The sequence below is a fragment of the Perna viridis genome, chromosome 15 (genome assembly GCF_037379345.1).
Source record: "Perna viridis isolate PV_CMFRI_1.1 ecotype Kerala chromosome 15, ASM3737934v1, whole genome shotgun sequence".
Lineage (NCBI taxonomy): Eukaryota > Metazoa > Mollusca > Bivalvia > Mytilida > Mytilidae > Perna > Perna viridis.
This window is the reverse complement of record NC_142459.1, coordinates 4,836,503-5,124,860: the sequence shown is the minus strand read 5'-3', so window position 1 is coordinate 5,124,860 and position 288,358 is coordinate 4,836,503. Positions and strand designations below refer to the sequence as shown.

The following is a 288,358-nucleotide window of genomic DNA, read 5'->3' as shown; positions in this document are numbered from 1 at the left end:
AGCAGTAAAGAAATATTTCTGTTGTTTGTAAGTGTAGCTTTTGGTTGAACAGTTTGTCATTGGAAATCAACAATCTTAATGACTGTTAATCTGCATTAAGTCAATAATAGAGATCAATCAAAATGAAGGCTGACAAGAGAAGAAAAATATGATGAAGAAACTCATGGTCAAGGCATCAAGTCTTCCAAAGCCACGGACTACAAAGAAAGGATTTTACTCGAGTTTAAATAAAGCATCAATGCCTGAGAGGATAATTGGCCTCCACTCTGAAATATGTTTTGGCATTGTACAATTATTTCATTAATCACATGAAGGAATATCCTGACAATATGCAGATGTTATATTCTCCCTCCCGCTGTCAGGTGACAGTAATAAAATATGAAATTTAACTTATCTCGAAATCAATAACATCAATGACACAGAGACGAACGTTTAATTATATGACATTTACATTAATTTACATCAATGTAAGGCCCCTTTAGGGCTCGGTATCAAAATAATAGGCCCGGAGCAGCGCTAAGCTTGTCGTAACAGGCGACTAAATAGTGATCATTACCCGGGTCAGGCCTAAGGCGCTCTACCCACTCCGCAAATTGATATGAGAAGTTAATGTGTTAGTTGTTTTTGTCACAAGGAAATACATGTATATGCAGTTCTGTTTAGGAACTGTTATTGTAAAATTACATGACAGCATGAACTTGTCATGTGTTGGTAATATACATGTATTCATAAATTCCCAGGACTATAACAAGAAATTCCATTCGTATATGATGAGAATTGTCTAGCACAAATGCGAGTTCTTAAAGAGACATAAAAATTGACGCTAAAGTACTACGTGGATTCTGTTGAAATTGTTAACTTCAATTTCAATTACTGCTGTCCCGATTAGGTTGAACAGTAATGAGGACACAGATGTTTAAGGTTACTTTGCTTGTCAGATCTTTTTTGTTTTGTTTTTTACAGGTTACAACAAAAGAATACAGCTACAACCAGTAAACCCTGTAGCCAATTATCGACAAAGTTGAGAAAACGAAACTCATTCAAAAAAAATAGAACGTACACAATGACATAATAAAATAGCGAATTTTTAAAGAGGAAAACCTAGGGCAAGGGACATAACTCTTGAAATCACTGATATGTTCGTATCAAATTCAATTTCACCGTGGCCTATCAAACTTTCTTTTGTAACAGAATTAAATCAGTCACAGATACTCTGATGCTTACATGAAATTGATGTAAATTGCTGAATACAAACGTTCCAATAATTTGTAATAGTTGTGTCCCTTACCCTAGGTCTTCTGCCTTTAAATAACATTAAATTCCGTTTAGAGATTCAAGAATTGCAGATGTAAGCTGGAGACGATCAACAGATGAAACAGCGTGATCGCTAAATACAAGCTTCTTTGCAAGTGGTTTAGAAATACGTATTAAAAAAAACGCAAATCATTCCATTTCAAGCAATAGATTTATAAAAGCGCTAAGTTTTTTGGTTCTCGTATTGTTTCAAAACAAATATAATATCCGTGCTATAGTACATTGCTTAGAGCTACATCCTTGAACTAGACAATAAAGAGACAAACAATGTCTTGTAATGATACCGCTGAAAAAAAAACAAGACTGAAATGCAATTATTATCGTTGTTAATACTGAACGAACATTTTTGTCATTAGATGTTCGGGAGGTATACTTTAGGTTCATCATTTTGCAGAAATATGTCAAATGATATTTGGTTTTTTTTATTCGGTGATGCGTGTGTTTGATTGACCGAAACGGTTAACGGCTGAAAGTTATGGTCCGCATTGACAATTAAAGTTAGCTTATGATACCTAACATGAAACTAGACAACAGTTAAAGTTTAAACTGTCTTCCTTAACTAGTTTCCAATGACTGCATTTTACTCCATTCTCAAAATGTATACACTTGTGTCTTCCCCTTGCCCAAGTAAGGTACTTATTCGTTTAAGCATATAACGCTTACCCTACCGGTGCATCTGTTTCATGCTCCAAGTTTTTACTGGAGTTCGAATTGCTCATTTACTTTTGTTATGTATTATTTTGGGTATGTTATTTTCTTTCTTCTGTGTGCCGATTTTCCATGTCTGGTCTTTGTTCCTGGATAACAATCTTTTGACTTCCTCTTGAATCTTTTTCACCCTCCTCGATTTCTAACAATTAGGCGTCTGGATCAGTGTTATGTTCCTGCAAGGTTGAAGTCATCACTACCGAAGTTTTATGGTTGTCATCACATGCTTTAATCTTTCAGTGTAGTCCGAGTTCGCAATTACCTTTTGTTACTTTTCTGGTCATTTTATGTCCTGTGTTGTGTTTGTCTATTTTCCCTGTCTAGCCTTATCTTTTTTACCACTCAAATCGTGGTTCCCTTCATTACTTCAAACAAAAGAAATGTTTACCACTTTTTATAGCCAACTGAATTATCATCACAATGTACTTTAGAAGCTTATTTCGGTTTGAATCAATATTGATAACTACCTTGTTTACTTCTTAAAGTCGAAATTCAGCTCATTTAGTCTTCTGTTTTATATTGAACATATTGTGTATTCCTGTTAAGACAAAATTAGGGTGTTGGTTGCACTCACTAGGATGAAAATCCCTCAGGGTCATCAGACACATTAAATACTTAATCATCTCCTATAATGTTCATGCAGAGAAAACAATTTGACAATATCCACATGCTTATTTTTTTCATTTCAAATTTACGTTTACATGAAATTTTAAAGAGACTATCATTGGTGGCAAAAAATGACTCTGATGACAATGCACAGTCAGAAAAGAACTGAGGTAAACAAATTATGTCTACTTAAACTCTCATTTTGTTTTAATCAGTCATATTTTTACCATATCAACACTTAAAATGTCCATTAAAAACACAATTTGTCGAAACTCAAAACAACATTGCGTTATAGCAGACAGTCTTAAAACATAAAGTAAATCTAGTGCTGAATAGGACACAAACTGTATAATACAACGTTTTTGAACGTTCAGTTGGGCATGTTTTCTCTTCCTCAATGCCAAAAATGTCTATCAAAACATTTCATTTTGTTAAGATAGAACAAAAATGACTAATACAACATTGGTTGCCGTTGTAGTAGACAGAATGTGTTCCTAAGAGAAAGATAATGCGTTGATTGGGGCAATTTATGTCTGTATCAGTCACAAAATGACTAGATTGTGATATCATAATTTTGTCTACAAGTGTATAATGTGAATATTTCTTATTGGGTCTTGTTTAGCTAAGTTCAGAATATGTGTTGGCGTATGATTTTCATCTTTATCATCATGTCTTGACAAAGAGATAATTTCAAAATATTTTTTTTATATCTAACATTAATTTATATAACAAACTTTGACTATAAATAATTACCCAGGAGGTAAGCATGCGTTACCAGTCTTTTTTTTCAACAAATCGGTTATAATATGATTGTAATGTTTATATGTGCTTTATATATATATTTATATATATATATATATATATATATATATATAGAAAGGTCTGAAAAATTCCCGACGATGTTAGAACTGTCAAATTTGCGATGCAAAATTTTGGTCGTTCCCTCCTCGGGACTCGAACTTCTACCGCTGTGACATCTATGGCAACACCGCCTGCACAAAGTCCAGCGCCCTTGACCACTCGGCCAGCTAGGCTATATAAAAATATAGCTTTCGCTGTCCAGGTCATTCCTCCTCGTAGGATTAATCTAGGGCTGTAACTTAGTACACGATGTATGGTAGTACGGGACAGTTCATTTAGATGTTATTATGTAGGATAGAGGATCAAATTAATGATGCATGTCACAACAAATCAATATTATACGTCTCAGAATGTGACGACTCTATTCGCTACACTGCTCCATCGGATCAAATTGATACAGTGAAGATATTTAAACGTATAGAAAGGTCTGAAAAATTCCCAACGATGTTAGAACTGTCAAATTTGCGATGCAAATTGTTGGTCGTTCCCTCCGCGGGACTCGAACTTGTACTGATGTGTCATCGAATAGAGTCAAATATATATACAATTGTCTCAGAATGTGACGACTTTATTCGCTACACTGCTCCATCGGCTCATATATATAGCCTAGCTGGCTGAGTGGTCTAGGGCGCTGGACTTTGTGCGGGCGGTGTTGCCATAGATGTCACAGCAGTACGAGTCTAAAGGATTGTACAACGATACCGATAAAGATGTTAAAACACTATAATAAAGTATATAATGGGCAAAATTTTAAGTCAACAAATGACCTTCTTCAGTGCCTTAAATAAAGTGAGAATATAGCATAATGACTCTGGCATAGGTCCTTTTTTTATGTAGAATTGATATAATTGATATAATTGTTATCTCAAAAGAGACACAACCAAAAAGGGTGATATATGGTGTTTACATGTTTATACCATAGAAGTTCACACCATGTCTTGTACACGTATGTAAAAAAATATGAAACAAATTTTATCCATATCAAAAAAGATAACAAACTGCATTGGTCATTAAAAATCCATACTGTCTTCTTTAAAAGATGGTATAGCTGTATAGTAAAATTAAAAATGATATATAACATTCTATTAATATAGTGTTGACGAATTTGATTTTAATCATGGGAGTAAATAAATATAATATCAATTCATACAAATAGTTATTTTCATTGTTTAACGCCGTCACACAAGTACGCGTCCCCGACTTTCATCTGAAACAAAATTGTTATATATTATGTAATCTGAAAAAAAAACCAACTTGCAACATTAAAGACAAGAGAACCAAATATTTCAACTTTACTTTTATGACGAACATGGTGTATCCCAACGTGTTGCAATACAAATTACACGAATCAGACAGAAGATGATCGATTCATGCATGTCAAAATCCCACCATATTCTGTTTTATTTCTTGTTCAGAAACAGTTACTGAACAGTTAACCAGTCTTATTTTTTCTTTCGGTGTTTGGGCTTTTGGGATAAAATTTGTATAGATAGTAAATGAATTTAGCACTTTGCAAGAGTTACCGTTCTTGTCTTGTGGGTTTTTCTACATCATGAATCACTTTACCATTGGCAGTGTCTGAAATTAACGTGGACTACACTTAAAGGCTCGATAACTGAAAAATACGATTTATGCCTCCATGACTGCACTTGTTACACCGTTAGTAGAATTTGTCGATGACAAGGGACAAACAACTGAGTTCAGTAGGAAATTGAAGCATTGCTATTTTAAAAATTGTTCACTTCCTTTCATTTTCATTATTACATTGACTTGCAAATTTAAATGCAAACTATAGCCGTGAACTTACACATTTTGATAAAAATCATTACTGCACTGATTGTGATAAACTATGCAAAATTCAAAATAAATATTCAAAAGAAGAAAAGCAAATTTCGAATGACAATATCTAGGCAATACCAGAAAGTTGGATATTAGCGCTATGATGCGGACTTGCTAAAAGAGAAAACAAATGATGAGTTATATCAGGTTTTATAGCGCACTAAACCCTCCGCCTTTATTATATAATCAACTTTTATGTCATATAAACCAATCATTTTTCCTGGACGTCGTGGTAGATATGTAAAACAAAGAGATTACTGTCTGTAAAATATCTCATGCAGTCAACTTAAAACCTCTATTGATAGAGCTTCCAAACACAAGCCAGCTTGAAAGGTTTCTAGCTGTTGACCTACATGTTATAACCTCATGATACCACAAGGGCAGTTATATAATTGGTTGAGTGCATTTCAATTATTAAGTCATTGTAAATTAATCGTTGCCACTGTTATGATGCTGTGGTAAATGTCTATGTTTATTTTCTGGCATCGACGCTTTTTCAGTGTAAATAATTACACGAATCTTTTTTAAAGGAATGTTTAAATTAGACTTAATTATCTCGTTAATTATCTATCCCAGAAGACATGACAAAATGTTATTGTCTTCGGAGAAACATACAAACAGTCAGCATAAATTCAAATAAACTAATTCCATTGCTAGAGATTATCCTTAGAATAAATTTGAAATGCGGCATAACCAAGTGTGAAGGGTTAACAACTTCTTTTATGCTACAAGTTATTTTTATTTATTCCTTTTTTTTTCAACTTGAAGGAATAATTTTGAATCACAATGTAGTAAGCAACGCAATGAATGAAAAGATTCAACCCTCCTATTAATGCATAGATATAAACAAGATTGTGTCTGATCCTAATCGTAACTATAATGTTTATGTAATTTATGTGGAACTATTCTCTATTGATCCAGTAACAGCTTATTTTTCGTAGCAAAATACACTGGGCAGAGTATTACTAGATTTAAGTTTTATTGTCTTGCGCCTTGGTGTGCATACTCTGGTCATGAGAATATTTCAAGGGTCCATTATGAAAATTAAGAAGTTAAAGGCAAGTTCAGGAATTAAGTATAGATAATTAGGTCAGAAGTGTCCTAAACAAAATCTACATGGATCTGACAAAGTTAAAATACGTTGAAATATTTATACAAGACTACACTCGTCACTATATGATGTGAATTCCAGTACATTTATTGTTAATATCTAATTTGCATATGTCATTTTATAATCATTTTTCATTGGTGGAATTTGTTGTTGTTGATTAAAATTTACAAAATTAAAAGAATTTTAACCAATTAACCAGATGCCAATCCTCTTTTAAATTTTCCATAAGATTGACTAGTTCAAATCGGTGTGTGGCATTGAAATCAGTTTCCTTTTTATCCTTTTTTTATATTTCAATATAGAATGTAATATTTTGTTTGCACTTATGGAAGCACTTTTCGGTAGCCCTCCAGCTAAGAATCATGCAAAATGTAATGGTTGAAAAGCCTACATATTTTTATTTTGGTATTTTGTTTATAACGTAATAGAAAACAGAAATTAACATGTGACTTTTTATAAAACCCTTGTTCTAAGGAGACACAAAATTATATATACTGCACTGTAGAATTCAAAGTTAACTAAGTGAAATAAGTCTGTAAATGACACTAAAATTCAATAGAAACTGTTGGATTTTCAGTGTAGATTATCTCCTAAGAGCAGACAGATTGGAATGCATAATAATAATACATTTCATCATATAGATCTAAGGAGCAACTCAATAACAAAAATAAAGATGTGAAACCTTTTCTTTTGTGGTGAATCACATATGATATAATTGCACGATTCTTACAAAGACAGATGCTTAAATAAGCCGTCATTTGTCTTCAATTAATCGTTTTTTTACAGGGAAACAACACTAAAATAGAATTAGAATTAAAAACACATTGTGGAGACTGTTGTTTAGAGTTCATTTCACTTACTTGTTATTTGAAATATTATAATTGCCAATCCTTAAGATTTAACAAAACGACAATTTAATACAAGCATTTTTCCTACACGAGTGAAATAACGAAATGCAACATGACACGATATACATGAAGAACAGACTTGATAGCAAGTGTTTCAAGTAATAATCTGTCATCAGCAGTATTGAAAAACAAGAAACCGTATCGTAGCGACATTGACAATTATGCCTTTACACAACATATAAATTGAAAGCAATATTACATGATATACTTAAAGAAAGGTTCTGCTATTAATAAAATATTCAGTATAATCTCAAATAATGTCTGCAAGAATATTGGTTCCCTAAATTCCTTATTTATTCTTCCATGGTTAAAACTAATTTGTAGATGCATCATTAATAGGGTATGTAGGTCTCGTCACGTGACTCCGTAGTTTCATGTTAATTGGTCACGTATACCATACACTTCATTCAGTTCTATATTAAGAGCAAAATATCCTTTTGTGTAAAAATACTGATTAAAAGTGACAAATATCTACAGGAAAAAATGTTAAGAAAAGCATAGAATAGAATATTTTGCATTGTGATTTAGCGTTTCAATTTCCCGGATGTAAGCAATAAAATGCAGATCGGTCTTCAGATTTCAATACGTTCTACATCCGAAATTCAGGAGGAAAACATAGAACCGTCTCTGAAAGTTCTTCAAGTACATTTCTGGAACAATATAATCAGTATCGGAAAAAAGTGCCAATCATGCATTAACATCATTCTGATAGTATACGTTTGCAATTAAGATGTCCTAAAAGTTGAACAAATCTGACTAGGTTTCACTAATATGTTAAATAGACATAACGTCAATTCTATGATGTAAAATAAAAGTCAACCAAAGAAATGGAAACTTCATTGTTGATTTAATAAAAACAAAAGGACACTGCGTAGTTTTACATTTGTAAAAGGGAGGGTTGGGTAAGATCGGACAATTTAGCCTCCTGTGGCGGAGCGCAAAGGTTCCTATCGAATACCGCAGCAGGGTTCTTTAACGTGCGAGGAACGTGGCATCTTTCCCAACACGGTGCACCACTATGGTTTGCGGTCAGGTTTTTCGTATTATAGCCTTACAACCCCAGCATTAAACACGGCAGGGCTACCCCAATCCACCACTTGGAGCAAACATCCCAGTTGGTCCGTGGGCAGAGCGCCTAGCCCTCAGCTAGGTTCCTGAGCACTATTTAGTCGCCTTTTACGACAAGCTTAGCGCTGCTGCAGGCCTATTCTTTTGACACCCGGACCTGCACGGGGGATGAATGTACAAACTTCGGCCATGTTACCCGAGACATCATCGCTAGCCGTTTTTTTTTTTTTTTTTTTTTTTTTTTTTTTGTTATTCATTAAGTGTATTTATCTTTTGTTCGTTTTTTTTTTCTTGTAAAGCGAGGTACAGGCCAGAATAAAATTTCAACAAAGACTTTCAACATTTTCGGACTTTTATCGTTTTAATACATTGGAGAACACAGTCATACCAATTTTTGGAACCTTGCTAAGAAATATATTCTAATGTAATAAATTAACAATTAAATAGCACTTTGAATTGATTTTTTTGTGCTTTTTGGGATTCTTTTTTTACACCATGCATGAGTTAATCATTTTTCAGTCTTGGTTTCATATATGAAGCACAGTACCAGTACCTCATATGCTACCGATTGTTTGGATATTTGCTTTTCAATTACACAATGTTTTGTCACGTTCAAACAGTCGTGTCCCCTTCAGTAAGTCATTAAATATTTTGGCTAATTCAAGTTATACAATTACGCATTGAAACTTGATTTCAATTGGTGTTATTCAAACATTTTTGTTTTAAGTAGCACTCCAGCAACTCATGCAGCTACATATTTTAGTTTTGATATTTACTTTTAAATTTTTTAGAGTGAACAAAAATTAACATGTGGTTTTCGTGTAACCCTTGTTCAAAGTAGATTCAAATTATAAAGAATAGACTATAGTATTATATACAAAACGAGGGAGATAACTCTGCACATGGTGATAAAATACAATTGAAACCTTGAATTTTCAAGGTAAATTATCTCATAAGAACAGATAGATCGGATTATACATTATATCATATAGACCCATATTACGAGTTAATTGCAAAAGTAAATATGTGTAGCCTTTTTGGGGTGTATCACATATTACAAAATTTGTATGATTCTTACACATACTGCTTCTAAAAATAAATTGACATCTATAAAATAAAATTTATTTAATCAAAATGTACTGTTTTAACTTTAACGAAGAAATAACATGTAGAGCATAAAAGTCCCCGAAAACAATTGTCTAAAAACTGCTTAATATATCGTTTAACTCAAATTGTATATTTAACACAATGCAGCAAAAACACATTGTTCTCTTCGCATACATGAATTTAACAATTAAAGGATAGAGGTCAATTTCACAAAAAGTTGTAAGTGTAAAATTGATCGTAAGTTATGACGTAACAATCCCATTTTCTGTTATGACGTCATTACTAACGATCAAGTTTACGACTTTTTGTGAAATTGATGCCAGAACTTGAGTAATGTGATTTTAGGCCTTGCTTTTGAGGTACGAAGGAAGCTATTTGTTCCCGTCGTTTCGAAATAAATGTTTTCTTTCGTTTGTCCTCTCTCTCTCTCTCTCTCTCTCTCTCTCTCTCTCTCTCTCATAAGTGATTGCATTTACGGTGCCGAAAAAGTCACTTCCTTATTACATGCTTCATTTCCGAAATACGTCACCTCCGTCAGAACGATTTTGAGCCATTCATCATTCAGAGCATACAAATATATAGAACGTCCCTGGTGTTAATATGAACTCTAGGAGATTGTTTCCTCGATTTTTCATTTATTTGTCGTACATGGGCTTCGAGAGAAGACAAAAAATCCTTTTTGTAAACAATTATAAGGAGGAGTGATCAAGTGATCTAGCGGAAATTAAAAGGATATAATACAGGGACAAAGATCGGACAGGGAAAGCAGACACACACACACAACAAAAAAACATAAAGTAAACAAATTAATTTGTAAAAGGCAATCAGTAAATAATAAACTCCTCGAATTCCACTAAATACTGATAGCATGGACCAGGTGCAGCGGTAGGGTAAGCGTCCTTTTCCCTTAAAGAAACCTCCACCGATTTGTTCATTAAAAGGTCAAGTCAAGTCCTTGGTACAAAAAAGAGGGAAGGAAATCTATGATGCGTTTAACAAATCGAATGTCATGGTGCAGAGGGACACATCGTATCAGTCCACTAGTTCATGATGATGACCATAAACTTCTTTAGTGATGATATCAATCTTGTAGCAGCATAATCCTGTACTGGAAGTGTACTAGTAAGTAGTCTAGTGCGGTTCAAGAAGTCTGAGTAGTTAAGGCAAGCTCTCGCTTTACATATGAATTATGATATGAAAACTCATGTTTTTTTAGTAAATGCGGCATAGTAGATCTCCCAAATTCGTAAGCCAGAGCAATCAAGAAAACCAAGGTTATAGCGGTAATCAAAAGAATGTAATCCAGGGACAGAGACCAGACATGGAAAACAGAAATACACAACAAAGAACATAAGAACATAAGTGAAGGAATAATTACGCGAATAGAGGAGCACAATTTTTTCCCATTGGAATGTCGACCGTTTGTTGAAAAAAAAACTCTTTCACCACACTAGGAAAACATGTTGTCGATAAAAACAATTTCAGCATTCACAACATCTTCTTCGGTATATTTAGGAGATTATTTCAAATCGTTTTGGTTTACAAAGTATGAGGAATCGCCATCGCTAGCCTTGAAATGTAAACTTTTGCTTCCAGCGTTGTTGTTTTGAAGCCACTTTAAATATTTTATTCACCAACTGCATTTCTGCTTATGTTTACAAATAAAAAAAGGAAATAAATGTAACACATCATTACCAACGATCGTGCCAGTTTTGTTTTTTAGCCTTTGGTAAAAGGGAATAACAGTTTATCTTCCGTTGAGTATTTTATGACATTTTGCCAACAGGCAACTGATAATTAATGCAAATTAACACATGACTATTATTTTAAACGCTTGTATAACTTTTGCTTTCTTTTGAATAATCTGTTATTCAATTAAGGTATTGGATGGGCAATATACTTTGTACTGTAAAGAAAACGTGAACGATATTAACAATGATATAATATATTTAATATGCATTGATATAAGTCAACATGTTAAAAAGTAATCAAGGGAACCAAGGTTATAGCGGAAATTAGAAGAAAGTAACCCAGGGACAAAGACCAAACACAGAAAACAGACATACACAACAAAGAACATTAAGTAAGTAATATCATACATAAAAAATAACAAAAGCAAATGAGCAACTCGGACTGCACTAAAACTTGAGAACATGGACCAGATGCTATGTTTTTTTTTTCTAGAAACACCCACCGAGTTGCTCATAAAAAATCAGGCCCGAAGTAGAAGAGAGAGGACAGGAAAATTATGACACGATGAACAAATCAGTTTTCATGGTGCAGATGGATACACCATAACGATCAACGCATTCAAAACACGTTAATTCGCGTGAAACCTATGTTGCCTGTTTAGATTACATAAACGATTCGTGTATTTAAGTAGTAGTCTTTGTAAGAATCATGCAAAATCTGAAAAATGTGATACATCCCAAAAATGCTACATATTTCTGTTAAGTCATTTTATAGGTGTATATTATGATATGTGTAATTATTCATTCAAATCTCCAACAGAGTTATCTCCTTTAATTTTGAAATCTACAGTGCATTCCATGTAATTTTAATCTCATAACAACACGAAAAAACGAATGTAAACTATTTACTATGGCAATTCTAACAAAATATCAAAAATGAAAAATATGTAGGCTTTTCATCCATGAATCTCATTTTACATGATTCCTAGCTAGAATGCTATTTAAATTGTTATAATGTAACAAAAATTTTAGAATGAATGATAAACAAATCAAGATAGTGAAATTGTCGTGTTCATCCTGTCATTAGATGCACATCATATTATTAGTAATAAAGTGACCGGTTATTTAGGCAGTCAGCAGATTCTTTTTGAGGGTGAGACTTTAGCCGAATCCCAACAATAGATTTACTGACTGTCTAAATTATCATAGGCGGTTACGGGAGCTTATAATATTTTTGTACGATTTTGCTTATCTTTATTATGGGGAAATAAGTTATTCTTTGTATCAAATTATATTTTTAAAGTTTTTTTTTTTTTAAATAATTCAGTAGTTACTGAGTGAAATCTATTTTTGTTTTAACGTCCAGGTCAAGTGTACACACTGGCCGCTGTGCGTGATTGAAATGTCAACTGAAAGTCCACACTCAGCGCGCGTCGTTTCATTGATAGGGCTACATTAGTCTCAAAGTCATTCCGCAACTATTGTTTTTATTGGTGGATGAATTTCCTTTTATGGTCATTTGCATATTGTTAATTCAAATATTTTCATCAATATCCGATGGATTTTTCTTCATTTGCAAATTGCTGTTTCGGTTATTGGACGAATGGGTTGGTCTAATCTCGAGAGGTCAACACAACGCAAGATCGTACAATATGATTGTAAGCTGATGTTTGTGCTCTCCATTGTTTAAATCTGACGTCTTCGTCTAACGAACATTAACTTATTCCATTCGAATAATTTGTTAACATTAGTTCGTTGGTAGAAAATCGTTTCAGGCAATATGCGAAGTAGTCCCTTCTATGATGCCTTATATGACTAGCAAACAATTACAAACTAAAAAAGAATGTCACGCTTTGTTGACTGAGTACGGAAGAAGACCTTATACTTCATATGATGTATGATGTTTTATATGACTGGCAAACAGTCACAAAATATTGTTATTAAAATAAAAATGGGAAAATTATCGGAAGAATGAGATGAGGCAACTAGAATTATATCGTTAAAGGAGAATGTCTTTGACTGAATACGGAATAAAATATTATATTAGTCAAATGACTAATTGCTTAACTATTTTTAGTATTAAAACAAACTGTATCGAGTGCTAGCTGAAAATTAACTATAATATTTTCCGCTTAATATGTCGATTGATTGATTGTTGGGGTTTAACGCCCGAGCAGCAATATTTCAGCTATATTCAGGGTAGGGTCGGGCAATTTAGCCTCCTGTGGCGGAGCCCTATGGTTCCTACGCCAGGAGAATACCACAGTAGGGTTCTGTAACGTGCGAGGAACGTGGCATCTTTACCAACACGGTGCACCACTATGGTTTGCGGTCAGGTTTTCAGTATTATAGCCAGACAACCCCACCATGTAACACGCCAGGGGTACCCCATCCCACCACCTGAGGCTTACAACCCAGTTGCTCTGTGGGCAGAGCGCCCTAGCCCCCGGCTAGGATTCTGAGCACTATTTAGTCGCCTTTTACGACAAGCTTAACGCTGCTGCAGGCCTATTCTTTTGACACCCGAACCTGCACGGGTCGCTTAATGTGTCGAAGTTCCCTATCCACTTTTTCAAAATGTATTTGATGAATACCAAACTCTATCGATTCCATGAACACAAAAAAAATACAAACACAATATGATGATCTAAGAGTCAGGATTTCAATAGACATTGGATGTAATACGTTTTGCAGAAAAACAAACCATGTTGTTTTTGCCTTTGGCTGCTGGTACAACACGTATTTGGTGTAGCTTTGATACTCAATGACCTAATTGAAAGTTTCATACGTTTCAAAATAAAAGACCTCACAGCCTTTGCCAAATTCTGAGAGATTCAATGTCTTCTTGTTCTCGTTTTATCCATTTTCGTGCGTATTCATCAATGGCTTCGTTAAGAACTTTTTAAGTTATAATTCCAATATATGCGGCGTGGTTCACGGTTTTTGGGATCTTTAGAAACCTTACGACGAGATTCGTTTTCGAAGATATTTAAATCTGAAGTGATCGGTATGACCATATAAGAAATGAGATTTTTTTGCAAAAACAGTCAGGTGGTTTTGCCTTAAAATCCTGAAATATAAATATGAAAACAATCGGTATAGATTTGTGTATGAAATATGGGGCGATTGTAAGTTCTTAACTGATAAGTTTTTTAACATTGTATCAGACAAAGATTCAATATCTAAGTGAATTGTCTGACAGACACTTTGATTTTCTTGTCAATTTTCCAGATAGCAGGAAGTTAATTACATTGCTCATTTAATCAAAGAATACCAACTTTATCAATAGAATACAAAATGTATGATCATTGTTCCAAATGAAAGAGGTGTTGAATGTTCAATACATTTAATTACTCGCTGCAATGTGTCTCATTATAATGGTTGAAAGAATCTGTATTCAAAGGATAGATGTTAAAGTCTTTTAATTTTCTACCAACTACCACTGTTTAGGAAATTGTGGCATCCTTATTTTGGAAATAATCTTTCAATTTTAATACAGTAAAAAAGTTAACAATCAAACTTTATGCAGAGCTTTCTGGCAACAATAAATATTACGGAAAATTAATCATGGTCGATGTTGGACCTTGGACGTGTTCACCATTCCAGAGGATCTAATATCAATCACGGTTTTTGTTTTGTTTTTTGTTTTGTTTTGTCTGTTTGTTTGTGCCAATAACTCCAAACCAAAAATATGGAAAATGTTTAAAAGAATAATCTAGAGAACCAAGGTTCTAGTGGAATTCAAAAGGACGCAATTCAAGGGTAAAGACTAGACAGGGAAACAGACACACACAACATAGAACATCGAATAACCAAAATGATACGTACAAAGAAACAGTTAATTAGCAACTTGCACTGCATTAAAAAAAATGAGCATTGACCGATAGGTTTAGCGTCCTATGCTTTTCTAGAAAAACTCGCCGAATGGCTCATAAAAAGTTGTCCGGGTTAGACGGATTGTACGAAAAGACAATAGAAGTTTCTATTTTTTATTATTATTAATTTTTGTTTCTATTTATAGAGTTCAGAAAAATGTATTGTGGGTAATGGTTGATATACAGCATTAAAATGGATCTCTAATTGCAACCAGCAGTTTCACGTATTCTTTTGGTCTGTCTAGGGGACAGCTCCAAACGTTTTTCGATTCAAGTTGTTCAATTCAGTTTGTGCACTAATTAGATTTTCATATCGGTTTATAATATGTAATGATCTTACTTGACAAGTTAAGAATTTTTAAACATTCGGGCCTTATTCTAACAAAGGAGACAATTAAGTGCTAATTAATGCATGCTTTATCAATATTTGAAAATGGTAACATAAATGTATGCTTGTTTTTTTGTTGTTAAGAAAAGGCTTCGTGAGGGACTGCATTTTTGATAATATAAATTGTATTTTTATTTGGTAATATGGAGTAGGCGTTGTCTAAACCATGTACAGCATTTCTTTTATACGAGTATCAGGTTTCACTGTAAATATCAAATGCAAAACAGAATAAAACGTTCATGTAGGGAGCAGGGAAAGTCGAATTGTTATAAATATTTGAAATAAAATTAATCATTGAAAATATATAAATCATCTGGATATAAATGAAATATTTATGTGTGTTTTGAATCGTAGATGCATTTTTTTCTTTTACCTAAACCTTTGGAAATTCCACATTGTTTGTCTTTGGAACTGGGTTTTGAACTAATGAAAAAGGGACAGCATTGATTGCAATGTGGCGTTCTCATGAATAAAAGAATATACGTCCTTCCAATCCCCTTTTGCTATTCAAGGAATATTTCAGATGTCCAAGACATCGTTTATTCTTTTTAAATAATTTTTGGGTACACTTGTTGATATTTTGCATTTTATCCGCGATATGTCACTTGCGAACGATCATTGTTTTTCTCATCATTTTGCACCCGCTAACGTGCATGTGTATGCAGCCGTTTGGTTCTCTGCTTTCGTAGCTTGAGCTGTGCTCGCTATTGAATTTATGTTAAAGCAAGGCCGGATATTCCACCCAATTTGTTTATATCATGTCATTAAATTTCTTAAGAAGAAAGATGAATCACGCATGTCTATGTTATTCTTACGTATTTGATACTTCTTGCTCTGACCTTCCTTTACAATAAAATAAAAAAGCATTAAAAAAACTTGATAGGATTAGATTGTGGAATTTCTTGGATTTCATCCTGTGAGATAGCTCACCGCACTCAACTGTATAAATTGTTAAGATTGAGTTTTCTATATTTTGTTAATTGATATGTAGCACCACATGGGGTTCTTCCACAAAGCTTCTTATTTTAATTTCACTTTATATGGATATCAGTTGCTTGAACAATACAATGTTAGAAACTATATCACGGCGATACAAAGAATGATAACGTCATGCATAACATAACCAAATGCAGTTTTAATAAAATCCGTAATTTGATTTCTGACTTTAGAGTTGAATTCATGATGCAGAGAATAGCATAATTAATATTCTTTTCACGTCAAGTCTTTTTTTTTCCAATAAATTCTTAACAATAGAAGTACAATCATATAAATTCAGAATTTTTTCGCTTATCAATGTTAAATACAAAATATTATTTGTATTCACATTGCAAATATCGGTATGCTGTATACGTGGTAAAACGAGTAATGTTTTCGAATTTTATAAGTTAAAAGCACGTTGGATAAAGACAACAATAATATAAAATTACAGCATTTTTTATTTAAATTAGGAGAGACTTTTCCTGACCTTGTTTTTTTTTATTTCTGTTCAAAAATGGGAAAAGGATTGTGGCTTCACTACTTAAATATTTCTTTGAATGCCTCATGTGCGTTTTTTCGTCATATTGAACTAATGAATCGTTACCCTCCCGATGCACCTGGTTCATGCCCTCAGTTTTTAGTGGAGTCCGAGTTGTTCATTTGCTTTTGTTACTTTGTGTATGATTTTAGTTACATGTACTTTATTTTCTTTGTTGTGTATGTCTGTTTTCCATTTCTGGTCTTTGTCCCTGGATTGCATTCTTTTGATTACCGCTATAACCTCGGTTCCCTTGATTACTCTTTCTAAAATATTGATTTCCATTCATATTATTTGGTACATTATTTATGTTTTCTAGAACTATTGTATTGCATGATTGTGCCATTGATTTATCGAAGTAACTTGGACTGCTTTTGCTCTGTTTCAAATGAAAGCCTGATAAGCTTTTGTGAAATTGGATATAATACAACTTTGCCATCATTTCAAAAGTTATGTCCTCTACTCTAGTTAATAAATGAGTGGGCACTTGCATATCATTTTACCTCGGTACACACTGGTCATTATACAATTTGATATGGGCTACTTTTTATGTGATTTGAGTGACAGAATTAATTATATTAAAATATCATATAATAGTAAAAATACACTGCCTATGAAGGTGATGCCTGTTTTCAGTTATAGTCTTATAGGTCATCGTCGTTGCGCCCCCCCCCCCCCACCCATCCCCCTGCACAAAAAGAAAACGGTACACATGGAATAAATATGCAGTTCTTGAAAGTTTCCTCATACTTTATAATAAAAACAATTCCAAATTATCTAAGAAATATACCGAAGAGGAGGTTTTCAAAATGCTGTAATTTTTTATTTCATATTTGTCCAGTGTGCTGGACGCGTTTCTCAACAAACGGTCGGAATTCTAATAGGAACAAACTGTCAAACTGTGCTCCTCTACTTGTTGACCTATTCATTCACTCTTATGACACTGACTTAATAGCTGATCTGATCGAAAAGAAGGAACTTTGTTTAGCTAGATCCTTGAATTTATGTTTTCCCTTAAAAGATGATGTATTATCGTTAAACAATCCTAGTTTATGGGATTTTATACATCGCATTTACCGCAAAGAACTTGAGATAAAGGATACTACAAACATTGTGAAGTCGACCTCATATTTGACCTGTACTTTGGGATGGATGTTGTACAAGATTGAAGTCATCATTACAGAATTTTTATGGTCGACATCATGAACTCGAGGATCGTTACGATGTATCTATCTGCACCACGAAAACTGAAAACCAGTTTTCCTTTCCTCCTTTATCTACCCTTGACTTAATTCTTTATGAACTCGGTGGGTGTTTTAAAAAAGCAGAGGACGATTACCCAGTGCACTTGGTTCATGCTTTCAAGTTTAAGTGGCGTCGGCATTGCTTATTTAATTTTGCATGTAGTATTTCGGTTATTTTATGTTCTTTGTGTTTGTGTCTGTTTTTCCATATCTGTTCTTTGTCCCTGGATTACATTCTTTGGATTTGTGGTAGAATATTGATTCCCTTGATAACTCTTTTCGTCCTTCTACATAATGATTTAAAATTGAAAGTGGCAGCTGTTATCCTTAGCTTCCTCTCACAAATAATGACATTTTGTTGAAGTACAAATGCCTTCTATGTCAAGATTGGTATTTGTTGTGTACTTAAAATAAGATTTTCAGACATAATTCTCATTAAACCAATCAGACAATTTTAAAAGCCTGTTTATCTTAATAACTACTGAAGGTTAATGTTATAATGGAATATGTATAATCTTTTGATACAGTTGGCATTTTGTAAAGCTCTTAATTAGCAACCATAATTAAATCTAAGCTTCTGTTCGATTGTAAACACGCTCATTCTTAACGAATGCTGTTATAAATCCAGAGCACTAATCCTTCCATTATTCAATCAATTAATGTATAAAGATGTACAAGAAAGTAAGACTGGTTTACTGTCCGATTATAGAAATTGACAGCAGTAGACCTCAAATTTAAATATTTGACTTATCGTGGCTACGGTTAGTACTAGTATTCTTTTAAATAATTCTATTTAAAAGATAAATCAGCAGGTAATATTGCTATTTAATGCAAATTTAACAATATACTTCTTCGAGAGGCTTACAATAAGCTGTACTAATATATACTGAATTTTAAATGTCAAAATTTGTATCAAATGCTGTATCAACCTGAGACTCCTATATGACCCAAGGGCCACCAACCCGCGCAGTGATATAGGTCGAGGATTGATTCAGCATGTTATCCAGATTTTAACATGTCATGTTCATTATATCATACATTTTAACCATACTTAAAGTATGGCCTGTGAAGGGGTGTTATATAGTGTATGCGATATAGTTCTAGAGGTGTGATATAGGGTATTCGATATAGGGTAGATGATATAGGGTTTAAACAAACAGTTATAATGCATATACAAAAGTCGTATTTTAATTTAAAAATATAAATCTGTATAAATCGAATTTTATACGAACCTGAACACTTGTATTTTTTTCGAGAATATTACATTTATCACATAGGAGTTCCAGTATCATAGTAAATATCAAATAAAGCGGTGAGGGTCATGATACAATGTTATCAAACGTCAAAAGTGTCATCTGATTCATTCTGCGTAATGCAGATTTAACTTTTATAATTAATGTTATTGTATATTTAATTGCATTTTTGGGGGGTTTCATTTAGAAATATACAAATCGGAATCTACTGATTTTCTTTTGGTGGGTTATGTTTTGTTTCTAAGTTTCATCTTTATGTTATCAGTTTTGCCTACCTGTTCAATATAAATGTCGTCTTATAACTGGGTGATACGCATTAACAATCACGAAAAAAATCATAAAATAGCAAATGTCATATTTTTTATATAATTGAAAAGTTTTAAGTAGTATCTAGCTAAGGTGCAAAATGTGATACGTGGTTGGAAATCCTTAATATTTCATTAATTTTATTATGTGGTTTAAAATGAAATAGTAACGAGAAATTGATATGTATCATTTTAAATGAGATATAAATTATACAGTATAATATATAATATATAATATTTCACACAGTTAAGAATTTGCACCATTCTTACCAAGACTGTTACTTAAAATGTTACATGTAGCAATAATAGAATCATGAATACGTTACGATGACGGTTTCATAATTTTCCTTTCCTGTTTCGTCTACTCGGGTGTTTCTAGAAAAACATGCGACCCAACCCTATCAGTGCACCTGTTCCATGCTCCTAGATTTAGTGATGTCCGAGTTGCTGTTTTACTATTGTGTCTTATAAGGTGTTATCTGTTTTGTCGTTTCATGTTCTTATTTGTGTGTGTCTGTTTTAATATCAAGTCTTCAACATTTTCAATTTATTATTTATTTATTTTATTTATTTATTTTATTGTTTTTTTTTTTTTTGTATTTCTGCTGGCATTTGCTTCTCTTAAAACATAAAGATGACAGAGAAGTGGTTTTATATGTTATTTAAAAAAAAAATACCATGTTTGAAGAAAAAAAACAAAACAAAAACGAAACAAAAAAACAACACAAACATTTCGATATCTCGGCGCATACCAAAGCAGTATTTCTGGTCCTAATTTAGCTTTTGATTGTCGATTTTATAGACATGAAAAAAAAAACGAGTATTTAAATTACGACGACAAAATGTAAAGTAATAAAGTTTACCGCCAGAAACAAAAACGTAATTTATACCTAATTCTACTAATACAGACAACATAAAACAAAAAAAAACACTAAATATTCGAACTACAACTTGTGCAAGATTTCATCTAATTATCTAAAAAACATAAAAAAAAACGTGTATGAGTATTTCGAATAATCAAAACCCTTCCAGACAGTAATAAAAATTTGTTAGAAAATATGAAAGTTAAAACTGAAAATGGACATCTTAAGATTTTGTTTGTTATAAAAGGAAAAAAGGAAAGACAACTAACATTTTATTCTTACGCAGTTTACTTATACAAACATGGAATAACGAAAATAACGAAACGTTCCTAACCAATATTTAAGTACCAGTGTGATTTGTTTCAGTTTTTATTTAATGTTGACTTAATGTTTGTCAAATACTTTGACTTTTTTTAATCATTAAATACTTTTATTGCTGTTTCCCTTCATTTGACTCATAAAATCTACCGCGATACAAAAAGTCTGCGTAGTTTCGGCAAGCTCTGGCATAACGTATGAGTTGTGATATGAACAGTCCATACCCAGATGCCGAAGGGATGTTGCCACAGATGAAAGGAAAGTTGACAATTCTGACTGAAAAGTCATCATGTTTGTCGTAAAGGTTGGTCAATAGTTTTCCATTACCATCGATCTCTAAGTGTAGGTCAAGATATGAGGCTGACTTCACAGTGTCTGTAGTATCCTTTATCTCAAGTTCTTTTGGGTAGTGAGATGTATCAAATCCCCGAAATTAGGATAGTTTAAAGATAATACGTCATTTATATAGCGGAAACTGAGATTGAAGGATCTAGCCAAATCACTAACAAATACATTTGAGGCTCTTTTTAATGAGTTAAAATAATGTTGTACAAAGTTGTTTCATCTTTAAGAATTTTCTTGATTTCTTATTTTCAATTCGGTAAGATTGTAAATAATTTACACTATATTTCGTCGGTTTAATTTTCCCGAATATAACAATTATAGGTTCTGATTATAATGTTTAATATTTAATAAAGGGAAAACATAGCAAAGAGAGAACCGAATGATCTAAGATGAAAATGGGAATGTAATTATCCTTCAACTAATAAGTCTGATCAATCTCTTTGTTTTGATATCAACATTTGAAACTCGTTGTTTATAACACAAAGTAGAAAAGGGTTATTTTTTTATTGTTTTTTTATATATAAAGATAAAAATGAGGCAACAGCAAATGACATAATTTCTGCCAATTGCTTTAAGTCACCATCTCACATGGCGCTATTAACGACAAATTGATAATTTGCTCTCAATTATCAATTAAAACATTATATATTTCTCCCAGATTCCTTAAACGATGTAAAGTATCTTTAATCATTTTTTCTTTTAGACATTTCAAAGACCTATCGCCTGATGAGAAATCAGTTTTTAACTTTTCAGAAATTTCAATCATCTATCGCCTGCTAATACAGCTTTAACTTGTAAAAAATCATTATTACTTTTTTCCAAACAATGATCAAGTCCTGTACTTTAAAAAGTTTTCTTTTCATAATAAGGTTAATGTTTATTACATCATTCCATTACTCATTTCCACCCTTCTTTCTATTTATAACACAAATTCTGACGAACTTATCCGTTTTTAATTTGTTGAACATTATCTAAGGATTGGGCAAATCTTTCACTATCTTAATAACGACACTTTTATGTAACAATTCTCTTTCTTCCGTCCATAAGACTGACCTTAATCCATTTGTTGATAGGATATTGTCTTTAATGCACATACAGTTTATAGCCTATGATATCGAATAAACAGGTGACGGACTTTCTTGACAGAGAACAATACCAAATACGTAGTCAAAAACATAATTCAGACATTGTATGTAATGTTGCTAATTAGTCATTATATGTACATTCCTTGAATGGTACAAACTTTTCACTTATATTATAAACCATCCCACTATTCCCCATTTTCCATTTTCCCAATCCCTATTATCCATTGATAATTCCAATTACCCACAGAAAAATCACCATCCCCATACAATACCCATTGGATATTTCTTATCAGATATTTACAATATCAAAATTAAATTTTATATTTTTAAATTCTTCAACGTTTTAGCTGCTATTCGTAATTAAATTTAATACATTTTTTTTTCATATCAAATATTTTAAACTTATTTCCACAGACACCTCATTCTAAATCCCAATCCCCCATACATCATCTCCATCCCCCAACCCCATTCCACAACCCCCACACACCATAGAATGGGAAACTTTCTCCATACAAGTACTATAGCACTTATACAGCGCGGAATTACAAATAACCACTTAGTACATCAATAGCAAAAGTTTTATAATTAACGATGAGCTCATTACTTTATAAATATAGTCAATCTGTGTACGTGTTATTTTGGTTATTTCATGTTTTGTTGTGCGTGTCGGTTTTCCCTGCTTAGTGTTTTCCCTAGAAATATAATCTTTTTAACTTCCGCTCGAATCCTGGCTTCCTCTGATTTGTATTATAAATACTTTTAGTTATTTTGATTTATATTTAGACTAATAGAGATGATTGAACTAGTTTAATTGATCGAGTAATCAAGGAAACCGAGATTCCAGCGGAACTTAAAATAATGTAATCCAGGGACAAAGACCAGACATGAAAGAGACACACACAACAAAGAACTCAAACTCCACCAAAAACTGCAAGCATCGACCAGGTGCGACGGTAGGGCAAGCGTCATCTGCTTTACTAGCAACATGACACTGTTCCAGAACGTAGTCTTTCGCGATATAAAACGTCTGCATAGTTACGACAAGCCCTGGCAAAAGGTATGAGTTGTGATATTAAAACTCCTTCAAATGTGCTGAATAAATGCTGCCACAGATAAAAGAAAAGTTGACAATTCTGAGTGAAAGATCATCGCGTTTGTCGGAAGATTTGGTCAATAGTTTTCCTTTACCATCGATCTTTTGGTGTTGGTCAAGACATTAGGCTGACTTCACAGTGTCTGTATATCTTTTATCGCAAGTTCTTTGGGGTAGATGCGATGTAAACAATGCCCAAAACTAGAATTGCTGAAGATAATACGTCATATTTATTGCGGAATTGATATTAAAGGAACTAGCTTTTCTTTCTTTCCTATCACAAATAATGAATACTGTTGTAAAGGTGCAGTTGTCTTCTTTGTCAAAAATTTGTTGTGTACTTAAAATAAGATTTACATTAAACCATTCAGACAGTTTTAAAAGCCTGTTTATCTTAATAACTACCAAAGGTTAATGTTATAATGGAATATGTATAATCTTTCCATACCGTTGGAATTTTGTAAAGTTCTTATTTAGCAACCATAATTAAATCCAAGTTTTTGTACGATTGTAAACACACAAATCCAATTATAGAGCAGAGCAGGTCTTTCATTATTCAATCATATAATAAACTGTTTAAGACGTAAAAAGTCAGATAGATCCTATGGCATGGTTGGTACAGGGTAAATCTTATCAAACTGATGTTTTTTTACCCAATGTAATGATCATATCAAATGTTTGTCAAATAATGAAAAGATTTTTAGGCGACAATAGATGGTATGGAAAAAGCATTTAAAGTTCCAAAGTTCTCTAACAAAGTAACCAAATTCTGCACAAATTTCATGAATTATATCCTTTCTGCAATGAATTACCATGTTTTCTATGTAATTTTTGTTCTCTTTGTACCTATTGCAATTAGTCAAAACAATCATTCAAATCATTCAACTTTGAAAAAATGGTGCATATGTGATATAAATTGGAAGAAAATTGTTGTGCCATCCACTGCTTGGTTTTTGCATGGACATCCTCTTAAAGGTTTCTTTTTAATAAGTTAGTTTTGAAGCGTAAAATAAACTTGTCTTTTATGGCTTCGCAATTAATGCCATAACTTGACATTTATGTATTGCTTGATGATGAGGGTGGCTCATGACAAGAAATAATTAAATTCATTGAATGAAAGCAAAAATAAACAATCAAGATTTCACTACAATTTGTTTAATTTTAATAGATATTTGTCTTCTTCTCGACTTTAACTTTGTTTTTTTTTAAATTTGGAACGAAGGAAGATTACTCTCCAACCCGACAGACTGGTTTACTATCCGATAGGAGCAATTGACCGCAGGAGACCTCAAATTCAATATTTGACTTATTGGAGCTACGGTAAGTACTTGGATACTAGTTATTTATTTCAAACCATTTACCGTATTGACTTGGTAAATTGTAATAATTATAATTTTCTCTAAAGTATATTTACAGAGCGGAAAAGTATGTAGAAGCAGTAATGCTATAATTGTATAAAATGTTCAGACTTCAATTGTTTACTACCGTTGTCTTATATTTTCTAATAACTTGATTTCTGTGGCGACATTTTAACACTGAACAAAATGAAACTGTGAACACTTATTTCTATTTAAAAGATTAATAATGAGGAAATATTACTAAACGATGCTAATTTTACAATATACTTCCTGGTATGGCTTACAATTATCTGTACATCATTGTACAAATATAAATCTGTATAAATCGAATTTTATACGGACCTGAACACTCATGTTTTGTAAATCCTATAATTTTAGAGAATATAATCACATAGGAGTTCCTATATCATAGATAATATCGAATCCAGCGGTAAGGGCCATGCTAGAATGCCATCAAATGCGTGGTGTCATCGAATTCATTTCGGGTAATGCAGACTTAACCCTCTATAATAAATGTTACTGAATATTTAAATGCATTTTTTTGTTTCATTAAGAATAATACATATCAGAATCCATGTTATGCCGATTGATTGCGGGAGATTTGTTTTGTTTCATGTTTAATTTATCAGTTTTGTCTACCATCATTCCATGTTCAATGAAACAATTGTCTTATAACTCAGTGATACTCATTAACACTCAGAAAAAAATTATTAAATAGCATTTGTGTATTGTACTTTATATAATTATAAAGTTGTAAGTAGTATCTAGCGAAGAAACACAATGTGATGCATAGTTTGACATCCATAATATTTTAAGCTTTTTTTTATCTTTTGTTCGAAATGAAATAGTAAAGAGAAATAGACAGGTGTCTTTTAAAATAACCCTTGATCTTAAGAAGATACAAATCATACGGAATGTATCGTAGAATTCAAACTTAAGTCATATAATTCTGTAAAATACACTGAAATATAATAGTAACTATTGGATTTCCGATGTGAATTATCTCCTATTAACAGATTGATTTGAATAAATAATTATACATTTCATTATAGAAACCCATACAGCAATATTATAACAAATATAAAAAAACAAAATGTAGTATTTTTTTTTTTTTGGGGGGGGGTGTTCCACACATAACAGAATTTGCATGATTCATGCAAAGACTGTTACCTTCGATGTAAACAAGGAAAAAAGCGCACACTTGTTTACTGAATAAGTTTACTAAACTAAAATTGTTTTCGATATTATCTTGAATACTTTACGATGCTAAAGAGTAATCAAGGGAACCAAGGTTAGAGCGGTAATCAAAAGAATATAATCCAGGGACAAAGACCAGACATGGAAAGCAGACATACACAACAACGAACATAAAGTAACTAAAATCATACATACAAAGTAACAAAAGTAAATGAGCAACTCGGACTCCACTAAAAACTGGGAGCATGGACCAGGTGCACCGGTAGGGTAAGCGTCCTCTGCTTTTCTAGAAACACCGCCGAGTTTACCTCCTTAAGTAAGACAGTAAACTTTCATCAATGTAGATATCCTTATTGCAATAATAATAGGTTGCTTTTTATAATGTTTATTTTTTTTTTGTAATTTATTTAACAGAAGATGGCAAATAACTAGAAACAAAGAGAAAACCAATCAATCTGAACGAGTGATGGGAATGTATCAACGACTAACGACTCTGAACAAAAAAGTTTTCCTTCACTTTCTTTGTTTTGATATAAACATTTGATAATGTCAAATGTCATTAAAAAATAAGTCTGAAAAAAAGTTTCCTTCAAATTCTTTGTTTTGATATAAACATTTGATAATGTCATTATCTTTTTCCAACTCGTTGTTAATAATTCAAGGTAGGAAAAGTTCAGAGATTTTTTTTTCTAAAAAAACTATGTATTGTTTATGTAAACTTACACTTTCATTTACTCTCTAGTCAAAAGATGAAAATAAGGCAATAACTAATGACATAATTGCTGCCAATTCAGTATCTCATTAACAATTTGCTATCTATTTACAGCCAAGTTTCAACAGAAGGAAGTCAGAATTATACGGATTTTTTTTTCGGCCAGGATGTTTGTAAAATTAATAAAGCTAATAATTTGTTTTACATATACAGTCCTTGAACCAATCCGCTCAACGATTTGACAGATCGATGACCATTGACTGATTGATCACTGAGTGACCGATGACCGGTTACCGATCTGATCGCAGTTTTGTTATGTAAAATGACGTAAGATATGTTTTTAGAAATGTAAAATAAAATTATAAATTGATGTTTAAATATATAACATTATGTTAATATGTGTAAAATTGACAACGAAAACAACAAAAACCGTAAAATACATTGACCGCACTGTGGTCACGAGATGCGATGACCAGTTAAGTGGATCTGTTTGACGGATCGATGACTGACCGGAAACTGATCGGTGATCAATGACCGATCGCAATTTATGTTGCACGGATCGGTTCAGGTACTGTAGAATGAAATATCTCAATATATGGTGCAAATAGCCAAACTACCTATCAAAATGATGGTTTTTTTTTCAGATCATGTTTCACCTACTGTCTGATTCGTACAGGGACTGACACTTAATTAACAAATTGCATAACTATTAAACAGTTTTAACTTTTTTTTAAATTTCAAAGATCTATCACCTGCTGAGAAATAGTTTTAACTTTTTAGAAATTTCAAACATCTATCGCCTGCAAAAACAGCTTTAACTTGTAAGAAATTAATTATTACTTTTTTTTCAAACAAAGATCACGTGATGTACTTTAAAGAAGTTTTTTTTCTTTAATAATAAGGTAAATGTTTATTACATCATCAAATTTCCATTTCTCATTTCCACCCTTCTTTCTATTTATAACACCAATTCTGACAAACTTTTCCTTTTTTGATTTTTTGAACATTAACAAAGAAATGGGAAACAATAAGAACACTTGTTCAGGTTTTATGTAAGGCTTCTCTTTCTTCCGCCCATAAAACTAACCCTATCGATTTGTTGATAGGAAATTGTCTTTTGCGCACAATCATTTTTATGGTCTAAGATATCGAGTAAGCACGTGACGCATTTTCTTTGACAGAGTATAAATGTATTGGCAGAGAGCAGCAAAACCAGATACGTAGTAAAAAAAAACATAATTTAGACATTTCATTTAATGTTGCTAATTAGTCAATGTATGTATCACTTATACGGCGAGGATTTACAAATAACCACTTTATATCATATCATACACACTTGTTATAACTCAGTTTGGTCCATATCAACAGTTATAAAATTACAGATGAGCACATAACATTGTAAATAGTGTCGACCTGTGTGCGTGCTTATCTTGGTTATTTCATGGTCTTTGTGGTGTATGTCGGTTTTGTCTTTTCCTTAGTATATAATCTTTTGATTTATGCTCAAATCTTGTTTCCCTTCATTTCACTTCTTGGTGTCAATACTATTTATTATTATAATATACATTTAAAATAATTAAACAGAGTAAAATGATTGAAATGCGTCAAAGGCAACAACAAATGCTCAACATATTGATTATTTTATCATTTATTTGCCAGCAAACAAGATTCTAAGTGTTAATTGGCATAGAAACACTTTTTAATACGACAAAATGAAATGAAGATTAGTAAAAGTACTTTATGGTCATCTCCCACGAAACCATAACGTCAAAATATACACAAAATATTTTTTAAATTTAAAAGTTAAGGTAGATAAAATCTTAACTCCAGTCTCAAGATATGAAAACGTTCTATAAAATATACGACAAAATATCAAGTCGAAGTGCTACTTAGATGCAGAGTATACTGTTTCTGAAATAACAATACGGGTGGACGAACAGGGACCGTAATCACATCATACATCATACATCCAGCTTTCAATGTGAGCAAAGCAACAAAATATTTCATTTTCCTTGATTCATAGCTTTCGAAAGTCTTATTTAACAACAGTAACTTTCGAATTGTTTGAATTGTATACACTTAGAAACTCAATTGTTATCCCATACATGATAATTTTGAGGAAGGCAGTTTTATTATCATGTACTTTTACACGAAACATAGGATATTAACCCTATTACTATAGATAAAGTCAGTGACTTTAAACAAAATGACAACTGTACATTTATTAAATAATAAAGCGCATTTGTTCATTAACTAAACTCACACAGAGAGAAAGAATGTATGCTCGGCAATATGTTATCAAACAATAAAACTGTTTGAAACTGTTTGTTGCAAATAATCTAAACCGTTTGAAGTACCAAGTACATGATCCTATCTACCTCAGCTGATTGATAGTTTGTTCAATACTGTTAACCCCACTCATTTATTTCGATTGACTTTAAAACAATCAATCAGTTTAATCAAATTGTTTGTTTAATGAATCAAAACTAACGGGATGTCTTATAACAGCTGTTGTTTATAATTAATTAGAATTAATAATTAATTAGAATTAATAATTAATTAGAATTAATAATTAATTAGAATTAATAGTAAACGAATCCATATCCACGTCTTATATTTTTAAAACTAATTTGTAGATGCATCAAAAGTAGCCAAAAATTGTATACAAGTCTCCGGTCTCCTTTATTAAGGTAGAGAAGAAAACATTAAAGGGCGACTTACATGTATCTACTCGTGAATAAACACCTCTATTGCATATCGTATGTAGAAGATAATTTCATTGTTTACTCAAGTCGTCAAACTAATTCTTTATCTCTTAAATAAGATTCCTAACATCCTATGCACCGCTTGCTCCCATTGTCCTTAGTATGAAGCTTTTGAACGTATTCCTTTGTTGTGAAAATGAAAAAGAAATTTCTGTAAAAACATTCAAGGAATGACTGTTATACATTTCAGTGTATGAAGAAATAACCTCAATCATGGGGTGCAAACTAAATAACCTGCGTATCTAGATATTATAAGTCGAAACCACAGTCATTGAGATTATTTCAAGTTGACTGAAAAAATGATTTAATTTTAGTACCAAAATATAACGAGTAAATCATAAAAAGTCTGATGACGTCACACTTACAGCACAAAATTTGATTTTTGGGATAAAGGACAAATTTTGTCATCCAATCGGAAATCTTCTAACATCTGAAATTAAATTATTTGGTCCTGGAAACAACTTTAATACACATTTATTGAGAATGTATTTAACACAAGAAATGATGTCTGGTGAACAAAGAAGAGCATATATGATAGGTAATGGTCAATTTTGTTGGAGAGTTATCTTTTGTGTGTATTTATTATATCAATCCGTATTTAAATTATAATAAATAACCTGCCCAGTTTGCGATAGAATAATTTGTTTAAATATATTTTCCTTACAGTCTTAAGTAGCGGTCTTTTTTAAAACCAGACAGAAGTTGATTCATGCATGTCAAAAACCCACCGGATTCAGTTCATTGTTTTGTTCTGAAACAGTTACTGACCCAGAGGCAGTTTTACCTTTTCATTTGGTTGTTGCGCTTTTTGAAATAAAATTATATAGATTGTACATGAATTGGCACTTCGTAAGAGTTATCGTTCTTGTTTTGGTTTGATTTTGTTGATTTTTTTTTAGATAAATATATGGTTCTCTAAAAAGTGCAGATCTAAATGCAGAAATGATTATCGTTAAGTGGAAGTATAGAATATGAAGACTGAAAAAGCATCATTTGTCTGCTGTTTTTTTTCTACACGATGAATCACTTTACCATTTGCAGTGTCTTAACTTTATGTGGACTGGTACTTAAAAACTTAGACATATCGTATATGACAAAACGTATGAAAGAACATAACATCCATTACGAAATGTCGGTTCAATGGGAGATAAAACATATCGTTTTAAAAAGTCACAATATCAATTGATGAAATGCATCATCAACTATTCATATACTGAAATTTAAAAGGACAGAATAGTTTGAAAGATAAAATATTGAATGCAAGAGAATTACATATAAGTAGAAATTTTATTTTTTCTAATTTGACGTCTTCATATCGTCTAACATTATTTGTCGGTACAACCCCATCTTCAGCACCTGCGGACTGTCTCTTCTTTCACTGTCGCTTCGAGACAAAACTCTCATTTGAAAACGTTCACCCGATGATTTAACGGCTGAGAGGTTGAAATCAATTATATAAATACACATATTTAACACGTACGATGACATAAATATACAACTTTAATCCTACATCCATACGGGGGAGGTTAAATGGAACAGCCGTTATTTTGGCTAAGCTAAGAAAAATTGTTTTTCATAAAAGTTACCGCTGTCGCTCGGTGTTAAATAATCGAATATAAATGCTGTATCCGTGCTAATATAAGTACAAATCTACTCCCTCCACGAATTATTTCTTAAGTAATTGGAAATCTAAAAGGTAATTTGATTTCCGTGTATAGACTCCCCTTTCAAAAGCCTTGAAATGCATGGTATATGAAAGGTTTGTCAGAATCCAATTCATTTGAATGCAAATCAATATTGTTCTACGATCGTCATTTCAAATGAACACTTGTTACCAATAAAGTTGAAAATAGCTTTATGACGAATTAGATCCCATTAAGAATAAAACCTTTTTTTTTCTGTGTACTTATAAGCAATTGCCACCGCACCGAAAATACCTTGTTTTATAATTTATATCGATTATGATACATGTATTAACAATGATTTCAATCTAACAAACATGTGTCTTCTTTGTTCACTTTGATTGATTGATCAACTTTTCAACCTCTGCACTGACAATTTTCACATCAGTATTAGTTCCATGATCATGATTAAGAGGTCTAATCAATCATGACTGTTATCTATTTGACGACAGTCGAATGACGGTTTAAAATTTATACTTTGCTTTATTCCATTAATTTGTTTACATCGTACACCCTTACAAAAAATGAAGATATCTTGTTCGAAGTTTACTTGGCTGACTGGTCATGAGTAGATAAATAACCCAAAGGTTTCCACGAAGTTGTTTTTCATACTGAATCATAGTGTGTTGAAACATATTTCATGTACGTAATTGGTTACTGTTATTCCTTAGTCACATTGGTCCCATGTTTTTGCGAATGTCATGCTTTCATTTAACTCATATTTCTGTTGCATTGCATTTGAATTTAAAAAACAAACATATATCCTGTCAAGGTACGAAGTGATAAAAATTCTGTGGTTTTTTGTTTTTGTTTTTTTATTTTTTGTTGTTTTTTTATTGTTTTTTGCTTTTTCTTTTCTCTTTTTTGTTTTTGTTTTTTGTTTTTGTTTTTGTTTTGTTTTTTTGTTTGTCACATTAAAGAAATAAATGATTTGTTCGGAAGAAGGGAATACTGGATATATATACGAATTACAATTTCTATAAGAAATGCTCCCATCATGAGTGTATCATTACTGCTGTATGGGTTTCAGCTTAAATAAATATTTAAACATTCGATAAAAAATCTATTATTTGACATAGGCTTGTACTTCAACGTTTTCTTAAGTTTTCTTAATTTTTATTGGTAAAAACAGTGTATAAAGAAAACCGCAACAAACGCATCAGCGTGTAACTCACAAAAGACAAATATGAATATACTTTCAGAGATCACCAAAAGGTCTTCAACAAGTATAATTATCCCTTTAAATAAGTTCTAAAAGGCTCCGCAAACAAAAGTCATAAAATCCGAAATAACAGAACAATGACACTTTTTTTCTTTTAAAATAAAACTGAAAATTGAAATAACGACACAAAGACACCTTAATGACCAACATGTCCTGACTGTGGGTATGCGCGTGTCTGTCATTTGCTTACACTTGTTTTATAAGGCCCTATATACAACTCATAAAGGCCACTGATCTTAAGTCCTTGTATTTTTTGTGAAAGGATATTTGATATATGCAAGTGAAAAAAAACTACCAAGCCAGCACTAAAAATGGTACCCTGCACTAATATCGACCTTGTATACGTGTATCTTTATATTAGTATAGGCAAAATATTTTGCCTCTTTTTTAAGTTTGACATATAGACATCTTGAAAGTTTGACATGTCTTACACAAAGTGTTGAGAGATGTCATCATGTATACGAGTAAAGTGCAGCGGAACAAGCGAAAATTCGATGAGTGTCTCTCACAATTGTAAGAAATCTTACAGTTTCATTAGAGACGAAACTATATTTGTAAATAAAGATTTCATTTCAATTTACTGTCATTATGACGTCATGTTGCAAAATCAGAAGTGGCCTGTGACGTCACAATTGACTTTGTTTTCAGTATATCTACAACAAATTATACCTGTAGCAAACAACGACAAGAGATTGTGCAGTTTTGTCTATTAAAAAATCCTAATGTCTGAAGTACAAAATTCTATTTTAAAAACATCGTTCGTTCATGTAACAGATAATGATTATCAGTCAAAAAATCTGGACGTGTTCGTGGGATTGTAATCTAATAGATTTTATAATGTAATAAACAATGTAGGAAAAAATGAATTGGTGAAGTTAAGATTAGTGCGATCATTGTCAGGCGACGAACAATATTTATTAAAACAAAGTTTGTATCATTGACACCTGCTGTTCAATCATTCTGAGAACGACCAAATTATGTAGATTTAATCAGAAATTTATCAAACTCGATTAGGAAGCATCTTATGGCAAGAATTTAATCAAATTATGCTGAAAGTATGCTTTGAATATGAGGCAGGTGTAACGTTTAAAAGGACATTGATATTTTTTTTTAAATTATAGTTGGACAGTTTAACATCAAATATAGCAAAGATTTATTCTTCTTCATAACTTAACAAGACTTTAAGACGCATGCTATAATCATTTAATATTGTAAAAGGTACGAAACTAAAACGATCCTTGCTTTTTTACACTTGGTAAAACAAGTTATCTGACAGACCGAAAAAAGGCTCTCAGTCTTCTTAGGGCAAAGATTAAATTCGTATAGACTTCCATTATGAGGGTTTTTTTCCTAATATCCCTTTGTCTTGCATTCTTCAATGCACTAATAGGGTGATATCAAGGGAAAACAAATTATAGTTTATCATAGACATGTAGTTTCATTGTCTTTTCAAGGGATACATGTATCTATTCTTTCCTAAATTTTACTCTCAACACCGTTTATCCATTGCTTAATTGAAGTCTACAGCAATCTAACGTGAACGTTTGAACGTCCTTTAATCAGCTTATTTCATAGTCAAGAAAGTATATCCTAGGGTGCAAATGTGATTCTTACTTTCGTTTAAATACAATTTTATTTTCACATTAACTAAGCTAGGCAAAACAGTTTTTTATTGCTATATTGCAATCACATTGTCCGTCAGTTCGTTCGTCCATTACACTTTTTTGTAACGTATTTCTCAGCTTCTACTGGAGAAAATGCTTACATGTTTGGTTTATTGCTTTTTCAAGATGGCTTGTACCGTGTCTAATCTTTTCAGGTTCGTTAGCCTTCTACTTCTTGTTTACCGATTGACTTTGTAGATTTTAGGGTGCTGCCTAATGGAAATTTTCGTAGCAAATTTTTCAGCTTTTACTGAAGGGAATGCTAAGATATTTGGTATATTGCTTCTGCATGACGAATTGTTTTGTGTCTCTGTTTCCCAGCGTTTCTTAAATAGTGGATTTGGGGTATTATTAGCACGACGTGGTGTGTAACATCTTGTTATTTTTTACTTAATAGATGTAGTTCTATTGTAAACAAGTTTTCAATGTTCTAAATTTTCATCTCTTGACATGTTTTTGTAAAAGTCAGTGTTTAAATCATCAAAAGTAAAGAAAACTCAGGTATTGCCATCTGTGTGTCAATAATGTTAAATGTTGAAAGTACCATACAATGAATAGAGCGGAACAATGCCTGTTAAATACTCGCATTGCACATTTGCTTGTAGGGGACGAAGTCATCACAATGGTAATTTAACCTTTGACCTAAGAAGCACCGAGAGCCTGATTTCAGTCTGACAGGGATTTAATATAATTTACCAAAGAAGTTATTATTTTTTTTTAATTGCGCATCTTCACCATCAGTTTGAAAAATAAATCTAAGTTGATTTAAAACTGTACAAGACATTATCATTTTAGAATATATCCATGTATTCAACTTATTTCTCTTACAGGTTACATCTGCCTCATATTAACGTGTTACAATTATACGTAAACAATAATGGTGTGTTTACATTTTCTATAAATGCGTATATTAATGCTTGATTAAAGAAATATTGAACAATGATTCAAATACATCATATATTACATAAATACGAGACTAAACGCCCTATTCAATTATATAGTCATTTGTTGATAATAACATTTGTAAGCGTCAATATTGTCTCTAAATGCTTTTGTCTTTTGTGTGCCTACTAATTGTATGTGTGTTCATTTTTTTATATGTATTTTATTAAGTTGTCTACAATGTGTTGTTCCTGTTTCTTGTTTTCACTTTTTCAACAAACATGTAATTGGATTCTGATGGCTATGAATTGTCCTTCTTAAGTTTTTCCTTTCCTCTTTCGTCTACCCCGGACCTTATAAAAACAACTCGGCGAGTGTTTCTAGAAAAGCAGAGGACCCTTACCCTACCCGTACACCTGGTGCATGTTCCCAGTTTTTAGTGGAATCCGAGTTGTTCATTTTATTTTGTCACTTTTTTGTATTATTTTAGTTAATATATATTCTTTGTTGTGTATGTGTCTTTTCCATATCTGGTCATTGTCCCTTGATTACATACTTCTGATTACCGCTGGAACCTTGGTTCCCTTGATTACTATTTTATAGACTTAAGTAGCACTTCAGATAAGAATCATGTAAAATGTGATTCATTGTTTGAAAGCAAACAATCATTTACTTTTTATATTTTGTTTCAAATGTCGAAAATAAAATGAGGCCTTTCATATAACCCCTGCTTTTAGGAGATACAAAGTATATAAAATGTATTGTATAATTCAAAATTAAGGGAAATAACGCCGTAAATAACACTAAAATCCAATAGAAACGGTCTTTTTTTTTATCACGTATAGAATTCGTATGAATCTAATATTGACTGTTATGCATAAAATCATTTTCGTTTTTGTTGTTGTTTCTATTAGAAGATATGTAATTCACCACCTGTTTGATTTAAGGAGGTAAACCTAAGTTAGGGGACACAACTCTTTGAATTCGAAACCATGTTAGATAGAGTGATCAAGGGAACAAAGATTGTAGCGGAAATCAAAGGAATGTATAATTTAAAATGTAACATAAAGATAGTCACTTATTTTTAGTAATTCACTGTTACCTTTTACATTTAAAAGGTAATTCATGCATACTATTATACTTTATGCTAGTAGATAAAGTTACATAATTGTTCTGAAGGATGACCTTAAATGAACATAATTCAGAATTTCAATTGAAAAAAACATAGGTTACCGAACTTGTTTTATAACAAATTGAGACTTATTAAAGTCATTTTTTTTTACATTTTTTATGGATTCTGCAAAGGCGTTTCGACATTTTGCAAATTGTGCAAAAAGGTGAGTAGATACATTTTCTTACTAATTACTAAGAACAATTAACTGATATATTTCAAAAAGAAAATTCAGGGCTTGCTATCTTTCTCATAATATTAAAAAACGTATTTCCCATCATATTTTTATAGAACGTATTTCCACCAAATACATCTTCTTTCAAATAATTGATCCGCCAAATACCTCTCCTTTCAAATAATTGTTCCGCCAAGTACATTTCCTTGAAAAAGGCTCTTTGCGTTTCATATTCATAATTTAACCATACATTTGTATGTAAAACAAATACTATGAAATATTTCGAACATATTATATTTACAATATTTAAACACTATTAGTTAATTGAACATTAAGATGTCTGGTTGATTTTGCAAGATGGCATACATGCTCCTTGTGATGGGTATAATATATCTGAAAGGTGAATAATGATTTGTTTAGGTGATTGAAGTCATAGGGGACAAAACCATCAATTATCATTAACTTACTAAACAACGTCAACGCAGAAATGATATTTGTTAAAATTTTTTGCATGTTTACTATTTTTTAATTTGTTCCTGATGCAATTTTTCCAACGACGCAATAACATTCTATTCCAATATGTTTTTATATATCGAAGCACCGCAAAATATAAACAGAGAACACTTAACTCTTTTTTAAATTCTGTCAGGAGATAAAACGACTTCTATGGGCATTCTACAATGTACTTTCTGGTTAGCCTAACCACGATATCTTATCAAAAATATGTATTAATCGATTCCTATGCGGACCTGGCCGTTCTTTTGTTATATCCTGTATTGTTGCAGAATTTCAGCACAATAGTTTCAGTGTCATATAAAATCATTAAATCAGGTGGTTATGAACAGTGATAGAATGTTATCAAACATTAAAATCTCATTCATATTGCGTAATACAGTCTTCACCATTAAAAAAATTGTTATTGTCATCGCCCCGAGCAGGTCCGGGTGTCAAAAGAATAGGCCTGCAGCAGCGCTAAGCTTGTCGTATAAGGCGACTAAATAGTGCTCAGAAACCTAGCCGGGGGCTAGGCGCTCTGCCCACAGAGCAACTGGGATGTGTGCCCCAGGTGGTGGAATGGGGTACCCCTGGCGTGTTACATGCTGGGGTTGTCAGGCTATAATACGGAAAACCTGACCGCAAACCATAGTGGTGCACCGTGTTGGGAAAGATGCCACGTTCCTCGCACGTTAAAGAATCCAGCTGTGGTATTCGATAGGAGTAGGAACCTTTGCGCTCCGCCACAGGAGGCTAAATTGCCCGAACTTACCCATCCCCCCTTTTTCCAGTGGCAATCAAAAATTTGTCGACCCTATTATCCTTGTGACCCATCCTTTTTGTTTCATTTCATGTTCATTTTGTCATCCATTTCATGTTCATTGTCTGAATATAGCTGAAATATTGCTGCTCGGACGTTAAACCCCAACAAACAAACAAAAACAAGTTATTGTCATCCAGAATGCTTTAAAAATTGTAATGTCAATGAAATAAAAAATAAACCACATCGGTTTTCTATCAGATTACACGCTGATAGTTTCATTTGATATACCCCAAAAGTTCGATAAAATTTAAAAATGATAATCAATTTCAATATACAGTCAAATTAACTTAAATTAAGAATTTCCATATTATCAGAGCAAATTTTCTTTTTTCATTTCTTTGCCACGTCCCGTTTTTTTTTCATGTGAAGAGATTTAAAATATGTTGAATGCCGTTCAAAAAAAGTTTCTTTCAAATCTTTATTATCTACCACCTCCTGATTCTCACTCTCTGCCTGATTGAAAGATTGAATTATTGTGTACATGAATAAAGCAATATAGCAAAACCATTTCGTAATTATTTCAAATGAGCAGAGGTAGAAATGTCAAAACGACTGTTAAACGTTTTGTTTCAGACATTTAAACGAGATTTTATGCATTGTTACTGGGGTCAAATAAAATTTCCCTGCGGTGAAACAATGATATAGAAATCGTAGACCATATAATACATTATGTAATACATCTTAGAGGATGCTGCCAAATGTCGAACATTCGCTTTATTGGCTTGATTGGTTCACATTATATGACGATTTTGATACAGACATTGATAGACAGGAGAGAAGAATAGGCACCTTTTTTTAATAAAAGGATTCAAATTTTACGCCGTTTGACTTTAATATCATCTACATGTATGGAATGAAAAAAAATGTCGCACTGTAGATTATCCTATAAAATATTTGATATTTTCATGAAAGAAGTATTACTTTTGTAGTCAAGTAATAATAAAGAAGATGGAAAGTACAGGATCAAAGATGAAATGTGTATGATTTACACTGAAATATCTAGTAATTTTGCAGAGCATTGCAAAGTACAGATACATGTTTGTTTGTTTGTTGGGGTTTAACGTCCGAGCAGCAATATTTCAGCTATATTCAGACAATGTACATGAAATGGATGATAAAATGAACATGAAATGATAAAAAAAAGGATGGGTCACAAGGATAATGGGGTCGACAAATTTTGATTGCCACTAGAAAAAGGGGGGATGGGTAAGGTCCGGCAATTTAGCCTCCTGTGGCGGAGCGCAAAGGTTCCTACTCCTATCGAATACCACAGCAGGGTTCTTTAACGTGCGAGGGACGTGCCATTTTTCCCAACACGGTGCACCACTATGGTTTGCGGTCAGGTTTTCCGTATTATAGCCTGACAACCCCAGCATGTACCATGCCAGGGGTACCCCATTCCACTACCTGGGGCACACATCCCAGTTGCTCTGTGGGCAGAGCGCCTAGCCCCCGGCTAGGTTTCTGAGCACTATTTAGTCGCCTTTTACGACAAGCTTAGCGCTGCTGCAGGCCTATTCTTTTGACACCCGGACCTGCACGGGGTCAGATACACTATTCAGTATTAACCATATAGAATTCTATCAAAAAGTATGTATCAAAAATCACTACGTTTTAAAGTAAAGAAGCCACTACGTTTTAGGAATATTAGTCGAATCAAAAAACAAGTGAAACATAAGAAAACATTGGTATTCTTTCCAATAACTACTGCTCTTTAACATTTAACAACAATGTATGAGAAACATTCTACACAATAACACAATATGAAAAGCTGATACATCAGTCACTACATGTAGACAATCTGTGAGCAAACGGGGGACAATCACTCACTCACTAAATTACCAGATGAATAACAGTCGCTTAAGTATCATAATTACTTTTCTTACCACCTTTGTTTGATTGATTGATTGATTAGTTGGTTGGTGTTACTACACCCGATCAGTTATATCCGGGCAATGTACATGAAACGAAGGATAAACTGAACATGAAATATACAATGGAATTTGACACAAGATAATAGGGTCGTAGAATTTCGATTTTCAGTGGAGATAGGGAGAGGTGGGTAGGATCCGGTAGCAAAGCCGATGCTACTTTTATTGCCGAAAACCACAACAGGGGTCTTTAATGTGCGAGGCACATGGGATTTGTTTTATCAATTTTGTGGACCACTAAGGTGTGCAGTCAGGATTTCCGTACACCAGATGTACCACATCAAAACACCTGGGTCACACAACCCGGATACTCTCTCTGAGAAAGAGCGCCCTGGCACTCACCTGGCAAAGGTTCTAAACGCCATTTAGTCACCTTTTACAAGTTTTTCTGGCCGATTGATTCTTTTGACATATGGACCCGTATTGGCCAAACACCCAGGAATGATTAAAACAATGACTTAACCATGGAAATAGAAAAGAAAATTCATTTTCGTTTTTAGAAATACTCGTATGTATTTATTTTGAATTGTCAAAGCTGAGAAAAATTCTTTAAGATTTTTCCTATGTGTGAAAGGTGGCCTCTTTTCACATGCTAGTTATTGAAAGGTTAGTAGTTTCCTGTACAGAATAGGAGGTTTTAAGGATGTAGACCTAACTTTACAAATCACTGGAACGTTTGTATTCAGCATTTTACATAAATTTTAAAAGTGTTATGTCCTTTACCATAGGTTTACCCTCTTACGTCTGTAAATGGTAAATTATTATGTTATGTGCTGCAGGATGAACCAGGAAAAGCACAGTCCACTAGACGATTCCCAAAGAACCATTTCGGCATCCCCATAAAGTATTCAGATAGAAAAATATAAAATAGGAGGTATACAATGGCATCATGTGCTAAATGATTTGTGAAAGTTTCATCTAGTTATATTTAACGACTGTAGAGATGTTCCGGATAGAGATGTTTTCACCCAAGGTCGACCATGACTATTAAACCCCCAAAAGTAAATTTTATTTAGAGGTTTTAGTGGATAAGAACATGCGACGGACTAATGGACAGCATGATCAATATACAATGAAAAGGGTATAACAATGCTCACCAAAAGTCAATTCTTTATTAAAATTTACCTACAATGCTTAGTTTTCAAAGCAAGAGCAAGATATGACTAAAATCTGTTAGAAGCACAGGTTTGTCATTAATTAGACAGATATGTTTAGTTAAGGTGGTATACCTTAGGTAAGGGAAATAACTCTTGAAATCCGTGAAATGCTTATATCATATTCAATTTCACCAAAGTTTCTCAAGCTTTCATTTGAAACACAATGAAATCAGTCCAAGTTACTTCGATGCTGAAATGAGATGATGTAAAATGCTGAATACAAAACGTTCCAATGATTCGCTTATTCAGATTATCACGTTTTCGTTTTAATGTATGCGACAAGAAGCTTTATCAGTTGAAGTTAACTATTTTGACCTGTCAGATCATTGTGTAAATCACATCTTGAACTGTGAATAATAGAATTATAGGAAATAAATAAAGTATGAGAGAAGGGTTCAATTTCCATTGATGACATATTTCTATGTGGACCAACACAATTCTTTTTTTTTATATTTTTTTTAAATTTTTTATTTTATTTTGTTTTCTTTTTTATTTGTTTTTGTTTTTTTGTTTGTTTGTTTGTTTGTTTGTTTTTTGTTTTTGTTTTGTTTTGTTTTTGTTTTTCTTTGCTTGGATATTTGTAGGCTTTGTTACATAACCGAGTAAAAATCATATTAAAGTAGTATATCAATTTAAAACGATTACACCTGCAAGAAATATAAATAATGGCAACATTATAAAAACATAATTGAAAACAAGATTAACTGTGAATCGGTGTTTGATTATGGTGCCAACCATTTTCGTAAAAAAAAACAACAGGATTTTGATTTAGTCTACCGTAATATGCCCCATACTTATAGAATGATATTTGTCAATAATTAAATAAGAACATTCCCTGTATCTGTTAAACAATTATGTCATAGTTTGTGTCTTAAAAAAAGAGAGATACATCTGTATTGAGGTATTAATACTGTTCTACAATATCACACAACTGTGGTGTTATTGTAAGTGTGCAGTGAGGATGTTAATGTCAGTACAACTGTGGTGTTATGGTAAGAGTGCAGTGCAGATGTAAATGTCAGTACAACTGTGGTGTTATTGTAAGTCGGCAGTGAGGATGTCAGTAGGTCCCTTTGGTGTCATTGTACGTCTGCAGTGAGGATGTAAATGTCAGTACAACTGTGGTGTTATTGTAAGTCTTCAGTGAGGATGTATAAGTCAGTAGGTCCCTTATTGTAAGTCTGCAGTGAGGATGTAAATGTCAGTACAACTGTGGTGTTATTGTAAGTCTTCAGTGAGGATGTATAAGTCAGTAGGTCCCTTATTGTAAGTCTGCAATGAGGATGTAAATATCAGTAAGTCCCTCATAATAAGTCTGCAGTGAGGATGTAAATGTCAGTAGGTCCCTCTTTGTAAGTCTGAAGTGAGGATGTAATTGTCAGTAGGTCCCTTTTCCACCATTAAAGTTGATTCGTCAATGATTATTGCTTGTATTGCTAAGATAACATGACAAATGATAAATCACCCGCTTAATAGTTATTAAGGAAAGAAACCCCTAAGCGAAAATATTACTTCATTCATGAAATGATAACCGACTATTTAGAAAACCAATGGATTCCTTTTTTAACTCAAGGATTGCCTATCATGCACGTTTTAGGTCAACGCTTTTTTTGTTGGTATTCGTTTATTGATTTTCCTTTGTACGTCTATGTGATCGATATAGTTAAAACTAAACGTTTCAAATATATGTTACCGACCAATCACAGTCTTCAGATATTTTGATTACAATTTATTATTAAAGGAGGGTAAGGGACATAACTCCTTAAATCAAATCATGTTTGTATTATATTCAATATCACCAAAGCCTTTTAAGCTTTCTTTTGAAGCAGTATAAAATCAGTCCAAGTTACTTTAATGCTTACATGAGATTGTGAAATAGTTAATACACACGTTTCAATGATTTATAAGAGTTGAGCCCCATACCCTAGGATTACCTCCTTAAGTAGAATTGAGTTATCGAATGTTTCATGTGTAATACAGTTTGAATAAACATATGTGTGAATTATATTTAGTGATTTCACTCTCACGTAAACATATGTTTCTTATGTAAACTTAATTTGATGTCAACGATGATTTGAATTATTACAAAATATGAAATGAACTTGAAAACAATAAATGATTGAGACAATCTTATAATAAAGAAGATAATTGAATGGCCATAAGGAATTACCGAAATCAATTGTGATTTCCGATTTTTTTCCCCAATTTAATTTAACAATATTAAGCAGCGACCTCTCTCGGACAGTGGTCATCCATTTTTTGGACAAAAACTATTTTGTTTCTCTATAAAGGTCATTTATTTGTATCTACATTGGGAATTTAATTACATCTACGACCTTTTACTGCAAAATGAACCCATTTTAACAAAAGTATTAAAGTAGTTTTATTGAAATTACCTAAGAGATCAATAATTTATTGATAGGTAAGCCGCCCTAATTGATTTCGCTAATAAAAACAAATACACTCGTATAGCTAGAGGTATTGTCAAGAAGTGTGAAACTCTATTCACTGACAAGTTATAAATAATAGACAAGGTTTGAGTTTCTTTGTGACAAAACGTTTGAAAAATATTTACGCTTGGCGACTGGCACAATGCAATAGTAAAGTAAAAAAGCGGAAAAATGCTGGAGTCGTGGCTATAAAAATGTTGAGCAAAAACTTGGATCTCAGAGAAAAGCTTAAATATCATGACAGAAAACCAATGCTCCCTGAGATAGAAATCAAAACATTTTTCATTCATATTGAACGATTTTTTATTATTGTAACGCTAAAGGTAAAAATATAACAGTAATCATAATCCACCCACGGAATGCTGGGAAATTTGCAGAAAAAGGCTAGACAGTACTACATGTTCATTGAACTTGTAACATTAATTTCTATATTGTGTTATTTAGATTAAAGTTCCCATTTGTTTGGTTTTTTGTTTGTTGTTTTGGGTTTTTTTTTGTTTTTTGTTTTTTTTTTTGTTTTTTGTTTTTTTGTTTTTTTTATTGGTTCTCACCTTTGTACTTGCTTCCGTACGCTTATATAGAAGTTGTTGTGATTTACTCAAGCAATACAGTACAAGACTTCAATCATCGATTTATCAAATATCAGCATCATTTAAACACTGATATTGATTCCAATAGATGACTCTTTGTAAAATAATCGTGTGATCAATGATGAAAGTATGTTATACTCGCAAGTAGAAGAACCAAACTTTGTCATCAGTGGTAATACAACGGTTTACAACGTGACAAAACAAGCAATATTCAAGTGAACGACAAGTTCTAGTAGACTTTAGACGACTTTTCTGTGATCCGATTTGTTCCCCCTGTCTAGATACGAAACTAGCTTACTCTACATTCATTTTGTTTCTTCTCATTCGGAACGATCCAGTAATTTGGCTAGCACTTCATTCATACGTGTCGGAAAGTTCTGCTGGATGTAAAGTCCTGTCCGACTGAAACCAGGCTCTTAGTGTTAATAATGCTATAACTTAATTTCGTGTTTACTACTGTCATGAGGACTTTAGATAAACCGAAACATTTATAATATATATAAAATATCCCTGCAAAGGTACCAGATTTAAACTTTAGGTAAGCCTATCTTTGCCGATCCCTGTACATTGTCTTCACTAAAGAGAATTTTGCTTAACCTTCCCAAGAACCACTTAAGTATCAGTCGAAGTGAGAATCAGGCAGTTGGTGAAACATGGTATGAAAAAGACACCATTTTACCTATTAGCACCATTATAATCAGAGAAAAAAGACAAGACTTTCAATATTGGTTAATTGAGTAATCATTTCGTTGAAAAGCACTGAAATATGAACATTTCAGAGAAAGCATGCTTGAGTGAACTTCTATTGCCAGATTGCCAGATTGGTGGGTTATTGATATGCACGTTTCTGGTATTTTTTCTTCTATTTCGCTTGATCCTTGCAAATACTTACATTTACCTCCTGTCTTAATAGAACCCTGAATACACTTGAATTCTACATTAATCATGCATGTTTTGAATTCTCTAAAAATCCATTATATCATTGACTATACCATAATTGTATACCATAACATGTGTATTTTAAAATTCAAAACGCTGAAAAAGAGACTTCATTCCATTTATGGCACTTTGTAGACCCTCAGAATGCTTGACGTAAATTCCTGTGTCGATATTTTAGTTTTGAGCACTTTTTGTATACAATACATTTTTATAATTAGATATGCCCATTACTTTGATGGGAGATTTCACCTTGAAACACTTTTACTGTATATTTTTAGAATGCATTTTGATTCTGCAAAAACTAACTACTAAAAAACATAGTCTTTGTTTTTTTGTAATTTTTTTAAGTATAAGGTATGAGACTCTTAATACTGTTTTGTTACCTTTATTTTTTTATATTTCAAATTTTTGGACCAAAAGAGCGTTGTTCAACTTTCGAGATAGAAGTTATATATTTTGTGTTCGAAATTCGTATTTTTCATTTTTCTTTCTTGATATAATTTGATTTGTTTTTTGTTTTTGTTTTTGTTTTTTGTTTTTTTTTTTTTTTGTTTGTTTGTTTGGTTTTTTTTTGTTTGACATGATTCAATGGATTACAAAAATGTGTACACCGCAGGAGCATCTTTTGTTAGGTGGGGGTTCCACATTATGATTGAATCACACCTTCCATAGGCAGTGTGTCTGAATTTTTATAAGGACTGGAATTTAAGTGATTCACTCACAAAAAATAATGATATTCAACGCAATAGCACGTAGTTGCTTAAAATATGTGTAGGGAACTTGAAACGAAGCCAAAAGAATAGCAGAAGCTTGTTCTAAATAATTTATTCACATATCATGAATAACAACAATATCAATAAAATGAGGTGTGTATGCAAACTATGTCTTTGGGAATGAGAATAGTTATTTAATCATATGAGCATGTGTTGTAATCAGAATAACAAATAAACACATTATTTTCAAATATGTTTTCTAATTAACTGAACAGTCATCTGTGACTGAACTAGTTTCTACTATTGCGAAGGTACTTCCATGTTATTTGCATGCGTTCAATCATTGTAATACAATAACAAACAATGAAATATGTAATGTAGAATAAATCTAAAAAAATATATCAATAGTGTGAAGTACCTTTTCCAACAGACGAAACAAATCATTCATAAAAAAAAAATATAATGGTAATGATTTGAAATTACATCTGTAGATTTTCCATGGTTAAAAAGTGGTAAGGGAGACATACTTGGGGACCTGAAATCTGCCAAGCGATCACTACTCATGATTACAAAACAATTGTCGATTGGCATTTGTTTCTCTGCTTTTTTTTTCTTTTTTTTTGTTTTTTGTTTATTTTTCTGTGTTTTCTAAACATACAAATATTTCCATCTGAAGAAATCTATATACATAAATGTTATAAAGAGCTTTGCAAATGACATTATCTGATATGTAACTGAAATTATTTTCGATGATACAGCTTCCGAATATAGAATTGTGCTGATCGGTGATGGATGACTGACCGCAATTTTTTTTGCATGGATCGGTTAAGGTACTGTATATATGCCAATGCCAGTTCAGGCCTACAGACTGGTAAATACAAATTACGGAAACCAAGATTCTAGCGGAAATCAAAATGTGAACAAGGGACAAAGTGTTGTTTCTGTGTTTACAAAGCGCTCGTCCTTTTGTAAAATTGGTGTTAAAGATAATCAAGGGAAGCACGATTCTAGCAGAAATCAAATGAATGTAATCAAGGGACAGACATGGAAAATAGACATACACGACAAAGAACATAGACAACTAAAAGAATACAAAGCAACAAACCAGTGAGCTATTCGGATTCCACAAAAAACTAGGAGCATGGACCAGGTCCAAAAAGTGACGAAAATCAAGATTGACAATTTCTTTTAACATGAAGTCAAGTGGATTAGGCCAAGCAGTAAAAACAAAAACCGAAACCAAAACAAAAAAAAATAAAATAAAAGAGTACTTGAGAATAACTAATGATAACTATTAAAAAGGTACCAAAATCTGACAGCATAAACAACATGCGCTGGTAGGGTAGTGATGTAACTAAGAGAATGATAATGATATATTTTTTTTATTTCAAAGTGTGCAATACTCATTGTAAAGTACTTGCTGGTTCTCAGAAAATAAATTATTAGTTACTGAAATGGACAGTTAAGTTAGGCATCTTACAACATCTGCTCCTCACTAGATGAAGTAATTGAATCATTTTGATATCGCAAACATTTTTCGCAGTTCCCGTCGGAGTTGCTTGCACATTGTTGTATATATCACAAAATTGGACATGCATCCGATCAGAGTAAATACCTTTAAACTTTCTATTATCAACAATGAAGACGTAAACGAAAGCTTCGAGTTGATTTTCATATTAATTGCTAAGGTAGCTCTATAGTCTGTAACCATAAAAGCTAGAAAGTTGGTTGCTTCTACTTCTAACATGTTACCCAAATATTCACCAAAAAACAAATATCCTTCTATAGCTAAGCGAGGTATTTCTGATATGAAAAATATGACTAGAACAGTTGTGACCATAAGAATAGAACGACGGTCTCTAGTTGTCTTTGATCTACTTCCTCTGTTGCATTTTCTGTGACATAATCGGAACACAATATAGAGGACACAAAGGCACATAATTGTTGAGCAAAGTAGCAGAAAAACAGCTGATGTCAATGGATAAAACTGAGTACCATATAAAAACGCTTGTTTTGACATCACAATTGAGGAACATGTTGTCAGCGTTTTCTGTTGCCTTTTAAAATCTTGTCCAAAGAATGGAATGGTTATATTGTCTCGATTTACAAAGCGAATCGCACAGTTTCTAGGAATGTTCACTAATACTGAAATCACAAAACAACAAAGGGCAGTTATTCTTGCAAACTTGCATGTCATATTCGCTTTAAACCAATATGGAAATTTCAAAGACAAGACTTTTTGCATCCCGAGGCTCAATGTAAGTAGTACTGATACAAAATGGAATAAATCCGTAAGTTGGCTAAGATTGACATACATAGCACAAAAGGGATAATCCAAAGTCAACATCGAGGACTCTTCATTAATGGAAGTATACTTGTATTGAAACAGAGGTTCCAAACCATAAGAACAAAAAGCTGTAAGAAGATCAGCAAGTGCTAGCGCTTGCATCAGTTCACTTGTCGGTTGGTGAAGATTTGCTCGACATAACAATATCAAAATTGTAATATTATAAATTATAGCAATATAGGCTAAAACAGATCCAACTGTGAACATATAAAGTAATGCATAATTTGAGCCAGTTTCTATTGTAAACCCCACATGCTCCTCTATAGACATTTTGTTACTATGATACACTGAACAGTCGAAAATTTTTGCATGCAAAGTATGTCTTCATCCATTGCTAAAACAATAACTCATAACTTACATCACTGAAAATATTAATTGTTGTTTATTCCCAGTAATTAAACAAAATTCTTACCATCGGTTTTTAAGTTGAGTGTAAAAGTCAACGTATTTTTCTTTTTCCTGACTCTACTCCCGCAAATGCACAAATTATCTACTCTGTCGAGATCTTTACGGATATTTTTAAAAAGTTATCAGCGAATCTTCAGTTATATTTAAACAAACCCACAGTTGATAATGTAGGGTTTTAATTACATCCTTAAGAATTCATCCCATCAATTAATTGAATATTGAGCTGCAAATTATAGCTCGTAATTAAAGTAGAGATTCCATCTTATACCGATGATAATCCTTCAGTTATATGCGCCTTCATCTCTAGCCACTTCAAAGATTTGAGTACGTTATTGAGCAATGAGATATTACTAAGTATATCCGCCAGTGTCGTGCTCGTTCTAATTATGTATTGACTATCAATTGTCCATCATCTACTTGAGGATCATGATCGGACAAATAACGCTGAGTAATTCCAAACGATTTAACTGGCTAGGCAAAAATATGTTTTATATGCTTTCTCATGCCATGATCACTTCAAAATCAGAGGTCTTTGCCTGTAAATGTCCTGTAAACCTGGACGGGAAATATCGCAGTGGAATGAATCAACGCATGCGACAATTCACTCTGCATTTATGCATGTTATTTCACCTATTTGACCAATCCTGTGTTGTTTTACGATGAATTAAGTCACCAGCTTGTGTTACAATATGAAATAAAATCAATCGTTCTCACAACTATTGTTAAGTCAATGATCCATTTTGTCATATACAGAAATCGTAGTAGTTAAAAACACCTATAGTAAATGAATGATGCAGAACTAGGATTTTTTATGAGGGAAGGTTGGTTATTTTGAACGGGATAATTTTTACTAAATGATAATTTGATTTGGCTGCCTGCCTTTGAGCAAATTAGGTTATTTTCTGTAACCAAATCAGGGATTGTGACGTCATTATTCCGCAGTTTGAATGATCATTAAGAAGTTATTTTTTTTTATTTCAAATCCATTTGTTTTAAATTTTGGAATTTGAATGCATTGGAAATTAAATTATAAGGAATATTTCAAATTTTTGAAAAATTTTACGGAATGCCCTGTTTGGGCTGGTTTACACTGCTATATAGAACCTGTGCAAAAATTTGTAAAGTTGTTTTAATAATTAGGTATATAAAAATCATTTTTAATTTAAATAAAAGCAAAAGTTTTAATATTGCGAAGAATATATCGTTTCAGTTGATTGTATAATTAAGAAAACTGGGAATTTGAAATTGGGAATTTTCTATGGGAAATGGGGTATTGTTATGTGGTGAACATGAGAAGTCTATACTATTCAAGAGTTATGCATCAAAGTACTGATGCATTTGTTAAATACGTTTGTGGCAAAGTAAATTCCTGGGAATACGTTACTACTTTTAAAGGTATACTTTATATCAATTTCTCTATCAGTAAAATGCAGTATGAGTTGAATGAAAAAAATGGGAAAATGAAGGGAAATAACAGATATAACGTACTGATTAACGCTAACGTATAATTTGATTGATTGATTGTTGGGGTTTAACGCCCGAGCAGCAATATTTCAACTATATTCAGGCGATCGATGAACATAAAATGGATGATAAAATGAACATTAAATGATGATGAAATGAAAAAAAGGAATGGGACACAAGGATAATGGAGTCGACAAATTGTGAAAAATTGGAAGGATGGGTAAGGTCGGGTAATGTAGCCGCCTGTGGCGCAGCGCAAAAGTTCCTACTCCTATCAAATATCACACCAGGGTTCCATAACGTTAGAGAAAGGTGGCATCTTTCCCAACACGGTGCACCACTATGGTTTGCGGTCAGGTTTTCCGTATTACAGCCTGACAACCCCAACATGTAACACGCCAGGAGTACCCTATTCCACTACCTGGGGCAGAGCGCCTTGGACGCCGGCTAGGGTTTTGAGCACTATTTAGTCGCCTTTTACGACAAGCTTAGCGCTGCTGCAGGCCTATTCATTTGACACCCGAACCTGCACGGGGCATTTCAGATAGGTATTGGGAATAGTATAGATTTCCCAAATTTAATAGCACGCATCCATTGTGTTTAGTTATATCCAGTATATTACAATATCAACGAGTAGCATAAATAATGAATAGGTAAAAATCAACTAATTTGGGGATTAATTCTTAAGTAATGATGTTTTCAGTGTTTTACAATACATGTATGCAATATGAAATTCTAATGCAAAACGGTTTTTGAGACGGTCTTTTTACAAAAAGAAATGTGTATTCTCATGAAAGGCCAGAAAACGAAACGCTTCACTGCGTTGTCAGAAGTCGATTCAAAAGCAATCACCTGAAAGTCGATTCAAAAGCAGTCAATTAAAGGTCGATTCAAAAGCAGTCAATTGAAGGTCGATTAAAAAGCAGTCAATTGAAGGTCGATTAAAAAGCAGTCAATTGAAGATCGATTCAAAAGCAATCACTTGAAGGTCGATTCAAAAGCAATCACTTGAAAGTCGATTCAAAGACAATCACCGGAAGGTCGCTTTATGAATTGTTAATTATAATTTATAACAGATATAAGATTTGTGTTGAGTATTATATATCAAAACGCAAATAAATCTGCTTTTTTATATAGGCTTTTGCGATCCTTCACTTCTTTTAATTGTCTTGATATAAAAATGATTTTTGCGTTCTTTTTCTAGCATCTATATGTAAATGACGACAGTGTACACATACAGCTCTTGAATGTTATAAAAATTCCCATTTAGACTATTAGAAATCTCCCATTGATAATTCTTTATTCCCCGTAAAATCCTCCCCCGTATACCATAGAATGGGAAGTTTACCCACTACAAGTTCTATGACCTATAACATCAATTATATGTAATTCTACACCAAATATGATCTACGGTTGTCATAAGATATTATGTATTGTATGTTTGTTGGGGTTTAACGTCCGAGCAGCAATATTTCAGCTATATTCAGACAATGAACATGAAATGGATGATAAAATGAACATGAAATGAAAAAAAAGGATGGGTCACAAGGATAATAGGGTCGACAAATTTTGATTGCCACTGGAAAAAGGGGCATGGGTAAGGTCGGGCAATTTAGCCTCCTGTGGCGGAGCGCAAAGGTTCCTACTCCTATCGAATACCACAGCAGGGTTCTTTAACGTGCGAGGAACGTGGCATCTTTCCCAACACGGTGCACCACTATGGTTTGCGGTCAGGTTTTCCGTATTATAGCCTGACAACCCCAGCATGTAACACGCCAGGGGTACCCCATTCCACCACCTGGGGCACACATCCCAGTTGCTCTGTGGGCAGAGCGCCTAGCCCCCGGCTAGGTTTCTGAGCACTATTTAGTCGCCTTTTACGACAAGCTTAGCGCTGCTGCAGGCCTATTCTTTTAACACCCGGACCTGCACGGGGCAGAGATATTATGTAAGTCATACGACTAGCACAAGGCAGTAAGCGTAAACATCAAGTAAAAAAGGGAGTCTGTGATCAGAATTAGAAACGGGATATCCAGGGAAAAAAGCAGCCTAATAAAACAGACAACAACGCATTAATTAAAATAAAATTAAAGAAAAAACATAACCCCGCACAAACAGGAAATAAATTGAGATGAAACAATTAAAGAAAAGGAATGGAAATTATATGTTTAAATATCCGATAATTGTAAATTATTTTCAATACAATAAACATGTCAGATAACTGTAACAATGTAATTTCGCATTTTAGCATTTTAACTTTTTCAAACGCGTGGTTTTTCCACCCACTTTAAACCCGATTTAGCTTTCAAATAAGAAAACTGAACCTGGGATAATATATAATATAAGTTTATTGCATTGTAAGAAACTTCTTACTTAATATTTTGGAGTCTGTCGATTTTATCTTAGTTTATTCCTGTAAATAACGTTTTATAAACATTGACAAGTCAATTTCTATTCATCGCTTTTGTTTTCTCCTTCCTCATTTATTTGAAATTCACTTTATGATCACAAACATAGGTTTGAAATGTAATCTGCAGCATAAAACAACCATGTAAAGTCCATTGAAATAATCAAAATGTATTGTAGTATTTGAATTAGATAAGGATACACCACACGTTATCTATTGTTGAATAATTCATCGTGTATTTAACAGGACTGTGACATATTAAATACGCTTTAAAAATAATATTGCATAAGAGATAAGACGGATAATCTGAACAGGAAGAAGCCACGTTGGATCAGGATACTGTCTATAAAAAAGGTTTCTTATTCTATTCTATCTATCTTTTCTTTAAATCTTGTAAACACTATGGGATTTCCGTTGTCTCAGACAAGAAAAACCCAACTGGTCAGTGATGTAAACATAATTGGTATTTCTTCAGCGAGGCCAATCTTCTGTGCCAAAAAAGACAATGTTAAGAGCATTTCTGTACTTTTCACACTATTATTTAGTATCGTTCATTATATGGAATCTAAAATGTTTGTTTGTTTATTTGTTGGGGTTTAACGTCCGAGCAGCAATATTTCAGCTATATTCAGACGATGAACATGAAATGGATGATAAAATGAACATGAAATGAAAAAAAAGGATGGGTCACAAGGATAATAGGGTCGACAAATTTTGATTGCCACTGGAAAAAAGGGGGGTAAGGTCGGGCAATTTAGCCTCCTGTGGCGGAGCCCTATGGTTCCTACTCCGGGAGAATACCACAGTAAGGTTCTTTAACGTGCGAGGAACGTGGCATCTTTCCCAACACCGTGCACCACTATGGTTTGCGGTCAGGTTTTCCGTATTATAGCCTGACAACCCCAGCATGTAACACGCCAGGGGTACCCCATTCCACCACCTGGGGCACACATCCCAGTTGCTCTGTGGGCAGAGCGCCTAGCCCCCGGCTAGGTTTCTGAGCACTATTTAGTCGCCTTATACGACAAGCTTAGCGCTGCTGCAGGCCTATTCTTTTAACACCCGGACCTGCACGGGGCGAATCTAAAATGAAATCATACTTCTGCATCAAACATCTGACAATTTACAAATAGGTAGTTTTATTATGGTCTTTTGTTATATGTTCTCTTCACGCGTCCACTATTATAATAATAATTTACTGTGAATGACTCAACATATCAGGGAAGTATCACGTCAGAATAGATGATAAAAATGTTGATTACCTGCTTTATCATCTAAAGTAAAAACAGTATTGTTTGAATGCTTTGAAGCCTAGCGTAAGGGACACAACTCTTGCAAATCATTGGTACGTTTGTATTCAGCATCTTACATCAATTTCATGTAAACATCAAAGTAGACTCATTTCAATCTGTTTTAAATGAAAGCTTAATAGGGTTTGGTGAAATTGAATATGAAACACTGATTTTAAGAGTTGTGTCCCTTACCCTCTTACCATATTTCTACCTCCTTAAAATGCATATATCTTACCCTATTTCTACCTCCTTGAAATACTTATAAAGGAGGACCTTTCTCTTATTAATAATGGTAATGGTATTTAAAAGACTAGTTCTTCTAGAAATTTCATTTATGAATAATTCGGTTACTCATTACAATATGTAGAGAGTGAGTGCTTCTTTCTACTGCCGTCATGCCATGTCATTGTTATATAATGGTAGCCATTAAAAATGTCACGATCTTAAACGACATGTTTAAAGAAAATATCTCATCAGGAATATTTTTTCTTGTCAGTTCATGAAAAGAAACAAAAACATTCATTAACCAATCTCCTTATAGTACAAGGAAAATAGACGATCGTGTACACGTCAATTGTGATATAAAGAAAGGAGCTTGTAATACGCATAAAAATGTATTTTCATGTGTTGAGAATGCATAGAAAACAATCCCCTCCCTTTCCTTGACTACCCATGTGTCAGGCCATACTTTCGGCTGCTACGGGAAAATGTTAAATAAATTCGTAAATTTGTAAAATGAGGTTACATGGCGTGACCTTACACATTTTTTTATTATTTATATTACATTTCTGATCATATTTTTCAGATATAAAACAAAAGATGTTACGTTTCATCTAACTTCGTACATAGGAATCGTATGGTTTCTTACTAAGAAATAATTTTCGTGCTTGCTAATTTTTGCAATATATGTGAAGTGACCATACTCACGGGTATCAATTTCTACGGTTTCAAAAAATGACTAATGTTACATTTCGGGTGTACCATTTCTAAACATTTTCATTTGTTGTTGAGGTTTAACGTCCAAGCAGCAATATTTCAGCTATATTCAGACGATGACCATAAAATTGATGATAAAATGAACATGAAATGATGATGAAATGAAAAAGGGATGGGACACAAGGACAATGGGGTCGACAAATTTTGATTGCCACTGGAAATAGGGAGAGTTGGGTAGGTTCGGGCAATTTGGCCTCCTGTGGTGGAGCCCTATGGTTCCTACGCCTAGAGAATACCACAGTAGGGTTCTTTAACGTGCGAGGAACGTGGCATCTTTCCCAACACGGTGCACCACTATGGTTTGCGGACAGGTTTTCCGTATTATAGCCTGTCAACCCCAGCATGTAACACACCAGGGGTACCCCATTGCACCACCTGGGGCACACATCCCAGTTGCTCTGTGGGCAGAGCGCCCTAGCCCCCGGCTAGGGTTCTGAGCACTATTTAGTCGCCTTTTACGACAAGCTAAGCGCTGCTGCAGGCCTATTCTTCAACAACCAGACCTGCACGGGGCTCAAAATAAAGGGAGATAACTCTGTAAATGACACTCATATACAATAGAATCTATTGGATTTTCAATTTTGATTATCTCCTAAGAGCAGGCAGATTTGAATGAATAATTACACATTTCATGGTATAGACCCATAAAACAACTTAATTACAAAAATAAAAAAAATATGTAACCTTTTTGGCGGTGTATCACATTTTTCAGATTTTACAAGATTCTTACAAAGAGAGCTACTTAAATCATCAAGATTGTCATTGTCATTAACGATAATAACATTCTGAGACGTTGTATAATATTGATTTCTTGTGACATGCATCATTAATTTGATTCTCTATCCTACATAATAACACCTAAATGAACTGTCCCGTACTACCATACATCGTGTACTAAGTTACAGCCCTAGATTAATCCTACGAGGAGGAATGACCCGGCCAGCGAAAGCTTAGCTGGCCAAGTGGTCTAGGGCGCTGGACTTAGTGCAGGCGGTGTTGCCATAGATGTCTAGGGCTGTGACTTAGTGCACGATGTATGGTTGTACGGGACTTCATTTAGGTGTTATTATGTAGAATAGAGGATCAACTTAATGATGCATGTCACAACAAATCAATATTATACAAACGTCTCAGAATGTGACGACTCCACTCACTACACCGCTCCATTGGATCAAATTGATACAGGTTGGTCTAGGGTCTAGGGCCCTGGACTTTGTGCAGGCGGTGTTGCCATAGATGTCACAGCGGTACAGGTTCGAGTCCCGCGGAGGAACGACCAAAAATTTGCATCACAAATTTGACAGTTCTAACATCGTTGGGAATTTTTCAGACCTTTATATATATATATATGTCATAAAAAGGCAAACTAGTGAAGTTATGATAGATATTTTAACTTTTTTTCATTCTATTTTTTTAAAACATAACGGCGTACTAATTAAAATCCATATTTGCTTACAATTATTAACCTTAACAATGTGTTAACTTATGATCGTCTTTACATATTGTGAATGAATATGTCTGAAATTCATGCTGTTCACATCACTTTTTCTGAAAGTTACTGTTCTACAAAAATACTGCGATAATCTTATTGCTTGACCAAAGAGTCAAATATCGAACATTTACATCTAAACGTTCTTTGCCAGGATCGTTAATAATGACAATTACTAATTCGATTGATTGATTGATTGTTAGAGTTTAACGCCCGAGCACCAATATTTCAGCTATATTCAGACGATACTAATTCGAAGCTTTGAAATGAACGTTTTCCTGAAAATAAACTGTTCCTTCATGGGTTTTACAAAGAAAGGAATGGTAGGAGTTCAAGAGGTGGACAATAATTATAATAACGTGTAAGTTTTATACGCTGGTGACTTAGTTTTAATAGTCAAATCCACAGTCGTTCGAAAATAGTTTAAGATATCGTAGTAAGATGAATTATCTATATACAGATTTTGACTGAAAGAGAAGTAGTTCATTTAATGTATCCACAAAGCAGAAGTAGTTCATTTAATGTATCCACAAAGCAGAAGTATTTCATTTAATGTATCCACAAAGCAGTAGTTCATTCAAGGTATCCACAAACCAAACACAGTTTTAGTTCGTTTCTTTCATATTTGAGAATTTGCAATTTTTTGCAATAAAGGTATTAATGTATGAATAGACACATTTTATGTAAAAGATATAAATTATTTAATTTGAGTTTTGAAGGATTCCTGTGGAAAAAAAATCATAGAATGAACGGCATTGTGCCACACTTCCGGTGTATCTGCATGATATCAACATTTCATGATATTTATTTTATCCCGAAATCATTCATAAAGTTCTGTACCTTCATCAATCGTTAATTATCGATTTTTTTTCAAAACATTTTCTTCCCTTGTACATGTAGTATGCATATTTTAGCCAACGATAAGTACATGTATCTTAGTTTTCTAGTTTAATGGATTGAAATCCAATCATTTCCCGTAAAAGTACCTTTTGTTCAATTATCATTAGCATCGAATTGTAATACAATAAAATTGAAACACATAGAAGCTTAAATATAGAATTTAGCGTTTGTTAACATACGTTTTTTTTTAATTTCGAAATTGGTATTTGTTCAATAAATGTTAAAATATCAATATTTTTTGTGGTAAGTTTAATCATAGGTATTATTTGTAAGTTGTTTATCGCTTTTCATTTATACATCAGCGTTAGTGTCGATTTAATAATTAACGTTGATATATCCTAGGTACGATGGTAAGAAATGATAGGATACCATGAACAGTATTTATTCAGTCTCGTTTTTCTTAATCTATTCGTCTTAATTTTGGCAGTCATTAATATATTCCACTTTAACTAGAGGATAAATGACTTATTTTCAATCACTATTTATTTGGCCTTTTAGTTATAAAAAGGGGTGCCACGACTCTGAGAGGAAATTGTTGACTTCATTTTACCTGCTAAATTTGTATGGATTGTACTAATTATCAAACAATGATTTATCAAATCTTTGTAGGTACCAGTCCATATCAAATTCAGAAGACAAATCCATGGATCGGCCGATACATTTTCGCTCTACATATGCTATATATGTATGTGGCAAAATTACTTACTGTATTTAGATATGTACTTTCGAGAAAAATCTACTTTAACCTCCCACTGAAATCAACAAAAGCAAACCAAATCAAGAAGGATAACTCTTGCAAAGTGCTAATTGTATGTACAATCAATATTAATTTTATCTCAAAAGCTCGACAGCCCATATGAAAACTAACACTAGTTATGTGATATTTAACGGTTTCTGAACAAGAAATAAAAATGAATTCAGTGGGGTTTTGACATGAATCACCTTCTGTCTGATTTATGTAACGATGGCTACTTAAATTTGGTTACAAACTAATAGCTTTTGATTGCATATTTCAAATTTTTCAATGTCATGTGCTACATTTATCTATTTTTTTTTATTATGAACGATTTTCTGATTAAAAAAACTTTATATTATACAAAGTGATATCTTTCAATCATTCATATTCGAATTATAGTTTTTAAAGCTTACGTTGTATCTTAAAAAAATGAAAACACTCTTCCTATATGTTTACGACAAGATATAAGCTTAATTCGTTTAATATTTTTAATGTATTTTTTATTTTTTGTGGTTTTATACTTACAAGCTCCGAGTTAATGTACACTTGTATTCTCATATAAACAGACATATCTTCCCCTTTTAGCAAATCATTTGTTAGCCAATTTCTGAAGATGCATCAATTTTTATTGCCAAAGATTGTCTATTTTCTACAAAATAACGCTTTAGAGGATAATTAATCATTTCTTTTAACGCAATCACCTGTACAAAAATATGAGTTTATGGTACAATACATGAAAGAGTAATCAAGGGAACCAAGGTTATAGCGGTAATCAAAAGAATGTAATCCAGGGACAAAGACCAGACATGGAAAACAGACATTCACAACAAAGAACATAAAGTAACTAAAATCATACATACAAAGTAACAAAAGTAAATGAGCAACTCGGACTCCATTAAAAACTGGGAGCATGGACCAGGTGCACCAGTAGGGTAAGCGTTCTTTGCTTTTCTAGTTACTCATAAAAAGTCAAGTCCGGGGTAGACAAACGAGGAAAGGAAAACTATGACCCGTTGGATACATCAGTTTTCATGGTGCTGATGGATACACCATAACGATCCACGAGTTCATGATGACGACCATAAAACTTCTGTAGTCATGACTCTAATCTTGTAGCAACATAACCCTGTTCCAGAAGCCTATTTGTTACAGTTCTAGCGCGATACAAAAAGTCTGCGTAGTTTCGGCAAGCTCTGGCATTGAGTTGTGATATGAACACTCCATACACAGGAGCCGAAGGTATGTCATGAAACTCATGTCTAAATGAAAACAACAAGCACGTTTCATTCTTAGTTTTTCTTCACTTTTAGGTAGAATTTATAGACACTTTTTGGAAAATGTAATTGCAGAATGATAATAAATTTAACCTTCACACAATACATATATTTAATAAACATGCCGAAAGATAAACTGAAATGATTATGGCATTTGTGACTGATAAATTAATAATTAAGGAAGCGTTCACTCAATTCGATATAAATGTAATTAGATTAAGATCAACAAACAAATTCTTACGGTACATTTTGTACCTGAATGGTAACCAAGGAAAATAGGATAACCATCATTCAGCCAACTGAATGAGCTGAGGATAGAAAGGGTTGTCGGTTTCCTTGGTTGCCCTGCACGGGAATCTGAGTTTGCTTCGATTCTATTCCAACAACCGCAATCCGTCAGGGAATATTGGCAATGGCAAATATATGAACATGAGATGATCGTTGCGTTTTTGACATGTGAATAAACAAGGAAGCATTTACTCATTTCGATATAAATCTAATTAGTCTTAATTGTCTATGAACAGCAATCTAAATTTTGGAAGGTCGGTAATTTTTTAACTTATATGGTACCTTAATGGGAAGAGCTAGAATAACAACCATTCAACCATCTGCAAATTGAAGGAGTTTATCATTAGGCGACTGGCCTGTTTTCATGGCTGTCCTTTACAGAAAGCTGAGATTTGCGTTGGATCTTTTCTGACAACCGGAAACCGTAACGCCAATATAAACAATGACAATATGATAATAATATGTAAGATGAATATTATGATAATTTGTTTATTAACTGAATATTATATGCAAACCAAAACAAGATCTTGTCCTGTGTATCAGTCATGTTTGTAGCCCTCGAGCAATGAAAATGACTGCGATACAATTAAAATGACATTTTGAAAATGATATTGCATAAGAGATATGATAGTTAATCTGAAAAGAAGGAAATTCAAGTTTGATCAGGAAACAGTTTATAAAAATAGTTTCTTATTATATTTATTATATTCAGTGTATCTCATTAATGATAAAAGAACTTCCTGCTTCTACGAGATTTCCGTTTGTGTGAGTCACGAATAACCCAACTGGCAAGCGATTAAAAAATGCTCATTTTTTTCAGCGTAGCATTGTTCTCGTTGCTATTTTCAGAGCCGATTTTAAGTAGAATTCTGCACTTGTCACAAGAAACTAAGAAGAAATCAAGACACCTGCATAAAACTTTATTCTGATAATTTAAAAAGATTGTTAAAATGTTGACTTTCTTATTGGTTTTCATCACGATTTCCCCTATCTTAATGATAAAATTTGTATAACTCAACATAACATTAAATTATGAAGTCAGCATTGTTAAACAATTAATTGATAAAAATGCTTATCACCTACTAAATCGTTAAAAGTGACAGCAGTACTATTTGAATGCCTTGCTTGCTAGATAGTACGGTGTGAACCTCGCTTCAATTTATGTGATATCTATAGTACGGGCAGATGTAAGATACTTAACTAAGAAAACCGATGAAATTTTAGTCATACAAATGTTATGCATTGAAATGTTATATTCACATACTAGTAGCAGGGCCTAAATTGCTCATCTTATTATTATTTGACTACAGGAACTAAAAATATTCCGGCAAATGAAACATTTTCCGGATCGGATGAATATTTTGATCTTTCAAGTGCAGCAACTCCTATAACAAGTTTTTACCACGAATGGGTTACATGGTGTATATCCTAAGGCCTGCTTCAATTCTTTCTTCTAAATTCGATGTTGTTTACGATTGTACAAAAATATCAAAACCCTTCAAATTTCGTCTTTAATGGTGAATAATTTACAATATGTGTTGTTATACAACTCAAGATGAATCATAGGCTGGCCTTTTCATGAAGACATTTTTTTCTATTCGAAGTGTTTTTCTATATTCTACAATGTTCACAATATGGGCAATAAAATGCTAAATAATGCTCCGGTTTGCTTTTTAAAAAAAAGAAAATAAAGTGTTATCGTACAAAGTTAACCCCATAATGTCGTTTATATTCCTAAGCATAATGACCCGTGCAGGTCCGGGTGTCAAAAGAATAGGCCTGCAACAGCGCTAAGCTTGTCGTAAAAGACGACTAAATAGTGCTCAGAACCCTAGCCAGGGGCTAGGGGGCTCTGCCCACAGAGCAACTGGGATGTGTGCCCCAGGTGGTGGTATTGGGTACCCCTGGCGTGTTACATGCTGGGATTGTCAGGCTATAATACGGAAAACCTGACGGCATACCATAGTGGTGCACCGTGTTGGGAAAGATGCCACGTTCCTCGCACGTTAAAGACCCCTACTGTGGTATACTCCCGGAGTAGGAACCATAGGCCTCCGCCACAGGAGGCTAAATTGCCCGACCCTACCCACCTCTCCCTATTTCCAGTGGCAATAAAAATTTGTCGATCGCATTGTCCTTGTGTCCCATCCCTTTTCCATTTCATCATCATTTCATGTTCATTTTATCATCAATTTCATGTTCATCGTCTGAATATAGCTGAAATATTGCTCCTCGAACGTCAAACCCCAACAAACAAACAAACAAACAAACCTAAGCATAAAGATTAAATCATCATTGGAAGTTTGTTTTCTATATGAAAACGGTTTCACGATAAAAACCAAAATTGCAAAACTTAATATTTTCCCCCTGCAGGTCCCAGTATCAAAAGAATAGGCTTGCAGCAGCGCTAAGCATGTCGTACAAGGCGACTGAATGGACTAAATTCCGGGGGCTAGGGCGCTCTCCCCACATAGCAACTGGGTTGTGTGCCCCAGGTGGTGGAATTGGGTACCCAGAGCGTATTACATGCTGGGGTTGTCAGTCTATAATATTGAAACCGACCGCAAACTATAGTGATGCATCGTGTTGGGAAAGATGCCACGTTCCTCGCACGTTAAAGAACCCTGGTGTGGTATTCGATAGGAGTATGAACCTTTGCGCTCCGCCACAGGAGGCTAAATTGCCCGACCCTACCCAACCTTCCATTTTTCTCAACCCTATTACCCTTGTGTCCCATCCCTTTTTTCCTTTAATCAGCATCATCATCATCATTTCATGTTCATGTTATTATCTATTTCATGTTTATCGTCTGAATATAGCTGAAATATTGCTGCTCGGGCATTAAACCTCAACAATTAATCAATCAATCAATCAACTTCGCCCCTATAGATATGTCTTTTGAAATACGTGGTTTTCCTTTCCTCGTTTGTTTACCCCGGACTTGACTTTTTATGAGCAACTCGATGAGTGTTTCTAGAAAAGCAGAGGACGCTTATCCTACCGGTGCACCTGGTCCATGCTCCGTTTTTAGTGGAGTCCGAGTTGCTCATTTGCTTTTGTTACTTTGTATGTATTATTTTAGTAACTTATGTTCTTTTAGTGTAAGTCTGTTTTCCATGTCTGATCTTTATCCCTGGATTGCATTCTTTTGATTACCGCTATAGCCTTGGTTCCCTTGATTTCTCTTTTACTTCTATGTTCTATAACATAAGCGATGCGTTTATAAGTTTTACCCGATCAACAAAATAGACACATTTATATAGCAGATACAATAATACATAAAACACAAAGCGATTTCAAAAGAAGTTTTTTCTTCTTAAAATGTTAAAAACGACGAAAGATGCAAAGAATGACATGGGCTCCTACGGTTAATTGTGATACAAGTGTTTCCGTCCTTACCCCTTTATATTTTCCAACTATTGAGAAGTAATAAAGTACCATTCTGTGTAAGAATCACGTAATGGGTGGCACATTCATTTTTTCCCAATTAAATCATTTTTGCATAAAATATATTCAATACAACCAGAAAACGGCCAAAAAGCTATTTAAGTTTATCCTGGAGCATCTATGATGTAGATATTTTTTACTGCTTATATAGGGAAAGAGTGCACGAAAATTATCCTGCCATTTTTCCATAGGGCATTTCAACTGAATTTGGCCTATAAATATCTCGAAAAAGCAAAGTTTACAAACACTTTGGTGGTTATTTCTGGTGGTTATCAGGTATATACCATACCTTCTATACATGTACAGTTTGCCCGATTCTTAGACACAGAAGTACTTAAAAACAGTTGTTGCTAATAACAAATGGATTTTCCAGCTAATCTTATCTAGCCACGGAAAAGGACTTCAATAAGCGTAAACTGATTGGCCTGTGAATTCGGTTATTAACGACACATGGTATGACGAAATAGACTACAGCTTTCTAATAGAAAATATCAGGAGGTGATTCGTGCATGTCAAAAAATCGACGAAATTAACTTTTACTTCTTATTCAGAAAGAATCCTTGTTCGGCTTTTTTCCAGTTGTTGCACTTTATATGCAAAAATATATAGATTGTACACGAAATTCACACTATGCTAGTGTTATTTATCATTATTACATAACATTTGTAAAGCACATTTTCTAATTCAACAATTACTCTTAGCGCTTTACATTTACAGTATATCAATAAATAAAAAGATAGAGTTGTGTTCCCATTTCGCCTTAGTTGCCAACTTACAGGTAAACAAGTTAATATAGTTCTAAGGCCGAATTCATTTTTTTTTCTCATGTAAAAAAACTGTAAAGAAATGAGGTGTTGTTATATCGATCAAGGCTAGACCAATATTAAAGCACTTTCAGATTATATTTTCTTTTTTTTTCAGTTTCCCAAATAAATAACAAAAAAATCACTTTAAAATAAGTAATAAATTAATTTTTCAGTTAAATTGATGCACAATTTTTTAATTTTTTAATTAGTATAAAAAAATCAGAAAATATGTGTTAATTTATCAATGTATTTAATGCGTATTTCTGGAAGTAAAAACTACATATAAGATTAATTTAGTGTGCAGTAAAAATCTCCCTTTTCTTATATTTGATGATTTAAATTAATCATCAATTTTATGTATAATCATATATGATAAAAGGAAATAAGTTTGCAAAAAAATCATTGATTAAAAAAATTGTTTGTTGTGACCATATAATTTTTTAAAAAATGATTGTAGCCTATAGGTTGTAAAAAATGAAAAAATATTTAATGACATTATCTCGTCTGAATATAGCTGAAATATTGCTGCTCGGACGTTAAACCCCAGCAAACAAACAAACAATGACATTATCAATTAGTTCCAGAACGCGTCAGAAAATGAAGAATAGCCAATTACAAAATACATCATCAGTTTCCCATACAACTTTGGCTGGAGTACTTCTTCATGTTGACTTTCTAGCGACCAATAGAGGAGGCAGATATCGTATATTGAATTGCTGTACTTATAGACAGAACAGCATAAGGGAAATATTGGTGTCATGGAAGTTCAGACAACCAAATTGCAGAGCTAAGATCTGTTCAAGAGAGAACATACCAAGCAAGATTGGTCAACCACACAATCATCTTTCAGACCATCTTGCTGTTGAAGGATATCGCATACTCAGGAATGTTCGAGCCATGGGTTAAATGAACCTCACAGCAATGCCTGCTTTGTTATGAAGAAATCAACAAACTCAGAGCCGCGCCATGGTGGCATCACAGTTACCAACGTTTGACACTGCAAAGTCGTCCCTGTATAGATCCAAACAAAAGATGCCATTACCAACCCTACCAACCACACGTCCCGAGATTCAGTCAGAAAGTAAACCACCAGTAGAAAGCCTTCCTTGCAAGAAGATGGAGATGTCAACAAGATACTTATCTTGACAACCTTGGAGAATTTCCTACATTTATGCAGTGCATACAGAATTGACTCTACTCCGAGAGAAATCGCCACAACCTGATTTTCAAACCGCAATGCAACAGTAGAAATGATGCCCATCCCACTACTGCAAAGGCATTTGGAAGAAGACTCGGGACCACAAAAAGACTACATAGACCAACCAGATATCAACCGACTGTTACGTCGTTGTGGTGACTTACCATTGCCATCGCTAGATAAAAAACTGAATATTTCTGGATGCACACACTACTGGAACATTCATCCCAGATTTATATTTGACAAAAGGTAAAGAAGGTTTGAAAAATATATAAATTAACAATAAAAGTAAAGTACTTGACCAATTTAAAAAAGACAAGAACAAGACAAAAAATCGTATGTTAGTATACAAATTGACACTGTTACTGATTATGATGTGGTTGATTTAAGGCGGCAGACTTTTCAGAAATACAGCTGTGTATGCAGAAATAGTCATAGATTTGTACTAATATGGCGTGTGTATATTGAAAAGAAACACTTGTTCGATAAGTTTTTTCACATCATGAATCTTCTCTATATATTACATTGGTAGTGTCTGATTATTATTTGTATTTGTACTTAAGGGTAATCAAGGAAACCAAGATTCTAGCGGAAATCAAGAGTGTAATCCAGGGACAAAGACAAACATGGAAAACAGACAAACACAACAAAGAAAATAAAGTAACTAAAATAATACATATAGAGTAGCAATAGTAAATGAGCAACTCGGACTCCACTAAAAACTGGGAGCACGGACCATGATTGATTGTTGATTGTTGGGGTTTAACGTCCGAGCAGCAATATTTCAGCTATATTTACACGGTGAACATGAAATGGATGATAAAATGAACATGAAATAATGATGAAATGAAAAATGGGATGAGACACAAGGATAATAGGGAGGGATGGGTAAGGTCGGACAATTTAGCCTCCTGTGACGGAGCGCAAAGGTTCCTACTCCTATCGAATACCACAGCAGGGTTCTTTAACGTGCGAGGAACGTGGCATCTTTCCCAACACGGTGCACCACTATGGTTTACGGTCAGGTTTTCTGCATTATAGCCTGACAACCCAAACACGCCAGAGGTACCCTAATTCCACCACCTGGGGCACACAACCCAGTTGCTCTGTGGGCAGAGCGCCTAGCCCCCGACTAGGTTCCTGAGCACTATTTGAAGTGCCTGTACCAAGTCAGGACCATCGCTCCGGTGGTGTAATATCTATTTTGCCAGATTTATTTTAGACTTGACTTGATTATAAAATGTATTAGTGTTCGGTAATTTTGTTGTTACCCTTATTGTAATGGGTGCATGCAGTATTAGTTCTTGGAGTTGTACTAGAACTAGTACTTCATGTGCCCCGTGCAGGTCCGGGTGTTAAAAGAATAGGCCTGCAGCAGCGCTAAGCTTGTCGTAAAAGGCGACTTAATAGTGCTCAGAACCCTAACCGGGGGCTAGGACGCTCTGCCCACAGAGCAACTGGGATGTGTGCACCAGGTGGTGGAATGGAGTACCCCTGGCGTTTTACATGCTGGGGTTGTCAGGGTATAATACGGAAAACCTGACCGCAAACCATAGTGGTGCACCGTGTTTGGAAAGATGCCACGTTCCTTGCACGTTCAATAACCCTACTGTGGTATTCGATAGAAGTAGGAACCTTTGCGCTCCGCCACAGGAGGCTAAATTGCCCGACCTTACCCATCCCCCTTTTTTCCAGTGGCAATCAAAATTTGTCGACCCTATTATCCTTGTGTCCCATCCTTTCTTTTTCATTTCATGTACATTTTATCATCCATTTCATGTTCATCGTCTGAATATAGCTGAAATATTGCTGCTCGGACGTTAAACCCCAACAAACAAACAAACATTCTGACAAAATAAAAGTGTAGTTGCTTCCTTTTCCATGGTGATACATCAAAATTTAATGTCTACTAAAATTCAAACACAACCACTTTACTAAATATATTATTCATAAATGAAAGAAAATAATATCAGCTAAGAATTTGCTCAATCAAGCGTAAAAATTAATAATAAATAAGTGAACAATAGCCATATTCAAAGCTATTTACTCATTTTTATGATGGAATCGTGATGTCAGTACATATTGTAGCTAATTTGAACAATTTTCCCGGTTTCTGTCGTCGTCAAACGCGGCGGTGTTTTATGATGATAAGCAATTATACCGCTTCATGACATGCTTATTATCATGAACGACACCATCCTATAGATCGCTTCAACAGAATGGTTTTGCAAGTAGAAGTAAATGATGCACGTGTTTCTTTAGCGTGTGTCAAAGCATATACTAATATAGAGGTAGAATGTGTTTCCATTAAGATAAGGCAATATATAACCTTTTGATATTCATCAATTACAGCTTTATAGTTTATGTGATTTAAATAGAATGACGCAAATGCATTATGAAACAAATATTTTTAGTCATTTAAAGGCTATTTGGATAATACACTATAACAAGTGACAAGATGGATATATTGATCCTTGTCAGTCTATTTCGTAATACTTACGGCGTACCATTTAACAGTCTCATTACACAAGCAGATTATCATAATTAACCTAAAAATATTTATTTATGATCGTCCTTACATAATTTAAATAAAATGTAATTTAATTATCAGTCCATATAACATTTACATCCTGCCTATGGTAAGTTGATTCATGGTGTAGAAAAACCTATTCAATTTTCGGAGCTTATTTTGTTCAATATTTTCAACTTACCCTACCGATGCACCTTGTCCACGCTGCCAGTTTTTAGTGGAGTCCGAGTTGCTCGTTTGTTTTTCTTACTTTATATGTATGATTTTAGTTACTTTATGTTCTTTGTTGTGTATGTCTATTTTCCGTATCTGGTCTTTGTCCCTGGATTACATTCTTTTAATTACCGCTATAACCTTGGTTCCCTTGATTATTCTATCACATTGGTAAGAGTGTATTGCATTGCTTCGATGGCTACTTTTGACAGCTATATTTGTAAATCCTCCATTGAACAAATAAGTACAGGATGTTATATTCCTCCCAACGGTCTCAGCGTTAAGTTAACTGGTATTTCACTTTCATCGAGTTTTGGCCTAGGGTTGGAAGTATCTTCATACTAAAATACGGAATTTATTTCTTTTTACTGTAGTTTTAATCACCCATTAATTAATCAAACAGTTGTTGAGATTCTAGGTGTATTTTCGAACAATTTACAATTGTATTCGTGGTTAAAAAAATATTATCAGTTGATGTTCATATACCACCAAAATATATCTGGAACATGGCTGCTTGGGCAATAAATACGAATCATCAATCTTAACCTACGGTTGATTATTCATTTCTAAATATGCATCAGTTCAATGAAATCTAAAAGTATTAATAACCTCTCCGGAAAGTTGAATCATTGATATCGTTTGTAAGTTGCTACTACTTTTAACTTATACATCAGCGTCATCGTCCCTTCAATAAAGTCCGTTGATACCGTATCATATACGGTATCAACGGAATTTACGGCAATTCGATGGTTAGGAATGATAATCTATTCCACTTTAACTAATAGGAATAAAATCTATTCTAATCAACTGTTCATTTGGATGACTTTCATGTGATTACATATTATGGTGCAGCGACTCTGGGAGGAAACGGTTGATACAATTTCGCATGCTAAATTTACGGTTTGTTTGTTTGTTTGTTTGTTGCGGTTTAACGTGCGAGCAGCAATATTTCAGCTATATTCAGACAATGAACATGAAATGGATGATAAAATGAACATAATATGATAAAAAAAGGATGGGTCACAAGGATAATAGGGTCGACAAATTTTGATTGCCACTGGAAAAAGGGGGGATGGGTACGGTCAGGCACTTTAGCCTCCTGTGGCGGAGCGCAAAAGTTCCTACTCCTATCGAATACCACAGCAGGGTTCTTTAACGTGCGAGGAACGTGGCATCTTTCCCAACGCGGTGCACCACTATGGTTTGCGGTCAGGTTTTCCGTATTATAGCCTGACAACCCCAGCATGTAATACCCCAGGGGTACCCCATTCCACCACCTGGGGCACACATCCCAGATGCTCTGTGGGCAGAGCGCCTAGCCCCCGGCTAGGTTTCTGAGGACTATTAAGTCGCCTTATACGACAACCTTAGCGCTACTGCAGGGCCTAAATTTACGGTTGTTACAAAAACATTAAGCCAAAACCTTATACATCGGATTCTCAATTCTCTTTAAATTTTGATATAAACTGCTAGCTTGTTATTACAGACCCCGTGCAGGCCCGGGTGTTAAAAGAATAGGCCTGCAGCAGCGCTAAGCTTGTCGTATAAGGCGACTAAATAGTGCTCAGAAACCTAGCCGGGGGCTAGGCGCTCTGCCCACAGAGCAACTGGGATGTGTGCCCCAGGTGGTGGAATGGGGTACCCCTGGCGTGTTACATGCTGGGGTTGTCAGGCTATAATACGGAAAACCTGACCGCAAACCATAGTGGTGCACCGTGTTGGGAAAGATGCCACGTTCCTCGCACGTTAAAGAACCCTGCTGTGGTATTCGATAGGAGTAGGAACCTTTGCGCTCCGCCACAGGTGGCTAAATTGCCCGACCTTACCCATCCCCCCTTTTTTCCAGTGGCAATCAAAATTTGTCGACCCTATTATCCTTTTGTCCCATCTTTTTTTTTTTCATTTCATGTTCATTTTATCGTCCATTTCATGTTCATTGTCTGAATATAGCTGAAATATTGCTGCTCGGACGTTAAACCCCATCAAACAAACAAACAAACTGTTATTACAGAGTTCATTTTTTATAATATATGCTACATTTATCTACCATCTATTATCAGATATTTTCCAATTTACTAATCTTAAATAATTCAAGGTAATATCTTTCAATCGCACCGTGCAGGTCCGGGTGTTAAAAGAATAGGCCTGCAGCAGCGCTAAGCTTGTCGTAAAAGGGGACTTAATAGTGCTTAGAACCCTAGCCGGGGGCTAGGGCGCTCTGCCCACAGAGCAACTGAGATGTGTGCCCCAGGTGGTGGAATGGGGTACCCCTGGCGTGTCACATGCTGGGGTTGTCAGGCTATAATACGGAAAACCTGACCGCAAACCATAGTTGTGCACCGTGTTGGGAAAGATGCCACGTTCCTTGCACGTTAAAGAACCCTACTGTGGTATTCTCCAGGAGTAGGAACCATAGGGCTCCACCACAGGAGGCTAAATTGCCCGACCCTACCCACCTCTCCCTATTTCCAGTGGCAATCAAAATTTGTCGACCCTATTGTCCTTGAGTCCCATCCCTTTTTCATTTCATCATCATTTCATGTTCATTTTATCATCAATTTTAAGTTCATCGTCTGAATATAGCTGAAATATTGCTGCTCGGACGTTAAACCCCAACAAACAAACAAACAAATATCTTTCAATCATTCATATTCGAATTTTTTGAGGATATGTTTGATCTCTTATATACAACTTTAAAAAAGTTATTAATATTAATACGACGAGATATAGGTTAAGTTCATCTAAAATTCTTAACGTACCTTTGAGTTTTTGTTCTAACTTTAAAAGTAAATGTGTGTCCTTGTATAAAGAGACATATCTTCCTGTTTGAGCAAAAGGATTTGTTATCCTAATTCTGACGGTGTTTCTATATTTATTTTCTGGCCCCGTGCAGGTCCGGATGTCCAAAGAATAGGCCTACAGCAGCGCTAAGCTTGTCATAAAAGGTTTGTTTGTTGGAGTTTTACGTCCGAGCAGCAATATTTCAGCTATATTCAGACAATGAACATGAAATGAAAAAAAAGGTTGGGTCACAAGGATAATAGGGTCGACAAATTTTGATTGCCACTGGAAAAAGGGGGATGGGTAAGATCGGGCAATTTAGCCTCCTATGGCGGAGCGCAAAGGTCCCTACTCCTATCGAATACCACAGCAGGGTTCTTTAACGTGCGAGGAACGTGGCATCTTTCCCAACACCGTGCACCATTATGGTTTGCGGTCTGGTTTTCCGTATTATAGCCTGACAACCCCAGCATGTAAAACGCCATGGGTACCCCTTTCCACCACCTGGGGCACACATCCTAGTTGCTCTGTAGGCAGAGCGCCTAGCCCCCGGCTAGGTTTCTGAGCACTATTTAGTCGCCTTATACGACAAGCTTAGCGCTGCTGCAGGCCTATTCTTTTAACACCCGGACCTGCACGGGGCTGTCGTAAAAGGCAACTAAAAAGTGTTCAGAACACTAGCCGCGGGCTAGGGCGTTCTACCCACAGAGGGACTGGGTTGTGTGCCCCAGATGGTGGAATGGGGTACCCCTGGCTTGTTACATGCTGCGGTTTTCAGATTATAATACGGAAAACCTGACCACAAACCATAGTGGTCCGCCACAGGAGGCAAAATTGCCCGACCCTACCCACCTCTCCCTATTCCAGTGGCAAACATAATCTCGACCTCATTATCCATATGTCCCATCCCATTTTTCATTTCATCATCATTTCATGTTCATTTTATCACCCACTTCATGTTCACCGACTGAATATAGCTGAAATATTGCAGCTCGGACGTTAAAACCCAACAATCAATCAATCAATCAATCTATTTTCAGCAAAATAGCAGTTTATAGGATAATTAAGGTTTGTAATTAACTTAACCACCTGAACAAAACAAGACAAATATGAGTTTATTGTTTAGTACATTCAACTTGTGTCTAATTTACAACAAAAATATACACGCTTCTGTTTTTAGGTTTTCTTTACATATATGTACAATTTATAAACAGTTTTGAAAATTTTGATTTTTACATAATTTGTTAATGTCAGTTTGACACAATACATGAATTCAATTAATAACAAGAAAGATTTTAATTAATTCTATATAAAAGTAATTAAAACATTTTAAATGGTTATCAGCAAGCCAAATTCAGCGACGATAGAAGTTGTTAATTCCTACGGTACATGTACATTACTGGAAACCAAGGAAGCTAGGATAACCTCTAGTCAGCCATCAGCAAATTTAATGAGCTGATCATTTATATACTTGTCGGTTGCTTTTAACGACAAGCTGAGATTTACATCGGACCTATTCCGAAAACCGGAATGCGTACAGCCAATTACCATCTATATTTATACACTATGACCATAAGATAATATTATGCTAGATGAATATCACTTTTATCAATTGAAAATTGTATTCAAACTAAAGCATCATAATTTGTCTCTACATGTAGGTATCACTGGACTTATGAATGATTAAATTACTGCGAAGAATGTGACGGCTTAATACATGAATAAAATCTCGAATTATTGAATTTAAACAAAACTTATGTATTTTTTCCCTTCAAAATCGCAAAAATTAATATTCCATTTAGACTTGAATGACAAAAATCTGAATGATAAATGCACGCAATAGTTGCTGGTGTCGCTTCGATATCTCTCTGCCGATATTATCTTAATAGGATTTTTTTTTGCTTTAGATGATTACAATTTGTGATCTGGTACCTGTTTTCAAAACTGTGATTATATTCATTCGATAGAAGTAATACATCCTAAAATCTCAAGTTTGCTTCATTTTTTCATCCTTATTTTATACATTTAGAACCTTGATTTATGTATTAAATGTTACTTATAGGTTCAAATAACATACCCGATATATTGTTTGCTATGTCATAGGACGTACAAGCTTTATCTCGAACATTAGACATTCGTTAATGTTTGAATGTTGAATAAGACGGAAATAGTGACAAATCTTTCAAATCATTTTTGTGTACACATCTTCAAAATGCAACATATGATAATCATGATATATGTATATGATTCACATATATATATTTATGCTTGCTTACACAAGGTTTTCACTTGATAATCCTACGGTAATTATATGTTAACTGAAACATTCATTACTTTATTGAAAAAAATTTTTTTACATCTACAAATAATTACAATAAAACATTCAAAAAGAGACCAGTGTCACCTTCATGTAGTTGTCAGCACAACATAAGTGTCTTCAATATGTATATAAACACCAATTACAGTAAAAAGTGACAAATAGTGGTCAAGTTTAAAATGTAAGGACACATTAGGCAAAATTCTCCACAAAAATAGGTGCACATATTCAATATCTATATAACAACTGTGCAGCAAAGTTTGAAAAATATTTATTTAATGCTTTTTGAGGAATAGATTTCACAAAGTAAATGTTGTTTGTTTGTTTGTTGGGGTTTAACGTCCGAGCAGCAATATTTCAGCTATATTCAGACAAAGGGTCGACAAATTTTGATTGCCAATGGAAAATGGGGGATGGGTAAGATCGGGCAATTTAGCCTCCTGTGGCGGAGCGCAAAGGTTCCTACTCCTATCGAATACCACAGCAGGGTTCTTTAACGTGCGAGGAACGTGGCATCTTTCCCAACACGGTGCACCACTATGGTTTGCGGTCAGGTTTTCCGCAGTATAGCCTGACAACCCCCGCATGTAACACGCCAGGGGTACCCCATTCCACCACCTGGGGCACACATCCCAGTTGCTCTGTGGGCAGAGCGCCTAGCCCCCGGCTAGGTTTCTGAGCACTTTTTAGTCGCCCTTTACGACAAGCTTAGCGCTGCTGCAGGCCTATTCTTTTTAACACCCGGACCTGCACGGGGCCACAAAGTACAAAACGTTCAAATAATATTGATTACTTTTAGTTCCCGAATACGGCAAGTATGTAAATGTTTGCGTGACGAACAAACAGGCAGACGGATTGAAACGGCTACTAGAAATGCTTTTGCCTTTGGTGACGAAGGTATAAAATATAAATAAATTTAGTAAAATTATTGTGGATCTGAACGTGACTTAAGTGTAACGAAAAGACCTGGATCTGACCTCTTAAAGTCCGACAGGATAAATTAAATGACTTGTCGTTAGATCGAGAAAATAATTTTAATCAAGAGAAAGATTAATGTTCTGTACTCCTTTTATATCTGTCGAAAAGTAAATATTAAATATTTTCACAGATATCAAGCATGGTTCGTTAGATTCTGCGATTATGCAATTTGAACAGGCAGATAAACATCTGTAACGTGGTAACAAATTTATTCCATCCATGTCACAAATAGAGACGCAAGATTGATGGTTTTGTAGAAGTCAAACTATGCCTGAACGATTTGATCACATCAGTCCTCCCAAAATAGTATTTTCAATTAAAATTTCAAATCTAGATAAAACAACAAAATCAAACCGATGGACAGCAGCAATAAATCTTAATATATGTCAATACTTGACAACAACATGACAAAGATGGATTCGATACAACGTTCGCTTGTCTTACATTTTCGTCTCCATCTTTTTTTAGTATTTTGTGTATACATTTGTGTATTTTCACCTTCGACTAATATTACATCCTAACTGGTCTCAGTATCATTTGATATGTAACTAGTAGGTACAATTTTTATGTATTATGTTCCCAAGTACTTAATTTAACTCGTATGTCTGAATATGTTGTTTCTGTTTGTTTGTTTTTTCTTCATTTAAAAATAAATTAAAGAGAAAATAATATATAAGTGAAAATGAAACAGTCTCTATCGCTTTTCTAGAAACACCCACCGAGTTGCTCATAAAAAGTCAAGTCCATGCTAGACGAAAGAGGAAAAGAAAAGTATAATACGTTGAACAATCAGTTTTCATGGTAAATATGGATACACCATCAGATTCCACATGCTCATTTTGACGACCATAAAATTTCTGTAATTACAATGAAAATTGATTTATTCAACGGGTCATAGTTTTCCTTTCCTCGTTTTCTACTCCGGACTTGACTTTTAATGAGCAACTCGGCGGGTGTTTCTAGAAACAGAGGACGCTTACCCTACTGGTGCACCTGGTCCATGCTCCCAGTTTTTAGTGTAGTCCGAGTTGCTCATTTGCTTTTGTTACTTGGTATGTATGATTTTAGTTACTTTATGTTCTTTGTTGTGTATGTCAGTTTTCCATGTCTGGTCTTTGCCCCTTTGTCCTTGATTACCGCTATAACCTTGGTTCCCTTGATTACTCTTTTATTAGTTTGATTTGTGGTAATACGTACCAAAAAAAAAAACATGCGGATATAAACTTTTTCACCCTACAGATGCACCTTGTTTATGTTCCAATTTTAGTGTAGTTCTGACTGAGCAGTTGGATTTGTTTCTTTGTTCGCGTAGTTTTGTTTTAAAGGTCATTCCTTTTTTTTGTCTTTCAACTACAGGATTAAAGCTTAAAGTTAAAACGAGTTTATACATAAAATGCCGATACGATTGATTATATGTTTTTTAGCCCATGCAGCAATATTTCAGCTGTATCCAGGCAATGACCATGAAGGGTGGTAAAATTAACATAAATTGATGATGAAATGAAAAATGGGATAGGACACAAAGATATTAGGGTCGATGAATTTATTGCCGCTTGAAATAGGGAGAGGTAGGTAGGGTCGGGCAATTTAGTCTCCTGTGGCGGAGGGCAAAGGTTCTTACTCCGATATAATACCACAGCAGGTTCTTTAACCAAAATAAAATGTACAAAGCAACAAAAGTAAATGAACGTCTCGGACTCCACCAAAAACTTGGTGCATAGACCAGGTGCACCGGTAGGGTAAGCGGCATTTGTTCTTCTAGAAACACCCTCCGAATTGTTCCCTGAAAGTCCCGAGTGGGCGAAAGAGGAATTCCAACAAGGGTAAAGACTACTAAAAAGTTATTTCTCGATTCATACAGTACCTGACCCGATCCAGGCAACAAAAATTACCATCATCGGTTATTGATCCGTCAGCAATCAACCAGTCAGTGGTCATCGATCCGTTACATCGTTCCGCGGATCGATTCAAGGGCTGTAAGATCTATAAAAAAGCAGTTCAAAACAGAATTTATAATACTTTGTGGTGGAGGAAAGTAAATTCCTATATACATGATGGTGTTGTCTTGAGCATCACAATATAAAACAATGTTCAGTTGTCTTTTGTTGTGATACTTTTTAAAGTATGAGTAGTTTTCATCATTGGTTCTTCAAAAACATGTACAAGTTTATAAATATAATTCATCGAAAATACTTCCAAAGAGATTTTTTTTCAAGCCAACATTTTAGAAACAGTGACTTCAGTCAGTGATTTTTACAAATGTATTCCGTACGATTTTTAAAGAGGAAATTTCTGATACAATGATAAAATGAACACAACAAAAAAAACAGATCAGATCTCTCGTCTGAAAACGGTATCAAGTCAAATGACAACAAATGATGGTTTTATTTGCTTAAGGATTAAAACCGTATAAATGTTAATTTCATCCACCTTCTCTTTCCTATGGTATAAGAGTCTCTTAACGGTACTTTTATTTAAAAAAGGCTTTGTTATTCCCAAGATGCAATCCTTATACATGTAAACCTAATACAAGATCGTCTTAATGAGAATCAGTCACGAAACGTACACATCGTAGGAAAAATCAGCTTTCAATCTACTGGGTATGATCTTTACAATAAACTGTATCATAGTAAAACTTAAACAAGATTAAATGACAAAATAGAAACCTTAAGAATCAACTTATGCATAACCTTAAAGGAAGTGACTAGATTTTATTTAATACATAGCAATGCCTCACTAAATTTTTCTTGTGTTCTCTCGGAATTTCTCCCGCCAATAAGTCAGAGCACGAATATCAATCTGTCATTCACAAAATTTAGAATCATTATTGATTCATTGCTTGTTGTTGTTTTACTCCCAAGCTGCAAAATCTCAGCTATGTCCGGGCAATGAGCATGAAACGGGTGATAAAATGAATATGAAATCATGACGATATGAAAACTAGGATAGGACACAAGGATAATAAGGTGCGCTAATTTTGATTGCCAATGGAAAAAGGAATAGGTGGGGGTAGGGTCGGGCAATTTGCCTCCTACGACGGAACACAAAGTTTTCTATTCATATCGATGCAAAAGCAGAATTATTTAACGTGCTAAAAACGCATTATCTCTCCCAACTCGTTGTACCACTATGTTTGTTTGTTTGTTGGGGTTTAACGTCCGAGAAGCAATATTTCAGCTATATTCAGACAATGAACATGAAATGGATGATAAAATGAACATGAAATGAAAAAAAAAAGGATGGGTCACAAGGATAATAGGGTCGACAAATTTTGATTGCCAATGGAAAAAGGGGGATGGGTAAGGTCGGGCAATTTAGCCTCCTGTGGCGGAGCGCAAAGGTTCCTACTCCTATCGAATACCACAGCAGGGTTCTTTAACGTGCGAGGAACGTGGCATCTTTCCCAACACGGTGCACCACTTTGGTTTGCGGTCAGGTTTTCCGTATTATAGCCTGACAACCCCAGCATGTAACACGCCAGGGGTACCCCATTCCACCACCTGGGGCACACATCCTAGTTGCTCTGTGGGCAGAGCGCCTAGCCCCCGGCTAGGTTTCTGAGCACTATTAAGTCGCCATAGTACCACTATGGTTTGCCGCCAAGTTTTCCGTATTATGACCAGACGACCCCAGGATTTAGCATGCCAGAGGTATCCACTCCCCCACTTTGGGCACACAACCTAGTTGCTATGTGGCCGCGTAAGGTTCTGACCACTATTTAGTCGCCTTTTGCGACAAGTTTAGCGCTGCCGCAGGCCTATTCTTTTGACACCCGGATGATGACAATAAAAACTTGTTTATTTGTATTAGTTTTAAAAAGATATTCTGATTCTGATTTCTGTTATATTTTGTACTTTCGAAAGCATCATTTATATTGCTGTACGAAAAACAAATAAATTCGAAGGAACTAAAATGCAAAAGTACATACAAATGTCAATTTACCACAGAAACAGTGAACATTAAATTGATATTATAATCATATCATCGTTTTTTAGCTCATTTTTTTAAAGTATAAGATATAAAATTGATTGTTTTGTGTGCTGTCTGTGAACGGCGATGTTAGCCATTTTGTGTAACTTGTTTTTATTTTATTCTTATCGATTTTTCTCTTTGCTTTATTTTGTGGGATTTTTTTTTCTCAGATCGAAGTGGAATCACGTTGGAAACATTTAACCCGCATAGTCAAAATGTCTCTGTCGACACATGTGTCACTTAGGAAATGGGAAGGTGCCTAAATGCAAAGCACATTTTAATGGAAAAATGGAATTTTGATTTCAGATTGACTGATTATGGTTAAACGCCCGATGTAAGACATTTCAGGACAAAAGACCAAACCAACAGACCTTGCTTTGTACTAGTCCGACATGCTCGTCGGATATTTCTTATGCTAGCTCACAGGAGCAGTAACCCACAGGTATGCGCTTCATTTCATTTGGACTTCAAGATGACCAGTCATTACACCGTATTTAAAATATCGAGAAAAAGAAGCGAATTCTGAGATAAAGGTTATAAGTGTGATTGGGCCAGGGTCAGAACACATCAGCTTCCACATTAGAGGTAAATATACATTACCTCGAGACCAGAGGTGTTTTTTTTTATTAAACGCTTCGAGAAATAATCATGATTACGACCAATAAGGGCGGTCACCAAATTCTGTTTATTTCCCACTCGCTTACTGTTCACGTTGTACATGCTCAGGCGATCCTCATGGGAACTGCTGAACAAATCATACACATATTCAAATTTATTATTTTCAGAATTAAAAAAAAAAAATAAAATAAAAACGAAATATACTTAGAAAATGGGATTGAAAATATTTTTTGTTTGTTTTTTTTTAATTTATTTTTTTCTGTTAAACTATTTAAGGATGCTGTCCGTAATATCAATTTCTGTTCGCTTTTAAACCATTAATGTTCTGCTTAAGTCAAAATCTGGACGTTAACTGTCGAGATATGTTTTGTCAAAATGTTAAGAATGCAATTATCATATTCCTGAAAACTTTTATAAATATCCTACCTATGTGCATGTTTTCTTCCTTCAGAAACCATGTTGGGGTTTAACGTCCGAGCAGCAATATTTCAGCTATATTCAGACGAATGACAAATAAGTGTAAACATCAAATTATAAAATTAAGGAGGTAAACCTAGGGTAAGGGACATAACTCATGAAATCAGTGATATGTTTGCATTATATTCAATTTCACCAAAGCCTTACAAACTTTCGTTTGAAGCAGAATAGAATGAATCTATGTTAATTATATGCTTCGTAAAATGCTGAATACAAACGTTCCAATGATTTTAAGAGTTGTGTCCCTTGCGCTAGGTATACCTTTTTAATGTACCAGATTTACCAGAACAGATTTCTGTTTGGAAATGCGGATATGCTGTAGCCAAAATTTATTGGAATGCAAGCTAGCAATAGTTTGTTATAAATTGCCAGATTTTATTGGTTTTGGCATTAATCTGTATCATGGCATAAAATATCTCAATTCAAAATCTAATATCTAAATTTTAATCATTTCATCTGTGGCAACATCCCTTCAGCACCTTCGTATGGAGTGCTCATATCACAACTCATACGTTACGCCAGAGCTTATACAGACTTTTTGTATCAAGCTAGAACTCTTAACAAATAGGCTTCTGGAACAGGGTTATGTTGCTACAAGATTGAAGTCATCACTACAGAAGTTTCATAGTCGTCATCATGAACTCGTGGATCGTTATGGTGTATCCATCTGCACCATGAAAACTGATTTATTCAACGAGTCATAGTTTTCCTTTCCTCGTTTGTCTTTTGACTTTTTATGAGCACCTCGGCGGGTGTTTCTAGAAAAGCAGAGGATGCGTACCCTACCGGTGTACCTGGTCCATGCTCTCAGTTTTTAGTGTCGTCCGAGTTGCTCATTTGCTTTTGTTACTTTAAGTATGATTTTAGTTACTTTATGTTCTTTGTTGTGATTGTCTGCTTTCCATGCCTGGTCTTTGTCTCTGGATTGCATTCTTTTGATTACCGCCATAACCTTGGTTCTCTTGATTACTCGTTTAAGAGATGACATTTTTACTTGCACTGCTTAATACATTTAGAAACAGGACTTTAAGAGTTTCTGACTTCAGATTTAGTTTTTGACAGCAGTATATTTATTTTAAAATATGTTGTTTACATTTTTGTTGTTCATTTTATATAAAACCTTTTGTCCTAAGTTTGACTTGTGATTTTGTGTTAGATATATACAAATATGCATCAGCAATGTTTCAGCGGTAAATTTAATGTATCAATAAAACTATGAATGAAAGATTTCATAAAGGAATGTCCTAGATATTAACTTTAGCTGAACCTTAACTACATATTTGTTTGTTTGTTTGTTTGTTGGGGTTTAACGTCCGAGCAGCAATATTTCAGCTATATTCAGACGATGAACATGAAATTGATGATAAAATGAACATGAAACGATGATGAAATGAAAAAGGGATGGGACATAAGGACAATGGGGTCGATAAATTTTGATTGCCACTGGAAATATGGAGAGGTGGGTAGGGTCGGGCAATTTAGCCTCCTGTGGCGGAGCCCTATGGTTCCTACTCCGGGAGTATAAGAACGATTCTATAATGTCTTCGTCCTATTGAAGATTACAAAAGTTTAATCTGCTATGATACTTATGTTGAACATCATTATATAGTTCAAACGATGATTCCCTGTTATTTAAGGAATTACCTAATAAATAGCTTTTATATATAATTTATATATAATTTTAACTAAAAACAAGCTATCAATGTGATGCTCAAACTACTTTAAAGGCATACTGTGTATGGTGAACTTTATCAACCGAAAACAAAACTATTCCACAAATAAATCATCGTGTACTATTATACACAGACGATACATCATTAGTCTGCTATTGATGTTATCAAATACCAAAAGACATGGCAAAATATATTCATAATGGAGCAGTCTGGGAAATAATGCCGTATAATGATGTCAATTCTTATTCAAACTTTGATGGTATTAGGCTACCCTTTTTGGAAAAGAAACGTTAAATGAGGCGACTGTTCTCTGCTTTATTTCTTCGATGAACTTCATTTACATTGTTGAATTATCTTTATTCAAACTATATTTGTATGAATGAAATATTTTCAATGAAGCTTTATTAATATTAATAAAATGTATTTATATTAATAAAATGTAATTATGGTAACACTGTTCATATTCGTTTCACAGCGCTACTTCATACCACAAAATTCTGTTCCTATTGCAACCGAATCAGTCGTCTCTGGATAGCATGCTTGATTAGAGTCCGAGAGGTTGTGGGTTCAATTCCCGGCCAGGTCACACCAACGGATTTAAATTTGGAAGTCAGTACTTTTCCGCCAAGCACGTGCTTATTAGAGGAGATAGGGCGACGACTGGTTCCAATTGGCTCGGAATGAGAATGATGTTTCCGAGTAAGGCTTTCACAATAAGGTCCAGCTTAAAGTGTCGGTCTAGTTAAAACCAGTGTCCTGTCGATTTTACAGACTTTTTTTCATCTGCCATGGGACATTAAAAATCAATCGATGAAAGTGTTTCCATTCAATTGAACTGATCCTCGGGAACATATTCTTGTTTGACATAAGGAAACTTTCTTCATTATTTGATAAACATATACCAAATAATATTTAATTAACGATAACACACGTATTTATTATTTGATAAATAGGAGTATTATAGATATCACTTTTTTAAATGACTACATTTTAGATCAAAATTGCCCGACCCTACCCACCAACCCCTTTTTCTAGTGGCAATTAAAGTTTGTCGACCTTGTTGTCCTTGTGTCCCATCCCATGTTTCCTTTCATCATCATTCATGTTCATTTTATCATCCTTTTCATGTTCATCGCCTGAATATAGCTGAAATATTACTGCTCGGGCGTAAAACCCCAACAATCAATCAATCACTCCGTATAAAGAACGACCCTAGAATGTAACATGCCAGGGATACCCCATTCCACCAACTTGGGCACACATCCCAGTTGTTTTGTTGTAAGACCGCCCTAGCCCCCCGCCGGAGGTCTGAGCAATATTTAGTCTCCTTTTTTACAAGCTTAGCGCTGCTGCAGGTCTATTATTCTATTGACATCCGGAGGAGCAAAGTAACATTAATATACCACATAGATGTTCCAGGAGGCTGTATTGGGTACGACAACCATTAAAACATATTGGTTTTACTCTCATTATATGATCGATTAGGTAAGGCCAGTAGGCTAAAAGTTGTTTTTCAAAAGTACATGAAAAGTAATGTAGAGAAATAAAGTACATGAAGAAGTGCAATAAAAATAGTAAAAGGTAATTTTTGTGTAGGAATCGTTTTCAGTGGGCGAGTATGGAGGACAAACAAAATAGGTTTTACATTTGGCATAGTCCTAACTTCGGGGATGTCAAGCTATTAGAAAACACAACCTGACCACGGACCAAAAACGGATCAACGTTTGCATGGACGCAACGCTTCGCGCATTTCTTTTCAGTGTAAGGTCCTTGGAGTAACTACAGTAGTAGCCCCGATCTTTTTATTCTTTTTTGTGGTAATATTTTGATTTTTTAATTTTTTTTTTCTATATCTCTTTTTTTTTATTTTATATTTCATACTGATTCTTATTCAACTTGTTTCGCGTCCTGATTTTGTATTTCTTACTTGCGACTTGTAGATAAATAGAATACAATCAGTCAATCAATAATTATTAATAAACTTTTACATTTGAACGAATTAAGGTCATAAATTAAGACTAACCAACAGCATCCCTACACTTAAGTAAACAAACTCTAAAATATATTTGATGTTACCGTCTAGGAAATAATCGAGACTAATGATGATAAATTATCTAATTAGAATCATAATATACTGCCTAACGACACATGATAGAAATATTACGATTCATACACTTCGTGTAATGGAATTTATCATTTATGTCTCAAAGAATCTGCTATTGTTGAAACTCTACTAATCAGAATCACTGTCTTCGTAATACTAAGTGCAGAGTCCATGCTTCATTTCATGCATTTCTCGACGGAAGAGTAATCATGAGAACCAAGATTCTAGCAGAAATCAAAATAATGTTATCCATGGACAAAGACCAAACATGGTAAAACAGACAAACACAACAAAGAACATAAAATAACCAACATAATACATACAAAAAAAACCAAAAGTAAACGGAAAACTCGAACGTCAGTATACATTAGAAGGTAGATGAATTTTGTCCTTGAATTGATGTATGGATAAACGTCTTTGTAAGAATCAGGCAAAATGCATAATTAAACAAATTCGAAACATTGCCTGTCAAAAAGCCAATGAGCTGAAAATAAACATATATTTTAAAAGGTTTTCTCTGTCCGAAATTAACATTTTTTATATCTATATGTTTGAATATTTTTTAAATGTAAGAATATTGAGGTTTTTTAAATGGTTATCTGCTCCTGAAATCTTCATTTTCAATTAAATTTGATTAATTTATAACTCATTTTTCCAACATATGCACACAAAAAACAACAGATTTAAGAAATTTGACCAAATTATACATTAGCGTATAAAGGGGTGCCCTCTAATCTTCAGCATCTGAAATAAGGGTAACAACAAAATTACTGAACACTAATCCAATCCATAATCAAGTCAAGTCCAAACTAAATCTTGCAAAATAGATATTACTCACCCCCAACCCATCGGAGAAACTAAAGTAAATATTGAGTTATATCAACTTTCATTGCGGCGTGAATACACAAGCAGTCACATCAGCAGAAGAAAACAATTTACAAAACAAAAACAATCATTTCTGGAATAAACTAAGTATTTTTCAACTAAGTACTGATATCTAAAAATAATTATTTGGTAACAGACCTTTTGAGACGCATTTCCCCATACCTCAAATTATTACGCAGATATTTATGGCATTCAATGAAGTCAGAGTAGTAACGAATCAATATAAACACCATATGCAGGAGATGAAAGTAAATTACTGCACAGGTAAGGAATATTATGATACTAAAATAGAAGCCGTTTCCTTTATTATATATATCTTAGTGCTGAGATGACCACTGTTGTCAATTATAAATGTAGGTCCCCAAAAAAAAGATGCAGTACAAGTTGTTTCTGTTGTATTCTCTGAAGTAGAACATTACTAAAGTCTAAGTGTTGTTGAACATTCCCAAATTCAAAGTTTCATTATCTCAAGCGAGCAACCTTCATTCGCGCTTTAATTTTCGAACAGTTGCTATTAGGTCTACAGAATGATTTCCATTAAAAATATCTGGGACTAAGGTATGTACGAATCAGTAATTATAAACTTCTGCCCGATTGTAAGGCAGAGCTGCATTTATCACATAAAGACATGCATCACTTTACACGTTGGATTGTCAAGAGGTTATTTAAGAATAAAATGTTTCATACACTGTCTAACAGTCTTGCCATTCTTATCGTCTTAATATATGTGTGTTAGCCAATTCTAATAGCCCATCTTAATGTATGGTAACAGAACACTAATATGCTAGTCAACCTTTTCTAATATAAAGTACTTTTTAAATTGGTAATCAACATATTTTGACAAAGGCGTGAATCACTCATTTTCTACTTTGCATGGTTCTTTAGTATACTCATTTAAATAATGATCGAATAAGATGAAGCTTATCACTACGGGAAAAACTCATTTCTATGACTAACAATGTTTGTTTTAGTGAGTAGATGTAATTTAGATGATTTTCATGTTAGCATTTTTCTTTAACTATATACATAATATTTTCAGATTTAATCAAAGTAATATCAAGAATTTACACGAAGCCATTTCCAAGTTTCTACGAAATTGATATTTATTTCACTGGTACTAGGCTAATTAAGACATGAAGACGAAACTACCCTACAAGTGTAAGAATTATTGAATCATCCTGATTTAGTTTTTGATTTTTTCGTATAAATTTTTATGATTCCTTCTGCTCAAATTAACCATTATTTGACCCCATTTCATATTTACTCACGTTTAATGATAGAACTCTTATCTTTTGTCTCCGAGAATATCCGAGAAATGACAGTTCACAAAGAAGAGCAATTTGGAGCACTACTTTAATATTCACAGCATATCCTTAACTAGTAGGGAAGAATGCTTTTTCGGAAATTGTGTCATGAATTATTAGTTTTTTTTATCGTGAAGATTGTATTTGTCCATGCAAACACCAGGCACATGACAATTTTTTTTATCCATTTCATATCACAAATGCATTCTTTTCCAAAGTTCAATGCTCGTTTTATCGTTACTACAACGATTAAAGAAAAAGAGAAATACATTATCTTTTAAGCATTGAAAATTATTGACATAAGAGAGATGACTTCATTTTGTGAAAAAAATAAATGGTTCTTAGTTATAGAACTTTAAAATCATTTTTGAGTCATTCATAATCAATTGAGAAAAATATGTATACTTATTGATATACATATGATATAAACATTACATTTGAACGAATAATTTATGTTGTGACGTCTATATCATATGGACAGCACCTTAAGTGTTTTTGATCACAATGTGTCGTACACCCATCTTTGATTGGGCTATTTATTCTGGCCTAAGCATGTACTACTCAATTTGCATATAACGAATCATTTATCAATTAATAATATTAGATTCGAACTTTTGATTCACGAACCCTTTTTTAAAGTAGAAGAGTAAAAAAGGAGGTTGTGGATTTTTCGTTTGTGAATTATGCTTACTTTTATTCCGTCTTTTTTTACAGTATGCACTACACTGAAGTAGTAGTCTTTGAAAGAATCAGGCAAAATCTGAAAAATTGATACACCCACCAAAAAAGGCTACATCTCCTTATGTTTTTAAGTAAGTTCTTTCATGGGTCTATATTATGAAATGTGTAATTTCTCATTGTATTCTCTCTGCTCTTTAGAAGACGATCAACATTGAAAATCAAATAGATTCCATTTTATTTGAGTGTCATTTACAGAGTTATCTTCCTTATTTTTGAAATCTACAGTGCATTCTACATAATTTGTATCTCCTAAGAACACGTGTTATTTGAAAAACCGAATGTTAATTTCTGTTTACTATGGCAATTCAAACAAAAAATATAAAAAATATATATATAAGCTTTTCACCCTTGAATCACATTTAGCATGATTCTTAGCTGGAGTTCTACTTAAATGTAATAAAACTGACGTCATTTGAACCAGATCTGTATAAAGCTCATTCCTTTTTACACTAACAAATATCAAAGATGTTGTTGTTTTGTTAAATATTGTTAATGGGGGGGGGTATATTGTGATTGCCGACAAAATATCCTTCTCAATTAAGTTTTAATGTGTTTTTTTTCTCATTGTGCCAACGAAAAGGATGTTTTTAATCGTTATTTGACCAACTTATCTAACTGTTGAACATTTGTCACACCAACGCTTATCGTTTTGTCTGCATGGTTTATTTTGTTTAGCCTAATCTATATCAATACTTGCAGATACATAATATACTTAAATATGCCATCGCTGCAATATATTTTGGTTCACTTACAGTATCCTGGTATTATAACTTAAATCTTCATATGTTCGTCTAAAATGAAAAGGGTTTCCTCCTTGTCCTTAGAAACGAATCTTCAAGTATAAAATAACACTTAACTGTAACTCGAAACTAAGAACAGGACCAATGAAAACAAATAAAAAATGAATTAAAAAAGTAAACAAAGAGCAAAGATATCAAAAAAAAAAAAAATAACCTACTCATCTACAATTTAGTATAGCATAGCAGATTCCGAATTAATGTATAACAATTACACTAGCAATCAACTTCCATATGAATTTAAAGAAAGTCCAATAATTTGTAAGAGTTGTGTTCCCCTTACCCTAGGTCTATCTCCTTAAATACAAAATATACCAGTTTTATATATTGTAAATTTCGATACGCTGTACACCTGTTTCAAGGAGTAACCTCTCATCGGCAGCATTAAAATCAAATACGTTGGAATATCATAATCAAAATATTAGTTGTATACAAAAGCAAAGAGAAAGCCAAATCCAACACCGAGAGGTTCTACCATAAGTAATGCAAGGAATGAAGGCTCAGTGTTTTACGTATATTTAAATTTGGAATACTGCAAGATGTCATAAAATAGGTTGATAAAATATCATGCAAACCGGGCCACATAGTAGATTCCGGATTTGTGTGTTATAGTATAACAATTAAACTATTAGAGGCGCAATCAATTTCCTTATGATAAATTTAAAGAAATTCAAGCTAAACATAAGTGCAATAAAATTAACATATTAACATGACAATTGCAAATCAACAAAACTGTTAATGAGACGCCAACGGGGGGTCAAATTGTTCACATTTCGAAATATTTGTAACATTCCATGTCAAAACAAACAGACGCTAAGATTTAAAACGTCAAATGTTGAAGTAGTTTTTTTTCAGTTTGCACTATACCTTTTCACATTATATTTTTTTCCTTCTTTTTTTGAATAAGCTATCAACCTTAGAATCTGGCAAGGGGCGATGATGCGTCAAAATATATATTTGTGTGGACATCTGCTTTAAGGATGTAGACTTAGGGTAAGGAACAATACTCATGAAATCAGTGATATGTTTGTATCATATTCAATTTCACCAAAGTCTATCAAGTTTTCATTTGAAACAGAATGGAATCAGTCCAAGTGTTATGTTGATGTTTACACTAGATTGATGTAAGAGTAATCAAGGGAACCAAGGTTATAGCGGTAATCAGAAGAATACAATCCAGGGACAAAGACCAGACACGGAAAACAGACACACACAACAAATAACATAAAGTAACTAAAATCGTACATACAAAGTAACAAAAGTAAATGAGCAACTCGGACTCCACTAACAACTGAGAGCATGAACAGGTGCACCGGTAGGGTAAGCGTCCTCTGCTTTTCTAGAAACACCCGCCGAGGTGCTCATAAAAAGTCAAGTGCGGGGTTGACAAACGAGGAAAGGAAAACTATGACCCGTTGAATACATCAGTTTTCATGGTGCTGATGAATACACCATAACGATCCACGAGTTCATGATGACGACCCTAAAACTTCTGTAGTTATGACTTCAATCGTGTAGCAACATAACCCTGCTGAATAAAATGTTGAATATAAACTTTCCTATGAGTTCTTAGAGTTGTGTCCCTTACCCTAGATCTACCTCTTTAAATATTATTTTTGATATCAGACATTGTTAATGCATTAATGAATTAAGAAATCGCTGCATGAAATTGAGAAGTTTCATTATTGATACATACTGAATAATATTACATGTCAACATCTGTATCGCATGCTGTATCAACTCGAGACTCAAATGTCAGCCCGCGGGGTGATCCAGGCCAAGGTTTGATACAGCATGTGATACAGAATTAACATGTCATGTTCATTATATCTTATCAAATATTTTAACAACACTTCAAGTACAGTTTGTGAAAGGGTGCGATATAAGGTATACGATATAGGTCTAGGGATGTGATATAGGGTATGATATATATGATATGCGATATAAGTCTAGGGGTGTGATATAGGGTATGCGATATAGGTCTAGAGGTGTGATACATGGTAAATGATATAGGATTTCAACAAACACTTGTAATGCCTATACAAAAAAGTTATATTTTAATCCAAACACATAATATAACAAAACATTTGCTGCGGTTTTGGATTAATACAGTGGATAGTAATCCCTTGATATTGTAATGCACTAATATAGAAAATGTTATAGGTAAATATATGAACTGTTATAGATCAAGGATTGATTGATCGATTTGTTGATGTTTAGCGCCAAAGCAGCAATAATTCAGTTATATCCAGGCGGTTAACATGAAATAGTTTTGTTTGTTTGTTTGTTGGGGTTTAACGTCCGAGCAGCAATATTTCAGCTATATTCAGACGATGAACATGAAATTGATGATAAAATGAACATGAAATTATGATGAAATGAAAAACGGATGGGACACAAGGACAATGGGGTCGACAAATTTTGATTGCCACAGGAAATAGGGAGAGGTGGGTAGGGTCGGGCAATTTAGCCTCCTGTGGCGGAGCCCTATGGTTCTTATTCCGTGAGAATACCACAGTAGGGTTCTTTAACGTGCGAGGAACGTGGCAGCTTTCCCAGCACGGTGCACCACTATGGTTTGCGGTCAGGTTTTCCGTATTATAGCCTGACAACCCCAACATGTAACACGCCAGGGGTACCCCATTCCACCACCTGGGGCACACATCCCAGTTGCTCTGTGGGCAGAGCGCCCTAGCCCCCGGCTAGGTTTCTGAGCACTATTTAGTCGCCTTTTACGACAAGCTTAGCGCTGCTTCAGGCCTATTCTTTTAGCACCTGGACCTGCACTGGGCGACATGAAAGAGATGACAAAATGAACATGAAATGATGATGTGATGTAAAATGGGATAAGACACAAGGATAAAAAGGTCGTCGAATGGAAACCAAACCCAAATGAGCTAGCTAAAGCATGAATACTTATTCATATTTACATTATACCTTTCTTATTTATGTGTAATCTGTAAGATGATTTTTTTTTCAGTATTTAATCAACGATTAAATATAAAGAACTAGTGATCAATTGTGTCGTAGTATCAAGGACAATAACAATGTAAAGAGGAATAATTCTAACAGAAATAATGAAACAGTCTTAGTCAGTGATTTTTAAAATATTATCGGTGTTCTTGTTTGGATTTAACTGCTCCGTATATGCATACAGTCGAAGTGAACAATGCTGAATTATATTATTTATTCATTAATATAAGTCATTAACATTATAAATGGCTCCGTGAGAAAACTATGCAGGCCTATCTAAAAATGATATTGTCAATAAAATATGGATTAATAATAATTGATTAATTGTTGGGGTTTAACGTCCGAGCAGCAATATTTCAGCTATATTCAGACGATGAACATGAAATGGATGATAAAATGAACATGAAATGAAAAAAAGGGGTGGAACACAAGGATAATAGGGTCGACGATTTTTGATTGCCACTAGAAAAAAGGTGAATGTGTAGGGTCGGGCAATTTAACCTCCTATTGCGGAGCGCAAAGGTTCCTACTCCTATCGAATACCACAGCAGGGTTCTGTAACGTGCGAGGAACGTGGCATCTTTCCCAACACGGTGCACCACTATGGTTTGCGGTCAGGTTTTCCGTATTATAGCCTGACAACCCCAACATGTAACACGTCAGGGGTACCTCATTCCACCACCTGGGGCACACATCCCAGTTGCTCTGTGGGCAGAGCGCCTAGCCCCCGGCCAGGTTTCTGAGCACTATTTAGTCGCCTGATACGACAAGCGTAGTGCTGCTGCAGGCCTATTCTTTTATCACCCGGACTTGCACGGGGGAATAAAATATGGAAAGAAAACCTTATTATTGCAAAACGTTTCTTTTTGAAAATTTAAAAATAACGGAAATATGGCTGCCATTTTGTTGAAGGAAATGACAATGAAAAGTCGAAATTTTTCAAGGTTTTTTCTTTAAAACAAAAAAGCGGCCATATTCCAGCCATTTTTTAAATATGCAAAAGAAGATCCAAAATCAGGTATTATATTGTGTAATCCTATAAATTCCATAATCTAAATCAATGTCTTTCTATTGAGTGTATTCAACTTAACTACACATGACAAAAATTATTGGTTTAAATAATGACCCTGAAAAGCATTTTGACCTTGAATTTGGCAAAAATTTAGAACTTTTTTTCACCACATGTCAACTCGCTATATTTCCTAAAGTAACATTTTTTTTAATAAACTTGCTAATAAGTTGACCTTTGTATTATAACTAGACAACAAGTCATGCTGGCATTTCGCAAATAACACAAAATGGGTACCTTGAAGTAGCCATCATTAGATGGATGAGTGAAAATGCATTTTCCGAACTCTAGCTATCTCATCTCTTAAATTGAAATATGTATTATGTATATATGCATCTTAACATGAAGGTGAATACATGTACATTGTACATATATTACAAAACCATAAACTTACCCATTAATGATTTAAAGACATCTTCAATATCTAAATTACCTCGTTTCATTTTAAGTACGGCACACATCCTGGTATAATCAACTCAATTGCACGACAATACTGAGCTGTTGCAAGTTCACCCATTCTAGTTGTACTACAGGATACCTAATACATTAGCTAACATATCATCAGGTACCGTTCAGTAAGCATCAGTCAAGAGAACACTTGACATATCGTATGTTTAGAATTAAGTGAACATTCAAGGATGACAAAGAGTTGCTATGGGCTCTGACTTGTTTAATCTTAGAATTTTGCTTTTTGGCTATTATTTTGATCAAGCAACAAAAAAAACCAAACAAACAAAACCAAAAAACGAAAAAAAGTAATCACATTATTCTGGCTTCGAACTTTTATCAAAAATATATTCATTTAAACACGTAGTGATATAGCGGAAAGAACGGTGGATACTCAGATATGTCATATATCGTAGTTATTCCGTATCGTCATCCGATATTCGAAACTGATCACCTTTGCGCTTTGCTAAATATGACGGAACGGAGGTTCAACCCGGGCTTACAAATAAAAAATCCAGCATTTCCTGAAGAAAACTGCTATTTGTTTGAAGTAGGACTTCATTCCTTAACTTGTCATTTTTTGTACTTTCATTTCGAATTATGAATGCCTAAAACATGAGTTTTACTACGCAGACTTTTTTATCGCGTTAGAACTCTAACAAATAGGCTTCTGGAACAGGGTTATGTTGCTACAAGATTGAAGTCATCACTACAGAAGTTTTATGGTCGTCATCATGAACTCGTGGATCGTTATGTTGTATCCATCTGCACCATAAAAACTGATTTATACAACGGTTCAGTTTTCCTTTCCTCGTTTTCTACCCCGGACTTGACTTTTATGAGCAACTCGGCGGGTGTTTCTAGAAAAGCAAAGGACGCTTATCCTACCGGTGCAACTGGTCCATGCTCCCAGTTTTTAGTGTAATCCGAGTTGCTCATTTGCTTTTGTTACTATGTATGTATGATTTTAGTTACTTTATGTTATTTATTGTGTATGTCTGTTTTCCATGTCTGGTCTTTGTCCCTGGATTGCATTCTTTTGATTACCGCTATAAACTTGGTTCCCTTGATTACTCTCAACTTGATCATTTAGGCCGGTTTGCCCATCAAAAACGCCTTTGCCAAAACTGAGCATGTTGTGTCTTTTTCGACTAGAACAAGCACGTGACAAAACGCCAAAAATATAACATTTTAAAAGATATATATTTAATAATGGGTAGAAGGGAAATCTAACTATTTTCTTATCTAGTTTATGTCTCACTCTCTTCAGCATTAAGATTTATAGTTTATAAAGAAAATGTTGACCACTTCATCCGTCAGGCATAACTCGTCATAACTAGATGTCCATTAAACATTCTAAATGTACACATGGCCATTTGCTATTTAGTGATCCTCGTCCAAAGTGCATCCATGTGTTTGCTCCTTTTCCATTAAACATGTTCCTGTATGTTGTGTACATTTTTTTCCTACATCAGACGAAACTAGTTTGACTGTGACAATATACTTTATTTACTCTAAACCGTTCCATCATAAGCCATTATTGATTTCTTGCAAGACACATGGTTTATTTAATACAGTTTAAATTTCGATACATGTTTTTTGTTCTATTTTTATCAAACTTTTCAAGTTTTATTGAAATGAGGTATCTTTGTTGTTAAATGTCCTAAATCTACTTTTATGTACCTTTTTAATGTGTAAGTGGCATTTTGTTTTAATTTTATTTTTTATGAATTAGATTTCGTTCTCATTTTTAATGTTTGCAGATTGTTAAATGTTTTTGCTGTGATATGGCCCTGATCGACGAAACGGCATTAAACAACAGTCAACCAATCATTTGTATTTACCACATTGTCACAATAGTAACCGATAAAAAAATCAATCGTTATAGAATATAATCATATACACAAAACACAACTCATCAGGGTTTACCCAGGAAAAGAAAAAGTTTAATTATAATTTCCTGCATAACAACCTAATCTGATTTACACTGCATCTCCTATGGAACAACCTTGATTTAAATTTGAACAAGTACAATTTACACAGACACTGTACATTTCCTTTCAGCAATAGTAACATGTAGGTATTGAAGGTCTAATTTATTACAATACATCATAAAGGATGCATGGCTCTTGCTTATCTGAAATCAGTCACTTGAATAGGCATGTTGAATTTTTGTTTGTTTGTTGGGGTTAAACGTCCGAGCAGCAATATTTCAGCTATATTCAGACAATGAACATGAAATGGATGATAAAATGAACATGAAATGATAAAAAAAAAGGATGGGTCACAAGGACAACAGGGTCGACAAATTTTGATTGCCACTAGAAAAAGGGGGGATGGGTAAGGTCGGGCAATTTAGCCTCCTGTGGCGGAGCGCAAAGGTTCCTACTCCTATCGAATACCACAGCAGGGTTCTTTAACGTGCGAGGAACGTGGCAGCTTTCCCAACACGGTGCACCACTATGGTTTGCGGTCAGGTTTTCCGTATTATAGCCTGACAACCCCAGCATGTAACGTGCCAGGGGTACCCCATTCCACCACTTGGGGCACACATCCCAGTTGCTCTGTGGCCAGAGCGCCTAACCCCCGGCTAGGTTTCTGAGCACTATTTAGTCGCCTTTTACGACAAGCTTAGCGCTGCTGCAGGCCTATTCTTTTAACACCCGGACCTGCACGGGGCGGCATGTTGAATTTTAATGTTGTTCATTGTTATGAGGTTCGTTCTCACTGTTTTCTGATATTTTGTGTAAAAAATTTCAGCCACTAAATAAACAATTGCTATCACTTTCCACCTCAATAATAAATAACATGTATATCAGCTCTTTACCTATGATATTCGAACCATGCATTTTAAATTATTTGTTTAGTCTTGGATACAACAGGGGTTAACTATATTAATTACATACGATTTAACTATGAAGTTTAATAGAACACAACAGTATTTTTTCTACACATTATATTTCAGCTAAATTGTTACTTCATTCGATCTGCTCTTGGACACTTTCTTCCTGTTCGCAGCTGAAATATAGATAATTGACATAAAATTGGCTCATAAAGATTGCTAAACATGGATGTACAAATACACACTGCTGTTAAAATGTATTACATGATACAATAATACCTGTTATATATATTTTATCTAATATGCACCAATCTGTATTTTTTTTAAGGAATAACCAGCATTCCTCAAATTCCTCAAATCATAAAACTTACAAAAAATGTTCTTGGTTTGCAAAGCTTTAATGACAGTTTAGGAACATTTACATTTCCAATATTTACAGTGTACATTTAGTGTGTGTTATATGATACTGAATTAAAAGTGATCCGTCTTAAACGCACTAAACTACTGTAATTTTAAATGCGTTTTTACAGCCGCGTAGTATTTAGATCCTAAATGTTGCAATGAGTTAACTATCACTGAATTTCTACTGTGTGCTTTTTTACTTTAATTTTCACATAGCTTCTTAGAAATTCTGTTTGTGTCATCAGGAACTGCGTACGTTTTTTAACACAGTAATCATGTATAAAATTTGGATAAGTGGAAATTAGAATCAGCATATTTTGTTACCATTTGTCCTTATTTTTAAGCAACAATACAGATGATAACGATAATACCAATGATAACCACAGCCACTCCGGCAACAGAAGCGGACGTTATACCAATAATTGCTCTGAAATTGAATGCGAAATAAAATCAACCTTTTTTTTTCGTTAAAAATAATTGTAACCAACATAAGAAAATCCCCGTCTTGTATTATCTTTTTTTACTGATCGTTGTTTATTGTCTTTTATCTGTGTAATAAAATTTGCAGATATCGCTTTTAACATATCAAATGTGGTGATAAGAGTTCATTATGTTCATTTTGTGTAATTGTCGTGTTAATGTGTTTATTGTTCGCACATTTTAAATGAAGCTCACTGGCACTTTTTAAAAAAAAATGTCCTACAGTCAACGCTATTTACACACCGATAAAACATCAAAAAATGAAACATTCAATTGAAATAAACGCCATCTTGCTGTTTTAATTTACCAAAATAAATACATTTACCTATGAACCATTCAGTGCGATATTGAGAACAATAAAAGCAATAATGCCAACTTCTAAATAAATGTCAAGAAAGTACGCCATATTTCCAACAATGAACATAATAAGGTAACAAAACATATTGATTATGTCAAACCTCGGGCAGCGTCAGGACATGCCACTTCTTCATCTTCCAGTGTATTTTTTAAAGTCAATATTTTCTTTTTCCGGAAATGGTTCTAAGAAATCTGTTGATGAGTCGTGTGTTGATATAAAGTAATAAGATTGCTAGGAGTTATTGACTAATTGCATTTACTTAATTTGTTTGGTTTTTAAGCTAATTAGGTGTCGTAAGTGTGAAATTGATCGTAAATTATGACGTCACAATACTATTTTAGGTTGTGACGTCATTACTTACGATCAACTTTACACTTACGATTTTTTTTAAATCGGCGTCTGCTCTTCAAGAAAGTAGATCTTTACAGTATCATTCAAATTTTAGTATAAGTACTCCCGATATGAGTACAGAAAGAATACCATTGATTAAACGTGACATATATTACTTACTCTGAAGATAATGCTGAATCAGTACAGCGTTCTAAAAAAGAAACAAATTAGTATTCTAATACGGCGGTTATTCCTATAGCTCATTTATTATTTTAGAGGGTATGATCAATGCAAATGATATGACCCGCGCTACATCAAACTAAAATCATGTTATACATGGAAACTGACGTTATTGGGAAAGCATTCGAAACCGAAAGGGAGACTTCTACCATAAACATATATAATTTTTTTCCCGAAAATATCATTTTCAGAGGAAACCAAAATCATCCTTGTGTCCTACCCCCTTCTTCATTTCATCATCATTTTAAGTTCATTTTATCACGCATTTCATGTTCTTCAATCAATCATTCAACCAATTGATAACATCATTGATTACCATTTATGATAAAAAAAAAATACCTTATTTATGGAAGTGACAATACACAGTATTTGTATTTGTGAACTATCAATTAAGATCTAACAATGATAATATTTCTTAACTCTACTTCAAAAATACCACAATTATTTCCAAAGCATCCAGTGGCACATGTGCAGAAGTAGTTCTGAACATTGTTTGTTGCAGTGCATGTTCCATTATTCTGGCATGGCTGTGAAGAACATGGACACATATCTGAGGAGGTAAATTAACAATTATTACTATAATGAATATCCGTATTTTGCTTGCATTTTGAGAAAAAGTCAACGATAAACAACGAAATATAAATAGGTAGTAGTTGATCCTGCCCTATACAGCAATATTATTTAATACTGAAAATGTGCTATTAAAACAATACATTGGACATACCACAGTCCTTCCCGAAACAGTCAGAATCACAAGTACATTTATAGTCTATTCCATTATTCGTAGCGTTGCATATTCCATTATTCGAGCAGGTTTGATTTTGGCATGGACATCTTTCTGAAAAGAAATATTATCAGTCATTATCGATATAATTCTTTGCACGTATTTTAAAGGAATTAAAAGTATTTTTCGATATCATCTTTCAATTTGTAATAACCATTCCAGTTAACATTATAACATGCTTCCTTGTGTTACGAAATCCATAACATCAACAATACTCAGCTACAGGGAAAAGCATCAAAAGATGAAGACATCAAATAATTAGATAAACTATCATTACACCATGAGAAATATAAAATGCATGAGCCCCGTACTTTAATCATGGACTTTTTAATCAGGTGGAATTTTCATGTTTTAGAAGTTCTAACATTTCACGGTGGAAATTGTTTTGGTGTTAATCTGCGTCTTCAGTCACCTCTGATAATTTCATAATCGAAAACTGAACTATTCGAGTGAGAGTTATTTTCGCGGATATTTGTAAGCGTGAATGCAACAAAAATAATCCTACGCCAAAGTGTCAACCTTAACAGTAATGTCAAGAACATTTCAAAACCTTGTATCTACATTCTACACCAATTAGTCTCGTTCGATTAAAGTTTCAACACATTTCATTTTTTTTTAATTCTCGAGTAATAAGTTTTTTAACAAAATATTTAAAAAAAAAACTATTTTTTTAAATATTTTGAGCTTTCTTACACATTAAAATATTTTGATTTTCCTTAAAAATTAGATATTTTTTTTGCAAGAATCAATAACGAAAAATACACAGAAAGTAATTGATAAATTCTTAATAAGCAATATCCTGTAATACTGAAAATTTGAGCGAACTTAAATTGAAGAAAATACGTTAGACCTATCTCAGTCTTTCCTGGAACAACCCGATTCACAAGTACAATTATAGTCCATTCCGTCATTGGTAGCATTACATAGTCCATTATTAGAACAAGTTTTATTTTCACATGGACATCTTTCTGAGTAGAAATAGTAGCAATCATTATTGATTTAATTCATTTCATGTATTCCAACGGAATTTAAAAGTTTTGTTTTCGCATACTGTCATATTTCAATTTGTAATAACCATTCCAGTTACCATTATAACCTGCTTCCTTGTGTTACGAAATCATAACATCAACAAGATGTAGCGACGGAGAGAAGGCCTCAAAAGATGAAAACCTCAAATATTGCGATGAAGCACGTGTAAAATTCAGTTTTGAAAAAATATATGCAACTAAATTGCATTAAAAAAATGCAAATGATAATATCTTAGAAAATTGTGAAATGCTGCTCATATTTTTCGAGAAGTAACATTCATCAGCAGCGTTACATAGAAAAATCTAAATCCTAAATTCAGTTGTATCAAATAACTAAAAACATAAAAAAACATTGAACTACAATAAGTCAGCACCAAGGTTCTACCGCGTGCAATGACGCCTCTGCGTTTTAGGGATATTAAACTTTGTTATATTGAAATTTTTAATAATTAAAATTATATGTAATTTTGAGTCTGTCTTACTACAAGGCTATGAGGTTTAATGTCCCAACGGACTTTTCTTTGGCAGAGTCTTAGACGTAATGACTATTAAATTCCAAAATACCAGCTGCATAAACATTGCAAGAATCTGTTTATAAAAAGCTATTAAACGATGAAAAATATAAAAAGACCTGAGCCCCGTGCGGGTCCGGGTGTCAAAAGAATAGGTTCGTAGCAGCGCTACATGTAAGCTTTTCGTAAAAAGCCGACTAAAATGTACTGAGAACGCTGGCGACCACAAACCATAATGATGCTACCTGTTTGGAAAGATGCCACTTTCCTCACACGTTAAAGAACCCTCCTGCGGTATTCGATAGAAGAAGGAACCATTGCACTCCGCAGCAAGGGACTAAATTGTCTGATCTTATCCCCGTTCCATATTTCCAGTGGCCATCAAAATTTGTCGACCCTATTATCCTTGTGTCCCATCCAATTTTCCATTTCATCATTTCACGTTGATTTTATCATCCATTTCATGTTCATTGCCCGGATGTAGCTAAGTACTGCTGATTGGGCGTTAAACAACAATCAATTAATCAGAACCCTGAACAGGGGTTAGGGAGCTCTGCCCATAGAGCAACTCGGTTGTGTGCCTTAGATTGTAGAATGGGGTACACAAGGCATGCTACATGCTGGATTGTCAGGCAATAATGCGGAAAATCTGACGCAAACCATAGTGATGCAACGTATTGCAACATCAACTTTTTTCTATATTCATTTGTATATTAAAAAAGTACAGAGGGTTTAAATAATGAAAATACTTTATATCTTAGAACCACTTCCGGAAAAGGAACGTATTGCCCGGGTTATATTTTCACGTTTAAGAAGTTCTAACATGTCACTCTGGAACATTTTTTGTGTCTTTGTTTTTTTGGTGTGCGGTTAGGTTTTCAGTATTATAGCCTGACAATCCCAGCATGTAACATGCCAGGGGTACACATTCCAGTTGCTCTGTGCGCAGAGCGCCTAGCCCCTGCCTAGGTTTCTGAGCTCTATTAAGTCGCCTTATACGACAGGCTTCGCGCTGCTGCAGGCCTGTCCTTTTAACACCCGAACCAGCACGGGGCTTTTGTTGTGTCAATCCAGGTCTTCAGTCACCTCTCATAATTTCATGACCGAAAACTGAACTATTTTTGCAGATATTTCTCACCGTGTATTAGTAAAAATAACCCTACACCAAAATGTCCACTTTAACAGTAATGTCAAGAATATTTCAGAACCTTGTATCTACATTCTACACCAATTAGTCTCGTTTATGACAAAACTGCATAGCAAATGTGTAAATTATTAAATTTTTAACGCCTTTCAAATTTTGATCCTCGAGTAATAAGTTCTTTAAAAAAATGTATTTTTTATGACCTTTCTTGAAATATTTTGTGTTTGCTTTCACCATATGTTATGTTGAATTTCCTTAAAATTTCCTTTACATATTTTGCGAAAAATCAAAGATGAACAACGAAAAATACACAGCAAGTAATTGATAAGTCCTTATCAAGTAATATCCTTTAATACTGAAAATTGTAGCTTATATTGAAAAAAAGACATTAAACATACCACAGTCTTTCCCGAAACAACCTGATTTACAAGTACAAATAGTAGTAATCGATTTAAATCATTTCATGTATTCTAATGGAATTTAAAAGTATTTTTTCGCATGTTGTAATATTTCAATTTGTAATAACCATTTCAGATATCATTTAACCTGCTTCCTTGCGTTACGAAATCCATAACATCGACAAGATTGAGCTACGGAAAGAATCATCAAAAGATACAGACCACATATAATGAGATAAATCATGTATCAGCTTTTGAAAAATAATATCTGCAACTTAATAGCATAGAACTTTGAAAACTGTGAAATGCTGAACATTTGTTTCGAGACGTTACCGTTTCTACCATTTGCAATGATGCCTCTGCATTTTAGGAATAACAAAAATTGTATTTTGTTAACTGATAGTTATAAAGTATATGATGTAATACTGGGCTGTGAGGAATAATATCATCGGGGACTTTTTTGCATTTTGCAAAAGCAGTGGCATGCACTCAGTGGTTATTGAATTTAAGATATGAATTATACAAATATTTCAAGGATCTGTTTATAAAAGCTAATTAACGATGAAATTATTACATGCGTGAAATATTTTTTTTTTTAATCTTCAGTAATGTATTAAAACAAATACCGAGGATTGAAAATGATGAAAATACTTTAATCGTGGAAATATTGGCGGGGTGATATTTTTGCGTTTTAAAAGAACGAACATTTCTCGGGAGAAATTTTGCTTCAATTCGGGTCTTCAGTAATCGACAATCTAACAAATTCGCAGGTATTTTATCGGCGTGGATCTAGAAAAAAATAACCCCACCCTACAATTTCTACTATAACATTAATTTGTAGAACATTTCACAGAGCACTGGTCGTCTGGCCAATAGGTACACTGATTAATCCGGTGTATGGAAAAAATAAATACAAAAACTTTTTTGGATTAGATTAAATTAAATATACCGAAGATGTTTTCAAAATGCTGGAATTTATGATTGACAATATATCTGTTTACGCGTTTTTGACCAAACGGTCGGCATTTCAAAGGGAACAAACTGTGCTCCTCTACTTGCTGACCTATTCCTTCACTCTTATGAGGCTGACTGTAAAGCTGATCTGATCCGAAAGAAAAAACATCGTTTAGCTAGATATTTCAATCTAAGTTTCCGCTATATAGATGACGTACTATCGTTAAAAAATCCTATTCAGGAATTTTATATACCCCAAAGAACTTGAGATAAAGGATACTACAGACACTATGAAGTCAGCCTCATATTTTAACCTACACTTAGAAATCGATAGTAAAAAAAACTATTATTTCACGACAAAGGTGATGAATTTTCATTCGACATGTTCACTTTCATTTCATCTGTGACAAAATCCATTCAGACCTTGCGTATGGAGTTTTCATATCACAACTCATACGTTACGCCAGAGTTTACCGTCATTGACTTTTTGTATCGCACTTGACTTAGAACCGCGTTATGTTACTACAAGATTGAAGTCCTCACTAAAGCAGTTTCATGGTCGTCATCATGAATTCGTGCATCGTTACGGTAAATCCATTTTCCCCATGAAAACTGATTTGTTCAACGTATCATAGTTTTCCCTTTCTCTTTCGTCTACCGCGGACGTGACTTTTCTTATGAGCAACTCGGCGGGTGTTTTAAAAAAAAAATAGACAAAGATTACCTTACAGGTCTATGCTCCAAGTTCTTAGTAGAGTCCGAGTTGCTCATTTACTTTCGTTGCTTTGTATGTGTTATTTTAGTTATATTGTGTTCTTAGTAGTATAGAATAGTAGCGACTCTAGCGCGCCTCCGTTCGCGTCTCTTAAAAACTCGACGCTCACGAGGGCCCCCTCGAATCGCTACTATTCTATACTACTACAAGTAAACATGTAAAAAAAAATAAAAATAAAAAAAAGTGTGAAATGTAACCAAGGTGGTGGGACTAAAACATGGGAGTGATAAAATATTAATAAATTTTATACAGTATAATTGCCACAAAGCCTAACACAACACTTCCAAATATTATTGCTTTTTTGTCATCTTCATGTGTGTTATTTTCAGGTTCTATGTTTTTAGTTACTTTTAGCTTCTCTATTTTAGGCTCTGGTATAGATTTCTTTGTTGGTGTTCCCGATAATTGTATAATTTTAGCCGGAGGAATTGTTTCATTATTTACACTGTTATTTACTCCAAGTTTTTCTTTATTAGTTGCTACTACAATCTTATTATTATAATCTTTAATTTCTCCAATTCTTAATTCCATATCACTAGGAGTCATGTATAATCCAATTCCATAAACGTAATCAACTTTACTTCGAGCATATTTTAACATGTTTTGATATCTTTTAATTTGATTTGGTAAATCTAGTGGACTATTGATAGCATCCTCAACGTTTACAAGGAATTGTTTCTGTGCATCAAAGGCCGTTCCACTTCCTAGTATATCTGTTCTAGTTTGTGATTGAGAACCCAGTATTGCCCAACAATATGTTCTTATTGATTCATTAATACGTTCAATTCCTGCTCTAGTGAAACCATTAGAGGAATCAAGAATGAATGTAGACCATAAATCTTTAACTTCATCATTTATTTGTTCAACATTTCTAATATGGAACTTTTTTTATTCTAAATAATCACAATCAAAAACACCACACCGTCTACCACCTGACACCTCAGATCCAAATGTCATTCTAGAAAAATCTAAATGTTGATACGTTCTTGAAATAATATGTTTATTTGATTCATCATGCCTAAAATCAGTTCTATGCCAAGCTGTATGTCCTGTTGTATGTACTACACCAAGACCGTAACTAATTCTCCAATCTGTATTATGATCTACATTAAATTCTTTACATATTCTCTCGTAAGCTCCTCTGTTATAACTGTTATCAAATGCATTCCAGTTTTTATCTTGTGGTAGAGCAATTGATAATTCAAAAAGTATTCTTCTAGTTTGATAGTAAAAATGAAACAAGAATAAAGATCCAGCAAGGCCACCAGCTTTTAAATGGTTGTTTGAATCTATACCACAACCTGTAGTTGCACACCATATTGCAAAGTTTAGTTGATTTTGCCAGAATTGCATCCAATCTGTATTCCAGCGTGTAACTATTTCTTTTGATGTAACACATGGTAGTACATATTTTTCAAAAACATTAGGGAAATCTACTTCAAAACTTTTTCCATCTGATGAAATGATAATTGATTGATTTATAATATCAATTATTTTTTTATTAAAAGAATCACCTTTATGGTATATAGCATTTTCGTTGTATACAAATTCTTTTCTCATTTTTAAAAAATAAAAATGTATCAAACAATTTCCAATATTGATAAAACGATAAACTTACAACAATATATAGATAATAAATGTGGAACAAAAAGAATAGGAATAAGAAGTTTTACTTATAATATAGGGTGGTATAATATAGATAATTCACTTTTTCGAATAAGAGGAGAAGATAAAGATTATTATATTACAAAGGGATATTATAATATAGATGAACTAATAAATGAATTTAAAAGAGTGAATGAAAATGTTACTTTAACAATTCGTCCACAGAATGGTTTAATGAGTATTCATCATCCAAGGGGTATTTGGTTGTCTCATAGTCTTGCAAAAGTATTAGGTATGGAAAGTGGGTGGAGTGTGAGTGATAAAAGTATAGATTTAGCTCGTTATAAGAAATTATATATTCATCTTGAACAAATAAATAGTGCTCATAATTTCCTTGATGGGGCTCCTAGTAAAGTTCTTAGTGTTGTTCCTGTTGAAAATAAATCTTTCGGTGATATTGTTCATATAAATTTTAGTAATCCTGAATACAAACAATTATCGCAAGGTGATATTTCAGAATTAAGTATATCTGTTTGTGATGAGAATAATAATAAAATAGATAACCAAGGGTTACCTATGAGTTGTGTATTAGAAATAATATAATTAATATATAAAAATGAGTATATTCGGAAACCAAACAAAAAAACATAAAAATTATATTACTATTTAAACAGAGTATAAAGGACATCTTAAAAAGTTTAATCATTTTTCATTTGGTAATGGATGTAAGAAGGAAAATGTTGGTTATGTTATTATTCTTCCTTCAAAAATTATAGGTATAAGTATATCATGTGATAGAGAGTCATATTCAGAGGACGTTATTGTAGCAATTTCTATTAATGGATATATTAAAAAAGATTATAGTATATCTCTTAATAACGATGAAACAAGAAATAATGTTATATTTAATAATCCATTGTCTGTTAAAGCTGGCTCGTGTTTAAATATTGTTAGTTTAGAAAATTCCAAGGCTAATTGTACAATTGTGAGTATACTTTTAGAAACATAAATTTAAACTTTAAAAATGAAACAACCTACAGCTCCTGATTTATATCCAAATTAAAATCCAGATTTAAATATAGAATATGTACAAAATTATAGATTAAATAAAATAATGGAAATAGAAAAAACTTTAATTAATGAACGAGAAACTCGAAAAGGATTATATAAAAAATATAAACGCGGAATTAATATTACTGATGGACTAGATACTAGTTTAATATCCACATCTGTTATTTTAGCAAGTGTTGGTTTAGCTTTTCCAGCTATGTTACCACTAGAAATTGCTGCTGTTTTAAGTGGTGGAATAGGTGTATGTGTTAAATTTATTAGAAGGAAATTACATGCAAAATCATTGAAGCATTATGAAACTAAAACTTTAGCAGACAGTAAATTAAACAGTATAAAAAATTTAATATCAAAATCTTTAACCGATTCATCGATATCTGAGAATGAATTTAATCTTATATTAGATGAATTAGAAAAATTTAATAATATGAAAAATAGTATACATAAAAACCAAAAGTAATAAGTGATGAAGAAAAACAAAAACTTATTGATGAAGGAAGAAATCGGGCATTAAGTGAAATAAAAAAAAATGGATTTTAATAATTGATCCCCCTCCTAGTTATGATAGTTTATTTTTTGAAAGCAGCAGTATACAATAAACCAACAACCAAAACAAGCAAAGCCCATAAGTTATGGTTTATGTGTGATAATTTTTTACTTACATAATCATTTAAATTTAAGTAAGTTCTTACTGCCCGACTAGTTCCAGCTTGTTTATTATACTCTTTATGAAAACTGTAATACTAATAAAGTTAGTTCCACCTTTTCTTGATATCATATTGATTTTTATATCATCAATTACACAATATAATATCTTTCCATCATCTGATATTTCAAATTGGTTTAAATTAATTTCACTAGGACTAATATTATATTCCTTTAAAACAAAATCATAAAAAGCATAAACAAGTTTCTTTTTCTGTTCTTTAAGCTCGGCTTCCCTTAATTCACCTCTTAAATGTTGAATATTATCACCTGATTCATTAATATTACTTAATAGAGGATCCGGAAGCAGTGGAGTAGTCATGATCGTCATCATCATAGTCATCCCTATCAAATGCTATATTATCATAACCTCCTTCACCCATTTTTTAACGCTAAAAAATGTCTGCATTTGGAGAAAAATTAAATCCATATAGGAGAATAACAGAACCACGAGGTATAAAAGGTATTCGTCAGAGTGTTGTAATAACTAATAATCCTTCAACTATTGACCAGAATCAGCAGTTATTAGTGAGATTCCCCAATCTAAGTAGTAATGATGTTATTGTTCCTGGAACAACCAGGTTAGCTTTTGAAATTGAATTAAAAAGTTCAACAGATAAAAATGCAACAGTCTATCAAAACCTAGGAAGATCTATAGTTAAGAAAACAACAATAAGAATATCGGGAAATGAAGTGATGTCAATTGATGATAGTGATATTTTTCATTGTTATATAGATTTATGGAAAGGACCTTCAGAACGTGCAAATATGGCATACCAAGGAATAGGGAAAAAAATATGTTAAAACATAGAGTAGGTGCTGATGACGCTTCTACTAATGAAGGAGATGAAGCTATCGCAAAGGCTTATGGAAATAGATTTTGTATACCTCTTGAATTTGAATTATTAGAAACACACACACCATTTTATCAGGCTGGACTAGGAGATAGACTTGAATATGAACTTACCTTTAATGATTATAACAAAGTAATTGAATCGACTGACACAGCAGCCTCATATGTTATTAAAAATATTTGTTTAGAATTTGATATGGTTTCTGATGTTGAATTAGCGAGACAAATTAGATATTTAACTACTAATAAGATGGTTATTTTATATGATAGAATACTTAGACATAGGAAATTAGCTAAAAACAAATCTGATACTCTTTGGAATATTAATCTAAATGTTCCAGCTAGAAGTATGAAAGATATTCTAATGTTGTTTGAGGACCCAGATAGAACATCAACTGAATCTTTTTACAATCGTAACATTACAAAAGTAGAAATGACAATAGAAGGAGTCCCAAACCAATTATACAATCAAGGAATGAAAGCATATCAACAGTGGGATGAAATAAATAGATTTTTTGCTTTGAATTCCAAACGAAATAAAGAAACAAATATTATTATAAAAGATTTATATTTTACCGATACAACACTAGAAAAATATCTGACAGACAATTTTGCATTATGGTTAGATTTACGTTCAACAGATGATAACTCATTACATGGTTCTGGAAGAAGAATTGAAAATGCATCAGAGGGTATAACAATACAAATAACTAAAGAAGCAGGAAAGGATGAACCGATAAACCTGTATATGTTCGTTATACAAGATGCTCAGATTAATTTTGAAGATGGAAGATTTCGAGAAATTGTCTATTAAAAATGGAATTGCCTAAATATCCACATTGTTCAATTATTTGTGGTGAAACAGGCTGTGGAAAGACTGAATTTTTTTTAGACTTATTAGAAGAAGAATATTGTAAGGTGTTTAAATATATTGTTATACTTTGTCCAACTATTGAATATAATATAGCATACAAAAATCGTTCTTGGATTGGTGATGTTAAAAATCCTAAAACAAAAAATTTAATAATTGTTAATCCTATTGTAAAAGGTGAAAAGAAACTACAAGAACTACTAAGATTTTTCTTTAACAAATATGCTGGTCAACCAACATTATATATCATTGATGATTGCAGTGCAACAAAAGAATTAACGAAGAAAAGGGATATGCTTTCTGAACTTGCATTTTCAGGAAGGCATGCAGAACAATCAGTATGGGTTATATCCCAAAGATATAATTCTGTGTTAAAAGATTTAAGAGAACAAACAAAATGGTTATGCATGTTCTACACAAAAGACAGAGATAGTTTTGATAATTGTCTAAGAGAGAATGATGTTATTCCTACTTTAGAAGAAAGGCAAAGAATAAAGGAAGAACTGAACAAAAAGAAACATCGTAAATTAATTTTGAAAACTGATCAACCTACTAATTATTGGGTAGTTGAATAAGTAATGCTTAAGTAATGCTAAAGTAATGCTTAAGTAATGCTAAGAAATGCTTCAGCAATTTAACAAAAAAATAGCAATAAAAAAGCAATGCTATTAGAAATACTAACAATTACAACAAATACTGCAGTTTTATCATTAGTGGGTTATGTAATATTTAAATTTTTTAAATTTAAAATGGATGCTGAAAAAATATTAAGCGAGTGTGTTGAAAACATAGATACTAATAATGAAGATTTTGAACAAGTAAAAAAACGTGAAAGATTATCAGCTGTTGTTGCTGGAGGTTTTAGTAGACAATATCTAGGAAAGGATTTAGAACTTTCAGATACTGATTCTATGCCACCAGAAGAAATAAAAAAAATATATTGTAGATATGAAGGACGTTTAGGAGCTTGTATGACAAAAACATTAGGTAACTCAGCTATCAATTTATACGTTCTAGGTGTATCAAGTTAAGGACCCACCAACACTAAACTATTATTTTTACCAATTGTTGGATTGGGGATATATGTTAGTTACCAATATTTTTATACTCCTAAAAAGGAAATAGTTTAAACTGTAAAAACAGAGGAACCTCCTTCGAAACAAAAGAAAGAAATTGATCCATTTGAATTAAAGTAAAAAATTAAACCTTAAAAATGGCTTCTCAAATTGACGGAAAAGAAGTAGCTAATATGGCTTATCATGCAGGAGTTCAAACTGTTTTAACTGTTGGATATTCAGAATTAATGAAAAACGTTTTTAAAAAACCAGTTCCTAAAGTTGATTTAAATATAAACGATGTTTTAATGTTAACACTTGATATAACTCTTGCAACTATTACAAAAGAACAATTGATAAAATATAAAATTATACCAGCTGATATTATGAAATAACTTTTTACTTCTTTTAAAATGGCTAGTGCAGTAGTAATGATGTTGGGTGGTGCACTTACGCTTTAGCTTTTTCTGGTAGTAATTTCTTATTTTCTAAACTAGGAAAGAATGATGATATATCAAAAGAAAGAAAAAGACACGATATGGCTATAGAAAAATTAGAAAGAGCAAAAGAAGAATGGAATAAAAAAAGAACAGAAAGATTAGATTTTCTTAATGAGAGGATAATTAAGGAAAGAAATGCTGTTAATGAATTTGATGATGTAGACCAAGCAATGAGGTTGTATTATAATATAACCGGAAACAAATTAGCCGATTTACCACCCGAACCTAAATTAAGTGATTTTTATACCCCATCAAAAGATCATCAGGAAAGAGAAATAGCTTTTGTTGTTGGGGGTATAGTATTAACTGGTTTTGTTGCTTAGAAATTGTCATAAAGGTTGTGTATCTATTCCATTATCACATATATATCTTTTATCATCGAAAGGATTTAACGATGTTTTATTTATTTCATTAACATACATTTCATGTTTATCCGAGTTTAATGTATACATTTTATTTATTTTAGTTTTTGTATTTAATAAACAATCTTTGTAATCATCGAATTTAATATCCTTTTTTATTGTTGTTCTCCCAATACCTTTTAATTTTTTTTCTTCTGTTAGATCTGTTAACGTATAAGAATATGCTTTACTTCTTAAAAAAACAATTTCATTCATAACTTTCCCATTAAGTTCATCTTTAAATTTTCCTATTACTTTTTTATTTTTTTCTGAGTACAATGGGTGATCTTTTGGATAATCTGATGTATCTAATTTATCCTTTATTTTTTCCATATCTTCATAGATATCTTTGGATTTAATTCTTAAAAATAAACTATCAGTATCAGAGGCAACCAATTCATTATTTTCCCATAATTTATTAACAGTTTCATAATAAAAGTTATACATTAATTGTTTTGAGTAATCTAATATAGCTTGACCAAGATATATTGGTTTATCAAATTTAACTGATGTGTAATTATTTTCAATTGCTACAAAGTTTTCATTAAATATAATTGAATCTTTAAAATTAGGTACATTTATAATTTTTTTTACTTTTTCACTATCATTACATAATTTAATCTCACTTCTTCCTCTTATATTCTCTAAAGTTTTTCCATAAAAGGAATTATTCATAAGTTTAAAAAGGTCTTTTTCAAAATCTGTTTTTGCCTTTGTTCTTTGTTCAGTATTAAAATCAATATATTTTTTCAACCATGCACTTTCTTTAAAAGAAATAGTTCTATGAAGTTTAGTTACTTTCATACCAAGTTTTATATATTCCTTTAAAATACTATGATGAATAATATATTTCTTTTTATCATATAATGTTAATAATATTTTTTCTTCTTTACCTAATGGTTTATCTCCTAATAGTTTTAATTGGTATTCGCCTAATTCCTCTTTTTTAATTTTCATCATTTCAGGTGCTAGGGGATAATTATATGTTTTCTTTTTACATTCATCTGTATACTCTAAATCGCATTCAATTAAACATCCTTTCCCTTTTGGAATATTTAAATAATAATCAGGATCCTTTTCCAATTTAAAATCCTTTGTTGGTAATTTCTTAGACATCGCCCATCCATATAAATTATTTGCATCAAGATAAAGTAGATATTTTTCTTCTAAGTTTTCATCTTTATAGTCAGGAGTATATTTATTATATGCCTTTACATACCATGGACCGAGAACACCAGAAAAACCACCTCTTATACCTTTTTCAAACATTTGTAACATATCAACATCAGTTAATAATTCTAATTCTACTCCTGTATATTTTAATCCACATTGCCATGTTAACCCAGGAGCGGAATAACAATGACATGGGTCTATTTCATGATGTTTTAAAAAGAAGTTTCTAAATTTTTCAAATGCATCAGCTAATATAAGAACATCTGTTATAAGATATAAATTATGATAGTCTAATAAAGTTTTACAATTATAATGTTCCCAAACTTTTTGTGCGTGTTGATATTCTTCATTTGTAATTGTTTTCTGATATAATGTAGAATAAAATTTTTCAATATCTGGTAATTTATCTTCTTGTAATCTTTCTATCGAATCAATATACTCATAAGGGTAAAACCCTTTTTGTTTTAAAAGAGAAATATCTCCATCGAATTCTTTTTCTAAAGTAGAAAATTCTTCCATTGATTTTGCATTCTGATAAACCTTTTAACATAAATCTATAAGAATCAAGGAATCTTAGTTTTTTATAATTTGATCCATAATCAATTGAAATATAAGTTTCTGAGTTTTTAGAAAGAAGTTTTACTTTTTCATATTCATTTTCATATTTCATTAACTCTTCAATGATAAAGTGGAAATCATAGTTTGATCCATTATGGAAAAACACTGGTATTAATTTTGTTACTTTTCCTTCTTTTGTATTACAAGATTGACAAGCTGCTCCTCTATATTTACCAGATAGATGATTATGTTCTCTTATTTTATTTTGGTTTTCATCATCAACTCCTTTTCCACAAATATAACATTCAGTTGCCTTTTGAAATTTGTTTTCTTCATACTTATTTAATATTGGTTCTTTCTTTTCATTAATATAGATATTATAATTAATATTTTTTTATAAATTTTAATTATCTCTTTAACAAATTTTTCTTTTGCATCGTTTCCAACATAAGAAATGTATTTTGATTTATAGATATTAGGATAATCTGATTTAATGTAAATACCATAACTATTTACTTCTTGTTTAAATATTGATTTTGTATATGATTTTTCAGGATTTGGTTGTATTGTTTGTATAGGAATATTATTTGATTCAAAATCACAATAGATAACAAATGGTAATTTATTTTTAAAATGATGATTTTTAAATATAAGAATATTTTTACCTGGTTCAGGCATTATAATTCTACAAGATTCATTGTTAAAACATATTTCTTTATGTCTTTTAAGTCCTTCTTCTTTTTGAAATCCTTGCATACAATTTCTACATATAAATGATCTATGTCTATTTTTATCGCACATAAAACTATCTAAATTTTTCATCAAACAATAATGAGTATTTTCTTCACCTTCAATGTATAATAAATCAACTTTACTGCAAATGATACTACTAAATATTATGATATATTAGATGATTTAGTTAAAAATTATAACAATACAGTTCATTCTTCAATTAAAATGACACCTGTTGAGGCAAGTAAATTAGAAAATGAATCAACAGTGTATAAAAATTTATATCCAAAAGAAGAAGAGAATATTAAAAAACCTAAATTCAAAGTTGGAGATAGAGTAAGAATAACAAAAAAGAAAGGTAAATTTGAAAAGGGTTATACCACTCGTTGGACTAGAGAAATATTTGTAATTGAAAAAGTTTTAAATACAAATCCCGTTACTTATAAAATAAAAGATTTAAAAGACGAAGAAATTAAAGGTAGTTTTTATGAACAAGAATTACAGATGACTGAGTTTTAAATTACTACCGAACTTACCGGTGAATATTTTTATAACTCCCTGTTTTAGACCCACCTCCTTGGTTACATTTGAGGGTGTTAATTTTTTAAAAAGGTATTTTAGACCCACCGCCTTGGTTACATTTGGAGGTGTTAATTTTTAAAAACGTTAGGGTGTTTTAGTCCCACCACCTTGGTTACATTTCACACTTTTTTTATTTTTATTTTTTTTACATGTTTACTTGTAGTAGTATAGAATAGTAGCGATTCGAGGGGGCCCTCGTGAGCGTCGAGTTTTTAAGAGACGCGAACGGAGGCGCGCTAGAGTCGCTACTATTCTATACTGTTCTTTGTTGTGTTTGTCTGTTTTCCATGTCTAGTCCCTGAATTACATTTCCAATGGAATTTTGGCTCCTTTGATTACTCTTCTCTATCAAGCAATATCATTTAATACTGAACATTTGAGCTAAAATTGAAAAAAAAAAAATAAATTGAACATACCACAGTCTTTCCCGAAACAACCCGACTCACAAGTACACTTGTAGTCCATTCCGTCACTAGTAGCGTTGCATATTCCATTATTAGAACAAGTTTGATTTTGGCACGGGCATGTCTCTGAATAGAAATTGTAATAAGCATCCAAGTAAGCATTACGCCCCTTGAGACGTTTAGCTTACCGCACACACAATGGCTAAACAAACGCTGAAAGTGAACTAAACGCAAGAGAAACAAACGCTCTTAGCATCTTAGCGGGTAAAATGCACGATAGATAAGCATTGAAAAAAAAAAAAGAAGAAAAATGTCAAAAAAAATAAATAACAGGTGAATTAAGGAAATTATTAATGCACAAAAATAAACAAACGCTCCGAGCTTGAATTTAATCAAACGCAAAATGATGTATAAACGCATGATAAACAATGCACGAACGCTAAAATGGGTAACGTGAACGTTTCAAGGAGTGTATAACATTTTTCCTTGCGTTAGGTAATCCATTACATCAACAAAATTGAGCTAGGGAGTAAAGCATCAAAAGACCCCAAATATTGAGATGAACCATGTGTAAAATTCAGCTCTTGAAAAAATATATGCAATTTAATAGCATACAGAAAAAAATGCAAATGATAAAAGATATGACAATTTTGTGAAATGCTACACATGTGTTTTGAGATGTAACCTCTCATCAGAATCATTTAAATTAATTACATGGGAAAAGCAAATCCCGGTTTTTAGTTATCTCTCATAATTTCGATTGATTGATTGTTGTTGTTTATTGCCGTTTCGGCGACCAGGGCCATATCACGGCAAGAACATTTAATGCAAGGAAAATATTAAAAGCAAGATCAAAGTCTCTTCATAAAATAATGAAATTAAAACAAACAGCTATTTACATATAAAAAGGTACATAAAAGGTGAACCTAAGACATAAAATACATATAGAAACATAACTTCGATAAAACATTTAAAATATTGAAAAATCAAGGAAGGTATCTAATTTAGATTTTATTAAATAAACCGATGTCCCGCAAGAAATCGATAATGTTTTTAGATGAAACGGTCTTGAACAAATCAAACATATTGGCGCAGTCAAAATAATTTTGCCTGGTGTTGGCAAAATCCACACAATCCAGAAGAACATGTTTGATAGAGAAAGGGCAATCACATGGGATACACTCGGGTGGAGGATCACCAACAAGCAAATGGCCATGTGTAAATAATTTCATAATTACGAGATAGAAAACCAAACCAATTGACCTGAGGTTATTTTCGCGGATATTTACTCTGCGCGAATGTAGCGAAAATGCCTTCATGCCAAAATGTCCACTTTCATATTGATGTCAAGAATATTGCAGAAGCTTGTTTCTAGATTCTAATCTAATTAATTTGGTTTATAGCATAAATAAATAGGAAATATGTTAATGATTAAATTTTCTATGCTATTTTAATTAAAGTTCTCTAATATGCAATTCTTTAACAAAATATTTCTTTAAACACTTTTTTTTCAAATATTTTGCGTTTGCTTTCAAATAATGTTAAGTATTCTTCACAAATTAGATGACATATACTTAATTGTATTTTCGACACATAAAATGCAAAGTTTTACTAAAGTGATTCCCAAGCGATTGGGTATGTCAATGGACCATTGTCCATTATGTGATGTATTTTACAGAAGATATCATATTAAAAATAAACATTCGGGTTTTTGGCTTCCTCTTTCGATAGATTTGGTTATGAGTACTTCTTCTATACAACTAATATTTTGAATATGATCTTCCTACATATTTGATTTTAATGCTGCTGATGAGAGATTACTCCTTGAAACACGTGTACAGCATATCGAAATTTACAATATATAAAACTGGTATTGAAGCATTATACAGGGCGCTGAGTATGTGAGCATACAAAATTGAATTAAATGAGCAAATTATGTTTAATACTACAGCGTTTAGCTAAGGAGATAGACCAAGGAAAGAGACACAACTCTTACAAATCATTCAAACGTTTGTATTCAGCATTCGATCCCAATCCCATGTAAGCATCGAAGTAACTTGAACTGATTTTATTCTGTTTCAAATGGAAGCTTGATAAGCTTTGGTGAAATTAAATATGATACAAACGTATCAATTTATTTTCATGAGTTATGTCCCTTACCCTAGGTCTACATCCTTAATTTCATATAATTTAAAGTTTACAATTTATTACCACAATCCTTCCCGAAACAACCCGAATCACAAGTACAGTTATAGTCCATTCCATCTTTAGTAGCACTACATATTCCATGGTTCGAACAAGTTTGGTTTTGGCATGGACACAATTCTGAAGAGAAAAAGTAGTTCTGAATTTCATTCAGAGTAAGATGCCTCCGTATGAGTCTGGGAAGATTCCACGTTCCTCGCATATTAAAGATCCATGCTGTTGTATTCGATAGGAGTAGAACCTTTGCGCTCCGCCATAGAAGGCTAAATTGCCCGACCCTTCCCATCCATATCTATTTCTAGTGGTAATCAAAATGTGTCCACCCTATTATCCTTGTCTCCCATCCCATTTTTCACTACATGTTCATTTTATCATTCATTTCATGTTCATAGCCTGAATATAACTGAAAAATTGCTGATCGGGCGTTAAACTCAAACAATCAATCAATCAATCAAGCAATCATTAAGAGTATTTTTTAAACAATATTGTCATTGTTTCCCAATTTAAGACACTCTACCAAATTATATTAAATTGGTCATACTTGCTAAATTGTCGTCTGACACAAAATTAAGGTGCACAATTTCAACTTTTTACTATAGAGTTCAGACGAAAGTAAAATTTGTAGAATCTAGTTACATTGTAAAGAAAATAATTTATTGATGTTACGCAAGTATATTTTACGTCGTCATGCGGTACAATATTTTTATGTTGGTAAGGAAATAAAAAAAAAAATGAAAGTATTCCACTCCATTATCCATCTATTCAAAAAAATTTTTTTCCACTTTTTAATATCATGAACTGAACAATTATAGTTTTAATCACAGCATGACTTGTAGTTTTGAGTTTTTTTTAAATACATTTATCAATGAGTCAATTTTGCTTTACTTGGCTCGCATGAGCCCGCTGTGTCCTAAACAATAGGATCAAAGAAGAACTCAGCTTGTCATAGAATGCGAGTAACATAATTTAAAATCTGGCCAGTGGTCGGATGTTCAAACACAGAGCAGTAAAGCTGTGCATCCAAAATGATTAGCTATTAAACGATGAAAAATATAAAAGGCCTGAGCCCCGTGCGGGTCCGGGTGTCAAAAGAATAGGTTCGTAGCAGCGCTACATGTAAGCTTTTCGTAAAAAGCCGACTAAAATGTACTCAAAACGCTGGCGACCACAAACCATAATGATGCTACCTGTTTGGAAAGATGTCCCTTTCCTCACACGTTAAAGAGTCCTGCTGCGGTATTCGATAGAAGAAGGAACCATTGCACTCCGCACAAAGCGACTAAATTGTCTGATCTTATCCCCGTTCCATATTTCCAGTGGCCATCAAAATTTGTCGACCCTATTATCCTTGTGTCCCATCCAATTTTCCATTTCATCTTTATTTCACGTTGATTTTATCATCCATTTCATGTTCATTGCCCGGATGTAGCTAAGTACTGCTGCTTGGGCGTTAAACAATAATCAATTAATCAGAAACCTGAACAGGGGTTAGGGAGCTCTGCCCATAGAGCAACTCGGTTGTGTGCCTTAGATTGTAGAATGGGGTACACAAGGCATGCTACATGCTGGGTTGTCAGGCAATAATGCGGAAAATCCGACGCAAACCATAGTGATGCAACGTATTGCAACATCAACTTTTTCATATTCATTTGTATATTAAAAAAGTACAGAGGGTTTAAATAATCAAAATACTTTATATCTTAGAACTACTTCAGGAAAAAAGAAAATATTGCCCGGGTTATATTGTCACGTTTAAGACATTTCACTCTGGAACATGTTTTTGTCAATCCAGGTCTTCAGTCACCTCTCATAATTTCATGACCGAAAACTAAACTATTGTGGGACTTATTTTTGCAGATATTTCTCGGCGTGAATTAGTAAAAATAACCCTACACCAAAATGTCCACTTTAACAGTAATGTTAAGAATATTTCAGAACCTTGTATCTACATTCTACACCAATTAGTCTCGTTTATGACAAAACTGCATAGCAAATGTGTAAATTATTAAATATTCAACGCATTTCAAATTTTGATTCTCAACTAATAAGTTATTTAAAAACAAAATTCTTTTTTATGACTTTTTTGAAATATTTTTAGTTTGATTTCACCTTATGTTATGTTGAATTTCCTTAAAATTTCCATAACATCTTTTGCGAAAAATCAAAGATGAACAACGAAAAATACACAGCAAGTAATTGGTAAGTCCTTATCAAGTAATATCCTTTAATACTGGAAATTGTAGCTTATATTGAAAAAAGACATTAAACATACCACAGTCTTTCCCGAAACAACCCGATTTACAAGTACAATTTAATCCATTCTGTCACCAGTAGCGTTCCATATTCCATTATTAGAACAGGTTTGATTTTGGCACGGGCGTGTTCCTCAATAGAAATAGTTGTAATCGATTTAAATCATTTCATGTATTACAACGCAATTAAAAAGTATTTTTTTCGCATGTTGTAATATTTTATTTTGTAATAACCATTCCAGATACCATTATAACCTGCTTCCTAGCGTTACGAAATCCATAACATCAACAAGATTGAGCTACGGAGAGAATCATCAAAAGATACAGACCACAAATAATGAGATAAATCTTGTATCAGCTTTTGAAAAATAATATCTGCAACATAATAGCATCACTCTGGAACATTTTTTTGTCAATCCAGGTCTTCAGTCACCTCTCATAATTTCATGACCGAAAACTAAACTATTGTGGGACTTATTTTTGCAGATATTTCTCGGCGTGAATTAGTAAAAATAACCCTACACCAAAATGTCCACTTTAACAGTAATGTTAAGAATATTTCAGAACCTTGTATCTACATTCTACACCAATTAGTCTCGTTTATGACAAAACTGCATAGCAAATGTGTAAATTATTAAATATTCAACGCATTTCAAATTTTGATTCTCAACTAATAAGTTATTTAAAAACAAAATTCTTTTTTATGACTTTTTTGAAATATTTTTAGTTTGATTTCACCTTATGTTATGTTGAATTTCCTTAAAATTTCCATAACATCTTTTGCGAAAAATCAAAGATGAACAACGAAAAATACACAGCAAGTAATTGGTAAGTCCTTATCAAGTAATATCCTTTAATACTGGAAATTGTAGCTTATATTGAAAAAAGACATTAAACATACCACAGTCTTTCCCGAAACAACCCGATTTACAAGTACAATTTAATCCATTCTGTCACCAGTAGCGTTCCATATTCCATTATTAGAACAGGTTTGATTTTGGCACGGGCGTGTTCCTCAATAGAAATAGTTGTAATCGATTTAAATCATTTCATGTATTACAACGCAATTAAAAAGTATTTTTTTCGCATGTTGTAATATTTTATTTTGTAATAACCATTCCAGATACCATTATAACCTGCTTCCTAGCGTTACGAAATCCATAACATCAACAAGATTGAGCTACGGAGAGAATCATCAAAAGATACAGACCACAAATAATGAGATAAATCTTGTATCAGCTTTTGAAAAATAATATCTGCAACATAATAGCATCACTCTGGAACATTTTTTTGTCAATCCAGGTCTTCAGTCACCTCTCATAATTTCATGACCGAAAACTAAACTATTGTGGGACTTATTTTTGCAGATATTTCTCGGCGTGAATTAGTAAAAATAACCCTACACCAAAATGTCCACTTTAACAGTAATGTTAAGAATATTTCAGAACCTTGTATCTACATTCTACACCAATTAGTCTCGTTTATGACAAAACTGCATAGCAAATGTGTAAATTATTAAATATTCAACGCATTTCAAATTTTGATTCTCAACTAATAAGTTATTTAAAAACAAAATTCTTTTTTATGACTTTTTTGAAATATTTTTAGTTTGATTTCACCTTATGTTATGTTGAATTTCCTTAAAATTTCCATAACATCTTTTGCGAAAAATCAAAGATGAACAACGAAAAATACACAGCAAGTAATTGGTAAGTCCTTATCAAGTAATATCCTTTAATACTGGAAATTGTAGCTTATATTAAAAAAAGACATTAAACATACCACAGTCTTTCCCGAAACAACCCGATTTACAAGTACAATTTAATCCATTCTGTCACCAGTAGCGTTCCATATTCCATTATTAGAACAGGTTTGATTTTGGCACGGGCGTGTTCCTCAATAGAAATAGTTGTAATCGATTTAAATCATTTCATGTATTACAACGCAATTAAAAAGTATTTTTTTCGCATGTTGTAATATTTTATTTTGTAATAACCATTCAAGATACCATTATAACCTGCTTCCTAGCGTTACGAAATCCATAACATCAACAAGATTGAGCTACGGAGAGAATCATCAAAAGATACAGACCACAAATAATGAGATAAATCTTGTATCAGCTTTTGAAAAATAATATCTGCAACATAATAGCATAGAACTTTGAAAACTGTGAAATGCTGAACATTTGTTTCGAGAAGTTACCGTTTCTAACATTTGCAATGATGCCTCTGCATTTTAGGAGTAACAAAAATTGTATTTTTTCAACTTCTGATCATTGAAAAGTATGTGATGTAATACTGGGCTATGAGGAATAATATCATCAGGGACTTTTTTGCATTTTGCAAAAACAGTGGCATACACTCAGTGGTTATTGAATTTAAAATATGAATTATATAAATATTGCAAGGATCTGTATATAAAAACTAATTAACGATGAAAATATCACATGCGTGAAAATGATGATTGATTGATTGTTCTTTTAATGCCGTTTCGGCGACTAGGGCCATATCACGGCAAGAACATTGAATGAAGTGGAAATACTAAAAGCAAGATCAAAGTCTCTTCATAAAATAATGAAATTAAAAAAGCAGCTATTTACATATAAAAAGGTACATAAAAGGTGAACCTAAGACATAAAATACATATAGAAACATAACTTCGATAAAACATTTAAAATATTGAAAAATCAAGGAAGGTATCTAAGTTAGATTTTATTAAATAAACCGATGTCCCGCAAGAAATCGATGTTTTTAGATGAAACGGTCTTGAACAAATCAAACATATTGGCGCAGTCAAAATAATTTTGCCTGGTGTTGGCAAAATCCACACAATCTAGAAGAACATGTTTGATAGAGAAAGGGCAATCACATGGGATACACTCAGGTGGAGGATTTAATTTGTAAGATAAGAGTGTTTTTCAGTTTGTGATTCTTAATTGCCAAAAGACAGCTCAAAGAGTCAGAACAAATAATAAACTCTGACAGATTAGATTGAGTAATCAATTTAAGTGCTAACAATATGGCTCGAGCTTCAGCTGTGAATATGGAAGCGCTTGATGGCAACCGTTCAGTTAAAATGATGAAAACACTTTAATCGTGGAAATATTGGCGAGGTGATATTTTTGCGTTTTAAAAGAACGAACATTTCTCGGGAGAAATTTTGCTTCAATCCGGGTCTTCAGTGATCAACAATCTAATTACTTGCGGATATTTTATCGGCGCGAATGTAAATGAAAATAACCCACCCTAAAATTTCCACTATAACTGTAATTTGAAGAACATTTCAGAGAGCACTGGTCATCGAGCCAATACCTATACTGATTAATTCGGTTTATGGCAAAAATAAATACAAAACTTGTGAATAAGATTAAATTATTGTTTGTTTGTTTGTTGGGGTTTAACGTCCGAGCAGCAATATTTCAGCTATATTCAGACAATGCACATGAAATGGATGATAAAATGAACATGAAATGAAAAAAAGAAAGGATGGGTCACAAGGATAATAGGGTCGACAAATTTTGTTGGCACTGGAAAAAGGGGGATGGGTAAGGTCAGGCAATTTAGACTCCTGTGGCGGAGCGCAAAGGTTCCTACTCCTACCGAATACCACAGCAGGGTTCTTTAACGTGTGAGGAACGTGGCATCTTTCCCAACACGCTGCATCACTATGGTTCGCGGTCAGGTCGCCTTTTACGACAAGCTTAGCGCTGCTGCAGGCCTATTCTTTTAACACCCGGACCTGCACGGGGCAAGATTAAAATAATTATACCGAAGATGTTTTCAAAATGCTGGAATTCATGATTGACAACATATTTTTTACGCGTTTTTTGACCAAACGGTCGGCATTTCAAAGGGAACAAACTGTGATCCTCTACTTCCTGACCTATTCTTTCACTCTTATGAGGCTGAATTTAAAGCTGATCTTATCCGAAAGAAAACAAACATCGTTTAGCTAGATCTTTTCATCTAAGTTTCCGCTATATAGATGACGTATTATCGTTAAAAAAACCTATTCAGGGATTTTAAATACCCCAAAGAACTTGACATACAAAATACTACAGACACTGTGAAGTCAGCCTCGTATCTTAACCTACACTTAGAAATCGATAGTAAAGGAAAAGGAAAAAAAAACTATTCATTTTACGACAAAAGTAATGAATTTTCATTCGAATTGTTAACTTTCATTTCATCTGTGACAAAATCCATTCAGACCTTGCGAATGGAGTTTTCATATCACAACTCATACGTTATGCCAGAGTTTGCCGTAACTAACTTTTTGTATCGCGCTAGACTTGGAACAGGGTTATGTTACTATAAGATTGAAGTCCTCACTAAAGACGTTTTATGGTCGTCATCAAGAATTCGTGCATCGTTACGGTATATCCATTTGCCCCATGAAAACTGATTTGTTCAACATGTCGTAGTTTTCCTTTCCTCTTTCGTCTACCGCGGACGTGACTTTTCTTATGAGCAACTCGGTAGGTGTTTTTCGAAAAAAATATGATTGATTGATTGTTGGGGTTTAACGTCCGAGCAGCAGTATTTCAGTTTTGTTTATTGTTTGTTTGTTCGGGTTTAACGTCCGAGCAGCAATATTTCAGCTATATTCAGACGATGAACATGAAATTGATGATAAAATGAGCATGAAATGATGATGAAATGAAAAACGGATGGGACACAAGGACAATGGGATCGACCTGAACGGGGCGCAATATTTCAGCTATATTCAGACGATGAACATGAAGTGGATGAATAAATGAACATGAAATGATAATGATATGAAAAAGGGATTGGACACAAGAATAATGCGGTCGACAAATTTTGTTTGCCACTGGAAATAGGCAGAGGTTGGTAGAGTCGGCCAATTTAGCCTCCGGTGGCGGAGCTCTATGGTTCCTACTCCATGAGAATACCACAGTAGTGTTCTTTTATGTGCGAGGAACGTGGCATCTTTCCCAACACGGTGCACCACTATGGTTTGCGGTCAAGTTTCCAGTATTATAGCCTGACAACCTCAGAATGTAACACGCCAGGGGTACCCCATTATACCACCTAGGGCATACAACCCAGTTGCTCTGTGGGCAGAGTGCCTAGCCCCCGGCTAGGATTCTGAGCACTATTAAGTCGCCTTTTACGACAAGTTTGGCGCTTCTGCAGGCCTATTCTTTCAGCACCCGGACATGCCTGAGGCTTTTAGAAAAATAAAGAAAGATTACCTCACAGGTCCATGATCCCAGTTTTTAGTGGAGTCCGAATTGCTCATTTACTTCTGTTGTTTGTTTGTTTGTTGGGGTTTAACGTCCAAGCAGCAATATTTCAGCTATATTCAGACGATGAACATGAAATGATGATGAAATGAAAAACGGATGGGACACAAGGACAATGGGGTCGACAAATTTTGATTACCACTGGAAATGGGGAGAGGTGGGTAGGGTCGGGCAATTTAGCCATCTGTGTCGGAGCCCTATGGTTCCTACTCCAGGAGAATACCACAGTAGGGTTTTTTAACGTGCAAGGAACGTGGCATCTTTACCAACACGGTGCACCACTATGGTTTGCGGTCAGGTTTTCCGTATTATAGCCTGACAACCCCAGCATGTAACACGCCAGGGGTACCCCATTCCACCACCTGGGGCACACATCCCAGTGGCTCTGTGGGCAGGGCGCCCTAGCCCCCGGGTAAGGTTCTGAGCACTATTTAGTCGCCTTTTACAAGCTTATCGCTGCTGCAGGCCTATTCTTTTGACATCCGCTTTGTATGTATTATTTTAGTTATATTGTGTTCTTTGTGGTATATTTTTTTCTGTTTTCCATGTCTAGTCCCTGGATTACATTTCCAATTAAATTTTGGCTCCCTCGATTACTCTTTCCTATCAAACAGTATTATTTAATACTGGAAATTTGAGCTAAAATTGAGAAAAATAAATTGAACATATCACAGTCTTTCCCGAAACAACCCGACTCACAAGTACACTTATAGTCCATTCCGTCACTAGTAGCGTTGCATATTCCATTATTAGAACAAGTTTGATTTTGGCACGGGCATGTCTCTGAATAGAAATTGTTTGTTTGTTTGTTTGTTTGTTTGTTGGGGTTTAACGTCCAAGCAGCAATATTTCAGCTATATTCAGACGATGCACATGAAATGGATGATAAAATGAACATGAAATGAAAAAAAAAGGATGGGACACAAGGACAATAGGGTCGACAAATTTTGATTGCCACTGGAAAAAGGGGGGATGTGTAAGGTCGGGCAATTTAGCCTCCTGTAGCGGAGCGCAAAGGTTCCTACTCCTATCGAATACCACAGCAGGGTTCTTTAACGTGCGAGGAACGTGGCATCTTTCCCAACACGGTGCACCACTATGGTTTGCGGTCAGGTTTTCCGTATTATAGCCTGACAACCCCAGCATGCAACACGCCAGGGGTACCCCATTCCACCACCTGGGGCACACATCCCAGTTGCTCTGTGGGCAGAGCGCCTAGCCCCCGGCTAGGTTTCTGAGCACTATTTAGTCGCCTTATACTACAAGCTTAGCGCTGCAGCAGGCCTATTCTTTTAACACCCGGACCTGCACGGGGCGAATAGAAATTGTAATAAGCATCCAAATAAGCATTACGCCCCTTGAGACGTTTAGCTTACTGCACACACAATGGCTAAACAAACGTTGAACGTTAACTTAAAAGCAAGAGAATTTGTTTGTTTGTTAGGGTTTAACGTCCGAGCAGCAATATTTCATCTATATTCAGACGATGAACATGACAATGATGATGAAATGAAAAAGGGATGGGACACAGGCACAATGGGGTCGACAAATTTTGATTGCCACTGGAAATTGGGAGAGATGGTTAGGGTCGGCCAATTTAGCCTCCTGTGGCGGAGCCCCATGGTTCCCACTCCGGGAGAATACCACAGTAGGGTTCTTTCACGTGCGAGGAACGTGGCATCCTTCCTAACACGGTGCACCACTATGGTTTGCAGTTTTCCGTATTATAGCCTGACAACCCCAGCATGTAACACACCAGGGGTACCCTATTCGATAACCTGGGGCACACATCCCAGTTGCTCTGTGGGCAGAGCGCTCTAACCCCCGGCTAGGGTTCTGAGCACTATTTAGTCGCCTTTTACGACAAGCTTAGCGCTGCTGCAGGCCTATTCTTTTAACACCCGTACCTGCACGAGGCAGCAAACGCTCTAAGCATCTTAGCGTGTAAAACACACGATAGATAAACATTTGAAAAAAGAAGAAAAGTATAAAAAAAAATAAGGAAATTATTAATGCACAAAAAAACGAACGCTCCGAGCTTGAATTTAATCAAACGCAAAATGATGTATAAACGCATGATAAACAATGCACGAACGCTAAAATGGGTAACGTGAACGTTTCAAGGAGTGTATAACATTTTTCCTTGCGTTAGGAAATCCATTACATCAACAAAATTGAGCTACGGAGTAAAGCATCAAAAGACCCCAAATATTGAGATGAACCATGTGTAAAATTCAGCTCTTGAAAAAATATATGCAACTTAATAGCATGTAGAAAAAAGGCAAATGATAAAAGATATGAAAATTGTGAAATGCTACACATGTTTTGAGATGTGACCTCTCATCAGAATCATTTAAATTAATTGGGAAATGTAAATCCGGGTTATTAGTTACCTCTGATAATTTCGAGATAGAAATCCAAAACCAATTGGCCTGAGGTTATTTTCGCGGATATGTACTCGGCGCGAATGTAGCGAAAATGCCTCCATGCCAAAATATCCACTTTTATAGTGATGTCAAGAATATTTTAGAAGCTTGTTTCTAGATTCTAAACTAATTAATTTGGTTTATGGCATAAATAAATAGGAAATATGTTAATGATTAAATTGTCTATGCTATTTTAATTAAAATTCTCTAATGTACAATTCTTTAACAAAATATTTCTTTTTCAAATATTTTGAGTTTCCTTTCAAATTATGTTTGAATTTTCTACACAAATTAGATGAACATTTTGCGACAAGTCAAAAATGAACAACGATAAATAGACAACAGGTTGTTAATAATTCCTTATAATATCTTTTTAATTCCTAAAATTCGAGATTAAAATGAAAATTTTTTCAACTTACCACAGTCTTTTCCGAAACAACCAGAATTACAAGTGCAGTTATAATCCATTCCGTCACTAGTTATACTACATATTCCATTATTCGAGCAAGTTTGATTTTGGCATGGACATGTTTCTGGATAGAAATAGTTTCAAACATTATCGATTTAAATTATTTCATATCATCCAACAGACCTAAAGGTCAGGTATGGTTTCAATTTGTAATAAGAGTTACAATAATGTATTCTTTACCATTACATTCTCGTATCAAGTACATAAATGATATTGTGCATCAATCGCCGAAAGAGGTTCATTATTTCAACAAGGTTGGACACTACCCGGAGAATAGCCTAAAGTATCAGAACTGCAATTATGGAGATAACTCGTGATTACAATTTTGCTTGATTTAATGTTAGTCAATTCAACAGTAAGAAATTACTTCAGACAGGGTAATTGCTAAATGTTTTTTTTTATTCAAGATAGAGAATTTTCAGAAGCCTTATGCTAAAGTGATTCCCAAGCGATTGGGTATGTCAATGGACCATTGTCAATAATGTGATGTATTTTACAGAAGATATCATATTAAAAATATACATTCGGATTTTTTGACTTCCTCTTTCGATATATTTGGTTATGAGTACTTCTTGTATACAACTAATATTTTGAATATGATCTTCCTACATATTTGATTTTAATGCTGCTGATGAGAGATTACTCCTTGAAAAACGTGTACAGCATATCGAAATTTACAATATATAAAACTGGTATTGAAGCATTATACAGGGCGCTGAGTATGTGAGCATACAAAATTGAATTAAATGAGCAAATTATGTTTAATACTACAGCGTTTAGCTAAGGAGATAGACCAAGGAAAGAGACACAACTCTTACAAATCATTCAAACGTTTGTATTCAGCATTCGATCCCAATCCCATGTAAGCATCGAAGTAACTTGAACTGATTTTATTCTGTTTCAAATGGAAGCTTGATAAGCTTTGGTGAAATTAAATATGATACAAACGTATCAATTTATTTTCATGAGTTATGTCCCTTACCCTAGGTCTACATCCTTAATTTCATATAATTTAAAGTTTACAATTTATTACCACAATCCTTCCCGAAACAACCCGAATCACAAGTACAGTTATAGTCCATTCCATCTTTAGTAGCACTACATATTCCATGGTTCGAACAAGTTTGGTTTTGGCATGGACACAATTCTGAAGAGAAAAAGTAGTTCTGAATTTCATTCAGAGTAAGATGCCTCCGTATGAGTCTGGGAAGATTCCACGTTCCTCGCATATTAAAGACCCATGCTGTTGTATTCGATAGGAGTAGAACCTTTGCGCTCCGCCATAGAAGGCTAAATTGCCCGACCCTTCCCATTCATATCTATTTCTAGTGGTAATCAAAATGTGTCCACCCTATTATCCTTGTCTCCCATCCCATTTTTCACTACATGTTCATTTTATCATTCATTTCATGTTGCCCCGTGCAGGTCCGGGTGTTAAAAGAATAGGCCTGCAGCAGCGCTAAGATTGTCGTAAAAGGCGACTAAATAGTGCTCAGAAACCTAGCCGGGGGCTAGGCGCTCTGCCCACAGAGCAACTGGGATGTGTGCCCCAGGTGGTGGAATGGGGTACCCCTGGCGTGTTACATGCTGGGGTTGTCAGGCTATAATACGGAAAACCTGACCGCAAACCATAGTGGTGCACCGTGTTGGGAAAGATGCCACGTTCCTCGCACGTTAAAGACCCCTGCTGTGGTATTCGATAGGAGTAGGAACCTTTGCGCTCCGCCACAGGAGGCTAAATTGCCCGACCTTACCCATCCCTCCCTTTTTCTAGTGGCAATCAAAATTTGTCGACCCTAATATCCTTGTAACCAATCCTTTTTTTTCTCATTTCATGTTCATTGTCTGAATATAGCTGAAATATTGCTGCTCGGACCCCAACAAACAAATAAATAAAATGTGCCATTGTTTAAATGGATAGGTTGATTGATTGTTGGGGTTTAACGTTCGAGCAGCAATATTTCAGCTATATTCAGACGATGAACATGAAACGGATGATAAAATAAACATGAAATGATGATGAAATGAAAAAAGGGATGGGACACAAGGACAGTAGGGTCGACTAAGTTTGATTGCCACTAGCAAAAGGGAGGGATGGGTAAGGTCGGGCAATTTAGCCTCCTGTGGCGGAGCGCAAAGGTTCCTACTCCTATCGAATACCACAGCAGGGTTCTTTAACGTGCGAGGAACGTGGCATCTTTCCCAACACGGTGCACCACTATGGTTTGCGGTCAGGTTTTCCGTATTATAGCCTGACAACCCCAGCATGTAACACGCCAGGGGTACCCCATTCCACCACCTGGGGCACACATCCCAGTTGCTCTGTAGGCAGAGCGCCTAGCCCCCGGCTAGGTTTCTGAGCACTATTTAGTCGCCTTTTACGACAAGCTTAGCGCTGCTGCAGGCCTATTCTTTTGACACCCGGACCTGCACGGACCTAAATGGATAGGGGAGAGGGGAGAGGGCAGTGACTGAATTGTGAACAGTTTTGATAGAGACACGACATTCAAGCTTAATCTATTTCAAGGTTTGGATTGTGATTAAATGAGATTCCGTCACTGAATGAAACTGTTAATTTGACCTGATATCCATCATTCAAAAATTAAACATGCAGTTTCATTTATGTATGTAAGACCTTTTAAACAAAATGTTGATATTATGATCATACCAGTGAACACATAACATTATTAATAGTACAATTAAATAAACAAATTTATTATATAGTAAACAGTGTTATATCGAATGTTCCCGAAGAAATAAATTCCGATGATTCACACTGTGAAATAAATTCGGTAATTTCACTCCTGATAATATTTTGGTTATAAATTATACTATTTTTATTGAACTATACTAAGTATATCTTTTAAGTATCATTCTTTCTAAAACTCAGACAGAAAGTAATTCATGCATGTCACAAACCCACCAAATTCAGTTTTATTTCTTGTTCACAAACAGTAACTGATCACGTAACCAGTCAAAGTTTTTCATTTGGTTGTTGCGCTTTTGAGATAAAAATTATATAGATTGTGCATGAAATTTGAACTTCGCAAGAGTTATCGTTCTTGATTTGGCTTCATTTGGTTGTTTTTAGTGAGCAATGTATGATTTTCTCAAAAGAGCAAACCTGAATACAGAAAAGGTTGTTGTAATGTGAAAGTATAGTATACGTAGACTAAAAATGCATCGTTTGTTTAGTGGGTTTTTCTTGACCATGAATCACTTTTCCATTGTCTGACATTTATGTGGACTGATACTTAAGGTTTTGACAGAAGGCATATATATTTCTTCGATACACTTTCATAATCATAAAAGGCAGATCCACTTTTGAGAATAAAAAAGGTGCACAGTAAATGTAAATTATTTCATTCAAATTATACAGAAATTTTAAGAAGATATTTTATATATGCAATAATCAGGTCCAAGACAAATTAAAATCTTTAACGTTTTGATGTGTTACTGACCGATTGAAAATTAACCATCTGTAAAAAACTAAAATACAATTTATGCACTTAATTTTGTTGTTGTTGAACATTTTATATATTGCAGTAATTGCCAAATGGCACCTTAATTATAAAATTGATATATTTAAGTAACAAAAAATCATATTCTCATAAATTCCACAACCTAGGGGTTAGTTTTTCCATACGTGGTCCATCGACTAATTGGGCTACTAAACCGTCGATAGGTGAAATTTTAAGCTGCTGCGGCGTTAAACACCAATCAATCATATTAGACCCATTATCAGTGCACGATCAATATCAGTTTTAGACTACAGCCCTTGGGCTAATATAGTGTATGATGCGACAAAAGAGTTATTTTCTATATGTATCCACATTATTAGGTCTGACATTGTTGTCACTTTTTTCACAAGTTGGTCCTGTAACAATTGACTTACCACATGTTCGTCCAGTACAATCGACAGCAGCAGAACAGTTACATATTTCACCAACTGTACTGGTACTATTCATACAAGTACCACCGTTCTCACAAATAAGAGTGCATCCTGTAAAAAATATCCCTAAAACAATAATTTGTACATACATATAAATACATTTTACAGAATTGTGTCGTTTTTGATTGACATTAAAGGGCGTTTCTACCTCTAGATGAATAACCCCGCTAAGGTAGTTGATATTAAACAGCAACCAACCTGAATAGCTTATAATAAAGCTGTACACCAAAAACTGAAATCAATTTAGAACAGAACAAGGTTTTGACGACTAAGTTTGGTGAGACAGACTCGTTTAGTGGGGGCACAATATTTAAAGCACATATATTTCAACTGTAACATATTCTCAGTAGTTTCTACGAATTCACAAGACATACTCACCAGATTGCTTCATAGTACTTTTGTCAAAAATCAAACAACGTTCGGGATTTTAAGACCATTGTCTTAAAATCTGCAATCCCGTTTAGTAGCTAAATCTAGGGGCCGAACCAGACTTTCAAAATAGGATTATAAAGGCCATGCGGTGCATTAAAAAAAAAGGAATAAGAGTACTCTGGCTCCACCCTTTTGAAATTCCCGTCTATGAAAGTGATCTTTTATATTCATTTTCCAATTGGACAAAAAAAAAAAAAAAACAATTGTATTGAAAATTCAGTTTAAGGCTAGGGTAAGGGATACAACTCTTACAAATCACTGAGACGTTTGTATTCTGCATTTTACACCAATCTTATGTAAGCATCGAAGTAACTTTGATTAATTTCATTCTGTTTCAGATAAAAGCTTGATAGACTATGGTGGGTGAAACCACACGCCCAAAAAAGGCCCAAAATATTTTCCATCGACCATACCTTAATGGAATACCCAATACATGTTACTACATATCTACATTCCAAATCATATATATTCTTCAATATTGAGACTTACCTATTGTAAAATATTTATATTAAATATAATAGTTGAAATAAATAAGTGCTGTTTTAACCGTTTTCGACTCTCTCCTGTCTAAAAATCACCTTTCCAAAATGTTTACTTTGTCATCCAAAAATAATTAAAAGCGTACCCTTATAGACAAGGGATTCGTATGCCATGTGCTTCAATTACCAATTACCCTGCTGGCATGCGATTTACTTCTTGTATTCGTTAAGAAATTTGTGATAAATAATGTATTTTTTTTTCTTTCCTTATAATCATTAATATTTAGAAAAAAATGTGATATCGTTATTAAGGTTTCAATGTATTGCATTCTTAGATTGCCATTGTTCATGACGTTCTTAATAGGTCCGCAACGTGTTTTATGAGTACGCTGCAACGACGCAATGTTGTTAACTAGGACGGAATTGATTTTTCTTAATTGTTTCACCGACGACAATTTGGTTTCTTTCATGCTTGACAAAGGGTAACATCGGTAAAATGTCAATGAAGAAAATTAAGAAACTGCCGTCTAACCTTAGCCGCAAAATTCTTTGGTCTTACCTTGTACATGTACTCCCTGGTAACAAATAATAATGCATATGATCGTAATTAATGCCCCTATTATGTTCATGTTAGCTGTGATCATATTTCTGCGTAGTTATGTGTAGCCAATTGATATGACGATGCTGCTTGGTAAGAGAATAAATTAAGAATTACAAATTTTCTGGTCGAATGACCTTGTAATTCCTTTATACTTATTCTTGTTCATTTATTATTTAAATTTTTTTACATTTTTCCTCCTTTATTGTCAAAGAGTAAATATGTGATTTTCCCCAAAATATTATTTACCAAATATTTAAAAGAATATATATCCATGCATGTTGTGCTTATTAATTTTTCAATTTGCAGATTGAATTAACCTAGTTTTCATTGTTAATGGCATATTGCCTTGTAATGTGTAACAAATCGAGCATAAAGAAATGTGGAGAAAACAGACGGATTTTACAGCGGGAGAATAAATGGTGTATAACTATTAAAACAGTGATAAATGGTCAATGGCAAACACTTTTGAAACAAAATGAGGAATTCGAAATCAACCCCTATAACATTAAGAAACATTAATTCCATGTCTAACCGTAACCCCGTACAACTTTTAAAAATAAAAAAAAATTAAATTAACATGAAAACGTGATCAAATTGTTTGTTGGGGTTTAACGTCCGAGCAGCAATATTTCAGCTATAGTTTAGCTTAAAATCGTACGATTCATGTGCTAACATTTCCAAGATACATACTAAATGTTATTAGTCAAGCATCATGAGGTATAGGTATCAATAGTATAAGCCTGTAGCAGCGCTAAACTTGTCGTATAAAGCGAGTAAATGACGCTCAGAACACTGGCCAGGGCAATTTGGTTGTGTCCCCAAGGTTGGGAAAGACGCCGCGTTCCTCGCACGTAAAAGAACCACGAGTTAAATCTAAGTGGTTTTTTGTTTGTTTGTTGGGGTTTAACGTCCGAGCAGCAATATTTCAGCTATATTCAGACGATGAACATGAAATGGATGATAAAATGAACATGAAATGAAAAAAAAAAGGATGGGACACAAGGATAATAGGGTCGACAAATTTTGATTGCCACTGGAAAAAGGGGATGGGTAAGGTAGGGCAATTTAGCCTCCTGTGGCGGAGCGCAAAGGTTCCTACTCCTATCGAATGCCACAACAGGGTTCTTTAACGTGCGAGGAACGTGGCATCTTTCCCAACACGGTGCACCACTATGGTTTGCTGTTTGTTTGTTGTTTGTTGGGGTTCGGGTGTCAAAAGAATAGGCCTGCAGCAGCGCTAAGCTTGTCGTATAAGGCGACTAAATAGTGCTCAGAAACCTAGCCGGGGGCTAGGTGCTCTGCCTACAGAGCAACTGGGATGTGTGCCCCAGGTGGTGGAATGGGGTACCCCTGGTGTGTTACATGCTGGGGTTGTCAGGCTATAATACGGAAAACCTGACCGCAAACCATAGTGGTGCACCGTGTTGGGAAAGATGCCACGTTCCTCGCATGTTAAAGAACCCTGCTGTGGTATTCGATAGGAGTAGGAACCTTTGCGCTCCGCCACAGGAGGCTAAATTGCCCGACCTTACCCATCCCCTCTTTTTCCAGTGGCAATCAAAATTTGTCGACCCTATTATCCTTGTGACCCATCCTTTTTTTTTTTATTTCATGTTCATTTTATCATCCATTTCATGTTCATTGTCTGAATATAGCTGAAATATTGCTGCTCGGACGTTAAACCCCAACAAACAAACAAACAGAAAGCCACAAAATGATATGACCGAGTTAATAGATGCCAACTTTATCTATTCCCTTATTGGTACCTCAATTCAATGCAATGACGTATTTTACTTCGTCAATTATCATACATGCATCACAAACAATGTGCACAAATTTGCTGGAATAATACTGGGATTTAAGCAAACAGGTAAGCCGTGATATATTAATTGCACACCAATTTCTTTACACGATTCTTTAAATATACACCTTCATGTTGTTTACATATAAGCAGTATATTTCCTGTAATAGCGAGGCACTTAGGGGTTTTCATCACTCGAAAGGTTCGCACCAAGCAGATGCATTTTGATTTACTAAATTTTACAAATATAGAAAACAAGTGTAAACAGTGGAGGTTGACAATAATTGTAATCAGGTTGATTCTGTAGTAACATTATTTGACATTTAGCCGTTGCATTATTGATCTTGAACTTTGTGATGATACTTAATAGATTTAAAAGTGTCACAAATTTGGTTCTACTTGTATTTTCCGTATGTTTGGATTGGGAACTTACGGAAGCGTATATTGGCCATGCGTTATTATTAATTTCGCCGTTAACTTGCGTTAATTATCTTTACAATAATATACTAACGATTATGCTGCTATTAATTATAATTTGTGTTAAGTTTTCTTGGAATATTAGTTAATAATTTTTAGAACAGTTAAATGAAACGATCGGAATTAATTATAAGTGTTAACAGTCCTTAAATCAATTGTAGGTAACTCTTATGAAAAATAAGCCAACATTAACTAAAGAAAATTATTGCTTTATAATGTCATTAGCAGTAATTAATTAATCTGGCTTAATGTCATAGTAATAGACAAATGGTAATATTTACTTCTTATTTAATCTTAATATACATCAAAAGTCCACAAAATGAAAGTAGTCCTATCACAAGCTTTGTTGTATATTATATTTTTATATACGTGGGTTCCATATCAAATAAAGATACTTTATAGAATACATGTTTATTTACTACAATCTACACACACAAGTAACTACAGTTTTCCAGCATCTGCTTTTACATAGAAACTTAGAACAAAGAGAATTCATTGACATGAGAAACTTGCGCCCCCAAAAGTATTAAAGAAATCATAACTGTGAAATATGTTTAGATAAGCGATTCGCTGCAGACAGAAAATCCCGTTATTTGTAAATAGTAAATTGCTACTGTCAAAATAAATCTGTTAATCCAATTTAGATAAAATGTTGAGATGGTAATGATCTATCAACATTACATTGTAAGTGATAATTCCACGTTAATATCCAGTGCCTCACAATAAACTGCACAACTGCGCAGGGGATCGGAATCGTAGATGTCAAATCCCACACAGTATCCAGATTTAGCCTCGCAAACTTGATATAACTTTATACCGAACTTGTTTGGCTTCATGGGATTATAAACTCTGAATTTAACACGTCTTTAGAAGGGACAAGTCCCTTCATCAAAGCTCAAATGTTCCTCAGGTGAGTAAACATCAAAAGTCTCTCGCATCATTGTAACGAAAGGGCGTACTTTGTAAAGACGATCATCATTTGGAGCTAAACTGTTGTCAACAAGATGTAAGTTTGATAAAAAGGCTGAAAATCTGTCCTTTGACATCATCTTTCCAAATAAAGGAGTTGAAATAATATTATGTTTAGACCAATATGCATCAATGTCCCTTTTCCTAGTCAGTCCCATCGAAATTACTAGAGAAATAAAAACTTTCATCTCGTCCACGGTAACTGGCAGCCATTTTTGTAGCCTAGAATTTTCTTTCAGTTGTTCATTTTCTTTACGCTGTTCGGCATAGAGATTCGTTTGTTCAACTATCAAGTCCTACATTTCAAGTTTGAATAATAAATTGAAAAAAGTCCAAGGGTTCTGGGTCGTCTTGGAGATCCACATTTAAACTCGGCGTTCGCGAAAAAGGGGCAACCATTGGAGGAGAATCGTTTTTTTTTTCCCAACCAAAATTGTCGTCATTGGCATTATTTTGATCCTTGAAAGACAGTTCGAAGTCTATTTCATTCAAAAGTTCGAAATTGTCTACAACATCTTCAGGTCCGAACCCTTCGAACTCGCTCTCATCTCCCGATTCGTTGAAAATTCTTAATATTTCAGCGTCACTATCGTTGCCCTCAATGGCGTCCGTCATTACGTTTTTCACAAAATTTTCATAACATATTCAAATCGATTTACTGCAAAACTTTTCATTAAAACATTCCATGATTTCAACCGCAAGCGAAACCTGAATCATATTTCTATTCGGATTTCTCGGTAGTTTTCGATTTCAACACACGAACGCCCCCCTGTGGATCGCTATCCTTGTCGTGGTAGAGGGGCTTGCGTGCCTCAGTGATCCTAAGAGCTATGCCAGCTGGAGTTTTTTCTCCTGGTAGGGTTACCCATGCTGGAAAGGTCAAAGGTTAGAGGCCAGACTAAAGCGATCCGAACATCGACCGTGGGCCCGGTGTTTAAAATAAAAAGTGGGTTGACCTACTTGTTTGCCGTGAGTTGCAACCCGTGAGTTATTGGTGGGCGAGGAGGTCCTAGTGGATGAAGGTCGTATCTAGACTCCAGTCGTGACGTAACCCCCGTGTCATCGATGGCTGGATGATCGAGGATACGGCTGTATATGCCACTCGGCTCTTAGGTCATCTAAACGGGAGATCGGATGGACCCGGTTCGATCAATCGGCTGGTCACGCCATGCCCTTCATTTGTCCACCTGCTTTACTGATGGCATTTTGTTAAATCCAATGTTTCTAAGATTTTCAAAAGCTTACAAATGGCAAATGAAGAAGGCGGTGGCTCGTGGGTCAATCGAGTAGTACGCTGTCTATGCGCCATTGATAGATACGCTCTGTTCGAGTATGTCGTCTCTGGAATCCCTGATGCTATCTGCTGGAAATCCGTAGAGTCCTAGCATCGGTGTTGGCACTCGGTGGCGGGTGGGGAACAGAGACGATGAAACTTACTAAAACTTAACATGGCGACAAAAAACAACGGGGAGTCCAATGTTTCTTATTCAAAAAAACGAAAAAGTGATGTCTGCAATTCTTCTGACGAAAGTGATAAAAACTGGCCAAGATTTATTGTAATTTCTGCAAAAGATAAAGACAAAAATGTTAATGACCTTTCTCCTTTTTTAATACAGAAAACTATCAAGGGCGTAGCTGGTGATGTTAAAGATACAAAGAAAATAAGATCATTAATTTTAATTGAATGCCTCAGACCTGGCCAATCATCAAATTTGTTAAAGTTAACCAGGATTGGTGACCTTGATGTGGTTTCATCTGCACACAAGTCACTAAATCAGTCACAGGGTGTCCTTAAATACCGGGGTCGAGACCTCGACGCCTTGACTGATGAAGAGATCTGTGAGGAACTGAAATCACAAGGCGTTAAGTCAGTGAAAAGATTTACTTCTCGACGTGCAGATGCAACCACACCAATGAGAACAATCCTGTTAACATTTAGTTCCACTTCAGTGCCATCTCATGTCTACATTGGTCCATACAGGACAGCTGTCAATCTGTATATTCCTAACCCACTTCGGTGTTTTAAATGCCAGAAGTTTGGGCATGGAAAGGGCCAGTGTAGAGGAAAACTGTTTTGTTTCCGATGCTCTGAAGAAGGACACGAGGAAATCGACTGCAGAAAAGATCTGAAATGCAGAAACTGTGAGGAAGCTCACATGTCATCATCTAAAGATTGCCCTCTTTATAAGAAAGAAAAAGATATTTTAAAGATAAAAACTGAAAACAAAATTTCATATAGTGAAGCTCGCCAGAAGTGGTCCCTTTCCAACAATTTTCTTGCATCTGGCAAAACATCTTATGCTAGTGTTGCAAAGCGTGCTTGTCTGTCCTCGACTGTTGAGGTGCAGACGATCATGAGTTGGAAAGAGGATATCAATGGTCTTGCCAAACTGCCCACTGAGGTATCCACCAAAATAATGAAACCATCCAAAAAATGTTTAGAGGAAATTAAAAAGGCCAGAGCTAAGAAATCTCACCAATGTTCCCAGACTCAGTCATCCCAAAATTCCGGATCATCTTCAAAATCATCTCCATCATCACAACAGTCATCGTCTTCCAAATCTCAACAGAAGAATGTCCAACCCCCAAAAAAGTTGGGGAATTTCCGTGTGGAGGACTTGGAGAAATCCAAGTCTAGGCGACAGATTGTGTCGCCTGTGGTGTCGGACTCGGATTCCGAATCTGACATGGAAACAACAGATCATGGACTTCGTCCAGGTGAAAACTGGCTGGGTCCCGACCTTGATCAGATTGACCAAACAGATCCTGTTGCCATGAAAAAATACAAGGAGCAGCGCGCTCAGTCAATTCGAATTGACCTTAATGGTGGCACTCGTACTAGAAGGTCATCGAGTCGTGGTCGCGGATCCAAGTCAGAGAAAATATCCCCCATTCGTCACCCATAAAAATGGCCAAATTACTTCAATGGAATTGTCGAGGTTTAAAGGCTAATATTTTGGAATTAACTCTTCTTGTTCAGTCTATTTTACCAGTTGCATTATGTCTCCAGGAGACTCATTTAAAAGAAACGGATCAAATTTCCGTAAAAGGATATACAATGTATAGTACATTTGCTGAGGCAAATGAACGGGCTGCTGGTGGATCTATCATTTTTATTAGGGACAGAGTAATACATAGTTCAGTTCCTTTAACTACCGATCTACAAGCAGTGGCCGTTCGGTTATCCCTTGATAAAACCATAACCGTTTGTTCCATTTACATTCCCCCAAATTCAATTTTGTGCAGAAATAAATTAGTTGATTTGGTTAAGCAGTTGCCCAAACCATTTATTATTTTCGGTGACTTTAATGCTCATAATCCTTTATGGGGAAGTAATCATACGAATGATAAAGGTAAAAAAGTTGAGGAGCTCCTTCAGCAAGAAGACTTGTGCATATTTAATGACGGATCTTCAACGTTCCTTCATTCAGGCAATGGATCGTATTCTTCTATTGATTTAAGCATTTGTGATCCTCTCGTACTTTCAGAGTTTACATGGCGAGTTCATGATGACTTGTGCGGGAGTGATCATTTTCCAATTATTTTGGAGCATTTATCCTCCAAAACGGAGGAACGTCAACCTCGTTTTAAACTTGAGAAAGCAGATTGGGCTTCATTTGAAGCCCACTGTCTTGAAGAATTACGATTAGAAGCGATGAAGGATGTTGAAGATCCCATTTTATTATTTAATGAAAGACTGACATCAATTGCTAATAAAACAATACCTAAAACCTCGACAAATCCAAAAAGGCCTAGTAAACCATGGTTTACTGATGAGTGCGACAAAGCGATCGAAGAACGCAACAAGGCTCATCGCCGGTTTGGCAAAAATCCTACACCAGCAAATCTGTCTAACTTCCGAATATTTCGAGCAAAATCTCGACGTACATGTAAACAAGCCAGACGAACCTCTTGGAAAAATTTTATTTCTAGTATTAAATCTCACACTCCCCTCAATAAAGTATGGAATTTTATTAGAAAAGTAAAAGGAAAAAATTCGAATTCTTCAGTAAAACACCTTAAGGTTGGTAATACCACTCTAACCACCGAAAAAGATATCGCCAATAAGCTAGCTGAAACATTCGCTAAACATTCATCCTCATCTAACTACAAACCGGATTTACAAAAAATTAAATCATCTGCAGAAAAGACAAAATTAAACTTCAAGTCAAATAATGCGGAATCTTACAACTCTCAATTTTCTATAGAGGAACTAAAATCGTCACTGGCTAAAGCCCACGATACAGCTAGTGGGCTAGATAATATTCACTATCAACTTTTGAAACATCTTCCTGATCCATCTCTACATACACTTCTTACGTTAATGAACGAGATATGGACTTCTGGTAACGTTCCGTCCATCTGGAAAACGGCTTCAGTAGTCCCTATTCCAAAACCAGGAAAAGATCATACGGATCCTTCAAATTATCGCCCGATCGCATTGACAAGCTGCGTCTGCAAGACAATGGAACGAATGGTCAATGATCGCCTTGTGTGGTTCCTTGAGAAGCACAACTTACTCACTAATATTCAGTGTGGTTTTAGGCAAGGCAGAAGTACTCTTGACCATTTAGTCCGGTTTGAAACGCTCATCAGAAATGCATTTGCTAAAAATGAACATGTCGTTTCGGTCTTTTTCGATTTAGAAAAAGCCTATGACACGACGTGGAAATACGGTATTTTAAAAGATATATTTGATATGGGGTTGAAAGGAAGACTTCCTCTGTTCTTGTCTAATTTTTTGTCAGATCGTCATTTTAATGTGAGGGTAAATTCGACTTTTTCTGAGGAGAAGGAACAGGAAATGGGAGTTCCTCAGGGAAGTATTCTTTCTGTCACTCTCTTCAGTATTAAAATTAATAGTTTAGCCCAAGTTTTGAAGGACAATATTGACGGTTCCTTGTATGTAGACGACTTTTTGATCTGCTACAGGGGACAAAATATGACTAATATTGAAAGGCAGTTACAACTTTGCCTCAAAAGAATTGAGAAATGGGCTTTGGAGAATGGGTTTAAGTTTTCTACATCTAAAACTGTTGGTATGCACTTTTGTCGAAAGCGAAAGCTGCATCCGGACCCAGATCTCTTTCTTTATGGTAATAAAATCAAAATAGTAGAAGAAACAAAATTCCTTGGATTACTTTTTGATAGTAAACTTTCTTTTCTTCCCCATATCAAATTACTTAAATCTAGGTGTCTTAAGGCACTAGATATTTTAAAAATGGTGTCCAGTACCGATTGGGGTGCTGATACCTCAATTTTATTAAATTTATATAGATCTTTGGTTAGGTCTAAACTTGATTATGGATCTATTGTTTATGGTTCCGCCAAAAAATCTTACCTTAAAATTTTAGACGCTGTTCACCACCAGGGGTTGCGACTTTGCCTTGGTGCCTTCAGAACCTCTCCTATTGAGAGCCTTTATGCCGAGGCAAATGAACCCTCCCTTGGAGACAGACGTTTGAAATTAGGTCTTCAATATGTAAGTAAACTTATGGCCTACCCAGATAGCCCTGCCTACGACTGTGTCATTAATCCTATTTATGTCGACATTTATCGAAAACATGAAAGCAAAACCCCTCCTTTTGGAATTCGAATAAAACCTCATTTGGAAGCAATTCATCTGGAGACCAATGCAGTGACACCTGTTGTTACTTCGAAATGCCCTCCATGGGAGCTTCCACATCCTTCTTTCATTTTTGATCTGCGTGAATATAAAAAGTCCGATACCAATCCTTTATTTTTACAACAAAAATTTTCTGAAATTAAAGCAAATTATCCCGATTTTTTGACGGTGTATACAGATGGCTCAAAAGATGGCGATAGCGTTGCATGTGCTGCTGTCCATGGTGACAGAACTGTAACTGAACGGTTGCCATCAAGCGCTTCCATATTCACAGCTGAAGCTCGAGCCATATTGTTAGCACTTAAATTGATTACTCAATCTAATCTGTCACAGTTTATTATTTGTTCTGACTCTTTGAGCTGTCTTTTGGCAATTAAGAATTACAAACTGAAAAACACTCTTATCTTACAAATTTTATATTTTATTCATCGACTTCGGGAATTCGATATAGAAATTGTTTTTCTCTGGGTACCCAGTCATGTTGGTATTCAGGGGAATTCAGTTGTAGACAGGGTTGCCAAGAAGGCATTAAATGAAATAATAAAGGACGTTAGTTTGCCATACACCGATTTTAAACCTTTAATAAGGAAATATATTTTAAAGATGTGGCAGGACCGATGGGACGGTCTTGAACACAACAAACTCAATTCCATAAAACCCGATCTAGGCGTTCATCAATCCGGGTCGGGCAATCGCAAAGAGCAAGTGGTCATGACTAGATGCCGCATTGGACATTCTAGATTTACACATGGCCATTTGCTTGTTGGTGATCCTCCACCTGAGTGTATCCCATGTGATTGCCCTTTCTCTATCAAACATGTTCTTCTAGATTGTGTGGATTTTGCCAACATCAGGCAAAATTATTTTGACTGCGCCAATATGTTTGATTTGTTCAAGACCGTTTCATCTAAAAACATTATCGATTTCTTGTGGGACATCGGTTTATTTAATAAAATTTAAATTGGATACCTTCCTTGATTTTTCAATATTTTAAATGTTTTATCGAAGTTATGTTTCTATATGTATTTTATGTCTTAGGTTCACCTTTTATGTACCTTTTTATATGTAAATAGCTGTTTGTTTTAATTTCATTATTTTATGAAGATACTTTGATCTTGCTTTTAATGTTTTCCTTGCATTAAATGTTCTTGCCGTGATATGGCCCTGGTCGCCGAAACGGCAATAAACAACAACAATCAATCAATCAATCAACACACGAACGAATGACGAACTCCAACAAAAATAATGACGTATCGGAAACGACATATGTCGCGAATAGCGGTGTGGTACAAATTGGTCTTTGCGACATATGCCGCGAATAGCGTAGTAAGGGTTAAGATAATGTTAATATATTCCTAGTTATCGTAGAACTAGACGATAATTGCTAATCATTATGTGCTTATTATGAAATATATTTTGTAACATACAATTGATTAACACACTTTAAAAATGTAAGTTGTTGGCACTTTAAAGATAAGCATTGTTTGGAAGTTACGACTACTACAACAGAACAGAAAAACTCCAAAGATGGACGCAGAGGTAAGTTGGAAGTTTTGCTTTTCCACGCAAGCCATGATCTTTTTTGATAATATTGATTAGTATCACCTGCATTATATTGTCTAGATAAGTTTGCATCATTTACTTTTCATTATAAAAGATACTACATAGTCATGCGAGCACTGTGTGATTATAATAACGAATTCTAGGCATTTGCTATAAATTGTTCTGCTATTACGCCGACTTTACTTTGATTACCTATAACTGGAGATTGTTTATCTAATAGTAAATGCAGCGTGTTTCTTTTATTGGTTTTGTTGTTTTTTGTCATGATTTTTTCCGGGGGGGGGGGGGCTTTCAAGTTCCAAATAGAAAGTTGACAATATTGTTAAACCTAATGTTGAAAATATGAATTGTAGCATTTCCAAATATTCTTCAATTGTTTCTGGATTTACATTTATTATAATCACTAGTATAATATCCATTCTGGCATCCTTCTTTTAACACTACAGGTATATCGACAACAAAGCCTAATAGGAATACAGGCTCCTGGTACATCAAGAGATGAACTGATTGCCTATTACCACAACCTTTTATATACTGCGATAGAAATAAAAGGGTTTCTGCTTTTTGTGCATAGCATCATAGTTTCCGAAAAGAGTATTAAGGAGGCTTAATCTACGAAGGAGATCAAATGAGAGTGATTCCTTAGACATTATTCGATGCATATTAGCACTAAGAGAAGGATTTTCTGAAGTGGGATATCGGTCGATGTGGCAATTATTAAATGCTAGAAGTGGACTATGTGTCACCTAGGAAACTGTGAGATTAGCCCAACTCGCCATTGATAGCGAAGGTGTAAATACAAGGGCAAGACATCGACTAAGGCGAAGACGATATAGGAATAAAGGCCCACATTTTTGTTTGCACTTAGATGGATATGACAAACATAAACCTTTTGGCATTGCAATACATGGATGCATTGATGGATTATCAAGGAGAATATTATGGTTGAATGCCAGCCACACTAACAACAATCCTCGTTACGTTGGGCACAGAGCAACTGGGATGTGTGCCCCAGTTGGTGGAATGGGGTACCCCTGGCGTGTTACATGCTGGGGTTGTCAGGCTATAATACGGAAAACCTGACCGCAAACCATAGTGGTGCACCGTGTTGGGAAAGATGCCACGTTCCTCGCACGTTAAAGAACCCTGCTGTGGTATTCGATAGGAGTAGGAACCTTTGCGCTCCGCCACAGGTGGCTAAATTGCCCGACCTTACCCATCTCCCCTTTTTCCAGTGGCAATCGAAGTTTGTCGACCCTATTTTCCTTGTGTCCCACCCTTTTTTTTTCATTTCATGTTCATTTTATCATCCATTTCATGTTCATCGTCTGAATATAGCTGAAATATTGTTGCTCGGACGTTAAACCCCAACAAACAAACATCGTTACGTTGGGCAGTATTTTGTAACATATCTTAAACAAATTAAACGCATTCCAAGAATGGTTCGTTCGGGTGGAGGAAACGAAAACGTTATAATCAGAGATATACAAATATCATTACGATCTTCGCATGATGACGAGGTAGCAGGACAAATGAGTTACAGTGTAGGTAGATCAACAATTAATCAGAGAATAGAAATGCTGTGGAGCTTTTTAATGAGGTCTTTCACATCGTACTGGAGAAATCTTTTTAAAGATTTGGTTGACGGAGGCCAACTACACAATACAGATCCAGTGTATTTGGAATGTATTCGTTTTTGTTTCATGCCGATAATTTAACATCATTTGAACACATTTTTAATCAATTGGAATTCTCACAGCATTCGTTCACAGAGACAAGTTGAGGTTGAAACTGGCATACCAGATGTGATGTTTTTTTCAACCATTTCTATTTGATACTATGGATTATTCGTTCGATTTTCCGTGTGACCCTGGTGTGCTAGACGACATTGAACGGATATATACACAGCCGATGTTGCAAAGGGGATGTTCTGCGGAATTCATTGGTTTCGTTGAACAAATAACAGGTTTAAACATAGACGATTTTGATGCAGTTGACTCTCCCGATAGAGCGAAGCATTTGTTTATTGAAATTGCAGAACTCATCGATGCGCTAGGCTAGTCACGAATGTAGTCTTAGAGACATTTGCAGATTGTTAATTGTGTATATAAATTAATCTTAAACGGTAAAGTTTTGTACTGTTTTGAATCCCAGTTGTGCCCTCCAGCTTGAATCTATCGTAAGTGAGTTATTGTAATCACTTGGCGCTCGTTATTGCCGTCTTCACGAACTATTCCAAAGTATACCTCGTCTCCATTTTGGACTACATTCAATATAAAACAACCAGTCATCAGATTTTAAATCAAACTATTTAAGTTATCAAATCAACATTTTGATGGAGTTTCCCCGGATATGAACCAGGTTTCAAAAAGTAAGGAAATAGAAGGATTTATATAAATCCTATGATCTATGAAACATACTTTGTAAAGCAAATCCAAGACGATGTGTAAATTACACATTTAGACTTTATGTAAATATTATATCAAACTTGTTTTGGTACAGAAGTAAAATTGGCTCTTCAAACTTTTAGTCTAAAAAGACAATCATTTAAAATGAACAATACCTACAAGTAATTGTTAAATAGGATTTTCTAATCCGCTAAACAGTATTTGTTCTAAATAAATTAAAAAATAATAATTTGATTAAAAATAACAAATATCAGCATTTTAAATATCAACAAAAACAATTACCCCTCCACCAATAATGTTTTTATTGTCCATGATTTACGATTCACCATTTCTTTATAACCTTTGAGGTTCCAATACTGAAATCGAAATCCAAATAATGTCCTCTGCATACACTATTGCTCCTATTGGCTTGCGGTAAATTTGGAAATGTAATAGCATGTTGTTTTGCGTAATTTTCGCGTTCTTTTCTAGCTCTCTCCCTGGCTTCTACATCAATTTTTATGAACTTCCTCATTCTAATTTCTTTTGGGTCAATGAAATCCATATTCTCCCCGTGCAGGTCCGGGTGTTTAAAAGAATAGGCCTGCAGCAGCGCTAAGCTTGTCGTAAAAGGCGATTAAATAGTGCTCAGAACCCTAGCCGGGGGCTAGGGCGCTGTCCCCACAGAGCAACTGGAATGTGTGCCCCAGGTGGCGGAATGGGGTATCCCTGGCGTGTTACATGCTGGGGTTGTCAGGCTATAATACGGGAAACCTGACCGCAAACCATAGTGGTGCACCGTGTTTGGTGCCATGTTCCTCGCACGTTAAAGAACCTTACTGTGGTATTCTCCCGGAGTAGGAACCATAGGGCTCCGCCACAGGAGGCTAAATTGCCCGACCCTACCCACCTCTCCCTATTTCCAGGTGCAAGCAAAATTTGTTGACGCCTTTGTCCTTGTGTTGTCTGAATATTGCTGCTCGGCTGTTAAACCCCAACAAACAAACAATTGTCCTTGTGTCCCATCCTTTTTTCATTTCATCATCATTTCATATTCATTTTATTATCAATTTCATGTTCATCCTCTGAATATAGCTGAAATATTGCTGCTCGGACGTTAAACCCCAACCTACAACAACATCATTTCATGTTCATTTTATCATCAATTTCATGTTCATCGTCTGAACTATTTTAACTCGGTAGTGTAAGTGTAATTTCAGGTATGGACTTGTATTTTAATGTACCATGTTTCTTCCTCCTTTTCAGAAGTACTTTAAACAGAATGGACAGTGATTCTTCCGACATAAAAGGCAACGTATGTTATTTTGTTATGTAGTGAATTTGAAGTTAAATTTATTAACGTTTGTGACTACTTCTAATTTTCAAAGAAGGATATTATATCAGAATTATGCAGTTTTCTTTTAACATTTACATAATTTCAGTGATATATTTTTTAGAGAATCCCTTTAAAATCAATCGCTCTGTTATAATAATGTATTGTTTTAAAATACCACAAGCAAAACATAGCTTGTCTTAATAATTGTGAAGTATACATACCTTCAATCTCTTTTAAACCATGTTCGTAATCCAGCCCACAGAGCAGCGAACACGACTGAAATGGACAATTTCGCAATTTTGGGTTCGCAAGGCGAGTACCTAATTGGGTTTACGTTTGTGAAATTAATCCATGATTCATACAGAACATTTATGTTTGTAGTTTCAACTGAAAAGCTTACACTACCTACAGATTTTAGAATATCAATTTACAAAACCTATTATACTTACTCCATCTATTCCCCCTGATGTATACTTGGTATATTATTTCTTCATCTTACATTTTATGTTTGATATAGTTAATTAATAATTCTGTACATTATTTTATAGGGTATTATTTGTTTGATTGTACATTTTAGTGTTACTATAGTCAGATTACGTGCAATTGTTTTATCAAGACTTTAGCGGTTGCAACACTGTGCATGATTTTTTTGGTATTATCTTTGCCTTGCTGATTTCTAATTTTATACCCCATACATCGAACGGGCAACTCGGCGGGTGTTTCTAGCAAAGCAGAGGACGCTTTCCATACCAGTGTACTTGATCCATGCAATTTTTAGTGGAGTCCGGGTTGCTCTACTTTTGTTACTTTCTATTATTTTGGCCCCGTGCAGGTCCGGGTGATAAAAGAATAGGCCTGCAGCAGCGCTAAGCTTGTCGTATAAGGCGACTAAATAGTGCTCAGAAACCTAGCCGGGGGCTAGGCGCTCTGCCCACAGAGCAACTGGGATGGGTACCCCTGGCATGTTGCATGCTGGGGTTGTCAGGCTATAATACGGAAAACCTGACCGCAAACCATAGTGGTGCACCGTGTTGGGAAAGATGCCACGTTCCTCGCACGTTAAAGAACCCTGCTGTGGTATTCGATAGGAGTAGGAACCTTTGCGCTCCGCCACAGGAGGCTAAATTGCCCGATCTTACCCATCTCCCCTTTTTCCAGTGGCTATCAAAATTTGTCGACCCTATTATCCTTGTAACCCATCCTTTTTTTTTCATTTCATGTTAATTGTCTGAACATAGCTGAAATATTGCTGCTCGGACGTTAAACCCCAACAAACAAAAAATATTATTTTGGTTATTTCCCATTATTTGTTGTGTGTCTGGTCGTTGTCCCTGAATTACATTCGTTTGATTTCCGCTAGAATATTGGTTCCCCTGATTACTTTTAATATTACACTTTTATTCATGCAATACCTTAGATATAATGGATGTCGAACGAAAGAAATTTACTAGTATTTAAATATCTAATTAATCAAAAATAGTAAACACAAAACAAAGGAAATGAACACTGACATTGTGAAGAGGGAAATATATCGTAACTACCAATCATTTTTATGGCGTAGATAGAAAGGAATAGACTATTATAACACAATATTATATACCAAGCATATAAGCATAATGCTTATCAAGTAGAAATTTGTGATTTTTGTATGATTTTTTTTGTTGGGGTTTAACGTCCGAGCAGCAATATTTCAGCTATATTCAGACGATGAACATGAAATCGATGATAAAATGAACATTTTTTGTATGAAGTATTGTATATCATAATAATAATGCTGCCTTTACAGCGATTACTTGGAGCGACCATGGCAGGAGATCTTGAAGAAGTGAGAACGTTTATAAATAACGGGACTGATGTGAACTACAGTTATGAGGTACACATATAGTGTATAGTTTGCTATTTATCGTCAATAATAGACATCTAGATATGTAATATTCCCGACTTTGACTTCCTGCTTTTAAATTATGAGGGTAGTAACTCTCCAATCCGACAGACTGGTTTACTGTCCGATTGAAACAATGGATAGCAGTAGACTTTAAATTCAAATATTTCACTTATCGAAGCTACGGTGAAATACATGGATACTTATAAACAACTTATTTCAAACCATTTAGCTACATACTAAAGTGAAAATAATTTTACTGTATTTCTTTTCCCCAATGAAACTGCCAACCCGTTTTTGTGCGTTGTCGGTTTACGTCCCTGTGAAAAAATTCGTAAATACATGTAAGGAAAAAAACGACTATCAAGTTATTCTTCTTCTGATTTAAAATTTAATTTACAATAATATATAATTCAATAGGAAAATTATGTACTAAAAGATAGCTTTTGATCTACATCTAAAACGCCACCTGCACTGTTTAAACGTTATATTAAAACTTCTGAATGCTTTCTAATTGAAAAAATGAACAAAGCATTGATCAAGGAATTTCTGTTTCCCTATGAGTGACAAGTACAATATTTCGAGTGTTGTAACAGCGTAATCAAGGGAACCAAGGTTATAGCGGTAATCAAAAGAATGTAATCCAGGGACATGGAGACAGACATACACAACAAAGAACACAAAGTATCTAAAATCATACATACAAAGTAACAAAAGCAAATGAGCAACTCGGACTCCACTTAAAACTGGGAGCATGGACCAGGTGCACCGGTAGGAGAGCGTCGTCTGCTTTTCTGGAATCTAATTTAGTAACAACTTTACAAAATTGCAAAATATCTCTGCAAAGTAAAAAAAAATAAAATTCTACCAAAAACAAAACGTTAATACACACGAAAGAAGATAAAAGAAACACACAAAACAACCCCCCACCAAAAAAAAACACAAAAACAAAAAACAGCAACAAAAGTTGTACCAAAAAAAATAACAAAAGTTGCAAGGGGCACTCATGTCAAATTTTCACTGGTAATACAATGTTATGTTTTTTAGGATATCACTGCATTAGATATAGCCGTTGATCAAGGATTTAATCCTATTGTTCAGTTACTGTTGAAGTCAGGAGCAAGTTTTGATCATCGAAAAGGGTCAAATGTGAGGTTTTGTTGTATTAAGTACCTGTTTGTGTAAAAATCATGCAAAATTTGACAAGTGTGATAAACGCCCAAAAAAGCTACATATTTTTATTTTTGTAATTAAGCTTTTATGGGCCTGTATTGTGAAATGTGTGATTATTCATTCATATCTGCTTGTGTTAGGAGATAATTAGCATTGAAAATCCAATATATTTCACTGTATTTGAGTGTCATTTACTGAGTCATCTCCCTTTATTTTAAAATCTACAGTGCATTCTATATAATTATTATCTCCTATAAGCATGGGTTATAGGCAAACCACATGTTACATTCTGTTTACTGTAAACAAAACAAAAAAAAATTTAAAATGTAGGGCCCCGTGCAGGTCCGGGTGTTAAGAACAATAGGTCTGCAGCAGCGCGAAGCTTGTCGTAAAAGGCGACTAAATAGTGCTCAGAAACCTAGCCGGGGGCTAGGCGCTCTGCCCACAGAGCAACTGGGATGGGTACCCCTGGCGTGTTGCATGCTGGGGTTGTCAGGCTATAATACGGAAAACCTGACCACAAACCATAGTGGTGCACCGTGTTGGGAAAGATGCCACGTTCCTCGCACGTTAAAGAACCCTGCTGTGGTATTCGATAGGAGTAGGAACCTTTGCGCTCCGCCACAGGAGGCTAAATTGCCCGACCTTACCCATCCCCCCTTTTTCCAGTGGCAATCAAAATTTGTCGACCCTATTATCCTTGTGACCCATCCTTTTTTTTTTCTTCATTTCATGTTCATTGTCTGAATATAGCTGAAATATTGCTGCTCGGACGTTAAACCCCAACAAACAAACATAAAAATGTAGGCTTTCCAACCATTAATCACATTTTGCATGATTCTTATGTCAAATGCTACTTAACGATTGAAAATGCACTAAACACTTTTTTATGATAGAAGTATACATTAGTACAGTTTTATTAGGCCCAAAAACGTCATTACAAGTAGCAGGTGTATTTTTGCGTGGGTGAAAGAAATGTCTGTTTATCAAAAAGAATATGACCTTCTTATGTAGATAGAATTGATTTACCGAATGTTCCCTGTGTTATAAATTTCGATATTTCACATTGTTAGATAAATTATGTAAATTCATTATCGGACTTTCTCCCGCTGAAATGTCATGACACGAACATCATTCCGCCGTACATCAAATTTAAAAGTTATATCTGAAATTGCAACGAATGATGGAAGGAATCTAAATACAATTGGTTATCGTGAATAGCCATAAAAGCATTAAGATTTATCTCGTGCGCGGCACAAGTTTCGCACACTCATTAAATCTAGGCGTTTTCCGGCATTCGTAATCATGTGTTATTCACTCTATCCAATTAATTATCCTATTGGTATTTATTATCCGCACATTTTGCTTATCTAACGAAGCCGTACACACACTCAGTTATCAAAAACTACATTTTCGTTCCAAATACCTTGAGAAAACTTAAAAGTTCCGCTTTTCATGTTGGTTTGTTGGGGGTTTAACGTCCGAGCAGCAATATTGATGATAAAATGAACATGAAAAAGGGATGGGACACAAGGACAATGGGGTCGACAAATTTTGATTGCCACTGGAAATAGGGAGAGGTGGGTAGGGTCGGGCAATTTAGCCTCCTATGGCGGAGCCCTATGGTTCCTACTCCGGGAGAATACCACAGTAGGGTTCTTTAACGTGCGAGGAACGTTAATTCTTTCCCAACACGGTGCACCACTATGGTTTGCAGTCAGGTTTTCCATATTATAGCCTGACAACCCCAGCATGTAACACGCCAGGGGTACCCCATTCCACCACCTGGGGCACAACCCGGTTGCTCTGTTGGTAGAGCGCCCTAGCCCCCGGCTAGTGTTCTGAGCACTATTTAGTCGCCTTTTACGACAAGCTTAGCGCTGCTGCAGGCCTATTCTTTTGACACCCGGACCTGTAGTTGGTTAACGCTCCTCTTTTTACAAGGAACAACACATAATGCCGTTAGCGTCTCTTTCACTCTCCAATTGTAATTGAGAAATTATCGTATTTAACATTGGTCGCAAAAGATGTATATATATTTTTGCGTTTGATTGTTCGTCAGATAAAACCTCTTCTAGAACTTAGGTTGCCGACAGTCAATTGTTTTTAAAGATATGCATCTTTCTTGAATTTCTTATGTTCCTGCCCCGTGCAGGATCGGGTGTTAAAAGAATAGGCCTGCAGCAGCGCTATAATACGGAAAACCTGACGCAAACCATAGTGGTGCACCGTGTTGGGAAAGATGTCACGTTCCTCGCACGTTCAAGAACCCTACTCGGAGAACTCCCGGAGTAGGAACCACAGGGCTCTGCCACAGGAGGCTAAATTGCCCGACCCTACCCACCTCTCCCTATTTCCAGTGGCAATCAAAAATTGTCGATCATTTCATCATCAATTTCATGTTCATTGTCTGAATATAGCTGAAATACTGCTGCTCGGACGTTAAACCCCAACAAACAAATTTTGTGGCCCCGTGCAGGTCCGGGTGTTAAAAGAATAGGCCTGCAGCAGCGCTAAGCTTGTATAAGGCGACTAAATAGTGCTCAGAAACCTAGCCGGGGGCTAGGCGCTCTGCCCACAGAGCAACTGAGATGTGTGCCCCAGATGGTGGAATGGGGTACCCCTGGCGTGTTGCATGCTGGGGTTGTCAGGCTATAATACGGAAAACCTGACCGCAAACCATAGTGGTGCACCGTGTTGGGAAAGATGCCACGTTCCTCGCACGTTAAAGAACCCTGCTGTGGTATTCGATAGGAGTAGGAACCTTTGCGGTCCGCCACAGGAGGCTAAATTGCCCGACCTTACCCATCCCCCTTTTTCCAGTGGCAATCAAAATTTGTCGACCCTATTATCCTTGTGACCTATCCCTTTTTTTTCATTTCATGTTCATTGTATGAATATAGCTGAAATATTGCTGCTCGGACGTTAAACCCCAACAAACAAAACAAACAAACATGTTCCTCGCTGTTGCCCAAGTTTCCTCATGCTTAAAAACTGATTATGCAAGAAGTTGATTCCTTTTAAGTTGTCTAGTTTAACGGATATTGATATATCATCCATTTTTTGGCTGAAATAGAGTACCGTTGGGTTTCGTGTTTAGATTGCAGTGTTAGGAACTGATTTTTTTTTTTTATCAACTTAGACCCATCATAATTTTACATAGGCAGCACTGTACATTTTAAAGCAACTTGAGCCAATTTCATTATAGACCTGCTTGATTTTACATAGATTCAGTCCGTATGTCTACTGCTAATTTCTTTCATTGACATGGGTGAAAACAGAATTGTGTGTATACACATTTCATACCCATATTAGATTTACCGACATTAACGATTGTGATGTTTTACTTTGTAATACTAATATTACTATATTACCGTATCTTTCGTTTCAGGGTTTCACCCCCTTGATGTCAGCAGCTGACAAAGGTTACAAAGACATAATCGACTCTTTGGTCAAGGCTGGAGCCGATGTTAATATTCGTCTAGAAGAAAAAGTAAACAATTTGAATGTTATTGCTTTTATACCGTGTCCGCTCTACAACTTTCAGAGGATGTCGAAATCTGGCAGATCCTATGATTTGAGTGGCACAGGGTTAATTTTATCCCGCTATTTTTTTTGTTGCAATATAATGTATATATCATGTGTGTGTGTAAAGTATAGAGGTTTTTTTTAATCCAAAACGGTTGGCTCGGAAAATGTTTTGGTTTTAGTTCCATAACAAAGCAACCAAGTTTTGCTCAAATAAAAGAGTTATCTTCCTTTCCAATGAATGTCAATGCTTTCTGTGTAATTCATTGTCTTCATTCATCTCTGAGAAAGGGTGCATTTGTGATATGAAAAATGTGATTTTTTTATTACAAAATTTACCACTGCCTGGTTTTTGTTTTTCTCTTTTCATACCTTTTGGCGTTCAGTGTTTAAACATGGCATGATTATTATACATATACACCACGAAAAAAAACAGTTCGGAGTTTAAAGAAATTATCCGAAAGAAGGTAATGAAACCCCAAAAAGCGCAACTAACCCCTAACGGTAATTTGAGGAAATCTTGTAAGGAAGTTGGGCATCATATGTAAATACGCATGAAGGAATATAATTGACCAGTACGATATCCTGAGATGGATGGTGAATCATATTTTTTATACAATGTATATTAACATAACATGAGTTTATGTCATTCTCACTATTCTTTCTATAACATTTCGTCTTCTGAAAAAAGTATTTTACCATTCACTAGTGGCAGAAGGAATGGACAGCCCTCCATATTGCAATTTTTAACAACCGGGAAGCTGCCGCGGAGTGTTTACTGAAGGCTGGGGCTGACGTTGATTGTTCTGACTCTGAGGTAACGTATAAATTCATATGACATTGATATGTTAATTTATAAATACTTTATTAAAAGATAAAAATGAGATAAATTGTGTATCAATATTTTAGAGGTTTCAACGTTCGGTTGCCGGATAATAAGTTTAGTTAAACAATTTATACCTATCTATTTGATTTGCATTATCATCAAATTGCAAAACAAATACAATATCAAATGTTGAACTAATGACTAAATTAATATGTATGACAACCTGGTCTCTCATTTATATTTGGCTAAGATGTAGGATTAAGAATTATGTTTAAATAAGCCCGCCCCTTAAGTAATAGGTACACTAAAACGAATATATCTTATTGTGCATAGTTTATTTTGCATGCCTTCCAGGTAGATCGTTAGTCGTACACACCAACGGTACTGGCTCTTTATCATGACTCATGAAAAACGTTTCGACTATGTTCAAGAACATTGAAGGCCTTTTATTAATAACCCTTTTGTAACTTCAGCTTTAACAAACTCAGAAAAAAAATACCCTTTTTTACGTTCGACATGGAGTATAAAATGGCATCACAACGCAGAATTTTAAATTTAGTAGTTTAACCTATCTATTGTTTTCAGGGTAACACGCCACTCCATGATGTCGCTGGAAGATCCCATCTTCCTAACATAATAAATATGGTTAAACTACTATTACGATATGGAGCCGATACAACGTTGAAGAACAAGCAGGTAAACTATTGACGGAAATGTGTTTTCGAATTGACCGCATCGTTAAGAAACCCTGGTGTGGTATTCTCCCGGAGTAGGAACCATAGGGCTCCGCCACAGGAGACTAAATTGCCCGACCATACCCACCTCTCCCTATTTCCAGTGGCAATGAAAATTTGTCAATCCCATTGTCCTTGTGTCCCATCCCTTTTTCATGTCATCATCATTTCATGTTCATCGTCTGAATATAGCTGAAATATTGCTCTCGGACGTTAAACCCCAACAAACAAACAAACAAAACAAGCATCGTTGGTTTTCGAGTGCCGTTACCTATGGATGTAAAGTTGTTAGTAACTGCTTTTCGCTTAGCACTCGGTTTTTATAGGATAGAATGAACACAGAATGGCTCGGAGATATAACTTGTCCAAGTGGGACGACATGCGTACCTGCGGATTGTTGCTTCTGTGAGCTAGCGCATCAAAGATTCAGCTCATCTGTCGGACTAGCACAAAACAGGATCTGCTCGATTTGTCATGACCGAAATGCATGAACTATCCGCCAAAGAGAGCCAAACCAGTCAATCGATCAATCAGTTTGTTTTAAAGTAAAGATTTTTTTTATTTATGCATATGAATATATAATTTAATATTCCCGTGTACATTTTCAGAACCAGTCACCATTAGAACTCGCTGAGCAACTAAATTCAACCAAGGTTATTAAGCTGTTGAAGCAACCTAAAGATGCCAAAAGATCATGCTATTATTGACAAAAAAAAGTGTGTCGAATTATGTATTTAATTGCTTTTGTAGTCATGGGGCAATTACAAGATAAATCACAATAACATGGAACTCTTTTATTTTTGAATTTCACATACAATATATATACATTTTAAATGGGTTTTATTAATAAGTGTTTTATTTGACGAAAAAAATTGCTTTGATGAAAAAACATAATATGGTAAAAATACAGACTTATTTAAAGAAAGCCATTGTGTTCGTGTGTGGAAGGGATGTAAGCGAGGAAATGTCCCATTGGGATCAATTAGAAATTTATTGTAGCGTAAAAGAAAATTATATGAACTAATGTTAGATGTTGCATTGTAATATTGATTAATTGATTGTTGTTCTTAAGAGCGCTCAGAAATCTGCCCAGGGGCTAAGGCGCTATGTTTGTCGTGCCCCGTGCAGGTCCGGGTGTTAAAAGAATAGGCCTGCAGCAGCGCTAGGTCTGTCGTATAAGGCGACTAAATAGTGCTCAGAAACCTAGCCGGGGGCTAGGCGCTCTGCCCACAGAGCAACTGGGATGTGTGCCCCAGGTGGTGGAATGGGGGTACCCCTGGTGTGTTACATGCTGGGGTTGTCAGGCTATAATACGGAAAACCTGACCGCAAACCATAGTGGTGCGCCGTGTAGGTTAAGATGCCACGTTCCTCGCACGTTAAATAACCCTGCTGTGGTATTCGATAGGAGAAGGAATCTGCGCTCCGCCACAGGAGACTAAATTGCCCGACCTTACCTATCCCCCCTTTTTCCAGTGGCAATCAAAATTTGTCGACCCTATTATCCTTGTGTCCCATGCTTTTTTTTTTCATTTCATATTCATTTTATCATCCTTTTTATGTTCATCGTCTGAATATAGCTGAAATATTGCTGCTCGGACGTTAAACCCCAACAACCAAACAAACAAACATCATCATCGTTCCTTGTCCACAATTTATCGAGTACTTCAATAACTGTATGTTTGTTTTCCTCTTCTCTATTATAATCATTTTCGTTATTGTCACTTTGCCACTCTGTGTCATCAATCTGTATGAAACAAATTTGAGGAGTCTGGTCTATCATCAGAGTCAATGAACAGCTTCATTCTATTAACATGAATTATCAGCTGATTTTTCCTGTTATCACAACTTTCTACCTTAAAGTTCACTGGAAATGTCCGAGAAATAATTCTATGTGGACCGCTCCATGGATGTATAAGTTTATGATACTGTCCAGTTTTTCTAACAGGTGTATAAATCCGTACTTTTTTCACCAATTTGGTAACCAGGATCTCTGGCATTCCTATCAGCATAAGCTTTCTGTTTTTGTTGTGCAAGCTGTATATTATCTTTTGCTAAGGTAAAGGCTTCTTCAAATCTTTGTAAAACCTCTGCTTTGTAGTCATCAGAATCATTGTAAGTAACCGTTGGCTCTGATAAAGCAACATCAATTGGTAAGCGAGCATCTCTCCCATAGGTCAAATAGAAAGGTGTTTCCCCGAGTCGTTTCTTGCACACTTGTCCTATAAGCGAATAACACATATGGAATATACAAATCCCAATCTTTATGATGGTCCTCAACAAACATCGACAACATGTGTGTAAGAACACTGTTGAACTTTTCAACTAGTCCATCACATTGAAGATGATAGGCTGAGGTAAATATCTTCTTTGTATTAACCAATTTACATATTTCCGTCACCAAATTCTACATAAAATTCCGTCCTCTGTCAGACAATAATGTACGAGGAGCCTAATGTCTACACACTTTGTCTTCAACAAACAATTTAGCAGTAGACACAGCATCTGCAGACCTTACTGCAAAAGCCTCCGTCCATTTAGTCCGATAATCAGTAAACACAACAACATACCTATTCCCTTGAATAGAAGGGGGCAGTGGACCAAGAACATCAACCGCTATTCTATCAGAAGGACCATCAACAGGGATGGGCGACATTTCTGCTGGCCTTCGACCCTTTGGTGATTTTCTTGTAGCACATTTCACACAAGATGTGCACCAATGCTCAACATCTCTGTACATTCCGATTCAGTAAAACCTTTCTTGCATCTTATAGTAGGTTTTATGGAAGGATAAATGCCCTGCAGTTGGATCATCATGGCACTAGTGGAGCACTTCATCACTCAATGCCCCCCCTGTGGATCGCTATCCTTGTCGTGGTTGGGGGGCTTGTGTGCCTCGGTGATCCTAAGATTTATGCCAGCTAGAGTTTTTTCTCCTGATAGGGTTACCCATGCTGGAAAGGTCAAAGGTTAGAGGCCAGACTAAAGCGATCCGAACATCGACCTTGGGCCCGGTGTTTAAAATAAAAAGTGGGTTCACCTCCTTCTTTGCCGTGAGTTGCAACCCGTGCGATATTGGTGGGCGAGGAGGTCCTAGTGGATGAAGGTCGTATCTAGACTCCAGTCGTGACGTAACCCCCGTGTCATCGATGACTGGATGATCGAGGATACAGCTGTATATGCCACTCGGCTCTTAGGTCATCTAAACGGGAGATCGGATGGACCTGGTTCGATCAATCGGCTGGTCACGCCATGCCCTTCATTTGTCCACCTGCTTTGCTGATGGCATTTAGTTTAATCCAACGTTTCCAAGATTTTCAAAAGCTTACAAATGGCAAATGAAGAAGGCGGTGGCTCATGGGTCAATCGAGTAGTACGCTGTCTATGCGCCATTGATAGATACGCTCTGTTCGAGTATGTCGTCTCTGGAATCCCTGATGCTATCTGCTGGAAATCCGTAGAGTCCTAGCATCGCCCGTGTTGGCACTCGGTAGCGGGTGGGGAACAGAGACGATGAAACTTATAAAAACTTAACATGGCGACAAAAAACAACGGGGAGTCCAATGTTTCTTATTAAAAAAAAAAAAAACGAAAAAGTGATAAAAACTGGCCAAGATTTATTGTAATTTCTGCAAAAGATAAAGACAAAAATTTAATGACCTTTCTCCTTTTTTAATACAGAAAACTATCAAGAGTGTAGCTGGTGATGTTAAAGATACAAAGAAAATAAGATCATTAATTTTAATTGAATGCCTCAGACCTGGCCAATCATCAAATTTGTTAAAGTTAACCAGGATTGGTGACCTTGATGTGGTTTCATCTGCACACAAGTCACTAAATCAGTCACAGGGTGTCCTTAAATACCGAGGTCGAGACCTCGACGCCTTGACTGATGAAGAGATCTGTGAGGAACTGAAATCACAAGGCGTTAAGTCAGTAAAAAAGTTTACTTCTCGACGTGCAGATGCAACCACACCAATGAGAACAATCCTGTTAACATTTAGTTCCACTTCAGTGCCATCTGATGTCTACATTGGTCCATACAGGACAGCTGTCAGTCTGTATATTCCTAACCCACTTCGGTGTTTTAAATGCCAGTTTGTTGGGGTTTAACGTCCGAGCAGCAATATTTCAGCTATATTCAGACAATGAACATGAAATGACAAAAAAAGGATGGGTCACAAGGATAATAGGGTCGACAAATTTTGATTGCCACTGGAAAAAGGGGGAATGGGTAAGGTCGGGCAATTTAGCCTTCTGTGGCGGAGCGCAAAGGTTCCTACTCCTATCGAATACCACAGCAGGGTTCTTTAACGTGCGAGGAACGTGGCATCTTTCCCAACACGGTGCACCACTATGGTTTGCGGTCAGGTTTTCCGTATTATAGCCTGACAACCCCAGCATGTAACACGCCAGGGGTACCCCATTCCACCACCTGGGGCACACATCCCAGTTGCTCTGTGGGCAGAGCGCCTAGCCCCCGGCTAGGTTTCTGAGCACTATTTAGTCGCCTTATACGACAAGCTTAGCGCTGCTGCAGGCCTATTCTTTTATCACCCGGACCTGCACGGGGGTTTAAATGCCAGAAGTTTGGGCATGGAAAGGGCCAGTGTAGAGGAAAACTGTTTTGTTGCCGATGTTTCTGAAGGACACGAGGGAATCGACTGCACAAAAGATCTGAAATGCAGAAACTGTGAGGAAGCTCACATGCCATCATCTAAAGATTGCCCTCTTTATAAGAAAGAAAAAGATATTTTAAAGATAAAAACTGAAAACAAAATTTCATATAGTGAAGCTCGCCAAAAGTGGTCCCTTTCCAACAATTTTCTTGCATCTGGCAAAACATCTTGTGCTAGTGTTGCAAAGCGTGCTTGTCCTCGACTGTTGAGGTGCAGACGATCATGAGTTGGAAAGAGGATATCAATGGTCTTGCCAAACTGCCCACTGAGGTATCCACCAAAATAATGAAACCATCCAAAAAATGTTAAGAGGAAATTAAAAAGGCCAGAGCTAAGAAATCTCACCAATGTTCCCAGACTCAGTCATCCCAAAATTCCGGATCATCTTCAAAATCATCTCCATCATCACAACAGTCATCGTCTTCCAAATCTCAACAGAAGAATGTCCAACCCCCAAAAAAGTTTCCGTGTGGAGGACTTGGAGAAATCTAAGTCTAGGCGACAGATTGTGTCGCCTGTGGTGTCGGACTCGGATTCCGAGTCTGACATGGAAACAACAGATCATGGACTTTGTCCAGGTGAAAACTGGCTGGGTCCCGACCTTGATCAGATTGACCAAACAGATCCTGTTGCCATGAAAAAATACAAGGAGCAGCGCGCTCAGTCAATTCGAATTGATCTTAATAGTGGCACTCGTACTAGAAGGTCATCGAGTCGTGGTCGCGGATCCAAGTCGGAGAAAATATCCCCCATTCGTCACCGATAAAAATGGCCAAATTACTTCAATGGAATTGTCGAGGTTTAAAGGTAATATTTTGGAATTAACTCTTCTTGTTCAGTCTATTTTACCAGTTGCATTATGTCTCCAGGAGACTCATTTAAAAGAAACGGATCAAATTTCCGTAAAAGGATATACAATGTATAGTACATTTGCTAAGGCAAATGAACGAGCTGCTGGTGGATCTACCATTTTTATTAGGGACAGAGTAATACATAGTTTAGTTCCTTTAACTACCGATCTACAAGCAGTTCGGTTACCCCTTGATAAAACCATAACCGTTTGTTCCATTTACATTCCCCCAAAATTCAATTTTGTGCAGAAATAAATTAGTTGATTTGGTTAAACCGTTGCCCAAACCATTTATTATTTTGGGTGACTTTAATGCTCATAATCCTTTATGGGGAAGTAATCATACGAATGATAAAGGTAAACAAGTTGAGGAGCTCCTTCAGCAAGAAGATTTGTGCATATTTAATGACGGATCTTCAACGTTCCTTCATTCAGGCAATGGATCGTATTCTTCTATTGATTTAAGCATTTGTGATCCTCTCGTACTTTCAGAGTTTACATGGCGAGTTCATGATGACTTGTGCGGGAGTGATCATTTTCCAATTATTTTGGAGCATTTATCTTCCAAAACGGAGGAATGTCAACCTCGTTTTAAACTTGAGAAAGCAGATTGGGCTTCATTTGAAGCCCACTGTCTTGAAGAATTACGATTAGAAACGATGAAGGATGTTGAAGATCCCATTTTATTATTTAATGAAAGACTGACATCAATTGCTAATAAAACAATACCTAAAACCTCGACAAATCCAAAACGGCCTAGTAAACCATGGTTTACTGATGAGTGCGACAAAGCGATCGAAAAACGCAACAAGGCCCATCGCCGGTTTGACAAAAATCCTAGCCCCGTGCAGGTCCGGGTGTTAAAAGAATAGGCCTGCAGCAGCGCTAAGCTTGTCGTAAAAGGCGACTAAATAGTGCTCAGAAACCTAGCCGGGGGCTAGGCGCTCTGCCCACAGAGCAACTGGGATGTGTGCCCCAGGTGGTGGAATGGGGTATCCCTGGCATGTTACATGCTGGGGTTGTCAGGCTATAATACGGAAAACCTGACCGCAAACCATAGTGGTGCACCGTGTTGGGAAAGATGCCACGTTCCTCGCACGTTAAAGAACCCTGCCGTGGTATTCGATAGGAGTAGGAACCTTTGCGCTCCGCCACAGGAGGCTAAATTGCCCGACCTTACCCATCCCCCTTTTTCCAGTGGCAATCAAAATTTGTCGACCCTATTATCCTTGTGACCCATCCTTTTTTTTCATTTCATGTTCATTTTATCATCCATTTTATGTTCATTGTCTGAATATAGCTGAAATATTGCTGCTCGGACGTTAAACCCCAACAAACAAACAAAAATCCTACACCAGCAAATCTGTCAAACTTCCGAATATTTCGAGCAAAAGCTCGGCGTACATGTAAACAAGCCATATGAACCTCTTGGAAAAATTTTGTTTCTAGTATTAAATCTCACACTCCCCTCAATAAAGTATGGAATTTTATTAGAAAAGTAAAAGGAGAAAATTCGAATTCTTCAGTGAAACACCTTGCAGCTCCGGGTGTTAAAAGAATAGGCCTGCAGCAGCGCTAAACTTGTCGTATAAGGCGACTAAATAGTGCTCAGAAACCTAGCCGGGGGCTAGGCGCTCTGCCCACAGAGCAACTGGGATGTGTGCCCCAGGTGGTGGAATGGGGTACCCCTGGCGTGTTACATGCTGGGGTTGTCAGGCTATAATACGGAAAACCTGACCTGGAGCGCCGTGTTGGGAAAGATGCCACGTTCCTCGCACGTTAAAGAACCCTGCCGTGGTATTCGATAGGAGTAGGAACCTTTGCGCTCCGCCACAGGAGGCCAAATTGCCCGACGTTACCCATCCCCCCTTTTTCCAGTGGCAATCAAAATTTGTCGACCCTATTATCCTTGTGACCCATCCTTTCTATTTTTCATTTCATGTTCATTTTATCATCCATTTCATGTTCATTGTCTGAATATAGCTGAAATATTGCTGCTCGGACGTTAAACCCTAACAACCAACAACCAGTGAAACACCTTAAAGTTGGTAATACCACTCTAACCACCGAAAAAGATATCGCCAATAAGCTAGCTGAAACGTTCGCTTAACATTCATCCTCAACTAACTACAAACCGGATTTTCAAAAAATTAAATCATCTGCAGAAAAGACAAAATTAAACTTCAAGTCAAATAATGCTGAATCCTACAACTCTCAATTTTCTATAGAAGAACTAAAAACGTCACTGGCTAAAGCCCACGATACAGCTAGTGGGCTAGATAATATTCACTATCAATTTTTGAAACATCTTCCTGATCCATCTCTACATACACTTCTTGCGTTAATGAACGAGATACGGACTTCTGGTAACGTTCCGTCCATCTGGAAAACGGCTTCAGTAGTCCCTATTCCAAAACCAGGAAAAGATCATACGGATCCTTCAAATTATCGCCCGATCGCATTGACAAGCTGCGTCTGCAAGACAATGGAACGAATGGTCAATGATCGCCTTGTGTAGTTCCTTGAGAAGCACAACTTACTAATATTCAGTGTGGTTTTAGGCAAGGCAGAAGTACTCTTGACCATTTAGTCCGGTTTGAAATGCTCATCAGAAATGCATTTGCTAAACATGAACATGTTGTGTCGGTCTTTTTCGATTTAGAAAAGCCTATGACACGACGTGGAAATATGGTATTTTAAAAGATATATTTGATATGGGGTTGAAAGGAAGACTTCCTCTGTTCTTGTCTAATTTTTTGTCAGATCGTCATTTTAATGTGAGGGTAAATTCGACTTTTTCTGAGGAGAAGGAACAGGAAATGGGTGTTCCTCAGGGAAGTATTCTTTCTGTCACTCTCTTCAGTATTAAAATTAATAGTTTTGAAGGACAATATTGACGGTTCCTTGTATGTAGACGACTTTATGATCTGCTACAGGGGACAAAATATGACTAATATTGAAAGGCAGTTACAACTTTGCCTCAAAAGAATTGAGAAATGGGCTTTGGAGAATGGGTTTAAGTTTTCTACATCTAAAACTGTTGGTATGCACTTTTGTCGAAAGCGAAAGCTGCATCCGGACCCAGATCTCTTTCTTTATGGTAATAAAATCAAAATAGTAGAAGAAACAAAATTCCTTGGATTACTTTTTGATAGTAAACTTTCTTTTCTTCCCCATATCAAATTACTTAAATCTAGGTGTCTTAAGGCACTAGATATTTTAAAAATGGTGTCCAGTACCGATTGGGGTGCTGATACCTCAATTTTATTAAATTTATATAGATCTTTGGTTAGGTCTAAACTTGATTATGAATCTATTGTTTATGGTTCCGCCAAAAAATCTTACCATAAAATTTTAGACGCTGTTCACCACCAGGGGTTGCGACTTCGCCTTGGTGCCTTCAGAACCTCTCCTATTGAGAGCCTTTATGCCGAGGCAAATGAACCATCCCTTGGAGACAGACGTTTGAAATTAGGTCTTTAATATGTAAATAAACTTATGGCCTACCCAGATAGCCCTGCCTACGACTGTGTCATTAATCCTATTTATGTCGACATTTATCGAAAACATGAAAGCAAAACCCCTCCTTTTGGAATTCGAATAAAACCTCATTTGGAAGCAATTCATCTGGAGACAAATGCAGTGACACCTGTTGTTACTTCGAAATGCCCTCCATGGGAGCTTCCACACCCTTCTTTTATTTTTGATCTGCGTGAAGATAAAAAGTCCGATACCAATCCTTTATTTTTACAACAAAAATTTTCTGATATTAAAGCAAATTATCCAGATTTTTCGACGGTGTATACAGATGGCTCAAAAGATGGCGATAGCGTTGCATGTGCTGCTGTCCATGGTGACAGAACTGTAACTGAACGGTTGCCATCAAGCGCTTCCATATTCACAGCTGAAGCTCGAGCCATAATGTTAGCACTTAAATTGATTACTCAATCTAATCTGTCAGAGTTTATTATTTGTTCTGACTCTTTTAGCTGTCTTTTGGCAATTAAGAATCACAAACTGAAAAACACTCTTATCTTACAAATTTTATATTTTATTCATCGACTTCGGGAATTTGATATAGAGATTGTTTTTCTCTGGGTACCCAGTCATGTTGGTATTCAGGGGAATTCAGTTGTAGACAGGGTTGCCAAGAAGGCATTAAATGAAATAATAAAGGACGTTAGTTTGCCATACACAGATTTTAAACCTTTAATAAGGAAATATATTTTAAAGATGTGGCAGAACCGATGGGACGGTCTTGAACACAACAAACTCAATTCCATAAAACCCGATCTAGGCGTTCATCAATCCGGGTAGGGCAATCGCAAAGAGCAAGTGGTCATGACTAGATGCCGCATTGGACATTCTAGATTTACACATGGCCATTTGCTTGTTGGTGATCCTCCACCTGAGTGTATCCCATGTGATTGCCCTTTGTCTATCAAACATGTTCTTCTAGATTGTGTGGATTTTGCCAACACCAGGCAAAATTATTTTGACTGCGCCAATATGTTTGATTTGTTCAAGACCGTTTCATCAAAAAACATTATCGATTTCTTGCGGGACATCGGTTTATTTAATAAAATCTAAATTAGATACCTTCCTTGATTTATCAATATTTTAAATGTTTTATCGAAGTTATGTTTCTATATGTATTTTATGTCTTAGGTTCACCTTTTATGTACCTTTTTATATGTAAATAGCTGCTTATTTTAATTTCATTATTTTATGAAGAGACTTTGATCTTGCTTTTAATATTTCCATTTCATTCAATGTTCTTGCCGTGATATGGTCCTAGTCGCCGAAACGGCATTAAAAGATAACAATCAATCAACCAGCATGTAACACGCCAGGGGTACCCCATTCCACCACCTGGGGCACACATCCCAGTTGCTCTGTGGGCAAAGCACCCTAGCCCCCGGCTAGGGTTCTGAGCACTATTTAGTCGCCTTTTACGACAAGCTTAGCGCTGCTGCAGGCCTATTCTTTTAACACCCGGACCTGCACGGGGCGATGGTAAAATGAACATGAAATGAAAAAGGGATTGGATACAAGGACAATGGGGTCGACAAATTTTGATTGCAACTGGAAATAGGGAGAGTTGGGTAGGATCGGGCAATTTAGCCTCCTGTGGCGGAACCCTATGGTTCCTACTCCGGGAGAATACCACAGTAGGGTTCTTTCACGTGCGAGGAACGTGACATTTTTCCCAACACGGTGCACCACTATGGTTTGCGATCAGGTTTTCCGTATTATAGCCTGACAACCCCAGCATGTAACACGCCAGGGGTACCCCCATTCCACCACCTGGGGCACACATCTCCCTTGCTCTGTGGGCAGAGCGCCCTAGCCCCCGGCTAAGGTTCTGAGCACTATTTAGTCGCCATTTACGACAAGCTTAGCGCTGCTGCAGGCCTATTCTTTTAACACCCGGACCTGCACGGAGCTCATCGTCTGAATGTAGCTGAAATATTGCTGCTCGGACTTTAACCAAACAAACAAAGAAACATATTTGGCTATACAACTAGTTTAAAGGAGGGTCTGTTCGGGTGGTAAAGCCGTTCTCGTCCTTTCTGCCAAAAGACATTAAACCATATCATTAAATGGTCAGGTATTTGGTTATCGTTATATCTAAACTCGCAAAGTGAGCATATGTAAAGTGTAGGGTGTCCGTACTTCCGTCAGTCCACACTATTGGTTTCCCTATGCTATATAGGGGATGCATCTCGCATCTCTCATATCTTCAATTATTTTTTTGAACGCTTAAAACATATTTTGGTTTCTCTTCCGACTATACATAGATGTACTTAAGATATAGAAAGTTAATTGCAAATTAATTTAAAAAGATAATACTATTATAGACAAGCATGCTTTTAACCCATTTTCTTCCCTGTATACATCCTTTTAGAAACTATAATTTTTCTTTCATAAAAAAACCGCACACACAACTTAAAAACACAAATAAAAGAAGAGAAAAGAAGAATTCTATTATTATTTTTTTAATTAATCTATCACACGAACATTATATATCAACATAAATCTGAAAAAAATGATACAACATCATCATTTTATACGGTACCATGTTTATCGCTTATGTGATTCAAGTAGTTCATGTAAGTATTGTGATTTTGAGGATCGTAATAAATGCCACGTGCCGGGTCGATTGTACGGTATGTTGTATATTGTCTGAATAGCGTAAATACTCGTATACAATTTCCACTGGTATTATGATGAACGTCACATACAGGTATCTAGTGTGTTCATCTGGTCCTGTGTGTACCCAGGAGACCTGAGCGATGTTAAGATGCACCGAAAAGTGATTCAGATTTTTTTAAAAAATAAATTTGGGGCTGAACAGGAATATTTAAAAAAAAAAAAAAAAAAGACGGGCTTCAGAGGTAACCACGAACGGGTTTCAAGCTATAATCTGCACAATTGTGGCCAAAATTTTACATTTTTCAGTTGTTACTGATTCCATTTCTCAGCACAATATTGCTGTTTGAATCTCAGAGTATGTAGAATATGTTATCTACCTGGAAATCTTTGTATGCATGCATTGATTTAAATTAGGCAGAGTAAAATTGATTTAAATTAGGCAGAGTAAATTGTATTTAATATATTTTTTTTATTTCACTGGCAGCGATGAAATATCAAATTTTTCAATTAAACTATTTTTATTTGACTTTCTTTTCAAATTCTTCCATCCAAACTTTGATGTTTTCCATATAGTATCACTTTGAATGTTCTTTCATATAACCTGAATAGTTAAGTAACAGTCACCATAAAAATTATGCAAAAGGCAATTCATGCATAAAAGAGATACAGTGGTTTTATCTTTGAATTCTTAAATTAGGAATGTTTTCTGTCCTAAATTGTTAAATATATGTTATCGAGACAGTTTGAGATTCATTTGAGACTGGTCGAGATTTCTTTAAGACTCTTCGAGACAGGTTGAGACTTGTAACAACTTGGTCGAGACTGGTCAAGACAAGTCAAGACACAGTCAAAACTTTTTCAGACTTGACTGGACATGGAGAGACTCAGTCGAGACAATCCAAGTATTTTTCAGACATATTTACAAAAGTGAAGACAGAGTTAGCACAAGTTAGAACAAAATATACCCTATTCAGACTTATATAACTTAGTAGTGGTATTAGGGGAGTATCGAGCTTTAAGTGCTTTGTATAGAAAATTACCGTAAAACAAGGGATGAGAGATAACCGCACGTATTGGTTCTTTACAAAAATGTTTGTCAATGTTTTACGAGCTTGTGGTACTGAAAACATTGTGTTATGAATACTAAGATCAAGAAACAGGCATTCTGTATTATCAATATTTGCTTTATTCAAAGACAACTTTACGGGATATATATCTTCAATGTTAACATTGAATTCATCGTTGTTTAGAGTTTCATTATTTTTTCTACTAAATGATGTATGGAAGGGTGTGTATTTATTTCAACATAAATTTTTATTCATAACAGTACAGAAACCTATAACTTATAGGAAATCAAGAATGCTTCGGAATGTAACGGACTGAAGAAGTCAAGCATGTCGTCATTGTCAAAAAAGTTTTGCCTTACGTTTGTAAAATGTACTAAATCTAGAAGAACGCCTGTTGTTTTGAATTACAGTTACCCAGCTGAGATGGATTAGATTAATTGCCAACAAGATAACTCAAGCTTCAGATGCAAATGAAGAAGTGTTCAACTCTGTAACTAGTAATAGTAGCATATGTCTTTTAAGCCAACATTATGAACTTGAAAAAATCTGTAATTCGCTTTCAGTATAGACCTTTTTTTATAAGACTAGAGGGTTTGTATCAGACTTTCTGTAGTCACGTAAAATAAATTATGTGTGGAAGCTACCATGAAATTAAACATGTTAAAACCACAACAAGTGTAACTGCATTAGTTTCCTGATCAATTGCCTCCAGATGAAACTACATACGAATTTCAAAAGGGAATGTTTGTTTTCTCACGATCACTAAAACACGTTGTATATACTTTGAAAGATTAATCAAGGGAACCAAGGTCAGCCGTAATCAAAAGAATGCAATCCAGGGACAAGGACCAGACATGGAAAACAAACATACACAACAAAGGACATAAAGTAACTAAAATTATACATACAATGTAACAAAAGCAAATGAGCAACTCGGACTCCACAAAAAACTGGGAGCATGAACCAGATGCACCGGTATGGTAAGCCTTCTCTGCTTTTCTAGAAACACCAGCCGATTTGCTCTTAAAAAGTCAAGTCCGGTGTAGACAAACGAGGAAAAGAAAAACTATTTCCCGTTGGATAAATCAGTTTTCATGGTGAAGATGGATACACCATAACGATCCACGAGTTCATGATGACGACCATAAAACTTATGTAGTGATGACTTTAATCTTGTAGCAACATATTTCTGCTTCAGAAGCCTATTTGTTAGAGTACTAGCACAATATAAAAAGTCTACGTAGTTTCGGCAAGCTCTGGCATAAAATATGCGTTGTGATATGAACAATCCATACGCAGTTGCTGAAGGGATGTTGCCACAGATGAAAGGAAAGTTGATAATTCTGAATGAAAAGTCATCACGTTTGTCGTAAAGTTTGGTCAATAGTTTTCCTTTACCATCGATTTCTAAGTGTAGGTCAAGATATGAGGCTGATCCTACCGTGTCTGAAATATCCTTTATCTCAAGTTATTTGGGGTAGTTGCGATGTATCAAATCCCCGATATTAGGATTGTTTTAAGATAATACGCCATCTACATAGCGGAAACTGAGATTGAAGGATCTAGCCAAACGATATTCTTTCTTTCGGATCATATCAGCTATAAAGTCAGCCTCATAAGAGTGAAGGAATAGGTCAGCAAGTAAAGGACCACAATTTGTTCCCATTGGAATGCCGACCGTTTTCTGAAAAACACGTCCACCACACTGGAAAAATATGTTGTAAGCATTTTGTAAACATCTTCCTCTGTATATTTGGAAGATGATTTGGAATTATTTTTTACAAAGTATGAGGAATCTCCACCAAGTACTATATATTTGTATCTAGGTGTACCATCTTTTGTGGAAATCAAAACAACCATGTATAATGTTTTAAGTCGGGATTTTAACTGAGTATGGGGAATAGAAGTATACAGTGTTGAAAAATCATAGGTTTTAATGCTATTATATTCAGATAATTGTCTTGAACTGATTGTCTCCAAAACATCTTTCGAATTTTTCAGGATCACATTGAATTAATACAACTACGGGAGTAACAAGTGTTGTGATAGGAATGCAGACCTTCTTCGACAGTTGTGAGTATAGAAGTTAAAAGTTCTGAAAGAGGTTTGGTGGTACATTTTGCAGATCCAGCTATAAAACGTTGTTTGTGTGGATTCTTGTGGGGTTTAGGAATCCAGTACATAGACGGTAAATCACAAGCATCGTCCCTGATAGAGACACCAAAAGAGGATAGCACAGATTTATTGTTTTCCACAATATCTTCTTTGGAGAGTGTGGTAGCAGTATAGGTCTTATCACTGCTATTATTTTCTACGTCTACATCTGATAATAAACATTGGATGTAAAACGTTTTGCAGACAAAAACAATGTTGTTTCGGGTTTTATCTGCTGATACGACCACATACTTGTCATGTATAGTAGACAATGTTTTTGCTACATCAGGGTCTTTGAAAACTGATGTAGCTTTGGCACTCATTGACCTACTTAAAACTTTCATTCGTTTCAAAATTAAAGACCTGACGGCCTTTAACCATTCTGACAAAGAATCAATGTTTTCTTGTTCTCGTTTTATCCATTTCTTGCATTGTCCTCGACGGCATCCATAAGAACTTTAAAGTTATAATTCCAATATATGGAGCGTGGTACACGGTACTTGGGACCTTTAGAAAGGATATTACGCAGAGATTCGTTTTCCATGATGGTTAAATCTCCCGTAACGACGTGACCAGAAGGACCATATTTGAATGGAGAGTTTTTGCAAGAACAGTCAAGTGGTTTAGTCTTGAAGTCCTCAATCTTGAGGTTCTGCAATAACCTTTTATAATTGAAAATTTTGGATGCAGTGGGTGAAGTATAGGAATATGAAATAATTGGTATGGATTTGTCTTTGAAATATGGGGAAAATTTTTGGTGACGTTTTTATGATGGAGGATGTTAGCCAAATTAATTGCAACTATACATTTAATGACAAACGGTAGTGGAAGAAATGATCGTTTGTCTTCATCTTGTCTTTCCACACAAACTGGTTTAAAGAGTCTGTGGAAACCAATATCTAAAATGATGGCAACAAGTCTGGATAATGATTAGGTGGGGTCAGAAACAGGAGTGTCAAGACTTGTTTTGTAAAGGGAGTGTAGTAGAGTGAGAGGTATAGAATAAAGTTTGGTTCTAATCTGATGAAGTCCAAGAGGTTTTTGTATGAAAGGAAGGTCCCCGTGCAGGTCCGGGTGTTAAAAGAATAGGCCTGCAGCAGCGCTAAGCTTGTCGTATAAGGCGACTAAATAGTGCTCAGAAACCTAGCCGGGGGCTAGGCGCTCTGCCCACAGAGCAACTGGGATGTGTGCCCCAGGTGGTGGAATGGGGTACCCCTGGCGTGTTACATGCTGGGGTTGTCAGGCTATATTACAGAAAACCTGACCGCAAACCATAGTGATGCACCGTGTTGGAAAAGATGCCACGTTCCTCGCACGTTAAAGAACCCTGCTGTGGTATTCGATAGGAGTAGGAACCTTTGCGCTCCGCCACAGGAGGCTAAATTGCCCGACCTTACCCATCCCCCCTTTTTCCAGTGGCAATCAAAATTTGTCGACCCTATTATCCTTGTGTCCCATCCTTTTTTTTTCATTTCATGTTCATTTTATCATCCATTTCATGTTCATTGTCTGAATATAGCTGAAATATTGCTGCTCGGACGTTAAACAGCAACAAACAAACAAACAGTATACACATCAAATTCAGGGTTGGAAATTACTATTGGTCCGCTAGCACGTGTCTAGTAAAATCAGTCACGATCTAGCAAAATGCTTAAATGTACCGGTCCGATGGTGTAGATTGTTTGTTTGTTTGTTTGTTGGGGTTTAGCGTCCGAGCAGCAATATTTCAGCTATAATCAGACAATGAACATGAAATGGATGATACAATGAACATGAAATGATAAAGAAAAAGGATGGGTCACAAGGATAATAGGGTCGACAAATTTTGATTGCCACTGGAAAAAGGGGGATGGGTAAGGTCGGGCAATTAAGCATCCTGTGGCGGAGCGCAAAGGTTCCTACTCCTATCGAATACCACAGCAGGGTTCTTTAACGTGCGAGGAACGTGGCATCTTTCCCAACACGGTGCACCACTATGGTTTGCGGTCAGGTTTTCCGTATTATAGCCTGACAACCCCAGCATGTAACACGCCAGGGGTACCCCATTCTACCACCTGGGGCACACATCCCAGTTGCTCTGTGGGCAGAGCGCCTAGCCCCCGGCTAGGTTTCTGAGCACTATTTAGTCGCCTTATACGACAAGCTTATCGCTGCTGCAGGCCTATTCTTTCAACACCCGGACCTGCATGGGGCCCGATGGTCTAGATGAATTTTCTGGAAATATACCCGGAATTAGTCATATCTTAATTCCGTTTAACGCTCAAGGAATTCGATTTGTTTGTTTGTTTGTTGGGGTTTAACGTCCGAGCAGCAATATTTCAGGTATATTCAGACGATGAACATGAAATTGATGATAAAATGAACATGAAATGATGATGAAAAAGGGATGGGACACAAGGACAATGGGGTCGACAAATTTTGATTGCCACTGGAAATAGGGAGAGGTGGGTAGGGTCGGGCAATTTAGCCTCCTATGGCGGAGCCCTATGGTTCCTACTCCGGGAGAATACCACAGTAGGGTTCTTGAACGTGCGAGGAACGTGGCATCTTTCCCAATACGGTGCACCACTATGGTTTGTGGTCAGGGATTCTGTATTAAAGCCTGACAACCCCAGCGTGTAACACGCCAGGGGTACCCCATTCCACCACCTGGGGCACACATCCCAGTTTCTCTATGGGCAGAGCGCCCTAGCCCCCGGCTAAGGTTCTGAGCACTATTTAGTCGCCTTTTATGACAAGCTTAGCGCTGCTGCAGGCCTATTCTTTTCACACCCGGAACTGCACGGTCAAGGAATTTGAGAGGCTTACTTCAAACATTTTTCAATATTGATCAAGGTCATGGTAAATCGAATCGAAACTTCTCAGCCGTTCTCGTAATACAACGGTCAGTATTTGAAGTGCGGGAAATAACCGAATAGTTCCGATTTAAGGTACACCAAGTTAAACATGTTGCAAAATTTTCAAGGGGGATCGAACCCTACTCCTCAAAAATGATCCTCCATTGAAATAAGGGAACAGAATGCGGTGTATGACTGGACGAAGAGGCGCCAAACATTTCAGAACCTCTTGGTCAATGTTTATACAAAGCTTTAATAACAAGTTAATCAATGGAAATTTTGCAGCCGGATAATATTTTCTGTTGTCTCCAAAGTTCCAATTTTGTTTATTTTACATTATTTCCATTATTTATCTTACCAAAATTAACTTCTAAAACGATCCAGACTTCATAGCAATAAAAAACACAACAAAAATGAACAAATTGCCACTTTTATTAAATACCAACCACCTTGTGTAATTCAGTTCAGGGTTCTATCAAAGCTATTTATGAAATCAGGTCTAGTGGTTCACTTGCAGGTCTTGGCAATTTTCTGTCTATTGGACCTGTGGTCAAGACCAATTTGCATCCCTGCACGGAGGTGAGGCAGAGGAAAGGATCAGCTTGCAATCGATGTAACAAACAATGTCTCGGAAGGACTGACCTACATAAAGGTTCCACATGCCATAGTTCCCATATCGTCACAGTAATCACTAACTTGGGAATCACTAACACAGGTAATTGAATCACACATCAAGTCTTGTGAATTATTGTAAAGATAACACGACCAAACCATTGATTGAAACAAATACAAGGTTCCTGGTTTACAGGACAAGAAATCCTGTATATATTTAAACAAAAACGGATTAGAACGAAACCATTTTTACAAGAGAAAATCGCATAATATTGACGCGACTTACCAAAACATTGCCGATACTGAGACACAGTCAACAGACTGACTCCCACTGGACAATGAATAGAAGAATGCTTCTTCAGCAAACACCAAAATGCCGCAGAGAAATCGTAAGACAATGTAATGATATTGCAGACAGTCTACGTTCAGCGCTGTTAATTCAGGTCAGCCACAATCAGAGTCTGATGACACTGTCCAAGTTCATGCATTCGAAGGAATGCTCATATTTTGTATATAACTTTTCCATGATGACATATATTATGTTTCCTTTTGTTTGGGTTTATCATTAAATTGTTGAGGTTGTTACACTGTTATGCATGTTGTGTAATTATGCTGTTCAACTTTTTCTTCCTTCACTATTTGGTTTGCTACAACTGCAGGAGTTAGACACTTTACAAATTGTAGTTTTAAAGAAAACTTATTTATTTTTCTGTTTACCCTCATATTCGAATATTTAAAATATGATTCTCTTCATCAATATTTATATCCCTCAAATGTGTCGGTGTTTGATGCTACCGCTTCTTTTGGCCCCGTGCAGGTCCGGGTGTAAAAAAGAATAGGCCTGCAGCAGCGCGAAGCTTGTCGTAAAAGGCGACTAAATAGTGCTCAGTGCCGGGTGCTAGGGCGCTCTGCCCACAGAGCAACTGGGTTGTATGCCCCAGATGGTGGAATGGGGTACCCCTAGCGTGTTACATGCTAGGGTTGTCAGGCTATAACCTGAACTCAAACAATAGTGGTGCAATGTGTTGGGAAAGAATCCACGTTCCTTGCACGTTAAAGAACCCTGCTGTGGTATTCGATAGGAGTAGAAATCTTTGCGCTCCGCCACAGAAGGATAAATTGTCAGACCCTACCAATTCCTCTCCTTTTTCTAGCGGTAATCAGAATTTGTTGACCCTATTATCCTTGTGTCCCATCCCTTTCATTATTTCATCATCATCATTGCATGTTCATTTTATCATCCATTTCATGTTCATCACCTGAATATAGCTGAGATGTTGCTGCTCGGGCGTTAAACCCCAACCATCAATCAATCAACCTAAAAGTTTATTTGAAATTGATGGAAACGTTAGTTAAATGAAACAAAGGTTCTTATAATGATGTTGTACTTGTGATATAAAACTCCTATAGGTTATTCAACATACCTTTGAAATATTAACAAGCAAGTATATAGAAGTTATCTTAACTGTGGCAGCAATGGCTTTGATTGTTTGTTTGTTTGGGTTTAACGTCCGAGCAGCAATATTTCAGCTATATTCAGACAATGAACATGAAATGGATGATAAAATGAACATGAAATAAAAAAAAAAAAGATGGGTCACAAGGATAATAGGGTCGACAAATTTTGATTGCCTCTGGAAAAAGGGGGGATGGGTAAGGTAGGGCAATTTAGCCTCCTGTGGCGGAGCGCAAAGGTTCCTACTCCTATCGAATACCACAGCAGGGTTCTTTAACGTGCGAGGAACGTGGCATCTTTCCCAACACGGTGCACCACTATGGTTTACGGTCAGGTTTTCCGTATTATAGCCTGACAACCCCAACATGTAACACGCCAGGGGTACCCCATTCCACCACCTGGGGCACACATCCCAGTTGCTCTGTGGGCAGAGCGCCTAGCCCCCGGCTAGGTTTCTGAGCACTATTTAGTCGCCTTTTACGACAAGCTTAGCGCTGCTGCAGGCCTATTCTTATAACACCCGAACCTGCACGGGGCGCGGCAGCAATGGCAAAGTCCTTCAAAACAGAAACACACGTTCAAGCTGGATGAAGACCTAGGATAAACTGCGGCGGGAAACTCTTTCACTTGGCGGAAGTTTTAAATTTAAATATAGTATAAGATCAATGACGGTGATACTCCGTAAACTATTCCGGACCTGGACCACAATGATACCCTTCTAAAAATTATAAATGACAAAAGATGTCGATGATGATTTGTATCATGCCCCCTTTTCATCTTCCTCGCTCTCTACTTCTTGTTTACTGACTGACGTTGTCATTTTTGAGGCTGTACATAAAGGAAATTTTTTCTAAATATTTCCCTGAAATTTCAAAGTTCGTTTAACAGTTTCATTCTATATCGAAATCTTATTCTGGGTCAATCCAAACTCTGAACTGTGTAAAATTTGTTTGTTGTGTCCATAGTTCAGGGTTGATAACTACGGTAGTAGCAAACTGAGCCCTGCGAAGCATTTTATTACAATTCGTAGTAGAAAATAATTTAATAAACGACCTATACCCTCCGTAGGAGAGTTACATAACAATATTATAGGTCTGACTGGCATATTTATGTCATATAAAGTACCAGTAAAATTAAATAAATTGCATACTGGTGAAAAGTTGTTAACGTTTCAGAAGTTTAAGCTTACATGTTAGTGTAAATTTCAATACATTTTTACTCTTTTTCGTTGAGTGAAAATTTCTTGCGAACTTCTTTCGTGAAACCTCTGCACTAAGATGCACATTCAGCACTTTTTCTGTTGAATTAACTTCTCTTTTTTTCAAATCGTTAACAAAATTCAGTTATTATAAGTCCAGGCTTAGGACCTTTAATATCGAGAGATTTCGAGGCTTTACTATAAATGCAAAATTCCTCTTTCATCGCTGTTAAATTAATTTCATGACATAGTTTTTTTTCAAATCATGTGTGAAGGTCCTGTCCAGCGGATGCCTTCTCTTTTTCAACTCGTGTGTGAAGGTCCTGTCTAGCGGATGCATCTTTTTCACTACATAGTTTTTTTTTCAACTTGTGTATGAAGGCCCTGTCTAGCAGATGCCTCTCCTCTTCTTATCATAATTTGATATTGCTTGGCCACTTCTAGTTAGCCAAAGTTAAACGTACTGCTTTACCCACAAATCCAGATTAGTTCCATTTTTACGGTGGTATTCAGGGGAATCATTGCAAGAATTTTTTTTTGTCCTGATGGAAGACTTTTGTTCATGTTCATACTGTTACTTTAAGTTACAAATGGTATAGAAAATCCGCTAGCTAAGTTGCCGAGTAAGATCAATAAAATAAAGTATTACTTTTACAGTAATGAAGAAGTAATCAAGGGAACCAAGGTTATAGCGGTAATCAAAAGAATGTAACACAGGGACAAAGACAAGACATGGAAAGCAGACATACACAACAAAGAACATAAAGTAACTAAAATCATACATACAAAGTAACAAAAGCAAATGAGCAACTCGGACTCCACTAAAACCTGGGAGCATGGACCAGATGCACAAGTAGAGTAAGCGTCCTCTGCTTTTCTAGAAACACCCGCCGAGTTGCTCATAAAAAGTCCGGGGTAGACGAGGTAGGAAAGGAAAACTATGAAACGTTGAACAAATAAGTTTTTATGGCGCTGATGGTTACCCCGTAACGATCCACGGGTTCATGATGACGACCATAAAACCTTTGTTGTGATGACTTCAATCGTGTAGCAACATAACTCTGCTCCAGAAGCCTATAAGTTAGAATTCAAGCGCGATACAAAAAGTCTGCGTAGTTTCGGCAAACTCTGGCATAACGTATGAGTTAATTGCACCGGTTGGGTAAGGGTCTTCTGCGTTCTCTAAAGCATTCGCTAAACAGTAATGAAGAGGGTGTCTGTTTATTATAAGAATAAAGGATGAAACTCTTTATGTTTCTTCATGTTAAAGCTCCTGATCTAAGATTGTCCATAAAGCACAAAATAATGGACCTTCATTTATGAATTGGATCACATGAAAACGTCCAGCGGCTTTCTACGGAGATATAAAGGGGAGACTTCTGCAAAGCTTGCACAAATAAAAGTAGTAATAGAACTCGGGTCACAAAAGATTAGGATAGTCAATTTTTAATTAAATAATTATAGCAACTGACTATTTCAAATAAATATTGGTTTATTGTTTGAACAGCAGCCCAAGTAACAGCACTGCAATCATTCACGCCATCATTAGTGACTTGGAAATTTGTAATTTTCTTTCAGTTTAAAACAGTTTTATAAGATTAGAGGGTTTGTATCAGACTTTCTATACTAATTTCATGTTCATCGTCTGAATATAACTGAAATATTGCTGCTCGGACGTTAAACCCCAACAAACAAACAAAGACTTTCTATACTCACGTAAAATAAAATAACGATCACAAAAGCACGTTTTGTGTACTTTGACATTTCTATGGATTAAGGATACTTGCACAAAGACTAACGGTTAACTGATAAGTGAGAATAACGGATTGTTAATGTAGATAATTAATGATACCAACTAAATGGCTATATGATCAGGCGCCTAATGCTATTTGTTCTGGTAAACTGAGGGAAATTGATTTAGCACGAACCTTTTAAGAATATATATATCAAATGTGTATTTTTCTTCACAAAAAAATAATCAGTTCAGCAAAAGAGAGTATTCAATCAAAGACGACAACAATAAGCGTGTTTCAACAGCCAATTCAGAAAGAATACAGATAAGTTATGAACTGCATAGAAAGCAAATAATATTAGAGTAGAACTAGTTCAAATATAACAAAATTAGAAACAGCCCTCTTAAGATATGATAAATGACCAAAGTCTTCGGAGTACCGTATCCGATGATGGCTAGAAGTGCACTTCACACAATAAATACTTCTCACAAATTTCAACCGTACCTATAGATGATCTAGACTAAAATCATCCAGACTTTCCACGGACATTGGAAAGCTATATTGAAAGTATTTATATAACAAAAGAGATACATTATGTATCCAAGTACAATTGCTCTATCTTTGCAACTGAAGTTAAATAAAAGCTTAGAACAATGTACATTCCTTACAAGTAGGAGTATTGCAAATGTTGCAAATTGAATGTCATCTTCAAAAATGTACATGCCTCCTAGACTAATATCGCTCATAAGTTGTAATAGGAAAATAATGCAACCTGTCATACACTAACATGTATGTAGTCATATTCATTCTATCAATTTCATAAACAGATACCAATCTGGCTTCATACCTAAACACTCAATAGTACGCCAAGTGGTTCAAATGTTTATTTCTAAGTAAAGATTCTAATGAAGTTTGTTTGTTTGTTGGTGTTTAACGTCCGAGCAGCAATATTTCAGCTATATTCAGACAATGAATATGAAATGGATGATAAAATGAAAATGAAATGAAAATAAAAAAAGGATGGGTCACAAGGACAATAGGGTCGACAAATCTTGACTGCCACTGGAAAAAGAGAGTATGGGTAAGGTAGGGCAATTTAGCCCCCTGTGGCGGAGCGCAAAGGTTCCTACTCCTATTGAATACCACAGCAGGGTTCTTTAACGTGCGAGGAATGTGGCATCTTTCCCAACACGGTGCACCACTATGGTTTTATTTATTCGTGTATATATTATCTTGAATAGTAGGAACTCAATGAGATACGTATACCCGATTGACGTATGGATAGATTAATTGGACATCTTAATAACCAAATTTATTTTTAAACATTATAACTTGGAACAATTAGGTGTAACAGTGTCCAATTAAATAATTTTCATTGTTTATAAAAGTCCCTTAATCGTCTGTTAGAATATATATGTTTGGTTGAAGCAGATTACATCACCAGGCTATCCAGTAAATAAATTTCTGACCGTTGAATAGTAAGGACTTACTACGACTACTTAACAATATACATATTGAAGATAACCTATTTTGATCTAGATGAAACATGGGTACTGTTAAAAATTGTCAATCAAAAGATAATGTCAAGTTGTATACTTAACACCAATAGCTTCCAATTGACAACGGGAGCAGGTATACCCTCGACCAGACTTGGTATTTGTTGTTCTTCTGTATCAGCAGCTACTTGAATTTGCATTTGCGCTCCGTGCAGGTCCGGGTGTTAAAAGAATAGGCCTGCAGCAGCGCTAAGCTTGTCGTAAAATGCGACTAAATAGTGCTCAGAAACCTAGCCAGGGGCTAGGCGCTCTGCCCACAGAGCAACTGGGATGTGTGCCCCAGGTGGTGGAATGGGGTACCCCTGGCGTGTTACATGCTGGGATTGTCAGGCTATAATACGGAAAACCTGACCGCAAACCATAGTGGTGCACCGTGTTGGAAAAGATGCCACGTTCCTCGCACGTTAAAGAACCCTGCTGTGGTATTCGATAGGAGTAGGAACTTTTGCGCTCCGCCACAGGAGGCTAAATTGCCCGACCTTACCCATCCCCCTTTTTCCTGTGGCAATCAAAATTTGTCCACCCTATTATCTTTGTGACCCATCCTTTTTTTTTCATTTCATGTTCATTTTATCAAGCTACATGCCAGGGATACCCCAACCCACCACCCACGACATACAACCCAGTTTCATAGCGCCTTAGCCCCCGGTCAAGGTTCTGGCGACTTGAAGTTGCCTTTTACGACATGCTTAGTGCTGCCGCGAGCCTATTCTTTTGACACCCGCACGGAGCCTCTATATTTTTACCATTTTACAAATCTTTAAGAATACAGTTTTTGTCGTCACATAAAACACTAATTAACTCATTTGAAATGTATATTTCTATGTGAAATTCGAAGATAGAAGATGTTCCATGTTATTGTGATGATTTATCTTGTAGTTACTCAATGAGTACAACAGCATTTAATATATAATTAGACACACATTTTTGTCAGTAATAGCATGATCGCTTGGCATCTTTAGGTTGCTTCAACAGTTTAATAATCTTAGTTAAATTTCGTAGCTCAGCGAGTTCTAATGGTGACTGGTTCTGAAAATCAACAAGGGAATATTATATATTCATATGTATCAATAAAATATTCTTTAGTTTGAAATATATTGATTGATTGATTGATTGGGCGCTCTTCGGCATATAGTTCATGCATTTCGGTCATGACAAATCGAGCAGATCCTGTTTCGTGCTAGTCCGACACGATGAGCTGAATCTTTGATGCGCAAGCTCACAGAAGCAACAATCCGCAGGTACGCATGTCGCTCCACTCGGACAAGTTATCAGGGTTCCCACAAGACCGGAAAACGGGAAAATGCCGGGAATTTCGTTTTAGGTGTTCCCGGTCGGGAATAGACCGTGAAATCTAATAAAATTATAAAAATCCGGAAGAAAACCGTGAATTTTAACATCGCGAAGTTCTGATTAAAGTTTGGGTTAGCTCCCTTCGATCGTATAAGTTTCGTCCCCGAAATAGTTCGTACCTGTTAAATGTCGAGTAGTGTAATTTAAGAAATGAAAGTAGAATTTTGGGACGAGTTTGATAGTGGCGTATTACTTTCAAAATCATATTCTTATTTGCGCTTAACATTAATGGGTTTTAACATTGCGATTAAGCGATGATAAATCATTAAGAACCCATGGCGCGTCTCTCAAGTTTTGTTCCACGCCAGCATTGGCAGACACAGATTGGAGAAAGGGATTTTTTCCCGGACAAGTTAACTATAAATTCGAACACTTTTGATTCAATTAATATTTCGGAGAACATAGCAGGCAGTCATGCTTTCAATTAGAATATTCATTGGGGTTGTAATAAGGCTGTCTTTGTCAATGTATAATAATAAAATATGGAGATATGGAATCAATGCCAACCAGACACCAAATCCCCAGAATTTTGATTGTCGTACAGTCTCCAACTTGGATTTAACCCCTGTACGTCAATCTGTGATATCTTTTTGCAAGATTTTTCAACATATGTAGCACTTCTTAACATTTGGAGTAAATCAAAGTTCTGCATGAATAAAAAAAATACTAGATTACAAATTTAAAAAGTTTCATTCTATTTGTTCATACAAATCACAATGTGAATAAATAAAGGGATAACAAGTAAATGTACATGAGAAAAATCCAAACAAATACATGGTAAAACCCAAGTAAATGGAACAATGCTTTTATTATTGTTCTTCATTTTTAAATCAGCATGAGACCTTCAACAGTGAGCAATTGTTCATACTTCATAGTAAGTTCAAGAGAAGACAGTCCCTTAGCACTGGTTTGAGTGGATTTCAATTGCTAGATTGCTATAGTATTGGTTAGTAAAGGCTGCTTTATGAACAGCTAGTAAACCATCCAGTAATCAAGTGTCAAGGATCCAAGGGACAAAACAAATTGGGTATAAAGCATCGATCGCATTAACTCCAAATTAGAGTGAGATCAGGTGCTTCGACAGGGTAAGCATCTCCTGCTATGCTAGCATCACCCGTCGTGCAATATAACAAGCAAGGAATATATTCAAGGAAAAGACCTTGAAAATTGTAAAAAAAAATAAAGACCTTGAAAAGTCCTTGAATTTCAGGATAAGACTGTTGTGGGAACCCTGAGTTATATGTCTGAGCCATTCAGTGTTCACTCCATCCCATACAAACCGAATGCTAAGCGAAAAAGCAGTTACTAACAATTTTACATCCATAGGTAACGGCACTGGAAGACCAACGATGCGGTTTGTTCGAAAACACATTTCCGTCTACATTTTACCTGCTTGTTCTTCAAAGTTGTATCGGCTCCATATCGTAATAGTAGTTTAACCATATTTATTATGTTAGGAAGATGGGATCTTGCAACGACAGTATGGAGCGGCGTATTACCCTGAAAACAAATGATAGATTAAACTACTAAATTTAAAATTCTGCGTTGTGATGCCAGTTTATACTCAATGCCAAACGTGAAAACAAAAGGGTATTTTTTCAGAGTTGGTTAAAACTGAAGTTACGAAAGGGTTATTAATAAAAGGCCTTCAATGTTCTTGAACATAGTCAAAACTTTTTTCATGAGTCATGATAAATAGCCAGTATCTCATCAAGGCCTTACCGTTGGTGTGTACGACTAATGATGTGCCTGGAAGGCATGCGAAAGAAACTATGCACAATAAGATATATTCGTTTTAGTGTACCTATTACTTAAGGGGCTTAGTTAAACATAATTCTTAATCCTACATCTTAGCCAAATATAAATGATAGACCAGGTTGTCATACATATTAATTTAGTCATTAGTTCAACATTTGATACATTTGATATTGTATTTGTTTCGCGATTTGATGATAATGCAAATCAAATAGATAGGTATAAATTGTTTAACTAAACTTATTGTCCGGCAACCTAATGTTGAAACCTCTAAAATATTGATACACAATTTATCTCATTTTTATCTTTTTTAATAAAGTATTTATAAATTAACAGATCAATATCATATAAATGTATACGTTACTTCAGAGTCAGGACAATCAACGTCAGCCCCAGCCTTAAGTAAACACTCCGCGGCAGCTTCCTGGTTGTTAAAAATGGCAATATGGAGGGCTGTCCATTCCTTCATCTGCCACTAGTCAATGATAAAATACTTTTTCAGAAGACAAAATGTTATAGAAACCACAATAGTGAGAATGACACAAAATCATGTTATGTTAATATACAATGTATAAAAAAAAATATGATACACCGTCTCATCATCATGCGTATTTACATGTGATGCCCAACTTTCTTGTAAGATTTCCTCAAATTACCGTTAGGGGTTTAGTTGCGCTTTTTGAGGTTTCAACACCTTTAAGTTGGTTTAACTCCTTTCGTGTAATTTCTTTAAACTCCAAACTGCTTTTTTTTCGGTGGTGTATATGTATAATAATCATGCCACGTTTAAACACTGAACGCCAAACGGTATGAAAAGGGGAAAAAAAACAGGCAGTGGGTAGCACATGATAAATTCTGTAATAAAAAAAAATCGCATATTTCATATCACAAATGCATTCTTTCTCAGAGGTGAATAATAGCTATGAATAAAGAGAAATGAATTACACAGAAAGCATTGAAATTCACTGAAAAGGAAGATAACTCTTTAATTTGAGCAAAACTTGGTTGCTTTGTTATGGAACTAAAGCCAAAATATTTTCCGAGCCATCAGTTTCGGATTAAAAAAAAACAAAACTTTATACTTTTTGACACACACACGATACATTTATTATATTGGAACAAAAAATACTATTATAAAATTAACCCTGTCCCATTTAAATAATAGGATCTGCTAGATTTCGACATTGACATCCTCTGAAAGTTGTAGAGCGGACACGGAAAAAAGCAATAACATCCAAATTGTTTACTTTTTCTTCTAGACGAATATTAACATCGGCTCCGGCCTTGACCAAAGTGTCGATTACGTCTTTATAACCTTTGTCAGCTGCTGACATCAAGGGGGTGAAACCCTAAAACGAAAGACACGATAATATAGTTATATTTTTAGTATTGCAAAGTAAAATATCACAATCATTAAAGTCGTTAAATCAAATATGGGTATGAAATGTGTATACAAACAATTCTGTTTTAACCCATGTCAGTGAAAGAAATTAGCAGTAAACCTACGGACTGAGTCTATGTAAAATCAAGCAGGTCTATAATGAAATTGGCTCAAGTTGCTTTAATGTGTACTGTGCTGTCTATGTAAAATTATGATGGGTCTATGTTGATAAAAAATTCAGTTTCTAACACTGCGATCTAAATATGAAACCCAACGTTTTGTTTGTTTCTTTGTTGGGGTTTAACGTCCGAGCAGCAATATTTCAGCCATATTCAGACGATGAACATGAAATGGATGATAAAATGAACATGAAATGATGATGAAATGAAAAAAGGGATGGGACACAAGGACAATGGGGTCGAAAAATTTTGATTGCCATTGAAAATGGGGAGAGGTGGGTAGGGTCGGGCATTTTTGCCTCCTGTGGCGGAGCCCTATGGTTCCTACTCCGGGAGAATACCACAGTAGAGTTCTTTAACGTGCGAGGAACGTGGCATCTTTCCCAACACGGTGCACCACTATGGTTTGCGGTCAGGTTTTCCGTATTATAGCCTGACAACCCCAACATGTAACACGCCAGGGGTATCCCATTCCACCACCTGGAGCACACATCCCAGTTGCTCTGTGGGCAGAGCGCCCTAGTCCCCGGCTAGGGTTCTGAGCACTATTTAGTCGCCTTTTACGACAAGCTTAGCGCTGCTGCAGGCCTATTCTTTTAACACCCGGACCTGCACGGGGCTGAAACCCAACGGCACTCTATTTCAGCCACAAAATGGATGATATAATATCAATATCAGTTAAACTAGACAACTTAAAGGGAATCGACCTCTGTTGCATAATCGGTTTTAAGCACGAAGAAACTTGCGCTACAACGATGAACATAAGAAATTCAAGAAAGATGCATATCTTAACAAAAATGACTATGTTGGCAATCCCATGAGATTCTAGAAGAGGTTTTATCTGAAGAATAAACAAACGGAAAAATATACATACTTCTATTGCGACCAATGCTAAAATACGATAATTTCTCTTTAACAACTGGGGAGTGTAGGAGACGAAAACAGCATTATGTGTTGTTCCTTGCAAAAAGGCATATATTCGGAAGTGGAGCTTTCACCAACGTCAAAAGCGGAACTTTTAAGTTTTCTCAGGGTATTTGGAACGGAAATGTAGTATTTAATAGCTGAGTGTGTGTACGGCTTAGTTAGATAGGCAAAAGGTACGGATAATGAATAATAATACGATAACTAATTGGAAAGAATGAATAACCTACACATAATTACGAATGTCGAAGAACGCCTAGATTTAACGAGCGTGCGAAATCTTAATGCGTTTTTGGCACGAATGATCGTATTTTGGTTATTGACGATAACCAATTGTTTATCATATTTATTAAATAGATTTCTTCCATTATTCGTTGCAATTTTAGATATAAATTTTAAATTTGATGTACGGCGGATTGATGTTCGTGTCGTGACGTTTCAGCGGGAGAAAGTCCGAACATGAATTTACCTAACAGTGTGAAATATCGAAATTTTTAACACATGGAACATTCGGTAAATCACTGCTATTTATACAACAACGTCCCATTCTTTTTGATAAACAAACATTTCTTTCACCCAATCAAAAATACACCCTGTCACAATGCTACTAGTAAGACTCGACATAAGAATCATGCAAAATATGATTAATGGTTGGAAAGCCTACCTATTTTTTATGTTTTGTCTAAAATATCACAGTAAACAGAAAGTAACATGTGGGTTTTCTTATAACCCATGTTCATAGGAGATAATAATTATATAGAATACACTGTAGACTTCAAAATTAAGGGAGATGACGCAGTATATGATACTCAAATACAATAGAATCTATTGGATTTTCATAGTTGATTATCCCCTAAGAGCGGGCAGATATGAATGAATAATTACACATTTCACAATACAGACCCATAAAAAACTTAATTACAAAATAAAACTATGTGGCTTTTTGGGGGTGTATCACATTTTTCAGATTTTGCATGATTCTTACAACAACAGGTACTTAATACAACAAAACCTCACATTTCCCCCGGTTCGATGATCAAAACTTGCTCCTGACTTCAACAGTAACTGAACAATAGGATTAAATCCTTGATCAGCGGCTATATCTAATGCAGTGGTATCCTAAAAAAACATAACATTGTATTACCAGTGAAAATTTGACATGAGTGCCCCTTGCAATTGTTGTTGATTTTGTTTTTTGGTTTGTTTTTTTTTTTGGGGGGGGGATTGTTTTGTGTGTTTCTTCCTATTTTATGGGCAACGGGGAATGGGGTATATGAATGGGGAATGGGGCGAGGGAATAATTTTGATTGGTCAATAAAAAACAATTTTCTGTCTTTTTCCGCAAGCAACGTACCTATCATAATTCTATGACAACAATTTTAAAGAGTTTTTAATTTTGGAGTAATTTTTTTTAATGATTACAGGTGTCGCAATTCGTTATCCGTTGACATTTTTTAATATTTAATACACTTGTACAATATTTAATTTCTTATCATTATAGATTAAAAATTTTCGCGCTCATACAATTTCTAAATATGTCATTTGGACTGATTCAAATTAACTTTAGTGTCAGAGACCCTCGCAGCACGATTTTAATATTGACCTATGAGAGATATTGACCATTGTTTTTGTTTTATATGAAATGTTGATTCCCTGTCTTTTGTCGCATCCACAAAAAGGATAAAAATATTACCACTTTGGATATTTAAAACAATAATTTTAGACCAATATTGAAATTATAAATGTTACAGATGTTACAACCTGCAGAAATATGTCATTTTTAAGATTTTGGACTGAAATATGAGTGTCGAAACCACCAACCGGTCACTTATATTGCCATGTTTGATATTTTAAACATTAATTTTGGACCATTATTGAAATTGAAATTGTTCACACCCTTACAATCTGCAGAAATATGTTATTTTTGAGAAATTGAACTGAAATTAATGTGTCACAGCAATACAAATGATGTTTTTTTTACATTTTGTTTAACATTCTAAACAATGATATAGGATCTTTATAGAAATTTTAAGTATTAGCACTCATTCATTTTGCAAAAATATCTCATTATTAAGAACTTGGTCTGAAAAAATATGTTTTACAGAAATCAACACAATACTTATCTTGACAATTTTAACATTTAATACAATAGTTTTAGACTGATAGGTATATTAAAAGCGTACACACATATACACTTATACAAATATATGTCATTTTGAAGGTTTCTGACTGAAATATGAGTGTCGCAACCACTAACTGGATACTAATATTGCCATTTTTAATATTTTAAACAATAAATTTGGACCAATATTGAAATTAAAACTGTTTGCATTTGCATTCTTACAATCTGCAGAAATATGTCATTTTGAAGATTTTGGACAGAAATACGAATGTCGCAACCACCAATTGGATACTAATATTGCCATTTTTAATATTTTGAACAATAATTTTTGACCATTTTTGAAATTAAAGTTGTTCGCACCAATACAATTTGCAGAAATATGTCATTTTGGGAAACTGTACTGACATTAATGTGCCCCAGCCACATATGATGCTTATTGTGACTATTTTTACATTTTAAACAATAATATCTATCCTTTATTGAAATTAAATTTGTTTGTACCCATACAGTTTACAGAAATATGTTATTTTGTGGGACTGGGACTGAATATAAATACAATGGAAATTAGTGTTTCCCTATTACTAATTTGGAATAAAATAAGAAAATCCATTTTTTAAGAATCATTTTAGAAATTAAATTCGTTCACATTTTTCATATATATCTATAGATTTAAGCATATTTTGCATGATTATTTCTAATGCAGCCCGGAGTGGCGAAAATACGCAATGCAAGTATCGCGTGATTTTGATAATTCTCGAACCGGCGGCAAGTTTCTAAAGTCAATATTCATTGCACATAACTAATGCATTATACGTGTTTGATAAAACGTTCACTTTACTTTATTTTCAGAATTGAGAATAGGCATTGTACAACAGGAAATAAATCGATTCGAAGGGGGGTGGAGCAATTAGGAATGGGTAAGGGAACGGAACCATGGGATATGGAGCAATGGAATATGGGGCAAATGGGAAGTTTATCCCATACAGGGACTGTATTTACGAAAATTTTCACAGGGACGTAACCCGCCAACGCACAGAAATCGGGTTGGCGGTTTAATTGGGGAAAAGAAAAAACAGTAAAACTTAAATTATTTTCACTTTGGTATGTAGCTTAATGATTTGAAATAAGTTGTTCAACAACTTGGATAAGTCAGTATTTGATATACTGCTATCCTGCTATCCATGGTTCCAATCGGACAGTAAACCAGTTTGTCGGATTGGAGGGTTAGTTCAATCAAAATTTAAAAAACAGGAAGTCAAAGTCGGGAATATGACATCTAGATTTATTATTGACGATAAATAGCAAACTATATATTATACATGTACCTCAAAACTGTAGTTCACATCAGACCCGCTATTTATAGAAATTCTCACTACTTCAAGATTTCCTGCAATGGTCGCTCCAAGTAATCGCTGTAAATGCAGCATTATTATTATGATATACAATACTTCATACAAAAATCACAAATTTCTATTTGATAACCATTATACTTATATATAATATTGTGTTATAATGATCTATTCCTTTCTATCTACGCGATGATTGGTAGTTACGATATATTACCCTCTTCACAATTTCAGTGTTCATTTCCTTTGTTTTGTTTTAACTATTGTTGATTAACTAGATGTTTAAATACTAGTAAATTTCTTTCGTTAGACATTCACTATATCTAAGGTATTGCAACAATTACACTTGAATTTTTTTAATGTTTAGTAGATGTGAATAAAAGTGTGATATTTTAAAGGTAATCAGGGGAACCAATATTCTAGTGAAATCAAAAGAATGTAATTCAGGGACAAAGATCAGACATTGAAAACAGACACACACAACAAATAACATAAACTAACCAAAATAATACAAAACAACTAAAGTAAATGAGAAACCCGGACTCCACTAAAAACTTGCATGGATCAAGTGCACTGGTAAGCTAGGAAAGCGTCTTTTGCTTTTCTAGAAAAACCCGCCGAGTTGCTCAAGTCCAGGGTATACGAAAAAGGAAAGGAAAAATATAACACAAATAGTATTCAGTAAACTATAACACATATTGCCTGCAGCAGAGGGTAATAACCGAGTAATCGATTACGTCTCAGGTGCCATATCTTCCTCGTGTGGATAAATGGTTCCAATATACCATTCGTTGTATGGGGTATAAACTTAGAAATCAACAAATCAAAGATTATACCAAAAATCATGCACATCTTTAGAGTGTTGCAACCGCTAGTCTTGATAAACAATTGCACGTAATCTGACTATAGTGACACTAAAATGTACAATCAAACAAAAATACCCTATAAAACCACGTACAGAAATATATTGAATTAAGTATATCAAACATAAAATGTAAGAAATAAAATACCAGGTTTACATAAGAGGGGAAGGATGGAGTAAGTTTTGTAAATTGATATTCTAAAATCTGTAGGTAGTGTAAGCTTTTCCATTGAAACTACAGATATAAATGTATGAATCATGGATTTTTTTCACAAACGTAAACTTAATTAGGTACTCGCTCAGGTTTCTTTTAACGCCTGGCGAACTCAATATTGCGAAATTGACCATTTCTTTTTTTTTTTTTTTTTTTTTTTTTTTTTTTGCTTGTGGTATATTCAAACAATACAATATTAGAACTGAGCGATTGATTTTAAAGGGACTCTCTAAAAATATATCACTCGAATCATGTAGATGTTATAAGAAAACTGCATAATTCTGATATAATATCCTTCTTTGAAAATTAGAAGTAGTCACAAACGTTGATAAATTTAACTTCAAATTCACTACGTAACAAAATAACATACTCTGCCTTTTACGTCGGGAGAATCGCCCTCCATTCTGTTTAAAGTACTTCTGGAAAGGAGGAAGAAACACGTTACATTAAAATACAAGTCCATACCTGAAATTACACTAACACTCACAAGTTAAAATAAAACAAACGGCCATTTGGTCATGATTTAAAACCAACTCCACTCTGAAAACCACTGTCATACATACATGTATGTGTTTTTACATAAATAGAATGAAATTATGCAAGACAAAATAATGAGGTCGAAAATATAGGTACATGTACAATTACGGACATGGGATTGATTGTTTGGTTGATTTTTATCTGTTAACCGTTCTTAGTAAATGGTTCATGAATAATCAGTACGAGAGCAAATTAAACGAGAATCAATAAGTGGTTCATAGGAGCATGAATCGATTACCTGGTTAGCTGTTTGCCTTTCAAGGCAACAATTTTTACTCTAGAAGAGTAGGTAGGACTTATCATAAGGATCATTTTATCAATTGAAAGTTTCGTTCTATCTATTTTAGGTTTCAAGATATTGGCTGAAAACTGTAAAAAGGTCATTGTTCAACTTTCAAGGGCAATTTCTCTCACAAGAAGCCGTCTGACAATATTGACTGATTGGTTGATTGATTGTTGGGATTTGACGCCCGAGCAGCAATATTTCTGCTATAATCAGACGATGAACATGAAGTGGATGATAAAATGAACATGAAATGATGAAATGAAAAATGGGATGGGACACAAGGATAATGGGGCCTGACAACCCCAGCATGTAACACGCCAGGGATACCCCATTCCACCACCTGGGGCACACAACCCAGTTGCTCTGTGGACAGAGCGCCCTGGCCCCCGGTCAAGGTTCTGAGCACTATTTAGTCGCCTTTTACGACAAGCTTAGCGCTGCTGCAGGCCTATTCTTTTGACACCCGGATCTGCACGAGGTGGATAATTTTGAAAGCCTTATAATAAGGATCATTTCAGCAATTGAAAGAAACAGGCTAAACCTAACGGTTTTTTGGATATATACATGAGACTTCGGACTGATCCCTTTGTTCTAGTTTTAGTAATAGAAGCCATATCTTTCCAGGGATCAAAAATAAGCAGTAAAAATAGGAAGGAAGAATGGGAAACAAGAACAAGTAAAATTTCGACTACCACCGGAAAAAGGGAGAGATGGGTAAGGGCGACGAACTTGTCAACCTGTACGATTGATTGATTATTGAGGTTTAAAGTCCAAGCAACAATATCTCAGCCATATTCAGGCGATGAACATGAAGTGGATGATAAAATGAACATGAAATGATGATAATGAAATGAAAATTGGGATGGGATACAATGATAATAGGGTCAAATGTTTTGATTGCCACTAGCAAAAGGGAGGGATGGGTAGGGTCGGGCAATTTAGCCTCCTATGGCGGAGCCCTATGGTTCATACTCCGGAAGAATACCACATCGGGGTTCTTTAACGTGCGAGGAACGTGGCATCTTTCCCAACACGGTGCACCACTATGGTTTGCGGTCAGGTTTTCCGTATTATAGCTCGACAACCTCAGCATGTAACACGCCAGGGGTACCCCATTCCACCACCTGGGGCATGATCAAATTGTTAACTTTTCACAAGGCATTCTGACGATTGATGATTCTGTTGAATTTTGAAAGTGAATGCAATACCTTTTACTTTCTGTTTCTTTATAGTGATTACTCTTCACAAACTTTTGTCAATTTTGAAACCACCCATAAATAGTTTACCAAATGATCCAAGCAATGAACTCAAGTGAATTATGAAATTAAGAATATATTAGGTGGACAGTACTTCTAGTTTGAACTTACAAACGCAACTAATAGTATATTCATTGGACATAAAGATAATATTGAAATTGATATCTTAAAGGGTTAATTGAGTATAGAAGGACTTCCATTATTCAATGGAAAATTTTTAAGGGAATTAAAGAACACAAGAAAGGGGGACCTTTTGATAATTGGACTGTCTTAAGGATGTTCTAAGCCATCAGCTGTCTCTGTGTAACCTAATGATTTAGAAATAAATTACAAATGCTTTTAAATAATGTTGATCAACAAATTTCAGTCGTTTAAACTTCTCTCGATTCACCAGCAACAGTCTTCATAAAAATCGTGAAACAGTATTCAGGCTATCATGGGTGCGAAGGGTGTTTGGCTATGTAAAATAACATTTCCTGAAATAGACTCCATGTTAAAGACAGATGAAGATTTTCCTAATAGAACTGATGAAGATCACCATATGGGTCTAATTGGAATGAAATCCACTGTAGTAAAACAATGACACTTCTTCAAATTAAACTAGAAAGTCAAATAACGACACAATGACATATTAATGACCAACATATTCTGACTATGGACAGGAGCATGTCTGCAGTGTAGTTTTATACGGTCCTAACCACACCCCTTTCGCGTAAGGTAAAAAAAAATTATTGAAACAACAAACACACCATAAAATTCACTCCGTTATATCCAATTACTTCCATCGAATCCAACAACATACAACATATGGACAAAGTGAGATACAAATGTATCCATTAAAGAATGCTTGCTGTTTTTATATTCATCTTTATATTTCTTTCAGGTGATAGTGATTACCCCGATACTACACCTCAGGTGATAGTGATTACCCCGATACTACACCTCAGGTGATAGTGTTTAACCCGATACTACACCTTTCAGAATGTGACAATTCAAAAACCACGCAGTGGGTTGCACATGACAAATTATGTTTCCGATCTTTTTTTCACTCATTTCATATCACAAGTGCATCCTTTCTCAAAGTCAACAATTTGTTTTTGGTTAAATTCAACGATTAAAGAGTAAACAAATACAGTAAGCATTGAAATTCATCCAATGCAGGGAGATAACTCTCTAATTTGAGCGAAGTATGGTTGCTTTGTAAGGGAACATTAAATTCTTTGTCAATTTAAAACAGACATTTAACTTTTTTGACATACACCTGATATAAACATTACATCTAACAAAACATTCAGTGGGATGTAATTGACCATGTGCCACCCATTTTAGGGGATCTACCTGACATATATATGGACAGTCTCTTAATAAGACCATGCAATGGTATGGAAATAAGTCTACAAGGTGTTCCCGAAAAAAGAAAAAACAGTAAATTAAAAAAGATTTCATTGCAAGAGACGAGTTTATGTTGAAGATGTAATTAAATACCAGACCAAATAAGCCTATGATAGAGGTGATTCATGGTGTAGAATGATCTTCCGAAGTTACTTTAAAATCAAGGAAATCAAGCTCAGTGCCAATTTCAATCACGAAGTTTTCATTTCTATCCCGAAAGTACAAAACAAAAACAGGAACAAAGTAGGACTGGTTTTATGGTCTGTAACTGTCAATGAATGCCTTATGTCTGAATTTTATTAAGGCTATTAATTAGAGCAGGGTTATGTTGCTGCAAGATTGAAGTTATCACTATAAAAGTTTTATGGTCGTCATCATGAACTCCCCTACATCGTCACTGTGTATCCATCTGCACAATGAAAACTCACTTGTTCAACGTGTCATAGCTTTCCTTTCCTCTTTCGTTTATCCCGGACCTGATTTTTTATATTAAACAACTCGGCGGGTGTTTCTAGAAAAGCAGAGGACGCTTACACTACCGGTGCACCTGGTCCTTGCTCCCAGTTCTTAGTGGAGTCCGAGTTGCTCATTTACTTTTGTTACTTTGTATGTATAATTTTAGTTACTTTATGTTCTTCGTTGTGTATGTCTGTTTTCCATGTCTGGTTTTTGACCCTGGATTACATTCTTTTGATTACCGCTATATCCTTGGTTCCCTTTATTACTCTTTCGATTGCCGATATAACCTTGGTTCCCTTGATTACTCATGTATAGTTAGGGTCAGATGGACTGTTCCACTTTATTGTGTCAGAGTACGGTGAAAACTTTGAAATATGATATTTTTATTTTATTTGTAAACCCAAATCCATGCTAAAGCTGGGTATCAGTTAAAAGTGACGGATAATGCCTACCTTAAATACATAAAAACTGACTTTGCAACAAAGCAGGATGCAATGCTTAACTTTTGCGAGGCTCTTACTAAATATTCACGAATTGTTACACTTAGTATTCCATTTTCTATCTACTACACTCCTTTCCTTAGATAATCCTTCGAGATTGATTGAATGATTGATTGTTGGGCTTTAACGCCTGAGGAGAAATATTTCAGCTATATTCAGGCGATGAACATGAAAGGGATGGTAAAATAAACAAGACGTGATGATGATGAAATGAAAAAAGGGATGTTCATCGTCGGCATATAGCTGAAATATTGCTGCTCGGGCGTTAAACCCAAACATTCACTCAATCAACCTGTGCAACACACATCGTATAATCGCAAAGTTCAAGATCAATAAAGCAACAGATGCTCAGCTATTATCATCTTCTGGTTCAATGCGCAATGTTACTACTTCAAAGTTAAGTCTACCTGGTTACCAATGTCAACCCCCAACACATGTCTCCTATGTTTGAATTATTTATTAAATCAAAATGCAAGATGCGAACATGTCCAATGATGAAAAACTCCTCTGTGCCTCACTAATGTAGGAAGGAAATTGTTTAAATGTAAACAACCTGAAAGGTGTACATTTATAGAATCATTTAAAGAAATTGGAGTGCAACAAATACATCACGGCTTACCTGCTAGCTCAAATCTCTGAAACAATTATTTCTTTTAACAGTTCATTCCATCATATTTGTGCACATTGTTTGTGAAGTATGTATGATAATCGATGAAATAAAATACGTCATTGCATTAAATTGAGGTACCAATAAGGGAATAGATAAAGTTGGCATCTATAAACTCGGTCATATCATTTTGTGGCTTTCTACACAACACTTTTTTCACCAAAACCCAATACTCCGCAAACTTTCTGTCATCAAGAGAAAAATACAACGCGTCGCATCGAGATCGTCATATGCTTTACGCAAATTTAATTAATCCAAAAATGCTCATATAGAGACTTCATTAGAATTTGACAAAATTGATCTTTGAGATCTTGGCTTTCATTACATATTGGTGTCATGTTGACTCAGTAACCGTCAGTGGGCAACATTGTATTTCCGAAGTTTTATTAAGGTCTTTACACACAGGGGAGGACTTTATTATAGTTCTTTTTATTATTTTATTTCTTTCGTAACTTTTCAAAATGGATTTGGCAAGCAAAGTATTCGACATTCAAATCTAAATCCCTAGGACTATGTGTTACTTGTTACTTTTCACATTTTTCCTTCATTATTCTTATTAGTAATTATCAACTTCAAAATCAACAGCTTACTGATCTTTAACAAGCGTATCAAAATATTTACTTTTCAATGTGATCTTCTGATCTTCGACAATAAATTTGTCTATTTTACTTATCAAAATTAGTCACATCATGAAAATTTCTTGAAAAATCATAAGTATTGAAACATTAGACCTGTTATTATTTTTTTACCGCATTGAAGTTTCTTGTCATACATGCATTTGTGGCATTAGTTCAAAGCCTTGTTCCTCATTCATCACACTTGGGTTTAAGAACCGCTGCGCCATATCTCTTCACTCAGTAATACAAATTGTGTTGTTTGTTTGTTTGTTGGGGTTTAACGTCCGAGCAGCAATATTTCAGTTATATTCAGACGAATTGATATTCCAAGACGCTTTTCCGGTATAATGTACTCTTTACACAAATGGTGAGATTTAGCACTTAACACGTCTGAGTTGTAAACGCTTTGATTTAACTAGCGAATTATACCTCTTACATGCACAGAACTAAGGAAATCAAGAGAACAAGGATTCCGACTATTATTAAAGAGAGCATAATACAAGAAAACCGACTGGACAAGGAAAATGGATATACAACTAAGAACATGAAATAACGAAAATGAGCAACCCAGAAACCACTACAAACTGGTAGCATGGTCCACATGCGCCAGCTGGGCAAGCGTCCCCGGGCCTTTTAGACCCACCGAGTTGCTCATAAAATGTCACAGAGAGAGGAAAAGATATTACAAATCAGTATAATCTAAATACTTTGCAATGAGCTGTTTATTCAAGTAGTAAGTGAGAGATCTCGCAGCAGAGAAAAAATATAATTTGTCCATCCTCGCGTTTGCCAGAAGATTTGACATGTATGATTTCTCCTTTATAAAATCTAGTATCTTATACTTTTTCTCACTTTGTAAAGCAAGAAATGTAGTGCTTTATTTTAAAAAAAGATGAGGAATTTCAAAATATTGATTATGTTTTTTCCTTCTATGGTAGAACCTATATATAGATATTTCATGCATTTCAGGACGAGAACGATTGACCAATCGAACAGACCCTGTTTTGTACAAGTCCGATTGCTGAGCTGGATTTTTATTGTGCTAGTTGACCGAAGCAATAGCCTGTAAATAGACATGTCAACCAATTCGGACACATTATTCTGACTCGGAGCCAACTAGTCGTCACTCTTTCTACTTAAATGCTAGATGGAGAAGCAGTGACTACCAACTTTGGTTCCGGGTCGTTTCGCCCTTTTTCCCCTTCGCCCTGGGTTCTTTCGCCCTGAGTTGTTTCGCCCTTTATGGTGGGTCGTTTCGCCCTTTCCTTATTAATAAGGAATTTCTCCTTATAAATATTATTTACTACTATTTTAGCCTTCGTTCTCGATGTGAGTCGTTTCGCCCTCTCTAATTCGTTTATGTATCATTACAACAAATAAATAGTTGATGATACATTAAAAAGAGTTCGTTTATGTGATGAGTCATTTTATCCCTCCATTTTTATGTATTTATTTCTTCTGTTGAAAAAGGTCGGAGATTTTCACCCCTAGGCAATTATTGAATTCTCTGGATCCTCCGTAGACATTTATTTATTTATTTATTTAGAGAAAAAAAAAAGATTTTGCCCCTACAAATGTTGAATAGTTTGTATATTTATTTAGATCTCTCTCTTTCTCTTGGAATATTGCGTAACTGCATAGACAGCTTGTCAAAAACAATATAGAATGCATTATCTTTTCTTTTCAATTAAATTTTTGCTAATTTCATTCACAGCTTCAGCAAGTAAATCAATTAATTTTTAATAGTAGGTTATTGACCCATATTTAATTGTATTCACAGCATTTAACATAATTAGTTCTAAATTGATCTACACTATACCTTGTATAATTGAATTCACAGCTTCAGTATTAAACTTAATTAATTTGATATATAATGACATAATTGGTTATCAATATCTTCCAATTTTCTCATTTCTCAATAAATATCTCTTGTGACATTGCCTCAGAATCAGCAATTGATGGGCTTTATCTGAAAGAAAAAGGAATACCAGTACAAGTATCTATCAATTTAACAATTAGATCAACCCCTACTATACAAACATTCAAGTTTTTATTCACAGAATAAACATGTATTCTTACCTGTCACAACACAAGCCAATTAACAGGAAAATAAATCTAAGGAGGGCGAAATGACCCATCAATTACTCGGTATATATAAACACATGTATATCCAATGAGGGCGAAACGACCCGGACAAACGGGAAAAAGGGCGAAACTACCCGACGCCCCAACTTTAGCCTTTGATGCGACTTGATCGGGGATCGGACCAACGACCTCTGGCACTTGAGCCAAGCTAACTACCCTAAGATCACCAAGGCAGTTAATTCCCAAAGAAATGTGTTTAGAAAATCAAATTGTGACATTGAACTTATAATACTAACAGTATCAGAAGGAGATATATCATGTAAGTTCTTACATCTAGATGACAGCAACTCGTCTTAGATTATTGTATGCTTAAATGAGTCTTTAGATCACTGCCGTGATAAAACTTTGATAAAATAATGACCAACATAATTGACGACTGTATTTCCGACGTCACAGGTCCAAAGATATTTAGGAAGCAACCATTTCATTTTTTAAGGTGGGACGAGAGGAGGGCTTGCATCAATTTTTCTCCCCTGCTTTTTTATTATGTGAAAATTGAGGTCCTGCTTTTTTCCAGTGCTAAGCATGAAATTTTATTTTTTAAATACATACAAAAAATATTAGGGTACCAATAGATCCTTGTTACTATTGTTTCTTGTGGCCTGTCCTAGCCAACCCCTCCACCCCCCCTCCCACAAATGGTAGTTCCTTTAGAACATTTCACCGACATCACATTAGAATTGTGTGCCATTGCTGCAGCGCATAGGCCTGGACTTTTCATGGACGTGAAGAAACAAGTCTTTTTTATCCAATTAGTTCATGAAGACTCCATTTTACCATTATTTTACAACCGACTGGCGATATACATACTTATTTTACCATGAGTTATTACATGGGGTAAAAATAAGGCGACATTAATGGCCAGTCCATAGTTAATCAATGCTAACTGTAGTCACATGACTTATTTCTTAAAAATACATATCAAAACATTACAAGATACAAAGAGTTAATATAAAATCATTGACAATTTTATTGTTTAGTATCAAAAACATAAAGTAACAGACATATTTGATTCAACAGATATATGAGCTAATAACAGTGTAAAAATCAGTAACAAATACAAGATAAAAGTATTAAAATCATGTAAAGTAATAAAATGCACTCAAATAAATAAATAATTCTTAAAAAATAATAAATCACTTTCATGTATAATTTTTGCCTGCAAATGAACAATAAATTTAGTCTTAATAAAAATTAGATATTAGGTGACTTGTGCATATAAAAAATCCATAAAAATCACTTTTAATTCCCATTCAGACTACCAGTCTTAATTTATGTTCAGATTTTGCAATTTTGAGATTAAAGTAAAAAACATTGTACATGAAATTGGCTCTATGCAAGAGTTATCATTCTTGATTTGGTTGAATCATGTGGAAGATGAATGTATGGTTTTGTCCAAAGTACAGATCTGTATATTGAAAGGACCATTATAACATGAAAATACAGTATATGTAGTCCCAAATAGCAATGGTTGTTCATTGGCATGAATCACTTCACCAGTGCCAGAATTTTATATGGATTAGTACTTGAGTAAACAGCTGTCTTTCAGTACATATCACACCATCAATACCAACAAATAAATCCAAAAGAGAGAACTTGTTTCAATCACAATAAAGACCTTCTAATCCTTAAAATAATTTTCATTGTACATTCATGTACCAGTATGATTTATGGATGGATGGACAAATGGACAGAAGGCTAGTAAACCCTAACACACTCAACAAAAGAGGTATAAAAATCATAAAAATGTTAATAAAATATATTAAAGTAAAGACAAAAAGGTATGTGCATGATGCAGACAATATTTTGAAAACACAACCTGTGTTTACACAAATTAGAAGTGGTAATTAATGATTGGTAACTCTTGTTGGGTCACTCAATTTCATGAATTTGGCATTTGTTCTCATTTAAAAGATAATCTGTAGAAGTTTTGAAAAAAAATATTTTGAACAGACTGAAAGATCAAAAGATGGGACACTACGTTTTGCCTAAAGAGAATCAGGGGCAGATCCAGTGGGGGGGGGGGGGTAGTACAGGAGGTTGGCATCCCTCCTTTTAGCTGAAAAATTCCTCATTTTTATGTGTAAAATTGACAGAAAATGGCAAATTAAGTCCTTGCACATCCCTTTTTCTGAGAAATTCCTGCTGGCACCTTCCTTTTAAAAGTGTCTGGATCCGCCCCAGAGAATAGAGCTGTTTGTGCTGATATAATGACTTGATTATAGTACCACCAATTGGAATATTCAAGACTTCCTGAAACAACACTGCTTTGCACCTGTGTTAAAAGTTAGAAAATCAATTCTGACACCGATTAAAAGTTCAAAATATCAATTCCCAACGTATACCTACAACGATTAAAAGTTCAAAAAATCAAATCCAAACGTACGCCTGACACCGATTTTAAGCCATTCATGTTTGTGACCCCTTACACATATAGGATGTCCCTGACGCTCCGTCCCTAAAATTGCAACGACTTAAAGGATGGATGAATAATGAACATTATAATAAAATCGCAAATAAATTTGTATGCCTTCAAAAGAAAATATATATAATTTAGATTTCACATTCATAAATCATAATATAATTAACCAACTATATTCTATATTGTAAATCAAGAAAATTCTAGGCAATCTTTATAGCTTTTAAATTTTTGTTTTAGCATATCGACATTGCAACAGCTTCATAGAAAATGTGAAAAGAAAGTGCAAATTTTTGTGATTTGTATAAAAAGGAATGTATCAAAATATTATGTATATACCATTGATTTTTTAAAAGTTCAAAAGAACCTTAGTGAGCATGCTCATGATACACCACATGTCCACAATTGCATGCTTTAAAAAAAGTTTGGTTCCTATACCCAAAAAATGGTCCACTTCAACTGGTTTCTGGGAAAATCATTCTTATATACTAGTAGATACTAACCAAATAAACAAAGTTGGAAGAAAATTGGTAAAAATAGAGGTACTATGTAAGTGTCAAGCCTATACATTCATTTTTAACTAAGTCCCCCTATAAAAAAATTGGGCCTTCTAGATTCCTTTAAACATCAATCCTAACCTTTTTGTTAATTGCTTCTAACCATTAACACAAGTTTGAAGGAAACTGACATAAAAATATTGTGGAAAGTAATCAGTGTTATAAAAATCTCAAGGGACAAAACATGCATTTGCTACTTAGAACAGCTACTGTTGTAACCTTGTAAACAAAACTCCAGTGGCCATTTCAAACATCAAAAAATATTTATCTATTGACTCTATAACATGGGGCAAAACCTGTTTGCTTATGGCCAATATACACATGCAGAAAAAGATGATATATACAAATCATGAAATGAGTATTTGGGTAAAAATTCAATGAAACCTGTCTAAACCCAACTCCTCCCAGAAAATATGACCAGTTAAGACAGGTGATGAGTTTATAAAGGTTTGAAATGAATTGAATCTGTTATCATGGTTATAAAAGGACTGCCTAAAAATTAGGAACATGTCTAATCCCAACTCCTCCCAGAAAATATGACAAGTTTAAACAGGTGAGAGATTTAAAAAGGTCTGAGATCATCTGAATCTGTTATCACAGTTATGAAGGGACTGTCTGGTACAGGAACATATCTTACCCAACTCTTCCCAAAAATATGACCAGTTTAGGCAGGTGATAAGTTTATAAAGGTTTGAAATGAACTGAATCTGTCATCATGGTTATAAAGGGGCTCTCTGATATAGGAACATGTCTTACCAAACTCTTCCCAAAAATATGACCAGTTTAGGCAGGCGATAAGTTTATAAAGGTTTGAAATGAACTGAATCTGCTATCATGGTTATGAAGGGACTGTCTGGTATAGGAACATTTCCCAAAAATATGACCAGTTTAGGCAGGTGATAAGTTTATAAAAGTTTGAAATGAACTGAATCTGTTATCATGGTTATAAAGGGACTGTCTGGCACAGAAGGTTTCTAGTTAATTTAGGGGTCAGTTTTCACTGTACATAAAATCAACGGTATTCAAATCTCATCTTCATGAATGGCCAAGGCAGTGTCATCAGCAAATCACATGAAAAGAATCAGCCAAAAATCAGAAGTCGACTTCTACTTTGGAAAAACCATCATTTGTTGCTTTCAAATAGTATTTGACCTACAATGTATGACCTCTTGCCATTTGATCTTTACCCTGAATATGATGATGCATGAGTATTACTGAAGAACACAAACTTTGCTGTCTCTGCTGGACTGCTGCTTCAACTTCAACAGGTCATTCTACAACCAAATAAAATATTACATGTTTCCTCAAAATTGATTGATAAACAAGAAATCTGAGAGCAATGGCTCACTAGTGATACCCTCATTTTAAATCACTATATAAGGAAAATAATTTAAGTTCTTGGAAATCAGGAAGACTGTGCTAAACGTTGAAGTTACTGTGATGAGTACATATATGTTGTTGGAGAGAAAAGTGTGCTGAAAATTTTAACTTTCAAAAATGTTAACTAAAAAAAATTTTAAAAAGTCCTCAGTAAACAGGAAGTTGTTTTCGAATTTTTCCATAAATAAATACTATCATACGGCATACCTAAAGAAAGAACGTTTTAAAATTTCAAGCAGCTGTGATGAATAGTTGCTAAGTAAACTGTGATGGAAACAATTGTAATGGACACCCAGAAACACTTTGGAGGGGGGTTATAATAACCTTTGTAGAGGGTATAGTGTTGTACTCATGTACACATGACCTGAGTCTCAATATTCAATTATTTTATACCAGGCAGTAGTTAAATATGGGTATATCATATCTTGCATGAATAATCTTGATTATAGTATAAGACTATTTCTGTAATTGAATCACCAGGGATGAAAATATTTGGTAATATATTGTTTGAAATTTAGAACATCATATTATAATCGATTGTAGTTTAACATCCAATGACTTGTATTTCATGGATTTTAGGAAAATTGAACAAAAAAAGTAATTATTTATTTTATTTTCATATATCACAATAAATATTTTCAACAAAAAAATAGTTAAGCAAACAGAACTTGTAAGATTCAGGATTTCAGGTTAGGATAAATTAGGTTAACAGAATTAATGGCCCAGCCACGTGAATATTTCATAGGTAAAATTTGATAACTAGAAGCTCCAGGTACATGTAGCCTGAATCAAACACCTGGTTCATTTTTTTGCCTTTCAAGGGCAATAACTCTGCTAAGGAGTTGTCCTACTACTTCAATCCTATGAAGACTTGTGTAGAACTCTTCATGCGAAGAACTTGGGTCTTTTTTTTTCTCTATCTTACATTAAGACATACTTTGAAATATTTGTAAGTGGCTTTACCCCTATGTTCTATAAATATACATAGCAATCAAGTTTTTAATAGATCAAAATTCCAAAAGCAAAGTTTTGTGCAGGATACCTTAATGAACATTCATGACAACTCCCATTAAAATTTGTCAAGTAGTTTCAGAAAAGATGATTTTTTAGGAAAAGTTTCAGACAACTATGTCAACACCGATAGCAGACATCAAGTGAAAACAATAGCTAAGCAAACCCAAAAATTGTGATAAATTTCCAAATTTTAGGGGGACATATGTTGGGTCTGCCCTAATGAATCCACACCTGAAATAATGCAATGTGGCTCTATAACTATTGTACCTGAAGTGCCCTGACGAGCTTCTCATGGTCCTGCATCTGTGATTCTTGGTCTGTTATCTGTTTCCTTAAAGCTGATATTTCCACTTCTAACATGGATTCCCTCTCCTTTAATATTGTTTAAACATAATTATATGGTTCAGTTTACATGTAAAACATTGCACAAGATTCTATTGTACCAAAAACTAGTAAAAACTCATCTATTACATGTGATCTGTACAATAATGGCATTGCTTCACAATGTGCAGCTTGATATGTATGAGACAGACATTTAACCCTCATCATGAGCATCTGTGAATATTATGGATACATTATTCTAACTTGTTACAGCTCTGAATTATGATTTTAAATTTCACAAAATTTTGACAATAATGAATGTGGCAAAAGATATTTAAAATATACAATAAGATATTAGGAACACCAAATTTAGAGAAAGTTGAAACAAATGGTTAATTCTGACCCCTTTATGGCCTTAAATTTCTCATTGGGTAAGTGCCAAAACCCTTAAAATCCATCACAACTTCCTTTTATGGCTATACACTTTATGTCACATAACTAAACAATGAAATGCTCTCCAGGGTGCAGCTTGAAATGACCTCGGTGATCAACCCTGAACAGTCAATCAAAGTATGACATGTAATGTAGAACATTGTTGGACAATATAAAAGAGATTCCTTTATTTTTTTGCAGTATACAAATCTCCAGTACAGTTACTCAATTAAATCTTTTGATTTCGGTTCCTAACACCATAACCCCCAACCTTCTTGTGGTATGGAGGAGTAATCAAAGAACTAAGATTCTAGCACATATCAAAAGAATGTTATCAAGGGACAAAGACCAGACATAGAAAACAGACATACGCAACAAAGAACATAAAATACCCAAAATAATACATGACGACATGAATAAAAACAGTGCCAAACCTTTATACAACTGCAAATTGTCTGCAGTCATAATTTTTAAAGTCCTGATGTATATTTTTTGTGCTAAATTTTGACAAAATTAAATTTGCTAAATATTGCCATATAGTAACATTCTGTTCATCATTACTGTGAAGTGTAAAACATCAGGCATTTCATTGGTTAATAAAAATAGCTAAAAAATAAACTCCTGTATTGGCAATTTATCTGTAACATGATATGACTTACCTTGGCTTTCTTCTCCACTTCCCTCTTTAACAACTCTGTTTGTATTTTGTGTTCCTCTTCCAATATTTTTATCTTCTCTTGAGCTCTCCTTTTTTCACCCCTTGTGAGTTCAAGTTCATTCTAAAAATAAAATACATTTCTAAGTGTGAACCAATAGCCTATCCTTTCAGATGTTTGCATAGGATATGTTCCCATTTTGTGAAGCCTACAACAAATGGAGCATACCAAAGTCAAATACACAGCATTCTAGGGTTATTGAAAATTGTTCAAGCTTTCCATTCTTAAAAAATCCTTTCAAAAATTCAAGATTTCTACTTGCAAAAGGGAAAGTGGAACACATAGTAAATAACTTTCCCACACAAAGTTAGCACTTGTCACTGGTGAAGAGAAACATTGAAATGTATGTAATACATATATACCTTAAGGGCTTCCTGTTTCCGTTTGACCGTGACATCAGAAACAAATCCTCGTGCTGCCAGCTGTTCCTTCCAATCCTGTCTGTAAAGCCGAACATGAAATTTATATCAAAGATGGAAAATGTTTTGAAACATACATAGCTATAACAAGGATTACAGATTTCTATCATTATATACAATTTTAAATTAAAGAATCTATTCACAGTTCATATTGGTTTGATCCAAGTTGTAAATGATGTATTAATTCCATTCATAACTTTCCATAAAAGCTGGTAACAGCATGAACAAAATATACTGACCAGTTAGCTAAGGAGACAAAAAACTTACCCTCGACTTCTGTCCTTGGACTAGAATTTTGTCCTACTAACACCACTGGGACCATTTAGCTAAGAAAATAATAACTTACCCTTGACCTCTGCCCTTTGACTGAAATTTTGTCCTACTAGCACCACTGGGACCAGGTGGCAGTCTGTTTCTGTAAGGTTGAGGTGAAACTTTCCTACTTGAAGCAACATCTACTTTTAACTGTCTCTTGTCTTTGTTGCCTTTAGACCTGTCACACAGGGGAGAAATTATTAGTTGAAAAATTAAGTGTAAATTTTTGTAAGAATCAGGCAAAATGAGAAAAATCAGAAACATGCATGTCAAAACTCCACTGATCTAACAATATCATATCACTCAATAATGTACAGTCAAACCTCAGTAGCTCGAACTACAAAGGACCGTTGAAATGTGTTACAGTTATCAGGAAAATGACATATTGAAGTTCGAAGATTCCCAGATTTTTTTCTTTGCCTGTCCAAGTTCTAGTTGATCATTACAAATTTGTGTTCTAGGATATTTTCAGTTTATGCTGATTTGAAGTCATTAAAAATACTGAGTATCGGTTAAGTAGTACTCCAGCTAAGAGTCATGCAAAATGTGATTTATAAGTAAAGAGCCTACATATTTTTATTTTTGATATTTTGTTTGAATTGGCATAGTAAATAGAAATTAACATTAAGTTTTTCATATAAACCGTGTTATTAGGGGATACAAACTATATAGAATGCACTGTAGATTTCAAAATTAAGGCAGATAACTCTGTAGATGACACTCAAATACAACAGAATCTATTGGATTTTCAATGTTGATTATCTCCTAAGAGCAGGCAGATTTGAATGAATAATTATACATTTCATAATATAGACCAATAAAACAACTTAATTACAAAAATAAAAATATGTAGCCTTTTTTGGTGTGTACCACATTTTTCAGATTTTGCATGATTCTTACAAAGACAGCTACTTAATTTAAAATGTGGATCAGAATTCTTTTTTTATTTTATTTTCTTTGATGCTTCCATCCTGATCACCACTGACTTCTGAACATTATTGAACTCAAATTAGTACTTATTGTTACTGTTAAGGAATAAGGGACACAACTCTTATAAATCATTGGAACCTTGGTATTTAGCATTTTACATCAATCTCATCTATGTATCAAAGTAACTTGGACTGATTTCATTCTGTTTCAAACAAAAGCTTGATAGGCTTTGGTGAAACTGAAAATGATGCAAACATATCACTGATTTCAAGAGTTGCATCCCTTATCCTAGGTTTACCTCCTTAAAACTATCTATACTCAGCATCACATATAAAATGTATCATTAAAATTTAAAATAAAAAAAGGTCAAAAGTTTTATTGACACCTACCAATATTTAAAATGTGTAAAATAACTTTTCTTTATATCACAAAACCGCTTCTCTCTAAAATGGGAATTGTTCAAATCCGATAACATTTTAAATCCAGATCACAATGTTTACATTGTCAAAATAACTGGAATTTTGTTACCAAGACGACTTTTGGTTGTTTATATTTTGAGAAAAACAAAGATTTACTGCCTTATTTTGTGTAAAAAATTTTTCTGAAGGTTATCCTTCCTATTAAATAATTGTTTATTTTCAAATTTGTGAGAAACTACATTTTTTCAACACAGAAATTAAAAAATACAATTATCAGTATTTTGTCAACAATTGGCTCTTAACAACAAAAATGGCAGAATTACAATGGAATTTCTCATAAGGAATTATGAAATTCTTTTTGATTGTGCATATCAATTGTAAATACTAATGTTTGTTTTTTTTTTATAAAATGACCAGCGCATTACAAATAAAAAGGAAAACAACTCAGCCTCAATAAAAGAACGGCTGAAGAAAATTATGATTAAATCAAAAATGGGCTTAAACTGATGTCAATTATAATTACTGATGACAAAAATAGTACCTTTAATGATTAAAAATTACACTTTGATTTATGCCTTCAGTTTTTCACACTTTCATTACCCAAGCTAACAAAACGGCTGACGAGTTCTAGTCGGTGAGGGTTTTCGAAGTTTGAGCGAGTGAAGTTATACTGTATTTTCTTAATTTTTTTTCTATTGACATTTTGTAGCTTTATTTATATTTTTATAATAGCAATAGACCAATTATCATCTATGGCAGATCTAAAGGTGTGAATGGATGAATGGAAAGGATGGACACTAATATCACAAAATACCCCCTTTCTTTTTTATAACAAATGAGTTTTCACAAAGCAGCATTTTAAGAGTGGTTTAAGGAGGTAGACCTTGGGTAAGGGACACAACTCTTAAAAATAATTGGAACATTTATATTCAGCATTTTACTTTAATCTTATGTAATCATCTAATTAAATTGGATTCATTTTATTCTGCTTCAAACGAAAGCTTAAGAGGCTTTGGTGAAATTTATTATGATACAAACATATCACTGATTTCATGAGTTAAGATGAAAACTTACTCATTATTATCCTTAGAGCTCCCATCTGATGGCAGATCTAACTCACTTTCTGTACTGTTATAGGAAAGACTTCTGACCTTGTCAGTCTCTCCTTGACCAAAAGCCTAAAAATATCATAATCAAACATGTCTTAAATAAAAACTATGACACACAGGTTGTGTTAAGATACGTAAAAAAAATCATCTCTTCTGGAAAGAATAAATCTTAATATCTCAAAATATTTTTATCACATTTTCAAGGTGACAAAAACTGCATGGCAAAATGACTAAAATTACTTTATAGATATATTACTATAATTGCTTATATGATGACATACTTAGAAAATGTAGTTTTCGTAATTTTGAAAAATGTGATAAATTATTCACATGTGTTTGATTTCAAGATTAATTTGTATTCTCAGAATTTAAAATACAATTTTTTTTCATTGGTCTGCACCTCTTTTAAGTACTTCTAATGATAAATTAATTCTCACTTAAAAAACAAATGCAACATCAACAAACTAAAGAAGTTTTAATGACAATGAATGAAATTATACATACAGGGTACATATACATATCCTTTTTGGAACATTATACACTCAAGAGACTGTAAAGTAAAATCATAGTATCATATTGTATATTTTACCTGAACAGTGAATTTGGAAGAAATATTGAATTCTTTTGATGAGTTGCCAGCTGACTTTGATGACAAGTCTTTAGTTCCTGAATACATGCACAGAATAAATTAAAAGAACATGTCAAAATGTTCACTGATTCTATATCAGGAGTGTGTTTGGAAAGAAGGGGCCTTTCAGGGGTTTATATAAAAAAAAACATATGAGAGTGTACAAATATACATGTAGTGTTGAACCATAAAACTCATCTTTATGAACTTTGTATGACTTTAATACAAATTGATAAGACACTATTGGGACTGAATTCCATTGTTTGGCAAAATGAAGAAGCCATAGAACTTACTCTACCTGTGCAACTAATCCATGCTCCCAGTTTTTAGTGGAGTCTGAGTTGCTCATTTGCTTTTGTTACTTTGTATGCATTATTTTGGTTACTTAATGTTTTTTGTTGTGTATGTCTGAGGTCCTTGGGACCAGGATTTTTTTAAAAATTAAATCATTTTGTTTCCATATTTTAGTGAATTATTAAAATTTATCACATAGGAAACATTTGATATTAAATAACAAACATTCTGAAACCTTTAGTCAGCTCCTTGTTAATTTGTATACTGGACATAGAAGTATCCACCAGTCCAGACCGTATCTCATCCTCGGAGTGATCACTCGTATCATCAGGCTCGTTACCATCATTTGTGTCATTCTCAGTCAGAGCCAACTCATGCTTTATCCATTCTGGGACCTACAATAAGATCTGCTGCTATAACAATCAAACTTCAAGATTGATTTTGTCATTACCTTTTTTCCATTTGTTTAAAAGGTAGGGTCTAAAGGTCGGTGAACAGAGGGAGGGAATCAAAAGTTTAAATAAAAGGGGAAGAAAATTATCCCATGCCATATCTAACATGTCAAATGAGAAATTGACTTTTCGTATTAGTTTTACTTCATATATAGAGTCGACTGATAATTTGCCGAAAATCTTTACAATGTATTTGGACGAATACATGCCATCAAATAAATTAGAAGATATAAAGAAGATAAATGAAAAAAGAAATAGTCAAGTGCATTAGGCAGGCGTGTTTTTTCTGTCTATCCTTAATTCAGCAACATAATTGTTCGACGAGACATACATCATATCAGAGGTCCAAGGGAGGAGAAATCAACATGTATAAGAGTAATCAAGGGAACCAAGGAATGTTTGTGTTCAGCATTTTACATCAATCTCATTTAAGCATCAAAGTAACTTGGACTAATTTCATTCTGTTTCATATGAAAGCTTGATTGGCTTTGGTGAAATTGAATATGATACATATCACTGATTTCAAGAGTTATGTTCCTTACCATAGGTTTCACTGTATTCTATTTTAAAGAGTAATCAAGGGAACCAAGGTTATAGCAGTAATCAAAAGAATGTAATCCAGGGACAAAGACCAGACATGAAAAACAGACATACACAACAAAGAGCACAAAGTAACTAAAATCATACATACAAAGTAACAAAAGCAAATGAGCAACTTGGACTCCAGTTAAAATTGGGAGCATGGACCAGGTGCACCGGTAGGGTAAGCGTCCTCTGAAGCTTGTAAATTCCATTTTTTATAGAGATGAAGAACTGACAGACAAATATATCTTAAGTGTGATGATTGCATGTATTTTCTATTTTTTTATATTTGAAAAAATATAGTATATTTATGCAGCACATGTATCCAATACACTTGATTGTAATGCCACTTACAGGGCCATGACTGTCCATTTCCGAGGCTTCTGATGAATATTCATCACCACCTTCATGACTAGATACAGAGTACAGGGCCTGATATTCCTGAGGTACATTAAGGGTATTTCCACTGTAACGTTTCCTGAAAAAATCAAAACAAAACAAAGCATTAAACCATTTTACCTAATTTGCATAATGTAATTTGAAAACATTTTAATATTAAATATATAGATATAAAGTAAGTAATTTCTTTAAATCATCGCTGTTACCATGATGTTATGACATATTATGATACAAGATAAAATCCCATGTAAAAAAAAACAGTGCAACATCAGAGAGTATAGAAAAAGTTGTCATAATTGAGACATTAGCAATATAACAACATTATGTTGCATTATCAATAAAGTTAAATTTTTAGTACAAATAGCTTCACCCCTTATAGGCGAAGCCTATAGTGATATTATGTAAGAAATTTACCATGTTTACTATTAAAGTCTGTTGACATAAATATGGTCATAAACTAGGACAACAGAATGGAACATCAACTTAAACCCATCAATTTACAACCATATTTAAAAGAATCATTGTACCTGCTAAAGATTAGAACAAAACTCAGATGAAAAAAAAACTAAGTGTAAGTATTTGTAAGAATCAGGTGAAATGGGAAATATCAGAAACCCCACCGATCTGACAAGGATGATTTCTCTATTTGAAAATAACACTATTTAATCTGCATCATTGGCTTTTCTCTGAAATTCTTCAATAGAATGTTAGAAAAATGAGGCTGTTGACAGAGTTATCTGCCCTTGAATTGTTCATTTTCAGTGCATTTCGATGAAATTGTAACCCAATGGTCCAGCATGATATGGAAAATCTTGTCTGTTTTCCTTGATTCTAATGGTGCAAATAGCCAAATTACACTATCAAAATCATGGGCTTTTTTCATACCATGTTTCACCCACTGCCTGATTATTACATGAACTGACACTTAAGAAGAGATTTCACTTCCTTTCTACATCTCTAATAAACTTAATCAAAAGGATGATTTCTCTTTTCAAAAAGACCATTACTTGATTTCTGCATCACTGGAATTTTACAAAAGAATTTTAGAAAAATGAACATATATTTATATCTCAATTTACCAATATGATATGGAAAATATTCTCCTACTTCCTTGATTCAGATGAGGCAAAGAGTAATCAATGGATCCAATGTCATAGGCGAAATCAAAAAAATGTAATCCAGGGACAAAGATCAGACATGGAAAACATACATACACAACAAAGAACATAAAGTAACTAAAACCATACATACAAAGTAACAAACGAAAATGAGCACCTCAGACTCCACTAAAAACTGGGAGAATGGACCAGGTGCACCGATAGGGTAAGCATCCTATGCTTTTCTAGAAACAGCCCCTGAATTGCTCATAAAAAAGTCAAGTCTGGGGTAAACAGTCAAACTGCACTTTCAATGTTTCATCCTCTGCCTGATTCTTACAGAGACTGACACTTAACTAGTGAATAACCCTTATTCTCAATGGTTTGGTCTCTAAATCTTATTCATCGTCATGACAATGTGATAAGAACAAGTGATATAAAAGTAATCAAAGGAACCAAGATTCTAGTGGAAAACGAAATAACGTAATCCTGGGACAAAGACCAGACATGGAAAACACACACAAAACAAAGAACATAAAATAACCAAAATAATACGTACAAAGCAACAAAAGTAAATGAGCAAATTTGACTCCAATAAAAATTAAGAGAATGGATCGGATGGTGTCCTCTACTTGTTTAAAAACACCTATCAATTAAAATATCAATTGTGGTTGTTGTTGGTTGTCAAATTGTCTAAGGGTTCAAATTAATCTTCAAGCAAGAATATAGGCAGTCCTGGACTAAGCAAGTTTCAATTCAAAGGCCCGCTTAAGAAAGTCCACAATAAAGTATCAATGAAGGTTTATGACCTATAAAAATAAAATTTCAAAGGTTCAAAGCCAGAAATTGAAGATATCAGACCTCAGACTACCACTAGTTTGAACTCCTGATCAGACAAAAGTAAATTGGTGATGTTATGGATAGATTATTAGAATTTCTGCTATTTCTATAGTAAGTGTTGAATGTCAAAAATTCCACAGAAACCATATGAAGTAAAAAGTTTTATAACTCATGAAATATGAATATTACAAAATATTAATTTGCTTTAATCAATTTCAACATTATTACTAACTCAGCATGGCTACTGTTATACATGTATGATAATGAAATTAAAGGACTGCAGTTGATATTTTGTGATATTTAACCTATAGTGTCTATATGTTACCTTATTCCTCTTTTCTTTCTACTTTTTCGTTTTGGGGGAGGGGCTGTTGTTTCCATTTGTATAAATAAATTCTCCCCATGACAGTAGAAACTACTGATTGTCAATTGCTCTTCACTGTTCTTTTTAATTCTGTAATAAATAAACAGATCTGCATAAAGGTGTAGGTGCATTAAGCTATGAATATTGCAAAAAAAACCAAAATAATTTGTGACATTAGTTCATTGTAATGACTTCAAGATGGTGCCATAATTTTATGTCATTCAGCAAAAAATGCTGAGAATTGTAAATTTCTGTTTGTTTGATTTGGACATATTTACATCCTGAAAACTATGTCCACACCCAAGAAAGAACTTTACATTTTCAAACATCATAAACTATGTAATAATAAATGTATTCACTAAATATGAAGTTGTTTCATTTCCTTGCCAACAATATGACCAGAAAGTGACCAAAAAGTACAAAATTTGACTGAATATTGGAATATTGGTAAACTTCAAGCATTTGTTCTGTACTTCCAATGCAAGAATTATCAGAAGTCTTTATGGTTTCTTATTTGTGATTGATTCAAGTCTTTATATTTACAATTAAATTATTCAACATTTTATGATTGATTTTTAGTTGAATTTCAGGCAAATAACACCCTTTATCGCCCCTTCTCCTTCCATACTGAAATACTTTTGAAAGGAGATTATTTACATGTACATAGATAAATTATATACTGTAAACAATAAAATGTTCATGCCAATTTAATTTTTGCTATTTTCGTGGTATGACCTGCAACACAAAAATAGAAGTCATAAATATTTTTGTTTTAGACCATTGTAATTTGATTTGAGGAAACTATGTGAAAGTAAATTGCAATCTCTAATCCAGAGTTATTGATCCTTGGCAGTTCTCGATTGAGGACTGCCAAGGATCCATAACTCTGTATGAGAAATTGAGTAAATTGACTGCCAAATCCACAAAAAAAGACTAGAAACATAACAAAAAGGTTTATATACCCTTCAGAAATTAAAAATGACAGCGGAGAGTAATTTTGATAGATCGTACGTGGGGTGAAAGAATGGAACAATTAGTAGATAAAATTTTACATGTTTTATTATAGAGGTAGCAGTGATTTATTGAATGTTTCCTGTGTGAACAATTTTGATAATTCACACTGTAATAAATTTGGTTATTTCACTCTCAGACTTTCACTTTCCAAAATGTTGTAACATGAATAATTTTTTTTTAATTTATGTTGAAAATATCAATAGATTATGTAAAAAATCTGTATAATAATAAGATAATCAATTGGTTATCATGTATTATCACAATGTAATTACTTATGCCAAGCACAGGTCAAGGTGACGGCTTAATGGAATACGCCCCCTTTTCAAAGAAAAAAACACCCAAAAAATTATAGTTATCTGCTAATATTGTATTGAACATGGCAATTTATCATATTAATTTATTAAACATATCATAATCTGGTTTCCTTTTATACTGATTCTTGTAATTACGCCACGCCCCCCTTTCATAAAATCCTGGATCCACCCCTGCATGCAAAGAATGCAAGTTTCACACGCTCGTTAAATCTAGATTTTTTTGATTATTAATTCATTAACTTATGTTATTAATAGAATACTCATTAAACACTGACTTCAGTAGATGTGTAGGAGGATATATAATTTCAGCATCATCTGTTAGAGCTTCCTCTTTATTATCTTTACTTCCAGCACTGGCTGTCCTCCTTCTAGCACTACCTGTTTAAAATTATATAAGAGGTTTAACATAAATTTGCATGCAAAAGATACACCACTCATATAGGAATTTGATATCAGTGGTTTTTTTTTTTTTTTTTTTTTTTTTTTTCGTGGTGATTTTATTTTAGCTATATTCACAAGAAACTCGAGGACGTGAAATTTAAGTTCTAAGAAATATTATTTCGTATGTATAAGACCAGATATTGAGTCTCTAAAATTGGATTCTGCTTAAATAAAAACATCCAGTTTTGACTTATAATCGTAAAATTTAGCTCCAGCAAAAATAATCACTTATACCCTATTAGACACCATGAAAAACCACTTAAAATGTATGTCCCATCTGTATAAAGCCCCACACTAAATCTGAAATCAATTTATCCATTGGGAGCCAAAATAACTAAGTTTGGACTGACAGACAGAAGTCAAAGTGATTCCAATATCCCATCTACTAGTTGTCAAAATACAGAAAATGATTCAATATAGTGCTTTTTCCAGTCATTACTGTAAGTATTAGCGGAAGTTTTATTTTTGCTATTTTCTCACCAAGATTCTAATGCGAAAATTAATCTGTTACAAATAATTTCTTTGAAGAACATTACAGTACAATTTGAGGAAAGATTGAGATTTCAAAACTGCCCTAAAGCAAATCTACAGCAGAAAGCACAAGATGGCAGGAAAATTTCCTGATTTACAGTACTTATGACTTAATTTACACTTACATCTTTGTGTGAAATCCATACCTATACACTACTGTCTACACTTAATATAAACTCTCCACTATTCGCAGTGAAGACTTAGTGGAGTCACCATTTCAAAATATGCTAGTAACAATAGTTTAATTCTTTTGTTTACATGATAGACTGTATTCAATGATTTTTAAAGTTCGAAAAAAGTTTAGTTATATACAGAAAAAAATAAATGAAAAGTAATGGAATGAAACAATTTTATCCCAGTTCTGAATTTAAAGGAGACACAGTGGAGTCACAGTGAAGGAAAAAAATTACTCCACAATGAAGAGTGGAGAAATTGAAATTAAGGTTGATGGTAGTGTACTTATGATAAAAAATATTTTTTTATCAACTTACTAAGAGGTCTGAAGCCAGGTTTGGTCTCTGCTGTAGGGGTGGGTAATCCACTGTCTGTAAGGCTGGCAGATATGGCACTGTCTACACTGGTTTGTCTCTGGTGGGCAAGGCTTGGCTTAGACACACCTCCACTATCAATTCCTACAACCAGTATTCTAATGTTTCTCTTACAGTGCATGCAATGATAAGATTCAGGGGACAATACATGTCTTTCTTTGACAGACAAGCACTATCAAACAGATAGTTAACTCTATAATTGACAAGGAGATTTAAACTTTCATAATTCCATATATATCTAAATCTTTGTTTGATAGACAATTTAATACTCTTTGTCAATTATCCAGTAAACTGTTGAGTTCATCAGGTGATTGTCAGTGAATGAAGACAAATTCTATTATTTGAACATTATCATGGTATGAGCTATAAATGGCATGAATTCTAACTAAAACATGCCATAGTAAAATGACTATCTAATCAATTAAGTGCTTAATCTGTTTTCCATGTCTGGTCTTTGTCCCTGGATTACATTCTTTTGATTACCGCTATAACCTTGGTTCCCTTGATTACTCTTAGAATAGATGGAGATACATGTATGATGCTGTGAAGTGAATAGATGGGTATTAATTTTAAATGTAACAAGGAATTTTCAGCCGAAAAAAATGAAGTACTCCAGCTAAGAATCATGCAAAATGTGATTCATGGTTGGAAAGCCTACATACATGTATTTTCATTTTTGATAGGCAGATGGGGTTAAGTACATGTACCTTAATACAAACATACCAATTATAAACCTACCAATCACAAACATACCAATCATAAACATACCAATAAAAAAACCTACCAATCACAAACATACCAATCAAAAAACCTACCAATCACAAACCTACCAATCAAAAAACCTACCAATCACAAACATACCAATCATAAACATAACAATCAAAAAACCTACCAATCACAAACATACCAATCAAAAAACCTACCAATCACAAACATACCAATTACAAACATACCAATCATAAACATAACAATCACAAACATACCAATCACAAACACACCAATCATAAACATACCAATCACAAACATACCAATCACATACATACCAAGCATATAGCTAAGGCAAATTTCAGTTTGCTGTACCCAGTCTTCCTCCAATTTACCTGCAAGTCTGGCTGGTAAGACTTGTTTTTGAAATGCCTCCAAATTGTGAAGTAACAAGCCAGTTATATCTAAGTGAAGATGTCATAAATTTAAAGTTTCAGGCTTGTGTTCTAAAAAGTGTGTACCATGTTTCAAGGAGTAACCTCTTATCAGCAGCATTATAACCAAATACAAAGGAAGTTCAAGATTCAAAAGTAAATTGAATATTAGAAGTAAGTTATACCTTCATCCTTACTGAGCTGTTCTCTACTGCCTACAATACCAGCAGCACTCGTCAGACTAGTCTGACGGGAGTGGGTCTTCACCGGGTCTCGAATATTTCCACCCGACCCTAACTTAGACTGTGATCCATGATCCTTCCTCAAATCAACAGAACTGGCTTGATTACTCCGTAAATCAGAACTACTAGCATGTCGGGAATGGTTCCCAGAATCTCGTCGCAACATTGTTTCTTTGTCTTTCTGATTAAAACTATCAGTCACACTACCAAGACTAAGTTGACGAGAATGAGATTTACCTCCCTTTTCTGATACAATTTCATTTATACTAGATGTACTATTTTGCCGTGAGTGGTCTTTAGCAACTATACTAGAAGTACTGTTCTGCCGAGAGTGGCCTTTAACGGATGTATTAGAAGTGCTATTTTGGCGAGAGTGGCCGTCACTAGCTTTCCGTGGAGTAATACTCTCGAGTCGTAAGTCTCCAGTGTTTATTACACTTCCATTAGTACTAGAATAACTATCATCTTCCTGGATGATAGGAGAAGGGGTTTTGAACCGTAGACCCCAATAATACAGTTCATTGTCTTCTGTGCTGGCTACAGTGTAATGGTTGCCACATTGTACTCTCTGTATTAGAAAGAACTTCATATAAATATTTTATTATTGAAAAAATATGTTTTATATCTAATGGCAACTAAATGTGTAGTTTTAAATCATGAACAGGGCTTGCTTTTTTTTTGTCATAGATTAACATATTAGTTGATGTTGGTTTCATATCCATTCAGAATGAGAACATTTAATAATTCAAGGGGGCACCTAACATCTTCTCTTAAATATATCGGCACATTTAAATTTCTTGAAATTTTATTCAATGTTTTACTTTAATAAAAGAAGCCAAAATATATAAATTTGAAGAAATTGTAACTACAAGTTTCATTAATTTAAATGAACATAATAATTGTAGCTCAGAATGTCACAAAATAAAACGTTTTGCACATTTTTACAGTTATTTAAGATTTTTATTGTGCTAGCTAACAGAAGCAACATTCCATAGCTATGCAGGTCATCCTCCTCGAACACATTATTCTGAGCCAACCAGTTATCACCTTATATATGCTGCATGCTTGCCTGAGAAGCACTGGCTACAAATTTCAGTCTGTAACATGACTAAGCAAAGGATCAAATCCATAACCTCCTGACTTGCAACAAGCACACTACCATGAGATCACAAAGCAGAGTATTAAGTTACACATTCTCCGCTTTATTTTGCCTATTTTTGATCAGCATACACACAGACTATACATATAGTATGCATTTAACTTTCATTCAATGAGTTTAAGGACTACACAGAGGGGTAGCAGTATCACCCAAAATATGATAGCTAGATCTTAATATTCTCCCCTCAGTACTTCCCCTTTAAGAATGGTAGACTTAAGGCAAGGGCCACAACTCTTTCAAATCATTGGAACACTTGTATTCAGCATCTGATGTCAATCTCATGTAAGCATCAAAGTAACATGGATTGACTTCATTCTGTTTCAAATGAAAGCTTGACAGGTTTGGTGAAATTGAATATGATACAAACATATCACTGATATCAAGAGTTATGTCCTTTACCCTAGGTCTACCTCTTTTACTACTCACATTAACAGTTTTGTCGACCATTGTCTTCACAGTAACATGTCCATTGATCTGTTTAACATTCCCAGCACCAAGCTGACCCTCGACATTCCGTCCAAATGTGTAGATCTGACCAGGCTTCATCATGACAGCTGTGTGAGTCATTCCCATGGATATATCTGATACACCAGTGATGGCCTTCACTGGTGTTGGTACTTTCTGACCTTCAACCTCTGTCTGTCAAAGTAAAAATTACAAACTACAAAATTTTTATATACCTTTCATACACAAAACAAAATAAATTGAGTGCAGTATTTAAACTTTCTTGGGAAGATTTCTTGTTCAATCCAATACAATTCACAATGATTTATACATTGTCATGGCCACTTCACAGCTTTTAGTGATTGAGACAAAGAACCACTGTTGAGGCTCCATATCCCATGCAATATTGTTTAAGGAGGTAGACCTAGAGTAAGGGACATCACTCTTGAAATCAGTGATATGTTTGTATCATAGTTAATATCACCAAAACCTTTCAAGCTTTCCTTTGAATCAGAATGAAATCAGTCCAAGTTATTCTGATGCTTACATGTGATTAATGTAAAATGCTGAATACAAACATTCCAATGATTTGAAAGAGTTGTGTCCCTTACACTAGGTCTACCTCCTTAAGAAGACTTAGTAAAATGATAAACACTTAACTTTCTAGTGCTATAGAGAACAAAAAAATATATATCAAGGACAGAGCATCAGCAACGTCCTATATATGTAAAATGTGAGACCAGAACTATGAATGGCTTAAATATATTCTGACAGCAGTGACGAAATATATTGACACGGAAGTAGATGATTGGACAAGTGTGGAGGCATAAATTTGTCGTTTAACAATGTAGATGATTACATTTTCAGTTTTATTCATTTGTTTAGTTAGTGTTAATTTGGAAACTAGTGGCTAATAGAAATGTATCAAGCTTTCCCAGAAGAAGATCTCACACATTCTCCTCACCAAAAGGAGACTTGGCCCATAGCAACATAACACCGTAAACAAAGAATGAGACCTTAAATCATATTATCAATCTTCAAGGACACAAACCTTGGTAAAAATGTTTTTCATGGCCATAATGAAACCAAATCTGTTATTGAGTCCTAGTTTATTGTCCTGGTTATTGCCACAAGCCCACACACTACCTACATCTGTGATAAATATCGTCCCATCTACTCCACATCTCACGTCCCTTATTTTGACCTTTTCATCAATTAGGACTTCTGTTGGAGTACATCTGTAAATATAAGACACCCCATAAAGGAAAAGTCAGAATTAACAGATATAAAAGTTGTCATAACCAGTTTTTTGAAAGTCTTAAATGGGAAATTAGAGCTCTCTAGACGGCAGTTGTATTATGAAAATGAATGTGGAAGAAATTGTATAAATGAATGAGTCATGAGGGTCATACATTTGTAAAATAAATGCATAACAATTACTGTTTTTTTTTTGTTTTTTGTTTTTGCTATGTTCTACTTTTTCACTTTCTATGCTGAAGTCAAGTAAGCAAAACATAATTCTACCCATGAAGGAAAATTCAGCTATAAACTCTACATAAATACTTTCCCTTCACTACCAACACTAGATATATAATACTTACTGATCCTCCTCATTGCCGAGCCCCAGCCGTCCGTCAGCCCCACACCCCCATGTAAATACCTCCCCTTCACTACCAACTGTAGCTACATGTTTCCTACCACAGGTAACAGCTATAACATCAATACTACAAAACAGAATTTAAATAATATAGATAAAAATATCAAGCTTTGGTCTTAAGGGCTGTTCCTTTTAAAGATATGAGGTACCTGGGGAAGGTACTTAATTTCACCAAAGTTGCCGCCCACAGAACTTCTATTGAATTTTTGTATTAAACTTTATATTTTGTCAAGAGACCTGAATACTCACCCATATACAAAGAATAAAAGTGCCCACCCACCTTCCCTCATATGTTTTACTGGAACAGCAGTTGCTATTTTCTATTTTTTTTTCATTCCATTGCTATGTTAATGACATCTTTCAGACAGTGGAAGGGCCTTATTTTTGAAGCAGCTCAAACTAAGATAGAAAGAAAAATAGGCTAAGATAACTTCTTGAATATTTCCACCTTGCATTTATCTCAATACACATGATACAATTCAATAACTTGGAATGATAACTCCAGCATGTCAACCTTCATCTGGGTATGTATTTCCACCATTAGAATACACAGTCAATACTCTGAATATGCCAGGCAAATAAAAGAAGGTCTACTTTACCTAAAGAAAGTCTCCATTAGTTTAGGTCTATTGATATTTTATCTGAATAGAATCTCTATAAATCTGAGTCTGTGAATATTTTTACCTCAACAGAGTTTCTTTAAGTTGAGGCCTGTTGACATTTTACCTCAATGGAGTTTCGATAAATCTTGGTCAGGTTGACATTTTCACCTCAACAGAGTTTCAATAAATCTTGGTCTGTTGACATTTTTACCTCAATAGAGTTTCTATAAGTCGAGGTCTGTTGACATTTTTACCTCAATAGAGTTTCTATAAGTCGAGGTCTGTTGACATTTTTCCAGTCTCCATGACCAAGACATCCAGAGCTACCGTCACCACAAGTCAAGACTATACCATTATCACTAGCAAATACACTGAAGCCATCGCCACAATAAGCTCTGCAAATAGTATCAGTATGATAATATAAGTTGATGAGAATTTTTTTTTCCAAAACCAAGATAACTGATTCTGGTGAATTTCTTCATTTAAGTACCATTCCGTGTAAGAATCAGGCAATGGCTGGCACATCATTTTTCCAAATTTGGTCTCATTTGCCTCATATATATTCAATACATCTAGTAAACAACCAAATGGCTATTTATATTATCCTTTTTGTATATGTGACATATATATATTTTTTTACTGCTAATATAGGGAAAAAGAGAGGAGAATTTTTCCTGGCATTTTTCCATAGTGCATTTCAACTAAATTTGTCCTATCAATAACTTAAAAAAAATCAAACTTTACAAGGACTATGGTGTTTTTTTTCTGGAGAATATGAGGTATAAATACTTGGTTACAGCAATAAAATCTGAATTCTTTTGTTCATGTGCCACACCTTATACACATTTTGCCTGATTCTTAGACAGAGAAGAATCCATAAGATAAAAAAAAAACATATGAAAATGTAAATGTTTACAGAATAGGTTCCAGAATTTTTTAAATATTGGTATGTTTTACTGCATGGTGCATTAATTACAGCCAGTAAAATAGTAAATTTCAGGGAAAGATTTGGTCTTTAGTTGATTAAATGATTATGACCAGATGAACTGCCTAAGGTAGTTAACTTGACACAACTGACAAAAGATTTGAACTTTTCATTATTCCATAGGTATTTGAATCTTTAAAAACTTCTTAATTGTCCAGTAAACTTCTCAAGGCAGTTCATTCCATAATAACCTACCATATCCCATGAAGTTAACTGTTTTACTCGCTATAACATTAGATGAGAAGAATAATCAAAGTACATAATATAGCTATACCAACTGTTACCTAGAAATAGATTTCCCTGTAAGAGCCTCAATTAATGTTGGTTTGACCCTGTCCTCTGTATCATCATGACCTAGCTGACCTCTGTCACCTTTGCCCCAAGAATATACTCTCTTTTCATTGGATATTACTATCACATGGTCCTCTCCAGTAGATGCCTGAAAGAATTGCTCTTACATGTTTTCTGTGTAAATGTTTAAATAATGAGAGCATTAAAGAACTGTTTAATCATTGTGTTATTTTTTTTCAGACGCGGACGGCATAGCTTCGCTTTTTACCCTTTGACCTTAAGGACGCTCTTCTATGGAAATGCAAGTCACCTGATCGCAGTTCTTTTTTCCAATTGGCCAAATACTGATAACTTAGTGGCGTTCGAAAAAATCTGTATCGAAAATTTGGAATTATGTTCGAAAAAAACTTTAGAAGTAAAAAGAACAAAATTTTACTGTGTCGGCTATCTTTTTTTTTTAAGATAGTACTTGTTTTTGTATGACCTTGTAGTCTTTTCCACAAAAAAATCCTTTTCAGTCTTAGATATGACCCCATGATAGAAAATGGAATTGCGGCCTCATTACTTAAAACTAATTTCAAATTAACTTCTTGTTGAAGTAACTGCTGACCCTACCGGTGCACCTGGTCCATGCAACCCAATTTTAGTGGAGTCTGAGTTGCTCATTTGCTTTTGTTGCTTTGCACATGTTATTTTATGTTCTTTGTTGGTTATGTGTATCTGAATTCCCTGTCTTTGTCCCTGGATTACATTCTTTCTGCTAGAATCTTGGTTCCCTTTTTACTCCATCTGTCCCTGGTTTTATTTTTTTCTATGTCTATGTACTGTTTGTTGGTTCTGTATGTATTACTTTACTTATTTTCTGTCTTTATCCATGACATTTTAAAAATTTTTAACACTGCTCAAACAAAGTTTATGGTAAACATAATTTTTGATGTTGTTAAGTTTAAAAAAAAAATAAGAGTAAGAAATCAACTCAGAGGGTACTACTTTTTTAACATAAAATAAATGGGAAAACTTAGTAAAATTATTACTGTAAACTGTGAAATTTTTGCAGTAGTTTCATTTTCATTATTTTTCGCACAAAGATTTGTGATAGGAAAATTAAACTGTCACAAATATTTTCTTTGAAGAACATTACAGTACAATTTGATGAACGGTCGCAAATTTAAAACTGTGCAAAAGCAGATTTATAGAAGAAACCATGAAAAAAAGATGAAACAAAAATTTCCCAGCATACAATATGTATACAATACACTTGAGATCTCACTTCGTATAGATGAAACGTATCTCTAGTTTTTAGATGAATTATCATGAATTTTCTGTCTATGTACTTCTATAGTAATGTTCCTTTAATTTTTTTTTTCTTGAATAAAATGTTGCAAGTTTTTTTTTTTTTTATCTAAAGTAACAGTCATGAAAACAATGAAGATATCTGACAATTATTTGGAAACAAAGGCCAAAACTCTGTTTCTTCCATTCTAAGATGGTGATTCAAAATCCACATGACTTTTTAACCACCAGGTGGTGATTAAATTTCTGCATTGGTTTTCCCACCATTTTACAATTCCAAGTTTTTTACAGATTTCATGGGAGAAACAGATTCTGCTCCAAAGTTCACATGGATTACAAATTTCTCCACACTGGATACCTAAATTTTAGGTTTAACCCACATGCTTAAACTCATGGGTTGAAATAAAAACTTTAACTATCTCAAGTGGAGAAATCTCGAAATCCCCTCGAGATTGAAGGAAAACTAAATGTAAATAATACTCACATGAATAATTTTGATTTTAGAAGGTAAATCCACTGGAGTTATGGTGGCTGTACAACACTCAAAATAGTATAACACAGATCTGTAGCAAAGAGCAAACAAGGCTATATAAACACCAATTCTCTATAAATTATGATAAATGTGGTTAAGAGCATCTGTTACAAAGTTATTTTGTGAGGCTCAAGAATAATATGAAAGATGGAGGGATTTCAAATACACAATGCACCTGTTAATCCAGTCTCAGTAAGAATCAGGCAGTGAGTTGCGTGGAATATGGCATAAAAAAACACCATTTTGAAAGTTTAATTTGACTATACATGCATCATTAGAATCAATGAAAAAGACAAGATTGTACAAATTGAGTTATACCTTTATTCAAATGAACATCTGAAAAATTTCTGAGCAAATGCAGTGACGCAGAGATCAATTAATGGTCTTTTCAAATACAGAATGTTAGAAAAATGAGGTTTATGACAGAGTTATCTGCCCTTGAAATGCTCACTTTCAGTGCATTTCAATGAAATTACAACTCAATTATCAAAACTATGAAAAGCCTGACGTTTTTACGTTGATTCTGATGAAAATAGTCAAATAAACCTTCAAAACATTGTTTTCTTTTCAGACCATGCTTCACCTACTGCCTGATTCTTACAGAGACTGTCACTGCTGTATAAGGAGACATGGGAGCGAACTAAGAATATCTATATCAGCCATTCAGTTTCATCTGTACATAGATTAAATTATAATGTATTGCTAAATGTCAACCTTAGATCAAAGACAAGTTACTTTTGGCAAGAGGGTAAAATATCTAAACAATGCTAAATATTATTGGAAAGTAAATAATGTCTTTATGTAGATTTTCTAAATAATTTTAGATTGGTCCAAATTTAAAATAAAGCACATAATATATAAATTATTTACCATGTTGACACATAGAAACAGGATCCATTATCTACACAGGCAAATATTTTTCATGTGAAATTCATGTTAATCAAGCTTCACTTGAAATTAACATGATCATCACATGAAATTCACTTAACACAGATTTCTTATGAATTCATCTGAATTTCATGTGAACTCTGTCACAAAGTTTATTTGCTAAATTCTGGTGAAAATCGTGTGAAATAATTTTGCTCATGAAACACTGGCGAAAACCTAATTAACTTGGCTGACACATAAATACATATGATACACATCAGTTTGGTGGTGAATAAAGAAACAGCTGTGGATACTCTATAGTTATTTTGTGATCATTAAATTAAAGCCAAATGTTTAAACACTTATTAAACTTAAAATTTCTTTACAAGTAAAAGTACAGTGAGAGTCTAAAATACATAGCTGTGAATACTCTGTTGTTTAGTGTGATCATAAAGCATAGAGATCTGTGCAGTATTGTGATTTTTTTCATCCTAAAATCAATTGTCTAAATTAAATCATGTGAAGAAAAAATTTTCTTGAGCTACCAATTTTTTCCATTTTTCCACTATAATCTTGGTTTAGCTTGAATCTTGGTTCCCTTGATTACTCTCTCAAAAGGTACCTAAAACCAACTTTATTGATAATTTGTGACATTTCCTTTAGATGTACATAGGTTGATAATGCTTGTTACAGCATGCTGGCCCTAATACAAAAAATAACAGGTTAGTTTAAAACCAGGCATGCGCGAAAAATCATAATGTCAATATGGAGTTGAATGACATTGGCCCATTCCGACAAAATAGGTCATTTGAAAGAATTCTCTTTCAAGGTCAAAATTATGATTTTTGTATTTCTTAACATACAAAACATGGAAACAAAATGTTGTATACATTATCAATAAAAAAATATTAGGCAATTGGTTTTTGATACTGGCTTTATCACAGGTAACCAGGTCAATTCTGTTAGGGGAAGCCTGAGACTCCCATGAGAAGGCTAGTTCTAATATCCTGTATTTATTTCCTAAACTTTCATGTAATTATGTTACCTGCTGTTAATTATTCAACTCTATATCAACTTGCTTTTCTTTAAAAATGTAACTCCCAAGCCAATAACTTTACAACACACACACACACACACAACCCACACTGACTTGCTATGCCTCCACATTGTTAAGTTTTGAGCTTCAATCGTTAAATACTTATCAGCTTAAGTACATGTACCAGTCCATATAAAATTCAGACACTGCCTATGGTAAGGTGATTCATGCTACAGAAAAACCAATAGAAAAAACTATGCTTTTCGGTCTATATATGCTATATTTTCATGTGACAATAGTCTTTTCTGCATTTAGATCTGTACTTTTGAGAAAATTACACTCCAATCTCTTACTAAAATCAAGAACGATAACTCTTGCTAAGCGCCATTTTCATGTACAATCTATATATTTTTTTTCTCAAAAGCGCAACACACAAATGAGAAACTAAGACTGATTATGTGATCTATAACAACAGCTTCTGAACATAAAATAAAAGTGACTTTGGTGAATTTTTGATGAGCATGAATCATCTTCTGTGAATGCCTGATTTAAAAAAAGAACTGCTACTTAACATTCCTGTTCAACTTAAAAATATTTTTTAACTCTTTTGGAAGCTATAACACCACTAAATTGAGCAACTGGGAAATTTTGTTGACTACTAAATCCTTGATACTGACATATGGAGAAAATCTGACATTAATGGAACATTAAATGATACCCCATCACTTAATGGTGAAAAAAAGGGGGTGGCCAAATCTTCAAATTGGCCTAACTTGAAAACTGCATTTGGGATTTTGCTGAGAATTAATTTTTACCTTTATTTTGTGGTACTAAATAACTGTACAAAGTTTTTAAAAAAAAAAAAGAAATCATTCATATGTTTTTAGGTGATCATCTGGAAAATGTTGGGGGACAGACAAATGGACATGCAATTTTCCTAGGATATCACATTATACTTTGCCACTTTGTGTGGGGGTGTATACAAATTAGTCAGAATGTGAACAATAAGGGTTTCTCAGTGAGGAAAACATTCTAAATAAAAGCAGACAGATAATTAGCATTACGACAGACTACAGCAATTAATGTTAGGAAAACAACACCCTGTCAATACCTTGTATCCAAGGAACTATAAAACACAGAAATGTTAGACATCATTCTTAACATGCAATATGATTTAAGGAGGTAGACCTAAGGTAAGGGACATAACTCTTGAAATCAGTGATATGTTTGTATCATATTCAATTTCACCAAACCTGTCAAGCTTTCATTTGAAGCAGAATGAAATCAGTCCAAGTTACTTTGATGTTTACATGGGATTGAAGTAAAATACTGAATACAAACATTCCAATGATTTGTAAGAATTGTGTTCCTTATCCTAGGTCTACTTCCTCAAGACCCATACTGTTGTTATAGATGTTCACTGCTCAAGTTCAGCTATTTTTGTCAGATTTGGACTCCTCTGGTTTCATTCATTTCTTAGCATACATCTTTTTTTACCATTAACTCCCTACTTTTCTTTTCATACTTTCATTAAACTCACCTTAAAATATTGCTTGAGAACTTTTTATGAAATTCTTGCAATTTCTTCAGAGTTTTTAAAATATAAACCCTACTAATATAAAACCTATGGAAAATCAAGAAAAACCCATTCATGCCGAAATTTCAAATGCTTATATCTTAAAATGAGCACACTGGCCTTTCTATTTTTTCTTCTTCCATTGACCTTAAAAGATTTCACAACCCTTTGAAATCCTTGTTATTCTTAACCAGAGTAGCAAACATCCATCATTTGAAATCTTTAATCTGTTAACTTTTCCATGCAATCTGATTGGTCAATTCATAGTGTGATGTCAGCTGCATAAACACCTTAATTCAATACCCTATCTTTGAATAGTCAGTGAAAAAATCACAATAAATGGCCACAAACTAAGCTCTTTAATAGCATTACTATAATGACTCTAAACTAATCTACTGTGGGGTTTTTTTACTACATGTACCGGTACTACATCTGCAGATGCTTTCTTCCTAAATATTGGATTTCCAAGCAACTTAAGTGGTTGTAGATAAATAATTTGATTTCACATGTAAAATGCTTTCTGATTGGATAAAAAATTTTGTCCATCATCTCATAATTTAATTTCAGAAGTAAAATGTTTTCTGTTTGGATAAAACAATTTGTCCATCATCTGATACACCAAATTTTGTTTTGTGGACTGTGATGTCATCATTTTTGATACAAAAATTAAATTATAAGGAATGACTGTTACACAGTTTGAAATAATGTCAATGTCTGTGGTGTACACAAAGTGATTGGGGATACTTCCTCATACATCAAAAAAACATAACAATCATTTATTCAATGTCCATTGGTAAGTATTCAATGTATTGAATATAAGAAAATTTAATGGGATTGATAAGATCGTGTTTTGTACAAGATCGATACTTACACCAAATATTTTAAATGTGCTAACTAAAAGATGCAAAAGACTAACTCTGTAACTGTATTGGACAATTTATACAGACTCTCAGTCATAATTTTGTCTTGTGGTTTCATATATTGCACAAATAATGTATCATACTTTATATATGTATAGATGTGAGTGTATTGTTTACCTTTGTAAGGCCAAATAAAACTAATAAGTAGATTCTCATTCCTTCCCTCCCCTAAAACAAGTTGACAAAAATAAAAGAAAATTGGGGCTGAAATTTCAAAATCGGGATTTTTTGTTGTACCAGTTTCTAGTATTGAGGTATATTAACACACAAGTATTTCATTTCATGGTTACTAAAATGATGTTTCTTCTCTGAAACTGATATGGCTATGGATTTAGAAAATATTTAAACTTCAAATAGTAGAATTCGACTAGCAAATATCAGGTCAGAAATAAAAAATAAAAAAATTAATTTCCCATCCACCCAATATTTTTTGTGAAAATTTACCATTTAAATTTACTCAGAGAGAACTTACTTAGTCTTCGTCTTCTGCTTAATCCTTTTAACTTTATCTGTTTATATTGAATAAAATATGGTTTAAACAAACTACACTAAACATACTATATACACTGTATGCTTGGTAGAGACTCAGCCAATAATTAAACTCACTGACCCACACTACCACAAAACCACTGTTTGTATATATTTTTTAACACAATGACATTTTTTTCTCTCAAAAAATTGTAGAATCACTCCATAAATCAATAATTCACACAAAACTAATACTGAATAAAAAAGAACCCATGTACCTAGTTTTCTTTTTTGACCTATTATCACTGAGACTGTTTGGTTGTGATGAATCTTCATCAGTTGGTGATTCTTCATACTTATGCATCAACTGTAAGGAAAATATTTACACTTAATTTGTGATCAAAGATAAATTCTTCTTGATGATGTACAGTGAAACTTCTCCAACCTGGATACCATTGGGACAAGAATAAATGGCCGGTTTATAGAGGTGGCCGGTTTTGTGAAAGATAGCTATGCATTCTAAGAGTTGTCACCCTTTAAGTGTTGAATTACTATGCACTTTGTCAAGTCAAGACATGTTTGATGCCATTTCTAAAATATGAGCCTTTTTACTACATTTCAGAGCTTGAAATCATTTGTAAAAGGATTGATCAAAATTAAACAGTACTGCTGAAAAACAATGTTCAGGGCAGAGGTTGAAAATTTTTTTGGGAAGACCCGAGCATAGAAATTTTTCATCTTTTGTACATTAAGCCCGAACAATGTCGTGTCAAGTCCCAATCGATATGAAGGCAATTTTGTTATCTGATATTCTTATGTATAATTCTATGTTGGCAGGGAAGAAGACACTGTGTCTATTGATTACGTCTCCAGGTCTGATGCCTTGTCATCAGCTTTCTGTTTCTGCATATTTTTAACCATGAAATTGTAATTGAGCAACTAAATTTTCCTCAAAAGTTTATCAACGAAATTTGATCTTTATCATTACAGCACTTGTTTAATAAAATTTGTGGTATGTCAAAAAATGTGTCTGATCAAGCGCAGGTGTGATTCAGACTTAAGAATGACTAATCAATAGATTGATCTAGTGAATACCCATTCTAAAAATAAAGTTATAACTATTTATAGGTCAGGGAATATAAATCGAGAAACATGGTCCAAATAATGACAACAAAATCTTTCAAAAAATTAGTTTCTATTTTTTTATATTTGCTATGCCCAATGGACTTATTTCATTGAAAAACGGCAAGTCTGAGGTGCATTTTTTTTTAGTCCCGGGCATTGGGGCTTTAGGAATTTTCAACCCCTGTATTGTTTAGAAACACTGTGTATTAAAAATCAAAGGGCTATTGGTGGTAATCATTTGTTCATTTTATCAAACTACCATTCAACAAAGTTTAATATGGGCTGGGACTTTTGAAAATGACTGTTTTGAAGGAAAGACCTGTTTTTAAAGAGTGTAGTTTGGAGAAGTTTCACTGTGTATCAAAATTTACGAAAGTGAATTTACTTTCCATGGATATTTATTTTGGTGGTTGAATAGAACCATAAATTACCACAATGTGTAAGTCTACGAGTTATGAAATGCTGGTTAGCTGGGATACTGGTGACATTTTTTATCTTAATCTTCAATTTAACTATTATTTCCTACTGTAAAATACCTCTGGGATTCTCTCACAATGTATCTCACTAGCTGAAGGTCTGTGGTCTGGGTCTTGTTTTAGCATGTCCATAATCAAATCCTTCAAATCCTGACTATAATTACCCTTTACTGGAGCAAACTGACCCTTTAAGTGAAAAAAAACCAACATTTTTTTATATCATACCAATGCCTAAAACTCCACAATTTTTTACATCAACAAGATGTTGACCAAGTGTTCAATTTTCTGTACAATTTTTGCCAATTACCTTAAATAATGTTAATATTTCCCAAGATTTGCATCTTGTTTTATCTACTGTAAACGTGTTAATTTTTGGGGTGTACTAATTGCACTATTTTGGCGATGGACTGAAAAGCACAAAAATTAGTACTCACGAAATTGTTTTTTAACACTATGTAACACTAATCATTTTTCTTTAAACCCTTGAAGATTGATACCCGTGAATATAGTCACTTGACATAATCTGCAAAAAATACCATGTTTACAGTTAAATCTGCTTTAATAGTTATACCTTCATAATTTTGTTGACAAGTGCAGGTAGATTAGATCCTTCAAAAGTTTTCTGTAAACATGCCATCTCATACAGGATACAACCTAGAGCCCAGATATCTGATTTATCATTATATGGTTTCCCTTCACACTGTAAAAGAGCAAGAATGTATACAGGATAAAACTAAAGGAGGTAAACCTAGGGTAAGGAACACAACACTTACAAAGCATTAGAACGTTTGTATTTTACATCAATGTCATGTAAGCATCAAAGCAACTTGGACTGATTTCATTCTGTTTCAAATGAAAGCTTGATCGGCTTTGGTGAAATAGAATATGATACAAACATATCACTGATTTCAAGAGTTATTTCCCTTACCCTAGGTCAACCTCTTTAAGACCAAAATATGTGACTTTTTGTCATTATACATTAAAAAAATAGGTCATTCTAAAGATAGCAACAATTAACGAATGTTCCCTCTATCATAATTTTTCAATAAATCAATTGTAAAACAAATTCTTTAATTTCACTCTAACTTTCTCCAGCCAAAAACACATTTACCTTGTGATGTTCACTTTTTATGACATCATGGATGATTTGGAGTAGCAATCTACTGATCAAAAAATTAAAAATCTATTTGAAAATACTTGTGACTTTTTGATAAAATTTATAGGATTGAACAGCTATTTTTGGTCATTCATGCATGTATGAACAGATCTTGAGCTCCCAAACTCAATGAACGGCCGAAGAGCGCTCATGTAATGTTTGGGAGTGGAGAGATCCGTTCATACATGCATGAACGACCGAAAATAGCAGTTCAATCCTTATAATTCTATCTGACAGTCAAAGTTACCCTCTGAGAGCCTCAGTCGACTATATTGATACACTGTGTTTATGTTTACACTTCAATACAGCACACATTACTTTGAATACGTGTGGGAGCGCGGACAAATATTTACACATAATCGGCTGCACAATGACAGTGAAGGGGGTATGGACGAAGTGATAATTGGCATTGAAAAATACGAGATGTTAACAATTCAACAGGAATATAATTATTAAGGAAATACAACAAGAAAGAAGGAAAATTACAACAAGATGTTTTCAAGGGTTCAGTCAGACTCAGTTATAAGTTTCTTTCCTTAGCTGAAAATTACTCTCTGTAAACAAACTTGACCGGTAAAATCAATGTGCATGTAATAAACTATTCTTACAGCTATATTATGCCGTTCAGGAACATTATATGCAATAAAAATCCAGTGAAAGTTTTATTAAATTCCATTCAGTGGTGTATGATAAGAGTTTGGTATCCCTCTGCATAATGGAAAGAAGGTAGGAAAGAAGTACTAACAAAAGAATGGATGGACATCCCTATCTCTAAATATCAAAACTCAAAGTTGAGGTGGGTGTCAGTATAAAAATAGATAATGGTAAACACAGGAACATTCTGTATAACTCAGAGTGATATTATCCTTCTTATGTAAAGAATCTTTAGTTACCATCTCTGGACTGATGTAATATGGTGTCCCAAGTACTGTGTTAGCTCCCTTGTTGGCTGAACTCATCATTTTAGAAATCCCAAAATCACCAACTTTCACCATCCCTTCCTTTGTCAGGAATATGTTGGCTGTCTTTAAATCTCTACCAAAAAGAGAGCATTATCACATCAAACTTGGGAAGCCAGGAAATATTCTAGCATTATTTTTATTAAATCTTTTTTTTTATTGGTTAGATTCTATTGTATATTTTCTACCGTTTTCTCGTCATCTCAGATGAATTACTACAGTCACTTGTTAGTGGCCTAAGCTCCACACTGAAGGCTTAGATCAAGTCCAGATGACCTAGATGCTATTTTCGATGAAATTTTCATTGCTGATCAATACTCTTAGTTATAACCACATTCCTGCCTTATAAGCAAAAATTTTTTTTTTACAACACCTATTTATCCCGAGAATTGAAACATTGTATAATGACAAATTTAAAGATTTGGCTCTGTAACATTTTATGTGAAAATAGATAGTTTCCTAAAATTCATCAGTTTAATGAACATTCTGAAGGCTTATTCAAAACATGTCTTTAAAAACGAAAAAGCTGATAAACACCCCTCGAAAGTATGCATGTCAAAAGAACAAACAAATAGTCAAAGGTCAAAATCCCTAAACTGATGGTCTACATGCAATATTCTTCGAATTTTGAAATGTTTTGTTTAGCCTACCCATGACCCATGAATATCGGTATCCCGCAAACAATGATACTTTCACAGTATCTTGCAAATTAAGTAAAAATCAGTATCACGGGTAAAAGTAACCAGGATTCCACTCTTATTCAAGTTAGAACTGACTATTGTTAGAAATTTCATGATACGATATGTATCATGATATGAACTGCCCCTTACACAGACGGCACACAACCTTGTTTTTATCTTTTTTTTCAAATTCAAACTACAATGTACTTCCAGGCATTTTATTCAATTACTAAAGGGACAATTACAATTACTATTTTTTCAAACTCATTCACGACATTCACCATATTGGCACTACTAAAATGAAGACCAAGATTGGAAATAAATGATTAAAAAAGCCAGTTTCTGTGTTGTGATTCTGGACGGAAAATACAATATGTGAATGATTCAAGTTTACAATCAATATAATCAATTCACCAGCGAACCATTAACCCTCTATTATTTATATATGAACCTGTGGAGTATATTCTGTTCATGTATGTGTTTGATGGCCTGGACAATCTGGGCAAACATGATAAGGATATCCTTCTCCTCTAGTGGTTTGTCTCTCTGTGATAAATACTGAGCTAATGTCCTGCAAAAACAATGACATATTCTGTGATTTCCTGTTTGTTTTAGAAAACATGTGTCTGACTGAACAATATTAAACTCATTTCCTCAAAGAAGATATGTGAAACCCAAAATATGCTCCATCCATTTTAATCATTACTAAAATAATAAACAAAATACAAAAATTATGTTAGCAATTGTTACTTCTGACCTCCATATTTTGAGAAAGGCCTTGTTTTGTCAATCACTATTCCCATATAAAATTGCTAATATCATTTAATTTGTGTTGGATTCACAGAGGAAAAACAACAACATTTGTTTTGCTACTTAACAAGTATAAAAACTCACCCTCCATCAGCATATTCTATTTCTATCATTAGTACACCATCTTCTTCAAAGCTGTCATAATAACTGATGATATTAGGATGGACTAACATGGCCAATATACTGACCTGTAGGTAATAAAGTATCTAGATTAGAGTGAGAAAACTGTAGGTAATAAAGTATCTAGGTTAGAGTGAGAAAACTGTAGGTAATAAAGTATTGTGGTTAGAGTGAGAAAACTGTAGGTAATTAAGTATCTAGGATACAGTGAGAAAACTGTAGGTAATAAAGTATCTTGGTTAGAGTGAGAAAACTGTAGGTAATAAAGTATCTAGGATAGAGTGAGAAAACTGTAGGTAATAAAGTATCTAGGATAGACTGAGAAAACTGTAGGTAATAAAGTATCGTGGTTAGAGTGAGAAAACTGTAGGTAATAAAGTATCTAGGATAGAGTGAGAAAACTGTAGGTAATTAAGTATCTAGGACAGAGTGAGAAAACTGTAGGTAATAAAGTACCGTGGTTAGAGTGAGCAAACTGTAGGTAATAAAGTATCGTGGTTAGAGTGAGCAAACTGTGCCACAAAGGCTGTTTTCTTTGGCTTGATACATGTATCTGTTTCTTTGGCATGATACATGTAACTGTTACTTTGGCTTGATATATGGAACTGTTTCTTTGGCATGATACATGTAACTGTTTCTTTGGCATGATACAAGTAACTGTTTCTGTGGCTTGATACATGTAACTGTTTCTTTGGCATGATATATGTAACTGTTTCTTTGGCATGATACATGTAACTGTTTCTTTGGCTTGATACATGGAACAGTCAGATACTAATTTAAGCAATCCTTAAAACTTACAACAAGACAACTTTGGTCTGGACCAATATAGTGGGGACTTCAGGCTAATGTAAGCCATTAGTTAGGCCTAACTTATGCAAAATATTAACATTTTCATTTTATTTAAGAGAAGAAGGGCCTGGATCTGCCAATGAAACAGTCCTACAAAGGCAAAATTTTTACACAAATTTCACACGAGTTTCACCCAAACTGAGCAAATAAACTTTGTGGCAGAGTTCACATGAAATTCGTGTGAATCGAACCTTCATGTGAAATTCACACAAGTTTTTTACATGCAATTCACATTAAGTGAATTTCACATGAAAATCACATTAATTTCATTTGAAGCTCAATTAAGATGAATTTCACAAGAAAAACATCTGTATAACACAGAATTACCTCATTTAAAGCCAACTGTCTTTCAGCAGCATTCAGATCATGCATGTTGATTTCTTTCAGAATAACCAGTGAGTCGTCATCCTTCTTTCTATACAGAACTGCTGCTCCATAGGCACCTTAAAACAAACATTGAAATATAATAGAAGTAAGAGCTTGCTTTAGAAGCATGCCAATTACTAAATAATAGAACTCTGTCAACTGAACAACAAAAAATCATGCAAAATAGGGCAGTCCATGTCAGAATTATTTTCACTTTGCGACATTATCATGCATCAAAGTAACACCTTTTGACAGCTTGTTCTAAATCCCACCACTTTTTATCCACTCATAACAACATACATATACAATACATAATTAATCATATAAACAGATCTTGTTTGGTAATCAAACACTTTAATATTATAGTTTTATTGCTTAGGGCAATATTGGCTCAGTTATTGGTCCGAGACGAAGCCAAAGTCCAATATCCTAGCTGAGGATCAATAACTCAATTATATCTTTACTACTTAACTAGGCCAATATGGATTTTAACCACGCCAATATGACATATTGGACCATTCAAAACCCTGTTGGAGGGCTAAATCCCGTACTTGATGGCTAAATCCTGTATTTTGCGCACTTTTGTATGTTGTACTGCAATGGCAGCTTTAATTAAATTTAGGCTAATATTCAAATGTTTATAATAATGTCAATAATTCATTGTTATTCCAGGGAACAAAAAACTGGTCAACCTTTCTTTCATTTTTTATTGGTCCTGGACCTTTCAGTCCTCCAAGCTACTTTGAAAACCTAAAAAAATGGGTCTTTAAAATAACCTTTGCCAACAGTTTGTATCTTCTCAAACCCAGCCATAGACTGTTGTTGTCTGGTCCAACCTTTCAACCTGTCCAGCTTAAAGTAAAATTCTCCTACACATGGGCTGAAAAATGAAAAAAAAGACAGATTACAGATTAAAAGGTCTAAAGTTTGTCTGAACATCTGAAGAGAACCATAAATCAAGTTATCATTTAATTTTGTTTTAAACTATATATCATATCAATTATAAATAGATATTACATTCACATATGTAGTATCACAATAAACAGCTACAAAAAGAAAGCATGCATTAGTCTCTTCAAATTCATAATAATAAAACCAAACTAAACTATGAGTGTCTGTAAAAATCAGGCAGTGAGTGAAACATGGTAAGATAAAAATTATGGGGAGATAACTGCCAATCGAAAGTCTGATTTGATTATCTGAACCATTAGAATTCAGGACAGAAGACAATATTTTCTACATCACTCTGGTAAATTGAGTTATAATTCCATTGAAATGCACTGAAAATGAACATATCAAGAGCAGATAACTCTGTCAAAAACCTTCAAGAAGCTTTTTTTTTTCAAATAGAGAAAGTATCCTTAAGTGACATTTTATCGTCAGATCAATGTGTTTTTGACATGCATGTTTTTTTCTGTTTTGCCTGATTCTTACAAAAACTCACACTTAATCTGCATTTATTACTGTTGTGGTACTAAACAACTGTGCCAGATCTGAATGAAATTTTAGAGAAATTTCTATCAATTATAATGAACTGTATCACATATTACATTTGCTGGATGTATACAGCACCCAAAACATATTTTAGCTTAGCTAGACAATAACAAGATTGCTGCATGAGTTACTTGGAAACTTTATTCATACAGGAATAAATACATTTCAAAATATTTATGTTATGGATTTTAAATAACCAATGTTTATTCTGTAAGGACCAATGAGGTGATATTTATCAATGATACTCTCAAAATACACTTTGATCCATACATCACAATGATACAAGGATTGTTTCACGTTGTACACAAATATAGATTACAGTAACTCTGGTGTATATGGTTACCATGGTTACCCAAAATTCTAAAGGATGACACATGATAAGTTAATATTACCTGGATGGTTTGACATCTTTTTGTCCTGAATCAGTTCCTAATATATCTCTAAACATCGCTACTGGTATCTATTATAAAGACGGAAATCGTATCAAAACATTGCTACTGGTATCTATCATAAAGACGGAAATCGTATCAAAACATCGCTACTGGTATCTATCATAAAGATGGAAATCGTATCAAAACATCGCTACTGGTATCTATCATAAAGACGGAAATCATATCCAAAAAAAAAATTATCAAAAAGAGCTAAAATCAAATGTAATGTTTTATCCAGAGCTGTTTTTAGGAGGATCTCTCAATTATTAGTTGAAATATCACCAGAAATGAAACAATACATTACCTATTCAAATAAACAAAATTTCTTCACATGATCAATATAACAATTATGCTTTAAGTTTACCAATACAGTGTTTTCATTAGGATCATGCTGCAGTTCAAGTGGAAAAAAATACACATCATTCAATTATGAATTAATAGATTTTTCCTGTTCAAATTTTTATTTGACCTTTTAGGAGAAAAAAATAGCGAAAACACGGTAATAGTTTACTTTCGAAAAAAGAAAAAAAATTCCTGATGAATGGACTCTGCTTCAGTAATAAGTGGTTTCATTATTTAATTTCATGATTTAGTTTACTGAATCAAATAGTGGATATCTCCTATGGAACAAACCTGTAACAGTTTCTCTATTTCCTTGGCTAATGTCATACAGTCTGTGTACATGTAACCAATAGCATTACAGGCTAGGAAATCCAAGTGACAGTTATCTCCCTCTAAATAGCTCTTCAGTTTAGTAAAAAAATCCTTGATAGCTTTGAATTCAGCAAAAGTATCTTTGTTTAACAACTAAAACAGAAAGTTATCACTCATCTGTTTTTTTGTTATTGTCTTTAAACCTACTAAAATGTGCACAAAAGGTCAATTTTTCTTCTTTTTCTATTAAAGGGAGAAAATGGTGCAAAAACTAGCTCATGTAAAGTGTAAATGGAGGAACATCTGAAAAATTGACAAGAAAACGTTCATTACAGAATGACTGACTTCTTGTGTGAAAGAGTAATCAAGAGAACCAAGATTCAAGCAAAAATCAAAAGAACGTAATCCTGGGACAAAGACCAGACACGGAAAACAGACATACACAACAAAGAACATAAAGTAACCAAATAACACATAGAAGGCAACAAAAGCAAAAGTGCAACTCTGACCACTAAAAACTGGGAGCATGGACTAGGTGCACCGGAAGGGTAAACTTCCTCTACTTTTCTAGAAACACTAACCGAGTTGCTCATAAAATGTCAAGTTCAGGGTAGACAAAAGAGGAAAGAATAACTATGACAACAAATGGATTCTTGTGGTGCAGATAGATGTATCGTAATGATCCATTATCTATGATTTTACTTACAGTCTCATCTTTTCCGGCAATTTGAATAGATGACCCAACACAGCTCATCACCATAGCAACACTTTCTACTTTCCTCACCCTCAGTGTATTGCCTATCATATCTGAAAAAGGAAAAAACAATCCACATAACAATGGCAACTTTTCGTGTTTTTTTTTACTTACTCTAAAATGTTGCTGTTTATATCTAGAAGGTCATCAGTGACGTCCTATACATGTAGATGGATGCTCTGAAACATGAATGGCTCAAAATCTTTGTCAGAAGTGACATATGCCAGGGAAGGAAACTCACTCAAATTCTAGCCAGTCCTGAATACAATTTTTCAATATATTCACTATATGGCTGTATAAATTTTTGCTAAAAATTAGCCAGCCCTGCCAAAAATAACCAGTCTTGGGCTGGCGGGCAGGCTACTATTTCTAACTCTGCATATGCGTCAACTTAGGAAGTGATTTTTTTCAAATCTTAAGGCAGATGCACAGTATGTCTTAAAGGAAGTCTCACATCTAATAACATTTATGAAAAATGGGTCAAAGACAGAAATATCCAAGGAAGTAGATGTCTGACAGGCCTGAAAACAGATGGTGAGACCCCAATATATGGCACCCATACGTGATGCTGGATACCAAATATAAAGTGGCTGCAATTAGTAGTTGCCGAGAAAAGTGTTAAGAAAATAACTCTCCTGCCAGCCTGCTTGACATTCACCATACTATAACCTGAGTTGCTTCATTGCTCATTAGCAAAGTCTACAATCATATCATAAAACTAAGAACACATCACTTTAGAAACACTTTCTAATGTCCTAACTCACACTACCTGAAATGCCTATCCTCATCAAGTTAGTCCAAGTGAACAGCATATCAAAATTAGTAATACATATAATCATGATTGACAATTTTGTATCTACATACAGGAGAAAATATTGCCGTACAGTATTATGATATTACATTATGCCTAGATACAACTAGATATCATTGAGATGGGTGTCATCTCTGTGGGCCCCGCTGTCAATAACATGGTAAATAAGCTGATATGTAGCATTACTTGAAGTTATTACGGATGGACAGTACGACGGACCTTTGACCTACCCTCTGGTGTTGGTTAATATACGTGTCAAGTACAAACTTTGAAATCATAACAGTTCTCAAGATATAGAGCGGACATGATCTTTACCACAGGACAAGGGATGGTCAACTGAAACCAAAGTTCTTGTCCTTGACCTTTGACCTAGGAAGTTATACATACATGTACATTATAACACACCTCTGGTGGTTAATATACTTAGTACATGTATAAATTTTGAAATCATAACAGTTCTCAAGATATATAGCGGACACAATCTTTACCACAGGACATGCGGTTCTCAACTGAAACCAAAGTTTTTGACCTTGACCTTTGACCTAGGAAGTCGTACATACATTATGACACACCCTCTGGTGTTGGTTAATGTACGTGTCAAGTATAAACTTTGAAATCATAAGGATTCTCAAGATATAGAGCAGACATGATCTTTACCACTGGACATGGGGTTGTCAACTGAAACCAAAGTTTTTTTCCTTAGTCTTTAACATAGGAAGTTGTACATACATTATGACACACCCTGCAATGTTGGTCAATTATGGTACATATTAAGTATAAAGTATGAAATCATGACGGTTCTCTAGATACAGAGCGGACACAAACTTGTTACGGACCGACGGACAGAACTATCACTATAGGGCGACTCTCCTAAAGTGGGACCCTAATAATGGAGTGTAAGGCATTTCATTAGGAACAGACTGGAGGTCATTTTGCATGCTTCACACATCTGTCTGGCCAGTTCAAGTGAAGAAAAATACATATATGTATCATTCAATTAAGAATTTCTAGATTTGTCCTGTTTAAATTTTTATTTGACCTTTTTGGTAAAAAAAATAGTGAAAACACTGCAACGTGATACATGTATCTTTTGGGTCAAGTTTTTACATGGCTAAAATACATGGTCATGTTTAATATACTCTTCTCATTTCCCTGAGAAAAAAAACAGCAATCTACGAGTGACAAGTGAATAATGAAATTTTGCAATGCAACCCCACAAGAACCTTCATGATAAGAGTGTTATTATCAACTAACTATATAATCCATTTCATACACCATTTTTTTTTTACAATATATCTTATAATACTTACTACCCAAGATCTCCACGGAAGTAGACTCATATTTATACTGTACAAATACCACATTGGGTAAAACAGCTGATCTAAACGCATTACTGTTTCTGATTTTACTAGACACAATCAGGAGACGGAGTGGTGTCCCTCCCGGCACTCCACTTCCTCCACCAACAGTTTCTATACTGACCGCCTCTTCCTGGTAACTCAGAGTTGGTTCCTCCTGCGGTATAACTGGCAGAGGTGCATTGGAGGCTTCCTGTAAATTATAAATACAATTCTGTAAAAAGCTTTCAACAACTATGTGCTACTAAAATATGGAAAATAAGGGAAAGAATTACTGTATGTGTAACTAAAGTATAGAAAAAAAAATGGAAAATAGTACACATGTAATTACATGTAAAATATACAAGATGGGGGAGAATAATCAAGGGAACCAAAATTCTATTTAAATTTGTCCGTAAGCATCCATGATTTAGATATTTTTTACCGCTTATAATGGGATAAACTACAGAAAACTTTTCATGCCACTTTTCCATAGTGAATTTCAACTACGGTAAATTTGAACTATCAACTATTTAAAACGGAAACATTACAAACAATTTGATGGGGGTTATGAGGTATAAGTTCTTTTACAATGCAATAGTCTCTGCATTTTTTTGTCTTCATGTGTTGCACTTTCTGCAAAACTCATATCTACTTGTAGTGTTAAGCATTATGACTATTTTTTCTAATGTTCTTTTCTTATTTTCTATTGGTAGTTGGTCACTGAACCCTCTCTTCTTCAAGAACATTCATTTAAGTATACTTTATGCATATGTAAATACTGACCTCAATCCCTTTATAATCAAGAGCAGGTAACTCTTGACATGACACTGACTTTTCACTGGCTTTAACAGCTTCCCTAATATTGTGTAGAGACTTGCATCCATTATCATGAATGGAATCAGAATGTTTGTTGGGAGAATTAGGGGGAGATAGCTGCCAATCATCTTTACTGGATCTCAAGGGATCATCTCCCTGTGTCTCAGTCATAATGTAATTCAAATTTTTGGCTACACAAGACTTCACGATGAAATGGCATCTTCATTCATTAGAATTTGTTACTGTACTATTAACCCATATCTAAGAAACAAATTGAAATATACAAGTAGTTTAAGAGAAGGATTTTGTACATTGATCGTAATTGGAAGTAATGCTATTCTCCCTTCGTCAGTTTTACTTTATTCTCAATCCATAATATATTCATGAACGGAGTTTAAAATTCGTGGGTACCAATTTTTGTGGTTAGTGAAAATATAAACTGATTTCTATTGCATATGTCATTTACAAATGTAAATAATTCTTGTAAATATAATAAGAAAGAAAAACTCTAAAAATGTACAGAATTTTTTTTCTAAAATATCATATACACCACTTGAGAAACTTTTACCAAAGCAAAATGCTACATCTCTGTATATTAAAGCTTTAAAATGTAGTCAAAACACCAGATAGACAAAATGTTTCAAAGACCCACATTTTATTTGACGTCCAGTTGTGGTAAAACAAGGCATTCATTTCTGATCCTGCCTTCTTGACATTATATGTGTATGTCAAAATAGATTGTGATCTGAATACAAACTGTATTGCTTGGTTCAAGTTATTGCATTTTCCTTCAACTTCATTCTTCAAGTAAGAACAGACTGAAAGTAGTCCAACTTATTTGTGAAATAAAACTGACAATTGAATGATACTAAAACAGCAGAAATTATACATTGGTAAACATGGTTTTAGATAAATGACCATAGGAGATTGAAATATTATCAATATATTCTGTATGAAGGCGATTGAAGCTCTAAAAAGGCGAATTCAGACGGTGTTTTCTCGAGTACAAGGTTATGTATACAGAAATGGAGAGACATATAACCTTGTAAGAAAGAGAGTAATAGGCAACAATCACTTTTACCGGAGTTTCTTATTATATCAGAAAAAACGCCACATTTCGATTCGCAGATCCGGCAGATCCAGGGAAAACAAAAGGGAGACAACTCCGTTAGAAAAATATAAAGAACTGAGTCGACCGAGGACAGCAATTCCGGCACTTCCCCAACTGAGGACTGAAGACTATTTATTGTATTTACAGTTGACCTATCTAAGTATGAGTCTTACATTACAAAAATCACATATAAGGAAATTATGGCATGAATTCAATATCCCTTGGGTTCTACAGCCCATGACAGTTAGTGGTCTCTTGTTCCTTGTTGATATTAGTAGAGCTGTTACTCTGTTGAGTGTATGGTTTATGGACATTGTCATTTCACAATAGTCTGACATCTTATTAATATTTGAAGAATATTGATTAAGTATCTTAATATTGGTTCACCATGAACTATATACATATCAAGCAAATACTGGCCTCCTATAACTGGTAAAAATTGTGTTTGAGTGAAGCTTGCTTTTTCGTAAATTATGCCTTCAAATTTTCTTAAAATAATCCCAGCCCACCTCCCACGTAAGTATAAAAATAGTGGCTGCCTAAGATTATTACTCCAAAATTTCTTATGTATAAAGGTTTGTTAGCCTGAAAATTTATAAGTCTGTTAAAGAAACTAGAAAATAGAAGTGTTGCATTGAATCTGTTAATTTTAGATGCTCAAAAATAAAATCAATACAATGCACTATTTTTGAGGTGTTCATGATATTGGTATATCATTAATATTAAAACAAAGTTTAATAGTTTAAACCACAGTATATATGCATGTGTAACGGGAGAACATGATTTGACTCACAAAGTTATACTCTGCCACCAAAGATAAAAACATAGACCGCTTGGTGACAAGCCAGGGACAAACCGATTCAGCTGAAGAATGAATCCCCTAGCCAAGTCAATTAATTGGCTATTTAAATCTCACTACCAACTACAATGCAGGTAGGCTGTCTTGCCACACATGTACAATGTATACACTCCTTGAGACATTCACGTTTCCCATATTAGCGTTCGTGCATCATTTATCATGCATTTACACATCGTTTTGCGTTCGTTTAAATGCATGCTGGGAGCATTCGTTTAAACGCACGATAGGAGCGTTCCTTTAAATGCACAATAGAAGCATTCATTTATTTTTGTACTTCAATTAATTCCTTGATTTAACTGTTATTTTTATATTTTTTGCTATTTTTAATTTATATAATTTCATTAATTTTATTTTCTATTTTTTCTGTCTACATTATATGTCAGTATTATTATTTTTCGTCGTTCGTATATCGTGCGTTTAAACGCAGGATATGAGCATTCATCTATTTTGATAGGAGCGTTCGTTTAAACGCATGATAGAAGCGTTTGTTTATCGTGCGTTTGGGTATCATGTGTGCGGGAAACCTGAATGTCTCAAGGAGTGTATAAGGTTTTTAACTAGATAAATATTAGAATATACATCTAAGATTTGTCCACCTTTGTAATTTATCTTTTGTCTTCAAGTATAGCTCAGTAGTGTTCCATGTATACAAATGTCTCACTATTGAAGATTGTTCTAGCATGGACATTAAATTTTGAAGGAATTTGGTTTACAAAGTGGGAATTCTTTCTTAGTAATGAATTTTATATACCGGTAGTCCTTTAAAAATTTCACTGTCTCACATAATAGTATTTCAATTGATCACAGAGCTTGATAAACCTTAGCATTTTTTTTTTATTTATCCTGCAACTAAGCTTTCTACTACACAAATAAAGGGTATGGAATAATGCAAAGCTTTATTCCTTCACTGCATAATATCGTCTCCTGGTTTAACAAGTTTAAAGGTCCCCTTGCCAACTGCCACACTCAAAAGATTGCTGAAAAAAAAAACTACTTCGGACAAATTTCGCATGTTGTAATAAGACAATGTGGTTGCAGGATAAAAACAATAGATGAACATAGCCGAAAATATCAATATATTTATTTGTACCCTTGTGATCTGACTGTTCCTAAAGTTCATCAAATAAATTCAATATTTTATTGCAATGGCAATATACATTGTACATGTATTGTATATTTATTTTCTAGAAACATCCGGATGACTGTACAATAACGTGTATCTATGATGGAAACTAAGCAACAGTTAAAGGCTTTAACTGATTTTCTCCTGCAATACAAGTGGATCTATGATTTCAAGTTGACAAATTTCTTTATTGACCGGGTGTGGGAACAGATTCCAGAAGAGGTATTTTATACATAAATTACTTTTAGAATGATAAGGGGCCATTCTTTGTTTCCCCAAATCTTACCGGGGTTAATGTATTCTTTTTAATTTATTGCCCCCTGGTGGTCAATCTATACATTACACATGTTTGTTTTACATGTTTGGTCTTTGTTCCTGGATTACATTCTTTTGATTACTGCTATAACCTTGGTTCCCTTGATTACTCTTTGATTACTGCTATAACCTTGGTTCCCTTGATTACTCATTAAACTTCATTATGTGTTTATTGTTGTATTGATATTTTGTTTTATGCTTTTTCTTTTATATCATGTTTCAGAACTTTTAATTAATAAACTACTTTAAACTTTGAACTTTGTAAAGACAGGTTATGTAACCTACATGTACATGTAAGTTTGTACAATGTATAGCTGTTTTCTTCCATTATTTCAAAAACATCATATGATTTAGATTAAGTTTATTTGAGATGTAGAAAGGAAGTGAAATCTCTTCTTAAGTGTCAGTTCATGCAAGAATCAGGCAGTGGGTGAAACATGGTATGAAAAAAAAACATGATTTTGATTGTGTAATTTGGCTATTTGCACCATCAGAATCAAGGAAAACAGACAAGATTTTCCATATCGTGCTGGACCATTGAGTTTACAATTTCATTGAAATGCACTGAAAATGAATATTTCAAGGGCAGATAACTCTGTCAACAACCTCATTTTTCTAACTTTCTATTGAAGAATTTCAGAGAAAAGCCAGTGGTACAGATGGTCTCACTAACCACTTCCGGGTCAAATGGCCACCCCCCTATGTAGTACCAAAAACACACTGAACCTAGACATATGCATTGTAAGTGCATTATTTGTGTGTATTATGATTAAAAGTAGTCAAAATAAAGCTGAGAATGTGTACTTTAAAATCATATATGTAATTAACTACAAAAGTGTATGAATATTGTTTACATGTGTGAGTAATTTGCCTCCATGCTGTCAGTTAGCAGAACAGGTAAAAATGTGGATTTTCAGTATTATTTATTCAAGTAAATTTTGTGAAGAATTTCTACTATGATCGTACCATTAGCATAATGATTTTGGAAGCCTTATTTTCCAAGCTTCGCAACAGTATGCAGCTTTAAGATGTCATTTGTCCTGGGAATTCACAGTGAGACTTTGAAAATTACTTTTTTAACATGTAAAGTAATGGAAAGGTTAGAAGTGGTTAGTGAGACCGATATTAAATAGTGTTATTTTCAAATAGAAAAAGTATCCTTGAGAAATATTACATTGCCAGACCAGTGGGTTTTTGACCTGCATGTTTCTGATAATTCCCATTTTTGAATTTGTCTGATTCTTACAAACTCTTACACTTTAATTACCACTATTTTGTTTTTTAGAAAATCCAAACAGAGACTAAATAAGTAGATTTCCATGGCTTTAAAGTTGATAAAGAAACAATTTTTCAGTATTTTTTTTTTCATAAAGTTGATCAATAAGAACATAATTACATGATATTTAACCAGATTTTAGACACTGGTAGACTTATGAGAGTTTTTTGTTTAATCTTTTTGTCTTCCTATTTTCTGCAGTGGGTACCATGCATTAATCAAGTGAGTGTTGAGGAGATAAACCAGATACCATTTGGATACATGAAGGTAAGTTTTCTCTGAGTACTTTATTTGGCACAAAACTTTGTAGTGGTTTTATATATGCTGCCAATATTGGTATTGTGTGATTCCTTCTGTTTGAATTGACTTCATATCTGCCAACATTTGAACATGTCCAGGGGGGGAACTGTACACATGAAATGGCATTCAAGGAAACCATTAAGGCGACCTTCAAATTCATCAAAGTGTTGTTTTCTGGCTTTTTTCATGACAAAACAAATCTAATGCATTACTTACTTGAATGTTTGGTTTTAAATTGTGGTCAAAATTGTTCTTCAAAAATATATGTTTGTTTGTTTGTTGGGGTTTAACGTCCGGGCAGCAATATTTCAGCTATATTCAGACGATGAACATGAAATTGGTGATAAAATGAACATGAAATGATGATGAAATGAAAAAGGGATGGGACACAAGGATAATGGGGTCGACATATTTTGATTGCCACTGGAAATAGGGAGAAATGGGTAGGGTCAGGCAAATTAGCCTCCTGTGGCGGAGCCGTATGGTTCCTACTCCGGGAGAATACCACAGTAGGGTTCATTAATGTGCGAGGAATATGGCATCTTTCCCAACACGGTGCACCACTATGGTTTGCGGTCAGGTTTTCTGTATTATAGCCTGACAACCCCAGCATGTAACACGCCAGGGGTACCCCATTCCACCACCTGGGGCACACATCCCAGTTGCTCTGTGGGCAGAGCGCCCTAGCCCCCGGCTAGGGTTCTGAGCACTATTTACTCGCTTTTTACGACAAGCTTAGCGCTGCTGCAGGCCTATTCTTTTAACACCTGGACCTGCATGAAAATATATGTTTGTTTGTTTGTTGGGGTTTAACGTCCGAGCAGCAATATTTCAGCTATATTCAGACAATGAACATGAAATGGATGATAAAATGAACATGAAATGAAAAAAATGGATGGGTCATAAGGATAATAGGGTCGACAAATTTTGATTGCCACTGGAAAAAGGGGGATGAGTAAGGTCGGCCAATTTAGCCTCCTGTGGCGGAGCGCAACGGTTCCTACTCCTATCGAATATATCACAGCAGGGTTCTTTAACGTGCGAGGAACGTGGCATCTTTCCCAACACGGGGCACCACTATGGTTTGCAATCAGGTTTTCCGTATTATAGCCTGACAACCCCAGCATGTAACACGCCAGGGGTACCCCATTCCACCACCTTGAGCACACATCCCAGTTGCTCTATGTGCAGAGCGCCTAGCCCCCGGCTAGGTTTCTGAGCACTATTTAGTCGCCTTTTACGACAAGCTTAGCGCTGCTGCAGGCCTATTCTTTTAACACCCGGACCTGCACGGGGATGCATGAAAATATAAGTTTTCAAGCTGTCATGAGGGGAATCCCCCACACTTAGCAGATATGTGACTTTTCATTTCCTGATGATGATATGATGTACATTTTCTATTTAAGAATTTTTTTTATACTTTCCATGATGGTGCATACAATACAGATCAAATATGATTTTAAGCTCAAATCCTTTACATGTATACTATTTTGATCAATTATAAATCAGTGGGATAACAGGGGGCCATGTGCCATTTATTACATTCCAGCTGAAAATGTCCCATTGAAATCTTAATTTTTTACTTAGAATGTTATAGAATGGCCTATTGAAGTTCTTAGGATAATTAAAAATGGTCCATTCTCAAAACTTTAATCCCAAGCTGATTTATAATACCCTCCACATGTAATGTTTAGAGGTTAAAAATAAAAGATTGTGTTTGTCTTTCTGTTCGTACATGTCTTTGACTGTTCACTTATTTTATAAGTGATTTTGATGAAACTTAATAGAAAGTTTAATTGTTAATTGAATAATAGGCGTCATGAGTGGTGATTATTTAACATATCTTTTTGTCTATTACTATATAATGTTTTATTTTTGTCTCTTTAGGATGACTGGCCAGTGAGTTTACAAAAGTTTCTACATGATTCACTGTCGTTATCAGTACACTGTAAGAAGGAGGAGGTAACTGAGGAGGTCAAGCTAGACCAGGAACTGAGGAAAGGGATGAACCCTAAAAAACAACATGAAGTTTCACACATGGCTGCTTTGGTTCATGACTTAGCATGTCAAACAGGAAGTGATGTCATTGTAGATATTGGGTCAGGCTTGGTATGTTCATTAGATATTAAAGAGAAAATGATATGACTAATTTTAATTGAACTGTTGGTGCCAACATCATTTTAAAAGTATTCAAGATCAACAATGCACACAATGTTGTTCACTCATGGAAGTCTGGTCTTCCCTTGATAAAATTAACTGTCTTAAGTACTTCTCTGTCTAAGAATCAAGCAAAGTGGACATTAGATGTGGCACATGAAGAAGAAAAGGCAGATATTCTATTGTATTATCCAAGTACCTTATAAACCTCCAGAAAAACCGTCAAAATGTTTGTAAGAGTAATCAAAGGAACCAAGGTTATAGCGGTAATCAAAAGAATGTAATCCAGGGACAAAGACCAGACATGGAAAACAGACATACACAACAAAGAACATAAAGTAACTAAAATCATACATACAAAGTAACAAAAGTAAATGAGCAACTTGGACTCAACTAAAAACTGGGAGCATGTACCAGGTGCACCGGTAGGGTAAGCGTTTGCCTTTTTGAGATATTGGTAGGTCAAATTTAATTGAAATACACTATGGAAAAATGGTAGGAATTTTCCTTATATAACCAGTAAAACAAAATCTACATCACAGAATAAATTTAAAAAGCTTTTCAGTTGTTAACTATGTGTATTGAATATATTTGAGGCAAAAAAAACCAAATTGAGAAAAAATGCTACCCATTGCCTAATTCTTACACAGAATGGTATTAAAATATATAACTAGACCAAGGATTCAAATTAGTGGTAGCCCAAAGTCTTGGACCCTCAATTTCTGACCTGGGACCTTTGAAATTTCATTTGCTGAAGTCTTTTGGCCTTCAACCATTTTCATTGACCCTTTACTGAGAAATATTTGAACCGCGGGTGACAAATAAGAAAGAGATTTCAGCATTCCCAATTCACATACTGCAGCACACTTTTCACATACAATAACAATAATGTACGTACAATTGTTCATGCACATAAAAAACATTATACAAAACAATATTCTATTTTTATCTTAAACTTTGAATTTCTGATCTTCCATTCCATTTATTGTCAAAATGTGGCACTATGCGACAACAAGGTTGGTTTACATCAAAGCAAAAGTGAAATATTAGTCTGATTAAATTATAAAATCAAATCAGTTATTTGTACCCTTAAAAAATCTTTGCACCCAAAAGTTCAGAGGTCAGGTGGTGCTTGAAAACCTATAGCAAAACCTAAAGTTGGAATGCGCGATTGGTATTTTCTATCTTTCTATATGTATTTAAATCTATAACAGCCAAATGGGGGGGGGGAGTGTTACTAGGACATTGTTTGCCATTTTTTGTCAATTTTACACATGAAAATCACAAACTTTCCAATAAAAAGTGGTGAGGCAACCCCCTGTCACCCTTCCTCTGGATCTGCCACTGGATGATTGTGATGAAAATACTGTAAATTTATTAATTTTCACTGTGTTCTAACTTTAAGGGTGGTCAGTAAAAAACATGAATAATAATAGGGTATGTAAGTGTCGTCATGTGACCCCGTGATGTCATGAGATTGGATCCAAGTCTACCATTCAAAAGGATGGAGACTTGTCATTTAAAGAGCTTTGAGTTCAGTGTTGAGGGCAAATATCATTTTGTGTTAAAAATGCCGATAGAAAATAACAAATATCTTTCCTACATGATAAAGGCATTAAGAAAAAAAATAAGATAGAAGATTTTGCATTCTTGTACAGCGTTTCAAGTACCCGGAAGTAAACAATAAAGTGCAGATTGGTCTTCAGTTTTCAATATGTTCTATGTCATAAATTCTGGTAAAGAAAATTAAACTAGAATGAGGGTAACATACCCTATACTCGTGAAATTCAATTTTGACACTATTTAACACTAATCATATTTTGAAACAGTGAAAAATGATACCTGCCAATATTAATACTTGACGGAATCCGAGAAAAATTAGCAACTGCGAAAATGAATATACTTACAGTTTATTGTTATTTGCTCTGTTTTTTATCACCAATGTTTTTCTATACATTGTAAGGGCTACCTGGGACAGGCATTAAGTAAAGTATATGGACACACAGTTGTTGGTATAGAAAGTAAACAGTGTCATACAACGTCTGCTGAGAAAAGAACTTTGCCATCAGGTATAATGCTGTTTTTTTATAATGACTTTTAACACCATTCATGTCTGGTGAAACCACCAGGTGGAGCCTGATAACTGTGATGAAGTCACTGTAAAAAACAACATGGCATTTATTCCTGATATCAGTAATTTATCAATACATTTCATGGTTAAGTCAGCAGACGTTCATTCTGTCTCTTACTGACCGCTGCAGACAGACCTTTCAAAATTCTGGGACAGTTTTCATATGAAATGTTTGACAAAATGATCATGTTGCATCTAGAGTAAATTTGTAATGTCAGGTGCTGTTTCAGAGCTTGGTGAGTTGTTTCTATCTTTTTAGTGTTTTTTTTATGTAAAAAATTACTGTACATGTATATTTAACCTGAAGCTGAAGAAGTGCATAAATATCATAGCTTTATGGAAAGATTGTGGTTATAAGGCTGCTATTTAATGAAAAAAAAATACATTTTATATTAAAACACTGTATTTTTTTTTAAAGAAATGATATTATATATATTGTGGGAATTATTATTACTGCTTTTCAGGTAAAATGATAAATATGACATTTGAGCTACAAAATAATGAAGAAAGTATGGAGAGTTTCAAACAGACTTTAAGCAATACTTTAAACAAGCTAAATGCCAGCACTTCAACAGACATTTCAAAAATTACCAAAGAGGAGATAACTCTGAATGATCAACCATCTCCCGAAAGAGAAACTGTAGAGAACTGCAAAGCTGAATGGAAAGAAAAAGACAGGCATGAAATACTTTGTCAATGTAAGAATGGGATTACTTGTTCCAATAATATACTCAGTGCCAAAAATGCAACCTTTAATACCAAAAGTACGGAGAAATTAAAATGTGATAACTGCCATGAGTTCGACTCTATGGATGATGTTTTGCAAAAGGACTCCATTTCTAATTTGAATAATTGTGGAAAAATTGAAACTAATATATGTAACTGCAATTGCAATTTGTGTAATTTGTCAAATAGGACTTCTTCACAAAGTTGCCATGGAGGCAAATCAAAGACTATTGAGAAAAGCAACATTTTCAAATCAGCTTCTATTGACAGTTGCTATGGTAACACATCAGTAAATCAGAATGTATTGATGATAGGACTTCATTGTTGTGGTGACCTGACTCCAACAATGATGAGATATTTCTCAGAGGTAGACTTTATATCAGGACTGTGCTGTGTCAGCTGTTGTTATCATCGGATGATATTTGATGGTAAGTCCAGGTTATCATGAGTTGCAAGATAGAGAAATTTTACATACCCAAAAGTGTGATTTCAGGTTTTAATATGTCACAGGGCCAATGTGGTATGTCCAGAATTGCAGAAATAATATCAAAACAAGTTTTCTTAATAAATTTGAAAATTTCATAATTCACTCCTTAAATATGTGTGCTGTTAATGCAAAAGCTTCATTAAAATCTTAAGTAGTAGTCTTTGTAAAAATCATGCAAAATCTGGAAAAAATGATACACCCCAAAAAAGGCTACATATTTTTATTTTTGTAATTAAGTTGTTTTATGGGTGTATATTATGAAATGTGTAATTAGTCATTCAAATCTGCCTGCTCTCAGGAGATAATCAACACTGAAAATCCAATAGATTCTATTGTATTATCTTCCTTAATTTTGAAACCTACAGTATATTCTATACAATTTTTATCTCCTATGAACACGGGTTATATGAAAAACTGAATGCTAATTTCTGATCACTATTGCAATTTAAACAAAATATCAAAAATAAAAATATGTAGGCTTTTCACCTATGAATCATTTTGCATGATTCTGAGCTAGAATGCTAGTTAAGATGAAAATTAAGCAGAAACAATAAAATTCAGATAAGTTATGGAAAATCAGCTTATTTCATTTGATATATGTAGAAAGTATGTTGAACTTTATAATATTTTCTCAAAAACAGCCATCTTAATCAATACAGCTTCTTGAAATATATTGTGTTGTTCAAAGCTTGCATTCTATATTTTGGATTGAAAAAATTACCCCATAACTACCTGCTATAGTTACTTAGTAGGACCCAGTTAAAGTCCCAGGAAAGGAATTGAGGGCCTTTAGCATGTTTACTGTGTAATTCTTTTCTCTTTTCTAAAGTTAATTTTGTAACAAATCCACCAGTTTAGAATGCTTGGTTTGCCATGTTTTTTTGTTTTTTTTTATAAATCATCATAAAATGTTTTAATGTCACATCACGTTTTTGGGTGTAATGGTTCACATGGCCTAAAATAGGAATAGTCTTGTCTCAAAAGTGAGAAAATTCAAATTTTTTTCTCGACATATTCAAAGTGACTGTATTCAACATTTGTAAGGAAGGTAATCTTGTGACTTGCATATTATTTTTCTAATCTTTTGACATTTTTTTTGCAGAGAGTAATCAGAGATTTAACAACTTCCCTTTAAGTGAAACACTGAAGTCAGTAATAGATGCCACACAGCTTAATTTATTTGCCATGAGACTTGCTGCTCAAGAAACAAAGTATCTATCATGTCTATAGTGAATTATTTACATAATCTTATCAAGTAGCAGTCTTTATTAAAATCAGACAGGGTTTGATTCATGCATGTCAAAAACCCATCATATTCAGTTTTATTTCTTGTTCAGAAACAGTTTTGAATGAATTGAAAATGAAAAGAAGTTGGTTCAGTAAGGGTAAAATCTGGCCTCAAAAACAAAGTCTGCATGAAGAAAATTTTATGACATTTCTCCAACTGTTTGGTCATTCTGATGCTTCATATATTGTGTATTATTGTTAGTTACAATTCATGTAGAATTGTCTTGAGTGAACAAATGTTTGGCCACTTTGTTTCACACAAAAAACATCTTAAAAGGTTTAAAATTACTTTTATTTCTAGAATAACATCATAAATCTCATCAAAAACAGCTTGTATTCAGTGTTTGCAATCATTTTACTACACTACTACTACCTAGAAATCAGCTTTAATCAAATTTTCAAAAATTTACAAATTAAGAGGTTAAAAGGGGCCCTGACCAAACTTTCTCCTTTGAACTGTTGATAACGCAATAACATAATAATATAAAATGCAATTGGGAATGTATGCAAAATACAGGATAATAATTTAAAGGGTAAGTTTATTCTAATCAGTATGTTGAATAGTCTCTAAACTATCTGCTGTTATTTTTTAGGTCAAGGTGGGGTACCCAAACGTCTGAAGACCATGACTATCATATGAAGAATGTTGCTTACAGAGGGATATTAGAACTCTACTGTAGACAAGGTCAGGGAGTATTGCAATGTTGTGTACAGTATACTGTGAAAATACTATTGCTTGTAGGGCACCAATTTTCATGGTTTTCATGGGTACAGTTAACAAAGAAATTTGGTTCCCGACAAACAGAACATTTCGCATTTATTTGTCAAATCCATGAATTCAAGAATCCACTAAATTGTATTGTTTTCCTAAACCATGAAAATTCACAGTATACAAGGTTTGGCAGTATTACAATGTGTAAAATTTATACAAGGTTGATCAATTTTACAATGTTGTTTACAATTTATACAAGTCACTTATGAGGCTGAAAAAATTAAAATTTTATGAAAACTGATTTGTTTAACATGTCATAGTTTTCCTTTCCTCTTTTGACTACCCCGGACCTGACCTTTTATGAACAACTCGGTGGGTGTTTTTAGAAAAGCAGAGGATGCTTACCCTAGCAGTGCACTTGGTCCATGCTCCCAGTTTTTAGTGGAGTCCAAGTTGCTCATTTGCTTTTGTTACTTTGTATGTATGATTTTAGTTACTTTATGTTCTTTGTTGTGTATGTCTGTTTTTCATGTCTGATCTTTGTCTCTGGATTACATTCTTATGAATACCGCTATAACCTTGGTTCCCTTTTAACAAAGAAATGAAGAGGAGATGAACAAAAAAAATACCACTAGTTTCATTTACATGTATACCAGGAAATTAAAGTGGCTGGTTATACATGTACCCATTTATTATATCTTCATTGCAATTTTGATTCTCCATATTACTATCTTGAAGTCTCTTATAACTAACGGTCAACCCAAAAAGGGTTACAATGTTTAACAAGTGTTAGACTTGATGTGACCTGTTTAAGAATTGTGCATTAAAAATGCAACAAAAATTATTATGTCACAAAAACATGAGCTTAATTTTGAATTGATAGTCAAAAAGGTTTCTTGAAATCACTAATCATCTGTACATGTATGTCTATACAATATACTTTCTCCACAGAATCATGTGATCACCAGAAGTTATTTCGTAAATTAACGAGAAGAAGTGATATGTCCTGTTTTGTTACTTATGTCAATGCTGTGTTGAAGAGAACAGACCTACAGACAAATGGTTAGTATCAATACTTTTTCTCTTGTCTCTCCTGGTTACCATAGCAACCTTGTGTTGAAGAGAACTGACATACAAATCAATGGTTTGTTATACTGTTTTTCTTGTAACTCCTGGTTACCATGGCTACCTTGTTTTGAAGAGGAACAGACCTACAGAAAAATGATTCGTATCAATGCTTTGCTATTGTCTCTCCTGGTTACCATGGCAACCTTGTGTTGAAGAGTACAGGCCTACAGTCCAGTGGTTAGTTTAACAATGCTGTTTCTCTTGTCTCTCCTGGTTATCATGGCAACCTTGTGTTGAAGAAATTGTCATGTGATACATTTCAAATTTTGGTAATAAAATTGTTTTGGTTTATGTAAAAATTCATGAAAAGTAGAGATTTCAAGTGATTTATAGACATGATAAATAGGACATCTGATGGGTCCCATAATAGTTGGTATAAAATCATAAAATTTGAAACTTTTTCGTGTAGTGGTTGTTTTTTGCTACATTTGTATTAAAAAATATTGATGAAGTTAATCCCCATACAAAAAAATCTCCTATGATTTGCTGTATAAGATGTTCGACCCAACGAACCCCAAAAATAAGTAACAGACATTGAGATTGTCAGTTTGTGTAAAATTATGATAAATTTATTGTGTTGTAGTATTTCGTTGAGAAATTCTTAAGAACTTTAATAAAAATATATTTAATTAATCTTCTTTTAGGAGATGAGATACACCAAAAGTTAATGGATCTTCACACACAGTATGAAAAGTATTTTGATTTTATAGAGCCATTCACTGTAAGTTTGTATAAAATGCTGTAGGTTCATCTGTACACTGTGAAAGTACTATTGTTCATGGGGTACCAATTTTGTGGTTTTCATGGGTAGGCCAAACCACAAAATTAAGTTCTCAAAAAAAGTAAATTTCCATTGATCTGTATACTGAAAACCTCAAAACCGTGAATTCAAAAACCCACAAATTTATGTTTCTTCCATAAACCATGAAAACTGGTATCACGAAGAAAAGTGCTCTCACAGTAATTGATTTTTAAAATAGAATACAGTGAAACCTAGGGTAAGGGACATAACTCTTGAAATCAGTGATATGTAGCATATTCAATTTCACCAAAGCCAATCAAGCTTTCATATGAAACAGAATGAAATTAGTCCAAGTTATTTTGATGTTTAAATGAGATTGATGTAAAATGCTGAACACAGACATTCCAATGATTTGTAAGAGTTGTGTCCCTTACCCTTGGTCTGTTTAAATGTATTTTGAACCCGAGTGAACCAACACCTGTGTAAACGTAACAAATTTAGACTAGTTTCACTTTAGTAATAGTAAATTCTCATTTAATTTATTAAAGGCCGTTATTTGAAGGTTGGTATACAAGATTATTGTCCCCTGCTGCAACACGGTAGGGGACTTACAAATACTGGTGTCCGTGTTTGTGTCCATCCAAAACTTTTGGATGCGATTTCTTGGAGATCACCAAATGGATTTTGTTCAAATTTTGTACGATTGTTAGTAACCATTTGTAGTTGATCATATCTAATTTCCATTTTGATGCGGCAAAATTTATGGGAGTTATGGGACTTCTTTTATTTTTTTCATGGTTCACTATAGGAACACTTTGTGGACGCAACTCCTCAAAGACTGCTGAAGGTTCAAATTTTGCAGGATTATTAGTAACCATATTAGGTTGATCAAATTGCACCACAAATTTTATTCAGCAAATTTTGCGAGAGTTATGGGACGTTGTTGATTTTTTACATGTTACACTGTAGGGACACTTTGTGCCATTGTTTGTCACGATATGTAGTTGATGTAATGAAACAACCATTTTGATTTGGCAAATTTTACAGGAGTTGTGTGACTTTGTTGATTGTTCTACATGTTACACTATTGAAACATTTCAAATCTGTTGTTTTCTGGTACCGATTCTGACCATTTTCTGAGTTGTATTTCTCTGCAGTTAGGTATGTCATTTCACCAACAAATCTGCAAAAGTAAAAATGCTCTATCTTTTGTGTTCCGTCTATTTTCGTTCTTTTCAGTCATACTTAGGATTAACTTGGTCTTTCAATTTTAATTGTTTTCTTTGAAACCATAATTTTAATATGAGACTTGGTTGCCTTTTCTTTTTACATTCTTCACATAAGCATCTTCCCATGCACTAATGAACAATATCAGTAATAGTTCCACAAATAACAGGAGTTTAGAGACATTTGGGCTTCAACTTTTTCCATGATGGTAGGAGACATATGGCTATGCTTAGCAATGTTAAATAATCTTTGGTTTTTAGTTTTGTTTTGCCCCACCCTCTTTAAAAGTTGGTACTAAAAGGGTGTTTTATCATTAGAACTGTTAGGAACAGTTTATTATTGAAGTGACAGTGATTTTTATGATTCAGATGTCAATGTGTTATTTATGTTTTTAAAAGATTTTTTACAGGATAGACTTATCTTTTTAAATTATGAAGGATATATTTGTCTTTCTATTATCAGATGTTACAAGTGATGATGCAGCCTGTGATAGAAACTCTGATTTATCTTGATAGACAACAATGGCTTAGAGAAAATGGCCACCATACCTACATTTCACCTGTGTTCAATGATAACATTTCACCCAGGAACTTGGCACTTATAGCTTACAAGACTGGTTAAATACATTTTTAAAATGGTTAAGAGAAAACTGTCATCTCATGTTTGGCGAGGGTGCCCTGAAAATTGAGCTTAGCTCTCAAAGCATACAAGACTGATAACGTGGAAACTAGCTATCAACAAAAAATGGCTAGAGAAAAAAACTTGAATGCTTTTAATGTTAAGAGTTTGTTTCTGTCAAACCACATATTCTTGTTTCATTATTGGTTCAACTGATTGTCAGTGTGCCAGAGAAATTGGAAAAATCTGTTATGGAAAACTGGCCAAATTGCTGACTTAAAGAAATAATGATCTAAAATTCTGATGGACAAAATAGTAAACACCAACACCAATTTATAGATATAAATTGTCTATTAAATTGAAAGTGCATTAGTGGATAACTAGTGATCATGTGAAACCAGATCTCTGTGTAACCAGTCTACATCAATCTATGAACATTGACTTTGATCAAGTGCAATTAATTTCTCCTTGTGTGTCACCTGCAAACTAAATATGGTAGAATTATGGAATCTGTCCATATTCTGCCCACATATCTTGTAAATGCAACTTTTCCTAAACAATTATTTTTAATGAAATTTTACAAGAAGGTTTGGCATCATATGTAGATATGCAAAGGGAAGGAAAGTATTTAAGTATAAGTCTTTGTAAGAATCATGCAAATTCTGTAATATGTGGTAAGCCCAAAAAAGGCTACATATTTTTATTTTTGTTATTAAGTAGTTTTATAGGTCTATATGTTATTTTTAATCAATTATTCCAATCTGTCAGCTCTTAGGAGATAATTCACATTGAAAGTTCAGTGGTTTCTACTGTATTTCAGTGTCTTTTACAGAGTTGTCTCCCTTAATTTTGAATTTCTACAGTACATTCTATATAATGTTTATCTCCTATGAATATGGGTTATATGAAAAACCACATGTTACTTTCTATTTACTATGACATATTCAAAAAAATATCAAAAATAAAAATATGTAGGCTTTCCAACCATGAATCGCATTTTGCATGATTCTTAGCTGGAGTGCTACTTAAATGCCTGCATTAATCTTGAACTTATTTGATTCTCACTGTTTTTTTATTCTGAACAGATCATGTTCATTATGGTCAACTATTGCATTTATTTCTGTAATAATTTATGTATTAATTTTAACACTAAAGGGATCCCTTTAGAGACATGCCACTGATAACTTTTCCCTTTCTTGCTATGCAAAATAACAAAAAAAATATTTGAAAGATATTTCTGAATCAATATTCATGATTTTTCACAACTATTTGAAAAAAATATCTGAACATTGGCAAGTTAATTAAATAGAACATGTTTGATGTTAACATTTTCCAGTATTTCTAAATGAATTTATGTAGCTTAATTTTTTCGCACTTTACTCTCTAAAAAGTATACCATAGAACCCATCTAAAATTTAATTTCAACATTGTTCTTTTGAATAGTAAAAATCATTAAAATCAGTGAGAAGTATTCCACAATTTTTTGAAAAGTATGATTTTAGTTTACATAAAAAGTAATGGGAAATTTACAATTGACGGAATACTTTTTACACACCTCTGTTTATTTAAAAAAATGTTTAAACTTGATGTAACTTTCTTAATATTATTGAATACAAAAACTTCAAGCCATATTTATTACGTATGATAGGGAAATATTCCTTAAACAAGCGTTCACGTTTGAAATATATACAAATCCGACATACATACGATTTTATAGTAATTGTAACCCTATAACAAAAACCGCACGCCTGAATTGTTCAGATATTTTGGGCAAATAATTATCTTTTAAATTGTGAATGCCTAAAATATGACTTTCACAGTGTCGGTATGCTGTGAATGAAAATTATGTTTGATACTGGGACCGGTTTTCTAGGGGTAGGGGTAATATTTTTAACATTTTTTGAAAACTCTTTCTTGAAAATTAGTTTTGGTGGTTTATTAATGTAGAAAATTAAATTTTGTTACGTAATAACTTGTAGAGTCGAATTTATGCAAATTTTTGCGGGAGTCGAAATTCCCATGTTTTTGGAATTAAAAAAAAATATATATTCTGACTACGAAAATCGCCACAAGTCATCAACAGAGTCCCAGGTGTATCAGTTGATATTGAACGTAAATAACAAATAAGCTATTTTTAGTATAAAATAAACACTCTAGGGTGACTGGATAGATTACCCAAGTGTATTCGTTCTGCATTTTTCTAATTGGCGTTGTGACGTCTATTTTGCCTTTTTCGGACTGATTGGAAGTTTACACCGGATCGATAAGTTCCGGGGTCACACGTTATCACGAAATTTTTGTCCACATCACGTAAAGAAACGACATCACGCAAAGAAGAAATCTCTGAACTTAAAGACAAGAAAATGCACATAAAGTATTTAGAGATCGACATAACGTAAAGATGAAACGACCTCACGTTATAAGAAAACCACTGCACGTAAAGATAAATCCATTGTTTGTTTGTTGGGGTTTAACGTCCGAGCAGCAATATTTCAGCTATATTCAGACGATGAACAGGAAATGAATGATCAAATGAACATGAAATGAAAAAAAGGATGGGACACAAGGATAATAGGGTCGACAAATTTTGATTGCCACTGGAAAAAGGGGGGATGGGTAAGGTCGGGCAATTTAGCCTCCTGTGGCTGAGCGCAAAGGTTCCTACTCCTATCGAATACCACAGCAGGGTTCTTTAACATGCGAGGAACGTGGCATCTTTCCCAACACGATGCACCACTATGGTTTGCGGTCAGGTTTTCCGTATTATAGCCTGACAACCCCAGCATGTAACACGCCAGGGGTACCCCATTTCACCACCTGGGGCACACATCCCAGTTGCTCTGTGGGCAGAGCGCCTAGCTCCCGGCTAGGTTTCTGAGCACTATTTAGTCGCCTTTTACGACAAGCTTAGCGCTGCTGCAGGCCTATTCTTTTAACACCCGGACCTGCACGGGGCAAAAAATCCACATAACGTAAATATATGTTGACATAACGTGATCATAAAACGACAGAACGTAAAGACGAAATTACAGAACGTAAAGACGAAATGGCAGAACGTAAAGACAAAACGACCACATGTAATTATAAAACTACAAGAAGTAATATAAAATTGACAACACGTAAACAAATGTGTATCTCATCAGGCAGTTTAGGCGTTCCATAGTTTTATGTACAGGATCACATATACGTACATGTTCGTGTCTGAAATGCAATAATCATGAGTGAATATAAACAAAGAAACAACGTTTCTCAAAGGAATATTTTATGTAATTTATCTATCATGTCTATAATAATTATAATGCAACTTCAAGGATATTCAAATTGAAATGGAAATACCTATAGACATATGTGTTTAATTATATCTAATTATTTACGAACTAAATACAAAATAATTTTCATATATGGACATAGCTATAAGATACATGATTAAACAGTTGAAAAGTCAATATTTGGAAAAATAAGTAGTACTACAGCTGGAGTTCTATTTCATAATGTATATAAGTACTTAATAAAGAGAGTAATGAAAAACACGAGTGAAATCTATATTTTCACCCTTTGCTTGGGTATTATACTTAAATTATCTTTTCCTTATTCTTTCTCCACATTCTTGGTTCAAAGTAAACAAACGACAAAAAAGCACACCGTCTCTTACATTTCAACGCACCAGATTTGAACATTCTAACAACCAGGAGGAAACGAATGTACTCTCGAATAAATTTCCGTCCTATGAACAAATACAATTATCAATAAGATCAGATAAGAACACAGAATAGGATATCCATACATCAGGGACACCGACAAATCAAGAAAACGCATAGAACACCACAAACAACAAAAGTATTAAGTATGTGTAAGAGTTAACTACTATTTCCATTTATACTCTAACAATATAAAGGGTATTTGTGTGATATTGACCGGTATTCACAATTTTCACGATATCGCGTCATATGATTGAGTACTGATCATTTTCATTTCATAATACGTCCAAACAATCATAATTTGAATTAAATTATTAAACAATTATACCGAAATACTTGTTAGAGGCACTTTTTTTAATTTCTGTTATTCCCTGCAAATCAATTCTGTATTGTAGATTCATAACCATAATTGAGAGAAAATAAAAAATAAAACATGTTTGTTTCAAGATATTAACATTGAATCTCTTGCTCATCAAAACTTATTGAATATTTAGGACTTAAACCTCGCGTACTGTGTCGACATTTCGATTGTTTTACTGCAATCGAATGAATTGACATTAATTGCGGAAATAATTTATCGTCCTCGCAACAAATTGTAGAACAAGGTCTAATGGCTAAATTTCAAAATGGTTTATTACACAAGCAGAACTAATGCAAACATATGTACTGCAAAGCAAAAGTGCTATATACAGTTGCATGTAGACCAACGTAAATTTATTGGATCTTAATTTCAACAAAGCTGATCAGTCTGTTAAATGGCAAAGTTCTCGATTCAAGCAAGGAACGTCATTTAGAATTGTATTGTCAGTACATTGGCATCATTATTGGTATCATGAAGACATGTTCTTATGTATATGAAGGTTAAGGAAATAGCACAAGAAACCTGGCTTCAATTTGCCAACAGAAGCACTGCTGCCGATGGTACTGAATGTTTATTATTATAATGCATCAATGAAATGAAACAGCTGGAAAGGAAGTCAATAAATGATTATGTGCATTTTGTTTGTAAACGTAAATAATGACGTCATACTTATATTATAAAAATAATACAAAACAAGAGTAACGTTTATTATTTGACGGATATATACTTTCATGCATGGTTCATTAGCATTTTTCACTTGCACATCAGGGAATCTTATTCATTTGTTAAAATATAATTGTTGACATCACGTCTATTTTTATCCCACCACAATGATTAAGTTCGGATATTTCTTATTAGTAACCACTGCCATTGTACTTGTTTTATGTAGCAAAGGTATGACTGAGAATGTCGGGAAAGGTTTGGACGCGAAATTTTCATCAAAAACAATTCAAGACAATAAACCATTCACACATCATAATGACACTAAGTTTGTATTTATGTTGCATCGAATTGTAGACCGTCAAAGGAGGAGATTTGATAATATTCTAAAACGTGATCTTAAGAACTATCGATACACGACGATGCGTGGTGATCTTGATAAGGATCACAGTAGAACAAATTATTTATCCGATACTACAACAATGGAAAACAAAACAGGGGATAAAAGTAATAAGAACACTGAAGAACATGGGGAAAAAGTGTAAATTCGCGATTTGTAGAAGTGGGGGTCTATAGATTTATTAATTGACCAATAGAAATCGTGCAAATTTATTTTACTATACAACGACCCATAGTGGAGAAATTGCCCATTTTCATTCTCAAGGTTCCCATCTTCACAAACACTAACCAGATGTATTGATATTTAAAGACCGATAAGGTTTTAACATGTATAACCAATGTGGTTTGTAAATAAACTTATTTAGTTAGAGCACCATTTCATATTGAAAAGACCTGTTATTGCAATTCTGTCTAAAAAGTGTAATAAAAGTGATTTTAATAAAAATTAAATTTGTCTCTGTTACAAAAATGTTGTCTGCAAATAGCAAAATCGGCCCGAGGCGAAACGCCACTTGGAGATATACCCATTAAAGATCAATCACACGATTGACCACAGTTCGTTCAATAAATAAATCGTCATCAATTTTAGCTTTGAATTATGCTTTTTTCAGATCGCTTTTTAGTAAAACTTGTTGATATAGTATATATTATCTTGTATCTACGATATAGCATCGAATATTGGAGTTTGTCCACCATCTAAATACATTTTACGTGGCCCTATATAATTATAACTATCTTGTGTTAAAACTACTTAAAGGATAAAAAAGAAATCGTCAGAACATTACAATCTTTTTTTTTTCTTTCAAAAATAATGATTTCCGACTGTCCACTTTAGTATTAGAATCATTTCAAAAACAAATTTAAAAAATTGTATTTTTGTGTATTAGATTGGTCATTAATTTAACAATTTAATTATTTAATTAATTCATATCCACACGTTGGGTAGTTAATGTGCAAGATGTGACTGGCGTTCTAGTCCACCTGTGACAATATACAGGAAGTAGCTTACACATGTGAATCATATAACTGAATACACTGGTTTATAGTGTAACTCTTTATTACATGCAAAAATTAGAAAAAAATCATATGACAAATTTTCACCCTAAAAAAATCGTACAAATATTTAAAGGTTGATTAAAACTTTCATACAAGAATTAAACTTCAGATAGACCAAAACAATGTGTTACAAAAAAATCCTTAAATACGTAAATTTAGAAAATTCATGGATGAGATATAATAGCATTCCTTTTTTGTAAGAGATTTCAATCATATTAAATTAAGAATTCATATATAATTGATTTTTTTTTCGTTTTCATCATATCGTACACTTGTCGGCTTAGAAAATATGAGATGAGCACAAATAAACAAAGGTCGGAATTAAAAGTCAATGTAGATCATGGTATGCTTATTGCGATATTTGTTGTGCAGTAAACTTTTAACGTAAAAGTCACGTGACTCCTCAAAATCAAAGAAATGCACCTGTAAAATGCATTGTTTTGTCAAAACCAGGCATTTAAGCAGAAATGAATGAGTTTTCTTTGAAAACTAAAGTAAGCTTTATGCATACTTGATTTTTTTTTAAAGTAGATGTTAATATTATCCAAAACTTCCTTTGCATTGTGTTCAACTGTTTGCATCATTATACAAGTTACATAGTCAGTCTTAAGCCAATATCGAAATTCGAAATTATTAAAATCTCTAATGGCTATAATATTTTCATTAATCCTGAGCTAGAGTTGCAGTCATATTTGTTTACATACTTGCACATTAATTTGTTTACATACTTGCACATTAATTTGTTTACATACTTGCACATTAATACATGAAATGATTTCTACATAATTCGATAAAAATACAAGTCAGGGGAATTGTTATACCATAGCACTAGTCTATACATTGTAGTCTGGTTAAATTTGAAATGAAATGATAGAACTTCAAACTGTGAAGAACTTAAAGTCTGACTTACAGCTACAAACCTGAAAGAAAAACACAACTTCAAACCTTGCTTCCCTTCACTACAAACTTCAACAGGTTTACAACAGCCTTGAAAGCTAATACAAACTTGAATAGTCTTGTTCTACTTTCTTTTGTGTTCTTGTTTGATCTTTCTTTTTTTCTTGACGTATCATTTCTTTTTCAAAATTTTATAGTTAGTTTGGCTTCCATCTTAAATAGCTAATTACTAGGCTAATTTGTGTGTATTTTAATTAGTATTCAATTTAGTAGGTTTTGTTTATGAACCAGTAGATTTTGTTAATTTCTTTTCGTATTAGAAGTTCAATCTGCACGACCTTAAATATCCTCGATTTAACGGATTATTCAACTTGCCTTTTTAGTTACTTTCTGGATATATCCAACCATTTCCCTAGCAATGGAAAATAGTGTTGCTATCAAAATGGGAAAAAAGAATTGCATCACAGATTGGGAAACAATTTTTGTATAGGCAAATTATACCAAAATTTACTACGACATTTAAAGACAAAGATGTTTACTAAAATGATTTATAGATAAATTCCTCCATTTTATTGATTGAAATATTACAGCAATCGGTCAATTATCGTTATTTTATCTATTTTTAGACCACCGAGGTACAGAATTTGTCGTATTGCTACCCTTGATGAATTATAATCCAATAATTGTAGTAACATCCAGCATGCCTGCGATTGTAAACATTTCGTCATTTCGTTTTTACTTCGTTTTCAATTGATTCTACAGGTTCGAAAAATTTCTCTACTCCCGACTTTTTTCAAAAATTCAACTGTGCATCGTAAAAGTTGGGCAACCATTTATATCTTATCAAATGTTCCAATCTCTGTCATTTGCTTCGGAAGCAAATTCAAAATATCTTACTACCGTACCAATTATTGCTGTGGAGACTTTGCCTTCAATGTACCACCAGTTACCATATTAGGAACTGCTTTTATATCGTCAGCATACACTGGACATTCGATGATAGGCATAGTGGCAGTAGAGCAAGACACGAATGTATCTGTAACCTACGATGCTAAATCAAGTTTCTGTTCTGTGGGAAAGACTTTATTAAACGGAGAAAATAAAGAAAGAACATTTTCTCTGTTTGCCAAACAACGCATATTTTGTTCATCAATGCACTATTCTAAGGGAATTAAAGTACAATCAAACAAGAAAATCTTTGTTATTGCTGGGAATACCAATATCCAGATGGCAAGTCTTACATATACTGAATACTACTGGGAGAAATCATACCTGAGCACATAAAAGAAAGGTATAGAATAAAAAGTATGCTGCCTATAGATAGATGGGGAAGCAAATTTATTATCCCAGAAATATCTTACAAAAGGAACAGCACAATCAACATTATTAGTGGCAATGAAGTTATTACCATTATTCTTTATGGCCCCATGCTCCAAGTTTCTAGTGGTGACGTAATTGATTTTTTTGGAGGGATAAACGAGCTTTTGGTACAAAATACTCAATTCAAAGTTAGTTTTGATAAGGCAAAGCTAAATCAAATGAGCCCATTCGAAGACCATATGTATGTTCTTTACATTTCACCGCAGAAAGATAAATTTCGATGTGGAATTATCGAGTTTACCTTGCGTAACCATCACATAACATATCACACATACGTGGAACGAAGGACGAGGAGTATAAAACACTGTAAAAGGGAATAATTTCAAATCTGGTAAGTATTATTTCTTTATATACACATTAAATTGAATAATGAAGAAAACTTCTAATATTTGCAAATATATATGTGCTAAAAATAACTGTTTACAACGGTACACTACATATACGAGAGGGCAAAAACCGTATAAAAGAGTAATCAAGGGAATGTAATCCAGGGACAAAGACCAAAACATGGGAAACAGACATACACAACAAAGAGCATAAAGAAACTAAAATCAAACATACAAAGTAACATAAGCAAATGAGCAACTCGGACACCACTAGAAACTTGGAGCATGGGCCAGGTGCACCGGTAGGGTAAGCGTCCTCTATATTTAGGAGGGATAGAGAACAAAGCGTATAACATGATTTTAGCAAATAATGATTCAATACATCTCCATAATAAATTACCGAACATTAAATTTATATTCCCAACGGGAAAATTAAATGTTCATTTTTAAACTTATTTTTAACTTTTACACTTAAAAAAAAAAGACAAAGTGAAAAACATACAAACTGCTTTTTTTCTTTATGCATTATCTAAACTTGGATGCCAAAATAATTCCTATGGTCAATTTCAAATGTATAACATGATGTGGTATCTGTTTTTTTTTATATTATTGAACATATAACAAAATGAAATATGTTATGTAGATATATGCTTTTGAATGTACAACATATTACAGGGCATAGGACAATGTCTGTAGACTGCACGGTGTTTGGGAAAACTTCAAAAAACGTAAAAAAGGTCATGAGCTACTATTTTTCAAACCTAAGGGTAATAATAAAACTACCGAACACTAATCCGATCCATAATCAAGTCAAGTCCAACATGAATCGAGCAAAAAAGATATTACACCACCGGAGCAGTTTGTACAGGCATTTCAAACGAAATGGTAGAAGACATGCTCTGATTCATTGTTTACAGCAGAACAAACGTTTCCTACCAAACTGAAACTATGGAAAATAAAACAGCGAATGAACAATATTCAAACATTGCAAAAAGAGGGCCTACCATAAGACTTGAATTCGAACAAAGTTTTAAGTCTGAGATAAATGTATTAAAAAGACGAGTTAACTGGATCAGGAACTTGATTACAGACGAGAGTAAGGTGAGAAATCTTAGGGGAAGACGTCTATATCTCTTACGATGCAGACTAGATGTTATAAATAGTCGATTGGTCAATCTTCTCAAAGGTAACATTTTTCATTTATCAAACACGTGTTCTTACCATCATTTTCAAACAGTCATTTTTTAAGTATCTATTACAGATGCACTTTATGTCTCTTACTACTTTGGTTTATAAATACATTTTTTATTTGTATCTTTGGCTAAACTTTTGGCTGTTCTTAAGTCCACGTGTAAATTTTGGTTTTACATTTACACTTGTTAAATTCTAAAAGTTGACCAATCTAACCAACGATAAACAATCCAATTTCCAAACTTATTAAAAAAAAATTGGTCAACCCATTCACCAGAAGCATGAGCTGGAACGGTCTCGTGTGGCGTAAGTAAAACTGCGTAACAACGTCGTGTGCTAGCACGATAAAATCCGGGAACTACGCCCAACTAGACAAGGCAGTCTAAATTTACATACACTTTTTGGCTCAGCATAAACATTTCTGCATTCAAAAAAAGCATACACCTTTGGTAACCAAAACTCTAACATTATCAATGATTAAATTTGCACTTCACTTTTGGATATTCACCAAACCACACCCATTTGACTCTAAAACGCTTACACCATTTGGCAAACTAAATCATACAGGTCTTCCGCCTTCTGGAAACCGACTAGTTGTCCTTGACTCTTTTCCACCCAACTTGGCAATTTCCTCCTTTACATGGTCCATTTTCAAATTTTATTTTTACTATTTACTATTAAATTTCAGCTATTCATAATTTAATAGTATATCACCCTTCTCCTTTTTTTGTAATTTATTATTTCTTTCTTTTTTTTGTTCAAATACAATTTAAATAAATACCAAACTTATTTACAGCCCACCAAATTGGACCGTCCGTGCGAGACCCGACAGGGTAGTCAAGGACGTTAAAACCCCCCTCAGTAAGTTAAATGCTTTAATAGTACAACGAAGCCGATTGGCTGATACTTATTATGTTAGTTCAATCCGTCCTTTAAAAGAAAAGTTTGTACCTGTTATGTGTTCACTCTACACGATGACGTACTCCCCAGCAGTTAGAGTGGGGAAACGCTCTCGGACCCACGTGGGGTCTGGGAGTAGGCCAGAGGGTCAACACAGCAGCCCAGCCGCTAGTAGGACATACTCTGACTCAGTTCTTCGGTCAGGTATCCCGAAGGCTGGGCTCCGCCACCAACACCAGTTGGTTCTACTAACCCACTAACATCGACCGTGAGAGGCCTGCATTTGTATTCAAGGTCGTTAAAAACATCCAATCGTCATATTATCTGTTGTTATTTGTTTGAATCCAATCGTTAAGATCTGAATTTCAAGAATGAAACGCCAAATATTTTCCTTATTGCCTGTCTTAAATTCATTTAGTGGACTGAAATTTCATTTTTCTTTCGTTGTATGAATAAACATGACTGACGACGAGTCAAGGCGAGTCGTACTATTCTTCTAAGTTTCAAGTTGGACGAGAACCCATAGTAGCGGGAGCGGGATCATGCAGGAGAAATCGGTCGGGACCAAAGTCAGGTCTAACGTACGATACCAGAGTGTTGCTGTCACAGTTCATCATGAAAGCAACTTATATACCGTTGAGAATTACCATCCCGGCTGTGACGCAGACTAGAATCCCTAGACAGTGAACATGTACATGTGCCCCAGATGTCAATTTCCACATATTTAAACGGCCCTTTTGAGGGCCATCACAATATTTCAAAAAGATTCTTAGGTTGATATCTGAATTAAGTGTAAAAAAACAAATTAAAAAAAAAACAATAATAAAATATCCCTGACCCCCTATTATTACCCACTTATACATGTACATGTACATGTAGGTCAGATTAACATATTTACTATATTGTACAAAATAGTCACTAAAGGCCTTTGAGTGCATACATTTATTGAAAGTGACAGCTTTCAAAGTGTAACGTTATGTGCTACATGTATTACTGTATCAAAGCAGTTGATCTTTTCATTTTCTTTCATGATCTTTTAAATCGAAATGCCGTTTTATTTGTTTGTTTTTTTTCTATCTGAAGCGATATTTTCTGGTGTACATGCAATCATATAAATATATTACGGCTGTATTAAATATCTCTATTACCAGGTGAACTATGAATGTAACAAATTGTTGTTAAGGTAGACCAAATGGTCGTCCTTTTCTTATAAATACAACTCAACATAAAGATCAGGCATGATCATTGATTAGTAGTCTTTATATCTAAATATTATGCCAGAGTATAAAATGTTCCTTTAATACGTATTCATTCTAAACAAATTTAGACAGGAAAAAATTAAACATCAGTACCAGTAAAAAGCTTAGCAATCGAAATTATATTGGTACGTCCAATCAGATGGCTTGGTTAAAGGGAGGCTCTTTATGCATGGTGTATAACGACTTTCTTTTAAATTTGAAACGTAAATTTTAGGGGACGCAATTGCCGTATCTGTCACGCCGGCCTCAATACCTTTTTGTTAGTAATTTTTAGATAAGAAAAATCTGTAACGTCATAATGTATCAGAATGATTTTCCAGATGAATTGGCGAGGATTAAAAAATGCCAGCTCACTTCACAAACACTTAATTAAAAGCCTGATTCTTTTTATCTTGCTTTATCATTTAATCAAAATGCAGTGTATAATAGTTTGCTTCCATGCCGGTTTTTTCTTCTACCTGGGGTAACATGTTTTAATGTACGCGCAATCATATAAATGTATTAAGGCTGTATTAAATATCTCCATTACCAGGTGAACTATGAATGTAACACTTTGTACGTCAATGCACCATCCATATTCAAAGTAACCCTCAATAAATTACGAATATTGCTGTTAAAATAGATTATATAATCGTCATTTTGTTACAAACACAACTCAATATAAAGATCAGGCATGATCGTAGATTGATTGTCTTTATATCTAAAATTATGCCAGATGCTAAGGAAGAATAAAATGCTTTTTTTAATGCATGTACTTTGTAAATAAATGTAGAAAAAACCGTACCTGTTAGAAGCTTAAAAATCGAACTTATATCGGTACGGCGAATCAGATGGCTTGGTTTAAGGGAGGCTCTTTATGCACGTTGTATAAGGACTTTTTTAAGGTTGGAACGTAAATCTTAGGTGCGGCGATTGCCGTACCTGTCATGCCGGTCCCGATACCCTTTTCTTAGTAATTTTCACATAACAACAACTGCAATGGCATCATGTATCAGAACGACTGACAAGATGGATTGTCCAGGATTAATATGTATGCAAGCTCAGTTGATATTAACAGTTTAATCCTGAACTACTTGATTTGTTTTATCTATTTCGCCTTTTTCATAATTGTTTTAAGGACTAAAGACTAAAATTTAATACTGCTGCTTAGACAAGCGAAAATGCCGAGTTAACAGAATCAGAATTCTATGATTTTACACATACATGTACATGTAAAATCATGAAGACAGGTACGAAACACAATTTACATTTTATTACTCAAAATAATGCCCATTTTGAAATCGAAGCAAGAAATTTCAGAGTACGGTTTGACTGATACGGCGAGATTACAGTGATATTCTCATTTTTCGCACAAGACCAATAATCGAGACAGTCGTAGTTTCGATACAATTATTTGAAATCGCCGACCATCAGACAATAAGAAACATCGTCTATGGGGAAATGTTAAATTGCCAATAAATAGCGATGACATATACTCCGTCCTTCAGAGAGTTATCTACCCTAGACCGATAGATAATTGGATACAAAGTGATCAATAATTAGTCAAACCTGTGATTATCATACAAGATTACAGTACAAAACACTAAGGGACAAAAAATACCTGTGGAATGACACTGCATTTTAATGTCTTTTCTAATAAATGAAACGAGTTTCGTCTTATTCAGACTTAAATAGTTTTGGGTGTGTATCGAACAAATTTTAAACACAATTATCAATTTTTGATAAAGATAAATATGCAAACACATATTTATCATTATATCAACACGTTGGAAGATTATGTACTGGGGACAATGTTATCAAACTGCTCTACAATACGACAGCGTTAAGCATATTACTTCCGGGATACGTATTTCTATATTTCAGTAAGTTCTACATATGCTTGTGAAATACGTGTATTTAAGGGAATATTCAGAAAGAAAAAAAATATATGCTGCATTACATATACCTTACAAAGGATAATGCAGTTACCGTGCAGCTCTATGGAACAACATCTACCAACTGTAAGAAACTGATTTAGATGCTATTTACGCATTAAACAGAATTGATGTTTTTGCACAACTGTCTTTAAATGTGTACTTTTATTCAAATGTACAGTTTTGTATTTGATTTTTTGAGGACCTCAGGAAAGGCTGTGTAAGACAAAAACTAAATGTGCTACCATTTGGAATAAATGTAGAGTCTCCTTCAGTCTGGCGGGGATTACAAGATTTCTCCACTCGAGACAGTTAAATTTTAGATATCAATCTACCAGCTTCAGCGAGCAGATTAGATCTAAAAATTAGCTATAGAGAGTGGAGAAATCTTGTTATCACCTAGAGAATTGGAGGAGAATCTGCTTCTTCATTGAAATATGTAGAAAACACGGAAATGTAAAATGGTGGAAAAACTCTAGCAGAATTTAATCATTGCCCGGTGGTTAAAAACACGTGTATTTTAAATCACCGTCTTCTAATGGGATATAGCATTTTTATTATTATCATAATTATTTTCACAGTAAAACGTTTGTAAACCACACCTCTTATAGGACTTAAAAAATGTTCGGATTACAAAGGAGTTCGGTTTTTATGAGGTCAAAATGTATAAATTGACATGAAGAGACTTCGGAAGAAATCTAGTTTGGAAAGGTCATCGGTTTATTATTATTATTATGTATACCACGGCTGGAACATTTTCATGGTTAAGGATATCTAAAACATGCAAAATGATTATCCGCTGGGACAGTCAAACAATGTTTAGTTAAAACTTAAAGCGGCAGGGTTGTAATTTATATTGCAACTGATAAATCCATATACGTAGTAATGTTGATTACGGACTGTAATGTTCCAGTTTAGAAAAAAATATTCAAATTTGGAAATTCAATACAATTGTATAATAGATACAGGAGTAAGATTTCTATAAAACGAAAGTTCGTTTTAGGATATTAACTAATATGTCCGAAATGTTATACAGAATCCCCCACAGAGGTAAGACCATTTAAATTATGAGATGAATTATGGTTCAATATATTACATTACACAGTGATCAGAGATAGCTTGCGTCATAAATACAGAGAATATGGCATGTTTGTCGATAATACAAAAGACACTTTGTTTTATGTTAAATATTTTAACTATCCTGTAAAGTGTAAAAGAATAAAAAAAGTTGTGTGACTTTTTAAAAGACAGTTTTTGGTAAATAGCCATTATATGGTGACGAATGAATATTACCAATCTGGATCCCCTAAAGGCAGTTATAATTCTCTTCTTTGCGTAACTGTTTTTTTGTTTTGTTTTTTTTTTGTTTTGTTTTGTTTTGTTTTGTTTTTTTTTTGTTTTGTTTTGTTTTTTGTTTTTTGTTTTTTTATTATGTTTTTTCCATCACGTTTTGAAACCCCAAATCGTAGATCAGCAATATTGCCGTTTAGTGATCACCAATTATATAGATATTTAAGAATTGGCTATGATAAACATTTTGTCTATTGAAAAATAACATAAATTTTCCATGTGCATATTGTTTATTGCGCGAAGCCAATTCTTATAAATTAATTTTAAAACATATTTTTATCTTTAAACATGAGAAAAGTAGCTCTGAATTTAACTGAATAGGAGTGTGTCAATATTTTTTTCCATTGAGATATAACAAAATTATTTTTACCAATCAGATTACAGTATTTATCTCAAATTAATTTATATACACACTTCGCATTAGATTGATGTGTAACAAGCTTTTTACAAGAAATTCCCATGAATTTAATATGACATTTAAAAATTTACTTGATATTTACTGAACATGCATTCTACGTGATAATTTCACATGAAATTCACATAAACACTCAATTGACACGAATTTCAGGTGAAGTCTAACCATAGTGAGGCTACTGACAAAAAAATTGCAGATTTGTTTAAGAATAACCCATGGTGTGTATCAGGATGTTATTTGGTGCAGCTATATTTTTATTTTCCTTCAGTCAATCAAATGGTAGGCAAATAAATACACGCCTTTACAAAATCTTCAACACAATTAATTATTTAATAGTTGTCGAGAAACTGGTCTATATCGTGATATTTAGACTGCCCACAGAAAAGCGGTATTGACTAAGACCGTAAACTTTTCTGCATATTTACATTGACAACAGTTTGATCGCGAATGCGTTTTAATAAGGGGGAATGTAACTCTAAATTCGTAACCGGGCATTAATTACCATGATGCCATAATGCCCGCGGACATTATCACATTATGATATTGACTGGTAAAACTTTAAACTGCAGGTTAATTAATACCACGTGTAAAGGTTTTATCTAATTGAAATTACTGATTTTTTTTTACTGACATGAAATAACTTGAAGTAGACCATAAAAAACTTAATGACTTATTTACATATGTCAACATGAATTTTAAATCAGGCAAAATCAAAACGAACAAAATATTTACTCAGAAATATTGTGTATATCGTAAAGAAGAACACAAATGTATTAAAAAAAATTTTGAACGATAGTATTGATTAGAGTTCATTATTTATTTTTATACATCTTTTGCAGCAGTTCAATGTTCTAAATTTTGGACAGCACCACCACCTTTAATAATAAATAAATATAATAAAGACGATATAACGGGAAATGGTACCAGCAGCACGTATTCTCCAGGAACAAAAATTACTCTAAAATGTGTTTCTTCTACTTCGCATACATTAAAAGGACCACAAAGAATTATATGCAGACAGAATGGAACCTGGGACAGTAATTCTACAAACTGCGAAATAAGTAGGTACCACAATATTCAAAATGAGTAAAACAAAAGAATTGTCCTAACTTTTGATATTTTATATACTGAATATTACGTGTCAAAATCTGTATGGCATGCGGTATCAACCCAAGATTCCTATATCACCCCAAGGGCCAACGGCCCGTGGGGTGATTTAAGTTGAGGGTTGATACCACATATGATACAGATTTTGACATGTCATGTTCATTACACTACATTTCAAGTGTGTCCTATGTAGGGGTGTGATATAGGGTTGCGATATAGGTCTAGAGGTGTGATTTAGGGTATGCGATGTAGGTCTAGGGGTGTGATATAGGGTATGCGATATAGGTCTAGGGATGTGATATAGGGTATGCGATATGGGGCTAGGGATGTGATATAGGGTATGCGATATAGGTCGAGATGTGTTACAGGGTCTGCGATATAGGTCTAGGTTTGCGATATAGGGTATGCGATATAGGTCTAGGGATGTGATTTAGGGCATGCGATATAGGTCTAGGGGTGTTATATAGGGTATGCGATATGGGGCTAGGGATGTGATATAAGGTATGCGATATAGGTCTAGGGATGTGATATAGGGTATGCGATATGGGGCTAGGGATGTGATATAGGGTATGCAATATAGGTCGAGATGTGTTACAGGGTATGCGATATCAGTCTAGGGGTGTGATATAGGGTATGCAATATAGGTCTAGGAATGTGATTTAGGGCATGCGATATAGGTCTAGAGGTGTGATTTAGGGCATGCGATATAGCGCTAGGGAGTGATTTTGGGTATGAGATATAGGTCCAGAGGGGTGATATAGGGTATTCGATATAGGGTAAACGAAATCAGGTTTCAACAAACATCTAAATATATGATACATTCGGATTTCATTATTTGACACAGCACTTATTTTATCTTTTGACTTACTTTAATAGAAGTACATACATTTTTGCATTTTGTATAATATGTTATTTTACAACCATCATAAGATATACGGGCTCATATTGCATTGCAATAATATTTCCTGAGTATGGGGAGGTATCTTCAATAATAAAAGCGATTTTTGTTTAGTTTTCGCACAAATAGGCTTATGCCATTGACAATGAGCACATCGTTTTTGCCATAACTCATCAATATATTTGCTATATTTCCCTTGCATTTGAATTCAAATTGAAAACTTACACTTGTTGGTCGAAGATATATGTACACTTTGTTGGTCGAAGGTGCATGTACACTTGTTGAGAAATCTTGGTCAAGGTAACGACTGAAACACCAGAACGATAAATACGAAAATAAAACAAACAAAATAAAAACAACAGCAACAGCAACAGCAACAGCAACAAAGTTCCAAAATGCACACCGAGTGAAACGAATTTATATTGTACGTCAACTCAGTTAAAACATCATCTATAATTAGAAGACGATGCCAACTCTTGTTCCTTTTGTTGGTGTAAGATTTGTGTGGTCTCCCTCGTGTGGGGATGAAGGAAAGGATAAGAATACCTTCATTTTGTGCTGTCAATCAAAATGTTCATATTAAACTCATTGGTCTTTAGCCTTAGATATTTCCATAACATTTATTTCTAAAGTTTATTACCTTATTTAGGCTTCAGTCGTCGGAAATCAGACTCTCCGTCGGACTTGGAGGTAATCGGAGGTTCCGTTGGTTGTGGCGTTGGTATAATTATCCTCGTCATCGCAATAGTTGGATGTACCTACATGAGACGAAAAAACAGAAAGAATAGGTATGGACATTTTGTTTGTTCTTCTCTTTCATTTATGTTCTTTCTTCATAGTATTTTATTTGTATCCATGACAGATGCTTGATTTTCCACAATAATAGCCTACTTATCGTTTGATACACAAATGACATATATTTTCAGGGTGTTGTCACTATTAGTGTACAGTGGTTCACAAAATATCTTTTTTGACCTTTTCTTTTACGCAGACAAGTTTAAGTAAGATGTAGATATGGTGCCTGACAGATTTTCATAAGTACATGTAACTCTTCAAACTACAAACTGTTTTCCGCTAAAAAAAAAAACATCGCGTGTTGCACGGTATTTTATAGGAAACTTATTTTGCTTAGAAAATAAATGCATGCAAAATTGAAGTACAATTAGTGTAAACAGTATCTATTCTGAAAAATTACATTACTAGTACAGATGGAAATTACAATTGAGATCAAATGAATAAACTGATCTCAGCATTCAATTTGCAGGACATCCGGGGACAAAGTGGCACAAAGCAACAGAAGAAGGCTTTCTGAACCTATAGATAACTTCCGTCACTCTTTACACGCTGACAATACATACACCAACATCATGGACAATGGAGTAGATAATATGTATCATCCTTCACAACGTCACCATAACATGTCTTTCGGGAGTAATTACGGTTACAGATCGACAGACGACATTAGTGTTATTGGTAGCAATGCATCTATAATTGGTACATCTAATGTACCGTAAGTTGACAAGTAAAAATCTTAACTCATTCTACCGCTTTGACATGGTTTTGTCCGTCCTTCATTCCGTCCAGTCCCTTTTCTCTACAGATTCCTCGACAATTATCTATCACAGCCAACTGATATTTTGACAGATGTTATATAAATGTATGCCATATCTCAGACTGAAGCTACATCATCTTCCTGTTCATTTTGATGATGTGGTTTTTCCGGGAATGCAGCAGAAATACAGATGCGATCAGTTCTAACCTCTTAGGGGAACTGCAAGAAAGCCGGCTCTATGATGTCTTAAAGTGTCATAGAACAGTTCTAGAGTCAGCTCTTCTGAGATTTCTGCTAGTATAACCGGCTGTATGAGAACAGTTCTGCTACTAGAGCCAGCTCTTCTGAGATTTCTGCTAGTATAACCGGCTGTATGAGAACAGTTTTGCTACTAGAGCCAGCTCTTCTGAGCTTTCTGCTAGTATAACCGGCTGCATGAGAACAGTTCTGCTACTAGAGCCAGCTCTTCTGAGCTTTCTGCTAGTATAACCGGCTGCATGAGAACAGTTCTGCTACTAGAGCCAGCTCTTCTGAGATTTCTGCTAGTATAACCGGCTGCATGAGAACAGTTTTGCTACTAGAGCCAGCTCTTCTGAGCTTTCTGCTAGTATAACCGGCTGCATGAGAACAGTTCTGCTACTAGAGCCAGCTCTTCTGAGATTTCTGCTAGTATAACCGGCTGTATGAGAACAGTTTTGCTACTAAAGCCAGCTCTTCTGAGCTTTCTGCTAGTATAACCGGCTGCATGAGAACAGTTCTGCTACTAGAGCCAGCTCTTCTGAGAGTTTTAACAGAACCGGCTCTACGAGAACAGTTACAGTAGTAGAGATGGTTCTGCTAGAAATGTCAGAAGAGCTTACTCTAGAACTGTCCGAGAACTTTTTCTCTGGCAGTTCTAGGTCAGTTTTGTGAGAAGTTAGAACTAATCTCATCTGCATCCTTAAGTTAGCTTTTCTTATTTTATGTGTTGTTTTTATAAAAGAATAATCAAGAGAACCAAGGTTATAGCGGAAATCAAAAGAATGTAATCCAGGGACAAAGACCAGACATGGAAAACAGACATACACAACAAGGAACATAAAGTAACTAAAATCATACATGCAAAGTAACAAAAGCAAATGAGCAACTCGGACTCCACCAAAAAAAAAAATGAGCATGCATCAGGTGCACCGGTAGGGTTACGAGCGCCTTCACAAATCTTTTAAGATTGAAAACTCCATAAACACTTAATCCTAACCATGCTTTGATGATTACCACTATTTCAACTCAGTTTAAAAAAAATGAAGGCCCTATCCAGCGACAGACGTGAATGTATATTTCAACGTTAGTCCCTACACGCCTAAAAAAGGGTTTCTTCGAAAGATTAAAAAAAATCTAAAAACACAGTAAAGCTGTTGCTGATACCTACACTAGACCAAATTTGAATGAAATCCGATACAGAAAACGACATGCATGTATTTTTAAGTGTATGTAATGATAACAGACTGCCTGACGAACAGACCCACAATATATACTTTTATTTAAGTTAATACACGTCATATTGCATTTTAAAGGTCGAAAGAATGGGCATGTTTGGTATGTTTGCTAAGAATTCCAATTCTACCAAATGTTTAATTTTCGCTTTAATTGTAGAATTTTTAAAGTATGGACATGCAGACGCACAAGACGTAAATTCATAAGAGCTGATAGTCTTGCTATGCTACTAAAGAAAGGTAACTATGTTGATAAGGACCTTTAAATTGTAAATGAAATATCAAGGTCTGGAATAATTGATATGAACCGGAAACATCTAAGTTGTTATACGTTAACGCTGACAATGATACTCAGATAAATGTAAAATAATGATAACAGCACCGACTTTAACAAAGCAGTACAACGCAAATGCTACAGAAAAAATCTACTATCAACTGACAAACTCTGATGAATGAAACTCAAACTCAGCGAACAAAACAAACCAACACAAGATCACGTCTATACCATTTTTGTCTGTTATTATTATTCGTTAAAGCTTCCATAATTTACCAGTACAATAATCCAATAAAAGTTACACTAGAGGAGGACGGAACACAGATAGACTCTGATGACTCACTCATGGCGTGTGTTGGTAAAACCCTAGTGGTACTCAATGGTAACGAGCAGTGGAGGGACCTTGATGGACACTCAAACTTCCCAATTAAAAGGTGAGCACTCTAATAAAGATGTTGTACATGTATGTATTCAGGAGAACATTTAACACAAAGGTGAGTGCCGTAATGAAGACTGTGTATTCAGGAGAACATTTAATATAAAGATGAATGCTGTAATGAAAAAAGTGTATTCAGGAGAACATTTATCGTTCACTCATGGTTGAGATATTGATGGACACTCAACTTGCACTGAGAGGGATGAGTACCGTCATCTATATAGCGTTTATAGGGGAGTCACTGCAGAAAGATTTTAACCAAATGAGTAATAAAAAATAGCAGAAAAAAGTTCATAGTGCGGTCCAATGTGTACTATTCAGTTTTTCCGGAATTTCAGTATCGCTTATATGGCATCCGAAACTTAAATTTGTTTGTTTGTTTGTTTGTTTTATTTTGTTTTGTATAATACGCCATAATCTCATTAAATTACATGATGATATATTTGAATATATCTAACAACAACCACAAAAGTTGTTTGCATATGTTACATGTACACATGGTTCTGTTTTTACATTATAGATATACATTTGAAGTTTGTCCCCACGACCGTTCTTTGAAAACAATTATTCTGGCCGAGAATCTGCGAGATCTCATGTATCAAGGTAGAGTATAAATAGTACATGTATATCCAATCGTGGACGAACCAGCGTATAAGCAAAACAATCCTCGCTTAGTTTCCAGAAACAATCTAAATGCTAAAAACATGCATTGATAATGGCCCTGTCATACAATAACTCATAGTGCCAACGTATGTCAGCGTTAGAATATTAACACGAGGATGTGTGTTGCGTAAGTCAGATAACGTTCTAAGGTTGCACTTTACAAATGGGATTGAGGTGCACTGCTTCGTACACAAAAGTGTCCGGGTCTAATTTTGTAAAACTTAAAAGGTGAAACTTGGTGGAAGCATTGAGTGTGGGCAGTAGAGCGTTCGTACATAAATAGACGCAATACTTGTGAAGGTAAAGAGGTGTAAAATGCATGCTTTAAGCTATCCGGAAAGATTCAGGTCCTCAACGGATTGGGTTCTCTTTTCTGCACCAACTATGTTTAAAAAAATGCAAAATTTCACACGAGCTATAGGAATTAAAATCATGAACAAATGAGCAGAAAAGGGTGTATCTTTTCTTTGCTTTTTTAACAATAATACCATGCTAACTTACATTGTCTGGCAGTTTTTTAAGTACCCGATATTTTAGAAAACCTGTTTTTTTATAATTAATTTTGGGAAAGCACCCAAAATTTGTTGTGAAAACTGATGCATATTTTTATTATGTTACCATGGCAACAGATTCATAACAAAATAGAAAAGAATATCTTCATAATGTAAGGTTTTGAAAAATATTTACTTCCTACGTTGTACGAACGGTGTTTTTTTATATTGGAGTTTATTTTACCGTTGTGTGAACAGCGATTTATCACTCAAATCAACTAAAGGCTAACAACAAAGTCACAAAAACTAATATTCACATGTATATGGAGTTATGATAATTAATTGTCAGTCCCTGTAAGAACAAGGCAGTGGGTGAAACTTGGTATTGAAATTACCATCATTTTGTAAATGCAATTTGCACCATCAGAATCAAGGGAAAAAAACAATATTTTCCATATCATATTGGTACATTGAGCTATAATTGCATTGAAATGCACTGAAAATGACAATTTCAAATGCAGATAACTCTGTCAAAACCTCAATTTTTCTAACGCTCTATTGAAAAATCACTAAGCAAAGCCAGTGATGCAGAGATCAAACATTTTGTAGCAGTACAAACTTAAACAAGTACTATCTTTTAAAAAAGATTGCCGACGCAGCAAAATTTGTTCTTTTTACTTATAATTTTCATCAGGAAATAATACATGGCACGCAATTTCAATTTCCGATACAGTTTTTTTTTCGAACGCCACTATGTTATCAGTATTTAACCAATCGGGAAACAGAATTTTGACTTGCGTGACAATCAGGTGACTTGCGTTTCCATGGAAGTGCGTCTTTAAGGTCAAAGGGTATAATGCGAAACAATACAGACTGCGTCGGAAAAAGAAACAAGAGCTAATTTGCTATAATGATAAAATGTCCATGCGTGGCTTTACCGGTTAATTGTTTTGTATGTTACAGCAAGTACATATTTCGGGTACTCGGTGAAGGAGGTTTGTCTGGAAGGCGATGGCACGTGTATTGATGATGATGATATACTCCTGAAAATATCCAGCCAGACTCTAATGGTCCTAGGGGTATACCACGCCTGGGCACCGGAAACAACGGATGGTCTGTCCCCAGATAGCATTAGAGTTAAAAGTGACACGGCACAACCTAAACAAATGCGGTTAGTCTTATGATATTGCCATGTGATCTAAATATAGTACAAACCATGCCAACAGGACCAGTATACAATCAGAATAACAATTTAAAAAAATCCAGTTGTTACAATCCATATCTATCAGGATTACAAACCAAATTTAATGTCTTCTTCTTTTCTGTGAATTTGAATTCAACTTTGGTAACAATTATCTGTCTTCTGTTCCTTTTTCTCGCGATTAAAATGTTTGTTACGATAACTGCTTAGTCCCATATTTTGTTCAAAATAACTTAGTACCAGTCTTTGCTCTTAATGAATGTATTTTCTTCTCCAGTGACGTGTCCTTTAAGATATGGTCGGATGACATGACAAAAAAGAAGATAATAAAAGCTGATAATTCTATTGATTTACACATGAAAGGTATTAACTTTATAATAAAAAAATGGTGTTCCTGAGATTTCTAACACAATGTTGAAAAGTTCAGTAAAAAATTCCAGCTCATCAATAACTTTAATCTTTATGGTGTTAAAATGTTTTTATTACAGTATCTATAACGTCCAACCTCTTTCTATACACGTGTATCTATACCGATATGAAATGTGCTATCTGATTAGGGACGTGTTCGTAGTTAGATGTCAGCAAAAATAATACAACAGTTCCCCGGACTTTTTATGAGCAATTCGGCGGATGTTTCTAGAAAAGCAGGGGACGCTTACCCTACAGGTGCACCGGTACCTGGTGCATGCTTACAGTTTTTAGGGTAGTCCGAGTTGCTCATTTGCTTTTGTTACTTTGTATGTATGATTTTAGTTACTTTATGTTCTTTGTTGTGTATGTCTCTTTTCCCAGTCTGGTCTTTGTCACTGGATTACATTCTTTTGATTACCGCTATAACCTTAGTTCCCTTCATTACTCTTTCAATATTATTTAAGTACATATGTAAATTGCATTGAAAAATTATGAAACAGTATCTCGATATTTAAACAAAAGGTTACCTATACATACAACATTTGGGCATTGTTTACAAGTTTTTGCTAGTTCATTAACTACAATATCAAAGTGGTGTTTTGTTCTGACCAAATTTTTATTTACTGCCAGATTCTTATAACAGTTGATACCTGATTCCTTCCTTGTATTTCACATTGTAGCCGCGAAAGCTCTAGGACTTGAAATGCCTGTCCAAATCAAGGTCAAGGATGAAGATACTGTAATAAGTACTGATATTCTCATGCAATCAAACGTTGGAAAGATCCTAATTGTAACTCAACCAGGTGTTACGAAATGGTCTAGAGACAATACTATTCAATACGAAAGCAAGTCTAATGATTACGCAAAAGTAATCAGAAAACATGACCTTGGAAACGAAGATTTTGAAAATGAACCTGCTTTTCCGTATAGACACGAGACAAAAACTAACGTTGGAGACAGAAATGATTCGGGTTATCCGGAACAAAGAAACATACATTCTGCGTATAGACGTTCTAATAGTTCGAACGAACCGGATATTGTTTTTTCACCACAAGTTCCGGAAACTATGCCATCTAGGTACATGTCTCCAGAGTTAAATGATAGAACTGCAGGACCGCTCCCTGTTGATAAAAGGTCTAGTAATGAAGCGGGGAGGTTTGTGCCGAGGGAACAAAATAGACCTGTAAATACGCCCTACACCGGATATTTTGACGAACAATCAATACAAAAAAGAAATGTTCCTAGTTCCTTTGAAGACCATTATACTTTGGTACCAGATGAACGTGTTAAACAAAAACCGAGTGGTTTAAATTATGAAGATAGACCTAGCACTAGCCAAATACCGTTTCGTCAGGGAAAAACGGATGAAAGGAAAGATCCTCAAGGGAACCTATATCCGAATTTAGACACTAAAAAAACAAGTGCTTATAACTATAACGACAAGCATGACCTCCCGTACTCCGATCTTTCTCCGTCTTATCAACTGAACTCGAGAAATAAGCAGACACCACAACGAGCTTCATATGATGACCCTTCTGAGCTTCCGTACTCTGACTTAGCCCCGTCCCACAAACCGGTAGAAAAACGTCAACCGAACAACTTTGACATGATGCGTAAAGGAGAATCTGGAAGGAATTCTCAACCGGAAGTATATAACCATGACAACAGACCACTTAAGCTGAATAGTAATACCCCTTTTATGGTGTCTGGTGGGGCTGCACAATCTAGACACAGTGATGTACTGTTTTAAACATACATAATCTAACTGCACGTATATGTACTAATTGTTTAACTTTCCCGTTGTTTAAGCATATTTTAAAGCATATCATATTGCATGATTATTTGTTAGGCCTTGGTTACATAATTTTAAGTACCATTATTTGTAAGAATCAGGCAATGGGTGGCACATCATTTTCCCCAATTTAGTCATTTTCGCCTAAAATATATTCAGTACATTTAGAAAACAACCAAAAAGTTATCTAAGTTTACCCTGAAGCATCTGTGACATACATTTGTAGATCATTTTTGACTGCTTATATCGGGAAAGAGTGCGGAAAAAAATTGCCGTCATTTTTCCGTAGTGCATTTCAACTAAATTTGACCTATCAATATCTTAAAAAAAGGCAAACTTTACAAACACTTTGATGGTTATTTCTGGTGGTTATCAGGTATAATTAATTGGTTAATGCAATAAAATCTGTACGTTTTTTTTCCTTCATGTGCCACACCTTATATACTTTTTTGCCCGACTCTTAGACGGATAAGTACATTTAAAACTGCTATTCGTTATGTGTCAAACACAATTCATTTGAACCAAACACAGATTTAACATCTTAATACTACGATACAATATAGAAAGCATTCATGTTTCCAATGTAGCATCAAATGCAAAAATATAAATCGTTCACGGATTATCTGATATATAGATCTATATCTATTTTAATTCTTTAAAAGTGCAATTCGCTTAATTTTTATTGTAACTTTATCAATGAATAAATAGTTTGACTTCAAAATAAAGCTTTGTCCTGATTTGATAATAGTGTTGTAAGTAGACCCCATTAGCATTACCATTTCGTTTGAAGTGGCTGTACCAAGTCAGGACCACTGCGGTACCAGCTGCTCCGTGTTGTAATATCTATTTTGTCAGATTTATATTGGATTTGACTTCACTTGATTATGGATCGGATTAACGTTCGGTAATATTGTTGTTACCCTTATTCTAACTCATTTACCTTTCGTAAGTATACATTTACCTTTCGTAAATATACATTTACTCTTTAGTATACATTTACTTTTAAGTATACATTTACCTTTCGTAAGTATACATTTTTGACCATTTCTGTGTTTGACATTCAATATTCATACAGAGTGTTTTCGATTGACGGAGATACATTATACCTTTTTTAAGTATCGATAACAAAGAGTAACAACTGTTTCAGGGGTCTTGAAATTGAGCAACTCGCCTTGTTTGGCTTCTAGCGATTTAAGAAATAAATCATGGAAACTCCATTTTATCGCTCGGGATAAAACAATGCGACATAAATAGCCTGCCCGTGGTAAAGTTTCCCTGATTTATTTCTTTAATCGCCGGTGTCGCATAATATAAGTTCCGACCTATTAACGGTTCCGGTAGGAACCTGTATTCTATAATAGAGATTCCTACTTCCACCTACAATTCTGGTTCCGGTATAAACAAATTAATCGTTAACTATGTATGCTTACATTTTACCTTACAATTACAGTTTTTACCAAATGTTTTGAATTATGTGGAAAGCAGACATAAAAGTAAATGTTATAAATGTTACTATAAATGTAATTATATCATTCTGTTTTGTGAAAAAAAAATGGTCGGTCTTTAGACATGTTGACAGTAGTTTAGCGAGAACAGTGTCGAACTTCTTATTAAAGAATGCCTGATCATTGAATGGTATTGATCTTCGAAAACTATTTGATCAACGAACAAACAACATGCAAACAATATCAGAGCACATACATTCAGTCTGTTCCAGTATCAAATATAACTAAATTCAAGCCACTGTCTGTAAAAAACTTACAAAAGATTAATAAGTTTAATTCTAACTCCTTTGATTTTTCTTTCTAATAGTTTTGATATCTCTTTCATGTCTATTCTATATTTTCTCACAGAATGAATGGAAATAAAACAATATGATGATGAATGAAATTAAAAAAAAGGTATAGAAGTAAAGTACCACTACTCAAGAATACTTTCTTGTAACATGATCTGTTACAAGAAAGTACAAAAATTTTGAAAAAAAAAAACTGCTAAAAGATATATTTTTTTATTGTGGCAATAATTTCTTCTTTACTGCAACAAAGCACATTTTATACACTTGTTGCTCCAATTTTACAGTTTTTTTATATAGTTGTTGACCCAAAATGTGCCAAACTTTGTAAATTTTAAAAAAATGACTAATTTCAAATGTTTGCCTACAAGGAGCAACCTTTTTTTTCTTAAGGGTGCTGTGGATTTTATTGAAAAACTTTGAAAAATATTAGAGAGAAAAAATAATCACCAGCAATGTGGAAAATAAATTATATGTTATGCTCCCTGCTTTTATAGCTTTAAGTGAATATATTTGAAAACAAATTTTATGACTTTGAAAAAAAAAATGGTTTTCACACAAATCAACTCCCCCCCCACAAAAAAAAATCACACCTTAAATCCTTATATATAAATAATGATGAATATGAATTTATCTACACCATCCATGCGAGACACCCTCAGTCATTTTATGTACTTAAAACCAGTTTTTTTCTTCTGATGCATGCCTAAAGCTGAACAGAACTATGAAATTAGCTTTATATGAAAATTCGTAATTTTCTTTGTTTTGCTATTATGTCTAAATCTGCAGATGTAGCCTTCATTATGATTGAATGTTACTTAAAGGTAGATTTAAGTGTAACTGCTTGAGAGAGAAATTTCTCCAGATTCTTTTTACCTTATATGTTTTATGAGGTATTAATCCTATAAATTTGTGTTCTCTTGTAGCTTATTATTTCTATAGATTCATTAGTATTAATGTTCACCAAAATAATTCAATATTATAAGGAACTACTCGAAGTTTGAATAATGCAATGTCATGGCATAAGTGTACACAAAGTAAAACAGTAAAATATGCTTCATTAACCAGATTTGGATCATAAGACACAACTAAAACTATACAATTAACCTGTCTATACATATATTTCATGTATGTGAAGCAGAACAACGACGGTTTTATCACCCACCCCACCCCTGCATGTTTTGGGTGATTTTGTATTTTTTGTGCCAAAAGGGGGAGGGTATGCTAATTTTATGAAAATTTCAAGGAATATCTTAATATGAATTTTACCTGTTAATTTGCATTGAAATGACAGGTTTACTCTTTTTTTTTTCATTAATTAGACCCTCTAAATAGGTAAATACTTTTTAGAAGAAATATCAAATTCAGTTGTTCTGACTTTCTCCCATAGACATACTGTTAGATATGGGCGCTTTATTTCTTTTGTTTTACACAGAACACTGCATCTAAATGTGCACTTTTTATATACTAATGTGATTGCAATAACATATTCTTTTAGATAAAAACAAGTTGTATGTACATTTGAAGATTTTATTTTCTAAAACACCATTAAGGCCAATAAAATATATGTCTGTTTATGGTTACCATGAATGAAAAAAATAGGGTTGGTTGGTGTAATTATTTACTTTTTTAAAATCTTTTTATATATACACTTATTGCGGACAACCAATGAGCCTAAATTTTGCTGAAAAAAAGGATAAGTCCATCAACCGTCAATTCTACAATATTTGCACAAATATAAATTTCTACAATATGCACAACTCCATATGGTTATATTACTTACCATAAAGTTTCATAACAGTGCTGCTTAGAAAATAGTTCGTACAGACGAATGGACAGGATGAAACCTATTAGCGTGGAGCATCTTAAGAGAGTCAAGCGTTAAAAAGGAAGGATGCACCTGCAAACATTGGCGACAAAATTGAATTTTCTGCAGAGCCACATCGCCTGTACTGTGTTTTGAAAGCAAGTCTGTATACCCCTACAAACGAAGTTTGGGGGTATAAATAGGTTTGACTCTGTCTGTCAGTCCATACTATTTCATTAGTCCGAATTTCCTCTGACCCTGCAACCCTCCTCTTTTTTATTTGGATATTGATATATCGGGTTGGGATATCAATATCCAAATAAAAAAGAGGAGGATTACAGGGTCAGAGGAAATTCGGACTACTATTTCATAAGCAGTTTGAAGCATTGTTATGAAACTTTGTGGAGATGTGAATACAATATAGTAAGGATTTTACACAAATTTACATAACAACTACAAAGCGAAACCTGTATTATATTTGTTTCACGTTCCGGGGTATTCAATGAAGTCCTTATTTTTATATAAGTCTTAGAGTAATCAAGGGAACCAAGGTTATAGCGGTAATTAAAAGAATGTAATCCAGGGACAAAGACATGGAAAACATGCGTGCATAACAAAGAACATGAAGTAACTAAAATCATACAAACAAAGTAACAAAAGCAAATGAGCAAGATAGGTTCCCACATGCAAAGAAATGTATCCCTCTAAAATCGCCAAATTAGTTCAATTCTTAGGATCCCTTATTGAATGTTTTGAAAGCAAAGTTCGTCTCCACAAAGTGAATCTTAATATCAAGGAGGCATGTATTGTGCATGTCATGTAATATATAAGTATTTTGAATGCTTATTCATCGTGTATGAAATACCTCATGAAAAGCAGAACATGTATTCAAGAATTGTAGTTCAACAATACCATACAAAAAAAAACATAACCTATCATTTCTAATACCGGTTCTTGAATACACTTTAGATTTACCCTTACCACAAGGATATTATAAAAAAGTGAGACCGCATTATACAAATCAGATACAGAGGTACCTGCAAGGCGGAACCTGTATTATATAATTCAAGTTCCGGGGTATTTGATATGTATAAAGTCTATAGGTTCCTACAAACTATCATCAAAAGCCCAAGACTTCACATTCAGTGATTACTATTTTGACTCTCCTATTTTACTTTTTTATAATGTGCTTTTGTCCAGCTTTGAAGCTTCCAGTTGTATAGCTGTAGACTCTCAATCGTTATAGTGTTTGCCTTTATTATTAATATATCAGAATCTCTGATTTAACAGTTGTCGGCCTTTTCAGAAATAACATTCTTTGTGTTTGTTTTTGTTTTTGTATTTGCTCTTGCTTTGTGTTTTTTGTTGTTATTTTTTGTGTGTCTATTTGTTTCATTGTTTTTATTTGTTTGTTTGTTTGTTTTAATTAAGTGCAGTCATTATAGGTCTGTCGAGTTTTCTGCCAATATCACGGTATCATTTGCATTATCTTTGAATTTTGCACTTACATTTCTCAATCCATTAGATTAATCTCCTAAATCATTCAGAAATAAAGAAAAAAGGACGGGACATGATTTTCACTTTGTCTTGACGCCAGATTGACACGACGCGATTAATTCCCCCTCGTATGATATATACGACTTAATTTTAAGATACATATTACAACCAATATTGTATTTATTACCTTTTATATAGGATTTGGACAGTTAATAGAGCATTCCTTGACACAATGTCGAATCTCGAAAAACAAAATGAATAAAAAAAGTCGAGTAAAGTTTTCGGTAGCCGAAATGGTTTAGTTTCTTCTGAAAATTATTTACGTCTTTTGATATATTGCGGTAAATAATTTTATCATGACAACTTACTATTGTAATAGGGCGATATATTTTTTTGTGTGTCTCTTGTCAGGAAATTCATTTTAAATTGTCATTTCTTACAAGCCCGAGAATAGTTCAATTGTTGATTTTATTTCATCATTTGAACAAGCCTTGGCATTTTTTAAATTATTACTCGCTTTATTTCGATATGAGTCTATTCAAATATTCAGGTTTTTTTTCTTCTTCAGTAAATACGTTTCTGTATTTTTTTTTATGTAAACTGAACATGTTCTTTACCTTTCTGTTTAAGTTTTGTTTGTTTTTTTTTTTTTTGTTTGTTAAGTCTACTAAATTATTAGATATCATTTCCGTTTTTTTTTCTTCAAAAGTTACCAGTATTTAATAATTTACAATACTCTTTCTGGACATTATTTCTTAACTTCTCCATTTGGTTTCTCTGAAAAAATCTCTGTGCTTTATTAATTGTCTTTTTGTATTCTTTTTTTTGGCTTTTCTTGACAGGATTATTTGAAAGAGTAGTTTTCAAACTATTTCCTATAAAACGGCCTACGCTTTGTTAATGTTTACATTGAATGAAAGCATGCAGCGTTACACATAGAGTCGTAAAAAACAATAAAAATGGACCCTGATTAGCCCAACAGCGTACTTTCCCGAATGTGAATTATCTGATAAGCGTAATAATTATAACAGGTCAAAGGCTACGCACATTTATGACACCCTTACCTGAGATATGAAAATAGTCTACAAGAGCATATAATTACTATATATTTACTAAATAGCATTTTCAACTTTTCTTTGTCTATTCAAAGGAGAGGAAACAACCTCGTATAATAAAGGCCGGAACTTATAATATGCGACACCGGTAGCCCCAAAAAGGCGAGTTGCTTAATTTAATTTCAGAAGTTATTACATATTCCGAATTTACAGGAAAAAAAAGTAACAGTCTTCTATTAGACAAACACAGTTTAAATGCATTTTGCACTTGTCAGAATTTTTTTATTGATACCATTATACCTAAATGTAGTTTCCGATTAAAACACTTTTAAGCAGACTTTTTTCAGCGTAATGCTCAGATTAAACAGAAAAATCGACTTAGTCGATATCATGAGTTTAATTTTGGATTTAATTTTGTATAGTGAAAAGATGCTATAGGAAACTAATGGGCTTCAGCCCAAACATTTAAAACTGCATTAGCTGTCAACTAGTTTTTTTTTCTGTTGAAATTTACCATAACTTCGAATGATTTCTACTGATTTGTACTTTACCTGTATAATTTCATTTGATATCCACACATAAATTGCATTAAATACATGCAATAGGTGTTTATATAATTATTGCCTTACAATACAAAATATCGACTAAGATAAATTCGTATCCATGCGACTTCTGGTGACCTTGATCCGCGCATGTGCTGTAAGGGTCGCTTCTGATTAAAAAATCGTTGTTTTCACAATATTATGTAGGTATTATTGACATTGATTGCTTCAACTGCAATACTACAACCAAACTTATTTCATTAAATTAGCAAAATTCAGTAGAATCAAAACTGAACAAATTTGACAGATAATCCAATAGCACTGAAACCGCATGAAAGAGACATTTCCAAGAGGTCGAGATAAATAACATACTTCCAAGTCCGTCAGTTTTTTGTACACATGATTGTATACATTTATTACATATTTATCAATTATGGACATTTAACGAAGTTAATACGATATATATGGACCTGTTTAGCTTATTTTGACCGAGGACAAGGAATATAATGTATTTTGGATATGGACTTGAGTGTTCTGCTTCGTCTGCGGCGCATCCGCCATGATTGGCTGAGAGTAATCATGGAATAGAACGGTTATATCCGGATCTAAATTTAAAATATAGTGTCCATATACATATAAATAGAAACATAGCGTCAATATATTTAGAAATAGAAAAAGGCTTCGTGTACGTGGAATATCATTTGCATCACGTGATTATAATAACCAATGAACAAAGAAGACGCTTACACCATATGTAATATAAAGTAATAACCAAATTATATACTCAAGATCTGTTGATGATATTAGTATTTGCGTATCCGAGGTCCGTTACAGTCCCCGTTATGACATACCAAGAATATGTAACAGAGGCACAGGGTGACACATGGGATGAAGAAACACACCATTTTTAAAACAGGTTAATTGGACTATTTGTATCATAAGATGAGGGAAAAAGGCGATTGTGAGTGTAATTTTATCGACAGATCCGCAGGTGGGGTTTGACATGCATGTTTCTGATTTTTCCAATTTTGCCCGATTCTTACAAACACTTACATATGTAGGCTTAACCAATCAGAGGTTTTAAAGTAAACTCAAAGAAAACTAAATCGGCCCCCTGACAAAGTGCCTTAGTACAAGTATTAATGACTGTAAAGAAGAAGCTGCATGGTGTTTCAACATTAATTTACATATTACACGTGTTGTTTTATTTTTTTTAGTTGAACCTCACAGATAGGTTATTAGTTGTTTAAAAATATTTTAAGTACTATTTCTAACTTAAGAATCAGACAAAATGAGCATAAGGTGAGGCACATGAAGAAAAAAATGAAGAGATTTTATTGCCTTGTCTAAATATTTATACCTCATAACCTCCAAAAATAACCACCAAAGCGCGTGTAAAGTTTGCTTTTTTAAGATATTGATAGGTTAATTTAGTTGAAATGCCATATGGAAAAATAGCAGGAAATTTTTCTTGTACTTATTTCTCTAAATAAGCACTGAAAATGTCTAGGTCACAGATGCTTCAGGATAAACCTAAATTGTTTTTCTGTTGTTTTCAATATGTATTGAGGCAAAAAAAAAAATCTGAATGGAGAGAAATGATGTGCCACCCATTGCCTGATTCTTACACAGAAAGGTACTTAACAGACCTTATTCACCTATTTCATCGATTGCATAAAAATAATAATTGTATTTTGTTTTTAAAATGGTTTGTCCACGTTTAAACAATGGTAAACCTATGTCCGTGATTCTGGAATTTGTTTTCCTTAAACGGTACCATGGTATTTGTTGATTAAACCTAGTAAGATTTTTCGTCTTTTTGAGTTTTTGAGAAAGCAAAAACTATGAACCAACTTTCCTATCTGCAGTTTATATGAAATCGTAAATGCTGTTGATCATGCATGCTGATCCATTATCTGCATGGGTATGCCGTCTATTGGCAAGCAGTTTTTCTTACCCAACTAGACACTAATCTCGGCAACATTGCAACTA

General features: G+C 34.4%; 6 protein-coding genes, 2 long non-coding RNA genes and 1 pseudogene across 19 annotated transcripts; 5 read left to right on the top strand and 4 right to left on the bottom strand.

Annotated features, from left to right (window-relative positions):
* Positions 1–46,027: 46,027 nt before the first annotated feature.
* On the bottom strand, positions 46,028–48,855 carry LOC148596665 (uncharacterized). The gene is made up of 2 exons (XR_015919157.1): positions 48,184–48,855; positions 46,028–47,569 (listed from the first exon to the last, which is right to left on the bottom strand). It is a non-coding gene; the product is annotated as an uncharacterized LOC148596665 (long non-coding RNA).
* Positions 48,856–52,287: 3,432 nt separating this feature from the next.
* On the top strand, positions 52,288–57,714 carry LOC148596664 (uncharacterized). The gene is made up of 3 exons (XR_015919190.1): positions 52,288–52,404; positions 56,060–56,188; positions 57,337–57,714. It is a non-coding gene; the product is annotated as an uncharacterized LOC148596664 (long non-coding RNA).
* A 34,607-nt stretch (positions 57,715–92,321) lies between these two features.
* Positions 92,322–127,735, bottom strand: LOC148596663 (uncharacterized). Its single transcript, XM_088563396.1, has 9 exons — positions 127,623–127,735; positions 124,761–124,874; positions 113,321–113,434; positions 111,122–111,235; positions 95,732–95,845; positions 95,444–95,557; positions 94,948–94,978; positions 93,924–94,026; positions 92,322–93,373 (listed from the first exon to the last, which is right to left on the bottom strand). The coding sequence occupies exons 1-8, from the start codon at positions 127,693–127,695 to the stop codon at positions 93,939–93,941; spliced, it is 762 nt and encodes a 253-aa protein (XP_088419522.1). The 5' UTR covers positions 127,696–127,735; the 3' UTR covers positions 92,322–93,373; positions 93,924–93,938.
* A 2,787-nt stretch (positions 127,736–130,522) lies between these two features.
* Positions 130,523–141,688, top strand: LOC148596662 (uncharacterized; annotated as a pseudogene). Its single transcript, XR_015918971.1, has 5 exons — positions 130,523–131,061; positions 137,793–137,920; positions 139,538–139,603; positions 140,074–140,600; positions 141,008–141,688. The product of XR_015918971.1 is annotated as an uncharacterized LOC148596662 (transcript).
* A 1,887-nt stretch (positions 141,689–143,575) lies between these two features.
* Positions 143,576–164,813, top strand: LOC148596661 (ankyrin repeat and SOCS box protein 3-like). Of its 2 annotated transcripts, none has more exons than XM_088563176.1 (7): positions 143,576–143,662; positions 145,137–145,223; positions 146,280–146,381; positions 149,797–149,898; positions 150,643–150,750; positions 151,345–151,455; positions 164,655–164,813. In XM_088563176.1, the coding sequence occupies exons 1-7, from the start codon at positions 143,591–143,593 to the stop codon at positions 164,664–164,666; spliced, it is 594 nt and encodes a 197-aa protein (XP_088419302.1). In that variant the 5' UTR covers positions 143,576–143,590; the 3' UTR covers positions 164,667–164,813. The 2 variants fall into 2 exon arrangements, with proteins under 2 accessions (XP_088419302.1, XP_088419301.1); XM_088563175.1 differs by lacking the exon at positions 164,655–164,813 and adding an exon at positions 152,102–152,418.
* A 9,162-nt stretch (positions 164,814–173,975) lies between these two features.
* On the bottom strand, positions 173,976–191,101 carry LOC148596660 (ankyrin repeat and SOCS box protein 3-like). Of its 2 annotated transcripts, none has more exons than XM_088564000.1 (8): positions 190,976–191,101; positions 186,297–186,345; positions 184,830–184,916; positions 182,400–182,501; positions 180,146–180,247; positions 179,263–179,373; positions 178,533–178,643; positions 173,976–176,819 (listed from the first exon to the last, which is right to left on the bottom strand). In XM_088564000.1, exons 2-8 carry the CDS (start codon positions 186,327–186,329, stop codon positions 176,721–176,723), a joined length of 645 nt encoding a protein of 214 aa, XP_088420126.1. In that variant the 5' UTR covers positions 186,330–186,345; positions 190,976–191,101; the 3' UTR covers positions 173,976–176,720. The 2 variants fall into 2 exon arrangements, with proteins under 2 accessions (XP_088420126.1, XP_088420125.1); XM_088563999.1 differs by lacking the exon at positions 190,976–191,101 and adding an exon at positions 190,309–190,812.
* Positions 191,102–191,236: 135 nt separating this feature from the next.
* Positions 191,237–238,536, bottom strand: LOC148596659 (uncharacterized). 4 transcript variants are annotated; one of them, XM_088563997.1, is made up of 35 exons: positions 238,454–238,536; positions 237,340–237,633; positions 236,527–236,767; positions 234,358–234,458; positions 233,631–233,804; positions 232,959–233,026; positions 231,849–231,952; positions 231,034–231,149; positions 229,822–229,925; positions 229,379–229,498; positions 228,182–228,323; positions 226,704–226,832; positions 226,193–226,318; positions 224,810–224,898; positions 222,679–222,693; positions 219,617–219,695; positions 217,833–217,987; positions 216,818–216,958; positions 215,906–216,028; positions 215,356–215,542; positions 214,287–214,499; positions 212,645–213,269; positions 211,264–211,404; positions 210,076–210,178; positions 208,434–208,562; positions 206,127–206,250; positions 204,974–205,133; positions 204,406–204,482; positions 203,782–203,885; positions 201,390–201,536; positions 200,987–201,065; positions 200,568–200,687; positions 199,423–199,527; positions 197,949–198,035; positions 191,237–193,609 (listed from the first exon to the last, which is right to left on the bottom strand). In XM_088563997.1, the coding sequence occupies exons 2-34, from the start codon at positions 237,541–237,543 to the stop codon at positions 197,973–197,975; spliced, it is 4,608 nt and encodes a 1,535-aa protein (XP_088420123.1). In that variant the 5' UTR covers positions 237,544–237,633; positions 238,454–238,536; the 3' UTR covers positions 191,237–193,609; positions 197,949–197,972. The 4 variants fall into 4 exon arrangements, with proteins under 4 accessions (XP_088420123.1, XP_088420121.1, XP_088420122.1 ...); XM_088563995.1 differs by lacking the exon at positions 191,237–193,609 and having other exon boundaries at positions 194,738–198,035; XM_088563996.1 differs by lacking the exon at positions 191,237–193,609 and having other exon boundaries at positions 194,738–198,035; positions 238,448–238,509.
* A 16-nt stretch (positions 238,537–238,552) lies between these two features.
* LOC148596658 (putative methyltransferase-like protein 25) lies at positions 238,553–255,755 on the top strand. 3 transcript variants are annotated; one of them, XM_088563991.1, is made up of 11 exons: positions 238,553–238,643; positions 240,531–240,687; positions 242,258–242,323; positions 244,244–244,465; positions 246,477–246,582; positions 247,109–247,798; positions 248,960–249,068; positions 249,738–249,829; positions 250,808–250,918; positions 251,629–251,705; positions 253,416–255,755. In XM_088563991.1, exons 2-11 carry the CDS (start codon positions 240,565–240,567, stop codon positions 253,572–253,574), a joined length of 1,755 nt encoding a protein of 584 aa, XP_088420117.1. In that variant the 5' UTR covers positions 238,553–238,643; positions 240,531–240,564; the 3' UTR covers positions 253,575–255,755. The 3 variants fall into 3 exon arrangements, with proteins under 3 accessions (XP_088420117.1, XP_088420119.1, XP_088420120.1); XM_088563993.1 differs by lacking the exon at positions 238,553–238,643 and adding an exon at positions 239,280–239,416; XM_088563994.1 differs by lacking the exon at positions 238,553–238,643 and adding an exon at positions 241,413–241,521 and having other exon boundaries at positions 240,549–240,687.
* Positions 255,756–268,477: 12,722 nt separating this feature from the next.
* On the top strand, positions 268,478–280,418 carry LOC148596657 (uncharacterized). 4 transcript variants are annotated; one of them, XM_088563453.1, is made up of 11 exons: positions 268,487–268,661; positions 269,530–269,655; positions 270,219–270,437; positions 272,031–272,169; positions 272,646–272,891; positions 274,566–274,645; positions 274,942–275,113; positions 275,636–275,718; positions 277,233–277,440; positions 277,748–277,833; positions 278,562–280,418. In XM_088563453.1, exons 2-11 carry the CDS (start codon positions 269,592–269,594, stop codon positions 279,629–279,631), a joined length of 2,367 nt encoding a protein of 788 aa, XP_088419579.1. In that variant the 5' UTR covers positions 268,487–268,661; positions 269,530–269,591; the 3' UTR covers positions 279,632–280,418. The 4 variants fall into 4 exon arrangements, with proteins under 4 accessions (XP_088419581.1, XP_088419579.1, XP_088419578.1 ...); XM_088563452.1 differs by having other exon boundaries at positions 268,488–268,661; positions 270,216–270,437; XM_088563456.1 differs by having other exon boundaries at positions 268,489–268,661; positions 269,530–269,594; positions 270,216–270,437.
* The last annotated feature ends 7,940 nt before the right edge of the window (positions 280,419–288,358 follow it).

Coding starts and splice junctions, on each gene's coding strand:
- LOC148596659 (XM_088563997.1), bottom strand. CDS start 237,543: ATGACTGAGACACAGGGAGATGATCCCTTGAGATCCAGTAAAGATGAT. Junction 231,150..231,848: donor GATACAAACTGTTGGCAAAG/GTTATTTTAAAG, acceptor GTTTGTTTTAAG/GTGCCTATGGAGCAGCAGTT. Junction 224,899..226,192: donor ATTGTGAGAGAATCCCAGAG/GTATTTTACAGT, acceptor TTTTCCTTACAG/TTGATGCATAAGTATGAAGA.
- LOC148596663 (XM_088563396.1), bottom strand. CDS start 127,695: ATGAATAGTACCAGTACAGTTGGTGAAATATGTAACTGTTCTGCTGCT. Junction 124,875..127,622: donor TTGTACTGGACGAACATGTG/GTAAGTCAATTG, acceptor TTTTCTCTTCAG/AATTGTGTCCATGCCAAAAC. Junction 94,979..95,443: donor ATGCTTTGGAAATAATTGTG/GTATTTTTGAAG, acceptor TTTCTTTTTTAG/AACGCTGTACTGATTCAGCA.
- LOC148596661 (XM_088563175.1), top strand. CDS start 143,591: ATGTTCGTAATCCAGCCCACAGAGCAGCGAACACGACTGAAATGGACA. Junction 146,382..149,796: donor ATCATCGAAAAGGGTCAAAT/GTGAGGTTTTGT, acceptor CTTTCGTTTCAG/GGTTTCACCCCCTTGATGTC. Junction 149,899..150,642: donor ATATTCGTCTAGAAGAAAAA/GTAAACAATTTG, acceptor ACCATTCACTAG/TGGCAGAAGGAATGGACAGC.
- LOC148596660 (XM_088563999.1), bottom strand. Junction 180,248..182,399: donor ATCATCGAACCGGGGGAAAT/GTGAGGTTTTGT, acceptor CTTTCGTTTTAG/GGTTTCACCCCCTTGATGTC. Junction 176,820..178,532: donor CAACTTTGAAGAACAAGCAG/GTAAAATGTAGA, acceptor GTTGATTTTCAG/AACCAGTCACCATTAGAACT.
- LOC148596657 (XM_088563452.1), top strand. CDS start 269,592: ATGGTGTGTATCAGGATGTTATTTGGTGCAGCTATATTTTTATTTTCC. Junction 272,170..272,645: donor CGAAAAAACAGAAAGAATAG/GTATGGACATTT, acceptor TTCAATTTGCAG/GACATCCGGGGACAAAGTGG. Junction 277,441..277,747: donor GCACAACCTAAACAAATGCG/GTTAGTCTTATG, acceptor TTTCTTCTCCAG/TGACGTGTCCTTTAAGATAT.
- LOC148596658 (XM_088563991.1), top strand. CDS start 240,565: ATGATGGAAACTAAGCAACAGTTAAAGGCTTTAACTGATTTTCTCCTG. Junction 244,466..246,476: donor TAGATATTGGGTCAGGCTTG/GTATGTTCATTA, acceptor ATACATTGTAAG/GGCTACCTGGGACAGGCATT. Junction 246,583..247,108: donor GAAAAGAACTTTGCCATCAG/GTATAATGCTGT, acceptor ACTGCTTTTCAG/GTAAAATGATAAATATGACA.